The 285,362-nt window shown below is 41.7% G+C and overlaps 16 protein-coding genes and 2 non-coding genes across 28 annotated transcripts; 3 read left to right on the plus strand and 15 right to left on the minus strand.

Moving 5' to 3' along the window:
* Positions 1-8,884: 8,884 nt before the first annotated feature.
* Positions 8,885-21,112, minus strand: atp6ap1lb (ATPase H+ transporting accessory protein 1 like b). The gene is made up of 7 exons (XM_086277283.1): positions 20,715-21,112; positions 14,077-14,114; positions 13,480-13,562; positions 11,852-12,090; positions 11,635-11,685; positions 11,255-11,498; positions 8,885-10,921 (listed from the first exon to the last, which is right to left on the minus strand). Exons 1-7 carry the CDS (start codon positions 20,846-20,848, stop codon positions 10,685-10,687), a joined length of 1,026 nt encoding a protein of 341 aa, XP_086133409.1. The 5' UTR covers positions 20,849-21,112; the 3' UTR covers positions 8,885-10,684.
* A 2,104-nt stretch (positions 21,113-23,216) lies between these two features.
* b4galt3 (UDP-Gal:betaGlcNAc beta 1,4- galactosyltransferase, polypeptide 3) lies at positions 23,217-32,884 on the minus strand. Its single transcript, XM_086276425.1, has 8 exons — positions 32,424-32,884; positions 31,727-31,820; positions 31,114-31,640; positions 30,738-30,973; positions 29,083-29,273; positions 28,861-28,983; positions 27,944-28,048; positions 23,217-27,482 (listed from the first exon to the last, which is right to left on the minus strand). Exons 3-8 carry the CDS (start codon positions 31,394-31,396, stop codon positions 27,155-27,157), a joined length of 1,266 nt encoding a protein of 421 aa, XP_086132551.1. The 5' UTR covers positions 31,397-31,640; positions 31,727-31,820; positions 32,424-32,884; the 3' UTR covers positions 23,217-27,154.
* Positions 32,885-33,141: 257 nt separating this feature from the next.
* bgnb (biglycan b) lies at positions 33,142-49,913 on the minus strand. Its single transcript, XM_086276426.1, has 8 exons — positions 49,658-49,913; positions 44,064-44,325; positions 39,056-39,168; positions 37,998-38,211; positions 37,768-37,878; positions 37,379-37,472; positions 34,666-34,804; positions 33,142-34,565 (listed from the first exon to the last, which is right to left on the minus strand). The coding sequence occupies exons 2-8, from the start codon at positions 44,308-44,310 to the stop codon at positions 34,368-34,370; spliced, it is 1,116 nt and encodes a 371-aa protein (XP_086132552.1). The 5' UTR covers positions 44,311-44,325; positions 49,658-49,913; the 3' UTR covers positions 33,142-34,367.
* A 5,219-nt stretch (positions 49,914-55,132) lies between these two features.
* LOC147304719 (extracellular matrix protein 2) lies at positions 55,133-71,224 on the minus strand. Its single transcript, XM_086277575.1, has 11 exons — positions 70,693-71,224; positions 70,370-70,524; positions 69,656-69,898; positions 69,451-69,570; positions 69,275-69,371; positions 68,905-69,020; positions 67,280-67,412; positions 67,024-67,181; positions 66,713-66,852; positions 55,779-56,105; positions 55,133-55,475 (listed from the first exon to the last, which is right to left on the minus strand). Exons 1-11 carry the CDS (start codon positions 70,883-70,885, stop codon positions 55,310-55,312), a joined length of 1,848 nt encoding a protein of 615 aa, XP_086133701.1. The 5' UTR covers positions 70,886-71,224; the 3' UTR covers positions 55,133-55,309.
* Positions 71,225-74,921: 3,697 nt separating this feature from the next.
* Positions 74,922-81,918, minus strand: tktb (transketolase b). Its single transcript, XM_086277488.1, has 14 exons — positions 81,666-81,918; positions 79,667-79,784; positions 79,465-79,578; positions 79,229-79,326; positions 78,725-78,916; positions 78,453-78,580; positions 78,175-78,371; positions 76,733-76,897; positions 76,292-76,448; positions 76,080-76,210; positions 75,913-75,996; positions 75,715-75,811; positions 75,456-75,575; positions 74,922-75,230 (listed from the first exon to the last, which is right to left on the minus strand). Exons 1-14 carry the CDS (start codon positions 81,770-81,772, stop codon positions 75,058-75,060), a joined length of 1,881 nt encoding a protein of 626 aa, XP_086133614.1. The 5' UTR covers positions 81,773-81,918; the 3' UTR covers positions 74,922-75,057.
* A 628-nt stretch (positions 81,919-82,546) lies between these two features.
* lrrc23 (leucine rich repeat containing 23) lies at positions 82,547-87,367 on the minus strand. 3 transcript variants are annotated; one of them, XM_086276072.1, is made up of 8 exons: positions 86,879-87,367; positions 85,160-85,269; positions 84,950-85,070; positions 84,712-84,853; positions 84,291-84,421; positions 84,023-84,159; positions 82,889-83,093; positions 82,547-82,809 (listed from the first exon to the last, which is right to left on the minus strand). In XM_086276072.1, exons 1-8 carry the CDS (start codon positions 86,957-86,959, stop codon positions 82,777-82,779), a joined length of 960 nt encoding a protein of 319 aa, XP_086132198.1. In that variant the 5' UTR covers positions 86,960-87,367; the 3' UTR covers positions 82,547-82,776. The 3 variants fall into 3 exon arrangements, with proteins under 3 accessions (XP_086132198.1, XP_086132197.1, XP_086132199.1); XM_086276071.1 differs by lacking the exon at positions 86,879-87,367 and adding an exon at positions 85,883-86,827; XM_086276073.1 differs by lacking the exons at positions 82,547-82,809; positions 86,879-87,367 and adding an exon at positions 85,883-86,832 and having other exon boundaries at positions 82,954-83,093; positions 83,991-84,159.
* Positions 87,368-87,508: 141 nt separating this feature from the next.
* Positions 87,509-98,601, minus strand: rbm10 (RNA binding motif protein 10). 2 transcript variants are annotated; one of them, XM_086276067.1, is made up of 23 exons: positions 98,404-98,601; positions 97,848-97,901; positions 97,225-97,768; positions 96,974-97,132; positions 96,821-96,890; positions 95,361-95,434; positions 94,390-94,476; positions 94,206-94,266; positions 93,954-94,112; positions 92,192-92,352; positions 91,914-92,011; positions 91,207-91,294; positions 90,918-91,122; positions 90,689-90,798; positions 90,530-90,611; positions 90,281-90,372; positions 89,977-90,168; positions 89,614-89,805; positions 89,439-89,495; positions 89,168-89,359; positions 88,646-88,693; positions 88,474-88,565; positions 87,509-88,270 (listed from the first exon to the last, which is right to left on the minus strand). In XM_086276067.1, exons 2-22 carry the CDS (start codon positions 97,862-97,864, stop codon positions 88,506-88,508), a joined length of 2,748 nt encoding a protein of 915 aa, XP_086132193.1. In that variant the 5' UTR covers positions 97,865-97,901; positions 98,404-98,601; the 3' UTR covers positions 87,509-88,270; positions 88,474-88,505. The 2 variants fall into 2 exon arrangements, with proteins under 2 accessions (XP_086132193.1, XP_086132192.1); XM_086276066.1 differs by having other exon boundaries at positions 88,510-88,565; positions 98,404-98,596.
* A 130-nt stretch (positions 98,602-98,731) lies between these two features.
* LOC147304723 (rho-related GTP-binding protein RhoA-C-like) lies at positions 98,732-102,948 on the minus strand. The gene is made up of 5 exons (XM_086276075.1): positions 102,133-102,948; positions 101,432-101,587; positions 100,871-100,991; positions 100,655-100,785; positions 98,732-100,557 (listed from the first exon to the last, which is right to left on the minus strand). Exons 1-5 carry the CDS (start codon positions 102,256-102,258, stop codon positions 100,384-100,386), a joined length of 708 nt encoding a protein of 235 aa, XP_086132201.1. The 5' UTR covers positions 102,259-102,948; the 3' UTR covers positions 98,732-100,383.
* A 710-nt stretch (positions 102,949-103,658) lies between these two features.
* usp21 (ubiquitin specific peptidase 21) lies at positions 103,659-108,604 on the minus strand. The gene is made up of 12 exons (XM_086276070.1): positions 108,455-108,604; positions 107,609-108,033; positions 107,109-107,165; positions 106,898-107,015; positions 106,689-106,803; positions 106,400-106,519; positions 106,245-106,309; positions 105,975-106,162; positions 105,248-105,326; positions 105,040-105,147; positions 104,402-104,516; positions 103,659-104,251 (listed from the first exon to the last, which is right to left on the minus strand). The coding sequence occupies exons 2-12, from the start codon at positions 107,762-107,764 to the stop codon at positions 104,158-104,160; spliced, it is 1,215 nt and encodes a 404-aa protein (XP_086132196.1). The 5' UTR covers positions 107,765-108,033; positions 108,455-108,604; the 3' UTR covers positions 103,659-104,157.
* A 136-nt stretch (positions 108,605-108,740) lies between these two features.
* On the minus strand, positions 108,741-114,358 carry arhgef3l (Rho guanine nucleotide exchange factor (GEF) 3, like). 2 transcript variants are annotated; one of them, XM_086276069.1, is made up of 13 exons: positions 113,771-114,358; positions 113,392-113,440; positions 113,223-113,270; positions 112,629-112,682; positions 112,383-112,490; positions 112,130-112,288; positions 111,668-111,730; positions 111,491-111,587; positions 110,978-111,054; positions 110,556-110,813; positions 109,725-109,895; positions 109,363-109,555; positions 108,741-109,201 (listed from the first exon to the last, which is right to left on the minus strand). In XM_086276069.1, the coding sequence occupies exons 1-13, from the start codon at positions 113,806-113,808 to the stop codon at positions 108,954-108,956; spliced, it is 1,563 nt and encodes a 520-aa protein (XP_086132195.1). In that variant the 5' UTR covers positions 113,809-114,358; the 3' UTR covers positions 108,741-108,953. The 2 variants fall into 2 exon arrangements, with proteins under 2 accessions (XP_086132195.1, XP_086132194.1); XM_086276068.1 differs by having other exon boundaries at positions 113,223-113,273.
* Positions 114,359-114,487: 129 nt separating this feature from the next.
* uba1 (ubiquitin-like modifier activating enzyme 1) lies at positions 114,488-130,491 on the minus strand. Of its 2 annotated transcripts, none has more exons than XM_086276064.1 (26): positions 130,274-130,491; positions 127,059-127,175; positions 126,921-126,979; positions 126,647-126,815; positions 123,578-123,712; positions 123,388-123,494; positions 123,213-123,303; positions 122,951-123,083; positions 122,743-122,840; positions 122,431-122,577; positions 122,082-122,258; positions 121,753-121,860; positions 121,583-121,663; positions 120,735-120,887; positions 119,966-120,131; positions 119,671-119,867; positions 119,212-119,276; positions 118,613-118,808; positions 117,655-117,729; positions 117,382-117,571; positions 117,152-117,237; positions 116,696-116,788; positions 116,254-116,445; positions 115,848-115,949; positions 115,650-115,750; positions 114,488-115,561 (listed from the first exon to the last, which is right to left on the minus strand). In XM_086276064.1, exons 2-26 carry the CDS (start codon positions 127,173-127,175, stop codon positions 115,426-115,428), a joined length of 3,174 nt encoding a protein of 1,057 aa, XP_086132190.1. In that variant the 5' UTR covers positions 130,274-130,491; the 3' UTR covers positions 114,488-115,425. The 2 variants fall into 2 exon arrangements, with proteins under 2 accessions (XP_086132190.1, XP_086132191.1); XM_086276065.1 differs by lacking the exon at positions 130,274-130,491 and adding an exon at positions 128,666-128,888.
* Positions 116,042-116,163, minus strand: LOC147304727 (small nucleolar RNA U6-53/MBII-28). The gene has a single exon (XR_015126771.1). It is a non-coding gene; the product is annotated as a small nucleolar RNA U6-53/MBII-28 (small nucleolar RNA).
* Positions 130,492-130,914: 423 nt separating the features above from the next.
* On the minus strand, positions 130,915-179,453 carry camkvl (CaM kinase-like vesicle-associated, like). 2 transcript variants are annotated; one of them, XM_086276795.1, is made up of 11 exons: positions 179,052-179,453; positions 145,258-145,364; positions 144,103-144,234; positions 143,779-143,853; positions 141,769-141,907; positions 139,491-139,611; positions 137,831-137,906; positions 135,519-135,655; positions 135,185-135,263; positions 135,020-135,107; positions 130,915-133,491 (listed from the first exon to the last, which is right to left on the minus strand). In XM_086276795.1, exons 2-11 carry the CDS (start codon positions 145,350-145,352, stop codon positions 132,013-132,015), a joined length of 2,421 nt encoding a protein of 806 aa, XP_086132921.1. In that variant the 5' UTR covers positions 145,353-145,364; positions 179,052-179,453; the 3' UTR covers positions 130,915-132,012. The 2 variants fall into 2 exon arrangements, with proteins under 2 accessions (XP_086132921.1, XP_086132922.1); XM_086276796.1 differs by lacking the exon at positions 179,052-179,453 and adding an exon at positions 145,520-145,644.
* A 10,450-nt stretch (positions 179,454-189,903) lies between these two features.
* On the plus strand, positions 189,904-190,195 carry LOC147304729 (Nuclear RNase P). Its single transcript, XR_015126763.1, has one exon.
* A 2,688-nt stretch (positions 190,196-192,883) lies between these two features.
* Positions 192,884-193,800, plus strand: LOC147304730 (follitropin subunit beta-like). Its single transcript, XM_086277633.1, has 2 exons — positions 192,884-193,187; positions 193,434-193,800. Exons 1-2 carry the CDS (start codon positions 193,026-193,028, stop codon positions 193,743-193,745), a joined length of 474 nt encoding a protein of 157 aa, XP_086133759.1. The 5' UTR covers positions 192,884-193,025; the 3' UTR covers positions 193,746-193,800.
* Positions 193,801-194,203: 403 nt separating this feature from the next.
* Positions 194,204-198,733, plus strand: LOC147304731 (mitochondrial glutamate carrier 1-like). Of its 4 annotated transcripts, none has more exons than XM_086276783.1 (11): positions 194,230-194,358; positions 194,604-194,718; positions 194,795-194,949; positions 195,338-195,463; positions 195,713-195,768; positions 196,270-196,360; positions 196,446-196,564; positions 196,669-196,864; positions 196,968-197,125; positions 197,224-197,299; positions 197,418-198,733. In XM_086276783.1, the coding sequence occupies exons 2-11, from the start codon at positions 194,713-194,715 to the stop codon at positions 197,575-197,577; spliced, it is 1,143 nt and encodes a 380-aa protein (XP_086132909.1). In that variant the 5' UTR covers positions 194,230-194,358; positions 194,604-194,712; the 3' UTR covers positions 197,578-198,733. The 4 variants fall into 4 exon arrangements, with proteins under 4 accessions (XP_086132912.1, XP_086132909.1, XP_086132910.1 ...); XM_086276784.1 differs by having other exon boundaries at positions 194,235-194,358; positions 194,622-194,718; XM_086276786.1 differs by lacking the exon at positions 194,604-194,718 and having other exon boundaries at positions 194,204-194,358; positions 194,854-194,949.
* An 874-nt stretch (positions 198,734-199,607) lies between these two features.
* LOC147304732 (tetraspanin-2-like) lies at positions 199,608-210,860 on the minus strand. Its single transcript, XM_086276787.1, has 8 exons — positions 210,632-210,860; positions 204,963-205,065; positions 202,964-203,061; positions 202,789-202,863; positions 202,627-202,710; positions 202,457-202,513; positions 202,278-202,361; positions 199,608-202,192 (listed from the first exon to the last, which is right to left on the minus strand). Exons 1-8 carry the CDS (start codon positions 210,698-210,700, stop codon positions 202,127-202,129), a joined length of 636 nt encoding a protein of 211 aa, XP_086132913.1. The 5' UTR covers positions 210,701-210,860; the 3' UTR covers positions 199,608-202,126.
* Positions 210,861-216,154: 5,294 nt separating this feature from the next.
* On the minus strand, positions 216,155-236,414 carry ngfa (nerve growth factor a (beta polypeptide)). 2 transcript variants are annotated; one of them, XM_086277504.1, is made up of 3 exons: positions 236,246-236,414; positions 217,791-217,898; positions 216,155-217,458 (listed from the first exon to the last, which is right to left on the minus strand). In XM_086277504.1, the coding sequence occupies exon 3, from the start codon at positions 217,445-217,447 to the stop codon at positions 216,557-216,559; it is 891 nt and encodes a 296-aa protein (XP_086133630.1). In that variant the 5' UTR covers positions 217,448-217,458; positions 217,791-217,898; positions 236,246-236,414; the 3' UTR covers positions 216,155-216,556. The 2 variants fall into 2 exon arrangements, with proteins under 2 accessions (XP_086133630.1, XP_086133629.1); XM_086277503.1 differs by having other exon boundaries at positions 236,243-236,414.
* Between the last annotated feature and the right edge of the window lie 48,948 nt (positions 236,415-285,362).

The raw sequence follows: 285,362 nt of genomic DNA on the forward strand, positions 1-285,362 counted from the left end.
ATTAAAATGTATAATTTCAAATTATTCTTCAAAGGCGAACTGTTTGCCGAGAGAACCAAAGCCATGCCCCGTGTTACAGGAAATTACTCTGAGAATGAGCACAATAAGATAGCCCACCACCTTTTCCTTGCTGTGTGCTTTCTCTGTATTGTTTCAGAAACACTATGCGGTTCAGCTGCAAACAAAAACGAAAAGAAAAAAGCTGAGTGACTCAACAGTATATAGTTTCAATCATTACATCACAGTTTATCAGCGTTTCTTCACATTTTGAAATGCAGCCCGTGCACTTGGCACAGCTGTCAAAGCAGCCTATTTTTAGCCTTTAATAATAAGAGAAAAATCTATCGGTAAACCACACATTCTGTAACCCAAATGTGCTTCTTACAAAAACAGCCAAGCATATCTTCAGATAAAATGACTTAGCTACTGTGGAGCAGCACATAGCGGAGCTCCTCTGATCCACCCTTGGACTGTTTATTTGTTTAAGCCTCATAGTCTACGCTGTCTTGTTGATAACCAACTCATTTGCAATGATAACATGCCCAAGAGGCGAAAATGAGGCCATTCACCACGGCTGTGCTGATAGCGGATGAGGAACTCAGAAGCTGTGATTGGCTTGACTGTGATGTTCAATTAATAGTCGACTCACCGAGTGCTAACACACATCAAAGTGCCCCATTGGGCCAAATCAGTGATTGACAGAGCAGAATAATCCTGGCACGGAGGTGCTGAGCTATGTTATCTCTAACACAGTGGACACACCAAACAAGTAATATACCGAGAAAAATGAAAAGAGGAAGACTGGATTGTCTACAGTCAGCCATTTTTTAAACGGGAAGCTGTCATCCAGGTCTGCCCCCAACACGTCTTGTAAAAAGCACATGAGCAGAGATTCATACAAACACCCAACTTTACCCACCTTCCATCTTCAGTGTCTTCCAATCTCTCGTGCAACCAGAATAAAAAGCTGCTTAGACAGTGGGACCCTGCCACAGTTTGGCTGCAACAAAGGAATTGCATGGAGTACCCTGTGGGCCTGTGCGTTCTGGCTGGCAGCTTTACATATAAAGCAGGCAGGCCTATCTGTCTCTGCACAGGCTGCGGCCACAAAGTCCGAATCCCCAGCTTTGAACACTCTGAGGATCCTGGCTCTGGAGTTCTGTACAGGGTGAGATTAACAACAAACACTAAACATTACTCTTCTGCTCATGTCTCAAAGAAGAAGGGAAAACACAAAATGCTGGGAAGTTTGGTCGAATAAAAGTCTCCGCTTCACTCTGAGCACACACAATTTTTTACCGTGTCCTTTAAAGTGCCTGATAAATCTTTGCCGTTCTTCCTCCGATAATTTTGTGCTGTGTTTGTTAAATTCAAGTGCTAAAGCGTTAAATGCAAACAAAGATTAGGAGAAATGTCTTGCGTGATAGTGCCATGCAGATTGATGGGGGTGGTTATGGAACGAGTTGTTATCATGACCACATGGTGCTCTCAGCCTTTTAAATACGTGTTTGGATTTCTGCTTTAGAATGGATTTCATAAAGGATCATAGTTTCGTCCTTTGTAGGTGGTTTATTAAGCGTTACAGCATAGTCAAAAAAACCTGAGATGCAAATCAACACTGACATCTACAGCACGTTATATGAAGCTACACTTCACTAATGACAGGGAAGCCAAACTATGGTTCATCAGGTAATTCAATTTATGTATTAATTTAAGCTTTCTGATAATCAAGATACCTGAGAAAATAATATCACCATGCCCCCGTTTGATTTTTGCAGCGATGCTCTGATTGTGTCTTGTGTTATGAATCTGCTTCGGTCCTTTCCATTGTAATTGCTGCTAATGCCATTATCACCATTCTTCTGTTCATATCATGTAGCAAATAGTCCTAATTTAGCATCTTCCTGTTCCTTTGGCGACACATTGCTGCATATCTAGACTGACCCCCAGTGGATGTGATATAAAACAACATATTCAGTGCAGTCATTACAATCACACAGTCACAGATTTCCTCATTCTATAACAGAGCTTCATTTCATGTGTCTGTCGGCTACAGTGCATCAGTAAAAAATCAGTAAACTGCAGCACATCGTGAAATTAGTTACCCCACTGCAGTGGTGTCCAAGAATCTGGGACCATATGGGAAAAAATTATTGGAATATTTCATTATTTAGAAACATTTCAAAACACAGGAAGTTATTGCAAATAAAACTGAAAAGGAAATATGACATGCCTCAGGTTGTGTCCTTTCCACTGAAGAAGTATCCAGATAAACTTTCATCTACTTACAGTGCCGTGGAAAAGTGTGTGTGCCCCACTTCTTTATTTATTTAATTATTTACATTTTCTGCATATTTATCATACTTGCATGTTTCAGATAATAAAACAAAGTTTAATACTAGACAAAGATAACCTGAGAAAATGCAAAATGAGGCATTTAAATGCTGATTTCATTTAATGAGGGAAAAAGATATTCAAACATAACTAGTCCTGTTTAAAGAGGTAATTGCCGCCTCTTGGCAAATCATGTATTAACTGTGATTATCCACATTATTTTGAAAGGGTTTAATTTCACTAGCCACATCCAACCAAGTCTGATTACTGCCAGACTTGTTGAATACAGAAATCACTCAAATAGAACCAATCTGACAAGTGAAGTAAGGAAAAGATCTCGAAAAAATATCACATCATGCCTCGTTTTAAAGAAACAGCTGAGAAACAAAGTCATTGACATCTACAAAGCCATTTCTAAGGCTGAGTGAAACACAGTGAGAGCCATTATCCAAACATGTAGAAAATCTGGAACAATGGTAAACCTTCCCAACAGCCTACCAAAATTATTCCAAGAGCACTTTGTCGACTCATCCAGGAGTTCATCACACTCGTAAGTTAAGGCCAGTGTTCACGATTCAACAATAAGAATTAATTCTTATTATACTCAACTTTTTTTTCTTTTTTCTGTTGCCCAAATTGTAGAAGTTTAATGGCTTTGCCTTAAACAAGATGTGTACAGTCGGGGTTAAAGTGTGATTCAGCAGGTCGGGAACCCTAAAAGTGTCTGTGATGGCTTAGTGTGGGAAAAGAAACATAACTCACAATAATTTCTATTGAGCGCTCGCATATGCTTAGTGTACAGGCTGTGATCAGCTGACCTGCTGCTCTTTGTGTATTTACACAACTAAATTAAACCAGATGTAAGCAGATGTGTCCTGGCTGATTTCCATACACTGACAGTCAGTGTTGGGCAAGTTACTTTGAAAAAGTAATTAATTATAGTTACTAGTTACTTCTTCAAAAAAGTAACTGAGTTAGTAACTGAGTTACAAGATTCTAAAAGTAATTAATTACTTGAAAAGGAACTATTGCGTTACTTTAAAAAAAATGTTTAACCCTCTGGGGTCCAGGGTATAATTGTCCATTTTTAACTACTTTTGATGTTTCCTCCACATCTCACCTTTAAAAACTGTTTACTTGTTTGGTCTCATCCTTTTCAGCACAACCTCACGTGTCTGAATCTACAGTCATGTTTTCATTTTTTACAGACTGTATTAACACAATTGATCTAAAATCAGACAAAAAAAACTAAATCCGAGGAGAAAAGGTGATATTTTTTACTGTAACAACCACAAACATGTTTAATGAATCATATTTCATAATGTTAAATGCAAATATAAATTGTCAATTTTAAAATCCTATGCACAAGTTTTGCAAACAACAAAGTTATTTGCATCCATTTACCTTTTACCTTGATTTTTTTAAATAACCATTTCAAACTATTTACAGAACAATCAGCTGTTCTTCAATAAGATGCCACAAATTATTTGTGCCACTGCAAAAACATCATTTCTGTCCACTATAAAGGAAACATCACAGCCTGATACCTGCAGCTCTGACAGCAGCAGGTGTATCACTGCTGTTTCTACCTGGAGACAGCAGTCGCCTCAACACAAAACTATCCACAACACTACACACTAACTACACAAGACAACACATTAACTACACACTGCAAACACGCTAAACGTCTCAAATCTCTCACATCTCAAAACTCGCTCTCTCTTTTTCTGCTGTCTTTTTCTCTCTCTCGCCCTCACTCCTAAAACTTCCCCCTCTTCCTAAACAACCAAATGTCATGTTGCCATATCATTTTTTGATTGGTCGACATGGTGCATTTTTCCACCAACACCAAAGGGCTGTTTTTTTGTTTTGTTTTGTATTTTTTTGCTCATAAGCAGAGAGGTCTCGCTGCGCTGTCCTTAGACAGTAAACGTGAGGAAACTATTGAGGAATAAACAGCATATATCTTGTTTATCATGACTCTGGTTTTAAGTGGCCTATCAACACAAACAATTTATAAACTGGTATATGTCACCTTGTTGCTTTGTCTTTAAGTGGTCATGTGATTGGCTTACCACGACTACTTTATTCTTCCTCAGTCAACCAGCAGCACTCATCTCATTGTTTTGCCCCCTTAGCTCCAGGTGTTGTGCCAAAAAGTGATTGCTGCCTGGGGGAGCGCAGCTGCTAAACGCTGTAGCGCCCAGATTACTTACAGCTCCTTCCGTTAGGGCTGTGCGATATGACCAAAATCTCATATCCCGATATAAAACATCTAAATATAAACAATGATATGAAAAACAAAAATGTAACATTTTCTGTAAATTCTGTGAATCTCGGGCAGCTCGACTTGCGTGAAGTGTTTCCAGCTGGGCGTCGTGTATCTGGAGTTGAGTGTTTTACCGATGCATGAAACTACACATTTTTAGACATAGGTTGTAACAGCCGTCGTTTTCTTTGCAGCGTGCTGCAGGGAAAAGCCTGCTCTAACGTTTGAGTCTAAGGTTTATTTTTTAGCACCTGACGGCTCTTTTTTGCTTCTCATCGGTAAATATTTCACGCGATTCAGTTTATTTTGAAAAGTCTCAACAGGATCTTGAGCTTTATTGTGAAAGGTTTATGTGGAAAATAAACAAGCGGACACACGATGGTTTTACTGTCGTTGTTGCTAACATAAAAACAGGCCCATCTGTAGTGTGGTTATATTAAATGTAAGAGAAAGAGAGAACTTTAAGAAATGAATATAGCCACTACAGTGACCATCAAAACCATGAAAACATATTGCCGTAAACAGTTTATTTTGCGACACCACGAAACAAACGATAGCGTAAAATGAAACGATAGACGTTTTCATATCGTCATATCTATATGAACAGCCCTAACTTCCGTGCAACTGATATAAGATGCGGTGAGCTGAACACAGCTCCAGCCATCTGTTTGTTGAAAAATAGTAACGCAACCGCATTTTCTTGTTAGAAACGGTAACGGCCTTGTAACGATAGAAATAGTAATTAGTTAGATTACTCATTACTGAAAAAACTAACACCGTTAGTAACGCCGTTATTCCCATCACTGCTTACACTGTTGATGCTGTCTTTATAGGTATTGGACTGTAAAATTTTCGTATGAAGGCGGAATTTAAGCGTCATCAGCTGAAATTCATATGAATCTCTGCTACACTTGATGTAACCCGACTCTGACCATGAAACCACAGCAGTCACACACTATTCTTTACTAACTAAAGTGCTGAATCCATCACAGTACAGCAAACTATCCTGCAGAGTACTTTTATGCAGCCTTTAAATGGCAGTTAGTCTGTCTCAGTTTGACTTGCAGCATGTTTCACAACATGAAAAAAATAATGTCAGTACAGACCAACACTGTACACCCAACATCTGATTTAAAAACACGAGGACGTGTAAGCTTGTAATGTATCAAATCCCACTGAGCAGCCCTTACCTTTAAAAATAACCTCTCTTCTTCCTCTCCATCTCTGAGTGAAGTTCGCCCTCTTTCTTTTCTCTCCCAGTGGAAAACAGCAGCAGGACCTTCAGCAACACGCTGCACACAAACAGTTTGTGTGTTTGCTGATGTTTGTTGAGCTGATAGAAACGTTGCATTTAAATTACCTGACACTTAAAAAAGTTACTCCTCCTCTGCTCCTCTTCAGTAGCGTTAGCTAGATGCTGAAGTAAGCACTGCAACTTATGGACATCTGCAGTCGTTTACGTAGTGTTGTTCAAAAACAACAACAACAAAAGCTCCCACTTTGAACCCCTGTTATGAGGATGTAAGGAGTAGAAAGTACAGATATTTGTTTAAAAATGTTGGGAGTAAAAGTAAAAAGTAATCAGAAAATAAAGACTCAAGGAAAGTACACGAAACATGAAAACTGTACTTAAGTATCTCTGCTGTGGACTGATTTGACAAAAGTTGAACTTTTTGAAATGTTTGAGTCCCATAAAACTAACATTGAAATAAAAAGAAATCATTCCAACAGTCAAACATGGTGGTGGTAGTATGATGGTCTGGGGCTGCGTTGGTGCCTCAAGGCCTGGATGACTTACTGCAATTGATAGAACCTTGAACTCTGCTCTCTACCAGAAAATCCTGCAGGAAAATATCCGACCATCTGTTCAAGCCTTGAAGCTCGACACACATGGGTGATGCAGCAGGAAAATGATCCAAAACACACCAGCAAGTCCACCTCTGAGTAGCTCTAAAATACATAGTGAAGGTTTTGGAGTGGCCTAGACAAAGTCGGAACTTAAATCCGATCAGGATGGTTTGTCAAGAAATTAAATAGGCTGGTCAACCTTAAAAACATTTTATTCAATCTTAAAAACCCTCCATTGTGGCTCAATTTAATTTGGCAAAGAAGAGTAAGCCAAAAATTTTCCACAGCAATGTGAAAGACTCATTGTCAGTCATCCAGTTATCGCAAATGCTTGCCAAGCAGTTATTAGGTTTAGGGGTTAGAGGTTAGAGGTCGCATAGGGCCGGGTAGGTTTGGATAGCTAGTTTTTGTTACTAAATGAAATCATTGCTGAAAAACTGCATTATGTATTTACTGATACATCAAAATCAGGAAGAAATGAGGAAGTGGGCACTGTAACAGTGGCTTTTTAAAATGAATCCACCAGCAGTCACTGCTCACTGCTCACCCGCTTCTGGAGTTAATGTTTATTTTAACATTTCGCTCGGATTGTAACCTGATGCTTTCTTGACTTTCGTGAACAATATATCAGCATAAGACCCGTTATTAAGAGTATTCTGCTGTTCTTTTTCAAATGCAGTACCAAGGATTGGACCACAAGATGTCAACATTTTTCCACATAAAAACAATCCCTTGATGGCAATTTAGTGTGTTCATTCTGTCATTATTGTACAGGAAGTGATGCATTTTACGTGTAAAAAGTACGTTTTTTTACCCAACATTTGACTCAAGAATACTTTGGTATACAGTGATCATGGTCAACTCAGTGACTGCAGGCTGCCCAGGTCCTGTGGCTGCAAAACAAGTCCAAATCACCAGCCCTCCATCACCATGCTTCAGCTTGTTTGTGCCAATATGCTATGTTTGATTTTCACCAAACGAGGCGCTGTGTATTATGACCAAACAGCTGCACTTTGATCTCGTCTGTCCAAAGAACAGAAGTGTTATAGGTGGTTCAGATGCAGCAAACCCAAGGGATGTGTCCATGTTCCTTTTACAGGGTAGAGGCAGCTTTTGCTAATAGCCAAACTTGTTTAGTCTTTTTATAATTTTATGGTCATGAATTTTTAAGTGTAACATGCTAACCGGGGCCTGCATAGTCTGAGATGTAGCTGTTTGGAATTGCATGGTCTGACCTTGGGGGAAATTTTCTGGGACATTCACTCCTGGGAAGATTGTGGCACATCTGAGTCCTCCAACCAGCAAACTACCAAAATTTACTTTTAGAAAAACTTTAGAGATGTGATCACAATTACTTATGATTAGTTACTTAAGTGTATTGAGGCAGTATGTGTTTTTGTTGTTTTTCACAGGAATGCAGAGTCCTGTGAAACAATTTATTTCCCTGTCATGTTGTCTCACACTTTCAGTCCCTCTGAACCAGAATGAATGAAATGAACTATAAGTCTAAAGCACCAAACTTCAAGAATGACCATAAAATACAAACGACTGACCTTTTAACAAACAATTTAAATTCTTCAAGCATAAGTATTGTTTTCTCTCTTGTCCAGTTTTGTGTTTGCTGGCATCTGGATGTGAATCAGGGTATAAAAACTTGACAGTTCTGTCTGATGTCTGACCAGTTATGTGTCGTTTGTTTGCTTCAGTGACACTTTTTTAATTATAATTTTTATCTCCGTAGACTTAAAAAGCAACAACGTGTTTCAACAACTTTCTGCACTGACCCAACTCTTGCATCACATCTTGAAATCTACATTTGTGATGCTGCCGCTGCCAAGCGCTAGCTGATAGGATCACTTGTTGCCACTAGGTGTCTCTGTAGCATTTCAGCTGCTCTGGGTGATGTTAAGGGCTGAGAATATTATTTCATAATTATTCATCATCAAGGAGAGTCGTATTATAGCCACGTCTAGTCTGAGGCACATACTTTAGCCTGTTTCAGAGGCATGTGGATGAATCATTTAATGTGAACTCTGTTCAAACTGCGGATACGGAGTTATCCTGTGAAATCATCTCTTCAAAAGCATCAAAAGCAGAAAAGAGAACTGGCTTGAGATTGCAATTTAACTCATGGCTGCGACTGCCTTGGATGTTTCCACGAAGGAGTTTTATTGGGTATCTGCCGGCAGGTAAGACATTTTAGATCAGAGAGAGGTGAGAGGAGAGAGCAGATGGCACACAGGAGGGGGGGGCCTGGCGCCCGACCTGGACACTGTGCTGGAAATCTGAAATTTGAATAACAGTTAACAAGATGAACAAAATGTTTGAAACAATATTATGCAGGTTACCAAAAAGAAAACATGATGATGTTTTGAGTATGTGTATTGATGTTTTTAAGTGCAGCAAACTACTTCTAATATAAACACAACAGACTTTTTTTCCTCTGAATATCTTTTATTGTTCAGTCTACATCAGTCTGTGCTTAGACAAACTGCCTCCAATCTTTTCATAGTTTGTAGGATACATTTATGACCAAAAACACATTTCACACTGCTACAGATTGACAGAACTGCCATATTGAATGTTAAGATATCTATTTACTGTCATGCTGAGTGTTTTTATCAGAAGTAATGACTTACTGATGCTGTTACTGCTGCTAGTGTGGCATCTGGCATTATAATGGCATCTATGAGTCCTGATGGATGGACGGCATTCCATAGCATTGTCCTTCTATGGTAGGAATTTGCACTGTAATTTACAGTTCAATGAAACTGGACCTTACATCCTCAGCCCAGCGTAAAACAAATAGACAAACAATGTAATATGTTAATCCTTTGTCGTAAAAATCATATGCATTGATACTTTCACCAGTCCTTGAGCACAATGTCTTACGCTTATGCTTATTACTTGTGCAGTATTTGAAGATAGTAAAGAGCTATGATCGTATAGAGATCTTAAAGTATCTACAGCTTTGTATATCCTTTTGGTTATGAGGATTAGCATAGTCATCCTGTACCTAATAGTATTTCATGATTACAATGTATATAAAAAACCTCCGCAGAGTGACACTTTTGTACATGTTGTGTGTCTCTTTTTTGTTTTGTACATAGCTGTAATGGTTAGCTTTTATTTTCACATTGTCTTATTCTGTCTCTCACCATAATTTATGGCAACTTCTTTGTAGCTTCACTTTGGCAGTCAAATCCAGTGGTGCAGATGGAGGACCGTGGCCTCCCCTGGTCAAACAACGAGAGTCGTTTCATCCCAAGACCCGCGTTCCTGCCAAGCCCTACGACGGGCCGTCTTGTGCAGCATAGTTCCTTGTAGAGTCTTTGAGTTTGTGGTTAGTGCTTTCGCACTAACCAGTGTTGTGCTAGTTGGTAGAAACCCCCTTATCTTGCTGGTCTGTTTAAAGGCCATTTCACAGTTAAGTCCCAAGCAGCAGTCTTGTTCAGGGGCAGGGTGAGAGATGCCAGAGGCTCTGAAGGGCCAGTAGTGTTGGCACATTCACTCCAGTCACTCCGATGCTAGACCAGTGGTTCCTGAAATTTCCCTCTGCTTACCAGTCCACAGCTTTTCAAGCTCCTTCTACTTCATGCCATATCTGATTATTTTAAGCTGCAACTTAAGCCAGCCTCTCTGTAATCCTCATTATTAGGAAACACTGCACTAGCCAAAGTAGACTTTTCAGCATGTAGCTAATACGGCTATCTCTGCTGTAAAACTGGCTCTTTGAAGTATTTCCTACAGCAATGTCAGAGAAAGTTTTGTCGTAAAAGCTTGTCGGCCATGTAGTACATACATTTATACATCTGATGTTAGCTGTATTAGCTACAGCTGGTAGGCTGATAAGGTGTTTAATAGCTGACTGGGGTAAAGAACTGTATACACTGTTGCCCTTCAGGGCCCCGGGACAGACCTTGACCTTTGACATCAGGGTCATGAGCCATCTCTGGGAGAGGCTTGAACATCCACAGGCTTCGTTCAAAATATGGACGCCGAGACGCAGGTCAATGAGGAAAGATGAAAAAGTATCCCACCACGGTCTACATTTACTTAAAGCAGTTAAGACTTGGAAGGTTTTCATATGAACAGGCAAAGTTGTCATTTTGTTAAACAAATATTCAGTGGAGGATACTTTTTCGATCTTGTAGTCCCTTGTGCTCCCCGCAGCCTTGCTTCTCAGCTTTCTCTCCCTCTCTCCCCTGCCATCTTCTGGCTCTTCGCTTTCCTTCACAGACTGTTTTTGTCTGGCAACTCTGCCTCTGGACTGCGGGGGAAGTAGACTGTGGCTTTGTGCTCCTCGTAGCGGTCGATGTGCTTAAGGTGTACCACCATATGCAGGGCATAGGCTAAGACGAGGAGCAGAATCAAAGATGTCACCAAGCCCATGAGGATGGCTGGTGTCAGGAAAGTAGCGCAGTCACTGGCCGATGCAAACTTGTCTGACTGAACATTGAAGGCCTGGATCTGGAAGAGCAAAGAGAAGCCAGAAAGATGAGATTAGGCTGAACTAAAGAGGACAACTGGCTCTTACTGGGCTTACCAAGCATCGAGAAACTGGGCAGATGGACAGGTTGAGACAGCCTAAGCAGATGGCTGAGCAGACAGAGTGGAAACAGACTGACAGTCTGCCAAACAGGCAGGAAAAGGACAGACTGACTGACCTATGGCCGAACAGGTGTAGCACGAAGGCAAAAAGCTGGCAAACATGCACACGTATAGAGACCAGGACAGACAAATGTGCAGACATTATTAGAAGAGTTACACAACAAAGGCTGTGCCCTTTGTGCGACAGTATACCTGGAAATCAGTGAACGTGATGTGCCAGTTAGCAGATGTGTCAGTGTGGGAGCTGGGCACTAGCAGGGTGTCGTATTTGTGCAGGCTGCTGACGTGCTGGCAATGGTAGGAGGAAGTGGCAGGAGCGTAGACCTCGCTGGCATTGAATGTAGCCTCTTGGGTCCAGTTGTAGTGGATGTGGACGCTGTCTAGTGTGAACCAGTTTTGACCAGCTGCCTCGTAAAAAGTATTGGACATCTGTAGTCTGGTGGAGGCACAGTTCAGTTTGTTAGATGCACAGTCCGCACACGACCACTTACGCTGTAAACTGTACGTTCGAATACAACAATAATGTTGAATGTGATAAATAAAACGTAGGAAGTTAGTCAGTGTGTTTTTACCTTATTACAAGACCTCGCAAATCCTCCACGTCACCAAACTTTAAAGAAAGCCTTCGGCAGAAAAAGAAACGTAAACATTTAACACAGAAACCCAGAGGAACCGTCAGTGCAAGATCAACTTCCTTCTACTGCCTTGTCTGATAACAAGGTTGTGAAATATAATGCATCATGCACAATGTTAAAGCAACTGCGCAGTAAGGGGTCCTCAGTGACTTACGTAGCTTTCTCTTTGGTGCAGATGGAGCCTTTAGTGTCCACAGGTGAGTTTGGGTTAAAGACCCTTTCAGTTAGATCGATGAAGGTGTGGTTCCTGTAGCGGATAGCGAGTCGCTTTGCCTTAAACAGAATGCAAGTCTTCCCGTTGTAAGACACGCTCAGCGGGCCATAAGGCCCCATCAGAGACTGGAGCAGCTTCCTCTTACTGTGAGAAATCCCAGGATGGTGCCAGTTAAAAGGCTGCCAACATATGAAGAAAGTCATTAAGCACAGGAGCAATTTCAAAAATGACAGTAAATCTGCAGAAAAAGCACGAGTAGCTGCACTTTTGCATTCCCAGCTTCATCCTTCTACGCTTTCTATATGTGCTTCTCCCTGTTTCAAAGGCTGGAAGTGGCTGTGACAGTGTGTTCAATAAATAAGTTAATCTAGAAATCAAAAGAATTTCTATTTGTTGAAGCCAATCAAATTAACCTCTTAAGCCCCAACGCCCCCTGATACGGGGGCAAAAGGCAGGAGATCAGTTAGGCTCGGGGCTTATGAGGATAATAAAATATTCTGTAACCTGTGATTACTTTATATAATTATATAACGTGAGCCAAACAATTCGACAGTGTAATCCACTTATTCATTGTAAAATCATCTAAATGAAACAGTATAAAGTTTTGCTTCCCCCCCCCCATAAAAGCAGACCCTGGTGGATCCAGCTGCTCAACAAGGAAACAGCTTCAGAGACCATAAATCCAACTTATCCTATTCCTTCATCTGTGCAGCCGTTTCTGTCACCGTTGCTCTTCCACAGCATATGTCAGCGTGACACGTGACACGTGCATACAATCGCCAACCAGCTCCTGATTTATTTCCACACCAAGCGAGCTTGACTTAGTGCACGAGCTACCGTGCCTCCTTTTTATGCATGCAGTGATATTTGATTTCAAAAGGGCAATTTAAAAATCACCTTTCTGTCAAGCTTGTCATCATGATTATAATTTCACTCGTGTGTAAAGTTCAGTGGACCAACCGCCACTTGAATGCTAAATGAGGAAGGAGCTGTGCGTGGAAAACAGGATCTTTCTGAATTTGCAGACATTTGTGTGGCAGCTGTTCTGCTGGTTGTGAAAATAGTAACTGCCTCTCTGTCTGGCTTTTTAATCTCTGTGCTCAAAGGCTACATGTCACTGGAGGCTGTTTGACTTAAGCCAGCACTAATTTACAATATATATATAAAGACGTAGTCACACTGTGATATTACTCTTAAATAACTGGGTATGTGTGGCAATTTTCCAAAACATTTTAAAACTAGTCGTTACTATAACAGTAATGATATAAAAATCTTTATAAAAGAATCAGTTCACCAGTATTAACTGATACAACTGGATGCAACAGCGTATGCAGCATGTTTATTGCAGAATTTTCAGTGGCAGCAGTCCTGTGTGTGGGTGGCAAAGATGTTTTACCTCTGGTGAATATGAGACTACAATATTCCCACATTCAAGGTCATGCAGTATGGCTGAGTGAGCATGCTCTGTTTTGTTTGCGAGCATCCTAGTGTGTGTTTCGGTGTGTATCTGTATGTGCGAGCGAATGGCTGATGGTGGAGAGAGCCAGGCAAGAACAGAGAGACTGTACCTGCAGTATTCTCCTGAGTGGGTTTTCATCTTCGGGCGTCAAATAAACCTCTTCACTTTCTAAGCCGTACTCACCATCTTGACCTGAAAACACGCACACGTTACCGCATCGTTGAAGATGTTGGTACACAAAAAAGGCTGCTTGCAATACTGCGTTACAGATTGCAACATAATCGTGGAAGTTCGCACGATATTAAACGCACACAGTCACAAAGAGGCTTTGTGTGCACCTCATTGCTCAGGCTCGTATCTATTTCCAGCTGTTTTGCGTCATCACACTGACTCATCGGCAGTTTATTTCACAGTTACGGTGCTAAGTGTTTACAAATACTGTTTATCTGGATCCAGAAACATACGTTTATGTAACGGAAAAGAATGTTTTCATCGATTTTCCACCTTTGTGTCAGAGAGCATAAAAACAGCAGCACGTCTTCCCACTGTGTGCACGGATCGTATGTGCTCCACACTTCATAACGCTGAATGTCTCCAGTGTTGGAAAGAAATGCATTTGTCACGTCTATCCAACACATCAGTGTCAAAGTTACCATGGCAGGTTTGATTGAATCAGGCCTCGTGTCACACCAGATCTGTTACTTACTTGATGTGACTCTTGTTGCTTGTTTGGGGTTCTCTTTGCTGTGGGAAAGACAGAACACACAATCAGGTCCTGCAACTGCAACACAAAGGATCATTTTTAAGACTTTTCTTTCGTTAATAATGCTTCAATCTGTAACAGCTGCAAAAATCCATTTTCTACAAACACAACAAACACACAACAACAACAATAAAAAAGGTCGGTTTACATAAAATTGAGTATTATGCAAAAACATGTGCATTTTAATGTACTGCGTGCAACTAAATGTTCCATGAAATACAACAAAACGAGCTGTTTTATATATCTAACTGATATGTTTTATGTTTTAGCATTTAGACCAAAATGCCACCAAATGCAAGGTTCATGCCACAGCTGCTCTAAAGTAACATTAATGGTAACTAACAAAATCACATTTTAAGTCTCTGTAACAGCTGATTCAGCAGTATGTAAAAGCTTATTAGCTAAAGTGATGTTTTTAATGCTAAAATCTAATTATTACTAATTATAATCTATTATTACTGCTATCAAAGAATTTTGAAATTTACTGTTATACAAATAACAGCTGAAAAAAATAGTGAAACAAACTTTATGCAGTTATTTACTTGCATGGCTGAACAGACAATGTTGTTTTTTAGTTGTTGCATTTTATGCTGAGTAATTCCAAACTTCTCTGAACGGTTTAGTGTGCCGGCTCAAATGTGGGTGTAAAAACACGAGTTCAGCTTGTTTTTGTCTAATGAATAACAAAATCTTTCTGGTTAGACTTCTAAAATAGTCTTTAAACAGGCGAAGTCATTTCCAAACAGGTAATTATGCTTCTTTAGTCTGTTTATACGTGTATATGTGCCATATTTAAAAGACTTCTTTCCATGTGGGAGCACAGAGCACAACGACACATTTACTCATTGTATTGTTGTTTGTCTGGTGTGTGGCTTTTTCTATAAATGTGTCTTTGATTTGGGACTGACCCACACTGTGTACTGGGAACAGATTTTTCCACACCTTTGTCCTTGCCCTGCTGCTCTTGGTCTATTTAAACTCCACACAGCCTGGACTTCTTAAGCTCATCCTGATCCTTTTAACTGTCTAATCAAAGACGTGATTCAACAATTGGCTTACGAAGTGGCGCTAGCTACTTCTGTTTATTGCAGCGGTCCAGCTAGAAGCCTGATCGTGACCTGCCCTCATCCATTATTTGGACTGGCTTCCTAAGCTAGAGAGTTATAATGGGCTTATAAAAGTTAAATCCCAAGATCTGTTGGAGTGAGTATTACAATTAACATCTGTCTTTTGGGTCATCACCTGTTACTTTAGTCACTTTCTCAGCTTTGTTTGGCAGCATTTCAAGTCATTTTATGAACTGCAGTACAACAAAAACAATGCATGGAGGGAACTTCTGTCATTATCTTTGTTATTTAGTTGAATATCAACGCTGCAAATTTCTTCTTAAAAGACAGAAAGAGGATGACCTGAATATTTATACAACGTTTAAACGCACAAAAGCCAACTGAAACATCTGCTGTGAAGGACTGCTCACAATTATGTTTCAGACAAAAGTGCAACAACCTCCCTTAAATCCTGTGATAAAAAGGGGACATGAGAATTTATTTTCTTACAGTTTATTTATTATTATTATTTACTTATTTTGGAGTTAAAAAATGCAGATTTATTTCACACAATTTTAATTAGGAGCCCAAGGTGAAGGTGGGATACTGAGCAGGTAAGCAGACAGCTGACAAATGAAAAGGAATCAGACGGTTAGTCTGGGAGGAAGCTGCCAGACATATCAGTGCCAGGAGACTGGAGCAGTTATTTGGCCGTATGGTGCCGTTTCCACCTGGGCAATATGGTGTAGTGAAGTGTCAGATGGATTAGGATTAGTGGTAAGAACAGGCCAGGTCCACTGGGGCCCAAGTTATGAGCGACGAGGCCCAGAACAAGATGAAGAGATTAAGGACTGATGTCAGAGGCTGCAGCGTTCAGAACTGGAGACTGCATCAGACCTGACCTCTGAAATCGTGACTTCTGTACAGAGGTCCAAGCGATTTGAACTTTGGCCATGACGACCAATTCAATTCAAAACATGGCAGGAAAATGTGTGTGAAATAAATATCTCCTTTCATTTTTATATAAAACTATATCAAATCATTATTAGAGATATATGACCTCACTGTTACTTATACAACAGGTTGTGTTTTGTTCCATGAAATAACTTTATAATTTCAGGTATATGGATAAAAAAAATATTAAAAAACAAAACATGAAATTCTGCAATAAGCTTGTGGGATGAAATACGTGGACAGAGACTCGGGCTTTCTGTGCACAGCAACAGCACTGTTGACGTTTCAGCTTTCTTGCTACAATGCTGCAGTTATCAGGTGAGCAGATGCAGGAATAATAATAATAATCATCAGTTCAGCCGCATCGGCATGATGATTTCTGCTGAATTGTAATGAGTACACGCTCTAGTGTCAGTCTCATTTATAACACACGTGTGCCAACTTTTACATCAAGTCCAAGTCGTCCTGTATTCTTATGTATACATTCCAAAGGACTCGCTCCCACGTACTGGCTCCCTAAGCTATTGTATGAAAAACAATAACAGGGTTTATGTATATGGTAAATCCAAATATTTATATTTGCCTCGGTGAATGCTGGGTAAGCATGACTGTATGAAACAGCTGCCAAAAGCACTACATTTGGCAGCAGGCAGCTGCAACTGAAACCTCACTACGTGGTAGACACTTGGCTGCTGCTCACTGACTGCCTGCACTAATATTGGGGACATATATGATATTATAGCTACAAAAAGACTTCAAAAAGCCTTTAATATCTGATATATATTTATCTCTCTGATATTCATTACGAGTTAATGAAAACATTTCAGTTACAGAAACACTCAGATGAACTAAATCAACCACAAGCAAATAAGGACGTCTTCCTGCACATCTTCCCGGGCCTCAGCTGGCTGATAGGTGCCAGAGGAGGCTGCGCAAGTGTGCAAGTGCTAACTAAAGCCCAGCCGACTGTTCCTGTGCCAGTTTCACGATATCAGCAGACCTGGACTTCTGCAGCCCCATCATTGGCTCAGCCGGTCACACGGTGCCTGAGTGCTGAACAAACCCTTTATATAATCAAAGCCAAGCCTGAGCCACTCCTTGGGTCCCCGCAGTCCCCTCACATATAACAAAATAAATAAACCCCCTGCAAATGTTCAAACGTGCTCCCATGCATTATTCGTGTCCACTTTAACAGTATGATGATAGCCTCAATACATAATGATGACAATCTTAAAATTACAGATATTTTCAGCACTTCAATCTATCAAGCCTACACGTGGGATCTCAGTCGGTACATGTTTACTGGACATTCTTGCTCAAGCGTGCAGATAGCTGATTATCTCGGCTCGTCTGGGCTTCTGCTGTGAGCTGCTGAGCAGAGAAAAGGTGTGGTGCCTGAACCCAAACTTGTAAACAAGTCCCATTAGCTTCTGCTAACACAGAGCGCTGCACTGTGATGCTCTGTAAACCACGATCAGTCCACCCAACCCTTTACATTCGACAGCCTTAGTACAATGAGTTTTAAATACTGTGGTTCATTCATCTCACAAACTGAATTTTTTTATTCAAAATGCAACAAAATGATGAGAGGTAACATTTCTTTAACATATATATATGTATCCACTAATTTTAGATCTCTCAGCCTACAATCACTGTCATTGTGTAGCTCAGCTGTGCATCCAGTGATGTGTTCTAACTGCTCATATTTCCTTGTATTATACCTACATGAAACTTCAAACCCAGATATGGCAGCATTTCACAATGTACAGGAAGAACTTCTATTGCTGGCTAACATTAATGTCAGAGCCATAATATTTTTTTAGGCATGCAAAACATACTCTACTTTCAATTGTTTAAAATTATTTAATCAGACAATAAACGATTATCCCTGGCAAGGCAGGAAAACATGTCTTAATCCCAGACTGTGCAGGTGTTGGCCTATTGATAGATTTATTAGTACAGATTAAGATTTGGGAGTTGGTTGGAGTCTGGCTGCTATTTCTGTGGAGCTCTGGTTGTGCTAGAGTTGTGCAAATCTTCCTACTCCTTTGAGATCAAAGGGTTAAGGGTCAGGGCAGCAGTGCTGAAACGTTATGAGTGCATTCAAACAGGGACTAGAACACACGATTGTTCACTTTTGACCTGATTTTTTTTCATTTTGTAAACACAGTACACATTTTTATGATTTTAAATAGTTAGTGAAATATTCTACAATTAGCTGCTGGTCTTTTTAACCCTTTAATCTTTCTCCAAATAGGATCACTCAACAGTCGTCTACTGGAAATCTAGCACTTTGACCTCTAATCTCTATGTTAAAGTCAGGTCAAGATACATTTCAGCACATGCTGACTACAGAACGTGATGGATACACTTTTTACAGTTACAGCCACATGACTGACAAACAGACTGAAGCAAGCATGCGTGGGACAGTGGGTGCAACTTGGAGCCTTGATGAGCTGTATATCGTATACTTGCTCTCTGTTCTTTGCAAAAAACACCGTTTTATACAAAACAATTTATATTGACAGGTTTTTGTAACTTGAGAATAAATTTACCTTAATATGGAAAAGCATGCAAGACATCTTGTGCTATTCTAGACACCACTGGGAATTATAAACACTCGGAGGCTTTTCACTGTACAGTGGGAGTGATAAAATGCAAGTGTGATGTCACAGACTCAAGATACTGTGTTACGGAAATGTTTGAGAAATGTATCGGGACGTTACTAATTTAAAACTGGATTCCATGGATAACTGAACTAACTGAAGTTTGATTAAAACATAAAACATTATTAAAACATGATCTTCTGATGTTATGTTCACAACGTCAGAGGAGCATGTTGTGAAGGTCTCCAAGACTTCTTAGTCTTGCAGCATAAAAAGGTCCAAATAGAAACAACATTTTAAACACTTCATAAGAACTTTAAACTGCAGCTACAGAACCTCCTGCGTTTGCTCTCTCAGTGTGTGATTTCCAAAATTACAACTTCATTTGAATCCTATTAGAAATTTATAGTATATATGCAAATATATATATTTAAATTGCCAAAGGTTTACTGGAAAATTTTGAATATTATTTAAAATGTATTTAATTATAACATGCTTAAAAGTTTAGATATTTAGCTATAGACAGATTATGATTTACACTAAATATGTCTATGGCTAAGAGCTTTATAATGCTGCGAAGCTCTAGGCTATTAAACTTTGCCACTTCCATATTGCATCTGCTACAGTACCAGACATCACTTCACTCACAATGTCTCGTTTCCTGCCTTTTGTCTTGTCATTACTTTCCTGCAAAACCTTCTGTCTCACTGTACCTTTCCTTCTACGGTTCCAGTGTTATGCTCCACTACAAGGCTGCTTTTATGTAACAGCATTTCGGAGTGTGTCAGCGCTGAGACCGAGGCTGCGTCTGGGGACCAGAGCTGTTACGTTGCAGAGTTACATACAAAGTTTGATCCAGGCAATAGGCTCACAAACCCCTGGAGATGTTTGCGCAGCCTTTCTCTGTCAGAGGCTATCTGTCTGGGTTTTACGACTCCAAATTGAGCTGGAATGAAAGAAATCCCGCGAGAATTCTTATATTAGGCTCTAAATCCAAGTTATTTGTGCCCCTGACTTGCAAACATGTGTACAGATAAGATTGTTCGTGCAACAAATGAAAGCATCGCAGTAATAATCTCCCACCCCTCCACAGTGTATTACCACACTCAAAGTGCAATAACAAGGGAAATCATTTGAACTATGATTAAAGAGCACTGAATGAGAAACTGTGGCTCTGAAGCATTTGTGCTATAGAGGATTGTGTGAACCATCGTGCATGGCATAGTTTCAAGAGCCTTACATGGATTTGGCACCGTATTATAGGTCTTTGCTGTGATGTCTCTGTAAGCAGGCAGGAACTGGCGCTAGCAAAAGCCCTGGCTGCTTGCTCGCTGCTGTCCCTGTCACACTGTTGTGAATGCCTGTACATCTGAGCCCTGAATATTTTATCCAGATTTGACCTGCAGGACTGCATGTGCATTATGCAGACATAGCTGGCTAAAATTCTCCTCTCCACTCTTCCTCTCTCTCTCCCCCTCCTCTCTCACTGACTGCATCAGTAAACAGACCCCAACAGACCATCCCTGATGCATCCTCTCCACCCTGTCCCATCCTTGTTTACCTTTCCTTCCTGCTTCCTTGTCTTCTCTTCTTTCTCCTCTCCTTCCTTCCTCTACCTCTCCTGCGGGCCCACTGCCCCAACCTTATTTAGCTTCCTCTTGCCAGACCAGCACTACTGTACAGAGACAACAGCCCCATCCGTGATCGATGAGCAGCGTCTGATGCAGTCCCCAACACTGAGGCAAACAAAGCCTCGCACCTCGGCTCTTTCTGGCACACCAACACTGCCCGAACCCATAATTTGAGGCATACCCAAGGTGAAATGTCCAAAAGCGTTGCAAAGGAGAAAGAGAGGGGCGACAAAAACGACCCTAAGAGAACACATCAGCATCTCAGCATCCCTGCATGCATCTCCGTGTACCCCTCCCCCTCCCCTACACCCCTCCTCTGTTCACAGCCTTAGAGATGGATTTACCTCCTGTCCAAGATCTCAGGCACTTCGTCATAGGTAAGTCCTGGCTGTGCTTCTTCGTCGTGGAACGAGAGCCCAGGCCGGCTGAGAGCGGACAGCAAGGCGAGGGAGCAGAGGAGGAATGCGTGTGCAGCCATTGAGACAATAAGAGGAGACTGCCGCTGGTTGCGCTCCGCTTCATAATCTGCTCTTCAAGCAGCGCCCGAGACCCAGCTCCTCTGACTGGCAGGCACCGCGGCCAATCAGCTGCGAGCAGAGTCGATCGGTGTGCGTCACAGTCCCCCACTCCTCGCTGCACCTTCTCTCCTCTCGCCCTACTCCCTTCTCTGTCATCCTCCCTCTGCTGCCTCTCACTTTGCTCACCCTCCCGCATCCATTCCTGCGCTCTCGGTCTTCTTTCCCCTCTTTCATGCTCACATGGCTGCAGGCACGCCACAGAGGCTCAGTTCTTTTTTCATTTCTTCAAAAACATTTCATCATACCTATGCTACCAACAAACAAACAAACAAATAAATAAATAAATAAGCACAGTGGGCACAGACGTACTCACACGTTCGGCCACACACGTTGACACGCGCGCCTGCGCACACGAACACACGCGCAGACTAAACGGCCACACTCGTATCTCTGTGGAAAATCACCTGAGAATGACAAGGTCAGGTTGTGTAGGAGGACAGCAGGATGTGGACATGTCTTTAGGTGGCCGAAGGGAGGGGGGGGGAGACACAGAGCCAGAGCTGCATGACCTAGATCGCCAGTGCGCTGCCACAGTAGCAGAATTAATTCATTTGATGTGTTGTTGTGAGCACTGAAGAAGGCCCGAGGCTGAGGAAATTGTCCACTGAGGCTGCAAATATGGATGACAGAAGCAGCTGAGCAGCCGTGGGTAAGACGAGAGCGAGGGTCCAGCACTGAAGACCCCCACGGCTGATTCCGTTTCCTCCTCATTATCTAGCCCGCATGCGTGAGACGCCGCGGGATCTCGATACGTCTTCTCAAAGGCCTATCTTTCATTTCCATATCCCATGATGGGATGATTTTCGTTAAGAGTGGTTATATAACTGCATGTGGTGACCTAGTATCGTGGTAGATTTTCACATCGATGCGTGGTAATGATTCATAAGAACGACTGCCAAGCGAAATTGTGGATACCCCGTCGCTTTCTTTCATAAAGCAAACATCACTCTGGTTCTCTAGAATAATAGTAGTGTTCAGTAGCTCACCCTCCTTTGCAGATAAAGTCTGCACACAGATAGATAGATAGATAGATAGATAGATAGATAGATAGATAGATAGATAGATAGATAGATAGATATGTGGCTGTGCATGGTTTTGTGAGTGACGTGTGTGTTTGTGCTAAGGCTAAAATATTGCTGAATGTGTGAGAGGTCAGCTATGAGACAGACTTTTGCCCATACAGTAACAGGAGTTGACCGAAGGCTGCCTCAGCCCTCTACAGTGCGTCAGCCTGCCTCGGTCACTTCAGCAGGCCACTGTGTCAGTCTACTGCAGGGAAAGTGCAAACTAGACTGTCACTGCTGCCATCAGAGCATGACAGCATCACAAAAGACAATCAGGTGTGATGACTTCAGAAGACAGTATTACCCAGTGATGTCTCGTGACATTAGCCTCAATGCCATTCCGCTCTCGAGGATGGTCAATACAGATAGTTTAGCTTGGAAAATGGAGAAATCGCAGCAGCGATTCATTGAAACATTTGCAAAAATAAATGAAAATGCAGTATATAAGGCAAACATTGAGTTTCTACCATTTAATGAGCTTGGAAGTCAATATTTGTTATGACCATCTTTATTCTTCAGCACAGCCTGATCTCTCCTAGGCAAGCTTTTTTGTAATTTCCTGAAGCAGTCTTCAGTGATAGATCTCCAGGCTTCTTGGAGGACATTCAAAGCTTTTCTTTGGGTGTTGGCTGCCTTTTATTTTCTTCTCTGTCAAGATGATCCCACACTGCTTCATAATGTTGAGATCCAGATTCTGGGGAGCCCAGTCCATGATTGTTAGTGTTCCACTGTGTTTTTCTGCACCGGCAGTGCGTTTGGGATCATTGTCATGGTGAAAATAAAGCCACTATCAGTCCAAATGGTTTTGCATTGTGGATTAAAATCTGATGGTACATTTCTGTGTTCACAGTTCCATCCATTTTGAGAGACCCCCAACACATTTGACTAAAATGCAGCCCAAAACCATGACCGAGCCTCCACTGTGTTATTCAAATGGCTGTAGGCACTCACTGTTGTCTCTGCTGACCTCCTATGAACATACTGACCAGGACTGAACCCAACATTTCAGAACTGGATTCATCAGTCTATATGTCTCATTGGTACTGATTCTGAGTCCAGTTCTTGTGTACTCTGGCATACCTCAGCCTTTTTCTTCAATGTTGCCCATTCTTACTAATTGCTCAGCCGCTCTTTCACTGTTACCTTTTTGATGAGCCTTCAGTGAACAACAGATGGATCAACTGAATAAATCTCTCAGTCCCGTGTCGGGACTTTGTTTTACCACTTCTTTTGTTCTCCACTAGTCTAGTTTCCTTAAATTGTTTAAGGACATACTGCACACCAAGATTCCAGCTGATAGCTCTTTAGAAATGACCTTGATGAAGCAACAATATTATTATGTACACATCCAACTATGTTATCTTTGGCATTTTTCATAGACTCAAATAAAGAAATGCAAACTTTTTAGTTTTGGACAAACTGTTAGTACCAAGTGCCTAAAAGTGCAGTTTAAAATTGGCTAAAATTATAGGAACTGACTGAAGCAAAATATACACAAATGTAAAGCTAAAGACTGTTTCACAGCACAAAAAGCACATAACATACAAAAGAATGATCTAACCACAAAAATATTTAGTACAGTTATGCAGTCGACACAATCCAAAACATTTTCTTTAGCACATGAAAAGCTGAGCTCTTGAGGGGGTTCAGGGTTTTGCTATGTTGCAGTATTACTTACATTACTGAGTCTGCTCAGTCAGACTTTAAGCAGGAATGTTGCTAATAAATTCTGATTGGTTAAAAACACACAAAAGCCTGTTAGGGCATGGTTACTGCATTTGATTACTATCAGCAGAAGTTGTACAATAAGGAATCATTGACAATATCAGGCTGTTGATTCAGCCCCACAGTCCTCTTCGAGGCTTTGCTGCTGCTGCAGTGGGATTGGCTGTAAGGGGATGTTTTTGTCCAGCCCTGCTCATGATTTTGTGTTTTCGCCCGTTCTTGGTGAGTCACACAGCTTTTTAGATTATGAAACAGATCGAACATACAGAGCTGGGGGTTACTGTCTATTTATAGGTATGATCTCATATCCAACTTTTTAATCCTGCTTTTGATGCTTACATGGAACATTGAGGCCTGCAATACACTGGGTGATGTAACAGGTTAGTGAGGGGTTTTTAAACCACTCCACAGCATGAGTGGATGGTGATATATGACTTATAATCTATCAGCCATGCATGAGCATCTGATGTCTGCAGTCTTTGAGCTGTAGCACCATCAATCAGAGTGGTAAAGGCGGTATTCATTAAGAGGCTTTGAGTGTTCGACGAGGGTAAGTGCTTCACCATAAGCACTGCAGTGTATTGATAGTGTGGCATGCACGCTGCATAAGTGTGTGTGTATACCTGTTATCAAATGTGTGCAGCGATCATAATCATAGACAACATCGAAATGAGGCCTTATTTGATTTCGTTTTTATTGGAATACATATTTGCTCGCTATCACAACACTGTCCATCATATGCTTGCGTTGCCTTTTTTGCTGACTGTGCTCTACACTGACACACGGCGTGCACACATACACACTTTCATCTTCAAGATAACGTCGGTAAATAAGGCAGCCTCGATTGCAGACGGGCATCAGCGTCCCTCTCGGTGACGTCACTGTACGATCCGCGTGCCGTTTGTCACGAGAGCGCAAGCATCTCGTCTCTCCAGCCAAGTGAGTCTCATCATTTAAACGTCAACAACTTCATGAATAACAAATAAACAGAAACTGTTGCTATGAAATCTAGATGCTGTTTACTGACTTTGCTTTCCAACAATATATATTTCCAACACGTATGCGAAAATGTTTATAAAAACTAGCCTATTTATTAAATATAGAACAGTCTCCAGGTAAGCACATAGTTTGCTGATTAATCCAGCTGAGATTATGCCATATAATGTCCTTAAAAGCTTCCAGTGTGTCAGTGTTACATGTCATACAGGATTTTCTCCCAGATAATATGATATATGGAGGATAATATTATGATATATAACCATGTTTATAAAGCTAAGAAATGAGATCCTATTTATTCTAAGTGTTCTCTCAATGCGGCCTTTATATAACATTCTTTGCTTAAAACATTATTTCAAAATAAACAAAGATTCTTTGATTATGGTCCACAAAGCTGTCTGTTACTTTACCCTTTGAAACCAGCAGGATCAGTCACGTGATACGACGTAACCGAGAAGCCGTCCACCCAGAGCAATGCAAAGATTTGATTGGTTTAAAACGGTGAATGGCGACCGCGAATGATTAACATTCATGTCACAACTCTGCAGTTTCATTCAGTCCTTGCTCCCCTCTTGGCTGGCGCTATGCCCGACTTTGCCACTTGAGGGTGCTCACATAAAATCCAGCAGCATACCTTTAATAGTTCAGTGGCTCATCTCACGAGGCACAATGTATATGCGAGAAATGTGGAGATGTGATGTAAAGGAATGATAATCTGATCTGCAATGGAGAAGAGTGTTTCACACATCTGCACCACAAGATCCCTTCAGAGGTCTGCACATTACTATCAGTGACTCAGTACTTACACAATAAATTAAATACATTCAAATTCGCTTCAGTAATACATTACCCGTTTGTGTCACAACACAAACGTAGTGTTACAGTATGTCATCTTAAGCTATTTGTAATTGTACAGTTTTCCTAGTCAATTAGCAGCAAGAAATCCTGTCGCCCATGAATGAATCAGACTCTAGTCCCTCACCAGTAAACTATGCTCCCCTCATGAACTCTGCCCTCGCGTAAGGTAAAGAGAGACGAGCACTGGAAATAATACATCACAAATTAACAGAGAAAAAAATACTTGATGCTTTCAGATTATACGTGATCAACAGAAAATGACCTACATGCATGTCCTGATTTGGCAGCCCTGCGACCGTGTTTACATGAAGCACATTGTCCTGCTGGCTTGTCTCATCCCCTTCAAGACACAGAAGCTTCATTTCAGGGAATCAATACAGCAAAGAAACATCCATTTATATTGCCTACGAATACGTCAGGGCTTCTAATCAAAAGCTGACCTAAATCTATCCACAGTGCTGCAGTGTAACCACGACCACTTTAGATATTAAACACCATCTGAAAGTCACACGCTTTAAGTGTCGTCTGCGAGTTTGTTTGTTATTTTTAACCATACTTGACTAATCTAAAAGAAAATAATCAATCACAGGTAATATCAGAAGCACAGGTCTATCCATGTGTTGAGAGTATAGTCAAACTAGACAACGAATACCATGACCAGTCTGTTTATCTGACAGGCGTGGACACGGGCATGATAGTACTTCCTCATTTTGTTATGTGGTTGAATGCAGAGTTCTCTTCTATGTAATTTGATTGTCTATGAACTAAATGTCAGAGAGAGAGAGAGAGGCACCAGACTGTAAGGTAGGACATGTAAAACAAAACGGTAAACAAATAAAGAAGTCTCTCTATATAAATATAAACTCTAGAATTGTCCCATATCTATCGAGTTGGTCTGCGTTTGATCAATGCACAGAAATATAAAATGGCAGTTCTGAACAAATTTCCTCTAATCCCGGGTCAGCTTCGTCATCCCTGCCTTCTAAGTCTTCCCGTGTGGCAGAAGAGGTCAAACTAACCTTGTGTGGGCATCTAAAAGCAGCTATACCAGTCTATAAAACGCGCATAAAAGAGAGAAGGCACAGAAACACAAACCCACTGCAGAGTGGCGTAGACAGACAGCAGCAGTTTCCTTTGTTTTTGGGAGCAGACTGGACGAAGCCAGAGGTCTGCCTGCAACAGACGAGTCTGTGTGCAGAGGTTTTTATATATGCTGTCTCATTTTCACCGTTTGTTTTGAACCTCCGCGTGGACATGACTGAATCGCCCATCGTTCATCTTCTGGTTCTGCTGAGCACGGCCACAGACGTGTCAGCCACCACAGCCGGCATCACATTTAGCAGATGATGAGCCAAGACGAGGTGACTCAGAAGTGTTCTTCACCCCGTTGACAAAACTGGCTTCTTCATTTGAGCCGTGGTGTAATTACCCCGAACCTACACCGAGCACAAAAAGCTGCTGTACTTAAAAGTCCCGCGACAGAACAGATCTATGCTGCTTTTCTCCATTTTGTCTTTCAGATCAAACTGAAAAGGGAAGCTACAGGTTCATATGCACCTAGTCTCATTTCATCTTCTTCTTCTGCTGTGTTATTTGATTGGCTGTCTTTGACTGACCAGGTTCTGTCTTGGCCACGGTCATATTTGCTGGCACTTCTTGCCTCTTTCCCTGTTTGAATGGGTCTCCTGTCTTGCTGGTGCTACGTCGGTGGGCAGGGGTTGTTGCTTTCACAGGAATGGGGGCCCTGCCCAGGGCCAGATGGGGGTCTTCTCCAATGTTGACGGTCAGGTTGGTGTACAGCGGCTCAAGCTCTTTGGAAAGCAGCTCATAGGTCAAAGAGTTAAGGCCGTCAGAGCGCCAATTGAGCCTGGTCCTTTTCAAAAGGTCAAACCTAGAATGACAAAAGCCATATTTAAGATTGTGTGAAGGTTTCACCCAACATAAAGCTTTTCATCTGGCTCTCTGCAAGGAGGCAAAGATGTATATACTGCAAAGTGATTGCTTTTAATGACAAAGACTTTCCATAAAAGTTAATAAAAGGCTGATGACATGGAGAATGAGATAAGACCTAATTACGTTTTAGATACAATCAGTCTGAAGATACAAGCACACGCCCTGAGGGAAAGTAAGCAGAGGACAAACTGTACAAATCACTGAGTCAACAGACAAAAAGCAACAACTATAACAGTAAAAACTCAACATGGGAACAGCTGGAGACAAGAAAAGTTCATGACGTGATCAGGTCGTTTGAATATCTTCCCCTTTTACTGAGGCAGATATTCCATTAGATCAGATGAAGAAAGAGAAGTCTTTACAAATATTTTACATGCCTGTGAGTGTGCCAGTACGTACCTGCGTGGATTTTGCTCATTGCCTCTGTCTCCTTTATGCTTGATCATCTTGTAATGGCCAATGGCCACTGGAGGGCGCACAATCTTCATGCCAGACAGACGCACTCTGGATCAGCAGCACACAACAGTAAGCCAAAAACAGACTCTTAAACATGTGCTGCATAAAACTGCAAAGCTAATCTCACAAAAACAAACTACATAAACATCTAGCCCCCTGCGGGCTACATTTAAAGAAGGAAAAATCAGGATTACGAACAGAAGAGGGTGAAAACAAACTGCCATGTCTTATGGGTGGAAGAATATACTGCGCTTCCCTTTTTCTTTTCCATCTGTTGCTTTTGTACCACTCCAGTTATCTAAATCAACCAAAACAGGGTGTAACTAATGCTGCGAATGTTCTCTGCATGATATAATTTGCAAAGATCATGCACAAAAGGCAGTGTTTCCAAAGGTTGTGAAACATTCTTGGATGTGTTGTCCTAATTAAATTTTATTGTTGCACTCAGTTGTTACAGATTGGCAAATGTTGGAAAAGCCACAGAGTGGAAAGAGGGGAGCACAGTAAAGAAATGAGAAGAGTTTGAAAACTCTTAAGCACACAGCCTAGTCCAAGTCTGCAAGCTAGTGCATGTGAACATACCCATTGTGCCCACTGCAAGACATACAAAGAGCAAAGCCACAGCAATGGGAGGAGACATGAAGATGAAAGATGATGTTAGGACATAAAATATAAGTCAAAGCAAAAGAAAACATGCGGTACTGAAGCTGTAAACATGAGAAAATGATGACTGACGAGAGCAAGAGTGAAAAAGTACAAGAAGAGGCAAACTGAAATGGTTATGCATGGAGTTCTGATCCCAGCACGCACAGTTTACAGTTTACATCATGCAGGGTGTCTGCCTCATTTATCCTCTTTACCTGGCAGCAATGTCATCATCCTCCCCGCCCCAACCCCAGTACTGGTTAGGGAAGCCGTTCATCTTCATGTACTGGTCTGGGGTCACCGCAGATACCCCACCAAAATACTGTGAGTATGGCAACCTGGGAGGGTCACAGCACGCACAATCTTGAAAATAATGTCTCAGGGCAATGCAAATGTATGAAAGACCAGCCCCACCCTCGTTTATTCTGTGCTTCTACCTGTATCGGAACTTATCCATGGCCACCGACAGGTGTGTGGGAAACTGTTTGTGGCAGGTGTAGGTGTTGTGGTCGTTTTCAGGCAGCAGGTCAACATCATGCAGGAAGATGCAGCTCCAGTCTTCATCTCTGAGTGCCTCCCGCACCCCAACGTTTAACAGCTTGGCTCGATTAAAAGTGCTGTTTCCCCACTGAAACATCAAATGAGGCAGATTAATGTATTTACACATTAATACGTGAAGACTTAAATAAATGCAGCAGTTTTTAGAAATTCTGAACAACAGGGATATTTGAGGCAGCAGAGCACAGGGGAATTTGTTGACACTGATTAATAGCACATCATTTTAAAGATTTGCTTATTACCTGAAGGAAAAAATGAATCTCCAACTACACCACTATGGTTAAATTCAGCTGTAGCATGGGAATGTAATGTTTAATACACAGAAAGTATGACGTCCCATCTACCACGGAAATATCTGAGGTATGATTTGCTTAGATCGAGAGCTGTAACCTAAAAAACAATTCACCTCTATTGCACTGGTCCAGGCAGATAAAGCTAACAAACACATATCTCACAACCATTTTAAATGAAACCACACTATAATAATAATGACTATAATTTGCAATAAAACTAGTTAGAAGTCCTACAAGAGCTGTAAAAACAGCAACATTCAAATGTGTTCACTGGACACTTTTTTAATTAGGTACACCTCCTTTCTTTGATTCTTCAATGCACAGATTCAACAAGGCGCTAAAAACAACATCTTTGTCTGTACTGAAAGGACAGTATCACACAGTTGCTGTAGAGTTATTGGAATAGCTTCCATTCCAGCACAAAACAAAGGTGCTCTACTGAATTGAGACCTGGTGACTGTGGAGGCCATTTGAGCACACTGAACTCAATATCATGTTCAAGAATCTAGATTGAGATTATTATAGCTTTGTCACATGGTGTGTTATCCTATTCGAATCAGCCATGAGAAAATGGGTACACTGCAATTGCAAAAAGGATGGATATGGATAGGTATGGTCAGCAATAATGACCATGACCAATGGGGCAGGGGCACAGCCAAGGGGGGCGGCAAGGCCTTTTCACCCAAAGAGCTGCTGAACTGCTGATTTCTGCTGTTCTCTGTAAACCCCAGAGATGGTTGTGTGTGACAATCCCGATGGATCAGCGGTCTCTCAGACAAGCCCAGCCACGATGCCACGTTTTAAGTCACTGAAATCACCTTTCTTCCCCATTGTGATGCTTAGCTGGGTTGGTTGTCATGACAACGTCTACATGTCTAAACGCATCGAGCTGCTGCACAGTGATTGGTTCATTAGATGTTTACATTTACAAGCAGTTGAACAAGTGCCCCTAATAAAGTGGTATATATTAGATACAGTCAAACCATAGCCCAATACTCCAATATCACAAGACCAATACTTTGTAGCAGCACATACACTACCATTACTGTTACACCCTTAACATCAGCAGGCAAACGTTTTACTCAGTAGCACCTCTGATCCACTAGAACAACAATCCCACTGCATAATGCTTTGCTTTTGCTCATGGAAGGCAAACATGCAGCTGCTGACAATCACGCTGAACAAGACACAGGAGGAATCACTATAAAACAGCTAGCACACTCACTTATACATAACCTGACCTGCTGCACTATGTAGATGCTGTAGTGTATCTGCTGTCTCTGCAAGAAGGGGTGGAGGTGGTAGAGGAGGGCACGGAGGTGGCTCTGGCGGTTTCGGTACGGCACCACTATTGCTGTGTGGTGGCGTGGTTCACAGTCTGGAGGCCGGTAGCGTCCACCTGGCAACACTAATGGGTTTCTTTGTCTGATCTCCTCCAGAGACAGAGGAGACGAAAGATGGACAGACACGGGTCCAACTGGCCAAAGGAAAGGAGACAGAATGTTTCTGGCTTCGTTTCTATCAGCTCAAGAATACAAAGGAAATAGCAACAGTCATTTTGCGTTTCACTGTGTGCTACACTCACAAACATTTATTTGTCACCCTTCTCTCTCTCACCCAGCAATGGAGAAGGGATCTGGCAGTCTCTTAGTGGTGGGCCAGTGGCAGGGGGTCCAGTGCCAGAGTTGCGAGGCGGGGGAGGCGGTACTCCCAGATGACTGAGGTTGGTGTATACATCATGTGGTCGAGAGTAATCAAACTCGGGCTCTGTGGTGTGCACCAGGACAGACACCAGGCCTCTGAAGCCCCCAAGGGAGAAATAGAGCACAAAGGCAAACTGGAAGCCTATCAGCAAGGCTAACGTGCATGGAGAGTCCAGAGAGCGCCCACAGTACGCCATTATTCTAGGGAAACAGAGTGGAGAGATGGGAGGAGATGAGGGGAAGTATTGCAGTTAAGTGAGGTGGGGGTTGTGGAAGAGGTGGAGAATGAGCAAGGAAAGGCAGAAGGAGAGGGAGGGGAAGAAAGGAGCACTAAATGTGGGCTCAGGTGCACTGGAGGTGGGCTTCCATTTTTAGGAATGGGTGGTAGTAGTGGTGAAGCTCAGTCAGCACTGCCATCACCTTCTGACCACAAAGCGTCAGCTGAAAGAAAAAGAACAGCTGTTACCTTATGGTGACCGTTGTTGTTTGTATCATTATTACATTACAACAGTCTAGATGTCAGGCACCTGTTTTTGTACGGGTCTAATTAAAACCTGTCAGGGACCAGTAAAGCCTCGCTCCACTTCTCTCCTTCTCCTCCTCCTGTCATCATCAGGCTCTCTGCGAGGTAAAGAAAAGAACTGAATGCATAACAATGCAGCACCAGTCCTGTCCCAGCTAAAATAGGCCAGGGAATGACAAGCAGCTACAAACAAATGGCATTCATGTTTGCGTCTTTATTTAGAATGGCTTCGTTTCAGCTGACATTTTTCATGATGCACGTATGGAAGCGAGTCTGATCAAACAAATGAACCCAACATCGCAGCCCCTTTAGTCCAAACAGTTAGATGCGACAGCTATCCAAGCGCGAGTGGCTTAATCACTTAATATGATGCTAAGTTTCCCAGGGAGACGACAGTTCATTCACTTAAAAACAAGAAGAAGAATAGGAAGTGGATGAACGCAAAGGCGCCGTGGTTATGACCGGGGACAACCTGCCATGCAGGTGATTAGCCTATGAGCATCCATCTTTAGGCCCATGCAGTGAGCATGTATTGCAGTATTTACATAACTAAAGGGAAAATATGTCAGTGACATGTATGCAGCAGCATTGCTGTGTACGCGACTTCTCCCGTTACCCGCAAAGGCTCTCGTTTACGTCAAAGATTTCTATTCCCAGGTTCGCGCAAGCTTCCCCGCACCCCGATGCACGAGCCGACTCACCAGCACATCCCTGCGACATGTCAAATCCAGCTCCTGGCTTCCTCTGAGAATCGACGGGCCGCTACGGTCGCTACAGCGGCGCGATGGACTATGCGATGCTGTTTTTCTCCTGCTGATGCCGGTCGATCGTCTTTGCCCTCCTCCTAGTCTCTCGTCCAACGCGAAATGTGTCCGTAGCTGCTCCGAAACCGCTGCAGACGTTTTCACACGCAAGATCATCGCCGCATACCCCTCTAGTGTCAACACAAAACACACAGACAAGTGCGCTCTGCCTCATCGGAACACGGAGGAGAGGCGCACCACGGTGACGCGCACAGCGGCACATTTGAAAATTAAAGGAGAGTGTGATTGTGCCAGCAGTGAAGATCTGACCGTGCGCAGTAAATGCTAATAATGATGACGAGAGGTTGACTGTGCCATCATAAGGAAAATTTAAATGTATCCAGTGACTTTATTTCACAGGTTTTTCCCTTCCACCCAGTACTGACTGATTAGGGCGAATTTCCTGCGTCACCGCCCTCTTTTCTCTGTGTGGGTGAGATCATCAGCTCTGAAAGAGCACTGTTATCAGTATATGTTGTGCATGAAACAGTTCTCACCTAGAATACACAGGAATACCACCTTTGTCTGTAGAATCATTTTCTGTCAGGCTGAACTAAAAGACTTCAACTCTCTTTAGCTTCTTTCTGTACAAAGTTCATGATTCATTCATCAAATGTTTTCCATTTTTTGGTATTTCTTCTTTATTTCTCACAGAGCATCAAACCCAGGGCGATCGGTTGTTCTTGCACTTAATGCAGCAGACTAAAAATGTCTTTATTCACATGCAGCAGTAGGTTGTCAGATTACAGAAGAGAGACAGGACGTAAGACATAATATTAAAGTATTTCCACATAGGTCTACAAATGCAAAACAAAACAAAAGGCTAGCCTCGTAGTAAACCTCCAAGCAGAAAAGGCAAAGCAGAAAAAACTGTGCAAAACGATGCAATGACACTACCACTGATTGTAGCACAGAGTGAACACACTACTTTCATTGTTTCAAAGCAAAGCGGACTGTGTGTTGTCTCCATCTTGGGCACATTCCCACTACTGTACTGCTCCCGTATAAAATACTGTATTAAGGTATTGCTCAGATGGTGTAATATGTAGTAATGGCACAGGGTGGTGGTTCAGTCAAATATGTTCAATGGGCACATTTATTTAGCAGAATTTAAACCTGTCACTTGTTGTTGTTGTTGAGTCCACTTGTTGTTATCTTGAACTGAAGTTTTTATTTTAGTGCAACCTTTTTGTCTGTAGATGGTGGGAAAAGCCCAAATTTTGGTTTATAAATACAGTATAATTTAATCACAGAGTGACAAGCCAAATGGCTTCAGACCAGTGAAACAGGGAGGACTTAATGTATTTACCAAATCAACACACAGAAAGTTATAAAAAGCACCTTTTATATATAAAAATCTATAATGCGCTGCCTTTTCTATTTCTTTTCTCATAATCGTAACCAGAATGTTAATATAAGAAGAACGACCTCAATTACAATAAGAACTATTGTGAAAAAATGGAGCGTTTCACAAGTTTTAAGCACTCGGTTTTCCTCAGAATGAAACATTCTTCTCATTTTTGACTTCATCAAACAGAAAAAACTTTCAGAACCTTGAATTCAAAACAAGCAAAATTCACATGCAGAACTGTAAGCCTTTTGCTTTCCACTCCCTTCAAGTTATGGGATTGTATTTTTCACTTCCTCTCTGCCTGTTTCATCAGTTTATTGCCCACCCTCTTCCTCACTTATCCTCTTTACAAAAACAATAATAATAAAATTAATAATCTCAGATATAAATTCACCTCACTCCATATCTCAAGTTTTATTTCATTATTTAAATTATCCGTTCTTCATCCCTTCATCAATCATCCTCCCTCTTTTCCAGCGTCTGCCTGGTTTTTATTTTTTGTAGTTGCCAAACTGAATGGCGAACCGGTCGCTCACGCAGCGAAATGCCGCTGGCTGCACCTCCCAGTACTTGACAGGGTTAGAGAACAGGCTGATGCCATTATAGAATGTCCTCTTCATCCCAAATCCACGAGGACAGAAGTCATTCACACCCACTTGGCTGATGTTGTTGGAATGGAGATAAACCACCTAAAAAAAGCCGCAGTGGCAAAGGAGGGACAGTAGAAGAGAGCACTGTGAGAATCAATACCAAATGGAAATCAAAATTGGTTGCACACATTAGATTCACCTGCAGGTATTTCATATCTGGAAGGCCTTGGGGAACACGAGTGAGGCGGTTGTTGTCCAGATGCAGCTCTCTCAGCATGGTCAGGTAGGAAAGGCTGCCGTTCTCTATGTTGCGGATATGGTTAAACCCAAGGCCCAACCTGGAAAATGCCAGGCGAAAGGAACATTTTAAACAGGCAGAAAATGGGCCAATGCATGGCACATTGCACTCAAATGTTTCATGTATTGTGAGCCGAAATAACAGGATAATTCCAGATTATTATCACTTTAAGAAAGTTATATTAAGCCAGGTGAGGAATAGGGCCACGTCAGCCTGTCTCTACTACTATAAATGCAGCACGATGCCACAGGAGCAGAGGAAGAAAGTCTTTGTTCTCATCTGTGTAGCAACTTAATGGGCTGAAAAATGAAGCATATGTGGCAAAAAATGAGGTACCTGCTGGGGCTATTCGAGGACGGAAAGTGTCTCAATCCCCACAGACGTTCATGTTAAAATGCCCACGCTAACAGCAATAAAAGCATGTTTGCAATGTGGCATAAAAACATAGTTTAACCCTTCATAACATCTTCATGGTGAACGTCTTTTAGCCCACTTCATTGTGATAGTGGCTGATAGTCAGGGCAGTGCTCTGCTGGCACAAGGAGCTTTAGCCAGTCACTGTCTGCCAGTCCTTACCTCCAATATTTAACCTTTACATGCACGAGTGACCTCACCCTCCACTCGTCCATAGGTGGGTCAAAAATGATGCGTGTTAGGATCGTTGTGTTTATACTTTTGTCATTTTGGTTAAAAATAATCATTTGTGTTACATTTTGTACTAAACTTTGTTCCACACAAGATGATGATTTCATGTTTAAACGTTTAGAAAATTAGAATAGAAAAAAATTACACAACAGAACAACGTTGAGATCAATTTGTTTGTGTGAAAGAGAATATATGCACATGTGTCCAGACAATTCCTCTCTCTTTATTGCCTTGTCCTTCACTGTAGTTGTGACAAACCAGCTGTTTCTGGCTGTAATCATTGCACACAGTGCATTTCCACACCGACTGCTGACTTTATGATCTTTGTTATATGGAATATTGTTGTCTTTGGTTGGCCCTGTCTGCTGTTTTCCTGTGGCCGAGTTTTAGCTTTTGGCACCCTACACCTTTGCTTCATTGATTGGAGTTTGCAGTTGGAGGCAACTTCCAGCCGACTTCTCTTATTGCCACACCAGGAAGACCCATCATGCGTTGGTGATACCATTCTTGAATTCAGGGTGCTTAGCTGTGAAGAAGGTGTCGGCATCAAGGCTGGCAATGTCAAGTTGTACCACAGCAGCATGGGCCACCTCTATGTTTTACACTTGCAGGTGCAGAGTGGGTGCCAACCATCTGGTCCATAGCATCTACATCTGCTTTGGTCTTGTTTTAGAATATGAAAAATTGTGGGGTTTTTTCACTTTTCTGGTACCAGCCACCATTTTGTTGTGATACATTGTGCTCAGGGGTACAACAGTCATTCATCTCTTGCTGACTTAGCTGAGCACTGTAAGGCTGCCATTGAATCCAAACTCAGTGCTGTAAACGCCCCAGGAGTCAGTAGCCTTCATCAGAGGAAGGATGTCTGCTTTGTCCTATTGTAGAGTCCCCACAATCGTGTCTCCAGCAGCAAAAGGCACACAGGGGGGAACGTTATCCATGGTGATGCTGCATCTTGTCTTTCTGAACGGACTGCACAATTGCTGGTCAGTGGTTTCCCCCAGATTCTTATGAACTTTGGCACAAGCTAGTCGCCTACAGTGGGGATGAATCGCTGCCTGAAGGCTGAATGAAGGCTGTCTGTTAGTTAAATAATCCTTGAGAGGTTGCACTCTTTGTGGTCCAAAAATATATATCGCTGACAGCCCCAGTTGATAAGAAGGGTCCCATGAAATTCCATAGAAAGAAGATGCAAGTCATTTTGTCAAATGTAGGAAAGGTCAGGTAAAAATTTCAATATATAAAACATGTTTTTTTGAGGAACTGGTCAAATATGAAATAATTACAACTTTTCATTACAAAGATACTACAAGACAACAACCTCACCAGGTCGTTTTGAGCCACTTATAAGGGTTAAAGTCGGTGAACAGGACCTCTCCACTGTGTTATCTAAAAATGATAACCGCATCGTCCGAGAAAACAACATTACTGCAAAATGTGGATCACAGAAACCAATGGTTGATCTCACAGTGGCTACGTCTATTTGTTTTGTATTTCTTTTATAAGTAGCCTACAGTTTGAACTCCATACAGACTGCATTTGTGCTCTCTGTGATTACTTTTGGTTTCTAGACATTCTAATGCTTTTCCTTTAACACGAGAGAAATCCTGCAGGGGAGACGTATGCAGAAAAGAGATGGAAGAAACTTGGAACAGCCATTAAAAGACATGATGGCTCTTTCTGACAGAAGATATTTTCATATGTTGTCCAAACATGTGCAGCAAATAAATATTCAAGTCATCTGACAAAAGTTGTCCTATAATGTTTTTAAACCTTTCATGGTTTTGCCCGTGATGTCTTCACACCACACATGCTGCACGGTGTGGGTCAGCTCCCTGCTACTTTCAGTGGCCTGTCAATGTAATTTGTATTATTACCCCTAAGGGGCACTGCTGACTGGGAATGTGATCAGGGTGCAAGAACTCAGCTGTGCTCAGAAATGAGTCTGGTGTTTGAGTGTGAAGGAGACCTGTAGAGGTTTTTGTAGCGGCTCAGGTCCTCCAGCTCCACAGCCTGGATCTGATTGTGGTCCAGATGAAGCTCATGGAGACTCTGTGGGAGATCTGAAGTGCAGATAACATAGATGTAAGACTTCACTTCAGCGAGACAACAGATTTGTGTCTTGCTGGACATTCCTTTTTTGTCATGTTGACCATTTGCTTTTTATTTAAATATCTAAAAGGGACAGATGCAGAAATCTGAGCATTCAAATGTTTTTGGGGTCTATCACAATGTGCTACAGGGCACATAAAAACACTGCTGTATATATTTACTAAAGAAAACACTCTACTGTAAATCTACCAAATACTAGAATGTTGAAAGATCTCTAGCATTTTAGCCACAAAGCTAAGTTTTTACCTTTTGGGACTCCGGTTAGTTTGGCCTCTGATATACGCAGAAAGTTCAGTTTCAGTCCCTTAAACGCTCCAGGTTCAAATCCACTGTTCTGGATGGGATTTGCTCCCATTTCTGTAAAAAACAAAAAAACATCATAGCATGAAATAAAATACCTTCCCTTTAATCTTTAAAATCCAATGCCAATGCAACGCAGTAGCAAAGCATCACAGAATGTCCTCTAGGATTCTGACCTATGCAGTTCATGTTATTCAGTCCTGCGAACGCTCCAGCTGGGACCTTCCTGATGCGGTTCTCATGGATCCTTATCTCTACCAGAGAGGCAGGCAGGTTTTTGGGGATAGTGGTCAGCAAATTCTTGGAGAAGTAGAGCTTCTGCATGTGCTTCAAAGGAACAAATGCTCTGGGGTGGACTTTGGAAATAAGATTATTCCTCAGAGACAGGCCCTAAAAAGAAGCAACAACCAAAGAGAGACCAAATTCAACACCCATTTGGTCTATGAGCTACCAGGAAGTCAGAAAATGAAAGGGAAAAAAGAAAAATGAAGCACAAAATGTGAAAATCATTATTTATGCCCTCTGCTCCTACTATAAGCGTGTTTCAGCTAGAAGACTCCCCACCTACACTGGCTGAAAGATGGAGACAGATGTAGTTGATGTAAGCAGAACTCAATAGAGATGGTATTGTGTTATTTCATGTCAGGGGTTTCCTAAACTGCCAGACTTAATATTTCTCTTGGTCAGAGCTCCAGAATGTGGGTCAGCAGTAAGCAAAGCCTTATTGCTGAGAGAGCTCGAATACTCCCATTTGGCTTCAGGCTCCAACTTTAATACAATTAAAGCTCTCATAGCGGAGGACGACAGAAAGCAAGGAAATTAACCTTTAAATCCCAGAGAAATGGGGGTCTTAATTATATTTCTCACTACCGAAGCCAACACAAGCTGAGATGACTGAGTTGCAGATCTTCGAGAAATGCTGAGCCGATTCTTAAGAATGTAACTGAACCAAATGCTGATGCCTTTAATGAAAAAAGGAGTAGATAGCAAGCTGCTTAACAGTCCCACAGGTTAAAAAATACATATAAACTCCTTACATATTTTAGTAACCTGAGAATTAATCATTAGAGTTGTAATCATTTCTACAATTGATTGTTGTGAATTCAGGTTGTGTGAGACAGAGGCGGCTGTTTGGCTGTGGGTCCCATTCAGGCAGTGAAAAATGTTAAGTACAGCCGTTCCTTTATTGTGAAGGGGAGTGGGGAACATGTTGTGCAGTGTTTCTGGCTCTTACATATAGGTTAGTAAGGCCTTTGAAGTCGTTCTCTTTAATCTCAGTGATACGGTTGTTCTGCAGGTCCAGGAACTTGGTGTCTCGAGGGATATTCTTTGGCACCTCGGTGAAACCTGAAGACAAAAGCAGTGAAAACACAGAAGGGCATCAACCTCTGGTAAACGCTCCCATGGGTGACTACAAACCAACACCCTATAAGCCAGTTTGTTTTAAACTGGGAACTTCTAAGACTACTTCAACCAGACACCGACTTTGGAAAATAAATAGACAGTGTGTGGTTTAAAGGCCTAAGAATTAACCCAATCACACTCCCACACTGTAGCAAATGAGTACCTTGGTGCTCCTTGTCTATTATTTTAATGAAAGGTGGACATAGACACGACCATGGAGGTCACACACGCACGTCAGCACGCCGTGTATAGCTACCATTATTGGTTTGTCGCTGACAAGGACAAGCATACACACTGTCGCACACAGAAACATAAATTCCCCTCCCACCAGATGGGGACACCAGATGTTTCCCATCTGGTTTCCAATTTGACAGAAGTCACAAAGGATGTGATTTAAATACTATAAAGTCACACATCAAATAGAAAGGAGACTGGCACAGCCCTGACATCTACAGACGAATAAAAGCTGTGTGTGTGTTAATGTGTGAGTGGTGGGTAAGTGTTGAATTGAGAAGAAGTCTTTGCATTTTAACCTGATTGTGACTTGAGTGGTCTGTTACAGTCAAGCACTTTCTCTCCTCACAGTATTGTTTTGAACTTCACTCATGAATCATTCGAGACTTCCCAGAATATTTGTGTTCTGTGAATCAATATTATACAAATATCTGTCAGAAGAAAGAGCTGAATGTTTGATTTTTAACACTATTTCATGATGTGAAAACACTGAATGTTTCATCACTGAAGGGCACAGTCTGTTATCTTTGGTTACCAAGCGATAAATTCAAACGGCCTAGAACAGACTGCGACACGTGAACACCAAAGTGGCGTTAGAAAATACACCTTTGCTATTTTGTTCAGGGAGCTCTGGAAAAATGACTCAGCGCACGGATAAACACAGCTACCAGTGATCATTAACAAGACCACATCAAAGAGCCACGTGGACGAGTGTATCAGATGTGGTAGCTTAATCCAGACAGGCCACAGTGGACGAATCCCAACCAGGGACGACCTCATCTGGACCGAGGACATGATGCAACTGGGCATGCTGGTGAGAGAGTGCCAGCTGTCCCACTGGGAGCGAGTTTGCCACCAACCACATCTGACCCACAGAGCTGTCCATCTAGAGGTAATTTTAGATATATGGCTTTGGTTGTGCTGTGCCACACCCTCCATGACACCACATAAGATTAGCCTTAGTCGCTCCCTCTGACATTCGGCTCCGACCGCGTCCTCACAGAGAGATCTAGTGCAGATTTTGCCTTTAGAGAGCAAATATACATTCGTGAAAGCTGTGTGGAAAATATCGAGTTTCTATCCTCAGTATATTCTTTAAATCATAAACCACGCTCTGCATTTATGATTTCTTTTTTTGTTTAAACATGCAATAAAGTTATTACAGCTGCTGTGAGACTCTAAGGGTGCAGGATGTTACCAGGATGATTCATGTGGTAGGAAATATTTACCTTGCAGTCAACGCCTGCAGCTTTTGGCAGGCCTCCTGCCAGTTGGAAACCTTCAAATCTGCATGCCAGGCATCAAAACTAACAAACTTGATGGGAATACCTAGGAAAAAGCTTTCACCGAGACCCTGATTAAATGAATCCTTAAACCCTCTAAACCTCAAACCACCGCTCTTCAACCACATCTGCCACAAATCTCAAAGCCTTTACCGCAAACTGACAAAACTAGCACCCTCTAAAACCCCAGTTCAACTCAACACAAATACTCAACATCATGCTGGGATCCACACTGAGAGGAGACAGACGCCAGCACCAAAATACATCTGTTCTAAATAAGCACTTGACATCTCGGAAATTATACGCTTCCACATTTACCCGCTGCTGAAAGACCAGGGACAGTAAGTATATAGAGGTTGTAAAATGATGATTCGACAAAACCATTATGTCTAAACCAAGGCGTCTTATTAGAGTTATATAGCTAGTATAATGTGAAAAATCTTTACATCCATAATTAAGACATAACTCAGTTTCTTTTAGTCTCTTTTAAAATGTCTGCAGTGACTAAATTGTACTGGATGCTTTTATGGAAACGACTTAACTCACAGACAGACAGTAAAAACATAATGCAAACTTTGGCACAGTTCTGCTTTTATTTTTATCTACTGGAAAAGCAAAAATATATTTTTAAACAAACCGCTAATACTAGCTCAACGTGGTTTATTCCTCATAGTGAATATAACTGCAAATAATCCTCACGAGGTGTTAAAATCATAAAAGAAAAACTCAATATTTAATTTAATTTCCTTCAATAAAGTTTTATTGAATTGAATTGTTAACATCTTGTTAAATGGTTTAATTCTCAAGCTTCCACCTCATTGTCTTTCACATCACCTAGCTAGCTAGCGAGCTAGCGAACTAACAAGGTGCATACAGCACTTAGCTGCGTATTTATGCTGTTTATTTGCCATTTTAGAGAATTTTAAATGTCTTTGGCCATATTTTAGAACTACTAGGAATTGAGACTTTTACTTCTTTACCTTCTAATAACTGCCTATTAATAACATACAGAAGTTGTACATTAATATGTCAAGATAGAAATACATTCTCACCTTTTCAGTACTTAATACTTATAAGGTTTTTTAATCTAAACCAGCAAAAACTAACAATTGTTAGAAGTGTCTAAATAGGCTTTCTAACTCTGAACATGTTTTCTATCTAAAGTGAAGTTCTACTCATATTTCCCCAGCAGTTTGATCTTCATGCTCGTGTGTGACTGTCTCCGAAGTACAAAGACAGTCACACAAGGTCACTCGTTCAAAGCTGGCTGCTTTTCACACACATGCATTTCCACACAAAATATGCAGATCTTTTATTTCCAAGAACTGAAAAAGCTCTTTCCTTAGACCATTTGGTTATCTGCATTTCCATAATAGTTTCCAAGAATAAGACTGCTTAAGTATAAAAAGAAACTCAACAGCTGTTTTTACACATCTTTTTAGCAAGTGACTATATCTCGCACTACTCCTCTTCAGCCCAGTTGGTTACAACAACGCAGAAGATTAAATAAGCGTAATGAGGTGACCAAGATGAAAAATTAAGCAATGTGGAAGTGCCAAAAACTGTGAGCCCATCAGAGCCGAAATAAACATGCTTATGTTTAAACGTTGTTATATTGTTCTTGGTATCTATAGCTACAATTTCCTGCTTGGCAACTATGAAGTGGATGATTTCTGTTTTTTACACCTTCTTATGAAGTCAGCATCCCAACTTCACATCACAGTGAATTACGAATGCATTTTGTTTCACAAAGCTTTAACTGACAAATTTCCAGGTTTGCCCTCTTGTCTGAATATTGTCATGTCTGGCTTCAACAAACCAACATGGCAATCCCCAAAATGACAAGTGTGCAACTTGCAATCTGCAAACCAAAAGTGTGACTCACTGTCACCACTCCATCTATTTTACAGTCTTTTTTTAGAGGCACTTCACCAACAGTGAGCATACGAGAGACTGAGGTAGTATTGTTTGAATAGTAATGTTAGTTGTAGCAAAATTAGTGTCAAATTGTCCAAATTGCTGCAACTACATCAGACAGAAATATTCCCTGGAACTAAATTTAGCTACTGCCTCCAGAAGGGGCCCAGGGTCACTAGTCTGTAGGGAAGTAAAACATGAATTTAACTCTAATTATTCTATTAAAGGGGTTTTGTATTATGTGTGTGTTAAATTTTTTTCAGCTGTTGCATTAAACCTTGAAAATACACATTCTGTAACAGAAGAACAAAATTGGGAAAAATAGAACTTTATCTTTTAGACTGGACCACATCTGAGTGGTCCACATCACGGACCACATCTGAGATCCAAAACTTGATGAATAGTTTCAGAATCTTTTTGTTGTATAAGAAAAACATACACTTCTTATTTACAAAGAGCAGTTGGCCTAATTAGGATGCTTTTAAGCAATAATTCCCAGTCCCAGTAACTTGCCTAGTGTTCATGAAATATGTGGTCATTTGTGCTTTTTTTCATATAGAAAAAGGCATAAATAAGTGTTTTATATTGGTTAATAAAGAACAAATGCAAAGAGCAAGTAGTTAGACGTTAAGTTGACATTAATACTAGATGTTACCAAGCATATGTGCAAAAACATTTACAAGACTCATTTACAAAGTTCCCTTTTTGCCCACCGTAGGGTGGCTGTGGCTCAGGAGGTAGAGCGGGTCTCCTACATATCAGAAGTTAGCTGTTCGATTCCCTTCAGTGTGCATCTTGAAGTGCCCTTGGGCAAAATACTGAACCCTGAGTTTCCCTCAGTTCCCTGGAATGTGAATGTGTAGATCAATATTAGACAGAAGTGCCGAGGCATAGATAAAAGTGAGTGTATGAATGCATGTTTTGGGGTAAATGAGGCCAAAAGTGAGCAGAAAGTGTTTCGAGTCAGTCTGAGGATAAAAACGTGTCGTGTAAGTATCAGTTATTTTTTAATTTTCTCTGCCGACCTCTAATTCTCTGACTTTATCACTTTTTTCTTTTATTCTCGGTTACTCCTGACATCTTTTGATATAATCTTTACTCTGTTCTGCTCACACAGTGTCTCCTCCTCTCCCACCCAGTAGCTTCCCTCAAAGTCTGGAACACCAAATCCCTCAAAGACATGCCTTTCCCTGTCAAAATATACCACCATTATCCCAGTGGAGAAATCCCCTCCCTCCCACTCTAAAGAAGGGCTCATAAATGTTATGCAAGGTTTGGACCAGTAAGACAACTATTTTGTTTCCCTTTCTGAACTTCCTGCCACACTCACACACTGTGAAATGAAGACAAAGCTTTACACAAATACATACTGATGCTCTATTTCCTTCCCACACACTCACTAACCGAGATCAGAACACTGGACGACCCTGAGATGGCACTGGCAGCCAAAGGGGCATGTGGGTATTTCGTGAGGGAACAGATCGTCAGCTGAACCCTCTTCAGGATCCCTCATCATTTCCATGGTCATCTCGGCATCCATGCTGTCCAGGGCAAAATCCCAGAAGCCTTTCTGCTCAAAGGGCAAGGCAGAGGAAGGGGAGGGCAGCTGGACCGCGCATAGCAACAGCAGAAAGGAGCAATGTGGCAACATTTTTAATTGAAGCACCTGAAAAGACACAAAGGAACGAGAGTAGCCTTAGCGTTAATGCAACAAAGTAGAAATTTCATCCAGTGTAGAGACATTTTGTGTGTGTGTGTGTGTGTGTGTGTGTGTGTGTGTGTGTGTGTGTGTGTGTGTGTGTGTGTGAACAGGAATATGCACATCTAAGTGTTTCTGAAGTAAGCATGCAGGAGAAAGGAAAACTGCATGGGCAGGGCTGGATACCTGTTCTGTCACAGACAGCACATACTCGCTGGTGTATTTCATTTCACTCTAAACTAGCATGAAATGCTCTGCTCATTCATAATTACAGCCCTACTCTTTATTGCACACCTAGAAGGACGAGTGAAACTAAGGCTATGGAGGGCAAATGCACCGAGTCCCCTCCAGCACTTGCCAGCATTTGACTCTGGGAAGAAAAGTGACTTCAACCGCACCATGTCACTGTCTGCCTCGTGCACACCACAGGTCTCATAAGAGTAAGTCTCTTCTAACTAGCCAATCAGATAGCGCGAGGGACATCACCTACAGTAAATTGTGGAAAAGTTTATTCCTGCAAATGAGCATTGCAACAAAGCCACCATTCATTTACAGGAGAAAGTGGGTGTGCAAGGGCAAATGTGTGCATACAGGTTTGCATGGTTTCTCAGGAAACAGACGCCATGATGTCATAGTATGCGCGTGCACACACACACACACTGCTTACATGTCATCAGACATGTAAGCAGTGTGTGTGCGTGTGCATTTTTGTTTGCCTACTTTACACAGGGTGCACTGACCTAACTAACACTTCAGCACAGTCATTCCTCCCCCTAAAAAGTCATTACTAGAAAAAAAAAGAGCGAGACTGTTAGCAGGTCACTTGAGCCGTGCAGCATACAGAGTCGTAAACATGACCCTAGAGGCTAATCCTATGAAGTGACCTTTTAAGCTCTCATTTTTTCGTGTTAATTCCTCCTCTGATCTCCAGCTCCGTAATCCTGCATAAGACTGAAAAGATGGTTAGTATGCAAATGGGCCTTGATAAACACAAGAGTTTTGTAGCAACATGATCTGTTTTTCACTGTAAACAAGAAGATGAAATGACTCAACTCCCAATATTATCAGAACTAAGGGGAGTACAAGGGGGAGCCGAGGGCGGAGCTAACAGATGGAAGCAAGTGAGCGTGTCTTTAGAGCATTCGAGCCTCTCGTGAGTAAATATTGAGTTGTGAGCTCTTATTTAAGAAAATAATGTATTAATTCTCTGACCACTGCAATTGCAAATGGAATTTTCTCTACTCAAAGAAATAATGGTATTATTTAAGGAAAGAAGAAAGACGTGGATGTGGACCTGGCCAGGAAGCACAAATATCTGGCCCCTGTAGTTTGCTCCCTGCAATAAAAATAGCTGCCAAATTATACCAGAAAAGAAAAAGCACCACTGGCCTTGGCTTGGTCAGAAGAATGCAGCCAAAAGGACACAGCTAGGGCATATAGTCAGCATCACACAATGACACGCAGCACACAAAAGAGCTGGAAGATATACAGAAGACACCACTAGACCTATTTATACACCTACAATTTCTGCAGTTTGTCCCTTTGCAACATTATGGGAGGTATAAGAAGTATACGTTGTAAATCCACAAAAAGTGTCACCCATGATCTAATTTGTGGAGCCTTTTTCTCTCAGTCAGACCAAAGAATTGAAGCGATGTGACAGACGATTTGCAGACAGAGGTGCTGAGCATCAAAGAGAAGAAAAAAAGGGAGACAGGAACAAGTCCGATACGGTTTATTATCACCCAGGAATTACATACAAAGCTACTATAAACACGTCATGAAGATAAGCCTTTACTATGTCCCACAATTAAGGAGTCGGTAATACCCACTTTTATCCAACCCTGGTGTTTGTACATATGAATTTCTTTCCCTCCAGCTGTGAGCTGTGAAACATCCGGGCTGAGACGGAAACAAACCAAAGCCTTCAGCCTTAATTGTTGTTGCCTTGGCTCTTCATCTCGCCTCCCATCCAAAGGGCGAGTGGTTTAATGGATGGATGGCTGGCTATTCCTGTCTCACTTTACTGTCTGCAGTGTGTGTGTGTAGCTGGAGGGAGTGCAGACGACACAAAAAAGGAAAAAGGAAAGAGCAGAACGATAATTATGAGACAGACAGAGAGAAGAAAGAAAAAGTGGGAGTTGTGTGTAAGCAGAAGGTTGTGGGCAACAAGGGAGCCGAAGGATCACAGGAACAAAAGAAGGACTTTCCAAGTCGTAGCATCTCTCCTGCACTACTTGGCAAAAATTAAGTGAACACTCAGTCGATATCTTTGCCTTTTGGACTTTACATCTATTTTTAGTGCTTTTAACTAAAACACTGAGTCTGAATTGACAGAAACTGCACCTGAATTTGCAGCTGCAACCAGGCTAATGTTTTTCGTTTGGGAAGAAATCCCCTTTAAATCTATGCGTATCCACATGCTTTTGAGAATACAGCGCTGCTACTGATCCCTCGGGCTCGGTGCTGAAACAGCACAAGCACAAACATCCCTCTACCTTCAAAAAAAAGTGAACAGACCAAAGACGGAAAATTAAGGAATTTCCCTGCAAGCTTAAAGATGCCTCACTCTCAGTTTGTCAGTCACGCCCACATACTCACACTTAATATGTCTGTGTAAACAACCACATGTGGTTGAAGCTGTCATAACAGGCAGGCGAAAACAGAAACTTCCAATTCTTCACTGTTGAATTCAAATGTGAAAATTGGACAAGAGGGAGAGGCAAGAGACGTAGATTCTGAGACAGAGCACAGTAAAGTCTGCTTTCGGCTGCTCCTTTATTCACATGGTGGGTATCTCTCCATGTTTCATTTGGCTGTTTTTTATGCCGGATGTTCTTCCTGACGCAACCCCAAAAGGATGTGAGGTTGCATCAGGACGTAGTTCTGGTAAAAAGCATCCATCAAGTCCTGGGTTATTCATCGCTCCTCACATCACTGCACTGTGTTACAGCCAGAGTTCATAAAAATGATAGCATTTGCCTTTTTCAAGCTAAACATACATATGTTTAAACTCAGTGCTCTCTGAGATGCCAGTAATGTCACTCTGTTCTGCAGATGAAAGAGAGGAAACATTCATCTTTTTCCTACTTTGACCCCTACGAGAGATGAGGTCTCACCCTGTGACATCGCTGTACAGTGAACCTGACGTAAAACGCACCTCGTTTTCATCCTCTGGAACAGTACAGCTCAGCTTTGAGTTGAGTTGGCAGAATTAAGGTGGGGCAGAGAGCTCAGCAAGTGCCAGCTGGCTCTGCAACACCACTGTATTGGCAGCCGCCACGTCAACGCTTGGTGCCGATTAAGATCACACGGTGGCTCCAAGTGATCACAGTGCTGACTGTGCTGAAACGATCTGACATGGCTTAACATGGCGTTGCAGAGAATAAATAGAAATCTGGTCACTGAGTGAGAACGTTTTTTCCCCTTGACTTGGACAGAAGCTGCAGTAAACTCGGACACACGTCACCTGCTTTAATAACCTTGTGTCAGAGTTTATTAACTCACGAATACATGACATATGATCTTGTAAGCAGCGTGGGTAACACTGTACACCTGTTTCACATTTTTACACAAGTGTAAACCTACCACAATGTTTGCAAGTAGGATGTCAAACAAACACAAAGACTCTGACACACTCACACGCGTCCCCAATTCATGCACTCTTCAGACAGGCAGGCTGTTAGGCGGGTCTGGTACAAGCATTCGGGTGGAGTTAACTGCCCCAGCGGCTGTAATTTGGTGACTGCCGTCCCTAAAAAAAGGAACTGTTTGGCAGCTCCTCTGATGCCACCAAGCTTGGATGTGGTGGTGAGCAGCTCAGTGCTGCAGAGATGAGGCTTAACCAAATGCACAGCAGTGAGCAGAGCAAAGCTAAAAAGCAAAAAAAGAGCCTAATCAGTCAGCTGGAGAGGAGCGTAGGACCTGAGGATCCACGCCTGTGGGCAGATGAGCCTCAGAGCATGTGGACTATTCCAAAACTTGGGCCAGTTATAAGTGTGGTATGAAGAGAGACTATAAACAATGGTTGCTTTATGACAACCCAAAATGGAACAATTGGCATATTTTATTGTCAAAACATGGCCAAAAAAAGCACAACTTCTAACTGGAGAAAAGAAATGATAACTACCATCTGCAGAGAGAATGTGTAGCTGCATGGGACTGAGTATGCATTTAGGCAAATGTATGGTAGAAAAAATAAATGTAGGCAGCTTCAGGTTGTCTTGGAGATGACCAAAGGTGCACCATAATAAGTGCCCAGGCAGGCAGGTGGACGGATAGACAGAGAGATAGTGAGAATCACAGGACAGACAGAGCAGCAGGTGTAGAGCGGCAATAGGAAAGCAGCCTGTTTGTTCCTGAATCTGTTTGTTCCTGAAGCTTCAGACCATCATTTTGACGGGCTGAAGTCAGACTAACACAGTTTCCCTGTCTTTAAGGAGACAGTTCAGTGTCTCATACAGGGGAGTTAACCACTGGACATATAATGATCATTACAAGACAGAACTGGGTCACTGAGGGAGGAAAAAGGTTGTTCTTCAAAGAGCTTCATATTTTGTCTGCATAATATTATGTTAAAAAACAAAATACAGCTAAGAGGAGAGCGAGCTATAATAATCTTTTTGCCAAAGAAAGTACCTCCACACACAGTGTGTCGGCCTACCCAGAGCTGAATTTGAGGGTAAAGCAGGTCTGTATACAAGAAGGACTCGAAAGGCTGTTTCACTATAATTATTCTCCCAAAATGAGGATGCATGGATGGACCTAAAAGACCTGCTCTACACGATGTTACATTTAGAGCCTGATGATAGAATAAGAGCCCACTTATTTAGAGAACCAACTAAGTGGAAAGAGGTTTGCTTAATTATCTTCTTACCTTTAGAAGATTAGAGCTTGAATGAGCTTTGGAGATTCATTGCGCCATCTTGTGGGCGCCTGGGGTAAGAGCTAAAACTACAGGTCAACGCTATGGACCACAAGATGCAACAGGTTGAATCTCAAAGCCATCAAATACACATATTCATAATCAGATATTTGCAGGGAAATAAATGAATGATTAAAATGATTTCTATTCATTTCTATCAGTGTACTGTGTTTTCAGCTATAAATATAAACGCTGGCAGCTCCATCAAAACTTAAAAAATATTTGGGAAACTTTTTGTTAAAAAAAAAAGAAAAAAGAAAGAAAAAAGCGGAGGCAACTATCTCATTTGAAGTAATACACATTTATACTAAAGTTGCTTCCGAGTCAGCTGCCAAGTTAAAAAGTACATATATTAAAATAACCCAACTCCCCTACCTTTGGGAAAGAAATAAGATTTTTATTCCAAGTTCCAAAAAGTAGGTTGACGATTGCTTTTCTCCCTCTGTGCGTCAGTTTATCTTGGAGATGATAAAATATCCTATATTTTCATCACATTTAGGGATTATCGCGGTGTTTCCCTATGATCCGCTGACATCCAGCCGCAGCTCCCTGTGCAACTGCGTTCCGCGTCAGGCCACCGTGTGCGCGCCTTCCAGTCCAAGTCGAGGAAATGACTGCGTTCCGAGGGAGTTGAGCCCATAAAGTTAACAAGCCAGGCTCTGAGCTTCGGAGAAGAAGGAGGAGGAAGAGGAGGGAGTAGGTCTACTTCCTTGCTGTATTTCAGCAGCCTGCCAGTAACGGCTGAAAGTAGCAGAGCTGTGATATTACAAGCAATCGTTTCTGCAGTGAAACCGCAGCAGATAACATCCACAACTTTGAATAATTAGGGGTCTTTTTATTTACGGCCAGTTCTGTGGAAAGGTCTTGAGCCAACCCTTATTTCCTTATATTTTGCATCCAAGGAGGCAGTTTCTTGTATTTCTTTCAAGTGGCTTTGAGTAATATTTCTGCAGTTTCTCTACAAGACGTCCTAAGTGCATTTAAGTTCATTGGCGGATTTTTCACAAATTTTTAGTTAAGTTCTTGAAACTGACCATTATCAGAGGAATTGTTTTTGTTTGTTAGGCCACTTAACACCGACCTATAAATTATTTAAGCATATAAATGCACCTAACGTAAAGGATGAACCAGTTCGGTGCCTATAAAGAGCTAACATATCCTTTATCTTCTGACATTTTGTTATTAGCAGCCCGCTGCAGAACACATTTGTTTCATCTGTTTCCATTTCTTTAGTTGAATCTATGTCGATAACACAGACCAACAAGGTGGTTTTCAAAGTGCTATTAGCCAAGAACTTGGCATATCTCAGTGTGGTGCAGTGTGTTCTTAAAAATGATGAAACTACACAAGAACTGGACTGAAAATCTGTGACAATGGGTCTTATGGAGTGATGAATCCAAATTTGATTTTTTTTTGCTTCAAATCTAATTATAGGGGAGGAAAGAGATACAAAAGTGAATGTCTATAAAACATAGTATGTCACAGGCTGGATTTCAGCCAGCAGTGTTGGGATCTTGTCAAAATTGATGAAATTATGAAAGCAGAAAAGTAGATTGGATCCAAAATGGAAGCGCTTTCTCTGACTACCAACAGCTTCCTTTTTCAGCACGATAGTGATGCTAACACTGTGCCAGCACAGTAAAACCATACCTGGACAGAAACTCTCACACAGCAACACTATCAGCCATGGACTGACATCCCCGAGCCCGCACCTTACTGAAGCAGCGTGGAGTCATCTAGACCTACAATGAAGCAAAACGGAGCAAACATCCAAAGAAGCACCAAATCACAACAAGGGTTGTGTCAAGAATAAAGGCGGTCGTGCCAAAGATAATCTTGTTAGAACTGTACAAACTCTGCTTTTGCCTTATATGCTGTTTTGTCCATTCACATTTCCTCCTGTTTCAAGATGTCTGCGCATCTATCTCCACATTTACCTAGCACGATATAAATGGCTGCTCAAGACTTTGCACAGCGTTATATGTATACAGTTTTCAAGATGGCTATTAGGGCAGGATGGTGGAACAGTGTTGCTTCACAGCAAGAAGGTCCAGAGTTCAAATCCATCATGTGGCTGGGACTTTCTGTGTGGAGATTTCATGTCCTGTTCAGGTACTCTGGTTCCTCCCACACCCCAAAAACATGCAGTTAGTGGGGTTGGGCTAAAACTGTGACTCTAAATAGGCTGTAGGTGTGTTTATGTGCTCCTCAGTGTTAGCCCACAGACTGGAGTGATCCCCGGCTCTCACCCTGTGGTAGCTGTGATAGGCTCCAGCGCTCCTGCAGCCCTGAACTGGATAAGAATAAAATGAGTTGATGGACAGTGCCAATGATGTTATTCTAGAGGCTTGTCGTGACAAAACAGGTCAGGAAATTCCACTTTTGAATTGCTGTGGAAGAAAATTTGCACGTCGCTCTCTAACAGACTCACACACAGACTCACACATTTTCATTATAGTGCAACTGTAAATATACTGTAGCACCACAGGAGAAGAAGCCGGCCCTCTGAGTGGCCCAAACAGTGAGATAGCACCATTTTTAAGGGACACTGGAAGGTAACAATAAGAAAAATCATAGTTGATTTTTAAGACAATACTTATTTACTGACAATAGAAACGTTTGTGTACTGTATATCCTATGCTTTTTCAGATTACATAAATATCTGCTAAAGAAGGGGGAAACTCCCAGGACATTTAATCCTTCTCTGGGAGTACAGCAGCTACAGCTGTGCTTTATGCTTGCAGATGCTTTCCATGTAATTCTTTAAGCACTGGCAGTCAGCAGCTGGTGAAATAAACCCGTCTTTTATTGTGAAACATCCAGTGGCCCATTTCCGTCTGATTAGTGATAGCAGCTAGTCGCACCACAATAGTGGACAAAGTTTATATTTTAGTTCTGGGATTATAAAACATATGCTTTTGGGCCTTTTTCACAGTTTTCTATTAAGTTTCATTTTGGCAGGATGAAGTGTTGTTTCTAACCGATTTGCCAGCACCCGGACCGAGGGAGCAGTGAGTTTGGCGAGCCACACGATCTTGGAACTCTTATGACATTACACAAGGACTGCCACACAGACATTAATCCATGAGCTCTGCTGCTCCAGGCCTGTCAGCACAAAATCACTTTTGCCATCATATAAACTCAAGAAGAAGCTGACACTGCCTGTCTGACGTTTAGTTATCTACTCTTGTCACTAACAGTGTCGTATCCACAGTGGTGGAAAGGCATGCGGGCCGGATCAGTGCCCTGCAGGGGCTTTTGGCAGGGGACAGTGTTTTGATAAAGGACTTTGCAGATGACATTCCTTCTTTCCCTGCTTCCTCTCTTTCTCCCGTTTGTAAATGTGCTCTTTCCCTCTGCTTCACGCATTTTAATTTTCTGTGTGCCTGTGTGTCTCTCTCGCTGTGGTTCGGTTGATTATGGTGTTGGGCTGTAGCTACAGGGCTTGGCATCTAAATTAAACTCTTTCTGCTCTATACAAGTGTTCATCTAACGTGTCTCCAGAGATTAACACACCCACTAGCTCTTAGACAGCTACTGCCATGATCGAGGCTATGCACCATTGGATGATATTTACTCATATGTTGTTTAGTTCTTTTACACTGTGATTTAACTAAATGAAAAACAATTTCCTACTCAGTGATGCTTATACCTGCAGAGAATGCACAGTTTCAAGTTCTAGCAAAAACAGTGTCCTCACTTTTAGACCCTGCATCCATACTCTCTCTTCTTGCCTCGCGTTATCTGTTTCTCTGTTGTCACAGTCCGAGTCAGGAAGAGAATCTTTTAGCAGTTTTTCTCTGTAAGTGTTGGGCCTTTTTATTTTATCAACCAGCACTTCATCCGCCAACGCCCAATCAAAAAACAAACACAGGAAGCTGTCGTCTCAGGGTAGGATGGAGAGCTACATGGGAGACAAAAAGCTCGACCCCCCTCTAGGGCCGGTCAGACTGAGCTCGACGGGATGCAGACAGCTGCTGGCTATGACAGCGCGTTGATTTAACAGTTTAGTCACGTCACATGTGGCGTCATGCATGGAAGTGAAGTGGTGAGCCCGTGACATTTGCTAAAGACTCCATCTGACAGGCTGTGGAGGCATGTTTAAGGATTTCAATTCAAAACTGATGAATCCATCTGTGCAAAGATGGAAAGGTTAAAAAGAGGAAGAGACACAGCTCGCTCATTTTTGTGCAAAGCTTCGGCTTAGCCTGTAAGTACAGGAACTGCACTATAAATGTGAATGTGCAGTTTCTTAGACAGTAATATGCTGTTTACAAAATGACTGTACAATTATGGAGGTTGGAGGCTGCACCACATGCACAGGGCTGAGAGCACAAATCCAGCATGTGCTCACACGCCCAGGGAGAAAGGATAGAGAAGGATATGTGGGTCTGTCTCATATTCAGAGGGTACGTCTACCGGATTTTATAACCTGCTTCGCTTTGTCATCAGCTCCATCGTTAATAACACAAATACACTCGCTGTGCTGTTAAGTGTCGATCGCTCCCCGCCTCCCTCCCTCGAGTGTGTTTGTAGCGTCTGCAGGGGGCCTTCTGTTCTTCATTTAGAGCTGCAGGAACACCGCACTCTGGTGAAACCTTATACCTTAAGCCAGCTTGTCAACACAGCAAGCGCACTCTGCGTAAATTACGACTTCGTGCGCTAAACACAACTCAATGTTTTATCGTTTTAATTATACACATTACTCTGAGTGATATACTGTGAAATGTGTTTTGTCTGAGTATGAGTGGATTAACTAATTAAAGAGACTGCTGCAGCATTTGATTGCTCGCACTTGCATGCGTTCTTTTAAAACGCCCTGAAATGTCACGTTACGCTTTGACGATGGAGATATTAACGTGGGATTAGATGAATGAAAACACTCAGAGTGGCTGCTTTTCCTCTGCTTTGTTCTCTTTAGGAGTGCTTTTGCATGTCACGCTTACAGGATTGCATTATTCTGCGCAAAAGGTGGCACGAGCAAGTGATGTTAAGAGTGGGACAGAAACACAGAGTTTGTCAGTAAACAACAGAGCTCCAGATGGGAAAAGCACTCTGAACACGATCTGATCCCGGCTTCTGTATCTTCTCCCCGTGTTGTAAACCTCCTTTCTTCTCTCCCTTGTAGCCGAGTCTTATTGAACTCACTGCCATGAATATTCTCATGTTTCACTGATCACCTTAGAGGCTTCCTAAGTACAATGGATGTATTGTATCTTAAAAGCCAGCCTGTCGTTTATACCCGAGCTCCACTCAGCTTTAACATGTTCCTCAGCTTTTCCTCATCTCCTGCTGCTGCCTCATTCTTCTCACGCACACACATACATGTTTGCACTCCAACTATTGAAACACCGTGACTGACGTCATCATCTACATGTTTGGAGACCCCAAACGAGGCCCCGCTTTCACAGTCAGAGTGACCCTGAGCATTTCTGGAGTGGCTAGTGGATGTTTATTTTGGAGGGTTTCTAGTTGTAGGAAACTAGTATGATGTTTATATTTTTCTACTTAATGGCCCCCTGAGGTTCACACTGTGTTGCCAGAGATCTCACTTTCTCTCAGGGAGCTAAAGTTTGATCATGAAGCGGTCAAACGCCATCTCTGCCCTTCCAAACATCCTGCTTTAGTTCCTCTTCCACTAATTAAATAGTTGAGCTCAGACTACTGTAAGTACCTCAGGCTAGAGACACAGGTTAATCCTTTTCTTTGCTTTAGTTTCCCAAAGTATCAAATCCCTTAATGAAAAGACAAAACTTGTGCTTTATGTGCATTCTGATTGCAATGCATCTGTTACAATATAAAAAGCAACTTTTACAACATTAGTTATTTTAAGCACAATGTCAAGAACATATTTGCTTTATTACATACTGAAATGATCAAAGAGAGGAAAATGGCTTTAGAGATGATATAATGAAAGCTGCAGCTTACTAAGCAACATACATGGTGAAAATGTTTTTTCTGCAAACACTGCATCATTACAGGGTGATGCAAACGTGGGAGAAGAAATGTTCCCGTATGTCTGTCCTATCAGTCAGACCACTGCTGTGGCTGTAGAACAAGGCCCTGAGGGTCAGTGAGACAGGAGAAAGCGTTTGGGGGAATCTTCTCGACTTCCAGCAGATTGTTTTCGAGGTGGACTGAAGCCAAGGAGCCCGAATTGCGAGGGTGGCACACGCTCCACTGCCTCACCAGCCTATAATTGAAACATATGCACACTGAAATTTAGGCAGACAATTTTCACTATGAAATAACGCAGAAACCAAACATTCAAATGTTTATTATTTTAAAATTAAAGTCTAAAAGCCGTATATAATGTAAAGATAAGAAACACATTTACATAAGAAATTGAATGTGTTCTTTGTTAAGCTCCTTAGAATCATTTCAATGGAACCAGCAGAGCTAATGGTGTTAAGACAGGATTGGGTAACAAGCAAGCAGTAAGCTCATCCCAGCATTATAGAAATCACATTTGACTTCATGGAAAATCCAATTCTACCTGATCTGGTTGTTGCTCAGTCTCAGCACCTGCAGGTTTTTAAACTGCCGGATGCAGCGAGGAACTTCTCTGAGGCGATTGTGGTCCAATAGGAGCTCGCTCAGCGAGCGGTAAGATCCAACAAAAGAGAACTGTTCTATAGCGTCGTTGCTCAGGTCATTGTGGGACAGACACAGGGACCGCAGGCCGGGCCGCAGGTGACGGAACGTGAAGGCTGGGATGTGACTGATGCTGTTGTGCTGGAGGGTCAGATTACGAAGAGGGCGCGGCAGGTTTAGAGGAACGGAAGTGAACAGGTTGTGAGATAGATCCAAGGCTTCCAAGGACCTGAAGAAATACAGTGCATAGAATAATCTCAGTCATATTTGCAAAGAAACGTCCAATAAGTCTGAAATTGCTCAGAGACAACCTGGAGATCCATATTTCCAGTGATATCACAGCACTTATGGCATCATGCTGAAGATCTCAGTGATCTCCCAACCTTTCTACTAGTGATAATGCTGAGGTTAGCTGCTCAGCAGAAGCATGTGATGATGAAGTGTTTTAGGTTTTGCAGGTTTCCTGATTAAGCATGTCAATAGACCCACATCCACACTGACTCATAAACCTTTCATCTCAGCTTTCATCTCATGTTTTATCATTTCTGGCCTCCTGCATCGCGCTGTTAAGGAGAAAGGGAGGCGGGCCTGTGTGGTGGAATAGCAGGGTGCACCAGCCAATAAAACAGTGGGGCCTGAGGGGTACGATGGCTGTTTGGGGGAGAATTTGAGGCAGAATTGCTGATAGAGAAAATGTTTGGCTTATGGGAAACCTAAAGAATAGCCACAGAGCTGGGACCAGATTTCTGAGGTCTGAGACAAAGACAATAATAATAATTCTGACTTATCAAAGCAGTCCTCGGGGTGCACTGCAGCACTGTGATTCAGTGTTTATTAGAAGGTCTTACACAGCTGTTTTGAGTTTACAGCACAGCTCACAGCAGGAGACAAAACCTCATTTTCGGTTCTTCCTCCATTCACTGACATCACTGAACAAAAGGGCTCAGAAAACATTCAGGTGGCCAGTTAATGACTACAGAGTGATGGGAACTGGGGCCCAATCAGTGAAGGCTTGTGGATGCTGAACACATGTGGGCCAACGTATGTCTGACTGATGCTGTCTGCTTCACAGTTTCTGTTACTATCAGCTTACAATAGAAAGCTTACAGCAACTCTCCTTCTTTTGAACATTACACCTGTTTCAATAAACCACAGCACATATTTCCTCTTTTCCTATTAAATATAAAGAAACCAGGGTTTGCTCAAGACTGTGCACAGAATTCAAGATTATTACCAAGACATGTTTCCATAGATTTGTCCGGGCTGTGCAAAATATTCACATTTTGTGTGTACGGTGAAATGCTCTAGAATAAAATGCACACAATAAACACTATGACCCACTAACAGGTTCGGCTATTAAGGTGCGACTGTAAATATTCAGTAACAGAAGAACCAAAATAAACTCTTTCAGTATTTCATATGATGAAATACTGCATCAGCACATGTAAGGGTACTCGAAGGGTAACAATAACATAAAAGCAGATCTAATCATTATTTGTTAGTTTGTCTTTTCCAAGAGTTACTTTTATTTACTGGCAATAAAAACTTTTTATGGTATATATCCAGTCCCTGTTCACATCATTAGTTTGCAACACAAAAAGATGTTTTTTTGATTTTTTTTAAAAGGAGCATAGTTTATATTTGCCCAGACGTATTTCTGGGTCACACTACAGTGGTGCAACTGAAAGAAAAACACGGGATCTGTGGAGATGGTTGCAAAATGGATGTGGAAGTGCCAAAACCTGCAGTTCCTGTCCGGACCACCTAAGGCTGGCTCCAAAAGTGAATCAGACCTCACCAGTATTATATAACACATTACTCTTACTGGTGTCTTTGATTGGCACGTGTGCCAACACAGCTCACTGTTGACCTCTCTGTTGTCTTTGATCTCCTGCTGCCTGTCATCCTTAATGAAATGACCTGACAAACAATAAAGCCTGATGTGTGACACGGACTCTCCAACATGGTGAATAACAAACGTAGTCTGTGCACCAGTGCACTTCAGGGACACAGCTGGCCCAGCAGTAGGGTCGAGGCTTCAAAATGCAATTTGAAACCAATGAGTGACATCAATCTTTCATGTACAGCCTGTGTATCTAATCTGCATTAGAACGTCCTCCACCTCCATCATCTCTGAGAACAACTTTCAGAAACCTGGGGAAGCACAGCAGCACAGAGCACACAAAGAAACCAGCAGGCACTAAATGCACGATTTTCTGTGAATTTCTATTAAATTAAATAAATAAAAAAAGAGTGATTTCTGTTCCCACTTGAAACCATAAAACACATCACTATGCTTGTTTCTGTGTACCAGTTTAGACCAGTTGTGTGCAGCTGATTTGTATTCAAAGACTTTGCCAGTAAGCTCAGCAGCAGTCCACCAGTGTTTAAATACCACATGGTATTAATGAGTGGAGAGACACACAGTCCTCTCTTCTCAGAGACCTCCACCCGTTGGCTTGGCACCTACACAAAAACACAACAACACTCTCATACGCACAACATGACATGAACTATGCGCATCCACAGAAAATAAATATGCTGGCAGACACAGATGGGCGTCAAGGAGGTGCAGCGAGGATGCAAATGCATGGATTTGAAATTGCTATTCACCCACCCAAAAAAGAAAAAGATGCACATACTATGATCAAATAGTCATGCACAAGCACACAACACACAAGCTACTCCAGGCAACACACACACACAATTCACACCAAAGCAAATGTTTTTGCTTTTCTTTTTTTCATTAAAAAAAATCAAGTCTGTCTCGGTTTTGTGCAAAGCGTAGTCCAGTCCTGCAGCTGCTCAGGGTGATGGTCTGCTTACAACGGGTACTGCACTTACAGATACACACGGCTCCATTTACGGTGAAACCACAGCGTCGGGATTACACAGAATAGTCGAAGTATTCAAGCCAGGCTCTGTGATTATGCCAAGCAGACTTGAACGCCTGCAGCTGGACTTGAAACTGCACCGATCGATGGATGACGGCACGTTCTGGACTTATTAAAGCTGCGTGTGCACTTTTGTGCGCACTGGATGTATTAACACTGGCTGATATCTGGAAGTATTTGTGAGATCTGTTGAAAACAGTCCCTCCAATCATTTTTTTTAATTCCAACTGGGGTCCTGAGGGGCTGGAGCCTCTGCCAGCTGCCACTGAAAGCACACAGAAGCATATTTGAAATCATTTACCCCATTACTCGAACAAATAACTGGACTTTTTTGCGTTCTATAAATCTAGTATTTTAGTATTTATTTATTTATTGTCATTGTCAAGAACAATGAAATTGCGTTTGGGGCTTCCATACAACCCAAAAAAAGAAGAAAATAATAAATACCCCTTAAAACCCAAGTGTACATATTTAACCCAGTGTGACTCCAATGCAATAAGACAATCCTTAGCAATAATGTTCGTAGAAATTCAGACAAAGACCTGAGAAACATGACAAAATACAACAATGCAACCCATTCAATATTATTGTACTGTGAGATATGATATCAGATATGATAGTTATCTATTTAAGAAAGAGGGGGGGGGGGGGCAGGAGGGGGAAGAGAATAAAGATATGATGCACCAATGCAGACCAGTTCATTGCTATTAAGAAGTTGGATATGGTTATTGTCCGTGAGAGGGGGGCAGAGAGTTCAGGAGCCTCACAGCCTGTGGATACAGGCTGTTGGCCAGTCTGGATGTTCTGGCCTGTATAGACCTGTACCTTCTCCCTGAGGGCAGCAGATGGAAAAGGTGGCGCGCAGGGTGATGTTGGTCCCGCAGGATACTGTGCACCCTCCTCAGACAGCGAGTGGGGAAGATATTACTGATCTCTGGCAGACTTGTTCCAATAATTCTGCCAGCTTCTTTCACCACCCGCTGGAGTGCTTGCTGATCGGCCTTGGTGCAGCTGGGGAACCACACTAGAAATCCATACGTCAGAACGCTGCTGATGGCACAGTTGTAGAAGTTCAACATCAGAGATCTGGGAATGTGTGCGCTCCGCAGTCTCCTCAGGTAGTAGAGGCGCTGTTGGGCCTTCCGTGCAACTGAGGTGATATGGTTGCCCCAGGACAGGTCCTCGGTCACAGTTACCCCCAAGAATTTAAAACTGCTCACCCTCTCCACCGCCTCACTGCCAATGAAGAGAGGCAGATGGTTGTTATGACCCCTCTTCCGGAAATCTACAATGATCTCCTTGGTCTTTTTGGTGTTTAAGACCAAGTTATTGTCGTGGCACCATGACTCTAGTTGTTGCACCTCTGTCCTATAGTTTGTCTCATCGTTGTTGGATATAAGTCCGAGCACTGTAGTGTCATCTGCAAACTTAACAATGAGATTGGACGCGCAGGAGGAAATACAGTCATGGGTGAAGAGAGTGTATAGCAGAGGGCTCAGAACACACCCCTGAGGAATCAGAATCAGAATCAGAATCAGAATGGGTTTATTGCCAGATGTTGAGGTTTACAACATTAGGAAATTGCTGCGGTGCTTCAGTGCAGACAATAAGAATTAAAGTGCTATGTAGAAAGAAAGATATGTGCATGCGATATACATGAGATATATACATGAGGATAAGAATTATGAGTGCTACGTAGAAAGATATATACATGAGTGCAGGTGGTGATCAGTGCCAAACATGGAATGATGCAGTGAACACAGCGTAGGGTCATGTGTTAGTGGTGGGAACAGTCATATGGTTATTGTTCATGTGTCCAACAGCAGAGGGGAAGAAACTGTTCTTGTGGCGAGAGGTTCTGGTGCGAATGGACCGGAGCCTCCTGCCTGAGGGGAGCAGGTCAAACAGACTGTGTCCAGGGTGAGAAGGGTCAGCTGAGATCCGAGCTGCACGCCCCAGTGTCCTGGAGGTGTACAGGTCCTGCAGAGATGGGAGTCTGCAGCCAATCACCTTCTCAGCAGAGCGCACAACACGCTGCAGTCTCTGTTTGTCCCTGATAGTGGCTCCAGCGTACCACACGGTGATGGAGGAGGTGAGGATGGACTCGATGATTGCGGTGTAGAACTGCATCATCGTCCGTGTTGGCAGGTTGAATTTCTTCAGCTGCCTCAGGAAGTACATCCTCTGCTGGGCTTTCTTAATGACGGAGGTGATGGTGGGCTCCCACTTCAGGTCCTGGGTGATGGTGGTACCCAGGAAGCGGAATGAGTCCACAGAGGTGATGGGGGTGTCAGTCAGGATGATGGGGGGGAGTGGAGCTGTGTGCTTCCTGAAGTCCACAATAATCTCCACTGTCTTCTGGGCATTCAGCACCAGGTTGTTGTGGCTGCACCAGGACACCAGACGTTCAACCTCCCTCCTGTAGGCAGACTCATCCCCGTCCGAGATGAGCCCAATGACGGTGGTGTCATCTGCGAACTTGATTAGCTTGACAGACTGGTGGGTGGAGGTGCAGCAGTTGGTGTACAGGGAGAAGAGCAGAGGAGAAAGAACACAGCCCTGAGGGGAGCCGGTGCTGATGGTCCGGGAGTCCGAGACATTCTTTCCCAGCCTCACGTGCTGCTTCCTGTCCGTCAGGAAGTCAGTGATCCACCGGCAGATGGGATCAGGCACATTCATCTGGGAAAGCTTGTCTCGGAGATGGTCTGGAAGGATGGTGTTGAAGGCAGAGCTGAAGTCCACAAACAGGATCCTGGCGTAGGTTCCTGGGGAGTCCAGATGCTGCAGGATGAAGTGTAGGGCCATGTTGATGGCGTCGTCTACAGACCTGTTGGCTCTATATGCAAACTGCAGGGGGTCCAGGAGGGGGGCCGTGAGGGTCTTGAGATGGGAGAGAACTAGGCGCTCAAATGACTTCATGACCACAGATGTCAGAGCCACGGGTCTGTAGTCATTTAGTCCAGTGATCCTAGGTTTCTTGGGGACAGGGATTATGGTAGAGGACTTGAAGCAGGCAGGCACATGACATGCCTGCAGTGAGGAGTTGAAGATGCCAGAAAACACTGGGGCCAGCTCGTTTGCACAGTGTCTGAGGGTGGCAGGAGACACACCGTCTGGGCCGGGAGCTTTCCGAGCATTCAGACTCCTAAACTGCTTCCTCACATCTGCTTCATGAATATGAAGAGTTGTGGTGGGAGGAGGTGGTGTGAAATCCTCTTTTGTGTGGGGTGAGGAGGGGGGTGTTGTAGGTGAACAGTTTGAAGGTGGTGATGGCTCTATGGAGGGGGGAGAGGTGGGGGAATGAGTGTCCAAAGTGCCTCTATTGTTGGGGTCGTTGGAGGTGTGAAGGCTGCCTGATGGCTCGTCTAAACGGCAGTAGAAGTCGTTGAGGGTGTTGGCTAAGAGCAAGTCATCAGTGGAGTGGGGGGTTTTAGGCTTGTAGTTTGTAATATTCCTAAAACCTTTCCACACAGAGGCCGAGTCATTCTCTGAGATCTGCTGCTGCATCTTCTCAGAGTGCTGATGTTTGGCAATGTCCACTTCTTTAGTGAACCTGTACTTGGCCTCTCTGTAGCAGTCCCTGTCTCCGCTTCTGAACGCCTTTCTCTTTTCCAGCCACAGCTTTTTGAGTTTAGGAGTAAACCAGGGTTTGTCGTTGTTATAACTCACCCTGGTGCGTGATGGCACAATGCTGTCCTCACAGAAGTGGATATAGGAGGTGACAGTGTCCGTAAACTCGTCCAAGCTGTTAGAAGCAGCCTTCATTGTGTCCCAGTCTGTAGACTCCAAACACCTGCGAAGCTCCTCCACAGCCTCCACAGGGGCACCGGTGTTGACCACAAGGGTGGAAGAGGTGTTCTTACCCACTCTGACACTCTGTCTACGGTTAGTGAGGAAGTCCACAATCCAGTTGCACAGAGAGGAGTTAAGTCCCAGTTGGTGGAGTTTGGGACGGAGTTTGTATGGCCGGATGGTATTAAAAACCGAGCTGTAGTCTACAAAGAGGAGCCGTGCATAGGTGTTCCTGTGTTCCAAGTGCTTCAGTAATGTGTGCAGCACTGTGGCGATCGCATCCTGTATGCAAACTGGTGCGAGTCCAGGGATGGTGGAAAAGCAGCTCTGATGTGTTTGATGACCAGTCTCTCCAGGCATTTGGCGGGAATGGGGGTGAGTGCCACAGGTCTGAAATCGTTCAGACATGTGACATTTGACTGTTTTGGGATGGGAACGATGGTTGCTGCTTTGAAACAGGATGGTACCAGTGAACAGGACAGCGAGGTGTTATATATAGAGGTGAAGACGTCCGCCAGGTCCGCAGCACAGTCTTTTATCTAAAGTGAGTTTTTACACTTGCTAAATGTTACGTGTTTGCAACCACGCAGGAAACCGTTAAATGTGAACTGAAGATCACTTAAATGAAACCCAGCGGTCTTCACTTGATGTTAGCGTCATATTTTAGCCGGTGTGTGCACGTACAGAGTGTGTGCACGTACAGAGTGTGTGCGCCGTGTTTGTTTCCCAGTTTATATAAGCTCATTACGAAACCAATTTGCGCCGGGCCAAACAGGAAAAGGGCTTTTGATACAAGTCGTATCAGGCTGAGACACGTCACGATGCGACACACACATCTTTGGTGTGATGATCACTGAACCTGCACCTCCATGCGATCCGTCTAAGCCTGCAGCGACGATAAATATACACAGATCTCCCATGACAGCTTCTCTGTGCAAAATGACACAAATAATAAAAAAATAATGGAGAAAAATAACATTTGATGTGCCGTAACAGCCATCTGTTTCAGCACAAACCAAATTAAAAAAATACTCGGCTCTTCTGTCAGTTATTATCTAACGGAGTTGGAGTGGCTGTTACTGGGTATTTTTAAGTCGATGATCCTTTTACAAGAGTGTTAAGTCAAACTGCAGAGCACGCAATAAAACAAAGCCATTATTACACAATCCGTCATTTTTCTGTAAATGTTTGACAGCATAAACTACAGTCTGCAACCGGAAAGACTTTATCAATGAAATATGATCATTTGGGCGTAGTGTCGCAAATGAGAAAATGCTCTGGTTTGAGATCAGGCACTGACACAGGCAGGTGTCAGGTGTGTGTGCATGTGTGTGTCTGTTTTAGTTGTGCAGCTGTGTTTTTGAACAGGCTGCTCATTGTGCCTGATAAGAGTCAAATCTAACTGCTTGTGCAACAGCATTAATTGTATGCCAGCGCAGCTTCGTTACATAACAAACAAAGGAAGGCACAGTTGTTGGAGTTGGAAGACGTATTCCGATGCATCGCTTAGCTAAAGGTTACATAACTCTAGCTACATCACCTCGTGAAAAACGAGTAATGCATTCATGTTCTTTTAACTGGAGCAATCATTTGATTTTCATCCTGAAACACACAAAGTAGATCCGATACACATCCTTTTTGTTTATGAGGACAACACCACTTTTGTACACTTCTGGTTTTTTACCAAGTTTTCCCAAAACAGCCTTCTCAGTGATGCTTTAGATTTCTGACTTATTGAATGTAATCCTTAGCCCAGTTTGAGAACCTGAGCTCTATTAAAATGGTTTTGTGCGTCCATCAGTGTCCATGTACCAGGAAATCCCACAACAGGATCGTGCCACCACTGCGTTGGACTGTAGCGATGGTGTTAATCGCTTCTTAGTGCCTGGTTTCAATCATGCACACGACCCCGGGAACTATGAACTGAATTATGAATCTTTGTTTCAGAGGATTTTGCATGTCATGCTCTAATACCTCTTCCACCGTGGCAATGACAGAACCCATTCAGACGTGGTAGCATTCCCACCAAAGAAAAAAAAGTGACAGAGAGACAGAATCACAAAATTGCTGGGCCCAAACCAGTATAGGAGAGGCCACCACAGCAACTTCAAAGCTGATCTGCTGACGCAGCCAGCACATTTGTTTCCCACAGAAAAGAAAGAAAATCTCAAACCTGCTGAAATGTAAGCTTGTTCTCAGAAAGCACTACAGCGCTGTCTCCAGAGAGGCACTGAGCCAAGAACGAATCAGTGGAAACCAGGTATCCAAGCCATTCAGGCGCTTTTTGGCAAACTGTGCAGCCATTTGTGTGGATACCTACATTAATGATTGTCCTTCTAAGAACTTGACCCATCTCTAAATCTTACAAATCTCCCCAAACTGAGTAATCCCTGTTTACTCCTGGACACCGAGACTGCTACAGATATGTTTCCGTATTCTCCCTCAGCTTATGCATTGACATAATCACGTCTTTGTCCTTAACAGGCAATTTTCTCAACATCTCACGCTGGTTTTTACTCTTACATACAACATCAAGTGTCAGAGCTTTTAGATTAAGTCCAGTGAATCCAATATGCAATGAAAGATTGTACTTGTAGAATCTGAAGGATCATTAAAAGAAGGATGTGTCTGAATACTTTAGTATACTGGATATTTCAGTTCTTTTAAAATAAGATTAACCGTTGCTATTATTGTGTAGACTGATGAGGGGGAAGTAATGCATATGGGGGGGGGGTTATCCCAAATGAGTCAGAGACATTTCACAGGCTCTGGAAATGTTCTGTTTTCATTACACGTTATTTAAATACATAATGAGGTAAGTGAGCCCAGTCTGCCTGAGAAAGATCCCAGCTCCCTGTTACCTCGTTCTCCCCACTCATACCTCGATCACCGAGCTAGAAGCAAAGCAACACTGTGACACGAAACAGAAGCACCCTGCGAACTAGACCCAGCCAACTGCAGTTCTTTTCACATTAAGCAATTCACTTTTGATCTTTGTTTTCTCAGCTTTTTCAGGCACTTTCTGTTTCTTAACGTGCCTCAGTAGGACCACATGATGATATGCTATTAAAGGTCTGTAGACAATCAGCTGGAAGGGAGGGTTCTGATCTTGTTAGCGACCTTACTTATTGTCTCCTGCTGTATAAGCGGAGTTTAGGTCAAGCTGAGTTTATTCACTGTCTGGTGTCTATGCAGAAGCCTTAAAATGAAGGCCCAGCTACTAAGCCTGCAGACTCGATGGGAAGTTGATGCTCTCACGACTAATGAGGTCAACGTGTCAGGCATCAGAAACAAGTCTCATGAAGACTCAGGACAGTCTGTTCGAATTTCCTCCAGTGAACTCCATCTTCCTGTCCTGGAGTCTGCTTTGCATCTAGAAGATTACAAGAGTTCATCACTTCCTAAAGTTTTCCCAGACTGCATCTTCTCAAGTTAATGCTTCTGCTTTGTGCCCTATATACAAAATCTCCACAGCTTCACTTTCCTGCAACTCTCTTTTGCATTCTCTATTTCCTCAGTTTTCCCTGAGGCTCCCACTTTGGTTCGCAAGGATCCTAAGGAGCAAAAAAAAAAGAAAAACCCACTGGAATTCACTATATTTAAACAGCACACACACACAAACACAAATACACACATACAGATGCACACAGTTGCCTCAAGCCCTCGCTCACACGCCTGCTCATCCAAGTACACAAGGTCAGCTGTCAAAATGTGTGTGATATGTGAGCATACATGTGTTTGTCTGTGTGAGGAAGGCTGAGAGAGAAGCAGAAGAAGAAATGAGAAAACTGTCTGGCTTTGTGTAAATCAGTCTAAATGTCTGCTGAGAAAACACGTACTGAAGCTGATGTCCAACACTCCAAATGTGTTGTCATTTTAATTCAGTCATTTTTGAAAGAAGGCATCAGCTTTAAACATCGATGATTTACTTTACTGTGATACTAAATTACTGCCTGTTTAAAAAAATCTCATCGTTTAATGGAAATTTGTTGTTTCATATATTTTAGTGGCCACAAGAATAAAGTGAAAAGTGTTTTGAACTTGAACAAATGACAGCTGCGTCTTCAGATTCCTAAGCAACACCAGGCTGCCCTCTGGTGGCTGATGAAGGAACTACATAACATTGGGTTGGATGGATGGATGGACATACTTAAGACGCGTCCATGCATGGGTAGCGATGTCTTGCTCATGCAGACGGTTGTGCCTGAGTTCGAGCACTCTCAAATGAATGCAGCCCCTCAGCGCTTCCTCTGTCAGCTCCTCAATTAGATTTTCATTCATTTGCAGCGTCTACAGAATGAGGAAGACGGAGACAGATGCTGAGGTGTGATACAGGAGACAGAAATGTGACAGTTTAAAATGAAAACAATCAGTGAATACGCAAACAGTGTCCGAGAGTGTCTAACTCCAAGCAGTGAGAGAAAGAGGAAAAAATGACTCGAAAATGTGGTACATGTGCACCTGAAGAGAGGGAGGAAGGTTCAGTGGTAGTGACCGGAAGTGATTGTTGCTCAGCTGGAGGTCAAGAAGTCTCTGTAGCGGCCTAAAAGCTGGAGGGGACACACTGGCTTTGTGAAGAGCATTTCCTCCCAGCTCTAGCTTCAGGAGATTCATCAAACCTATTAGGAAATAATACCTATGATGTTACACCTGTTATAATTTTTACACATGACTGTGTTCACACACACACACACACACACACACACACGATGTGTACCTTTGAAGCAGTGCGGTGTGAGTCCACTCAGCTTATTGTTTTTGATTTTGAGCTCCTCCAGAGATGAAGGCAGCGTCGGGATCACGGTGATGCGGTTGTCATCCAGATCCAGCTTCCTCAGAGAGGTCAGGTTCTGCATGAAATGAAATGCAGCACAAATAAATAGGTGTTGAGCAAAACTGGGATGATAAAATACACTAAATAGATACTTGTCTCCAAGTCCGTAATTTCCCATCCCTGCTTGCCAATTGGGATTTAATCACAGAGCTCACAGAAACACACCAAATGAAAGAATGTCACATTTGTGCATCTCTTCCATTCATGTGATCTGTCCTCTCATATTTTTAGCAAAGCCACTCCGGGTGGCTCTTCAGTGAAAGCTGCTGTGGTTTTGATGGGTGAATAAAAGCAGTGGACAGGACTTCGCAGCATCCCTCCAGCCAGTCCATCAATCCCCTGTCATTACAGGGATGTGAGCAGAAACTGAAGAAGAATATTCCTCTAAAAATAATTTCCTCATATTCCCCACATCATTGGCTGCAGCTTTTTTCCAGCAGGTTCTTTCAGCCAATACCGTGACAGTATAGCAGTGGCAGTGTGTAATGATTGGTCAGAGTGTGGTAGGCTCCCTCGGTGTGGCCTGTGGTCAGAGGTTATTCTTAGACGGATTAGTTAATGCATTTTCAGTGCTCTTTTATTACCGTAATGATACAGGACATAGCCTGCTTTTTATTTTAACTAGATGCAAAGTGACCCATAAAATGTGCTTGTAAGTCAGAAAAGTACTGACAGGCGGAGGACTCTCTGTAAGAGTGAAGACGGAGCTACTAAGGATAATGTCAGAGCAGTTCAACACGTCCACGTCAAAGGAAAGTCAAACAGGGTTCAGTTTCAGGCCTCGAGGCGTAAAGTTTTTTGGGTTTTTTGTTGATATGTGTGTTTGTCTCTGCTGGTGCTGTTTAAACACACCAAATAGTTCTTCCCAGAATATTATTTGTGGCTCGAACTGACAGTGAATACAAACTTTCTGTCTCATTACGAAGGTAAACTACAGTCTGGCGGTATATTAAATGTTGTTGTTGTTGTCTGCTGTAAATTATTTTATCACTTCTTTCTTTGGCCAGCAGACAATGAGAGAAGCAACACTGACTTTTCTAACAGAGTTCAGTCACTGTCAGTGACACTTGTTTGTTTTTTCCATTCCCAGTCTGGATAAATAATACTTGATATTTCATGACAGTAAATATTTTCTAGAAAACACCCAACAGACATAAAGTGCAGTTAAAAATATATAGTTAGAAAACTCATTGAGTGCAGGCAGAACTGGAAGTGCAAGTCTCCAACTGCAGTTGTAAGACGAGTGGGAGAAACTCTGCAGTCAAACGGTGTTGGACAGCCTTGGTTTGTGGTGGATTTTCACACTGGTATTACACACATATTACTATATATTACTCACTGGGACACAAACCTCAGTACAAGAGCAGTAGATTTAAGTCAGAGTAACCACCACCCTTTACTGGTTTTACTTTACTTTTTCACTTTTTATATAAATAGATAAATAAAGGGATAAAAATATGTCACTTGTGAGTAATTTTAAAAGATGCAGCGAGAGCAGTGTTACTCACAGAAAGTGGGTTTTGGCTGAACGATTCATCATCCAGTATGTTTCGACTCAGGTCCAGCATGTCCAGGTTCAGGAGGCCTGAGAAAGCTCGTGCCGTGATGATCCTGATGTTGTTCTCTGAACATAAAGTCAGTCACATGACACTTCAATTTTCAATTTGATGATTCACTAGCTGGCAGCATAATAATCCACGTCGTAATGTATTCCAGTGGTAAATCCAGGATAACACTGTTTACAAAAATATGGGCATCGATGGCTCACTAATGATGGCTGGGCTTCCTGAGCTCTTGTGTTTGCTCTTTTTTCTTTTTTTAATCTGTGAAATTTCTGTTGGGTGCTTTCTTTGACTACAGCTGTAGATATACACATACCTGCTAAATCCACCTTCGTGGCTTCAAGGTTTTGGAAGCTTGGCAGGTGAGTAATGCCGATGCCCCTGCAGCTGATCTCTCTCTCAGTGCTCTGACACTTAATAGAATCAGAAAACTTTATTAATGCCCAAGGAAATTATGTAATATGTAACAGGCAACTCTATAAAGTTAGAAACCGTTTCTGTTTGATTGCTGGGCGACTCAGTCGGTTCTTCCTCTGCTTCTTCTTCTTCTTCTTCTTCCTCTGCTTCTTCTTCTTCTTCCTCCTCCTCCTCTTCCTCTTCTTCTTCTTCCTCCTTGGAAGAAAAGAACAACATTTAATTACCCAGCAAATCAGTAAGTAAATAAGACAAGTTAAAAAAGATAACTAATATTACAAACTATAACCTCTTCTTCTTCTTCTTCCTCCTCCTCCTCCTCTTCATCATCATCGTCGTCGTCTTCATCGTCGTCTTCATCGTCATCGTCCTCCTCCTCATCATCCTCCTCCTCTCGTGCTTTCCTGAGATCCATCAGCCTTTTCTTCTCAGCGTGGAGTTCCCTGAGTGCAGCCATAAGAGCGTTGCTGTCCTCCCCTCCTTTTCCAGGCTTTCTCCAGCCGCCAACGGGTCGCCCCAAACCCGCCTACAGAAAGTAGCAGGAGACCATTACTGGAATTAATTACTGGAAACAGAGACAAGTCTCACATAAGGACTGTGTGTTACAGGTGCTGCATGTTTCTTCTTTTTGTTTTGTTTCTGACAGGTGCACCAGTTGCCAGTACACCGTGCTTTTCTGTTTGTGCTCTATCCTTTTGTTATATGTTCACTCCTATTTTCTACTGCCTTCCTTCCCCCCCGCCTGTCAGCTTAGACATTGTCGTACTACACATATACTCTGATAACTGAAACAACACGAATAGAAATGAATAAATAGGCAGATAAAAGAAACACATGAAGAAGAGGAGCCTTTAGGGAATTTTTAGAGCTTATCTTGGAAAAGCAAAATGTGTTCGGCACAACAATTCAGATCATAAAATCTGATTGCAAAAGCTGCCAGACAGGACGGCGACATGACCTAAAAGATGGTGTAATATGATTGTGTGTCTCATCATACTATTCTATATGCGATGGACTCCACTGTGGCTGCATGCTTCCTCTTCCCCCAGGCACTTCTCCTTCTTCTGATCGCCTCCAGGTTTCCAGAGCCATGTTTTTCCTGCTTGATCACTTTCTCAGCATTTGCTTGGAGATGCTCATCCTCACTCTCTTCTTCACCAGGGTAACAGAAAACATAAATCAAACCAAAAATTCAGTCATGAAGGAATACACTGTTCGATTTTTAATCCTCTGTGCGCAAAATAGGTTAAAATTCTCAGTTATTAAGTGTTTATTAACCAAGAGCGTGCAGACAAAAGTGGGCAGACTTTAAAAACTTACCAGCAGTGTGTGCACCCGACACTGTCACCCCTGCGTCGATCCTTGGCGAAGGAACGGGTGCTATTTCTAGTTCGGATATCTCAGCGGAGACTTCCATTAATGCATCCACGTCATGCCAAGAGTCCAAGTTTTGTTCTGAGGAAACTATTCCACTCAGACAGATGAACACGATCCACGTCCATGGCATTTGCATTGCTGTATATTTATACTCAAATCAAGCTTTTTTCAAATGCAGAGAAGCCCAAAGGGTTTAATTTCTAATCCTCAGAGCTGAAGCCAAGAAGAAGCATCAGAGCAGGAAGCGCAGATGGTTAGAAGACAAGCAGACAGTTCTTCAGTAAACCCTGGAGCTTTATGAATGCAGAGTAAACGCTGTGGTTTCCCTTCTGTTCTGAGTCACCTTGAAGCAGTGGTCAAACATATTGCACGCGCTCGCTGCTCAGAGTAAATGTTAAAATGAAGAAAGAGAGAGAAAGCGTGAAGGGACATCCAGCAGGCGGAGAGGTAAAAAAAATAAATTCTCTCAGTGTTAATAAAGAGCCTCGATTGTTGTACCGTGAAATACAGACACACCCTGCTCCTCCTCGTCTCCACTTCATAACTGTCTGCGAACATTACGTGGAACAGCTTTTTTCTCTCTCCTGGAGGAGAGACGCTGACAGGACGGCGGGGGGTGATACTGGAGTGCAGTAAGTTTTGCACACTGGTGATAGATTTTAGTCGTACATTCTGTTGTGATTTGACAAATGTGTTTTTGTAAACCGCTGTCACTTTTGTGCTTTTTCTGGAGGGCATCAGAATGTTAGTATGAGTACAGCAGACCTTGTCCAAGAGCAGACGGTTGGTACACAGTCCCAGTCGGAGGCAACCTTGTTTGGCAAACCTCCGCCAGCATCTATGTCTGAAGTCAAACATGAACTCTGAGTAATAAAAAGTGAGGACGTCTTTACATTCTGCACATTGACGGCAGAGTGTGTACATCCTCACACTCGCCGTCTGCCCCTTACTGAGTGTGGAGCCAAACTGGGATGTTCACTGTGGGGTGAAACCTCTTTATTTGCTCAGCAGACACACACAGTCGTGTTTTCATATCTTCGTGTGGACATCTAATTGACATATTGCTTTCCCTAGCTGCTTACACTTATCCTAACCCTGTCTTCAAACTCATGGGGCATTTTGTCCCCATAAGTGACTGTTGGTCCCCACAAGTAGAGCAACTTTCCAATGTTTGGTCCCCGCATATACACATACACAAACATTACATTCAGTCGACTGTGCTTCAAAACATCTTCTTAAATGAACACTACTACTGTAATATGCAATCAAATCTGCAGATTATGCTTTTTTGGTGTTTTTCCACACCTGAAGAGTAACTGATGAGACAGCAGCAGAATCCAGACATATTCCAAATGGCACTCTGGACAAGTTGACACTAAACACTGAAACAGTCAGGCCCTCATGTGCTCCTCCAAAGTAAATAGCAACGTTTCCAAAGATGATTCATTTTTATATCTCGACAGGAGCACGCTGTCATCTACAGACCACATTCAACCCCTTCCTTGAGTGTGACAACACCCTGAATTTCCACAGCACACTTACATGACTACACTTACATGTTTAAGAAACAGCGCATGTTTTATTATCCTTCCTGCGGATGACCAAGTTAATCTTTGCTTTCTTTTCACTCTGAAGGAATATGTTAAAGTCAGCATGACCGCTTTCAGCTTTGTAACATCTCTGACACCAGTTTGCCAAATGCTAAATGTAATAAACTAAACATCTGCAGTCATGAAGCATCTGAGGTTACAGGCAGTTACTGAAATAACGAAGCTTTTATGCTCACAACTGAACGGCATTTCAAATCAGATGTGTTTATCAAGGCGATCGTGGCTCAAGAGTTGGCAGTTTGTCTTGTAATCGGAAGGTTGCCGGTTCGAGCCCCGGCTCAGACAGTCTCGGTCGTTGTGTCCTCGGGCAAGACACTTCACCTGATGCCTACTGGTGGTGGTCAGAGGGCCCGGTGGCGCCAGTGTCCGGCAGCCTCGCCTCTGTCAGTGCGCCCCAGGGCGGCTGTGGCTACAATGTAGCACCAGTGTATTAATGGGTGGATGACTGGATGTGTAAAGCGCTATACAAATACAGGCCATTTACCATTTCATAATCATTTATTTAAAAAAGTACCTAATGAGTTAGGAACAAAGAACGGCGCATTGTTTAGAGCAGTGGCTCCCAAACTTTTTTCGCTGGGCCCCCCTTTGTTTTATAGAAAAATGTTCGCGCGCACACGCACGCACACACTAACACACCCTCCAACCACACGCGCCCATATTTTGCTCAGTTGCGGTTTATTTCACACCTCAAACATTTAGTAAACAATTAAGCAAATACAAGTAACCTGCAGGTAGTACGAAAATAAACTATGTCCGCACCTACACGGGTGTTTCTGAACACGCAGCTGTTTCGTCCACGTAAACGGCGTTTCGAATCACCGAGAACGGAGATTTTTAAAACTCCTTTTTTGCGTTTATGTGTGGACGTGGAATACAGAGCTCATCACGCAAAGTCAAAGGTATGTGCCTTTTTCCGCGTCACGCTGTGCGCCACGTTATTGTTTACATGAGATGAAGAGCAGACAGTCAGATTAACAGTATTGTGTCTCTATCTGCAGGTTTTACACGCAGTTACTGTCCCTCCATTACAAAGGCAGAGGCGTCACGGTGTCATTATTTTACACGTGGTTGTTTTTCCTGTGTAATAATGTTCAACATTGCTATCGATATTTTTTTTTTTTTTAATGCTTCTCTGTGCAAAATGGGTTTAAAAACATAAACAGCTGTGGGATCCTGTTTGTCCGTGATGTAAACAGCCCAGCGCTGCTCCCCACGCAGGGAAAAGCAACCCTGCAGGGAGACCTACCTCCGCACCTGTGCAGGTGAAGCCAAAGGGCAGATCTGCTTCACCAGATTTTCTAGTCTTTGGCTTAGAATGAAGTTGGTTTGGAAACATATTTCCATCATCCTTCATCTCCTGCTTTGCGTTTGTGTGGGAGCCCCAGGCTAGCCCCATTCCGCCCCCCGCCCAGGCGGCCCCACACTTTGGGAAGGTCTTGTTTAGGGGAAATGAAAATGACACATGATATGCCAGATGTGTTCAGTTGGATTTAGGTGAGGCGAGTGTGGAGGCTTAGAGTATGAAGGAACCCAGGACCCACTGCACCAATAGGTTTAAGGATTTCATCTTGATAAGTAAAGGCAGTCAGGGTGCGGTTGCCGAGCCTGTAGGTGTGTGTGTGTGTGTGTGTGGAAATGCCTTCCTGGAAAACTACACCACAGAACTGGTCAAGCTTAAAATGATGTTACATGAACTTTGTCTCCTGGATTCTGCTCCATACTCTGTGGTAGAAAACACAGCAAACCTTCTAGCAATACCACATGTTGATGTGGCCTCCTGCAGGGGTCCAGATATCACTTCATGTGAGCCCTTCAGAATCCACTTCTGTAATTTATAGACTAACTTAAGTTTATTTAAAATGAAGCCATTCATATTTTCACCTTCACACTGAATAAATTATCATTTGATCCTTTATAACTTCATTACTACACCAATTCATTTTTCAGGAAGTGTGTGTGTGTGTGTGTGTGTGTGTAACCAGTGGAAACTTTCATTGTTGACATTTACTTTGCGACTGCTGGTCCACACTTTGGCCTCGGCTTATATAAATAAGCACAGACAAACAGCATTGGGAGAATTATTTTTAATTCACACTACAGCAGTAATAGCATCTCTGTGACCTTAAGCGCTGGAAATGTTGTGCGACACCCGTGTGGTCAGGAGACAGTGGGATGTTTAAAAACGGAATAGCCAAGCACTGAAGGCAGTTACTGAACACAATTACAAAAGTAATCTAGTAAATGATAATATGACGAGCAGTAACAGCGCTACCAGCTGAGAGGGAGGACAATAGGAATGCTTGCCAGGAATGTGTAAGCATTGATGGTCGGTGCCACAGATGTTGAAGCTCATCACTAGGACACATCGCTGTATGATGGGCTTTTCATCTATCAGCATAACACTTTAAGTACAGTATTCAGTGATGCTTTTAACTGTGCACCTTACAAGACTCTGAAAACATGTATAACAGCAAACGGCAGAACCCATCTGGAGGCAAGGATACTAAGAGGTGCACATAGGGGAATACCATCAGCACTATAGGCTATGACCGCACTGCACTCATCTCTGATATTAATACAGGGTTAGCACAACTCAAGTAGGAACTGAAAGTTAGGTTTTCCATGGTTGTGCCTGGCAGCTGCAAGTTTGTTGTGATTTAAAACAAAAACGAGAAGGGAAAATGAAGTGCAGTTCTTAGTTTGCGAAGGTCTGAGTCACAGCTTCGGCAATATACTTAGCACTGATGCCAAAGATGTCCAGAAGCTCTTGAGGCTTTCCACTGCGGGGAACACCAGCCACTGCCAGACGTGTCACAACAATACCAGGCTCACTTCCCACTGCTGACAGCACCGCTTCACCGAGACCACCTGGACAAAGGAGGACCGTCAAAAGGAATGAATGCATAAAAGTGATGTTGGCGTTTCTTTTAAATTACAACACAGCAAATCATGATATGATGCTCCTTTATTCAAGTTGTGTTTTGTTTGTTAAAACCAAACCCATCTAACGTCTAGGAGCCATAATTGTTGCCTCCATAAGAAAATTCCTGCCCTTTCACAAACATGCTTTCTGTATGCACAGACTCAACCTACCCTCCTTGTAGTGGTCCTCCACAGTGATGATCTGTCCCCTTGTTGCTCGGGCACTGGCCAGAATAGTAGCAGCATCCAGGGGCTTGATGGTGAATGGGTCAATCACACGGATGTTCTTTCCTATAAGAATGCATAAGGAAATTTACAGGTTTATAGAGGCTATAGTGGTTCACTGGCCAGTTGAGGAGTCCCTGCATTAAGCCCTGTGTGTCCTCATAACAATACCAGCACGTGTCCACTAGAGGGCAGTGTGGGTTACCTTTAGCAGCCAGCGTATCAGCAGCAGCAAGGGCCTCGTGCAGAGTAACACCAGCTCCAATGACAGTCACCTGGTCATCATCAGACTGGCGAACCACCTGACCACAGAGATAGATGTATAAACATTTTTGGGGTGGGCATTTTGGTATGAAGACTGACTGCATTAGATTTATAACGAAAAGAGATTAAAAAAAGTTACCTTGGCTACACCCACTTCAAACTTCTCATCTGGGGAATAGATGACTGCAGTGGCTGGTCTACTTGTACGAATGAAACATATACCCTGAAAATGGAAAGTGCATTACAATATATTGAGTGCTCTCCAACAGGATGAAGACATCAAGCTACCACAAGGTGGCCACCAACCTTTGTGTTGGATGACAGTTCAACAGCTCTCTCTGTGGACACTGCGTCACTGGGGTAAAACACAGTGCATGTTGGGATGGCGCGGAACATGGCCAAGTCCTCAAGCGCCATCTGGGACGGACCGTCCTCACCTGAAGCCAGAATAAAATGAGTGGATGACAGACACTCACACCTGCACTGCTCACTAGAAATCCAGCAGATGAAAAGCTTACCGATGGAGACTCCGCAGTGAGACCCTACCAGGTTGACATTCGTCTGAGAGATGGCTCCCATACGAATCTGGTCGTAGGCCCTGGAGAAAAATGCTGCAAATGCGCTGGCAAATGCAACAGTGCGGTCACGGCTGGCACAGCCAATAGCCACTCCTACCTGCAGTAGTAAGGAGACATCAGCAACACTGTTTAGTTTAAAATGACAGTGGATGTGGTTAGTAAGGGTCTAAGCGCAAAGTCAGCTGGGCACAAATGAGAAGCAGCAGAGAGGACAGATTATCATGTGTGAATGTACAGTAACAGATTAGACCAAGTTGGAGCAGATTATAGTACTGAAGAGCAAACCAGGTACTAGTCTCTCATAACTGTGACAGGGTTCCAGGATCAATAGGTTGACTAATAGTTAGCATAAATCAGCCTGAGCACTGAAGGATCGTTTACCATATTCTGTTCAGCAATGAAACACTCGATGTAGCGATCAGGGAAGGCTTTCTTGAAGGTCTCTGAGAAAGTAGAGTTTTTGGTGTCTCCGTCGAGTGCCACCACTCTCTGGCTTGCCTGGCCCAGTTTTTTCAGTGCCACACCATATGCCTGCCTTGTTGCCATCTAACAGAAAATACAATGGGTTAAGCAACAAACAGCCTTGATTGCTATGCTTAGCTATATCCACTTTAACACATACATGTGAAAAAGAACCTTTACCAACATGATGAGCAGCACAATATTCTGCACAGTCACAATAATTCACACACATCAGTTTTGAAATCATGTTCATTTCAGACAGCGTCAGCCCCGCAGTTAGCAAAAGCTGCAAAAAGCAAACTACATCCGATGTTTCACAGGTTCATGTGTGGAAAGTCTGAGATTTACTTCCAGCTGAAGAAAGTTGTACTGCTGTAAAAACTGCTGCACCCTCTTTATATCATAGGAACAAAAACGTGAACGGTTTTCACAATCATTCAAAGACAAAATCATAATGACAGTTAAAATGTGCTTAATCTTCCAGCTCTGACAGGTATGGGGATATAAAACAGTGCAATAAAAAAATAACACACTGGGATTCAGTCATGGAAGATTTTAAGCCCTGTACACACTGCCTGTACAAATACTGCATGTGTGCTTCAAAGGTATTTGAAGAGGTTAACATTGCACAATACTGCACATGATGCCATTACTAGATAACTGCAGAGTGGGGGTCATGTTAGCAGTGCTAGTAGCACCCGTCTTCTCGTATTCCAGGTTATTGTGGATATGCACGCTTTAGTTAAGCCATAATAATTTGACGCAGCCCAAATTCACCAGTTTCTTTCGAGGTTAAAATAGTGCCAAACTGTTCTAATTTCACAATTCTGGTTTACAACAGCTCAGTAACTCTCAGTCCCAAGGATTAAGCAAATTCTACATTAAATTGTGAAAAATTTGTTTAACCTTTTAGTTTCTGGTGTCCACTAACCAGGATGGCAAACTTTAAACTAGTTTTCTAATCAACTACATCCCTAGATAAGAAAAATTTGCTAGTGAATACTGATGTCCGTGTCTCCGCTGTATCTACAGGTAAACACTGCAAAGTTTCTCGATATCTTTAACCTAGCAGGAGTCTGCATGTGGCTGAGCAGACAAAAAGCAAAGGAAAGTGGATATTTATATTTAATTTATTATATAAAGACCCTTAAGTGTGGACAAGTGTTCCAGGTGGTGTTTTTGTGCCATATTAGTAATGAAACAAAGCCACCACTCGTGCTAAATAAGATTCATGCTGACAACTGTATCGGTAAACTTTAAACTGCTGACCACTCAGTGTTGAGTGACTTTGGACCCATTACTCCAAAAGATCCAATACTCAAAAACTAAAACTAGACACAAACAAGCAACTCTGAAGGTACCTTGTCTCCCTTCTTGTATTCTGGAGGTGAAGGCAGTGAGATGGGGCTAAGGTCAGCTGGCGCTGTGTCCTCATTGGGCAGATCAGGGCAGAGAGTTTTGTTGGGCACCTGGATCTGTGACTGCAGATCTTTCAGGATTTCATCCACCCGGTCCTTGGGGATCGGCTTTCCATGCCAGTTCTCCAAATCCTCAATACCTACAGTTAAGTGGCAAATAAGTCATGTTTAAAATTCAGAGAACAGTTCTAACTAGATACAAAAAAGTTATTCACACCAACCTTTGAGGCCTCTGCCCTTGAATGTCTTGGCAACAATGCAGGTCGGTTTGCCTTTGACCTGCTGAGCCTGCCAGAAAGCTTTGCACAGCTCCTCCACATCATGTCCATCCACAACATACGTGTTCCACCTACACACATAGAATGTTATTAACATCTGAACATGTCTGTAGACCATCAAAAAGCAGATCGATACAGGGAAAGACAAATAATAAGGTCAAGTTTGGACAGTTTGTTTCTACAGGTTATGAGCTGAGATAAATGCACGTGCTGACCCAAAGGCTTCACAACGTTTGCGGTAGATCTCCATGTCGTGCTTAAGAGGCGCTGGCTCACTCTGACCAAGCCGATTAACATCCAGGATAGCCACCAGGTTGTCCAGCTGGTAGTGGGAACCAAAGGCCATGGCCTCCCAAACTGAGCCCTCTGAGCACTCGCCATCTCCCAGCATGCAGTACACACGATAACTACAACACAGTCAGTTAATAACAGACATGAGAATTTCCATAATATCTACTTTGAGAATTTTTCTGTTGCTGCAGTGCAACAGATTATAACAACAACAACAGTAACAGGATTTCACCACTGAAGAAGCTTCCTAGTTAGAGTAAATAAGACTACTTTTAAGTGGTCTTGAGCAAATGTGAGTATAAAGCATCCACTTTAGATTAACACCACACGCTGACAACTGGGCAAAAATATTTCAGGTAACCCTGTACAAGTTTTAAAGAAATGTTTGGTAGTCTTATGATTTGACACTGATACATAAACACACTGACCTGGATTTGTCAAAGTATTTGCCGGTATAGGCCATCCCACATGCAGCCCCAAGACCCTGTCCCAGAGATCCAGTAGCTACATCAACAAAAGCCAATTTCTGTGTTTGAAAAGAAGAATTGGAAAGAAGGGAAGTTGTACACGATACAGAGAGTGGCTTGCACACAATTTTGTCTTTTTCTTCCAAAAAAATAAAAAATAATAATGAACAGAATGGGTCTCAAGATTCCCAACTCACTGGTGTGGGGTGTCCCTCCAAGTCAGAATCAATCTTACGCAGGTTAACCAGCTCAGACTCTTTCACAAAACCTGCCTCTGCCCAGGCAGCGTACAGGACAGGTGCAGCATGACCCTGGCAATAAGAAGGAGAGTGTTAACAGATCTCAGGTTTGCTGACCAAATACAGAGCAATTAATCTCAATTAAAGGATATGCACCTACCTTTGAGAGAACAAAGCGGTCGTTACACTGATTGCGAGGATCATCCGCTTTGTAGCGCATGGCGTGGAAAAAGAGCACGGACATGAGCTCAGCTGCACTGCAACATGATGTGGGATGACTGGAGAGAGAGAACAACAGAAAGGCTACTGTGACAGTATAAATGCCGACGGGTTAGAAAGAAAAGAAACTCCACCCAAAGTGCATAAACATGCATGTGTTGCTGCACTTTAAAAAAAAAAAGAACAAAAAAAAAAACAAAACACAAAAACAAACGCTCAGTTTTAGTTTTACAAGACACAGCAAACATTTAATATGCCAAACGATGATGCTCTTTAGCACAAGTCATATATTGTTAATTGTTATTTATTTTAGACCATCACTGCCTCAGGAAGGCAGCCAGGTTACCACACTTCAGAGGAAAAAAAAATCTTGTGAAACTGTTAGTTGCTACAGTCTCGAGTACTGTAACCATTTAGAAATTCCACATTGCCCAACACATCTCAGCTTCCCTATGCAGGTTAAATCGCATATCAACCATGCTTGGAACAAATTATCCAATCTGAACAAACATCAGCATAAACCTTTTAAAATAACTCAATGCTCCGTTTACCACGTGTTCTTCTGTTGAGAGACAACCTGCTGAGAAATGAAGGACAGTCAGAAAAACCACAAGGAAAAGAAAGAGGCACAAGTGTAACTTTGACTGTTGAGGAACAATGCTCCTCAAGAAGTCCTTTGTTTAAAAGGGATATAATCTTTATAAAGCCCTCATAGTACAGTTAGAATAAGCTCCTGCATTTCCTTGTCAAGAAACAAGAGGAAACAGGTTAGTCAACTGTACATTAAGGCTGCATTTGAGATTATGAAAAAGAAATAAAAATTGCACAATGCACACCAACTGGCTGAGGGATAATTGTAAGAATCAAGCACAAACTAAAGCATCTGGCCAGGTGGCTGACATATACTATAAATAAAGCTTTTTACTGCCTCTTTGATTCCAACATCCACTTTTCTGTCTCAGATGTGATGTTATGAAGCAGGATATGCGACTCTAAGCTTTAGTCTGCGTCACACAAGTCTAAACAAAGTGTTGTGTTGTATGCGAAATGTAGTAGGTGACTTGACTTGATTAGCGCCAACTCACAAACTACGGTTTCAGTTTTGGATATTGTAGCCCTTGTATAGATCCATTTGCTCTCCAAAGTGAATATTAACCGAGCAAAGGGCGCTCACACTAATCCCTATAAAGCTACACCCTCGTCAACTCCTACTTCCCGCTTGGACTCGAATCAACCTATTGGGTTACTTCCCGACAGCGACACGGAAGATATCAGCGATAGCTCAAAAAGAAAATTCTGGCATTCTGGGAACGCCAATATTTATGATGAAGTATTACCACAAACCCCTTCCCAATAGCCATTTCCCAGACTTACCATACTTAACGCAGATATCCTCAAGCTGGCGATTTAACAGACTAGGAGCCAGCAGCAAAACTCAGCCTCAACGCAACCAAGAGATCCATCCTTTCCTATCATGTAATTTCTGTTAGCTAGTAAACGCCTGTTGATGTTAATAACCACTTGACTTGAAGTGTTATACGCATGTATGCTAGGCTAGAGTGCCTAAGAGTCTAGCCACCAGTAAATAAGGCCGTCATTTACTTTGTAGAGAAAAAAACCAAACAAACACTGTTAGCATGTGGTAGCCTTAGCAATAGCTGTGGGCTCGGCTACCCTCAAGTCACAGCGTAACTTATTAAAACGTTTCGCAGAGCAGTCGCACAACATCAGGTAGCAAACCTGCTGCTAGCGGCTTGCCGTGGCTCGGTAACCGCGTGAATTTAATCTGCAGCACGTGCACCCAGGCCCAGAGGTAGTGCACGCCTTCGCCCCAGTAACCTTATGCACATACTATATATATATATATATGTGTGTGTTTTTAATTGTATACAGGATTTATTTAATATTCCAGCTAATGTTTGCAACTCTGAACAACTTACCCTGAGTTAGAGGCGCATGTTGCCTTGATGGAGTTGATCCTGAGCTTGTTAGCGACGTCCTTCAGTCCTTGCAGAGTCTTTTCATCGGGTTTGTGGTAGCTAGTCATGGTTTACGGACGTATGGTCGCCTGCTTCAGGTAGTAGTCGTGGTTAATTCAGTGCGAAGGCTGCTTCCCCGGTGTCGTCGTGTCAACGCTGGGCCACTGAGCTGCTAGCTGCCCGGTGTTAAGTGCAGGAGAGGAGGGGCAGACGTCGCACAGGACGGGTTTTGTTTCCTCAAACAGCCACGCCCACCAAATCAAACCATTGGAGGGAGAGTGGTGGTTCAAGCCGCCCTCGTCAGTCCCTCTCAGCGTGTTCAAGATACAAATGTTGCTTCATGCCGATCTCGTTTCATTAAAATCAGTAAATTTCCAAAATAACAGTAACAAAAGCGTGGACCCCTATTCTACTACCCTTATGGAAAATACAGGCATCCACAAGTGGAGCTGCACTGCACTGATGTGCGAACAACTACCGCTTTCTTAACTTACTATAATATGAATGTTTTCTTCAAGTGGGACGTTAACGTCCTGGTTATATTTATGCAATGATGATGGTGTGTTTAAATGCCAGTCAAACAAACGCAGGATCTGATTCCGAAATCTGCTGATTAGCCACACAGGCCCATAATGTCACTGTCCCCTTAAAACTGTAGCTGGATGGCTGCCAACAAGGAAGCCGACGGCAGATTTTGCTCTCTCATCCTTACTCAGGGAAACACATGGAGTCTGTCTAACACCACCGTCTATGAACAATACAGGGTACTAAGGCACAAGGTACTAGCCAGAGTCACTTCAGCTTGCATCAGTTGTCATTTTTGCATTTAGACACATCAGAAATAAACATTTTCTAAAACTTTATTGTTAAATAGCTCAGCTGTAACAATGAGTGTATGGAAATGAAAAACACTTTTTGTGCAAAGTCATGGATGATTGAGCTACTCTATCAAACATAGAGTACTTCATACAGAGGTGTATGTGGTCATTCATCAACAGACAACAGGTCTGCCATTTAAAAAGAAAAAATGAAGTCAGTCCAACACTTCCCCATTCTGGCAAAATTACACATCTTATTGTGCATACATTTCCTCTTCTTGAAGTTCCTGAAATTACACAATGTCACTAAATCAAAAGGGTAAAAAATAAAACCAAAAATAAAAAAATATTTTGTTTTTTTGTTACCCTGATTCTTTCCCAGGCTTCAGCTCTCTCCTCAGGGAAGACAGGATTTTTGTCGAGTCTTTCCAGCTGTGGCACTACTATCAGCACATTTATCCGGTATTCGGAATTTTCTGCGACTGGGTTCCCAGAGAGAACCAACACGCGAAGGCTTTGTGACAGAAAGCCGATGTATCGTAGATCAGTCTCATCTATGATTGCATTGCCTCTAAGGGAGAAAGAAGACAAATTATGGGATTAATACCATGTTTTGTTTTTTACTGACTGGATTATTGGAAGCGTTATTATGACTGATCTTTATTGTTACATCACATTGCAGTCATGTGAAAAATAAAGTTATCCATAGGACTTTCTGCAGGGCTGTGAAAAACTAAGTACAACATAACTGCTTCCATTGGAATTAAGAAGGTAAGTAGCAGCCAAGAGCTACTACTCAAATTGCACTTGATTCACTGAGTTGATTAATTTGTGACAAAAAAGAATGATCAAGTACAGCTTAATTGGAAGAGTTGGCAAGAAAAAGTCTGTTCCTTCTAAAAAACAAAACAAAACTTGGCAACACAGCTTAGATTTGCAAAGCTGCATTGAACAAACCGGAAGACTTGTGAAACAATGTCCTTTGGAAAGACATGACAAAAGTGAAAATGTTTGCCTGTAATGCACAGCACTATTTGTGGTGAAAACCAAACATAACTTATTAGGACAAACACCTCGGGTCAACTGTCAATCATGGTGGTGGAGAATGATGATTTGGGCCTGTTTTGTAGCCATAGGACCTGGGCACCTTGCAATCATTGAGTGAAACACAAACTTTTTAGGACAACAGTCCCAAGCACAGCAGCAAATCTACAACAGAATGTCTGGAAAAGAAAATGTTTTGCCACAGTGTTGCAATGTCCCAGTCAAAGTCAAGACTTCAGTCTCAGTGAAATGTTTTGACAGAACCTTAAGAGAGATGTTCATAAACAAATGCCCCCAAACCCCAACGAACTGAAGCAATGTTGTAAAGAACCAAAATTCCTCCACAATGTAAGAGACTGATTAAGTCATACACAATTACTTCAAGTTACATCTAGTTAATTATGGTGTCTACTTAGTCTCTCACAGGACTGAAGTTTTCCATGTGACTGCATGCACCTGGCATTGAGGTACTGAAGACACTTCATGCTGGGACTGAGGCCGTCGAGCGACTCTAGCTGATTGTCTCGAAGGTGAAGTGTGGTGAGGCGCTCTAACTTCTCCAAACCCTCAAGACGTTTGATAGCATTTTGGGCCTAGACAGAAAGCAAGACTAGTCACAAGCAACCAGGTACCTGGTTTATTACATGGGGATTAGTGTAGTGGTGAAGGATTAACTTAATCAATCATGTCTGTGTTAATAACCAAACCAAGACACTTTGTGTACCAGATACAATTGCTGGAGATGTGGAAGGTTGATGCCATCAGTGGTTTCCAAGTGATTTCCCCTCAACTCTAGAGTTACCAGATTTGCAAAACTGCCGTACTGGAAACCATTAAGCCTCTGAATATGGTTACCTGCAAACAAGGTTTGTTGGCATCTTTAGTTAAGTCAAATATTGCTTTTAACAGTGATAACATGTGGAATAGTAAATTCCCATCTTTTTGCAGGAACAACTATTTATATCAAATAACAGTGACAATATCTTTCGCTTAACGTATTTTATTATACTTGCAAGAACTTCTGCGGCTTGGATAAGGGACCCAACTATTAACGGTTTCTTACTTGACTGACTTTGCCGTAGAGATCGCCAGATTAGCTGAATAAATTCATTCCACTTTACCTGACGTAAAACCAATAAACCAACCTGTAAGATTGAGGCTTTCCAAGGCAGGCCCAACTAGGCCATCTACATCAGTTAGCTGATTCATTGCTATACTCAGCCACTGCAGGTAGGTCAGTTGAGCAAACGGTTGCTCTTTGAAGCACATCACAGAATTATTGTCGACCTACAAAAGACGAATTACATTCAATAAACGTAATTAAAGAGATTCTTACTGCCACAAAGATGTCCTTAACTAAATGCATAAGGAATTTCTTCTTGCCTTGAGCCAAAGAAGCTGGGTCAGAGATGACAAAGGAGAAAGATCAGTAAGGTGGTTGTTGGATAAATCCAGAAAACGTATGTGAATATAACTGTTGATTGCAGCTATATCCTCCAGTCCTCTAAGGGTGAAGAAAACTGGTTTGAATCAGAAGAAACTTGTTCAAGTTAACAGAACAGTTTTGCTCTGCGGGCATCTTTCTCTAATTACCTTTTCTGAAGGTTCAGCTTGACAAATGCGTGTGCTAATCCATTTCCTGTTCGGCAAAGCAATGACAGCCCTTCACTTATGATTTCTTGAGTTAAATGTTGAACTTCAACCTGTACAAAAATGAGATATAAATGAAAGGCTAGTGGCTTCAACACAGAAACGACAAACGCACTACAACTTTATTTTATTCAAAACACAAAATGAATGACAGCTTAAATTGCACAATGATAAACCAATGACAGCAAGTTATCATGTAAGGTGAAGGTCAGGCTAGCCACTTTGTTCGGTACACCTGTTCAACTGCTCATTAGGGTAAGTATCTAATCAGCCAATCAAATGGCACCAACTCAATGTATTTAGGCATACATACAGAGTTAAGACAACCCAGTCAGTGGCTGAAACGACCCAGTGAAACTGAAACTGGGCAAAGGATTGGGGAAGAAAACTGACATTGAATGTGGCACGGTTCTTGGTGCCAGGCAGGCTGGTTTGAGTATTTTAGAAACTGCTGATCTACCAGGATTTTCCCACACAAATATTTCTAGGGTTTACAGAGAGTAGTCCAAAAAAGAGAAAATATCCAGTGAGCAAAAATTTCTTGTTGATCTCAGAGGTCAGAGAAGAATGGCCAGACTGCTTTGAGTTGGCAACGGTAACCCAAATAATCCCACATGACAACCAAAATATACAAAAGAGCATTTTTGAATGCATCACATGTTGAACCTTGAAGAGGATGGGCAACAGCAGCAGAAGACCACACTGAGCTCCACTCCTGTCACCTGCGAGTAAGAAACTGAATCTGAATTTAGATTCACAAAATTGGACAACAAAATATTGGAAAATGTTGAGTCTTGATTTCTGCAACAGCATTGAATGACAGGGTCAGAAACTGGTGTAACCAACATGAAAGCATGGATTCAGTCTCTCCTATCAACAGTCATTGCTGACAATGGCTCTTTATGTACTCATCTTCTACTGGGTAGATGGCGTGCAATGTCACAAAGCTCATATAATTTGAGAGTGGTCCCTTGAAGATGAATCCAATAAAGCACCTTGGCGTGTATAATCATGGATGTGCAGCTGACAAATTTGCAACTGTGTGATGCTGTCACGTCAATATATCAACCAAAATCTGTGAGGAATGTTTCCGTGTTGAACCTATGCCACATAGAATTAACATTCAAAAGTCTTCTCTTACCCAAGATATATCTGGATAGTAATGGACCAACAAATTACTAGCCACTGATTTGACTGTTTTGCCAAGACAGTTTCCCGGACAAGCCTACCGTCAGAAAAAAATAAAGATCTTCATTGATCAATGTTTTTATTCTAAGACTAGGCTTAATCCATGTTAGTAAAACCGCCAGCAGAGCAGGGGCACTCCCAAGGCTCAAACTGTCACTAATTAGTCAACAACTAGAATTTAAGCATGGAAGAGCTTCAAAACCACTTGTAGGAGCACTTTACAATAAGCTGCCTCTTTTGGAAACTAGTGACCTATTACTAATATGCCCAGAAAATACCCTGTGGAGGGGGTTGAATGGTGCACACACGAGTAAACAGACAAGCTCCAACTTTATCAAAGACATTACCTTGAGTCTGTTTGGGTAATCAGGGCGAGGCACGTGATTCATACCAAATTAACAGCAGAGATATCCGCTAACATGTACGAGTCAGCTGCAAATATGCTCGGCACATGCCCCCCATTTACTTTCATACCTTCTCATCTTCGGCTTCTTTAAGGTGTTCTTCTCCTCCTTCAACATCCGATAATACTGGGTCTTCGTCAAAGTCAGACATCCCGATTAGTAAGCCTTATAATTTGACTAGTTACAGACCAGCTGAAGAGCGGATTAGAGAACTGCAACAGGATTTCCAACCAGCTAACTTGCTTATTTTGTGACTGCTGCCCGACCAAGCTAGCTATCTGTTTACAGGGTTTAGCCTTGTACATTTATGTTAGAACTGCCAACACATGCAGACACTGTGAATGACATACTATGAATGTTACCTCCCAACGTAATATGAAGGAAAGACAGCTAAGTTTATTGGTTATTACAGGTAATCCAAGTGTTTTTTCTCCGATGGCTCTCAGCAAACCGACGACTGGATTTGTTGCTGATCACCATAGAAACCATTCCGCAGTAACCGGAGCACAATTAATTTAAGGAACACAAACGTAGTTTGCAACAGCGATACAGTTTCACCATTTCAGTGTTGCTTGACAAACCCGATGCCAACAGTCACATTACATTCCTCTTTTTGTGCGGATAAACAGCTTTGGAAATTTCAATGCAAAATGTTGCCATATTAGCTACAGTTTACTGACTAGCCCACACAATACACGAGTCAATATTGGTGAAAATGTATTATTTTGAATTCATTTACATGAGCTTGATGAAACACGGTCACATTACTGAACAAATACAGAAATAAAAAATACTTCTCTGAAAAGTTAGCGAATGTGAATCTACACCTGCTATATGATAAACTGAGACACTTTAACCCTATACACTAGTGTTAGCACGATCCTGTCCAATTCATGAGGCCACGAGTTTGTTAGCTTTCACTGTTGTATAAAAATGCTCTTTTTAAAATGTACACAGTTCAAGCCCAGATTAGTCATTCACTGAATGACAAGGCATATAGCATTAATTTAAAAAAAAAATCTATGGTGCATAGACAGTAATATTAAAAATCCCAATTTGCTGACATAAAGACCGCAAATGTTTTCCCGTCCACAAAACTTGTTTATCACACACACAGGCTCTGAAGCAAGTGAGAACTCAAAACTGCATCATTCAGGAAGCAAGCAAAAAGGTGCAATCTGTGCAATATCCTGACATCTACTGCTACAGGATCAGTTCATAAGATTATTACCACTGAGCACTGCCATTGTTGAGGTAACTAATGTCAAATCAAAATAAGTTTTTTAAATATATTTATCTATATGATGTTAATGGTGAAGTGTTGCGTGCTGGGCTTCGTCTTTGTCCTTTGTGGGTCAGGAAGATTAATGGTCACTCCACTTGCATATTGCGCAACAGCAGTCCTCTTTTCACACCTCCCTGTAGCATTCTTGCACCGAGACTAGTGTCTGTGACCCCATCACTACAGGAAGAAAACAAAAAGTGTAAGGGGACACACAAGTACAAATAAGTTGTGTCACATACATCATAGTTAAGTTATACAGTTGCACCAACATCACCGCCACACAAAGCTGTAACTAGAATAAAACTAAAGCAAAAAAGGAACCAGTCCATGGCAGTGTCAATAGCAAGCTGTAACCCTGAATAAGTTGCAAAAAAACATACAGCGTCTAGTTAGTGGCATCACTGCTGCTTCCTTACATGGGGTTAAACTTCCTCTTCTTAAGTTCAGGACCGTCAAGTCCACCTGCTAGTCTCTGCAAAAAGACAAGATAAAATTATTTTAAAAGAAACACGAATTTCAACATTATTCTGCAGATGTGGAGGACTGACCAACCTCTTTGCTTGCAGCTTCCTGCTGGGCTCGTCTCTGCTCCAGGTTTTGCTGAGGGCACAAAGAAGTGAAATTCAAGTCACAGCTGCAACAGGAATGCCAAACTGGATTTTACACTGGTATTGCGCACAAAGGTCTTATATGCAACGTTCAGTTTACACACCCTGTAAAACTGAATCTGAATGGACGGCTGTTAACAAGTAGATTAAGGTGACCTTGCTTCACTGGACCGATTAAAATAAATAAGATCTTCATTTATAGGCTCTGCTTTCAGGCTTTAGAAGCCAGAAACCAAATTCAACTTGCTTTAGTGCATAATAAGCACATGTATGCACCTGCATCTGCCCACTTTCAAATTCTCCAATTCCAAATTGTGCCTTTAATCACCAATAACAGCAGCTGGTGGTGTGCCTCAGTACTTGTGCACACGAGTGCAGAATGTATGGTGTTGCTCCTCAACAGAGCACTGATGCTACTTATCATTTGTAGAGTTTTTATGATGAAGTAAAACTTGATTTAAACCACCTTATGTAGTTCAGAAAGCTGCTGGTGCCTGATGAGGGCCTCCTTGCTTGGGAACTGCCTCCTACACAGCAGACAGGCCAGTTTAACCCAGTCTGTCAATCTTCCTTCCTTTTCATCCTTCTCGCCTCCTTCTTCTTCACTGTCAGTTTCTCCACTGTAGGCTGGGACCAGACCCTGCTGCCGAGGAGGCGACTGGGAACAATAAAAAGAAGAAAATAAAGAAAATGTACACCTCTAACACCTACAAAATCTCTCTCTCCCACTTCCTTACTTCTGCACTTTGGCGGATCTGATCCAAAAAAATCGGAGGCCGTTCAGACAGTGCCCCCTGGAAGACAGAAAAACATTGATTCAGTGATCTGTTCATATCTGCGTCTATGATTCAGAGACAGCCACTATCACAACCTCGTGCCCTGAGGGTTCAGACATTTACAGATAAAACACACCTTTTTCTCTAGAACAGCATAGCCTGCATCAGCACTCGCAGACTCTCTGTGATCATCTAGGCGACTGTGTCCAGGTGCCCGAGTATAACCAGGAGGTGCTGCTGAGCCGGTGGCAGGGGATGAAGACACAGAACGCATGTTCTCCTTTTGTCTGTTGAGACTTTTAGCCCAACGCTCCATGTCTTTGGCAATCTATTATAACAAACCTCAAGAAACTCAGTTAAAAATTACTTAACTACATATTTTAAGTGTCAAACTGAATGGGTGGCAAATTATGAAATCTAACTTCAATTAGCCATTAGCAGATATATTTGTTAAACCAGAAATGATAATGTCCAAAAGCTGACTTCTGTGTATCAGCACCTGTTGAGCTGTTTTATTCTTGGGTTTGTCTTTTTTCTCCTTGCTGCCAGAGGTAGCAAACAGTGATTCTGAAGGAGCTGCACCATCACTTGGAGGAGCACCTTCTGTGTTTGACTGACTGGCAGCAGGAATGTACGTATGTTTCTCTCCATCCCAGTACATGTACTGCTGAGTGTGAGAGTTGTAGTAGTACTGCAAAGACAAAGGGAAATGCAAAAACAGATTGAAATACCAAGGGGCATAAGCGAAACACACACACACACAAATGTCCTACAAAACATATAGATTGCTTTGGGCTGTTTACCTGTGAATTAGGGTCATAGTAGAGACCTGTAAATGGGTCATAATAGTAGCCAGAGCTTTCGTCATAGTGGTAAGTGGAGACATCTGGCACAGCTGTAGTATGAGACACATGGTATTTGCATCAGGGTCAGATTTTCAATATTTTTTCCTGAATGAAAGGTAAGCTTGCCAGTAGTCAGCAGCAATTATTTGCAATTATTAGCGAAGATGTAAATTCCCCAGAGGGAACACTAAATACATGAAGCCTTACGATACTGCTGGAGCTCATGTTCAGTGCCTGGGATTGCAGGCTGGCTGGGTGCAGCTGGTTGTGGTTTTCCCACTATTTCAACCTGTGAAGTGACAGAGATTTTAAAAACAGGAAAAACACAAGGAACAAATGGAAGAAGGAAAAGGCATCAAGTTCTACCTGTGTCCCCGGTGTGGTGGCAGCTGTGGTGATGAGAGGAGTCTGTGTATGAATGAGCGGCTGCTGCACAACCACTGATGCAGGTTTGGCTGCCTCAGATGAAATGACAGCTGCACATGGGCAAACAAGTGCAAATAAGTGGCTTCAGAGGAAGCTTAATGTAATTGTATGCAACTACATGATATACAGATATGTGTGTGTTATAAACTTATTGGCATGTCATACAAACCTGGGGCTGCTCCTCCTGCGTAGGCTCCATTCAGGGAAGCTACTCCACTTGTCAAAGCAGTAACCCTGTTATCTGCTTGGGGCTTGAAAGTTGTGCCATCTTGCCCTGCATACTCAAGCCCTTCCTGACTGTATGTCACTGCTGCCCCCTGCTGATACACACTTGTATCAACACTCTGGCCTCCACCTGGTCCATTTTGAGAGGTCTGAGAATTTAAAAGAATAAATACAGTGATCATGCAATCTGTATTAAGGATGTGGTATATATGCTGTAATACGTCAAACTTTACCTGAGTGACAGCCCACTGTGCAGCAGCTATAGCGGTGCTGGCCACTGTAGCAGCACTCACTCTGCTACCATCCGTTACAAACACATCCCTAACATAGACAAGAGACAGAGTGAGGGCTCTAATCAAAAAGCTTTTGGAGGGTTGTTACATTGAATAGCTTAATTTCAACCATCATTGCTCTTCTAATACATTCACAAAATGCTTTACAATTTTAATAATCACATGATCAACCTGCATTTCTTTGTAATGTGATCAGTCCATTTACTAGTCTAATTTCACACTCCAGTAAAATGCCTGACTCTTACATAGTACCTTGCTCTAGCACACAAAGCACGTTATACACCATGTCGTCGAAGGCCTCGAGGAAACGGTTGTTGTGATTTGGTGCTATATAAATAAATCAATTTAATTCATTCACCCATTCATGCAAACACCTTTTTCTAAGCTTTCTATCTTTCTAACCTTTACACACATTCACACCTCAACTGATGTATCAGGAGAGCAACTTAAAGTTCAGTATTTAACTAAGGATATTTTGGCATGCAGACTTGAGCAGCCAGGACCAACCCACCTATCTTCCGACTGGTAGCTGACCTGCTCTACCTGCTGAGCTACAGCCACCCACATCCACTGTGCAATTATAATATAGTAAAGCGTGGAGTCCCCGTATGTTCTTTGCAATTAAGTTTGGGTGTGTGAGCATTTACCGTTTGGAGCCTTTGGCAAATTCAACTACAATGACCTTCCCATCAATAGATAGAGGTGGCTGGAGAGCCTGCAAAATCTGGAGCAACTGAGATGCCTCCTGTTAAACACACACAGACCACTGGGTGGGTGAACGCATATTTAAGACAAAGCTCATTAAAAAAATAAAATAAGTAAGCTAAAACTAAAAAGGTTTTGCTTAGTTTACTTCAGATACAAGTCAGTAAAACAAAAACAACCCTGGCTTATGTGTGTATGTGTGTGTGAGCTTGTGTCTCACCACTATGGTAGATAGTTGTAGAAAGGCAAAGCCCCTGTTGAGGTGTGTGTGTTTGTCCTTGATTAGACGAACGTTGGAAGGGGAGAGGGTAGCAAACGGAGCCAAAGCAGACAAAATAGCTTCTACTGATGTATGTGGGCCAAGGTTCCTTAGTATCAAAGCTGTTGAGAGAGTGGATGAGGTATATTTAAGATGCATTATCGTTTAAATAAATAACAAATACTGGCAGCTGTCAGTGCTACCCCTTAGCTCCCAAGTAGATGCACATATGGTATAAATTTGAAACCTCCTACTTGAGTTACTGCATTCACCCTAACCCTCTGACTTTGAGGTTAAGGTCAGTGAAATTCAAACTAGTCGAGAGATTTTTAGTAGATGCAGCTATGGCATGAATTTCAAATCCATCACCTTGTTCGTGACTCATCGCATTTACAAACTTGGGTGTCCACACAACCCACCCAACCACATCTCAGGGTGACAAAAAGACAAAAACAGTCTTTTACAGCTAAAAATGAAACAATTTGTGACCCAAGTACACTGATGCACACAAAGCCTACAAGCTTTAGCTAAGTAAAGTGGCAAAAAAGAAATCATTAAAAACAATTTTTAGACATAAGGTTATCCCCCAAGTCTCTTAAAAGAAAATATTGCTATGATGAGGAACACGAGTATTTCCATTTATATGTTTCACAACAAACCTTCTTGGTCACTGTGGGTGTACCACAGGGTTCTATTTTAGGTCCTAATTATTTGCTTCCACTTGGTGACGTTTTATGACTTCATATCCCCTCTCACTGCTATACTGATGACAAAGATTTCCCAGGAGATCTCCTGACCCCTCTTAAACTGTTTCAGTGATGCCAGTTGTTGGATGGCACAAAATCTTCTACTTTATTGCTCAGTCCTACAAACAACCTTAACCAAACACCATTTACAGTTCCTTGGGTCCTGTATCTTTTGTGTGTGTGTGTGTGTGTGTGCGTGCGTGCGTGCGTGCGTGCGTGTAGCTTGTTGTCAGAAAATTGGGGCTGCAACTTCAGTCTTTTCTCGTGGGTTTTAAAAAGTCCAGTCTTGCTTCCTATAAATGAGAATTGCTGTACAAGTGTCATACCTGGCAAAAAAAATAATAATGTCATTAATTTATTCTAGTAAGGCTCAAGTTCCTTCTCTCTGGAATTAATGGAAAGTTACTCTCTCACCTCCAACTGGTTCAGAATACAGCAGTCTGGCTTTTTACTGAGCAGATGGCATCACATCACCCAAAAGCTGGCTTCTCTCCATTGGCTCCCTGCACTTTTTAGAACTGATTTTAAAGTGTATTCATCATGTCAAAGCATGTGGCGGTCTGGCACCAAGCTATATAGCAGAAATTTTAACCACTGAGGAACTAGTTTGCAGCCTGAGAGTCCTTCAGGCAGTTGTAGGTGCTTTTGGCATTAAAACCCTTCACTTTTTGAAGAATTACTTGGGAAGACCAGGGTCAGAATTTGTGACCATCTATGAACCAGCTTTTATCTGATGTCATTTGTGATGACTTTATACAATTATATTTGTTGTGTTTTTAATATGAGGTTTTCAGTTTTTAAGTAAAGTCCACATATTTTCTTTAATGTTTTAAAGTTTTCCCTCCCAGTACTCCATTTTGGTCTGTCAAAGCAATTTGTAAGCCTTAAATTAAAAGACGCTTTATTAACAGAGATGATTATCATCATCACCAATATTAGCATTATTATTTTCATTGTTATTAGAGGAGATGACTTACTGTCATTAGCAACATCTGCCTGTTGTGGAGCTTGGCCCGGTGTGACAGGAGGACCAGAAGAGTGGTAAGGTGCTGGCAAGGGCAACAAACCTTGGGCTCCCTCCTTTTGAAGACCAACAGGCAAGTCCTTCTGTACCTGGGGCAACTTCAGCTCAGCCTCTGGCAAAATACAACATGTTAGTATTACTGTTCAATAAGCAAGACCTCATGTTATAAAGGAGAGAAGAGGTGAAACATTCAGTGAAACCTTACCCGATTTAGGAACGTTGCATTTAAAGCACTTCTCTCTCCTCTTGAAGTTTTGTACACCACACTGTTGAATTGTTATACAACCTTGTTAACAATCTTCATAAATTAGCCAAATGAATGACTGGCTTTATATTATATAACACGCATTCAAATTGTACATCGTGGTAATTCATAGCAAGCACCGGACCTTGTTGCAGAGCCAGTCCTCATTGGCACGTGGTTTGGGGTCGCTGAAGTGCATCGACACTCTCTGCCCTAGAATCGACAGCACTCCCTGAAGGAAAAAGAAAGAGAGGGGGGGATAACAAAGAATGATTATCAGTGATAATTAGGCCACACATGCCATAGAAAGGCCTCATCTCACAAGAGATGAGAGAGAGTGAAAGGGAAAAGAGAGAGGGAGAGGAATAGAGAGAAAGAGTACAACTGAGGCTGAAAGGAAGAGGACACCAGAGAATTGACCTTCAGCTTTAGGAAATTCGGACGGACGGTGAGATGGTATATATGTAGTCTGTGAGTGCCCATTTTTAAAGGACACAATGTGCTTTGTTCAATTGTGTCATCCCTCCCCCCTTAAGGGGAAACCTTTCCAAAGTTGTCCACACAACCCATCCCATTGTCACCACCTTTGTCCCCCAAAGAGACAATAGCTCTGTCCTAAAGATGTAATCATGGCAGATGTGAAAAGCTCAAAAACAAGAAAATGAAGCAATATATTGGTTCTGATTCAACATACAACAGACCATGTGAGACATTATATTCACACTGTCATACTATCCCAAAGGTGGTACTGTGAACTCAGGAAAGAAAGCGAGACAAGTCACTGAATAAAAGAGGAGAATATGATGGACGAATGATGATCAGTTTGACTGGGAGGTCTCGTCTATGAGAACTATCAAGTTGCCCCTTGGTTGTCAGAATTATGCAACATGAATTTGTTTGAATTGTCTAATTGTAATTGTGGAAAGAAAAGAGGAATCTTCCTTCAAGCACTACCTACCTGAGGACCGATGTTATTTAATCATTCTTAATTTTTATTGTTATGCTAGAATGCATTTTAAGCACAGGATGGTATGACGTGACTGTATGAGATTAGCTTTTGTGTCTCACTGAATACATTTATATATGTGTATTTGTGTCTGTGTAGGAGAGAGTGACCTGGTTGGTCTCCATCCAGCGGGTGGCCTCCTGTATGAGATTAAACTCGACGAAGGCGAATCCTCGGCTCTGACCTGGACACCGCCCAGCGCCATGGCAACCGAACAACAACAACAACATAACAACAACAACGCAGTGAGGGGTTAGTGCTGCATATACAGAGGAGAGAGAGACCCTGTATCAGCACCAGTCAAAAAAAAAATCATTGCTTCCTCTCTCCTTTAAAAATACCACACATGATAGTCAGTTGGAGAGGCACTGTCAAATTCTCTGCATGGGCAGGAGGATGTAATGTCAAGTAACTCAGTAGAGTCAAGGTAAGAGGGAGGGATAGAGAGAGAGAGAGAGAGAGAGAGCTACCCACTCATCAGTTTGAAACTGAGCTCTTTGGTTTTTAATGATGAAGCACACAGGCAGCAAGAGAACACACACACGTGCACACCAATGTCTCTCCTACTCTGCGAGTCAGAGTCTGAACAATCTAGCTCTGTGATGGCAGGTCGCCTCTTAAATGCTCCATATCCTGTCCAGACATTGCAATAAATGATAATATAGATATGCAACTATTGAAATTACAAATTGATCAGCATTTAAACATTTATTACATGAGTACTTTTCCTAACACGCACACACACAGACAGACAGACCAAAAACAGTAAAACGGTGATGTATGAAAGAGAGCAGTGTGGGGGAATGTAAGTGTGCCGGTGTAAGATAAGCACACCTTACAGACAACCAGAGAGTTAGCAAAGTGGGAGGCCAGTGAGACAATGACCTTAATGGAAAAGAAAAATGACACAAAAAGAACCACAAGCTTTTCTGAGTGGTATGGTTGAAACATATGTAGCTGAGAAGTAGCAGCAACGCTTGCATCTAAAATAGCGACAATAGCAAAATCTGCTTCAGATGCTGATTCCTCTTTGACGCTGTTAGTTTGTGAACAACACCTACTCAGACACACCCCGCTTCAATAAGGCAGAAGTTAAAGGATAAAGACAATAAGGGCGCCAAGATGGAAAGGAAAAACAAAGTCATGAACTAAAAAACTACAACTTATGATGGGATGAATGCTTTCTTAAAAAAAAGAAAAGGAAAAAATAGTCAGGGCTGTGAAGCGTGCATTAATTTTCTTTTTCCTGTGTAAACGCTAGCAAGACTTCAGACATCTGTAGACCAAAGTATCAAAGCAGGAAGCTATGCAAAACTTCGACCTGTATGAGTTGATAAATATGATTGGGTATTTTGCAACAGTTATCTACCATACAGCAGAAGATAGCCACCAAGGATAGAGGAAAAGACACTTATTAATAAAAGAAAAGACAAAGCAGGTATGGAAAAGTCACCTGAAAAAGCAATGAAATGGAAGTGTTGGCAGTGCATGAGTTTGAGAAACAAAAGAAAGAAAAAAAGAGCATCATAAGAAACACAAAAGAAAAGAGGGGCAATGGACAACTTCTCACCTGAAGATTTATTCCTCATCAGGCGAACTTCTCTCGGCTGGATCCCCTGCTCTTGAAGTTGTGCACGAATCTATGGACAAAGGAGAATTCTAGCTTCAAACTTTTCACAAACAACCTGCGCATCAACTGGCCATTGTTGAGACAAATACGCACCTCGTTGGCAGTGGCACTGGGTGGCAACATACGAAGCATTATGATGTTGCTGGGCCGCTGATTATGGTCTAGCTCTGCACGGTAATCCTGGTCTCTCTGATCCAACTCTTTGTGGGACAGGTCTGGGCCAGCATGCTCCTCCATTCTCATTGGAAATGCCTACACACATCCGCCACAAATTAATAACCAAAACCAAACAACAATTAAATGTGTATTGTAGTAATTATAAAGATGGACTGATATTGACTTACCCTTCTCTTTCCTGCTCCAGGACGAGAAAACCTGTCATCCTCTCGCTGTCTGCCTGTACCGAATTCCACCTGTTCGGAATGGGAACCACCACGACCCCAGCTGCTTTCCCTGCTTCCTGAATGTGGGCCACTGTTCTCCGGAAAGCCTGTTCCACCTTTCCCCCGTCCCCTTTCCTGAAGGCCAGGCCGTAACTGCTCAAATTCCTGCCTGGATCCCTCCTCCTCTCGCTGGAGTATAGGATGGGCTAGATCAGGTTGTGAGGTGTGAGGGGACCACAGTAGCCCTTTCCCCTCACGCCCTACTTCTCCTCTACCATCTACTCTCTGATGAAACCCCGGATGCTCCTGCAGACAACCCGGTGAGAAGTCATGGATACCCAGTGACTGCTCATCACTGCCATACTGTCTATCACCCTCCACTCTGACATCAAATCCCGTGCCTGCCTCCTCATCCTCTTGGCCATAGCCACGATAGTCCATGTCCCGGAAATTGTGATCATTGTGAGTGCCACCATAGCGACCCAGGCGATCACCTCGCCCACCCCTGCTGACCACAAAAAACTGCGTGAGAGACTTGTGTGATAAAATGCGCGAAAAAGATGTGAAAATCACATTAAACTCACCTTCTCTCATAGTCCATGCTGATCCACTTACTCTGCCCCTAGTGAGTCGTTCTTCTGTTTACAGAAATGCAGCACACAAATCACACATCACTTCAGATGAAACACGTTATAGAGCCACGCTGAAATTGTACAACCTCGTGAGCAGGTACCTTAAAGTCATAGGCTGTGCAAAGTGTGAATAATTAATTAGATTGATTTTAATTTTTAAAACCTTGCACAATCCAATGACTTCTCCAACTTTGACATATCAAAATGACTTCTCTCAGTGCTACACAGACAACTAAAAGCCACAAATAAACAAACAGCAAAATAACCCTGCACCATTAATAAAAAAAATAAATAAATAAACTGAGTGCGCAACGCACAGGATCAACCCGCAATCCAAAAAGGAGTAATCAACAACAATGACGTGTGACGGTCAACTGCGTTAGCGGCCAAGCTAACTATGTTAGCTTGAGGTTGGTTAGCTAGTCCAAGAGGCTACATTCTCTCTAAACGACTGTCAGCAGCTAGAAATACAAGTGCAGTCTTGTGTGAAATTTGAGGGAAAACTCACCGGTAACTCATGTAACCTACAATTGTTCTGTAAATATCACGCTGAAGCCCAGGTAAATGGGGTGTTTTATTTTCAGGCAAGCAAGTGTAAAATGGCCACAGCGAGACATTTCAGAGAGGGAGGGACAAATCCCTTACTCTGGAATTTGATTGGTTGCTGGAAAGCGAATGCATTAACGTCGACGCTGATTGGACGAGACGAACGGGTCAGTCCTAAACTTGCAGCCCATGATTGATTTAAAAGGGGGTAAAAATGCACTGCGTTGTTACAAATGTATTTATATATTAGAGTTGATATGAACAAAAAACAAAACAATCAAACAATCAGATATATAGACATGTTATGTGCAATTTTATTTTAGGAAAAAAACAACAACAGGAAAGTAATTTAAAAAGACAGGGAAATGGTAAATATTAATAAATGAATAAATCAAAGAACACATAAATACCTTAAAACAGATAACCCTAATACCAGCTTTATGAAAAAAAAAATAATCCAGAAATACCCATACATATCACAGTAAAGAAAAAAAAACGAAAAAAAACAACAACAACAAACAAAAAACCCTCTAGCAACCCACCCTCAAAATACTCTGGCCCAGCCCCTTGACCTTGACTTTCTATTAATTAAATGAGACAGCGGTTACAATTCATCATTTAACTGACATAAGCTGACCATAACAACAGGATCGAGTAAAATGATTAAAATATATGAAGTAAATTAGGCATCAACAATAAAAAGTTATATAGTACAATAATGACAATATCAGTAAAGAGGGGAATGGGGAGAATGGAGTAAAAGGCAAACTCGAAGTACACAACATTACCATGTCCTTACAAGGCCTTGTAAGACATACAGTACATAACAGATAATATAGTGATAAGATAAGCCTACCATCTATCTGAAAGAATATTGAACTTATCAGCTACACCACTTATGATTTGACCCACTGATTAACACAATCAAAAAAGGTCCTAAAAACTCATGTGTTTAACCTGATTGTGCCTCTGGCTATATAGTATGATGTCTTCCAGTAAAGTGAAGGTTTCTATGTCACTCTGAGTAGCTGTTAATTTCATTACCCACCTGAGCCATGAAATGTGGCCATTGGGGGGGGGAGGGTAACTTTGGCATGGAAAACAGGGGTTAAGGTCAGTGACACAGACGGCCTTTCCATGCATACAGTACGTAGACACATGTTAATACACAACCACACAAATATACACACATTCACTGCATGCAGAGCTGCACTGGAGAAAAACAAACTACCATACAAATGCATACACACACTCTAAAGTACAGGTAAGTAATTCTGTATGGGAAAATATCTCATACAATCTAACTTTAGGCATACCCCTGCATATCGCCTGAGTCAGAAAATGGGCCTGAAGTACCCAAGCCAGTGACAGGGAGAAAGCCTTCAAATGTGAGGTGTGGACTCTTACAAATGACAAATAATACCCTAAGTTATGAATCCCCACCCCTCAACAACCATCACTCTCAAGGCACTACATGTAGGCGATACTGTGTAAAATTTACTTAGAGATGGCCTAAATTCAAACCTAATCATGTCCTTTTCTGACTTCTCTTGTGTTCTCAGTGTCTTTGGCCTTCTATCGACCTTTTCTCTCCTAATTTCCATCATGGCACATTTGCTCCCCTGTTTTGAACTAGTCAACTTCAAATTATACCCATAACCTGCCCTGCAAACTTCTAGATTAGATTTCTTTTCTTTTGTATTTAAATTGATGCAAGAAAAGTGGCACACAACTTAAGAGTCCAAAAACCATGGTGTGTGTGGTCTTTTGAATCATTTCAGATCTGCTCCACTTTGCTAGGGGTAACTGGGTGATCGGAAATTGAGCATCTGCATAACTTTTCTTTCCCATTCCCCCACCCCAAATATCCCCCCCTGTCAAATTTCAGTGGAGCCTGTCCTCTCTATCTGTGCTTAAGGACAGCCCCCTCTGCTCCCAGTGCCTATAACAGTAGGCAGGTGGACTTCCTGTTACGCTTCTTGGCCTGCAGCGCAGCTCTAGTTGCCATCTCAAAGACTTCCCTCACACCATCTTTGGTTTTGGCAGAACACTCTTGGTAGCCGTAGGCACTGATGCGGTTTGCCATCTCTTTGCCATCTTCATATTTGACTGGTTCCTGGGGACACATGTCACAAAGAAAGTTTACATTTGAATATTATTTTATTGATTTAACTTGTTTGTTTAGCTGAATTTTCTGAAGCCACCACATTTACCTGTTTCATTTTGGCTAGCTCTCGTCTGGTGTGGTCATCATTGCGCAGATCTTTTTTATTTCCTACCAGGATGATGGGAACATTTGGACAAAAGTGCTTCACCTCAGGAGTCCACTTTTCTGGAATATTCTCTACAGTGAGGAGAATGAAAAAGCAATTAATTACATACATCAAGGGGTTCAATGCTTACTAGTATGGATGGTGCTCAGATGGTACCTAAACTGTCAGGACTGTCCACAGAGAAGCACATGAGGATAACATCTGTGTCTGGGTAGGACAGGGGCCTCAGCCTGTCATAATCTTCCTGACCCGCTGTGTCCCAAAGTGCTAGCTCTACCTGAAAAGACAGAGAGTAACAGAGTTAAATGACTGGATAAATCTACGGAAGAAGAAAAGCAAAGGCAGAAATGATAATAATATAATTTGATTAGTTAGACAGACTAGATATGGTATAGCAGCAGCTAGTCTGATGACCACGATGCAACATAATAAAAATTCACTGGTTGTGTTGAAGCATCCTGAGACAAGATATTGAAGAATGAGTTGCCCCTGATGCACCCATTGAAGTGTGATAACGAATGTTAGATAAATATGTATGATTGAGTAAATGTCACTAGACTGGCAGAAATCACTTCAAATGCTCAAATTGAGTAGAAAGGTGCCAAGTACCGGTCCATTAGCAACTAATTAAAGAGGGCAATTGCTTTTATTTAAATGCCATACAAGCACCCACAGCATTACAATCAAAATTATTTGCAAACCATCATTCCCTCTCACCTGTTTCGCGTCCACTTCAATGTCTGCCACATAGTTTTCAAACACAGTGGGTACGTAGACCTCTGGGAACTGGTCCTTACTGAACACGATGAGGAGACAGGTTTTCCCACACGCACCATCACCGACGATCACCAACTTCTTTCTGATAGCAGCCATCTATGGAAGAGTTGAAAACATTGTTGCGCATCCTAAGACAATACTCCCCAGTTAAAAGGAAACACTTTGAGGTGCATTAATAAATAAGCAGTCTAAATAGGACTAAAATTTTCCGATGCTTCGCTTACAGTTTCCCTTTGCTGACATCTAGCACAAAAATACATCAGAAATCGCTAGTAACGCACAGAGGTCTCGTTAACCGTACAGTTTGGCAAATAGTTCCTAGCTTACGTTACTATGTACATTTAAAGCCGGAACCGATGGCAAACAGGCGGAGGTGCCACTGAGGTGTAGAAACAATTACTCAAACGTTTCCGTGCTACATTCCTATTCCTACTAAAAGCCCGACTACTCCAGTCTGGGGCCTGTCAAACCAGCCTTTGCTAGCAGGAAAGCTAGCGGTGTTTCCTATGAGTTTTATTATTGTCATTCAAAATCCTCCCTCTTAAATTATAACTACAGTATTCATCCCATCACAGCCATATTTATGCGCCTGAAACAAGAATCGGCTTAAAGTTTATACGTTATATGGAGAATTTGATTACCTTGGTGTTTCTCTGTACGCCTTTCTCCTCTTCCTGACCGACTGGAAAACTCCGCCCACCGCTAGTACACATGCGCACTATTACGTCATTCGCAAGTAAAAACCGGTGTGACGGGGAATAATACATAGGTGGCCGTTTGTTTATCTGTTTGTTAGCGAGATAACGCAAAAACAACCCAGCTGAATTTTATGAAAGTTGACGGGGAGGTGGCGCATGAGCAAAAGAAGGATCTGTTGAAATCTGGGGCAAATCCATATTACTTTCAGCAAAATTGGGTATTTTGTCTGAAGGACATTGCTCTCTCCGAACTGTGCGAATTCATTAATTAAGTTAAGGTACTGGACTACTAATTTGTATAGGAATGTCAACCTATGGTGACCATAATCACCATAGGTGAACAGTATGTTTATAGTTTGAATACACACAAAATGGGTGTGTATATATGAATGCATTTGTACATATGCACCATTCCAGTCTGGTTAGTCTCCCCAGCTGACTAACCATGCTCATCCTATTTGAACTTGGGTTTTAAATCCTATTTCTCCAGCAGCACTCAGTTTATTAATAAAAAAAATGTATAAATCCCATTTACTACTGGTGTCCCCCAAGAATCTGTCCTGGGACCCCTTCATAAATTTAATATCAGCTTCCATTGTTATGCTGATTGTATGCAACTCTACCTGTCTAACAAACCTACCATTACTCTCCCACCCACAGCCTTCTGCATTTGACTCAAATCAAATGCAGCTTTTTTCAAACTGAACATTAATAAAACTGAGGTTCTCCTCATTGGCAACAAATCCATCATGTCTAAATGTAATTTTTTACCCTCCCTATTGACAACTCCTCAGTTTCTCCCTCCCTCTTGACTCAGGCATCCTCATACTTTCATCTTTGTAACATCAATCACCTTGGTCCATTTCTCACACCTAATAACACTGCGGTACTTGTTCACACCTTGGTTACGTCCCACATTAACTGCTGTAACGATTTTCTTTTTGTTTTTCCTTGCAAGTCTAGAACTCTGCTGCTCACACCATCACCAGAACTCCTTCCATTAATCACATCACACCTGCTCTTCAGCAGCTCCACTTAAAAATCGTACTGATTTCAAGATTCTTTACTTCTCTGAACTTTTGCACATCAGCAAAACAATTCACACTCTTCTTCTTCCCTCCTTCTTACTGTCCATTCCCCGCCATTTGACTACCATGGGGTCTAGAGGCCTCAGTACTCTGCTCACCACCTTTGGAATTCCATCCCACCAGACACGCTTCTTTAAAAGTGGCATATTCACTCTGATGGTCTTCTAATATGAATCCTCTGATCTCAACAATTTTGCATATTGTAGATTTTGTTTATTAGCTTGATGGGTATTTGTCAGTTTATTACTCTAGTTTTAACTCTTCTGTGTGAGATGACCTCGAGTGTTTTGACAGGCACCTGAAATAAAATGCGTAATTATTCACTGAACATTTTCATGATCGCTGCATAACTTTTTACATTTAACAAAAAGTAGATTGACATTTGAAAAAGGTTCATTTTATTTAGAGATTTCTGCAGGGCTTTTATTTATGTATTTTCACTTACAAAAATCCACAAACTGTAATTTCACCCAAGGGAACAAGTCTTTTGCATATATTTGTATGTCCCAACTCAAAAAATTTTTTGCACAATATCATAACAAGCATGAGTCGTGATTGTATTACATTAAGAGCTCTGCATCATTCTAAGCACGTCACTCGCTCATGCCTGAGAACTAGGGCACAGAGACTCTTAAGGCTATGGTCTGTCTGAGCTGTCTTAGTGAGACACTTGAAAAGCATCTCTACGGTTTTTAGGGGGAGGACCATGTCTTCAAGCCCTGTTAGACTGAGCATGGCTGCTCTCCTCCTCCTCAGTTCATTTGAGGGTAAGCTCATCGAGTATGAGAAGTTTGCCGATGTCAGAGCACAATACTGCTGTCTATTTGTTTCTATGGACACTGGAGGTAAAGTTGCTCTGATTGGCTGCTTGGCAGCCAGTCTATTTCCTGACGGTGGCGGTGCTGTTGCTGCGCTGGTAGAACAGCACATAGGCTTGATTGGTCTGAAGCTGGTTCTCTGTGAGTGGAGTCACACTGTCAATGGGCAGACGAAGGGAAAGTTTCAGGTTTATGCAAACATATCTTAATACAGAATAAGCAGGGTTTCTCAAATATATAGACCACCTTTGATGTACAGTTGTCAAAATATGTATATATTGTGTGTAAAACGAAATGATATCTCACCTGGAATCATTGTAGAAGCACCAGCCATTTTCATCTAAGCAGCAGGCTGTGTAATGTCCCATGTTTACTGTCCCAGCATGGTTACATATTGCATATAAATCATACAGAACTGAGCCTGTGGGGACAAACATAGATCCAGAATTATATAGTAACATAAATACAATGAGTTACTTAATCCAGGGTTCAGAACTGTATTGTGTCAGAATTCCAGATGTGCAGTTTATGGAATAATCTCTGTTGCAAGCGATTAAATTAGGATATGATTGCGTATATCCCAATATTCCTTTATTTTCTATTACAATGCATGGTTTGAGTCAGTGAATCATCATGTTAACCTCCCTATGCTTAAAACAACAGATTCATAGTTCACAGCTAAAAACCTTTTTTGCAGCTGATTTATGCCTTTTCTTCTAACTCTCTTTTTCCTCTCTCTCACCAGCCATTTGTCAAAATAAAATCATGTAAAGCAAGCTCTTAAAACGGTTTTGTAGTGCGCTCTACCCACTTGTGTCAAAAAGTTAAAAGCCCAGGTTTTCTTCCACATTTTATTGCTTCAACCTTTAGCTGCACTCCTTTTGTTGAAAATACAGCATAGAGGAACACAGCATGAATGGATCAGACAGGCTCGGTTCTCTTACCACAGTCGACAGGTCCGTATGGTCCAAGGTCCAGGTTGGTGAGTGGGAAGGACACATATATAGTGCTTTTACTGATGGACCACCTTGACGTCGTGAAACGGTTCAGATCTTATCGAGACCGTTAAGTATTATTAGCGTCACACATCTGTGCAGATAAAAATCACACGCCTAAAAGCATCACAAGTGGAAGAGTTGTTGCCAAGGATACGGATCACTATAACCTGGGGAAACCTCTGGATAGACAGCCGCTTGGTGCACTCTGTACGCCTGTTACACCTCTCGCACATCTGAAGAATGTATAAACACACATATACACACCTCAACACAACATACCTTACACATGCACACAGGGTCCGGCGTATATATCAAGTACAAATGAGCAATGTTGTTTAGTGAGCCACTAATAACTAAGATGCACTTAAGTTGGACACTCTTATGACAGAAAGAAATTCGAGAATTCTCATCATCTGCCTCACTGTTTATGAAATTAAATGTTTTTTTGTGCCAGATGATTGCATTTCTTTGAAATGTTTTCATATTGATGAGATCACTGTATTAGTCGTTTGGAGTCTAGCAGTTTACCCAACTCCCCGGTTTGATCCCGGGAGGGGACACAAATTCCTTTGGGCTTGTGACAGGAAGTGTAAAAACATCTGCCACATCTGGAGCTACCTGCTGTTATTACCCCCCATGTAAATAAGAGAGCAGCTGAAAGTAGCTTTACTGTTCAAGCCATTTGACTTCTTTCACACATCTATATGTTATGATCTTTATATGGAATAAAGACAAAAACGTAATGATATGTGTAGGTCATAAATGGATCAAAACTGTGTTAAATCATCTCCTTGCTTACAGTGTCTGTGTCGATATGTTTTAATCACACTATTGCTGATCCAGACAGTTGCTGAGATTCGACAATCATCGCTTTAACTTACTGGCGAATTCTCCTTGTCCAGTTTCTCCTCCTGAGAGAAGAGGTCCAGACACTCCCTGAGCGTGACCTCCCCAGTAGAACTCCTCTTGGGGATGGGCAGTGACAAATCGCAGAACACATCAAACGTGTTGGAGTAGTGAGAGCAGACTGAGCAATGCAGTGAGCTCCGCAGCTGGCCTGAGAACAGATCTGTAGGGACCAGAATGATCAGCGGTCTGCTTTAACGGGGATAAAAATAATGGATGAATTTGACTGGAGTGGCTCTCCTCACCAACAATTATGCTGTCATCTCTCTCCAAGTGCTTCTTCCACATGACAGCCGCCTCCTCAGATATTCTAAGGGAGGATAAGAAAAATGATCAGAACGTGCTCACATGCAGGTAATCACTGTTTTAAGGACAGATTTATTCATTTTAGCATACACACCGAAACCTAGCAAATTTTTGTTCGGGCTCCTTCCCGGCTCGTCTAACGTATGGTCTGCGATTTATTTCGGTATGCAGCTTGTCGAGTAGGAACCTGAGGAACTCCTGAGCATCCTGTTGACTGTGGTGAACGCAGAAAAATTAGCAACTAGTTCTTCACAAGAATCAAAAGTCTGTACAAGTGGAACAAGAGAAGGAGTTTAACAGTTTACACATAAGTGGTAAAAAAGTTGTTAACCTCGAGGAAAGGCGAAACAGAACCCCCCCACAAAACAAATCCATATCCTCACCTGTAACCATTGAAGTAAGGCACTGCTTCTGTGAATACATTGTAAAACTGTCTAGGATTTACAACTTTGTCTCCTTCATTTACATCCCAAAGGCCCGACAGCACCTTAGAGAAAGCTGGCATGGCAAGAAAAACAGAAACAAGAAGAAAACATGAAACTCTGACGCAGGAGAGACAGTCAAGACAGAACAGGAAGGAGAGGAAATGCACCTTCCATCAGTTTAGCTTCCTCTTTGGAGAACTTCTCGTGCTTGTAAGATCTGAGCAGGCAGTAGCCCCGCAGGCCACATGTGTGAGACAAACACTGGACAACTGCATTTAGAAAACACTGGGTCCAAAACAAAAGAAAAAAGGGAGAGTGATGTCAAATAATGTTCATTTCAGAGGCCCTTTAAGAGTTTCATCTGTGATCTTTACTTACGGTGTTTCCTACGTTTCTAAGGCCAGTCCTGCCTCTTCCTAAGGTGAGCTGCTCCTTCTGAAATGTAAAAAACAAAAGGAAGTCGATGAACACAGATCTGTCGGATCTGCGAGTACCATACAGAGCACTGTTCATTTATTTCAAAACACACAGTGTGTGTCCTACTACGTGACCTCTGGATGTGCTGGTACTCCATGTGACTGTCTGCCTTGACCCCGCCATGTCAGTGTGTGTTTAACTTTGGCAGGACAGATTTAGCTTTCTTATCTCATTAGCATAGCAGAAGAGACTAAAAGGAGGTCAGCCTCGAGAGTTCATCCTATTAGAGACCAACGAGGGCTGACAGGTGTTTAAACATGTGTGTTGATGTGTATTCTCCCTTAACAACTTCACACCTTTCTTTGTCTGTGCTTGTGTTTTTCTCAGGTAAAATTTCACTTTAAGAGCTTTTAAAAGTTTGAGGATATATTAACGCCATATTTTTCCTGTGTTGTCCACACCTCATTGTCAGCGACCAGAAGCAGGCCCATCAGCGATGTGTAGAGGACAGACTGGGAGATGTCGGTCGTCTCTCTCTGGAGGCCGTTCTGAGACACCAGGGTCCGACACAGAGCTTCACAAGAGCCCTCCCCACTGACACTGCTGGCTCCAGGCATCCTTTTATACTAGTAACCGGCTAAAGTCGCTAACAGAATGGGTCCTGAGATAGAAAGGTGGCCTTCCCAAAGAAATCCTAGCCAGATGGTTTGCGCCTGAGATGGGGAAAGCTGTTCTTCCTAATTTATTTGACATTCAGACTCAGAGGTGAGCAGGACGCGGTGGTCTCACACAGGCCTAATCTGTCTCACAAGACATGTAATCCAGCTCTTTGGTGAATGAAGTATGATGAAGAACTTTTTCCTTTTCAGAAAAATGACATTTACAGCTGAAGGGAATAAAAAAAGAACAAGTACTCTGTGAATGACCGTCTCTGACGCTAAACCCGTCTCATAAGTAGATGAAGCTGATCCATTACACAACTGTCTCGTTACTGCGGCACGCACGAGAGCACAGAAAGTTTGCATCCACACATGAACATGTCACGTTTAAAACAAATTTTAAAAGCATTTTTGGAAATATCACTCGAGCTGGATTCAGCTCAACAGAACACATTAAAACACTCGGTTATGTAATCAATAACACACCAGTCACACACACGAGGCGTCTCCTGAGATCTAAGCAATGCCAAACGTTACTGACTTTTGGAGGTAACTCGTAAACACTTTATTTGCAAACAAAGTAACTTTGCAAATAAAGCCGGTCAAATGTAGCAGGACTAACAAACACACAGAGCGGTCCGGACTCACCTGGTCACTCTATCTGTGGACAAACTGTCCCAACCAAACTGTTCCCATCATCTGCTGAGCTGTTAAAAATGCATAAGGGGCCGTCTACTGTTTCACTGTGTGCCTGTTGGCCAGAGCTGAAAGTCTACCTCTCCCCTGTCCTGTCACCGGTGTCAATGAGAGAAGGAGGGAGATGGAGAGTGCGAGAGGGAGGGGTGGAGGATAATCAGCTCTAATCCTTTCTCTGTAGATCTTGTTGGCTATACTTAGACCTGTCTTTGTGTACTTTCCCACGAGTGCCTCAACAATCTTTTACGTGTCAGTTTATTAATTATACAAACTCAAAAACAAATTTTTTTCTTTGGTCAATTCACATTCAGTACTGTTCTCACTTTATACAGCAATCACTGCAATTGCAGACAGGAAAAAATAATAAAAAGAACATTAATATCGCTGAAAATATCTAAACACATTCATCATTCGCAGACAGTCAATGTACACGTGCCGCTCAGTCTGACAGTCAGCGACTGGTGTGGTCTGCCATTTCTGTGTCCGAGCTGAGGCTGAGCTCGGCTATGTGATACAGGGCGGGATCGTGGTGAGGAGACAACTGTGACTGGCTGGTGTGGGCTGTCCTGTCGCGTGACTGGACGATGGCTTGGCGCAGACAGGTGATCCACTGCTGCTTGCTGAAGGAGTCGTTGGCCTGCAGGCTGTACGAGTGAGCTTTGGCGCGCCCTCTGCTGCTCACGCGGAAACAATTCTTCACTAGAAGATGGAAAGAAGAGAAGGGAGAAGGAAGGTGAGCGGAAAGTTTCACTTCAGCTAAAACAGAGCACAGGGGATGGCTTACTGACATTTGTTTGTGTCACAGAATTCACCAGCAAATACGAAACAAATAAAGTATGCAGATTATGCGATCATATTACCTTTATCGTTTCCCCCTGTGAAGGCTCCTCTGAAGGTGCCCCCTCCAGCAGCCTCGCCGTCTGGGATCTCCTCCAGATTGATCAAGGCATTGGGCAGAGGCTGCCGGTACACGTTAAACACCTGACCACCGTCCTTGTCCTCTCCTGGTCTCGTCAGCACCAACACCAGCTCAAATAGGAACACATGCAGCCGCTGACGGGGGACAAGTGATCAAGAGAAATGTGCTGACACAGTTTCTAAGGCAGAGAAGCCAACTTTCTAGCACTCAAATCTGAACAGCCAACATCTTCTGCCCTCCTTAAATGACTTTAGCCTCTTCATTTGGATTCTGAAAGTGTGAAGACCAGTAAACAACATCTACCTGGCCCTTATTGTTCTTGAGTTCTCCATGGCAGTAGATGAAGCGGGACTGCTGGATCTCTGGCACTCTCTGGCCCTCTTCGAGGTAGGACAGGCCCCGCCTGTAGAACTGACACTCTGCTTCCCCCGTCTTTTTATTCACCTCTGCCACGATGCTCTGGATCAACTCCAACTGAACAGAACCAAGACTTTTTAATATGTCATCAACACAGGGCCCTTTTCCTCCTGTTGCTTCTTGTAGGGCTAAAATTCTGGGCTGCAGCCAAGAGAGTATGACTATGAATATTTAGAACATATTTAAATGAGTGGTTTGGTGTGATAATTTGTTTAGTCAACAGTATCCTCTTTCAAACACCATCAAAGGAAACTTTAAAGAGACTGCAGGCATCTTAAATGCAGCACTAACTGCGGAGTCATGTTTTTATTTGCTTTTGCAAACTGTAAATGTAAAAGTGATGAGCCAGATTAGTGAATATACTGGTAAGAATTAATAACTGGCCTTGTTGCCATCTGGAGGCACTGTTGTGCAACGCAGGAAAGGAAATACTGTATTTTAACGTACTTGAAGACTGATGGATAGAAATGTGTGAATATTAATAATTTGGATTTACAGCATCTGATGCAACAAAAGAGAGGATGCTTTGCTAGACTGTAAAAATAAAACTAATCAGTGTTATAATTATAGGCTTTATATTTAAAAGCAACACCTTGCAACCATCTTGATAAGTGTGGATTTCAGTATTTTGCAGCTGCTGCAGACCTGGCACTGATTAAACTGTGAATTCTCTCACATGCTTGCAGATGTAAATGATTGTGTAGGAGCCCGACTCACAGCATCCGGCAGCGTGTCTTCATCTGGGTGGTCTGGCGGAGTGCACTTCTGTATCTCTTTCAACAGCAGAGGGTACTTGACCAAACGGCTCCGAGGGAGATCCAGGAAGTTCCACAGGTCCAGTTTCCTGCTGAACGAGGACTCCTGACACAGACGCAGAAAGTGCTCCACTCTTTTCTCGTGCTTTTTCTGGTCCAGCAAAGCTTTGGCTCCCACCTGGTTACAGCAATATGTAACATACGCCTCCAGGCAAGGAAACTGCAGAGAGAAGCATGGGAAGAGTGCGCAGCAGTGAGATAAGAAGGTGAAGTCAGCGGGAAAAGAAAGATGGAAACATGCATAAAGACAGAAGTTAGATTACGTTAAGATTAAGAAGGAAAATCAGAGAGAAGCTGAAGGCTGACTTTTCTTCTCTCACTCACCCAGTGCATTAAAGTTGGCCCCACCTCTCCAACCGTTTTCTCTGATCCTCTCAGTCGCTCGAGACGAGTCAGCAGATCTGATATGAATTAAAAGAAAACAGGATACTCCAAGTTGTGCTGACCTTATTTCACTACAGCTCAAAAACAAGTAGTGTGCATAAAAATACGGCACTTCTAAAAAAACTAATTAAAAAAATACAACTTCCCATTTTATGAAGTTTGTTTTCAGGGCTGGGCAGTGTAGAAGCTTTTATTTCTTTTTTAATGAGCCTTTAATTCAAATGATACCTAGATAACATTTAGTACATGGTATGAGCTGTAAAACTACTTTACCTGCTCCTGTTTACTTGTAACTATTTCAGATTGTGATGTAATTACACTGAACTGCAACAACCTATACTTTATCAAGACTTCACCTCATTGCCTGAATTTCATATTCAGGAAATGAGCTGGTGTGTTGATGCATAAGTGGAGCTCGAGATAGCAGCACAAGCTGCACAAAAACAAAGTTACCTTGATGGAGGGGGATGAGTGAGTCCAGAGTACCGAAGATCTGTCCAAGCTCACTCTCTGTCATTATGTCCAACTTCAACATGGGCTCATAGTACACCTGGGAACAGACCCGGGCAGTTAGCACATAAAAGCCTGCATGTGAGTGGATTAAATGTGTTGTTCAGGTTGAGCAGCTACCTTCTTAACCAAACTGAGGTCCTCTATGAGCTGTCTCTCTCCTTGGGTTAGCTCGTATATGACCTGCAGGGCATTTAAAATAGTTAACGAATGCGCACGTTATTGCCAGTGTGATAACAAAGATATCGGCGCACACACACACACACACACACACACACACACACACACACACACACACACACACACACACTCACTGTGTTGAGTTGCATAAGAAGTCAGTTAAATAGACAACACGAGCTCTCACAGCTGATTGTTCAATAAAGGAAGTTGAGCCTTCAGTGCCAGCTCACATCCTCTTTCATAATACCCATGAAGAGCAGCTTCACAGAAATGAAGAGTAGGTACAAGTTACTCCGCCTACACGGCAACCACAGCCACACAACTTGACCCATATACAGGCCCCCAAACACATTCTGCTATAGTAACAAGGTATTTTAATAACGAGGTTTTTGTTTAGCGCACCTCTTGCCGTTTGATTTCCTTTGCAGTCAGATCGTGACTTTCCACAGTGTCACTCCAACACTGGCTGTTGCGGCGACGTGGAAACGAGGAGGCCTTTGTCCGTGAACGCAGGGGGGCTGTGGGCAAAGGTCGAGCTTCTGTACGAAAACTGATAGACCGCTGAGAACAGAGAGGAGCAGCTGACTGTTATACAAAACCCCAAAACTCATTCACTGGTCACTTTGTATGACTGGACTGCGAGTGTGTTTGTTACCGAAATAGACTGGCCGATGCGCTTCAGAGCAGGGGTCTTCACAGGGTTTAAGACGCCTGTCAGGCTATTGGACTTTGCCACAGGTTTAACCCTCTTATTGCTGGGCTCCTGAAGTGAACCAAAAAAACATTTTTAAGATCTGCACAAAATAGTCCACAAGCTGTGGTTCATTCATTCAAACCTAACTGTGCACAAGAGGATTTTAAAACAACTGAACACAAATCTGGCATCTGCAGAACACCTCACCTCCGATTCCTTCAGGTCGGACGTCATTTCACACTCATCCTCTCCCTCCTCGTCCTGAAACATGTTAAAAAGTTAAAAATCAACTCGAGGTACACGCGAGTTCAGGAAAGTGGAAAGACAAAGATGGTGAGAGGCGAGATGTTGCATGGTGCAGATCTCTCATTTCCTGTGTGTCTTTCAAAGAGGAAGAAGGTTGAAAGTGTGCCTCTATAGTGAAATTGCAAGATGTCTGCCTATTTCTTTTTGCCACACTAACCACATCAGCTGTGTCTTAATTGCAAGCAACACTTTAATAGCATCAATAAAAAGCCTCGGATTATATGGATGATGTAATGTACAGCTGGCAAAAAAAAAAAGAATATCTGAAAGGTGAAAATAAACCGAGATAAGCTGGAATTTAAGAAAATGAGACAAACTCCATTTATAGACTTGCAAAAACTTCCATGGTTGCAAACACAGCGCTCACATCTCCCGTCAGTTCTGCACTCAGCATTGTGGTCACAAAGGTAAGGTTGACTAACTTCCGTTCGTTACAGAGAAACAGAGAAATGAACATGAAGCAGCAGCATCGATGCGTCTCAGTCTCTTACTCACCTCTGAGATTCTGATCACAGGTTCAGGGGCCGGGTCTTGTTTTCTCTTCTTCTAAAGACAGCAGTGTATGAAAGTGAGTTTCTTGGACAATAATTAATTTTTTTTTAAACGTTAGTTTTTAATGCAGGAAAAAGATGGTGCAAGAACCAAAGCCGATGTGGCAGCTTACCCCTGCATGATCACAGAGGACTGAGTGTCCCTCTGCTGGCACACCGGACCTGAAAAGAAGAAAAGCTCTTACTGGGCACAAATTAAACATTCATACAGGGAACGTATCTTATTGTGTGATACATTCAAAATAACACTTAAGTAGACAGTGTACATTCAAATGACTTGTTTATGTGCCGTGCTCTAGCAAAGTGCATTAAAATGAGTTTTTGTTCCACATGTCGTACAAATATGTAAGTTTTGTAATCATGCTGGTGACAAACACAGAAAATTCACACTTAGAACACGAAGTACGATTAATCAACAGGAATATTTTTCAGCACCAGTTTGTAACAGAGCAGCCCAAGGTGGAAGCATAATAAATGCAAAAGGTACCGTACCAGGAAGTCCTTTTTTCACCAGTCTCCTCCACTTCCATCGTTTCTCTCTTCAGTGCATCTTTACCAAATCATGACACATTCTCAAAATCACAAATGGTCAAATAATCCAAATTTACACCCGTCTTCTTTGTTTGGGTCCTTTACAGCGAGTTGTTTGCAGGAAGCGTGTTGAGAGTTCAGTGTACTCCTTCCTCCTCACTTTCTTCCTCATCTCACAGTCGACCACATCCTTTAGAGTTGCACACATTCATGTATCCGCTCTCGTCAGGGAGGAGCGTTCAAAGCCTTACACAAAACGTATCAAACGTGTCTTTAAACTAAGAGCACTTCACACACTAAAGTACCTAACGACATACTTGCTCCTGTGTGGCACAGATTAGCTACAGCCATTTGCCTTTTAAAAAAAATAAACAAAAAAATTATCCTTTGCCTACATTTATAAATTCAAAACGCCATCATAGATGATTTACTTTAACGCCGGAGTAAAAGGGGAAGAAAAAAGAAATCTGATTACTCTCGTCACTGTCATTTGGTATCTTGGTATTCAGGCAGCATTTCCCGGATGTGTTTAATAATGAAACTTCTCATTAACACGAAACAGGTCAGACAGGAAAAACAAACCTCTGACACTTTAACATTGCTGAATGACACTGACACGGTCGGTGTGTGTGTGTGTGTGTGTGTGAGACACAAAAATAACCACACAGTCTTCTTCAGTATGTTTTTACATCTTTATTCACTATCACACTAAGTGCTCCCGTTTCAAGATACATCTCGTTGCCCTGTTCTTACAGTTAAGTCATTTGGAGTTAACAAAGTAGAAAGACAGTTTAGGATCTACCACGTGTGTGCGCCAAAACTCTGTCCAACCACCCAAAAAATAAAATGGAAAAATAACAAAACACATAAAATATAATGAGAAAGAGAAAACCAATGTCATGTGCACGAACCCCTCCCAAAGCCACAGAGTGGGTTTAATGAGGGTGTAGGGGTACCTCACACTGGCAGGGGTATTCAGGTGGTGTGAGATAGTCAGATATCCAGTCAGGAAAGGCTTGGGCTTATTGGTGTCTCCTGGGCTGACCTTTTACATATTAATTAGGTGCATATGTTAAGAAAAAACAAAACAAAAGAAACTAATGTGGGACTGTGTCTATGAGACAGAGGTTGGAAGAGGGAGAGAGCAAGTATAGTGGAGGGAAGAAGGTGGATTAGATTAAAAATCAAACAAAAACCTCCATTACTGCTGAAGGCCAATAAGAGTGATGGTTTTTAGGGACACTGGTTGGGATATGGAGTACCAAGAGACCACTAAGGCTTATCAATTCACTCAAGAGGTTGGTGCTTTTGAGAAACATCAGGATGTCCAGTGTACATGCTCCCTTCCTCCAGTGACACCCCTGTTCCCACAGCCAAGAACCAACTGGATTCTTAACATATACAGTTATTCTTAATTCAGCTTACTGGGGCTATGTACACTCAGGCACAGGTTTACACAAACCACAGGCCTAAAAAAATACTGATTGATCCAATACAGCTGACCTGGATCAACCCACGCACCCCCAATCCCCATTTTAGCTCCTCACTCAGAACACCCCCATCCCCATCTCCCCCCTGTAACTCCCACCCTCCTGCGGGTGGGCTCAGTGCGGAGCTCAGCGGATGGTGTATCTGACATAGGGCACTTCCACGTCTTCGTCTGAAAGGTCGTTACAGCATAGCTCAAACACCAGGGCTTTCACGTGTTTGCCCAGCTTCTTTTTGGACACCTTCGTCACAATCTCCGTCATACTGCAGGACACAGAAAGAAAACCAGTGAATACAAACTTTAAAATTCCAGCATGCAAATGAGGAAGCAGGTGTATGCACGTGCACTCACGGTAGGTCCAGTCTCTCTTTAAGTTTGGCAGCAGGCATGAAAAACGAATACAACATGGACACTCCCTGAGAAAGCATGGTGATCTCCAACTTATGCTCATTCTAATACAGAACAGAAACAGATCGTGGTTAATTGTATGCCAAGAACATGTCAGTGTGGAGAAAAGCAACCAAAAACCAAACCATGAGCTCAACATACTTTAAAGTAATCCAGAAACTGTCGGAGTGTCATTTCTTCCCCATTGGGCTGCAGTCCTGTGACCTCAAAGCGATCCCACAGCGTCCAGTCGATTTCATAGTACTGCGAAAAAATGCATTTTAAGTATATACATATTAATTATAAGAGATCTTAATTATAAGCTCAATAAGAAAACCAGTTATTACATTAAAATTTCTCCTCAGCACACACTGATGCCATCAGTGTGAGAAGACAAGTTGAACTCACTTACACCCAGGCAGTGCAAAATGCATCTGACTAGTGCATCAGTATTAGCATGGCTTAATCATCACAGGAGTTTATTATACTGGAGTCAAACATTTCTCTACAGCGCAGACATCGTGCGCATCTTTTTAAAATCTCAGCAAATGGTAACGTATTTGCTTACCTTGTGTTTTGGAGCAGCAATGGGTTCAGAGAAGGCAAAGAAAGGCAGGGCCAAGTTCATGAAGCCATTTTTGTAGGACTCCAGCTTCTTGTGTCCTTTGATAATCTTGAAGAGCTCCAAGCACACTAGGCCGACAACTGCTGCTGTGGTAGTGGCGATAGCAGGGATGATCTTACCAGCTATCAGTTTGCTCTGTTTGGTGATTAAAAGGACAGTGATGAAGGGAAAAAACCAAACAAACAAACAACAAAAACACCCCCCAAACTTTATAGTGCACATAGAGAAAAAGCAAAATGTAAATTTCTGAGGTTGAGTTTAAGTTGTTTGTTTTCACAGAGTGCACTCTCAAATGTTTTTTCATTACTATTACAAAACAAATACTATTAGCAGGCACATTTCCCAATTAACACCAGTGTGAGAGCAGCTGGGTCTGTTTTCTTACCTTGTGCCTGTCTGTGGGGGGGATGTCATAGTTCTCTGCTCTCAGGTTGGAGGCTGCCACAATGAAGTCCATGTGAAAGTTGGTGTCATCATCCTGTTAACATATAGGCCACAGCCATTACAAACCAGAAGTACCAGTAGTGTTGATTCAAGTTATATTAAAAGGTTGAAATTCTAGCGTGAGAGTTACAATGTTCTGGCAGTGCACCACTTAAAGGCATCTAAGCAGAGTTAGCCTTGAAAGCTATGGAAACAATACTTTCTTACTCTCATTATTATTAACAGACTAGGTTTCCAATTGGCCTCACTGCAAAGCCAGATGCTGTGTTTTATTGAATCTTTCAGATAAAAAGAACAAAGTCCTCAATGCCACTGACTAGCTTTGCTACCGGCAACTGTAATAAATTAAACAAATGTTATTTATCTTCATTAAAGCTGACAAAAGGAGACGCCTTACCTTTTCAAAGTCAATGGAGGTGAGTTTGAACTGGAAGGACTCTGGTGAAGGCAACATGGCTTTCAGCTCTTCCAGTTTGGTATCATCTGCATAATCACAAGATCAATGGTTGCATTACTGTCAAAGCATCCACAATGACACATGACTCCGTACAAGATTCACAAACAACTCTTAGCTGATGTAACATCCCCCCAAAATATGCTTTATTACACAACCACATGTGAACATACCAATAGAGGAATTGTTATTTTGCAGTTCCTGATCGGAGACGTGGATTTTAACTCCTGAACGTGGGGTGAAAGGGGGCACCTTGACATCCTGCAAGATCTTGATCACACCTGCACGATCGGTGCTGCCTTGCAGGCCGTATGTTTGAGCGAACAGGTTGGCTGCTGCCACAACATAGTCCATATGCAGCTCCTGAAAACAACATTCATTAGTTTGAGCCTGGCTGGACTAGACTCCGGTAATATTAAGCTTATAAATGACAGCGGCACACTTACATTGGTAGTGCTGAATTCTAACGGGTGAGGACATCGCTTTGGGCCAGACCAGAAGGGAGCACCGGAACTAGTGAGCTAAAAGACAGATGATAAATGTATAAGTGCTATAATGGAAACCTTTCATGTCCATTTTGTAATTTTTGTGTCAATTGCATATTTATTAAACAGGAAACCGTGGATAAATGACAGGAAAGGGGGTGAGAAACTACAGATGCAAACTAGGGTTTTGTGGTTCAGCGTCAGTACTGCTGACTGAGCCACTAGGCAGCCTTTCGTGCAATAGATACGCAGCAACTCAAACTGCCGTTTGACTCAGCTGAAGTTTAACAATGTAATTTCTGCTGTTTCTAATGTATGCCCACCATCTATAAATGGCTTTTCAGGGGAAATGAGATGTACAAACTGGCATGAATAAGTACACAGGAAGCCCCAAACTGTCTTTACACAAGAGTGTAAAGTAGTTTACTTTTATATAAAAGTCTCTTAATCATGACAATGTTTTTGTGACTTACTAAAATAATTTATCTGCCATCAAACGATTTTAGAAATGTTCAAAACCAATATCACGGTCCGAGTATGGTTTACCATGTTTGTGACAACTTTCATGCTATAAGCTAAAATCAGATTATCAGCTGCTATGCTACTCTGTGCTAACACGTGCTGTAACACACAGCAGCACCTCTCACTAAATTTGGTGTCACTGAGCCGACCTGCACAGAGCTCAAAAACAGAAGACAAGACATAACGTGTGGCCATTGCAGAAGTTACATCTTCATATAATCTGTTGCATAAGTTAATATTCCAATACTGTATGAAAAATGACAACACTTTTCTTGTTGCTGAAATGAATACCACCAATGCAACTATAGCTGCAAACAGTTGATAAGACGCGTAAAACCAAGATCAGACAATAACGGTTAGAAACTGATATTCATCTCGTAGCACCTTCACTTTGTACCTGATCTGGTGGGAAGTTGTGCAGTAGCTGGCGGATGTTGTTGCTGTATTGACACTGCCAGTGGTTGCGAGCCCAAGCTACGCAGTCAGCCCAGTTTTGGGGGCAATCTGTGACAAGACTCTTATAAAGAGCCTCCAGCACCTCCGCAGGCTGAGCTCCTGGAAGCTTCAGAGTACGCTCCATGAACTTAGGATCTCTGCAAGAATGGAAATTATAAACCTCATTGACTAGTTTCGACGATGTGAAGAGCTGTCATCTTTTTTTAAACCATTTACTCTGCAGGCTGATTTTATGAATTATTTCGAGCATGAGGTTTGGGTTAGATTTTACAAGAAGACAGCTCAATGGCGCCACGAGAACCAAGAGGGGGCTGTGACATTTACAAGATTGATTCTTAGTTGAAAGGCAAGTTATACAAGTTTATAAGTACTGAATTACCAACAATCCACAAACACTTATGAGACTTAATGAGGAAATTTGTCCACTAATGAAAAGTAATTTTATCAGTGAAGAATTTCTACGATGAAAGGAGCCCAGCATATAGGCAAGTAAAATGCTGACAGGTGATTGCATTAGAATGACAAGGAAAAGCGACATACGTGAGGTACTGCATGGCATTTTCTGGGGGTTGTTTGAATAGTCCCTCAAACTCATCGCGGGCCCACTGCACAGAAAGAACCACAAGGACAGCAGTTCAATAATAGAAGTACGAAATATTTGGTAAACCTACAATAGTTCCATTCACACTGTGACACTAACCACACACAGTGCTATTAAAAAACAAAACCCTATATGAAGATATCAAGCATATGAAGAAACAGGTAATGCAATAAAATTCTCTGAAGCATATAGTGCTGAAGTGATTAACTCCTCTATTACATGTGTGCATTGTGTAGTTGGTACACCAGGTGGAGTCTTTTAAAGTAAAGATTAACACAAAGGTTTCTGTATGGCTGTTCTCAATACTACTTTGTGGGCCACGCTGACTCCAAGCGTCAGATTTGATCCTGCCTGGCCAGTCTCACACTCTGAGACTCTCCGGCTCTGCATATACTAACCTGCAACGTGTGTTCAATGGCATTTGGGAAGTTTTTGAGGGTGCAGATGGGGATGGACTTCTCAGGTGGATCTTGACTGGAGCTGTAGGACTCGGTGAGGAAAGGGATCACAACCTGGACATTGCCTTTGGTACCCAGAGTGCCTGATTCCAGTAAGGGTTTACGATAGTACACACACCTCCGATCCATATACATCCCTGAACATTAGAGGAAAACGCACGTTTTTTTTTTTTTTACTGAATCCATTTCCCCCTAGTTATTAAGCAGTTATTCTTAATGTCTCATCATCTCTTACGTGCATCAACGTTGTCCAGTGCATTGGCAACTCCATCAAGGCTTTCAAAGAAGTCGTCATCGTAGATCCTTTCTGTGTCAGGGCCCACTCTGTTCTGGTGACCTGTGATCTTGATTGCCGGGTTCATCAGTTTCACTGCAGCAGCAGCCGTGTCACTCTTCATTTTCTGTTCACACACACACACACACACCATTATCATAGGTGACCAAAAGAACAAAGATCAGAGGAGACATTCTGTACAGAGGTCACTGCTGTCCACATTAATGCTTTCTTTTCCAGGGACACAACAAAATGTGCACTCCTTTAAAAATATTGGTGTCCAACAGCTTACGTCATGTGAGGGTTCCTCCCATCAGTTTCTTTTGGGCATCAGATAACCTCAGATTAACTGATAGTGCATACTAGCATTTAGTAGTCTAGTGATACTACAGGTACAAAGCTGCTCTCAAGTCTCAGTTTGTTAGGAGCTGGTAAATTTGCTTTGACTTTTTAAACTTTAAGAAAACACACACGTACGTACACACGCGCACGTACGCACGCACACACGTACACACACACACACGCGCACGCACGTACACACACGCACGTACGTACACACACACACGCACGCACACACACACACACACACTGAAGTTTAAATTGCCTCTATCAACATACAAAACATAATCTATAAGTGCACTTCGGTGTTACAGGAAAGCCATAAAGAGTGCTGTGCGGAAACATCGATCAATAGAGTTCATCAAACAAGTCGAGTTAAGATGATACAGACCGTAACGTCCCAAGGTCTGAAGAGGAACTGCCTGTTGAGGTTGGATTTCTCTATGGTGTCCATGTCAGTCACAATGACCTCTCCCTCCCCAGCAGCCAGTCCAATCATGGCAAAGTTTTTCAGCAGCTCACAACCAATGGCACCAGCCCCAACCTGGAAGGATTAGAAATTTGTGAATAAAGCTATAATGGGTCGTCATACAGTTGAACCTTCCATTTACACGTGTCACTCACTGTCAGAGAAATGCTTATGGTTAGTGGGTAAAGCTGACAGTCTTTTTGCCGGATTCCCACCAGAAAGGTTAAACCCAACAGCTCTGACATGCACTGGGACATGGTGGGTGGCACTCAATTAACATGGCAGTGTCGATACACTATTGTGCCAATTATGAGACAAAGAACTAACAGCTGATATATTTTGGCTTAGATGCAGCTGCCACCATCTCACTCACGATCTCAAATAGTAAATAACTGCCCATGAATATCCCAAGAACTGACAGCGTTCTTTGTCACTGTGCAATTAAATCAAATTATAAATAAACAAAAACAAAAAAACCTCAACCGAGCATTCAAACAAGAATGAACTTTCTGTTGGACAATTTTAGGCACAAGAGCAAAAAGATAAACACTACCACTAAAGATCTCATAAGATCCATTTCCCCTAGCATCCTGAGAACAGCACCAAGAAATATTCTTCATCAGACTTTAGCTCATAGTATTTTATAGTGGCATAAAGGTATTTCTAAGTTTTTGTCTTTTGCACAACATTTTTCTGGCAACCTTATTTTTTAAAACTTCCTAGTAACAGGAAATTGAAGAAGGCAACAGAACTTTTACACTGACACTCACCAAGAAGTAACGCTGTTTGGCAAGCAAATCCTGCATTTTGGTGCCAAACACTGCAACCTGTCCATCATATCGACAGTTTTTCTTGGAGAAAAAGACATAACAAATTTAGCACCATCATTTATTGCAACTACATTCAGTACTTGCATTTTGAATATGCTTTGAACACCTACAGGGGCACACTCTTCCTCTGTGAGCATGAATCCCTCCTCTTCAGCCAAGCACTCCAGGGCATCAAAGTACAGCCATTGCATTATGGGCATGAATTTTCCTGTGCATGCCTAAAACATCAAACAGCACATGAAATACAGGAAACCCTTCTCCATTTCAAAACACGTCTAATCATACTCAATGTAAAATGACTCTTCATAAGCATTGATAAGAACGGGCTTATCAGTGCCTGTTGATTAAAATAGATTTTTCTTTAATATAACGAACAACTACACTTAATATTGTAGGGACAAAGCTTTCATCTTCAATTTGCATACAGCTTTCCACTGACCTTCATCACTTCCTGTGCAGCCAGCCCTCCAAAGAAGGCATTGACAGGGGCCAGGTCACCAGCAGCAACATATGACATCTTTTTGATAAGAGATTCATTCAGCTGTTCCACTTTGGCCGACCCAGTCTGAGCAGAGTTCACGTCTTTGGCCAATGCCAATAGCTCTTCACCATCCGCCTGGAATGCACACAGTTCACGGTAAATTACAAAATATTAACTATAAACAGACTTTATTTTTGCTGTGTTGTGCTGCACTTTTTTATGCGGAACTATTTTATTTTAGCACAAGCATTTAATCAAAGTGGTTCCCCCTTTCCAAGAAGATCCCACCATCATGAGTGATATGTACCTGGCTCCAAGGTGCTGGAAGATGGCCATGTTTTTTCTGGAAGGCATGGATAGCCTGGAAGCCTAGGTGCATCTGTCCTGGAAACTCCATCTTGGCAAAGTCTGTCATCAGGAACTCAGGCTGGGCCAGCGATGAGGAGAGAGATTTCTGAACAGGGAAAGAAACGCAAGGTAGTGAAGCTGGGCTTTTCCACTGGTGACAGCAATGCCAGATGGTAAGGTTATATTGGTATTACCATGAGAATTCACACTACACCATCTGTGGAAATGAGATCATGCTAGTAATGCCATGTGCAAAACGGCAGCTACTTACAAAACTGATCTTCTTGGGCATTTTAACCTGGGAAACTATTCCTCCTCTTATGTAATCTGTGAAGCCACTCGTGTCACAGATGCTGAAGGTGTATGGACCTAGTAAAATACAGGACATTGCATGAACTTGTAAACTCATAACAGAGTGACCAAAATGTATTCAATGGTGGAACAAAAAAAAAAAAAAAAAAAGAAGAGTGTGTTCTTACCAAGAACTTTAATTTCGACCGGCTTGCAACCATTGAGCTCAGTCATACCCTGAATCTCAGTAAACGTAACATAATCTCCACTCTCGAAGCCATGACGAGCTTCATCCAGACATGTCACGACCCCTGCACTGTCCTGGGGAAACCAAAATGTGCAACTTTTCAGGCACTGCTGCCATGAAGCTTTAATTTACTCCTAAAAAGCAGGTAGTAGTTAAAAAGAAAAATCAGCATTGTCAGGGGGGATAAAAGAACCAAGACTAACCTTTGTGATCATGGAAATCATAGCACTTAATGGCTGCTCTCCATTGGTGTCATACACAATCATCTCTTCTCCAAAGTCACAGAAAAGTTGACTACAAAAGAGAAATTAGAGCACAAAAACATTAGATGCTGACGGATGCACTGCATGTGAACACTAAACAGAGTCTTAATCTTACCCAAACAGACCACGAGTGTCTGCAACAATCAGCTTGATTCCCTTGCTGTGGCAGAACTCTCCTAGAGTCTGCTGCTCATCCAGAGTTGAGTTAGTCAGCACTACCACCTAGATTTCAAAATAAGACAAAATTAAAAACTCTTTCCGAAATGGTAAAATGACTAGGGAGTTTTCTTATGCTAAATTTATACCTGGAACTTGGTCAAGTAGTCTTCAGTCAGTGGTCCAGTGTAACCAGTCACAGGAACATAGCTGTTCAGTTCAGCCAGGCGGGCCTGACTCACTTCTGCCCTGTTCTTGCCCAGGTCCTCCTCCCGAAGGTAAAACTAGCCATACAGAAATACTGATGCTGTCATTAAGCAATAACTGCCAATACTATAGCCAAACATGACATTAAGGAATATTCTAGTGAATAACATTGACTCAGTGTGAACTTTACTTCATTTGTGTGTTTAGCCATATTCTTCTGTGGGTCCGCCTTTTCTTTTGAAAGGACTTCAGAATGTGTCAACGAGGATAAAAACAACAGACTACCACTTAAACGGCTTGACTGACCACAGTGTACTCCCTGCATTCTCACGCTTAAGTCCATAACATTAAAATGGTTATCAAGAGCAGATGAGTTTTATTTGTAGTTATGCTGTTATATTTATGAAAGCTAAGCAGTGATTAGATGAAAAGAGAAGAAATCCCACCCAACTCAGTTTGGAAGTGGACTAACATTATATTGTTAAGTGGTCTTGGCTGGTTCATTTGCCCTAAACCAGTTTGGACTGTCAGCCCAGAGAAAACCAAGCAAAGAAACCCAAGTTTAAGGTAAAATGAAATATAGACTAAATGTAAAATTTGGTCTCAAAACTTCAAAGCATTATTTGAGCTCCTGAAGCACATCAACAATAAGTGCTTTCTTAAACTACAGGTTAACCATTTCTTTTTCCATATTTCTGTTATTAGGACCGAATCACATAATTGAAAACACAAATGTACAATGCAAATGCAATACACTTAAGCTGCCCTGTAAATAAATTAGGGGTGTGTCTTATAATAGAAGCCACAATACCAGTGTATCTTTTTAAATGAAAAAATGTCATATCCCAACATCATTCGTATAAAATGACTATGTTCCCAAGCGAGTCTTAAAATCTGTGTCTAACCACGATGACACTTCTGTAGCAACAACACCAGAAAACTGCCTCAAGTTAACACCCAAGGAATCTGTTCATACATGTTTGCAGTTTGATGAGACATAACAGGATTTCACAGACAAATAAACGCAATCTACTCTGCTGAAATTATGTCCTTTAACAGACTGGCTGTACTACGATTATGAAACTGGGAAGAGGCCACCCACTGGTAAATCTGGGTCAGCTCATGGGTGGGGGTGGCTTTAGTACCCTTTCTGGATGTTAGCAATACACAACAACACATAACTCAATAGATAAAGCCACAGTGCACTTTGGAATCGTGCTCAGACAACAGGCGAGTCCACAAACTGCAATTCCCTTGTGTACCGTATTTTCGCAACTATAAGGCGCACATAAAAGCCTTAGATTTTCTTTAAAAAGTGCGGCGCGCCCTATAGTGCAGTGCGCCCTGTGTGTTGTAAGGAGGACGTAGTAGAGAACACCATGAGAACGCTAAAGGGTGAAGTGTGGGCGTTGATCGTATATACCGGGACAATCGCACATACCTGTATAAAAGGACAGGTATGTGCATTATGTGGAACATCGTTGTTTTAACAACCCTGAAAATGGCAAAGAGACACGCTTATGAAGCACAGTTTAAACTGAAGGCCATCAGCTACGCGGAGGAACATGGAAATCGAGCAGCCGCGAGAGAATTTAAGATTAATGAATCGATGGTTCGCAAGTGGAGGAAGCTAGAAAACGAGCTCCAACAGGTCAAGAAGACGCAGCTGAGTTTCCGCAGACATAAGGCGAGGTGGCCCGAGTTGGAGGAAAGACTCGAGTGGTGGATCATCGAGCAAAGAGCGAGCGGGAGAAGCGTTTCGACTTCACCATTCGACTAAAAGCAGTTTCGCTAGCAGAAGAAATGAAAATTGAACATTTCCGAGGAGGTCCGTCTTGGTGCTTTCGTTTTATGAAACGGTGCCATTTTTCCATCCGGACCAGGACTACAGTAGCGCAGCAACTTCCAGCGGATTATAAGGAAAAGCTGGCCATCTTCCGCTCCTACTGCAGCAAACACATCGCCGACAAAAACATCCAGCCCAGCCACATCACTAACATGGACGAGGTGCCGCTCACTTTCGACATCCCGGTGAGTCACACTGTGGAGAAGCAGGGGACCAGCACGGTAGCGATACGCACAATGGGGCACGAAAAGTCTTCTTTTACTGTTGTGCTTGGCTGCCATGCTAATGGACAGAAACTGCCGCCTATGGTGATTTTTAAGAGAAAGACTTTGCCTAAAGAGAAGTTTCCAGTAGGAATCATCATTAAGGCAAATGAGAAGGGCTGGATGGATGAGGAAATGATGAAAGAGTGGCTGAGGGAGGTGTATGTAAGGAGACCAGGTGGTTTTTTCCACGCATCACCATCGCTGTTGATCTGTGACTCTATGCGTGCCCATCTCACAGCCGATGTGAAAAAACAAGTGCAGCAAATGAACTGTGAGCTTGCTGTCATTCAGGAGGCCTGACAAAGGAACTCCAACCGCTGGACATCGGTGTGAACCGGCCGTTCAAAGTAAGGCTGCGAGCGGCGTGGGAGCGATGGATGACCGATGGAGACCACAGTTTCACTAAGAGTAGAAGGCAGCGCCGGGCGAGTTACGCCACAATTTGCGAATGGATTGTAGATGCTTGGGCTAACATGTCTGCTGGCACTGTTGTTCGAGCTTTCGCAAAAGCCGGCATCATTTCCGAGGAGCCGCACGGCACGGAAAGTGACTCTGACAGTGAAGAAAGTGAACCTGGCATGTTTGATGGAGATTTAGCGCAGCTGTTCAGACACAGAGGATGAGGACTTCAATGGGTTTGATTGATGACAATTACCGGTAATAAAAAATGTGAGTACCAAACTCAGTTTTGCTCCCGCTTTATTTTTAAACACGCATACTTGTATGCGCCCTATAATCAGGTGCGCCTTATGTGTGTGTTAAATGCAGTAATGGCACACATAACGGAGACTGGGCCTTTTAGTACAGTGCGTCTTATGGTCGTGAAGATACGGTAACTTAATCGGGAAAAATAAACTACTGCAAAAATTTTTAATTTAAATATCTGTGCTTTCACACACCTGGGAAGAGAGGTCTCTCCATTCTGCAACTCCTTCGTCATGTATAGTGACACTTCTAACTCCTCCCAGGATCACGTTCTTGGCAATCTCAACTCCAAGGCCTCTCATACCAGAGATGAGGACATTGGAGTTCTGCATGCGCTTCATAGCTTCATGGCCCAGCACGTAACTAAATAATGACATAAAGAACCATTGGCATTATTATGCATTGGTAGATGTCAAGCCCAATAACCATCAAGTCCAACATCACAAAAAGGAAAAAAAAGAAGCTTACAGCTGTCTTGAGTACAGGCCTTCATCGATCTCAGCATCATTGCCATTCTTAGCCATGCCCTGGGAAAACAACACGAAGTGCAATCAGTTTACGTTACAAGTTCTACTCACTCTATAGAGTAGATGTGTTTGCACTCACGTTGGCAGGTGTGTGGGACAGATCAGTTCTGACAGAGTTAGAGGAGGAGCAGTGGGATCCCGTCTTCGTCTCTGTTCCTGACAAGCGACGCTTCTTGGACAGCGGCGAGCTGGACATCTGTGCATTAACCACCATCATAAATTAAGTTGTCATTCAAGCACATGAATGTTACCAGTTAACAACTGCCCTATAACAATTTGGTAGTTTGCAATAAATCTAGAATAAAAGAAAGACATTTTACATCATTAAGAAAAAAAAAAGAAAGACAGCACACTGTCAACAAGCCTGGGTTTCCTGAAGGTTCTCAGAAGCCAACTGATTCCAATTCATATAAACTTCAGTAATTTTATAATTCATTGCTATGGTTCCATTATAATAAATACCTAAACTAAAGGCTAACCAGTCCCCCTCATTTTGAAGAGAGGATTTTTAGCCTAGAGAGCAGCTGGGCTGGCTTCAGGCCAAACACAAATCTGCTAGAAAACGAACTGAGGCTGGGAAGAGACATGAATAGCATTACGGTTCTTTCATACACACAGAAAGCACAGGTTTGTTTACATACTTCTATTGTTTTTTCCTGGTATTTATCGACACCCAACATGTTTCAAGGAAAAGAGCTGAATCATTAAAAGTTCACTGCGGTAAACTGAGCAATACCACACAATGGCTGGCAGGTGCGGACACAAGGACCACACTGTGCTGCAACTAAGTTGTAGATGGCGACGTTACAAGAAAGCTCTAAACGGCAACATTTAATAGCAATGCATTTACTTATGCATTTAGATTTCTGATTAACGCAGTAGTCGCGATAAACCTCTGCACTCGGAGGGCCGCAGCGTTTTTCAAATACAATCTGGGTGCACAAAAAAAAAAAAAAAAAAAAAAAAAAAAAAAAAAAAGGTCGGGCACAATTTCCGCATCCAATGCGGCGCCAACTTCCGTGCATTTCCCAAGGCACACGTATCAGTTTATAACCCTCTCTACGACTTTAAATTATGACGAGGCCTGGGCAAATTTTCATACGACTGCAACCAGCCTAAAATAGCCTTCATATCACCGTTAACTGAACGGTCGCGCTTGTCAAAACCGAAAATGAAGGCGTCCGGCATGATACAGCAAAGCCGCCCGGCTGTTACTGTAGTTTGCCAATCCTACTAGAAAACGTTAGCGGGTAGCAGTCGATTTAAAGATCTCAACGTGTGGAAAAATATTAATTAACTGTCAGACAACAGCACCAATAGAAAACTAAGTAGGTTCCGAGCAACTAATCGGTTAAGTGATTTGGCAAGTGGACAGAGTCTAAACATTAATAACTTAGAGGGAAGAAAACACCAGCTTGTCAGCTTATCCATTAGCAGCTCGGCCTAGGCCCGCATTACCCTCAGTGCGGAACACAATTTTACAAGCTAGCAGCTGTGGCTACACTCCAACCGACCTCGCACTGGAGAGCAGCGGATTTGACAGTAGTCTACCACAGCTCCTATGTGGATATGGGTAAATGTCTAGGCATCTAACAAACAGACAATTTAACTTTGTCACTTAACATAAACACCGCGAATACAAGCCAAGCCACTACACTCGTGCTCCATTGATTTCCTTTTCCTTACCAATAATCCTTCTCGGTCCCTTCCCAATGCGAACCCGCTCCTCTCCTGCTGTGTGTAGCTGTCAGTAAAAACGCTGATTGTATATTCGACGATTTGTACAGAGAAAAGAAACGCGATGCGGGATTGGGGTGGTCTGCACTATATTGTCGAGTCACTATGTCGTTGTGCCGATAGTCTCTCCTATGTAATTGCGCTGCTGGCTTTGCGACTGCAGACAGGAACAAAACCAAAATGGCAGATGGGGAGAAAGGGGCGGAGGAGCTGTGACGCAGGGGCTGAAATATTCAACAGGAAAGGGTGGCTGCAAGCACGCTGCTCATCCAGGTCCTCGGCTCATTGGCTCTTCAAGCCCAAGCTAAAGCGCGTTGATCCCGCCCTCGCTACGAGAGGATGCATGCCAAATATCTTACTGTACAATGAACAGTAGGATCTCCAATAATCTAATGAAAAAACCCAACACTTAATGAGAAAAATAATTGCGGGTATGTCTGAGACCATTGCATGAAAGGATTCTCCCTTAACGGAGCTGAATGTAACTCATCAGTAACAACACCTTTGTTTCAGAGGCAGATTAGCAAGGACCAGTCATCTTCATGTGAACTCCATAAACAAAGCTGAACACCAAACTTGCAACAATGCACCATCAGAAAGAACACATTTCACAGTTAAACGCCATTAGATATACTCTCACTGGAGCACAATTTGCTACATTCCACTTAACACACCGATTGTTTTGACTATTTTATGAATTCAGCAATTATCACTACTCAAGTCGGATAGTGTACGATCCTTATTAGCTAGTGATGCTGAGCGTCTGGGCGTTTTAGTCACACTGAGGTTAGGGGTGAGCATTCCTTGCAGAAGAGTATTGGGGGAGGGGGTGCCTAGTAAATGACAAAGGCCCAGAAAAAAAAAAAAGAGTGGGCCGCATATACTCGGGTACACATGTCGAGGTGATCCCCTATTTTCATCTTCCAACTAGAAAATGTTTTGAACTGAAGCATACGAATATCAATGATGTCCGAATAATAGGCTGCCTAACTTGACAAGCTAAACACAGACTAGCCAGTGTTAGGTTACTGTGATAACGCCGATAAACGTGCTATCGAAACGGGAACCCTACATATACAAACGGATATACGAGGAAAAAAAATAGTGCCAGCATGTACGCTCGTGATGCCAGTTAGCTCGTGTCTGTCTTTCAACGTAGTATCCATCAAATGTTTGAAGCAACTAGCCTTGTAGATACCATTAACGTTATTTATCGCCTAACATTAATTAAAACAGCAACCCCGTGCACATAAAAATGTACAAATGCTAATTTGCCGTTAACAGTTACGTGTCAGTGTCTTGTTAGCTACCGTTAGCGGAGCAAGGAGCTTAAATGGTTCGCTCAGCCGCCTGCAACTAATATTAACGACTATCGATAACGCACATCAAAAGACTGCGTAGTTGTTAGCTTGTGTGCGGCTAGCTTTCGAGCTATCTAGCCACCCAGCGACTTTTTCCCCGTCTTGTGCCGCTATGTTAGCTAACTAGCTAACATTAGCAAACTAGCTGCGGCTAACATAACCAGGACGAGAGCTTACACAAGTGTGCAGAACTTACCACATCCGATATTTACTCGGCCTGATCTGGAGTATTAAAAATCGCCTTCTGCTTAAGCAAAGAAAAACAACAACCAAGGTGACAATTCAACACCGCCACTGACTGCAAAGTGAAAAGTGTGTCACGGTGGCGGGCTCTGTGTGAGTTTTTTCCGCTGGACGGCTGCCTGTCCGGCTGTTCCCAAACCGTTTCCCCTCACTCTATTTCAGTTGAAAGCAAAGCAAAGCAGCAACATGTGCACGTTACAGGCACAACCATCATTCTGGGTCTTGGGGTTAATTGAAAATGAATATGATTGGTTTGTGTCTGCTCTGTCTTTTAATTAATCGTTAACGCTCACACATCCCATCTAGAAGATAAAGCGTACTGAATATTACACTGCTTTGTGGTTTAGTTGTTTATTTAGAAACAAGACTACTTTTTCCACCCCCGTACCCTTACAAGCATGGACTAAACCGAAGTTCACGCAGTGCCTTATGGGACTTGTAGGCACATAGGATAACATAATAGAACGCCTGTCAGAAATGTGCCTTTTGGATAAATGTTGATTAAGCACGTAAAAAACAAAACAAAACTCGGCTGTAATTCTAAAATGTTTTTTTTTTGAAGAGTGATCAAATGATTTTAAACAACTCAATATATATGCATGTATTTACTGACTTACTTTTATTGAAAGACTTGCAAACAGTGCACATTTTTACATAGGGACAGAATAGTGGAGATCTAGACTTGTTCAGGAGAAAAGCACAGAATCTGGTATTACATACACCCAATAGCAGAACAAAAGTCAGAACAGTTTTATGATGAAAAGGATAAAATAGGCAGGACTGTCCAGTTAACGGTACCAAATGAATGTGCTGACAAAACTGGAGCAAATGAAAAACTATCTGGAAATGTTTGGGGAAAAAAGGAGAGAAAATGTAAGTGTTACTGTGTTATTGCAAAGCCTTTATACAGTATATTTCCCCCAGCTCTCCGGCAGATGTGGAACAACTCATAAGTCTAAGTGACAGTTTAAGTTTAAATATACCGTTTAATAAAACAAATTATAATTTCCTGCAACCAGGGGAATGGCTTTATCAGATCAGTTTCACATATTTCTGTACAACTTTGTGACACCAACCATCACAACAGAATAACTAGCCACATAAATACATAGTAACTGAAAAAAAATCATGGGACAATCTGCTTTGAGCAAAAAGGAAAAAAAGTAAATGTCACTTTGGATATGAGGAAGTTCACACCATGGAAGAAAAATATGACTTAGGAACCTAGTTTGATTCTGTTTATTTACAGTTTTTAGGGGACAATACTTTATTTAGAGCTTTTCTTTCACTGTTAGTTGAGGATTTTGCCATTCTTATTTGTGCAGCTTCATAATTTGCAAATTTGTTGAGTGCTTGGATTTCCATATGAGGTGGTTGTGTGGTAAACATTTAGGCACACAATCTGGATTTAGCATAACCAACTTTTAAGATCTTGATCTGTGAAGCTGTCGTACAGAGATATATTGTACTCTAATCCCTCTAGACTCCAGTGACGAAAGTGTTTGGAATGTCAGAGGGGGGTAGGATCATCTGGTATATGCAGCCAAACCAAACAACAGTGTAATAACTTCTCTTTTTGAGCACAATTAGGCAGTCCTTCTGGGTGAGACAGTCATTAAATCCTTAAGTTTAACTATGAATACAGTGTTCCAGGTATTTTTCCCTTTGTGTATTGCATCATGCACACCTGCCTCATAGTCCCCTGCCTATCCCGGGTCTTGGTGACTGGCTGGAATGAGCAGGAGCCGCCTGTCCATCTCTGTCTTCCTGCTCTCCCAGCGCCTGGGGTGAGGCTTCTGTGGGTGGAGATGGTGGGGGATAGGCAGGAGGAGGAATGCTAATGTGAGGAAGAGATGGCAGCACAGGTCTGGGAGAGGTAGGAAGTGGTGGTGGGGTGCCGGTGGTTGCAGATGTGGACCGCTGTGAGGGGCGTGCACGAGAGGTGGCGGGAGAAGCGTGTGTGCTCCGAGCTCGAGGTTGCTCAGCAGGACAGTCACTGATTTGCTCTAGGAGCGATGGCATGTCTCCCTCGATCTTCTCCAGCACAGCAGCCATTTGCTTTTCTATCTGCTCGATCACACTGTCCATTTGCCAATCGCTTGAAGTCCCCCCACTGTGCTGTAGCCCAGTTCCATACCTCCCTACACCTCCTCCACTCGTATACAGGGAACTGTATGGACTCCCATAGCTCCCAGCCATCCCCATAGCCCCAACCTCTGGATTGTATGGTGTGGCATGACGGCCCAAGCTAGCAGAGCTTCCAACTGCATAGCAAGCCTGTCCCGGTGTAGCACCTGCTCTTGGTATACTAAACTCAGCGCTGTATCTATCTGTTCTTCTGGCATTCCCGTCCTGCCTATCTACTGGACTCTCATTGCCCCTGAGCCTAACTTCTAGTCCTCCATCCACCCCTGTACCTGGCCCCACTGCTGGAGTAACTGGCGCCACCACAGACTTCTCAGCCACCGCTTCAGGTACTTGTGTCTGACACCAACTTCCGTCAGTCTCATCCTTTTGCTCGCTTTGTGTGACTGGTCTCTTCAGCGGTGAGGCTGATGCAGCAGCGGATGCTGTGTGTGAAGGTGCATGAAGTGTTGCAGCCATTTTACGTTTGCTGCTGGGGTCGGGGGAGGACGATATGTGTTTTTTGTCAAGATTAATGCCCGAAGTGCTGTCTAATAGCTTTGAGGCCTCAGGGCTCACCGCAGGCGTCTGTTTGAATTCTGGGACAGCTTTATTTTGGCCCAAATTTGCAGCCATTTTCCTGGTTCCGTCACCTGCGCCTTTCTTTGCACCAACCTTGTCAGGCTGTTCCTGGGTACAGTTGGGGACTGCATTTGGTTGACAGAAAAGGTCCTCTACACCTGATGGCGAAGTTCCTACAGATGGGCCTATATGCATCTTTACCTCCTCTTGTTTTTCTCCAGCCTTAACTGTCTCTTTACTCTGGTCCATCCCAGAGGGCATACTCTCAATAGTAACTTCTAAAGACACACTACTTGATGTTACCCCACCATCACTCATCCCTTTCTCTCCCTCATCACTTGTTCCCTGCGAAGCACCCCCTTCACCATCCCCTGCCTCCTCACTGCCCTGAACCTCAGCAGAGCTATCAATCAATGCTTCTGAATTCTTCAGGCGTTGCATGAAGGTGGTGACACGGATTGCTTTCTGCGAAACAGACAGAAGTAGAAGAAAAACAAGAGAAGGATGGTTAGGATGCAAAGAATTAGATTTGCAGTACATTTCATTTTCGTTAAAATATACTTCCTCTTCCCCCCCTGCTAATAAAAAAATACTTTGATAACATAGTTATGGAAAAGCTTAAAAAATAAGCTTCAAGTACAAGCATTTGAGAAAAAAGCCTGTCAACACACCATGATTTTTGCAACTTCGTACTAAGAGCTGAGATATGATTTGTGTGACATGAAGGAAGATTAGTGCCGGTTGTTTACTTCCAGAAGGCTATGACATATTGTGCCCTGGTTTAAATCAATCTCAAGTCTCACCCTCCCCAAGAAACTCCTTGAGTGCTTGCTGACTGGAAAAAGTAATCAAGCAAATGTGTATAAATCCCCTTCTTATAAATGTTACACCGATCTGATTCCTTCTGCTCTACAAACACTGAAGGAGTCAGGGGGGAACGTGTGAGCTTAATAACTGCTAATAAACCAGGGAAACGAATTCCCTTGAATTCTCTGGAAGTGAAAAGCCACTAGGACACAAAACTGCTACTGAGAACAATATCTCTTAACTGAGATTTCTTTGTATTGCTTCAAAAATGATTTAAATGTAACAACAGTATGGGACAATGGGCCAGGATTCACGTAAGAGGAATGCCAGAGGGCCTTACAGTATAAATCACGGCAGTTCATAAGTTCACAGTGGCTAAGAACCCTTATGTCCTTTCCATTTGACCCTCTCCTTATCTACACTAATTTAAATACTACAAACGTAGTGAAGAAAAAAAAACCTTGCTTCTCTGCTGCTTATCTCACATTTATAGATCTGGATTCATAAACCAGTGCAGATGAGGAGAAGGAAAGGAGTAGAGCAGGCCACTTTGAACATCTGGGTGTAATCCAATGACAAAAGTGGGGCAGAGTGGATGGATCTCTTCTGGGACAGGCAGAGTGACAGTGGGCAGGAACAGAGCTTGGGAAGAGTTTCAACGGCCCCTGACATGATCAATACATCTCAAAGCTGACTTGGGTTTAACATTTAATATAACCTTTTTTCCAAACTGATTTTTATAGAGATAGCTTCTGATAAAAACCTCTTTTTAATTTAAAAGCATATTTGGCTATCAGAGAGACGTGTTATCGAGTCATTCTGGACTAAATGTGAGCTTCTCCCCATGCTCTGCCCTTCCACTGTCCTTCAGAATGAAAAACAATACCTTTAATTCCTGGGAACCACATGGAGAAAGAGAGAAGAGGATTGTTGCTGTTACTTAAGCTGTTAGGTTAGCATTGCCACCATTTTCCTTCTTTGTCTTCACCAGTCTCATCCCTGGATCGCCTTATCAGTTCCACCATGTCATTCACAGACTTTAAACATACCTCTGCTGAGTTGTGTTAGGAGCTAAAAGCACATTAACACCCTGGTCTTCACCTGGTTTCTCCTCCAATATGCCTCTGCTGCTATTATTTCCAACTTCATTTAATCTCACATTTACAGAGCAGGAGTGAATACATACCCGCCATTTGGCCTTTGCAAAGTTCTTTTCAAACTGGGCACACACGCCATCCTTCAGGTTCTTTTCTGATGCACCGTTCCCTGCAATCCTGAGACACAACATACAAGTAAATGTAGCTGTGTGCCAAGATTCCTGTTGCTATTGTCAGCATGTACACATGATTACCACTCATGGAAAAGCGCATCTTGCGCTGTGATTCTCAACATCTGGTCCACTTCCATCAGGCGACAGACAAGCTCCTTAGCTGAAAGAGCAATGAAAAGGCAAACGAGGCATCTTAAGAAATCATATATGCAGTCTTTAAAAAGCGAAAACGTTAAAACATTCTGTGCTGTTTTCAGTTTTGCTCTGCAAAATATTTCATGACCATGGCAATTTTGATAAAAAAGTGCCACAAAATGTTTTACCTACTGATGCTCTAAATGAAGTTTACTGATAAACTGTCGTATTAAGAAAGAAAGTGAAGTATCCACTGCCACCATGTGGTGGAGTTGTATACCTGCAGGTGAAATGTCATCCCAGTAAGGAGAATCAAACTCAAAATCCCCAGCAACAATCCGGCAGAAAATGATGCGATTATGCAGATCGGTGTTTTCTTCCTCGGTTTCATCGTAAAAGGGAGGGTTACCCGACAAGCTGCAAAAAAACAAAAAACCAACCAAAAAAAACACAGAAAGAGACAGAAGAAGCGTAACTATCCCATGGACAGACCTTATATATATATATACATATATATATATATATATATATATATATATATATATATATATATATATTAGGGGTGCAACGATACACAAAATTCACGGTTCGGTACTTTGGTGTCACGGTTCGATATTTTTTCGATACAAAAAAAAATGTTCATGCCTTTTTAATTTGTCATTTATTAAAATTATAAATATATATTTTAACACAAAAGTACAGTTTTTAAATTTAACCCTAACCCTTGTGCGTGTTGTTTTTTAGCTCGTCATATTGCAGCCACAGAAATTCTTTTGTCCATGAAACCATAAAGCTGCACTTTCTTTTTGCCTTATAGTCTGATTTGTCATAACTTTTCCGTTTTGTGGTAAGCTTTTCTTTGGCTGTCACTTCTTCACCCTGACCTGTCTTATTTGGCTCAGCAGAACTAAAATATATATCTGTCTGTGAAGGTTCTCAGTCATCCAGGTCATCGTAGTGAAATATATATCCTGCCGCACTCACATAAGCTCAGCGATTCTCTGCGCGATCAACCTCTCACATGTTTAAGCTGCGGGAGATTTCACTTGTCATGTTTGCATAGTAAGCTAACAATTAATAAGACGATGTCAGAGGAATTGGTGCACAAATTATCATCACTCACAGATCAGTGCTGTTGCTCTCTATACACAGTTCGCACGATTGCAAAGTGAAAGCAAAAAAACAAGCGCAAATTCAAACACGATTTCAATATGTCACATATTGACAGTGGCTCACCCAATGACATAATTACCCAGCTACATTTCTGAAAGAATGCAAAAGCATTGACATATACTTTTCCTTCCTACAATAGCCCGACAGGCAGGGCAGAGATAGCCCCGGGATGTCGGGCTAGCGATATTGCGAGCCCTGTATCTGATTGAGGAATCACTCATCTTTGGAAAAGAGAGTTTATTACAGAGAAATGTCTCTTTCCAAAATAAAAGCTATACTATCCGCTTCTTCTGGGCTATATTCTCAGCAGCATATTAAACATATCAGGTCTCCATAAGGAGAATCCTGTGCTAACAGCTGTCTAAATGACTCGGCTAAAGTTTGTAGCATGCATGCTTGTTGTTTTTGTCTTTGCACTAGGATGATGTCAGTGTAAATGTGCAGTCATATTCGTTGTGTTCCCACTAGTGCTTTCAGGTTAATCTCGTTGAAATGACCTTAACGCCACAACACGGCAAATCTCCGTTAACGAGCTACCCTATACAGAGGGGCTAGACGGCCAACACGTTAACGAGCTAACTGCGCTAACACACTAGCTCCCACCCATGTAATTGAGCATTGCATGGCACATCCAACATACTGTTTTACTTTAGTCCATGACTCGCTTACCTTCAGGGTCATACGTCACATGAAAACCAAAATAATTCCAAACGCCAGATCTGAATGAGGGTGGGGAGGTCCACTTCTGTCTCGCTAGCTTGCCCTGCGATCTTCCTTCTGACGATGCTGTCTGTGTTGAGTGCTCAGTGAATCTGCGTTCGACTACTCCGCCTAGGCTGCACTCTCGAGCCTAGGCGGAGTAGTCAAATGCAGATTCACTGAGCGCTCAACACAGACAGCATCATCAGAAGGAAAGTTGATAAAATAAATTACAAATTTTGTATTGTTCTTTTTTTTTCTCCCCTTTGGTTTTCTTTCATTCTTTCCCCCTGTCCTATCCCACAGTCATGTCTGTCCCGTTTGCAACTGAAAATAAAATAAATTCATAATTATAATAAAGGTCAATCAAATGGACCAATATGATGATCCACTTAAAATAAATCCTCTTGGCATCTTTCTTGGCCTCAAGACAACAATTCTGATGGCTATAGATCCAAACGGGACACAAAAAAAAAAAAAAAAAAAAAAAAATTGAAAAAAATTGTATTGTTCGATACATATGCGTACCGAACCGAAAGCACTGTATCGAACGGTTCAATATCGATACGAATATCGTTGCACCCCTAATATATATATATATATATATATATATATATATATATATATATATATATATATATATATATATCAAACAAAGTAATCCTGTTAAAGCCTAGTGAGTGTTACATCACAGTGTTTGTAACTAGCAGTGAGACTCACAGTATGAACATGATGACACCCACAGCCCAGCAGTCCACAGGACGGCCATATCGGTGACGAGCCACCACTTCAGGAGCTGAGAAACAGCAATGAATGAAGCAGATACAGAATGTGTGTAAGAGGCAGAGAAATGTCCGAGGATTTTATTTACAAGCCTTCACACCATATTTATGCCTCTAAGCTGCACGGGCAACTTACCTCCGAAGGCTATCTCCAGTTTTAATTCCCTCTTTTTATTTGTTTGCATCATTTCCCCACCAGGGCCACTATTCGCTTCCCTTATTTATTAGTGTAATTACTCAGTTCAGCATCATGAATAACTGTCCTGGCATTTCGGTGAGAGAATCAGGCCAAGGCCCAGTCGTGTACTTCAAGTTGCCCTCACATAAATCTCAGTGACACAGAGAGGAGAGACAGCGCACATGAAATGAGATGAATAGAATAGAAGAGTTTGATTGTTTGCAGTTCTGCTTATGTTTTCTGTCGGTGTACTGGCTGGTTGTTGGGGTTGAACTCTGAATGCTCAGTAGCACAAGTCCTCAGTCACCTGGGGGTGGGCGTCCAGGTACACACCGGCTCACTCCTTGGCGGCCGCTTATCGGGGCCTGGAGCCTGGGGCTCGCTCGGGCCCCTTCGGGGGTGGGGTGCCCCCGGCCTCTCGGCCTGGGGCTCGGTCACTCAGGCACGGCTGGCGGCCGGCGGAGCTCACGGGCGCGTCACTGCAACTCCCCCTGGCTTCTGCTCCGCGGCTGCTGAGTGAACCCTCATCTGGGACTCTCCTCAGCTCTTACTGGGACAGTGGCGCGGCTGCCCCTCTGTTGGTCTTCCATGGTTTCTTGTGTTCTGGGGGCCTCTGGATGTCTGGAGTTTTGATCTCCTCCATACCTGCTTCACGCCCTGGAGGACGGGGCTGTGGCCCCCCCACACTCCCTAGCAGATCGTTACATGGAGAAACCTTTGGAATACAAGCGCGCTGATCCACACAGGTATGCACACGGGTGTTCACTGCTCGTAGACCCAAATTACACCTTTCTTGGCTGCTACTTCGAAGCACATCTGTCCTGCGTGCTGCACAACAACATTGAATATTTAGTATTTACTGCTGTTTACACTTAGCTAGATTAATGCGATGGTGTTGTGTTTAGTATGTTGCTTTGTTTCTTTTTTTTTTTTGTCTTTTTTCGCTTGTTTTCTATTCTTCTCTCAACAGGTGATCCAGGAGATTTTTATTTTTTTTCTCCCCCCCTTTCTCACTGTCCCTCTCCCCTTCTGTTTTTCCTTTCCTTCCTCTTTCTTTCTCCCTTTCCTATCTCTCACTCATGTCTGTCCCGTCTGTAACATCTGAAAATAAAATATAATAAATAATAAAAACAAAGATCGACCAAATGGACCAATACGGCAATGCCACGATGATCCATTTGGCAAAGTAAATCCATTGGGTCTCCTTGTTGGTCTTCAGACAACAATTCTGATGGCTAAAGAACCAAATGGGACAGGCGAGAAAAAAAAAAAAAAAACAAGTCCTCAGTCACATTTACACAACAGAAGAAAACAAAGATGGGAAAAAACAAAACAGGATAATAGATGGAGAAAAACTGAAAAGAAAATTTGGTTCCAAAACAAAGCCACACACTGTAAAGTGATGTCTGGAGTTACTTACCCAGGTATTCCGGTGTTCCACACGGCTCCGTGATTGGTCCGTTCTCAAATCTGGACAGGTAGAAATCTCGCAAAACTACTTTGTTATGGTTGTTTTCTGTGTAGTACATCAGGTTTTCCAGCTACAGAGAATGAGAAACGAAATAGCATTCCTACACAATTTCACACGTACTAAATGACACCATGGAGTCAAAGAAACGGGCCACTGGTTTAAATATCTGATGGTGGGTATTTTAACAGATCAGGACCAAGTGAATGTCCATCAAATTTGCCAAAACAACTCTTGTACAAATCCAAAGAACTGTCAGTCTTTATGCTCTGTACTATTGGACTTAACAGGAACAATAACTTACAATGAACGATGGTAAATGTACATTTATGTACTTTTTGCACAAAGAGGTCATAAATTTAGTGAGTCTCATGAAAACTGTTGGCTTACACATTTCTGCGAAAATGGATCTCCAAATAATTTAACAGCTGCATAAACTCCAGTATATTCAAGTTCAAAGAGGTGAGACTACAAAACTTCATGCGTGCAAGAAACTATGACTGCAGGTAACTCTTGTATGTAATCAGCAGCTCAGGAAACAAATCTCTCCTGTCGAAAATGAGTACTGGAGCAAAACTAGTTTGCCAGTGAAGATAGATGCCTTTAGGAGCAGTGTGTTTGTGTAGACCAAAGAAAGCTTTTCAGGAGAAAAATCTATTCAGATGGGAGGGATGTGAAACATGCAGTGCATGCAAGAGAGCCCTCAAACATCTCACAACTAAAAGACCTTCAGACAAAACAGTGGTGAAAATTCTTAACAATCCAAAAGGTGATGATTTTAATCGACTTAACTTCTATTTTGTAGGAACTGTAGCATTAAATGTTATCCTGATATGTCGAAAACAGTTCCAGTAAGGTAATAATAACACACAAGGGGTTAATAAGTCCTTGATATCATATAGCTCAAGGCCATTTACTTAAAAGTCATTAGTGGGCTAATCGAGGCAAAACTGACAGCCTTCCAGTGCAAATCATCAGTACAAGAGTAATCATCATTTGATGTCACTTATAGAGGTGTGTAGACCTTTGATTGCAAAGAGACAAATAACTGTGTGTGATCTAAATAGCTGTGATGGGGCATGTGGCTGTGAGGGATCTGTCTCAGAGGCAGCATGCATATAGAAGACAAAAGTGGTCCTAGTACTGAGCCACGAGGGACACTAATTCAAATGGTCTGCACAGGATCAAGTATTAGCTTTGGCCACAGAGAAGATTTTGTTAAATAAGTAAGAATGAAAACAATGTAAAGACGATCCCTTAATCCCAATCTAGGTTTCAAGATGGTCCAGCAAAATAAAGTAGTTGACTCTGCCAAATGTAGCTAACAGCACTAGCAGTGAGCAGTCATCACAAAGATATTCACTAAGATGAAAAGACTTTCTCTAGAACCTTAGATAAAAGAAAAGTTCACAGCAACGCTGCTCTATTCACCTGAATGTTTGTGTTATGATCACAATAGAGGGATTAGGCCAGATTAAGAGGCAGTTTAGTTTTTTTCACATCAGGCATGCTTAAGTCAGAACAATAACACTGATAAGTCAACCTGTTAGCAAGACAAGCAAAATTAAGATGTAATGAACCAGCAGATTTAGCAATGTAACTGGAATATGTGCAACAAATTATCATGTTGTTTCTGGACCACGACGAAGCCAAACCCAAACACACTAACACAAGTATTGGTTTCCCTGTAAGAAGTCATTTCTAGTCCTGCATTTATTTCAATTTCACTTTTATTCGATTTTGATTTGGTTTGATTGGTTTATAATCTGATTTCTGCCCCTAGGTTTAAGCAAAATAAAATTTCATCTTTTACCAGTAGAGGGAGTCTGAAGCCCACGAGATGTTGTAGCTCATTCCTAATGGTTTGATGATGTCCGCTAAAGATATGAATCTCTCTGCATGCGTGTCTGTCACTAGAGATTGTTTCAAGCCATAAAGACAGTGTTTACTCCCGTGGTAACAATGTTATCAAACGTTCAGTCATTACCGGGATGGCAGAAGTATGCTTTTATGTGTCTCCAAAGATTTTGTGCTGACTAAATACTTAATATTGCTTTCTGGAGTGTGACGGCGCTCACTCGACAAAGTTAGTTAGTCACTAATCTATTTTTATCTTTTTATGGTAGTGGCACTCACTACACACACACACACACACACACACACACACACACACACACACACACACACACACACACACGCCATAAGACACAGAAAGGCAGTCAGCATGTACCTTCAGGTTCCTGTGAACTATGTTGAGGGAGTGTAAGTATGCCACAGCCTCCAGGACTTGTCTGATGACATTGGAAGCGTCTCTCTCTGTGTAGTTCCCTTGGTCCAGAATCCAGTCAAAAACATCTCCTCCTGTGGCACTGCGTGCAGTCGCACACACGCACGCACACACACACACACACACACACACACACACACACACACACACACACACACACACACACACATGCGTGCACACAGGCACAAGTACACGTATTACTAAAAATCCCATGACATGTAAAAGGCTATTTTGAAACACTGTAAACCACTTTCAGTCTTTTTGCAGCACAGTTTCCTTTTATTTACGAAGGATAAACAACCTTCTCTGCTAGGCTGGAGCCAGCACTGCTGAGCAATTAAGAACGATACTATTAGTCATTACCAGTGTTGGTCAAGTTACTTGAAAAAAGTAATCAGTAACTAATTACTGATTACTTTCCCAAAAAAGTAATCCCGTTACTTTACTGATTACTTATTTTCAAAAGTAATTAATTACTTAGTTACTTAGTTACTTTTTAAAAACACGATTTACAACCTGAATAGGTGATAAAGCGATAGATATTTCAGCCCAATTCTACTTTTTCTGCATAATCCATCATACAAAATGTAATCAAATGGAAAAGTCTCTTTTTAAAACTTGTTTTATTAGTTTTAATCTTTTAACTTTATGCATCAAGCAAAAATTTAATTATATGCAACATTCTCTGACTTGAATAAATTAGTTTAACATTTAAACCTATTTTCTACACATTCCAGCACATAAAATAAAATATTTTTTGTGTTTACACTCAGTCTTTCAAATAGATGCAAGTAAAACGCAGCAGAAAATAAATAAAGTCAAAGACTCAGCGGTCCTGTTGCTCTATTTTCACCTGTAAAGCAGGAGTGGGGCAGGCGGAGGTTTACCCTGGTGCAGGTGTGCCGCGGTCAGTGGAAGAATCCGCGAGTTTCTCTGTGAGTTTCCCATTACGTCATAGCTACTCGGTGCTTGCTTGGAAGTTTAGGGGTTTTTTCGCTGTAAAAAGAAGTTTTCTTCCCACGCACGATGGACACTAATGTTTTTGTCACTTTTTATGGAATCAAACTCAAAGTAAGGTCAGTACTTCCACGCTTTAAACGCTGCACGCTCATACTCTCTCTGCACTCGATATATGATCCATTGTTGATCTGCACACAGCTGTTGTCACGAACGGCGCACTCGCTTACGTCACTGTCATGAGACATTCTCGCAAAAAATCACGGTTTTAGTAACGCAGTAACGCAGCGTTCCTACGGGAAAGTAACGGTAATCTAATTACCGTTTTTGCAATAGTAATCCCTTACTTTACTCGTTACTTGAAAAAAGTAATCAGATTACAGTAACACGTTACTTGTAACGCGTTACTGCCCATCTCTGGTCATTACTCTAACATACTTAGTTACATTTTGAGATGAACGATGACAATGATTATCATGTAATGCTTCCAGCAGGAGGTCTGGTGCCTGGGCTAATGTGTGAGCTACACATAAATAGCCCGATGTACACACAAATGACTGCAAGTGCAGTTTGTCTTTCTCTGTTTCAGTAACACGGCATAAATAATGTGTCCACTCTGCTCCAGTCATTATTATTGCTTTCAAATAAAGCTGCAAATATCAAAATGCGCAAGTCACAAGTGATGTGGATTAGGTGAGTTCTAGTGTATCGATCCCAAGCTCTCCACAGAGACTCTCTTGTAGCAGAGCAGTGCTTCAGGAGCACTGAGTAATGTTGAGTGTTACTAAGAGCAAATATCTCATCAAATCTAACACCTTCCCCTGTGTCTGAGGGGAACAACAGAGCACACAGTAATAAGAGGATAGACTCAACTCCTACCCTCGAGCTGCTGGATTTGTGTTACGGCACATGCACAAAAACGACACTCAAACAGATACTGACAATGATGTTAACGCGAGAAAGACAATCGGTGGAAAAGTTCAAAGAAATGCTCACAGCTCCTGGATGATGAAATATTCCTTCCGAGTCTCAAACGTATCTATCAGCTGAAGGATGTTTGGATGGTTTAACCTGGAAGAGGCAAAAGAAGTCACAGGCTGTAGGACGCTACGTGCAAACGTAAGGTGCTAAGGAGTCTGTCAGGTGACTAAATAAAGCAAAAAGCACAATTCACATCTCAGCTTACAATATCAACAAGAATTATTGCACAATTCATTTCACTTGAAAATTAGTATATCCAAACATTCTCTCCTTCTCCTCCTCTCCGCCTTTCTCCATTGCTCAATCATACATCCATCTGTTCACAAACTGATTGCGTACAGTTTCAGAATCATGATTTCGTTCTTGGCAGCCTTGCGGACTTTCCTGCCATCTTTCTTGAGGAATTTCTTGCAGACAAACACCTTGTCTGTTTGTCTGTCCTTTGCCAGGCACAGCTCGCAGAACTCCTTCCTACGCGATAAGAAAAAGAAATGGACAGAAAGACAGACAGACTGAGAACAGCAGAAAGAGTAAATGCTGGAAGAAGGATGAAAGTTTCTGATATTTTTTGTATGAGAGCGCGGTCCAGGAGAGACAGAATAATATTCAAATTAGGGGCACAAAGAGTACACTGGCTGCTTTGGTGAAACTCAGTGAAATAATTTAATTAGGAGGTGAAGCTTTGGATAGAAGGGTTGAAATGGGTCTTACAGCTCCCATCAGCTGGGCGGCATTAGGTTTTGAGCCTTTGGGGCATTCAGTACTTCACCCAAATGGATTCAGGGAAGCTTCGTGATGGAAAATTAAACTGCAATGTTTCACAATGAGAATGAAAAAGAAAAAGCGATAAACACAATTTTAAGAAGCACATGTACAGGCCTACAGCAAAAGCTTTGCACTTAATTCTGACTTAATGTGTTTTTAAGTTTGTGTGTGTGTACATGCACGCGTGTGTGTGTTATATAAAAGATGAGCAGAAATCTCTGAGGCCAGATGCTGATGTTGCCATATGGCCTTTTACACTGATTGGTATTTGTGTGTATGGTTTGCATGCCTGCCTGTGTGTGTGTGTGAGTTCGTGTTTCTCGAAGGGGTGCGCAGAAGAAAATGGTTCGTTTTCAGCCAGTTGAGCAGCAAACTGATTTTCAGAGGTTTTACGCAATATGTCTAAATATTTTTTGAATAAATAATAGATCCAGTGAATAAACAATAGCCTTCGAACAATGTGTTTCCTGAACTTTTACAATCAAAAATATTGAGACAATTGGCTAAACCGGACAAATTTGTCACATTTGTCTGTTACACACCAGCATCGCGCTGTTACCTTCTGTCATTCCTGCAGTGAAACCTTCTAATATGCCAAACCAAAGCTGTGGTGAGAACTGTCCAGTTCAGAAAATAACTCATGAGGTGAATGAAAACCTTGTGCCTGTGAAATGTTTACAATGGAGAGGAGGGAAAAGAAATCCGTGCATAAAGCTTTATAGCACTCACGCTCGCAGGACTTGTCCGAACTCATACTTGTCTGTGACATCAGATATGGTGTCATACGTTCGCCCATCTCGCAGGGCAAGGCACCCAAATGGCATGACGGCATTCACCTAAAAAGAAACAAAAATGAGAAACGAAGAGAAAGGTCTTTGAGTCACTTCACTATTGGGGTCAAATAAATTATTCTGAAGATGCCTTCAGGTGACAGACAGATAAAAGGAAACGGAGAGGCAAAAACCAGCATATTAAAGAGGAACAGAGTTACTGATGAAACACTGTGAAAGCTTCCCAGTTGTTGAAGTCAGAAGAGACTGAAGGAGCGTCATTACTATTAGTCTTTAAAATATACAGTACGATGGAGCGCCACAGATACAACCGTGTCAGTTTCAGAACAAATGTGAATGCCGATGCTTCTGGCAGCCTGGTTTATGCCAGCCTTGTCAACAGACCCTAAGCTACCCACTAAGCTTCTCTTTACTCTGCTAAAGTCTGCAGATTCAGTGCAACGTCTGTCAAGTTCAAGTTAAACTTTATTTCTAAAGGGCAGTGTCCCTGCATCCCTGAAGCAGCTGGTTTCTTCACCAATCGCTGGACTGACACCGCTAGATTTTAATGACATAATTTCTTTTGTTCACAGTCTGTCAGTGTTGATATGACACAGAATGACTTTTAATGCTTCCCTTTTATCTCATCGTAACTCCTGCTGCTAGCCTCGCATATACTGTATATAATACTGCACTGGTCTTTTCACCTGATAGTAACTCATACTGTTAACACTGCACATACTGTATGTAATACTGTATATTTATATATAAAATCTTCTTATCATGTTTACCTTAAAATAGCTTGTGACCCCACAGGAGGTTCCAAACGCCCAGGTAGAATATGAAGGATCTAGCAATCGATATACCATCTCACCACAGTCCTCAGGCAATCCTCACCCACACCTTTTAAGCACACCATCTACTGTAGGAGACAGATTCCCTGGAAACTTCACTCATGCATCGTTAAGGTCCTTCTCCTCCATCACGTACTGTTACCTGAGCCTTAATATCGAACCTATTCCCATTCGTCGTATAATTTCTATTGTTTCTATCTCCGAGTCTCTTCAATTGAGTTAGGAAATGACGCAGTAGGGAGGGAATGGGACATTTGAGAAGGAGCTTTGATTAATGTGAGTAATTGCATTGAGAGAGCCAGTAATGTAAAGATGACTTCATTGTTTATTGTGTAACAGCGAGAGAGAGAGAGAGAGAGAGAGAGGAATAGCCAGATATATATAACAGGAGAGAAGACAATCCTTAGCAGAAATGGCATTTTGTGGGTGCTAATTTAGGATTAAGGAATGAATATCAGTGACATAAAATCCTCTCTCTTCTCTTTGTGTGCATGACATCACCAGTGTAGATGATAGGGCCAGAGGTGGGTCTGTCCTGTGATGGAGGAGGGGCAGGAAAGTACTGTGTAATCCCAGTGCTGGCCGTAATCTTTAATCTGTACCCCTAATCCAGAGTGCTGGGATGCAATGTGTGTATGTGCAGGCGTATAAAAGTGTGTGCCTGAGCAAGTATAAAGGCTGATGCGGGTAAGTCGCAAGTACAGATAGAGGTTTGAGCAGGAGGGTGCGTGCCTGTGTGTACGTATGCATCCATATGTCCATCCTTGTGTGAGTGTAATGCCCCGGTGAGATGGGAGGTATTTAGTGGTGAAAATGCACAGTACTGCCAGAAGATTATGTAAGCGCAACAACAATCCCATGACAAGGTCCAGGACGGTGAAGGTGAAGCTGGCATGAATGGAGCACATCCATCCCTCTGGGAACAAAGTGTACCCGCTGAAATAAAGTAAAGGCTGCCAAGCCCCAAGTATTATTCTTCAGAAGGGTCAGGAAATGGGTTTGCCAAGAACTTTGAGATGCTACGTTTTCAGCCCATCCCTTTCTTGCTCCGTCCCCATCTGCAGACACTATACACACTATTAAAATAAATCTGTTTCTGCCTTTACACTGGCATTAACGTTTTTAAAAACTTTTCCTCCAGTTTGTTTAACAGTTGGTGTCGGTTTAGTTGAAACTTAAAATGAAGCACTTCACTTCTTTGTGTGAAGTACAAATTCCCAGAGGGTTTGAAATGTGGATGGCCTTAAAAAGAACACTAAATAACTGTCTGTGCTTTCCATTTGGAGGGATGTAATCAGTCCAGGGTACTTTCTTTCAGTTACAGTGTATCTCACCTTTTCTCTCCTTGTGCCAACAGAGAATGTTTCTCAGACTGCCATAAAAACACCGTACCTGCAGAATACTGAGTCAGTGCGAGCCTCGAAGTTGACGAGGAGTAGGAGGAGATATATGGAGGATATGAGGAGAATGGAGATGAGAGGGAAGGACTGGAAAAGATGGAAGACGAGGGAAAAGGTGAGAAATAATGGGAACAGAAAAGCAAAGTGAAAAGTGCACTGTGACTAAGTGGAAAGGTGGATAGAGAAAATAGTGTACATGAGAACAGAACAAAGTGTGAAACACAGAACTGCAGAGGCAGACTGAGAGTACCTATCAACCTCACAGCTTCACAGCTATCTGTGTGCAAATGCTTGCACAGGTGAGTGTGTTTCTTTGCGAGTGTAAGTGTGGGCACATGTGGCTGTATGTGTGTATATGTTAACAGGCTTTGTCAGACTCACTGTGTTTGGTAAGGGTATGAAAGGATGTCCCCGGAGTCAGAAAGCACTTGAAGGCATGACAGGGCAACCTCTCTGTAAGAAACATTTACAGCCACCAGCCTGAATATGTGCCACAGATTTGCAGGTAGCACGATATCAGGGATAAAATGAAAGCATTGAAGTGCAGTGCAACATTCCAGCCTTTCTAAGATAAGAGATAAGATAGAACTTTATTAATCCCTCGGGTGGGTTCCTCTGGGAAATTCGATTTCCAAAAAGCACAGCAACGACCGAAGTTACAGTTACAGAATTGTTATATATATATATATACACACACACACACACACACACACACACACACACACATATATATATATAAATACAGAGACAAATATAAATAAAATATACAAAGGGGATAAATAGAATAAATAGGAATAAAAAATAAAAATACAAGTGAATTGCACATTTCAAGTATTGAGTCTATTGCACTGTTGACTATTTACAAAAAGTATTGCACAAGGTATTGCACAGTGAGGTGAAGAGGCACTACAGCTTAGTTGTTCCCCCCTCCTTTGTCCTCCTGTCTCCCCTCCCTCTCCCCTCCAGAGAGGAGTTAAACAGTCTGATGGCGTGTGGGACAAAGGAGTTTTTAAGTCTGTTAGTTCTTGTCTTGGGGAGAAGCAACCTGTCACTGAACAGACTCTTCTGGTTGTTTATGGCCGTGTGCAGAGGATGCCCAGCATTGTTCATAATGTCCATCAGTTTCTTTAATGTCCTTTTCTCTGCCACTGTCACCAGAGTGTCCAGCTTCATGCCGACCACAGAGCTAGCCCTCCTGATCAGTTTCTCCAGCCTGGATGAGTCCTTCTTTGCTGTGCTGCTCCCCCAGCACACCACAGCATAGAAAAGTACTCCAGCAACCACCGACTGGTAAAACATCCTCAGGAGCTTCCTGCAGATGTTAAAAGACCTCAGCCTCCTGAGGAAGTACAGTCGGCTTTGGGCTTTTTTATACAGGTGCTCTGTGTTGCATGACCAGTCCAGTTTATTGTCCACCCACAGCCCGAGGTACTTGTACTTGTTGACCACCTCCACCTCCTCCCCCTCTATCTGAACCGGCAGTGGACCTTCTCTGGACCTCCCGAAGTCCACAACCAGTTCCTTAGTCTTTGAGGTGTTGAGTTGCAGGTGGTTTGTGTGACTCCATGCGACAAAGTTCCTCACCAGACTTCTGTACTCCTCTTCCTGATCATCCCAGATACACCCCATGATGGCCGTGTCATCTGCAAACTTCTGAATATGGCATAATTCAGAGTTGTAGCAGAAGTCAGAGGTGTACAGGGTGAAGAGAAGAGGGGACAGCACAGTTCCCTGTGGTGCTCCTGTGCTGCTGACCACTGTGTCAGACGTGATGTCCTTCAGCCTGACGTACTGTGGTCTGTCAGTGAGGTAGTCGGAGATCCAAGCCACCAGGCAGGGGTCCACCTCCATCCTGTTCAGTTTTTCCTGAAGCATACAGGGCCGGATGGTATTAAAGGCACTGGAAAAGTCAAGAAACAGGATCCTGACCGTGCCTTTTCCCCCATCTAGGTGTGAGTGGGCTCTATGCAGGAGGTACAGGATGGCATCCTCCACTCCGACACCCGCCTTGTATGCAAACTGTAGTGGGTCCTGGGCATGTTGTACCTGTGGTCGGAGGAGGTTGAGGAAGAGCCGCTCTAGAGTTTTCATAAGATGTGACGTCAGTGCCACCGGTCGGAAGCGATGCCGTCACTGATCTCTCAGTGGCAGGTTCGCCTTTGAATCAGCAGGTCTGACTGCTGTGTGATGTGGGAGTCTCAGCATCACAAGAAATGTTTCCTTTTAACATTTCCAGATTTTTTCAGTCATGCCTTTTTTTTTTGTTGCTAATGGTCAATCTGTGATTCAAACTCGCTATGTGGAGGCCAGTGTTGGTCAAGTTACTTGAAAAAAGTAATCAGTAACTAATTGCTGATTACTTCCCCCCAAAAGTAATCCCATTACTTTACTGATTACTTATTTTCAAAAGTAATTAATTACTTAGTTACTTAGTTACTTTTTAAAACACAATTTACAACCTGAAGAGGTGATAAAGTGATAGATCTTTCAGCCCAATTCTACTTTTTCTACATAATCCATCATACAAAATGTAATCAAATGGAAAAGTCTCTTTTTTTTAAACTTGTTTTATTAGTTTTAATCTTTTAACTTTATGCATCAAGCAAAATTTTAATTATATGCAACATTCTCTGACTTGAATAAATTAGTTGAACATTTAAACCTATTTTCTGCACATTCCAGCACATAAAATAAAATTTTTTGTTTTTCAATTCAATTCATCCATCCATCCATCCATCTTCATCCGCTTATCCGAGGTCGGGTCGCGGGGGTAGCAGCCTAAGCAAAGAGGTCCAGACCTCCCTCTCCCCAGCCACCTCCTCCAGCTTGTCCGGGGGAATACCAAGGCGTTCCCAGGCCAGCCGAGAGATATAATCTCTCCAGCGTGTCCTGGGTCTGCCCCGGGGCCTCCTCCCGGTGGGACATGCCTGGAACACCTCGCCCAGGAGGCGCCCAGGGGGCATCCTTGCCAGATGCCCGAACCACCTCAGCTGGCTCCTTTCGATGTGGAGCAGCAGCTGCTCTACTCTAAGCCCCTCCCGGATGGCCGAACTTCTCACCCTATCTCTAAGGGAGAGGCCAGCCACCCTTCGGAGGAAGCTCATTTCCGCCGCTTGTATCCGCGATCTCGTTCTTTCGGTCACTACCCACAGCTCGTGGCCATAGGTGAGGGTAGGGACGTAGATCGACCGGTAAATTGAGAGCTTCGCTTTTACACTCAGCTCCCTCTTCACCACGACTGACCGGTGCAGTGTCCGCATTACTGCAGCCGCAGCCCCAATCCGTCTGTCGATCTCCAGCTCCCTTCTCCCATCACTCGCGAACAAGACCCCGAGATACTTGAACTCCTCCACTTGGGGCAGGAACTCATCCCCGACCCGGAGTGGGCACTCCACCCTTTTCCGGCTGAGAACCATGGCCTCAGATTTGGAGGTGCTGATCCTCATTCCCGCTGCGTTACACTCGGCTGCGAACCGCTCCAGTGCGAGCTGGAGGCCCTCACCCGATGAAGCCAACAGAACCACATCATCCGCAAAAATCAGAGATGAGATTCTGAGGCCACCAAAGCGAAAGCCCTCCGCCACTTGGCTGCGCCTAGAAATCCTGTCCATAAAAATTATGAACAGAACCGGAGACAAAGGGCCAAGCGGAATGCGGCTCGGGCAGTGGCTGAAGCAAAAACTCGGGTGTGGGAGGAGTTCGGAGAGGCCATGGAAAAAGACTTTCGGACTGCCTCGAAGAGATTCTGGCAAACCGTCAGGCGTCTCAGGAGGGGAAAGCGGTGCTCTACCTGCACTGTGTATAGTGCTGGCGGAGCGCTGTTGACGTCGACTGAGAAAATTGTCGGGCGGTGGAAGGAATACTTCGAGGACCTCCTTAATCCCACTGACACGTCTTCCGGGGAGGAAGCAGAGTCTGGGGATGAGGGGTGTGACCCACCGATTTCCGGGGGCGAGGTCACTGAGGCAGTTAAACAACTCCTTGGTGGCAGAGCCCCTGGTGTCGATGAGGTCCGCCCCGAGTTCCTGAAGGCTCTGGACGTTGTAGGGCTGTCTTGGTTGACACGTCTCTGCAATGTTGCGTGGAGATCAGGGGCAGTACCTGTGGACTGGCAGACCGGGGTGGTGGTCCCCATCTTCAAGAAGGGGGACCGGAGGGTGTGTTCCAACTACAGGGGGATCACACTCCTCAGCCTCCCCGGGAAAGTCTATGCCAGGGTGCTGGAGAGGAGGGTTCGTCCGCTAGTCGAACCTCGGATACAGGAGGAACAATGCGGTTTTCGTCCTGGTCGCGGAACACTGGACCAGCTCTTTGTCCTCTCGAGGATACTTGAGGGTGCATGGGAGTTTGCCCAACCAGTCTACATGTGTTTTGTGGACCTGGAGAAGGCATTCGACCGTGTCCCTCGGGGCGTCCTGTGGGAGGTGTTGCGCGAGTATGGGGTGTCTGGCCCATTGCTACGGGCCATTCAATCCCTATACAACCGTTGCAAGAGCTTGGTTCGCATTGCCGGCAATAAGTCGGACTCGTTCCCGGTGGGTGATGGGCTTATTTATATAGCGCCAAATCACAACATAAGTTGCCTCAAGGCGCATCATAGATACAGAGAAAAACCCAACAATCATATGACCCCCTATGAGCAAGCACTTTGGCAACAGTGGGAAGGAAAAACTCCCTTTTAACAGGAAGAAACCTCCAGCAGAACCAGGCTCAGGGAGGGGCGGGGCCATCTGCTGTGATTGGTTGGGTGAGAGAAGGAAGACAGGATAAAAGAAATGCTGTGGAAGAGAGACAGAGATTAATAACAGATATTAACCTCTGTTTTTACACTCAGTCTTTCAAATAGATGCAAGTAAAACACAGCAGAAAATAAATAAAGTCAAAGACTCAGCGGTCCTGTTGCTCTATTTTCACCTGTAAAGCAGGAGTGGGGCAGGCGGAGGTTTACCCTGGTGCAGGTGTGCCGCAGCGGTCAGTGGAAGAATCCGCGAGTTTCTCTGTGAGTTTCCCATTACGTCGTTGCGCACTCTGAGCTTGTTTAGGGGTTTTTCGCTGTAAAAAGAAGTTTTCTTCCCACGCACAGCGGACACTAATGTTTTTGTCACTTTTTATGGAATCAAACTCAAAGTAAGGTCAGTACTTCCACGCTTTAAACGCTGCAGGCTCATACTCTCTCCGCACTGATATATGATCCATTGTTGATCTGCACACAGCTGTTGTCACGAACGTCGCACTCGCTTACGTCACTGTCATGAGACATTCTCGCAATAAATCACGGTTTTAGTAACGCAGTAACGCAGCGTTCCTACGGGAAAGTAACGGTAATCTAATTACCGTTTTGCAATAGTAATCCCTTACTTTACTCGTTACTTGAAAAAAGTAATCGGATTACAGTAACGCGTTACTGCCCATCTCTGGTGGAGACATGACTGAGCACCTACAGGTGGGAAAATGTATTTTTATATTTTTCATTTTAATAAGAAGGGAGTAACTAATGTATGATTTCAGTACTTACAAAATAAGTCAGTGTTTCTGAGGGATGAGGAACTAACTGTCCCTTCATACTGCCTCTAATTAGACCACAAAATGTAACAAGCGCAGAGCTCAGGAGACTCAATTCAGCTCACACTGTCAAACGTGGTCAAAATAAGCACTGAGTCTCCTATAATTAAACAAAACTGTAACACAAATGGGAATAACATGATTTACATGGATCTTAACTCACTTCAGCTGAACTTTTGAAATTTTAAATAAGAGTCCATCGACATTACTTAATAATGTAGAATTCAGGAAACGCTGGCAGGGAACAAAAAAGGCAGCCTTGTAACAACTGCAGAGTTTGCTGCGTACTTTCCTTATATTCTTATAAAATGCACACCCATTAACACACACAGGCACACGCACACTTCGGTGTGAAGCCGCACCGAGCTATCCGAGACATCACACTTCATCTTCGGCACCCCTAAATCAAATTGCCGGTGCACAGCTCTGCGTTTGTGGGTGTCTGTGTGGCTGTTCACAAGTGCTGTGTTTAGGCTAAAATGGAACAGAACAGCTTTTTATCGGCTCATACAGGAAGTGTTTCAGAGGTTCTTGGCGTCAAGGTTATGATTCTGCTATTTAACGCCACTCATGTCTTTAGCCATTCTGTCCCACTTGGCACAGGCTCAGTCGGCCTCTCTGGAGAAAAAGCAAACGGTCTCTTTCTTATCGGCAAATCGACGCTGTCTCAGGGCTAAACACAAACAGAATAACAGACACGAAGAAACGCAGTAGGCATGCGCTGTGTGTGACAAGGCGCTATGTCTACTTTCCCTTTGGATGTGCTGCCAGTTTTAGAAAGCTGAGAATAATTGCAAATGGATGTTATGTAAATATTTCACCCACTGCTGTGTGAAGCTGCTTTTTGTGTTGTCAGTCAAGTGCTTAGTTGTGTCAGTGTGTCCTTGTCACTGTCAGACTGATGCTGCTTGCAAATCGACAACATTGTCATTATCTTCATCACCACAATGCAAATCCTGATATCCACACAATTCGATTAAGTCATGCTGCACTGCCTTTGTTAAGAGGTGACTGGAGATGCACAGTATAATAAGATAAACGGCACCAAAGTGTACGTGTCTGCATGTGTGTGTGTTTGTGAAGGAAAATATTAACAAGTATGTCGATGTTTGCCTCCGGAGAAGAATGAGAGCAGCAGATTTGCTTGAACGAAACATGACAGGCCTCGCATGTCAGGTTGCATATGCCTCCATACGCAGAGACAGTATATTTTTCAGAGCTTCGCTACAACTGTCCTTGGCAGAGCAGCATGCTGAATATATCGGCCCCTCGTTAGTGTTAGACATGCACTCTGCCTACCTCACAGCATCAACACAGGCGCCCAGGAATAGCATGTTTTCACTTTAACCATTTCATCTGTGTGAATGTGTGTGTGAATGGGTGGATGACTGGATATGTAAAGCGCTTTGGGGTCCTTAGGGACTAGTAAAGCGCTATATAAATACAGGCCATTTACCATCTCTTTCCCTGCCTCTCCAGCTTTCTTCTCTCAGTCTTTCACTTGTCCTGAAAGCTTTTGTGTCATTATTGTTTCCAAATCCTTGACTTAGTCAACCTGTAAAGGTGATCATTTCAAACCCAGGCTGAGAAATGGAGGAGCCGGGATAGGGAGAGGCGACATCGGAGGTTAATACTGATACAGCAGCCACTGATATGCAGGAAGAATTTGGAGAAAGAAAAGAAATCTATCCTGTTGTGACCCCCCCCCCCCCCCCCCCCCTCCCTTTTTCACAAGGGGTCACCGCTGAAGGTAGCTCCACATGTTTGATTTGACAGATTTTTGCACCAGGTGCCCCCAAAAGGATTCATGTCTCCCTCAGGACCAAACTGGGATCTTTTGCTTTGTAGATGAACGTGTGACCACAACACCACGGAGCAAACTGGTGTGTGTGAGAGTAGGACGATTAAATATATTTAAAATGTACAAACAAACCTATTATGTGACAGGAGGTCATTTTCTGAGTCCCTAAAAGGCCTTGAGAGGGTTATTAAGCAAATCATTACCTCCGTGTTTCATACTTTTAATACGATTAAAAATAATAACCATATCTTTGTTTTTTTTCTGCCCTCGCCTTGATATTCATGTGCTTGTTTTTGTGTGTGCAAATCAGCGTGTGCCTCTTCATCCATGTATAACGAGACATGACAGCTGCAGCCTGTTCCTTATTGATCAGTCAGGAGCTCCTGTTATTTACTTGACTTAACACAGAGAAAAGAAAACAAGGCTGAAATTGACTTTTCATCATGGAACGCTTGGGGGTTTAAAAATCCTTCACATCAAGTCCACAACATTATGTAAGAATTGCATCAGGTGCAATTAGGAAATAAGCCCTTTCATATTGCCATTTATGTCATTTTGGTCCACAAAGCACATCCCCAGTAAGAATATAATGCCATTAAGCAGAAATTAGTCCACCAATTCCTACTAGGCTCATTGCCTGAGTAGACAAGTGTGTGCCCCATATTGAGCAGAGCACACAGCAGAGGTTGGTCCCAGACCTTATCAGGATGCTGCCACATGAAAGTGGGACAAATAAAAGAGTTGTGAGGACATGACAGCGTACACAGGAGAGAAGGATGAGAGGTATGAGAAAGAGAAGCAGATGAAGGGCCAATTATCAGCGCTTGATAAAAATCAAATGTAGTACATTTACTTGTAGCACACAAGCATGAACAACAGACGGTGAATGGAGTATCATCTGAAATATATACACACACACACACACACACACTCACACACACATTTGGACAGTAAACTTATAATATGAAGAGTTATGTGTGTCTAAATGTCACATAATGGCTGTTATGCATGGATATGATTCCTGTGTCGCATCAACATCTATTACATTTGTTTCTTCCACTGCGCTCCCAGTAAGGGGTCTTCTTCGAGCTTGTTATAAGCACTAATTCCTTCATTTCTCATAGAGTGGCTCTCATCTAAGGCCTGTCTATGTGTGTGTGCGTGTGTGTATCGATGCCTGTGTGTGAGGGAGAGAGACAGTTAATGTGTTTGTGTGACTGCGAGGCATGGCAGAAACAGGCTTAATAAGGAAACACACTGATGAAAATTCATCACATCGGCCCAGAGAGACGGAGACAGGAACCTCTTTCCAAATGCAGACATAGGAAATTTAGCCAAATTCATCTTGCTGCACACGGTCGCTTTTACTGCTATTTCTGTAAAGACATTTGCTGACATAATGCATGTGTTGGGCTCTTGCCCTTAAGTTTTACTATCACACTCAAACCTAAACCTGATTCTAACCTGACACTTGAAATGTGAACAGATGAGAACCGGCCGAAATGTTCCTTCTTTCCTAAATATCTTCACTCTGATAGTGTTAAAGTACAATCCAAATAAAACGCGTGCACACACACACACACACACACACACACACACACACACACACACATATATATCTATACATATATGTGTGTTTCTAAACGTTTTACGACTCTGTCAGTAATAGTAATACTGTCAGCTTCAACCCCCACCCCACTGTCTGCCCTCTGTTTTCTGTCCCCTCATTAAGAGAGTGGATGAGTGCATCTGTGCAGGTCTTGCACAGTAAGTGCATCCTCAGGGAGAGGGGCCACAGAGTACCTTTTGACAAAAGTGTGTGTGTGTGTGTCTGTGTGTGTGTGTGTGTGTGTGTGTGTTTGCCTGTAGCTTACGCAGAATGATGACAGGCTTGTTCTTTCTGACACCAGAGCAGCCTGAGGCAGGACCTGCAGGCATACACGCACAGACACACACACACACACACACACACACACACACACACACACACACACACACACACACACACACACACTGTGCCTATACAACTATACAACTGTCAGACCGAATGATGGTTAGTGATAGCTTTTTCCAAGTGTGTTTGTGTAAGTAACTTTCTGACAAAAACTGACTTCATCCATGAGTCGGACACATACTGTGGCATACAAAATCACACACAGACGAGGAGCGAGCACTTCCTCCAGAGCGGAATGGAAAATCACAACAGAGCTCCACATGACAGTAAGTGAGAGCGAGACAGAGTAAAAGGGAGGTGAGTAGAGGATCATAAGCAAGTGAAAAAGTAGACTTCATGAATATATTATGCAAATCTATTGCATAAAACATGTTGGTGCATTTACACGTTTATAGTTTCTTCTCTCTCATAAAAGAGGAACTGTAAAAAATACATTTATACCAACAAAAGCCTGAGCCCCCACCTCCCCCGTTCGCTCTCCCTCGCCCTCTATTCATTCACTCCAAATTGTGGTTTTATTCATGTTGTGTTGCCTTGTCTGTTTTAATGCCTTCCTCTTTATATAAATACAAGTATTACGATGCAAAAACTTTGCTAATCTTGTTAAAGAAAACCCGAAGGCCTGATGGTAACGGGAAAATTGGGAGCTGGAGTTAATAAAATCACTGCTGTTCAGAAATACGGTAAACAAAGTTTAAAGGTAACGTGTCTAGATTTGAGCTGAATGCATAAACGCTGCCGTGACGTGTTTTCTATGGATTTTAACATTATAACATTTACATTATGTGCATGAGTCAGTTTTTCTGAACTGCAAATGTCTGTAAAAGATCTCATGGACATCGATAGCTGTTGAAACATTTCAGTGTAGATCAAGTCGGAGGACCAGCTGACAGACCAACTGTTAGTTTAGCTGGCAAACAACTTGGTGGTGCATCTTGTACTTTGCTTGACATTTGGTTACCCTAATCGATTGCTCAGCTGTTTGCTGTGACCAAGGTCAAAACAAATGCTACATTCAAAAAATCCTACGTGTTTAATCTTTGGATACTGTTTCGCAAAGATGCAGATATGACAAATTCATCTGTGGTTTTCAATATTAAAGCAAGGTGGGCAACTCCAGACCTCCAGGGCCGGTGTCCTGCAGGTTTTAGATGTGTCCTTGATCCAACACAGCTGATTCAAATGGCTAAATGACCTCCTCACCATGTCTTGTAGTTCTCCAGAGGCCTGGTAATGAACTAATCATGTGATTCAGGTGTGCTGACCCAGGGTAAATGGTAAATGGCTTGTATTTAGCGCTTTACTAGTCCCCATGGACCCCAAAGCGCTTTACACATCCAGTCATCCACACATTCACACACTGGTGATGGCAGCTACATTGTAGCCACAGCCACCCTGGGCCGCACTGACAGAGGCGAGGCTGCCAGGCACTGGCACCACCGGGCCCTCTGACCACCACCAGTAGGCAACGGGTGAAGTGTCTTGCCCAAGGACACAACAACCAAGACTGTCAGAGCCGGGGCTCGAACCGGCAACCTTCCGATTACAAGACGAACGCCCGACTCTTGAGCCACGATCGGCCTCAAGATCTAAAACCTGCAGGACACCGGCCCTCGAGGCCTGGAGTTGCCCACCCCTGTATTAAAGGGTTCACCTAAGGTTTTGTGTCATTGATAAGGATGTCGAGTATAAGTTATATGTGAACCTTAAACTGTGTGTTGTAATAGGTGTACATTATAGTACCATTTTATCCATCCATCCATCTTTTTCTGCTAAAGCAGAATTACCTCCACCAGCCATTCCAGGGAAACACTGAGGTGAGGTGTTCCCAAGCAAACTGAAAGAATTAACCTCTCCAGTGTCTACTGGTTCTGCCATGAACCTCCTGCCCATGGGAACGACTCACATATCAGGCATCCAGGAGGCATCCTAGTCATATGCCTGAGCCACCTCAATGTAGATCTGTTTCTTGGCTGCTTAAACCGGCGTATATTTAACCGGTATTATAATGGACTGAAATTCTTGACTTTCCCAAATAATCAGTAACTATCTGACTCATCACCAGAAGTGAAATGCAATAGCCTTCTTTCCAGGGGCAGGTGTTGGTTGTATGAAATCAAGTCAAATGTTTAATTATTTTTCTGAGAATTCTGGCCTTGTTTTCCCACTCGTATTTCTTTCGCAGGAAGTCGAGATGTCTAAAAATGCTCACCCATGTGGGGATTAGTGCTTGGAAACTGCCAGCCTTACACTATAATGAACACAGGGAAAAGGACCTTTCAGACAACACTGATTTGTAATTGTAATTCTGTCAGCCTGACATTAACACAAGAGCATTACAAGCAATGTTTAGAAGCTGTGGGCTCCATTTGTCTGCTCTTATTTTGTCAGTAAATTTTCTGATTCTACAATAGGACATCTGCACAAATGAAAAACATCAACCATTACCAAGCATTTTATCATCAGTTTATTACATTTGTGCACTCACTAAAACGCATCGACACAAAAACCAAATCAGAGTCAGAGTCTCTGTTGAGACCAAGTGGCTTGTTGAACTTCACTTCTGTGTTTTCCAGCATTAATCAGAGCTTACAACGTAACAATAAAAGTGTGTGACACATTCTTCAAGTGTGTTATTAATTGGAGCTACTATACAACGCTTCCTCTTGATTGTGCTGTGTCTGTATCTTTGTCAGAGCAATAACCTCAGAACAGCAATTACAGAAATGAAAAATCAACAACAAGCCAAAATGTTTTATTAAGGGTTTCAGTAATGGATGCCAGTGTGGAATCACACGCTTAATGTTCACGCTTCCCTGCTAGGAAACATTTGCAAAATGCTCCAGTGCCAAACACAGAACCAAGAATTAAACGTCGCCTGTCAGCTCCTCACCCCGTCACACCGTGTCGACATGAAATGCTCGATCAAGCCAAAAGGACAGAGAGAGGATATGTTTCATGAGTTTGGGATCATGAAGGGATGCCGTAATACTCATAGGAAGACATGCAGGAAGCTTACGTGACGATCTTTTAGGCAGTGTGCAAGTGTGTACTGTACATGTGTGTTTGTGACTGGGTCACCAGGGAGGAGCAACAACCTCTGTCAAGTGGTTTTCCTCTAAAAAATACACAATGTGTCAAAACGCAGCTCCCTCTAGGGCCATGAGCTGATGCAACTTTTATCAACCAACGTGAATTCTCTGCGTGTGTTTGGGGCACTTTTGGTTACACTTAATCCACTTTCAGATGCTCAAGAGATGCTTATGTGGAGAGAGAGCTGTCACACACACACACACACACACACACACACACACACACACACACACACACACACACACACACACACACACACACAAATCCCTCTTCAGTCTTTGACAACACATACAGAACCACAAATGTACCTACCCAAACACCACCTACACGCACTCAGACACACAAAAGAAACACACATGCACACGTACTTTGCCACTGGACTTGTTATTATTCTCAGGTGAATAAATTAAACTGCAAAACCTTCTTTCCCAGCATCCATCGGTGTATGTGTCAGTGCGGACGTTAATGTTTTTGTGGGTATCTCCATTGATCACGACTGCATTAATTCATTCCTTTTGTGACCAAACATGGCCTTTGGACGCACCGCACAGAGTGCCTCTCCAAAAACCTGGACTTCAAATGAAAGGCTCAATCCACACCTCGCTTTGCAGGCACACACGCGCACATACACACCCACACACAATGCACACATACAGTAAACAAACTAAGACACAGTAAAAGAGACACGTAAAGATGTGCACAAAATCGAATGAAAAAACAAACATTTCTTGCTGGTTTTCCCAACCCGGCTGTTCTGCTAATTTTCATCAAAGCAACTGACTCCTTTTGCTCACTCCCCTCGCTTTCTCCTCCTCTGTTTACATCACGTGTTGCATGTCTACTGACTATGATGCCAGATAGATTGAAGTAAATGTGCCTGTACGACCAAGAACAGAAGGTCACTTTGCTGTTGTGCATCAAAATAGCCCGTGTGTCTCATACAGTTATCCAAAGATTCTTCTTGACTGTTTTGAGCCAAACCTCGATCAATAAAAACTTCAGCAGGGAATATGAAATACAGCCTGTCGTGAGCTGTAACTCCTGGATCGACTGCAAGATGTTTTTAAAAAAAGGTTCCAAGCAGCGCTCTATTATGGTGACTTCATTTCATTAGTTATTAGACAGGAACAAAACATCTTGTGGCTGTAGATGGGCGCTTACTTTCATTACAGTAGCCTTTTATTTATTTATTTTTGCTAAATAATACAGTTGATGGTATGTTAAGCCTCACATTTCTGAATATTCCAGTGCATGTTAACCTGAAACAATCTGTTCAGCTTTTCCTCTCAGCCAAATTTGGCTTCTCATTATCTTCCCATGGGTTGTCTGTGAGTTTTCAGATTCTTAGTTTGTGCGAGGTGGCCGTAACATTTCTCCACTTCTGCAGTAATCTGCATCCCGAAGGCTTATCCCTCACACAAGCACGCATAGCTACATAATTCAATTCTAAACAAGGGGCATTTATAATTAAAAGGACAAAGGATGCAGCTGTTACATTTAAAATTTATTTATTATTTTTTGCAAATGGAAATGGTGGTAGCCGATTTGTGATGTGATGACATTAAAATATTATATCAGAAATGGGTTTAAGCAGAAAGAGAACCAAACACCATACCTTTGCTATAATAGAGGCACCTATTATGTACCATCTGAATGCAAATGCACAACCACTTGCACGCGTGCATGTCTGTGTGTGACTTGGACAAGCACAAGACTTGCGGTTGCTTGGTCTCAAGGTTTAAGTGGGTGAGACAGGGGTTAAGCGATGGGATAAAAAAAGATAATCAAGATGGGAAAAAAAGAGAAATAAGAGGCAGCAAGGGAGAGGATGATGAGGATGATATATGGCTGCTAGCATGATCCAGTTTGGGCATATATTCAGGACAGATACGTAACTGCACACAGATGGCTCCTCCCCACACACACAGACACAGGTCAGAGAACCAGCACTTTTGTACTTGTATTGCACTCATAGTTAGACCACATCAGCCATATATATATATATATATATATATATATATATATATATACACACACACACACACACACACACACACACACACACACACACACACACACACACATAGTAAAAAAGTTCTACAGAATTTGTCTGTAAATTTATTACATTCATTTTATTTTGTATTGTGTTGCTGCCTGGCACATTTTTTCTTCTGTTACTGCATATCTTCCCAAGTCATGTAAGGATATAATAGACTGAAATAGATTTTTTAAAAAGCAGTGTCTCTCAGGCTGGCAGACCTTTATTGTACCTTTTAAGCTTCAACTTGTTCATAGGATTCACAGTAAGTGATGACTGGTAGAATTAGCTTGAGGCTAATGCAGGCTCATGTACATTCTTAGCTTTGTGCATCTGTATGAAATATTAACCACATCCTCTAATGGGATTTCATTTGAAAATCTGGATATACATTGTATTCAACATAATGTCTGACTTGTACGCTTGTCACCACAATCAGGAGCGGATGACGATGAATGGGAAAGAAAAGATAGAGAGGGAAATGGGAGGCGGGCTATTGTGGTCAGAATGACAGCGATCCACTTGAGATGCCTCCAAATTAATTTTGGAAAATTTTGAGAAGTGATTGTACTCTGGTATTGGATAAGAGCCTTTACTGAAATTATTCACAAACTTTAATTTCTTATTTTCAAGACAGAAAAAGCACACAAAACAATGAGGCCTGAATTGATGAGACAAACAGACACAACTGGTGTAAAATAGACTAATTCTGCAGACCTGTCACAAGGCCGTCTTTTGTGGTTAGATTTACAGTGTAGATGAAGGCTGAGGATTCAGGTGACCCTGAATCCTCACTTAGTTATGCTGCAATAGGTGTAGACTGGTGGGGGACTCCCATGATGCACTGAGTATTTCTTCTTCAGTCACCTTCCTCACTCACTATATGTTAGTACACCTCTCTGCATTGAGTCATACTTGTTATTAACCTCTGTCTCTCTTCCACAGCACATCTTCTATCCCGTCTTCCTTCTCTCACCCCAACCAATCACAGCAGATGGCCCCGCCCCTCCCTGAGCCTGGTTCTGTTCTGTTCTTCTTCCAAAGGGAGGTGAGTACCCTACTGGCCAACACCAGTAGGGTAAAGTGTCTTGCCCAAGGACACATCGACCAGGACAGAGAGCCCGGGGATTGAACCAGCAACCTTCCGGTTACAGATGCGCTTCCCAACACCCCTGAGCCACGGTCGCCCCAATTGAACTGAGGCAAGAGAGGGTTATTTGTCCACATATGACACAACTCCATGGACTATTAATGACAGCTCAAGCCTTCCAACAGCAGCACAAACCACACTCTGTCTAATGACAAATGGCAGCCAGCTATTAAAGGACGAAACCATTATTTACTCACAGGTGAGTTTACCAAATTCAAACATTGCACCATCTATATACAACAAGCACTCTCTTAAATAAACATATATATTTTACTACTATTTATTAACAATTACATATTTTTTTTCTTAACCTTACACCAAAAACACCAAAAACCCATGTACAGACGTTCCCCACACTCTCTTAACTCATGGCTTCTCTGCAACCTTGAAAAGGTTTAATTTGGTCAAACAGCCTGGACAGGACACCAAAAAGACAGGTGAGTAATCACATCTCAGCAAGAAACTTCTTTACACATAAATATTCCCCAGAGAGACAACAGCAGACTGTCTGACACCTCAGACACTTCACACCTCCTCTATTCACCCTGCTCACTCCCCCCCACCCCCAACAACAGCATCCAATACACACTCAACACAAGGCTCCAGCCTGTCTCTCTCAACCACCCAGGTTAGGAGGGAACTGAGGAGGATTAATGGCAAGAAGGCAGCGGGCCCAGATGGCATCAGCTCGAGGGTCGTCAGGTCCTGCGCGGACCAACTGTGTGGGGTGATGGAGCACCTCTTCAACCTGAGCCTGAGGTTGGGAAGAGTCCCACAGCTCTGGAAAACCTCCTGTGTTGTACCAGTGCCAAAGACTTCACGCTCCAAGGACCTCAACAGCTACAGGCCGGTGGCTCTGACATCCCACCTGATGAAGACCCTGGAGCGGTTGGTCCTGGCTCAGCTTCGGCGCCTAACAAGCTCATCACTGGACCCACTTCAGTTTGCCTACCAGCCTGGCATTGGCGCGGATGATGCCGTCATTCACCTCCTACATCGTTCCCTCGCTCACCTGGAGACCGCTGGAAGCACTGTGAGAATCATGTTCTTTGATTTCTCCAGTGCCTTCAACACTATTCTTCCCTCGGTTCTAAAGGACAAGCTGGTGAACTCTGGAGTGGACCATCACCTCACTACCTGGATTTTGGACTACCTCACCGACCGACCACAGTATGTGAGGACTCAGGGCTGTGTGTCGGACAGGGTCGTCTGCAGTACGGGGGCCCCACAGGGAACGGTTCTGGCTCCGTTCCTCTTCACCATCTACACTGCAGACTTCTCCCACAATTCCACCCAGTGCTTCCTGCAGAAGTTCTCTGATGACTCTGCAATAGTCGGCCTCATCACTGATGGGGACAACAAGGAGTACAGAGGACTGACCCAAGACTTTGTGGACTGGTGCCAGCTGAACTACCTCCAGATCAACGCCAGTAAAACCAAGGAACTGGTGGTAGACTTCCGCAGGCACAAGCATTCTCCACTGCAACCACTGAACATCCAAGGTATGGACATTGAGGCTGTGGACAGCTACAGGTACCTTGGTGTTCATCTGAACAACAGACTGGACTGGACTCATAACTCAGACGCCCTCTACAGGAAAGGGCAGAGCAGGCTGTACCTGCTGCGGAGACTCAGGTCGTTTGGGGTGGAGGGCCCACTCCTGAAGACCTTCTATGACTCTGTGGTGGCTTCTGCTATCTTTTATGGTGTGGTCTGCTGGGGCGGCAGCATCTCTGCTGGGGACAGGAAGAGACTGAACAGGGTGATCCGAAGGGCCAGCTCTGTTCTAGGATGCCCTCTGGACCCAGTGGAGGTGGTGAGTGACAGGAGAACGGCGGCTAAGCTGTCATCCCTGATGGACAACATCTCCCACCCCATGCAGCAGACTGTGACAGCACTGAGCAGCTCCTTCAGTGGGAGACTGCGGCACCCACGGTGTGGGACGGAGAGATTTCACAGGTCTGTCCTCCCCACTGCTGTCAGACTCCATAATAAAGACTTTAACTGATCAAGCACACACATCCACACATATGCAATAATACTAAGTGCAATAATCCTTTCTGTCATCGTTGTATTTTTACTCAGTTGTATATAGTATTTGTATTCTATTTTTATCTTATTGTATATTTATTTTATTTTATTCTACTGTATATAGTATTTTATTTTATTCTATTCTGTACAGTTGTGTACTGTATTTATTCTTATTGTATTCTAATTTTTGCGTCATAACTTTTGCACTGTCCACTTCCTGCTGTGACAAAACAAATTTCCCACGTGTGGGACTAATAAAGGTTATCTTATCTTATCTTATCTTATTTGCTCCTGGTAACGATTCTTTTCTCCTCACAGGGAACCGCCACACTTCTTAATGAGGAGCAGCTGTGCAGGTCCTGGAACAAAAGGCTACCTGCTAATGATTAAAATACTCAATACATATCCAATAAATAATTGAACTTCTTGTGTGCAAATGGTTGTAGGTGTGCAAATCTATGCTTAAAGTGCGGTGCCAATTAAAGTTCTAGTTAAAGTGCATTCAACAAAGTGCAAAGGTGCTCATAACGTGCTGTACAAGTTACCAGAGTAAAAATGGTACCGGTGTGGAGACCAAATGAAGCTGGCTGCTGGTTTCCTGTAGCAGTGACGTACGCAGCCAATCCTGTTTAAAAGGATTCTTTTGAACTAGGGAATTAATAATTCAAGTTTAGCCAAACATATTGCAACTCATTTCCAGCCGTAGAACTGAATTAACTCAACCAGATGCACTATTCGCTTTATCCATGTAAGCATACGTTATGAATAAATGAAGCAGGAAGCTGGTATAGATGCCAAACAGAAGAATGTATTGACCACAAGGTGCTAAATCCTTTTAAGGCCCATATATTCAAATGCATTCCTGGAATAGTCAGAAAAGATGTTATAAAGTACCTGAAGGAGATGTTTGTTGAAATGAGGGAGGAAGAAGCAAAGAGGGTTAATTGAGTGCGAAAGGAAGCGAGAAGGAAACAACTCTAGTGGGAAAAAAGAATAAACATTCGTGCTACACTAGCATTCGGGGGATAAAACACGATTGTGATAAAGATGACAAGAAAAAGGAAGAATGAAGGATGGAGGCAAACATGGAAGATGACAGATGTGAAAAGTGTGAGGGAGTCAAAGTGAGAACTCTTCCGTGAGAAAGTCAGGAATGTGCGTATGTGTGCAAGGAGGAGAAAAGAAAAACACTTTTGTGAAATATTCAGTGCGATAAAAGACTTATAGAAGCAAAATCCCCTCCCCCGAGAGAGAGAAAGGAGAGGAAGAAAGGGGAGGAGGAGCAGAGAAGAGGAGGAGAAGGGAGCAGTGATTGAAGTTTTGGATAAGAGTCATAAGGCTGGAGACCATTTCAACAGAGGTCTCGGCTGTGAAGCTTTGTGTAGGACTGTCAGGGCCTTCTCTATTTTTAAACAGTGAGTGGGTCCTGCTCACACCTTATAGCATCAGTATACCTGTCGAGCTTACTGGAGGTAACTTCATGTAGAAATTTGCTGCTAGATGATAGTTTTTGTGGAGAAAAGAAAACAACTTCCAGTTAAATAATCATGAGCTCTTTGTGTTTTCACTGGCACTATTTTCTCAGGGAGACAAAAGTGCAAATACAACCGCAGTTCACACACTGAGGTTCCCTGTCTCAACATACAGCTTTAGGAAACTGGGAATTATATATGTGTTTGGTCGAATATGTCAGAGGAATTGCTTTTCGGATCAGGTTTATTGGCAAGTCTCTGTGATTGCAGCAGCCATGGCTGAAAGCTGTGTAGTGTCAGTCCATCCATCTCTCAGAATGTAAGTGTCCTTCTCATGGATTCTTTAGGAATACCTTAAAGCATTTTGGACACAAATATTGACATGAACAGAATGATTTTTGGTGTTCAAAGGTCAAGGTCACTGCCATCCTTTTTTTGTGAAGATATTATATATGATTATAAAATATTATAAAAGCAACATGTCTTGTTTTGGGATTTGAGTAAGATACACTTGCAATGTACACTATATGGACAAAAACACACATACAGGAGCTGCTTAGCCATGAGAAACCAAGCTACCAAGCTCTCTGTGCACAGTCTTTGTGCTGATGTTAATGCCAGAGGAGGTTTGTAGCACTGCAGCTGGCAACCCCGCTCTACAACCTTACACAAACTGCCACTTGCTGAGCTGCTGTGGTTCCTAAACATTTCCAATTCTACCGCTTACAGATCACGAAATATCTAAAAGACATTTCACAAACTGACTGGCTGCAAAAGTGGGATCGTATTACAATACCATACTCAAACTCTGTGAGCTTTTCAGAGCAAGTCATTCTATAACAAAAATGTTTGTAAAAGCAGCCTGCGTGGCTCGGTGTTTAATTTCATACACATGTGGCAACGGGACTGAAAACAGCTGAATTCAAAGAATAATCTAACTCCTGGCATGGTAGAGTCAATAAATTGGTCTGTTGCCTTGTTCTGGACAAAAAAAATGAATGTAATTGTCATCAGCCTGAGCTGTAACTTATGTTGTTTCAGAACAATAATAATTTCATGATCCATCTAAACGAAGTGCTTTAAGTTGCCAAAACTGAGCTTTGAAAGCGTCATACTTCGTTTGCCAGCTGTAGCGCAGCCAGAAACATTGTGGTGGCATAAAGACTTAGGTACTGTATTATTTTGCTGAAATTGGCAACGATTACCATTACATTAATTCACTCTTACAGGCAGCAGTACAAACAAACTGAAAATAAAATCATAACACCTCGTGAAGGCCACGGTGACAGCCTGGCACTCGCCAGCAAGCAAAACAGTTGGACCACAGAATGAAAATAGCCTACCTGTGATGACGACACTGCTAGTATTTGAATCATTTTACTACGATCCAGTTTTGTGAGTTGTCTTTCAGTGAGGGCTTTCGCTAGTACTGTGATAGCACCTTTATTCAGCTGATAGTTTGAGAAGAGGCTCAGTTTGGCATGTAAGGTGTCATGGCTTTAAAACTAGATGCTGTGTTGGGGGACAAATCTCCTTTAAAGTATACACATGATGGAAATCAAGCCATCAAGTCAAAGAGTATTCCTTCCCTCTTTACATATCCTTTTGTTTAAAGCTAACAGAAACAACGACATCTCTGGCTAACAGTGGTTATTATGGGAGCTAAAAGTTAAAGTGGAATTTGACAGGTGGGTGAATCCTATATTCTGCTCTAGGGAGGTACTGCATGGGAATAAGACACATAATAATAGCCTAACATGAATGTGCTATTTCCGTTTATTGAATAGCACTTGCTGCCCTGACCCCTGAATACTCTGGATCTCTTCCTCCTCGCCTGTACTTTCTTGCTTATAGCTAGAAAATGAACTTATACCAGACTGACTTCTTTTCCTGGGAAATACACCAAGTCTGTCTTTAGCTGGCACTCATGCATTGCCATATTTTACCACTTAAAACAAATACCCTTGATCCTCCTCATCAGAGCTAACTATATATATAAGCACCATGACTGCACCTTTATTGACATCTGCAACACAAACGTGTGACATGGATGAGAAGGAAAAAAGAACAAGTGCTGACTGAACCATCTCCTTGGCTCTAACTGGAAAGACCGTCAGGCTGCTTCAGGATCAAGTTCGATTGTTCCATCAAGTTCTACCTTTTTCTGAGAAAAGGATAACAAATAAGCTGTTGTATAAGAAGGCCCAGGAAGGGTCTTCAGCCAGTGTTAGTTTCTCACATTGCATTTGAACAGAAACTTTAATTCTGTTAATTAAAGAAATTTGTTGGAGGAGGTATTTAACAACTATAGAAACTCAGCATTAAGGAAGCAAGCAGTGACTACACGGTGGGTCTTTTTCCCCATCAGACCTGCTGCCCCAAAATTAAACAGACTTTCCATGAATGTAGAGTGAATTCATTTACTCTACAATCATGGACACACCTAGAACAAAAGAATCACATTCACATACCCACAGCTTAAACACACACACACACACACACACACACACACACACACACACACACACACACACACACACACACACACACACACACAGGCTCTATAAATACAGTGAGGAGGTAATGTTCATCTTGTAAAGTAGGCGGATTAACTGGAACCAGGTCAGAGCAAAGGCAGAGTATGCTCTAGCTTTTCTCCAATTTAGCTGCTTTCTCACCATTTTTCTTGCTATTGCTGTTTTTGATGAGCCAGACTGCAATAGTTATCTCCTGCTCCCCCGCAGCTACTTGTTTCTTCGCTCAGTGCCATGTCTCTTTAAAGGCAAGCAAGAGACCACTTGTCAATATTTGTGAGGGTTTTCAGTTTTGTGAATGGATTATGCAGCATGCATACTGACATGTTCAATTATTCAGCCATTAGACTATATACACTTTTCTCTTTTTTTCCTTTTTACATAACAAGAGCACTAACAGTGCTTTCTCTCTGGATAAGGACAGAGTGGAGATAAATAGCTGGAAGCAGGATGTTGCCAATGTATCATTAATATAAACGACATTTTCTTTGATGAGCTCGGTTGTGTATCATTGGCACAAACAAAGCACCAATGTGCTCTATTTCACACTAACCTTTAAACTGGATTTTCCAACATAATAATTACAAAAACAACAATTCTATAAGTATTTTTCCATCCTGTCTAGGATAGAAAAATACTTCCAAGCTTGGATTGTAAATCATGTAGATGCACCTGCTTAAAGCGAGTGAATATGTGAAGTGAGTAGAAGATTTTAAGGCCAGGCATATCTGTTACCATCAATACCTTTCAAAATCTGAGTGTCTCTTACTGAAGGCTAGATGCATTAAAGTAATCACCGGGGAGCCTCTGTAATGGAGCAGAGTGAGAGAGCATAGCAGGAGCACAGACAACAAAGAGGGGAAGCCAAGAAAAAGTAAAAGCCAAAGGGTAAGGAAAGGAAGGAGATATGGTTGGGTGACAAGAGGATGAGGAGAAGGCTTGATTTTCATCCCATGAGTCATTCAGAATATAAAGAATGAACTTCACTGAGGAAATCTGCCTCTGTTTCTAACCACCTCAGTATTAAACTCATCCATCCTAAGAGAGGGCAATATAGAGAAAAGAGAGGAGGGAGGAGGAGCGAGATACTGGGAGAATCTGCGTCTGCCGAGCAGTCATCTTTCACCTGTAGCTAGCAGAGACTTTGGCTTGCATAATGCAATGTGAGGATAAACCCTCTTTTATGGCCAGCTGAGCCAATAAATCTGGATCAGTTCTGAACGCCCCCCACCATCCCACCGTGCCCGTAGTTGTCTGTCGGCTGCTGAACGATCCAAAAGCGATTCCTAATTTCTTTATTTGTAATTCTTCTTGAAGCTGCCTTGAAACTAAACACTATACATTACATGCATCCATGCATTCGGCCACAGTGCAGAAAGTGGAGACACTCAGTGTGTCCCCTCTGGTGTAATGAAATCAGCACTTCAAATTTACCTTATTTTCCCAGTATGCTTAATTGCCTGCATCTGTCTCCCTCTACGCCAACCGTTCCCTCTGGTTCAAAGTCCCTAACATAATTGTTTTCAATTAAAATGTGCTGTGCTGCTATAGTGCTATTCAGGGGGACAGTTACCAGGATGTGAGGGGTAGTAGCACTGGCAGCCATCATTACGATCAGATGGGGAGCAACAGTTGAAGGCCTGATGATGCAGTGGCTTGTTGGATCCATCGTTACGACAGCTTGGGGTGTTACATAAGGGGTGATGCAGACAGGGCTGGTGAAGGAAAAACAAGTGATGAATCCCAAATAGGGCAAGCAATAAATGAGTGTTCCTTATGATGACGAGGAAGTAGTAAATGACACTTATGGGCAAGTTTGATGGTACTTCTGGATTTTCTTTATAGTCTCATCTTTACAGCGGTGAAGGACTACAGTCGGTGAGGTGGGGAACTTTCTGTTTTCCATTTGCACCCTTTGTGTCATTTTCTGATCTGTGCCTGTTTGCTGGCCCAGATTCTAGCCCAGTTTTGACTCTTTTTTTGCTGAACTCAAAGAAAATGTTGGGCCCCGGTTTTAGCTCTGTTCAGTCTTCACTAGCACGAGTAAAACCCCGACGAACAGGTGAGTGGGCTCAGATAAGGCAAAATTGGGCCACATGATGTGTGTTAGAGATTGCTGCTTGGCCTCCAGAGGGCTATTTGGTGGAGGGAAAACGACACGAGTTTCATTGTCTCCCCACTTCGTCCCACAAGGCCGGTGCAGTTCTTCTCACAGCAGTGTAATGACATAGATAAATATGAAGAAGTGGAGAAAATATGAGACAGAGGAAAGTGAGAGCAGGCCTGAGGTTGAAGAGAAAGATGATCGAAGAGAAGCTGAGAAAGGAAATATTAGGAAAAGCGAAAAGAAAAAAAATGAGGGGAAGAGGAGATGGAAAAATGACAGATGAAGACGCAGAGGACAATATACACAGGATCTTGTAATGAAAGCCGCTCTAATGAAGTACTCTCTCTGTCTGTCTCCATTCTGTCTGTATTACCCTTCGCTCTAATCTATCTTTTTCTTTCCATGTCCCCCTTTTTCCCTGTCGCTTCAAATCCCTCTCTCTCTTTTCCCTCCAACACTGGAGAGCACCGGGGACTGGATAACTCATTACTAATTCATAGTTTCTCTCCATATATTACAAGGCCTTGAATACTGGTTAATTAAGTATCCCACAACAAAGTGAAGAAAAACCATCTTTTATCTGTATGATTAAGCTGCCTGCAAACATCCAGCCTTGAGAGGGTCTCTTGCTTGTCTTTTCAAGTTGGTATATTTTAGTGCAAAAGTCAGATATCTTTGAGAAAGGTCAGCAAACATGCTGTGTTTTCTTACTGAGGGTAATTCTTAGCGAACTTTTGAAACACTGAGAAGAAAGCAGTGTAGATTAGATGTGTTGCTATCGCCTTGGGTAAAATGAATAGACTTTATTAAAATGAAATGAAGTCATATATAAGCCATAAAACAACACCATGCATAAAACACCAGAGTAATGAGAAAGCATATTTACAGTGTTATTGTGTAACATTTCAGGAAGTATACACTTTCTCTGTTTGACCCTCTCTATACGTAAACCTTGGACTTAATTTCATCAGCGCAACACGGCTCATCTTACATTGCAGTAAATTGGTCACATTTACGAGAGCTTATCCATCTCGTTCTGTCCTTATGAGTCAGTGAGGATTTTGCAGGGTTACGCTGGCACAGGTTGACAGAAGGTATCAGACGCATTGGTAGAATTTTATTGATTCTTTTAGTCAGAGTTTTAAATGTTGTGTTTTCTCTGTTTTTCTGATGTTTTTTACCACTGCAGAGAGGAAAACACATCTATGTGTGTGTGTAGGTGCGTCTGTTTATGTGGGGAACACAGCTGTTCCTTCCTTGGAGTTTTGGATTGGTAAAATGTGGTGAAACTCTTTTATTATCTCTGAATCTACATTTTAGATATTTCCAGAGGAATTTGGCTCAGATTTGGCGAACACGTTGCTGGGCCAAGGATTTGGTTTTGGCATAAATATTTTGGCTGCAGTTTATCCACTTTTTTTTTTTTCCCAGGGTTTGATTTACAAATGCGCAGCATGACAATCTATACAGCAGGCACTTTAGTTTTTATTTTCTACAGTTAAGTAAGATCAAGCAGACTACTGAAAACTATTCAATGTGTTTCTTAGCTCCACTGGGAGTGAGGATGAAGGACAGCATTAAAAATGAGAATATCAGAGGGACAGCTCAGGTTGAGACAAAGTTTGAGAGGCAAGGCTGAGATGGTTTGGACATACACAGAGGGATAGAAGATACTGGACAGAGGATATTGAGTAATGCACTCGCAGGCAGGAAGGAAAAAGGGATACAACAGAAGAAAATGCAGAGAGTTGGTGTAACAGAAGAGGATGCCGGGGCGAGATGGAGGCATATGAGCCGCTCTGGTGAGCCCTAAAGGGAGCGGCCGAAAGAAGAGAAAGGAGAGAAAGTGCCTCAGCTTCTTCCATTTGCAGGTTAGCAGTTTGTTTGCTTGTTTCTTTTAGAATGACATCTCCCGGTTCTGCTGTTTATAACTGCCCCCTTTTATTGGCTAGGAAGGAATCAGATTTCAAGAAAAATATCTCATTGCCATTCAATGTGACGGACAGCAAGTTTGGGTGAAGCTGCTTCTCACTTCCCACTTCAAGCACTTCCCTTTCCAACCTGCAGCAGCCATATCGATTGACAGTCATAGATTACATATAAGATACAGACGTAACATCCATAAACTGTGTCACACAGGCTGAGATAGTCTAGCTGATAATTAAAGTTCTACAACTGTGGTTTGTTTTCCCCCTTGCTGAGGTTCATTTGTGCAGATATGAACACAGTAAGCACACTAGGATGTGGCCCGAAACAACTGCAAATAAACTCCAGAATTACTAAGTTTATGGTGTGAATGTGATCTGACCTTGATCCAAACTAACTGCACGGTGTATGCTGCAAGTCTGAGATAAAGAACATCCCATAGCCACGTATGCTTTGTATTCTGGGATGTCTACTATAGATGTGCAAAGGTGTGCACAGGCTGGCAACTAGCTGTAAAGTAAACTTGTGTGAATGTGTGTGTGAATGGGTGGATGACTGGATATGTAAAGCGCTTTGGGGTCCTTAGGGACTAGTAAGGCGCTATATAAATACAGGCCATTTACCATTTACCATTTAAACTTCATTCTTCATTTTCTCCAGTAGTCCACAGCAGCTTTTTCCTGCATTTATGTTTGCTGCTCCCACCCAGACACATCTGTCCAATGAGCGGACTCAACATTCTCACATGGTTCGTAGTGGCAAACCCTTCTCCCTCTCTATGTGAAAAGAAACCAAATCACTGGGAAAAGCTATAAGTTTACAAACTTTAACTGATTTGGTCCAGAGTAAACAACCTATAGATGTGAAAACGCTTTAAGAAAATGCTAGAATCTCCCTCACAGACACTGGAGTCCAAATAAAAGCTTTCTTTATCTCATAGCAGACCATATTATTTATGAGATAATTCCTTTAAATAAAAATCCTCCATAGGGTGCCAGCAGCACAAACACAGCTGACAGGTCCAGTTCAGTGGCGGTGACAGCTCAGCTACAGCTGCCAGTGTCAGCACACCTGTCAATCAAAACCAAATTTTAAGTACTGCACAGGATAGGTTATAGAAAATATTAACAACAGAGAGTTGTTATTAAAGGGGAAATTAACTATAGAGATGAGTCTATTTTTTGCACCTGGCTGTAAAAATGCTGCATGGACATGCAGAAGTTTGGCATTACAACGACGTGGGTCATTGGAGTCACTCGAGTGGCCATTAAAATAACTGATTTTGGCACTTCTACAATGGCTTTATTTGTCAGCCTTGAGCTTACCACTTGTTAACAACAGGTTGGAATATTAATATTAAGCCTTTCTCTGTTAAGGACAAATATTCTGAGAAATGTTCAGCCATCCAATCCAGTTGACAGCAGCAGATCTCAGGTTGTAGATGACATCTGTGATTTTAGTATAGACAGTGCCCTATTATATCATATAATACTGTATATACTTTAGTACAGCATATACTACATACCTTTTTATGAACTGAACTTAAATTCAGATGAAATTTGTGGTCTGGTCTATTTGAGCATCAGTTTATTAATTGTCATGCACAATAACTAGAATATTAATCTCACAAGGGGAACTGCATCTGATGAAACATCAGGCATTTCATTTGGATCGCCTGCGTTAGCTGTACATTAACGAATGAATAGAATATGCAGTCACCGTGCAACCCAGTATCACGGCAAAAGAAACACCGGTCCACCATGTCCATTTCACACTTTGCCTCTCCAAAACATGGAGAAGATGTATTTCCAGCAAGGAGAGATAATATTTGTAAAGCCATGAAGCTGGTAGTGAGCTAAAAACATATTAAGTACAGTCCATGGTAATTGTGAGAAATGAATAAGCTAGTCGGCTAATATGTCCATATATGTAAATGTGTTAATAATGTCTGTTTAAACATTTTCCTGTGATTATTTTCATGTTGGCTTGAAATAAAGCGTCTCTTCTGCACGTGTGTACATTTCATGTTTGGGAGAGGCAAAGTGTGAAATGGACATGGTGGACTGGTGTGTCTATTAAATGCTTTGCTGTGATATCAGGTTGCACCATGGCATCAGACATTGGGCATTCTGAAGCTGCAGTGTTGGCTTAAGTTACCATATCTGGATAAAAAGGTGAGGTGCTAGGTTATTAGTTGAACCTGGCAAGCTTGGTTAGCAAACCACATCTATAGCATGGGCACATTGCACGGGCTAATTAGCATGAAGTAAACTAGATAACTGAAGAAAATTGACTGATACCACTACTGATACCATGTTTCTGTATTATATTACACAGACCACTTTTTTAGTAGTTTTTTTTGCTGCTGCATATTTTATTAAATTGAAAATATTTAGCAAATTGACATCTTTTTCTTTGTTTTTACATATTTTGTGCCGTGTTCAGCCAAGTGCAACAAAACTTGTTCCTTGCACAGAGTCTGTCTCTCTCTCCCTAGAACTCTGTGTGTCTGCAAACCCGTCAATCAAGGCAGCCTGCCCTCGAACTTCACGCTGACCAGTAAAACTCCAGGATAAGTTATAAAATTTTCAGAGGTAACTTTCCATAATGGCCAAAAGCTTTTTTCTGGTTCATTTTCCAGTCCTGTATTCTGCTGCATTAGCCATATATTATAATATGTACTTTTGACACGTTATCATATGTTAGTAATGCTATATATATATAACTAGACAGACAGACATTTAGAGTTCAGCAAGGGACAGAAGGCTCAGCTGCAGACTCAGAGAGCAGATGACATGGGAGTATGAGAGAGCAGGATGGCAGAAGATGAGCAAGGATGGCAGGACATTAGAAACCTCTGGCACCAAACTCAGTAAAGGAGAAAAAACACAAGCATATGCTGTGTGTGCAGTTTATCCTGAAGCTCATGCTTATGTAACATAGGTAGCATGTGTGCAGGAAAAAAAACAAGTTTTTGATTTGACTATTTGCTGTCAAACTTTTTTCTATCTATTCAACTTTCCGGTAGCCCGGTGTTTGCCACAGACACTGCCAAATTCTTCATGACAACAAGTCCCGGGGGGCACGTAAGGATCATTACTGCCTACCAAATATAGTGACAGAGAGCGAACACGAAGGGTCCTTAAAGTCATGTTGATGGATCTCCTGCAACCACCATATATAATCTGTGAGGGCTGCCGTGATGGAAAAGCTCTGTGGTCATGGACATGGCCGTTACAGATTGCACCAAAGTCTGCGACTCTGTTCTGAGCAGCAGACTCAGAGGGAAACATTCAGAATCAACCAGAATCAGAGGGTGTTTACAGCATCCACAGTTATCAGCTACTATTATGGCATACCATTACTTTATAATGGGATATTGATGCCCACAATACACCAGCATCTACCTATTAGGTCAGCTATTGATGAAATCATAAATCTGTAAAATTGCCTGCAGGGGCAGATAAAACCGGATATGCGGCGCTCTCTCCCCAACATTCTCCACCCTTATTAATAAACAACATTTACTTTTTCTATATTTAAGGATTTTCCTTTTTAGTTGCACATTTCCTTTAACCTTTCGCTTCATAAAGAAATACTTGGGCTGATGTGTCGGTATTTCAAGCAATCCTTCCTTCTGGTTTAAGGTAAAGCAGAGGAAGCGAAACATACAGTATGTGTTGTGTAACACTGTTTATAACCCACCAGCAAAGTGCACCAATTTTAAACAATCAGTTTCTCATTGAAGAAATGCTAAAATATTTCAAAAACAACATAAAAATACTCGCTTTCATATATTCTGAAGATAAAAAAGAAGCTCACAGCCAAACAAACGTGATCAAATTATAAAAAGGCTCAGTGGAGGTAAAGCAGGTCAGCACTCAGATTTAAACTGTGTCCCCGACAGTTACGTGCCACATAAACTGCACATGACTAAATGTTATATCTCAGTTTTTATGTTACAGTAAGCTGATTTATACGCAACTCGTCGTCCTTGGTTCTGCAAACATTTCTGACTGCATGTCACAGGTCCGCCGGATGAAAAGCTTCAAAATGAAACCTGACTTTTAAAAGGCAGCGTTCGCTGTTGTCTGGATGCAGGGCACAACCTGAGCCGCAGCTTCCATTATCAAAAAAGCAGGTTGGTGACTGACAAAAAACAACAACGAAAAAAAGTAAATGCACACAGATACACCTGATTACACACATCCCGTGTATCAGTGAAACCACCTTTGTTTGGTTGGGAACGTGAAGTGTTGGCTTGTCAGCTTTTTGGCTTGTCCAGCTAAATCCGAGCACGGCTGCCTTTTCACGATGAACAATACAATGACAAAACTCACAAGCGATGTGAAAGCCTTTTGTGCTTTAGGCTGGAGCTTTTCTCTACAAACTCTAAACGAGGTCTCAAGAGATGCATTAAAAAATTTACAGGTTTAAGGGACAGTGGCCACAAATGAAAGAGCAGTGGGTGGTGAAATGAAGGCTTGGAAGGATGAATGAATAAAGAAATAACTATAACTATATATATAACTATACCGACAGTGCATATTGTGAAGCTGACAGCTCAGCATGCAGGTGTGAACTGTGTGAGATGTGATGCTTGAAACGTTATTTTTTGCCTTGTTACATAAAATCAAAGCGCGCTAAATCTAGAGAGTAAAAGAAACTGTGTTGGGAAATACACAGCAACCCTTACAAGTCAAATGAGATGAATATGTAAACATCCACATTTTTTTCCTTGGCCACTGTGTTTGCTTTCTCAGCTCAGCAACCTCTTTTACTCTGTCTCTCTCTGGGGTGCAGTAGTGTAGCAGCATATACATGGATTTCTCTCTCACATTAATGAAGTTAATGAGGCCAGCAGGGGGTGGCCTCATAAAAAATAAAATTAAATATGATGTACTATCCATTGTGTCTTTAATAAACTCTTTATCGGTTTCAATATATTTGAATAAAATTATTCAAACAGTACATTTGCATTTGCTGTCCCTTTTATGAAAAAGTGGTGCTCTGTGAAGGCTGTGACTGGCCACTACATTAAATGATTTCTGCAGTCACTCTCAAAGCATTTGAGCATAATCACTTATTTGAAAAGCCCACTTTAAACGTAATCAGCCGCCTTGATTCAGCATAAAACTCATAATGCTGACTTAGTAAGTGTAGAAATGCATGGTTAGAAAAAGAAAAAACCTGGTAAACCTAGAGCTGGATACGGTTTAGCAGAGAGAGAGAGAGAAAGGATGTGAGGATGAATATGTGAAGGTTTTAGGTTGTTTTTCTTCTAAGGGAGTCTCTTAATTTTACTCAAAACTAATACAGCTGCTGTGCTGGGAGCGTGAAAAGGATGAGCTGCACTTGTAAAACACCTCTCTGACGAAGAGCTTTGAACGCTCTCACTTTTCCTTAAGCGTATTTTCCAGACTTTTGTTGTAGAACTGTTTAAGGTTCAGTAGCATGAGGACGAAAACTTAATGCAGCAAGTTACAAACGTCCAACACCGTCGTTTGTTATTACTCTTTAAAAAAGTCGTTGTTACTTGTTAGATGTAATCTGTTCCTTCTGTTTTCATTATGGGACGAGAAGAAGCCAGTAACGCTGTATGAGTCCTGCTGGTTGCCACTTTGGAGATTATCGCCGCAGCTGCTTTACGCACGCTGGCTGCACCGCGCACGTCGGCAGTAACCGAAGAAGCAGCGCGCCAGGAGAAAAGGAAAGAAAGCGTCTCTTTTATCTAATCTTTTATTTAATTACTGCTTCCTAGCAGCCACGCAGGATACAATACGGAGACATGAAATTAATTCGCGTTTGTCATTTGAAGTTTGAAGCCTTACCTTGAGTTGTCGCGGCTCGGAAGAAGTGCGGGTGCGCGTGTTTGAAGCCCCCTGTCCAAAATGGAAAGTATCGTCCTACTTGTTACTTGGGAATAAATTAATGGTTGAATAACACTTAAAATGGCTTTTAAACCGACAGAGTCAGCGAGGTGAACTGCAGCTCCTGCTCTGGCACGACTGTCTGAGAATTAGTTTGCTTGCTTCTGACTGCCGCCCTCCCTCCCACTCGCTCGCTCGCTCACTCACTGTCTCCCACCCATGAGAAATAAATAATCTTTCATCTCTCTCTTTCTCTCTCCCTCTCTCTATGAGCACAGCAGGTGGGCATCTTTGAATAATGTGAGATCATTTTTAAAGGCTGCTCGAGGCCCAACTGTGTGTCCCGCACTCCTCTCCAAACACTGCGTGCTTTCACGGTTAAACAAAACTGTGCTGATCATAAGATTTTTCTCCGGCTGTCCGGTGTGTGCAGGCAGCGGATTGGGAGTGGCCCGGATTAAAACCGTGGGATTATATCTAACATTCATTTCATCTCACGCACTGGAAGTACGCTGGTGGACAATGACATCAGCCTTTGGCAGACTCAAACAAACAGACAGATTCACGTGGGTAGGGATGGAGAGAAAGACAAGGGAAAGGAGAAAAACAGAACAATGGATGAGAAAACTAGGGAAAGAAAGCCTTTCACCTCTCAGATTGAGCCAAGAATATGAATCTTTATAGAAAATCAATCAAAGCAACGGGGCGTGCGGGGCACAGAGGGTCACCAGGGTGAGATATTCCTGGGGTGAGTGTATTCCTCTGGCTAGTGTGCATGTGTGTGTGAGTGAGTAGTGGATGCATACACAGAGCCAAGTCCGTGTATGTGTGCCTGCATACTGACAGATGGCTACTGTAATGACGCAGGAACTAAATACTGGGTTTCTATGCGTCTGTGAGGTCGCCTGCCTGCTCGTATATGTGTGTTTGTGCATGTGTGTGTTTGAGGGGGAAAAAGAAAAAAAAGAACTGCATGTGTGTGTGCATGTGTGTGTCTGTGTGTGTGTGTGTGCATGTGTGTGCCTGTGTGTGTGTGTGTGTGTGTGTGTGCATGTGTGTGAAGGAGAAAGAGTTAGCAAGTTGAGCTTGATGCAGAGGCAACAGATATCTCCTTTTTTGTTCCTGCAGCCTTCACACACACACACACACACACACACACACACACACACACACACACACACACACACACACACACACACACACACACACACACCTATGCAGTGTGTGGCATTATGCTTTTGGTTTTTTTGTCCAGGTGTTTGCAGTCTTTTCTTTCACAAGAGACCTTGAGTCTACTGCCGCTTCCATTTGCTGTGGATACAGACATACAAAGGAGTGTATAGGTGTGTTTGTGTAACACACACGTACACACAGAGAGATACAGTCAAATCTCAGGGAACAGGAGAAATGTAAGCATACAGTCACATTAGTGAGGATCATGCCAAGAGCTGCACAAACTGCAAAACAGTGGTGGGAATTTTGTGATTCTCGGTTTCTTCACTGCCTCAGGGGCAGCTTGCAGTCATTGACTCAACTATGAGTTCTACATCAAATCAAACAGTGCTTGAAGACAATGTGAGGACAACTGGCTTAAAATTGAAGTTGAATTGGACCTTACAAAAAGAAAAATGGTGGGAGTAATAGAATGACCGTAGTCATGATAGCGATGCAGTGAAGGAATTTAAAGCAGGAGGTAGAAGCTACTTTCAGCCGCTCTCTTATGCACAAGGGGTGGCTACAGGAAGCCAGCCAGGTGATGTCAACGACTGATTATTATTTCCTCAAAATACAGAGCTGTGCAACATATTTGAGCCACCTCTCGTTTCTTTACAGTTTGCTTTGTGTATTTTTTAAAGTGGCCTTGAGCAACAGTTCTCCTGGTTTTCTGTAGCTGGATCTTCAGTTCAGAATCAGAATCAGAAACTTTATTGTCATTGTCATGAGAACAACGAAATTAAGAATGGTCCCCGATCATTGCATCATCCCTAGCAATATCAAAATATAAATAAAACAATAAAATTCAATAAATAAATTAGATAGAATACTTAAAATACTAATAAGATGTAACAGTAAAACATTCACATACATTCCCACACACATGCTTCAGACCGTGCATAGATTAACACAAGAGTGGCGTGATGGACATTTTTTTGTAGTATTCAGATGTGTTATTGCAGTTGGATAACAGCTGTGTTTGAGTCTATTAGTCCTTGCTCTGATTGCCCTGTACCGTCTGCCTGAGGGCAACAGTTCGAACAGGGAGTGGCCAGGATGTGAGGTGTCTTTTATGATGTTTTGGGCCTTTTTAAAACAGTGGGCGTTGTGTAGAACTTCCAGTGTGGGGAGAGGGCAGCCAGTGATCTTTTGGGCGGTGTTAATGATCCCTTGGAGTGCTTTCCTCTGAGCCCCTGTGCAGCTAGTGTACCAGATGCATATGCAGTAAGTTAGAACACTCTCAATGGTGGCTCTGTAGAAGGACACCAGCAGTCTCTGTGTGATGTTATTCCTCCTGAGAATTCTCAGGAAGTACAGTCTCTGTTGGGCCTTTTTCAGCAGCTCGGAGGTGTTCACACTCCAGGAAAGGTTCTCCTCTATATTGACTCCCAGGAAGCGGAAGCTTGCCACCCTTTCTACACAGTCCCCATTTATGAATAGTGGTTGGATCTCTGCCTTTTTCCTTCTGAAGTCTATTATGAGTTCTTTGGTTTTTGAAGTGTTGAGGAGGAGGTTATTGGCCTTACACCATGACGTCAGCTGCTCCACCTCGTCTCTGTACGTAGACTCGTCTCCCTTGGAAATGAGCCCCACCACTGTGGTGTCATCTGCAAATTTCACAAAGATGTTGCTGTGGTGGCGAGGAGTGCAGTCGTGTGTGTAGAGAGAGTAGAGCAGTGGACTGAGCACACAGCCCTGGGGTGAGCCAGTGCTGAGACTCAGGGCTGAGGATGTGTGATGGCCAACTCTGACTCTCTGTCTACGGCCCGAGAGGAAGCTGTTGATCCACATGCAGGTGCTGTATGGAAGCCCCAGGTCTTGTAGCTTGGCCACCAGTTTGTGTGGAAGGATGGTGTTAAAAGCTGAGCAGTAATCCACGAAGAGCATCCGCACATAGCTACCATGCTCTTCCAGGTGAGTTAATGCAGCATGGAGTGCTGTGGCTACAGCGTCTTCCGTGGATCGGTTTGCTCTGTAGGCAAACTGGTGTGGATCCAGGCTGCGGGGCAGGGCTGCTGTGATGTGTCTGCGGACCAGCTTCTCAAAGCATTTCATTACCACTGGGGTGAGTGCCACCGGTCTGTAGTCATTCAGGCCGGTGATGTGGGGCTTCTTAGGCAAGGGGACTATGGTGGAGGACTTCAGGCAGAGTGGGACAGTCGCCTGTGCGAGGGATTTGTTGAAAATCCTGGTGAAGATCCCAGCCAGCTGTCCTGCACAATCCCTCAATATTCGACCTGGCACACCATCAGGACCCGCCGCCTTCCTCGGGTTAACAGCCTGCAGCATGCGCCTCACCTCGTGCTCTTCCAGGGTGAGGGTGGTGCTGCTATGGGTGGCGTGTTGCTGCTGTGGCTCCAATACCTCCGGTACCCTGGTCTCAAAGCGGGCAAAGAAGATATTCAGCTCCTCTGCCAGCTCCAGGTCACCGTCCGCAGCTCCGAGATTGATCTTATAGTTGGTTAGGTGCTGGATGCCTTGCCACACCTGCCGGCTGGTATTACTCTTCAAATGGTCCTCGATCCTCCTCCTATAGTCCCCCTTTGCCTCTCTGATGCCTCTCTTCAGGTTGGATCGGGCTGTGGTGTAGTAATCCCTGTTGCCAGACCTGAACGCAATGTTCCTCTCCTTCAGCAGCTGCCTGACCTCCCGGGTCATCCAGGGCTTTTGGTTGGGATAAGCCCGGATCCGTTTGACTGCTGTAACAGTGTCTATGCAGTGTTTTATATAGCAGAGGACACCGTCTGTGAACATTTCCAAGTCCTGATGTTCAAAGATATCCCAGTTAGTCCTGTCAAAACAGTCCTGCAGCTGCTGAGAGGCACCCTCTGGCCATATGATAATATTCTTTGTGATGGTAAGAGCAGTTTTCTTGAGGGGGGCATTGATCCATGCACTGTTACTGAAGCCTCATCAAATGGTGAAAGGGTCGCTTTTGAACCATTCTTAAGGAAGGAAAACAGGCAGAAAAGGTTGGGGTTATGCCAAATTACACAAGAACTGGGCTGAAACAGAGGGGCGATATCTCTTATGGAGTGATGAATCCATCCATCCAAATGTCTAATTTCTGGTTCAAATCACCGAGGTCAGGAGAGCTACAACAGTGAGTGTCTACAGCCGTCAGTAAAAGATGATGGAGGCTCTGTGATGGGCCATGCATTTCTGTTGGTTTTGGTTTAAGGAAAAGTACTGTCACATTTTGACCTATTGGAAAGCACCTGAGTGCCAAATGCTTCATTTGTCAGCACGGCATCCTCAAACACACTGCCACTGCAGGGAAATCCTCCCTGGATAGAAAAACACAGAAGACTTATCAGTCACCATCACAGGTACGAGCTCTGGGGACTGGCCTCCTCAGAGCCATGACCTCAACATCACTGGAGCAGTGTGGGATCATCTTGACAGACAACAGAACAAAAGGCAGCCAACATCCAAAGAAGAGCTTTGAATATCCTTCAAGAAGCCTGGAGAACGTTTTCTGAAGACTACTTCAAGAAATTACAAGAAAGTTTGTCTAAGAGAATTCAGTCTGTGTTTAAGAATAAAGGAGGTCATGTCAGATATTGCCTTTCAAATTTCAAATATCTTTTTTTGCTCTTTATACTGGATTTCCATGTATGTTTGCACATGTTTCAATAAAGTTATTGTTGCTAAAGGGGACACTGTAGCCTATGATGCCAACTTTCATATTATGTTTGTTCAATAGAATAAAATTACAGCTTGATATTTTGTTGAATAAATGAGTGACCTTGTGGTTTTTTTCAAGTATACCATCTATTAAGTAGGCTTCTTGCTGAGATATATGAATAAGTGAACATTTTCCACAAGTTCAAATAATATATACGATCAGAAAATAAGCAGGTCTGCTCAAAAAGATGCTGTTCAATGATACTGCTGTGCATTCTAATAAATATAGTATGGTTAAGAGGGCACAGGAGTAGGGTTTGTACTTGTTGGTACAGATGTGTGATGTGACCACTATGCTTTATTGCGAACCATCATTTTGAGTCATAGGATTTGTAATAATAAGCACTGACCTTCACCTCGATAAGTGCATCAACACTGAGCCAAACCCCCACTTTAAAGATCTGCCACTTTTGGACAAAAACATGTTTGAAAAGGGAGCTGAGCCAAATTGTGCAATCAAAGCAAACAATAAAACATACTTCCTTATATTTAGATTAAAATGCATCATAGCTCTGAGGACTCACAGTAAACACTCCTTTGCCAAACGTGCCATTCGGAGTCAGCAGGCTTCAAGGCCAGCAGCCATGGAGAAGGAGAGTCAGTGCTCTGGCCTTCCTTCACTCACTCTGTCACATTCTGCTTCCCCTTTGTTCCTCCACTCCTCACGCTTTAGCTGCACTCCAATCGTTTTTCAATGTGAATCTTTGCATGTGTGTGAGTTTGGAGGCTTAACAGCTGATATAAACTTCACAGGCTTGAATGAAAGGTTGAAAAATGTGCATTTAGCATCTTAGTAATTATTAGCCTTACCTGAGCACACATCCATATGTGTGCGCACATCTGACAGCTTTATGAGCCAAGCTCGGCATTCTCTTAGTTGTCTCAGTACTATAATTTCATGTTTCTAGCTGTTGTGTTCACACACAGAGTAATGGTTTGGTACATGGATTTACATGCAAACATTCTCCTTACAGGCTTAATTTAGAATTAAATCCCTAACAGCCTGCAATCTAGCCTTTCAGATTTGGCACCAAGTAATATAATGCTATTAGGGGCTGTGACCAGCTACTGCTTGCACTCCTTTACCATGTTGGTGCTCAAACATGTGTGAGAAACAAACAAACCAACGCGCACACACACACACACACACACACACACACACACCATGTGCCTTACTGGATTGTCTCCCACTTCCTTTTGTCGGAAGCTTACCCTCCCCTTCTCCCTCTGCCATTCTGCTCACCCTCCATCCTTTCATCTCGCCGGCCCTCTCTCCGCTCGTTCTCATCTTCATCAGCATTGTTCACTTGGTCACTCTCCTTTATATTTTCCATTTCTCGCTGTTATAGATTCTACATTGTCTACTCACCCCACCCTCCCCCTTCAGTTTATTTGTTAACGCATCTTTTTTTCCCACTTCTTTTCTTTTTGTGGCCCTCCTCTGGCTCTCTATGTTGGGCTGATGGCCAGTGTAGACCAGAGACAGGTTGCAATTACTTTACTCCTACTCTGACAGCTGTAGTGAAGCAAGGAAGGGAGATAAAGGGACTAAACAAAAAGATAAACAGAATAATTAGGGCTAAACTTAACACCCTGATCCATTTATTTTGCCCACTAATGAACGATTCTGAATCAGGAGCATTTCTGTCATCTCTACAGTCCTGTTCACAATAATGCAGAATCCAATTAAGCGTGCTGCTCCTCCCCAAAGTTATCCGTCTTTTTCATCCACTGACTTGCTGCACAATCAGACATCAAGAGAATTATAATACAGTAATGGAGAATGATTTCTTCCACATGCCCAGTGTAGCATACAAGAACTGGCCTTAATTGGTGTAGCTATATTTGAGTTGTGATGTAGGGCGGGCATTGCCTCCTTGACTTGAGCACTGTGTTGGGACAAATTTGCATATCTTTAAAAATCAATAATATGAGACAAGAAAAGAAAAAGGAAAACAAAGCATGATTTTTTCACTGAACGTGTCTCTGGGATCTGACCTGGGCCATGCTGCAGTTTTCAAATGTTTTCCTCAAAGTAGCAGCTCAAACAGAAGGAGAGCTCATTAGTTAAAGGTTGTAACAGGTATGAATGGGTATTGTTTGAAGATCGTCAGCTAGATTCATCTGTGTGAATGATTTTGTTAATTACCAGAACGAGTGAGGAGGAGAAAGTTTCATTGTTGGCTGGAAGCTGGGCTCCAGATGCTATTTTTGTCCCGGGTGATCGATGATATTTCTCTAGGGGTCAAAACTTACTGTGACAGGTGCCACCAATTAGGTGGAGCCGGCAACCTTTATCGCCCTTCTTTTTTCAGTAAATAGGCAGGTTTTCACACACGTGTACAGTAAGTGAGTCATCTTGCACCCACACATTTATGGTGTGAATTACTTAAATTCATACATGCGCGTACAGTTGTGGTCAGACGTTTACACCCACTCATCATGAGCATGAATGTCTTGGTCATTTGGGGCCGTTAGTTTCTTTAATCTGTTCTTTTTTGACTGTACAGCATTTATCTTTAATTACTTTCAAAAAGAACACTTGGGTGCACAATCTTGAATTCATTTAGGATTTCCAATCCACAGAGGCTATAATAACATATATACATACGGGCTCAAATACATACATGCAGTCACGTAATTATTTTAGTGGTGGTGCTGAAGGATTTACAGTGCCTTTGAACTTGAAAATAATTAAAGCCTATTTAATTATCATTAGTGATACTGAGTGATGCAAATTGCGAGTTTCTGTTTGCAGCATAAAAAGGATTTGCATGACAGCACTCGTTGGACTGACCAAACAATCGTATATTAAGTATAAGTTTTTTTTTTAGATGCATCTCTACTTTGACAAGATCTGAAAGATGAGCGGTTGGTTAGGATGTTCAGTAACACCTCAGTGTTTGCCATGATATGGAAATTGCTGGAACACCAGTGTCAATGTCCACAGTGAGGTGAGTTTTACATTGTCACAGATTGAGACGGTGTTGACCAAGAAAGAAGCTTCAGCTCAACTCAAACTCAACTGAAATTTTGAGCTGCCCACGTGGACGAGACAAATGCCTCTGGAGATGGTTTTATGGTCAAATGGGCCAAAGAAAGCCCACAGCTGGATGGTTTGACATGATTGGGAGTCCCAACAGCAAATTTATGTCAAACATACATCAAAACTGCTTTTGCAACGGATAAAGCAGGGTAACATTAGGCTTTTCCCCAAAAATATCAGACAGACTATGACAGAAGCTTGTTGATGGTTACCAAAAATATTAGTGGGATGCATAAACTCAATATACTGTTTTAAGGTTGTGTATATCCTTTTGACCTCGTGTGGAAGAGAGAAAATCCAAACTAAATTCAAACTTGAGCACACAAGTAATATTCTTTTAGTCATTAAAGATGTATTGTGTACAATCATTCCAGAAAAATCAATCATTAAAAGCCCCAAATTACCACGACTTTCATGCCCATGATGAGTGCATGCAAACTGTTGACCGCAACTGTACATAGAGTAGATTTGCACGTTTTTACGAAAATATTTATTTAGATTATGATGAAAATTACAGCAGTGACATTACAAGATTAAAAAAAAAGAAAAAGAAAATAATTGGTACTCATGTGGAATCAGATCTAAATATAAGAATCCCTGCCCATACATGACTTCACCCATCCAGCCACCTATCTATCCATCCAGTCATCAGACCAGTGCTAATCCAGTTCTCGATGGTAAGGAGCAAGAGTCTTCCCCAGCTGTCACTCGACAAGAGATGTAGTACAGCTTACAATACAATCATTTATATGAACTATATGACAAAAAAATTGAACTCCAAATGAAATGATGGCAGCCTGGGTAAATATTAAAATGAAAAGAAAGCAAAATAAATCCTGAGATGGCTGCCAGTCACTCACAATCAGGGAGGTGGGGTGGAGGTAAAAATAAGGAGTGAGGACGTGAGCTACTGTACATGTTACTGGTAAGCCCTCTGCCTCAACTAGGTTGATTATTTTAAGCACCGTGAGATTGATTTTGAGCCCCTGTGGGAGCCTTGTGGGTCTGTGTGAGTGAAAGTGAAGGTGCACACAGACAAAAAGAATCAGAATCAGAATCAGAATACTTTATTGATCCCTGGGGGAAATTATTTTTTGTTACAGTGCTCCATTTTAAACCAACATTAAGACAAGACAGACAATACGCTAACTAAGAATAGTACAATATATACATATATATACATACATACATACATAAGTCACTTATAAATAAATATTTGGAAAAGAAACATGTGTAGTTGTAGCAGCAAACAGTGTGTTAAGTGGATGTGTTGTACAGGGAGATGGCCACAGGCAGGAATGATTTCCTGTGTCGTTCAGTGGTGCTTTTCGGTAATCTCAGTCTCTCACTGAACGAGCTCCTGTGACTGACCAACATGTCATGGAGTGGGTGGGAGGTGTTATCCAACATTGTCTTTAAAAAGGGAAAAAGGGAAGGTGGAATAAAAGTTAGGACAGGGAAGATCACAAAGGAGAGTAGAGGAGAAGTGGAGAAGAGCTGTCTAGAGGTGTTCTCCAGATTCCCGAGGTTCTTAATAAGTGTCTTCAAGGACACCAGAGATGATTTGGGTCAAAGTAGTTTCTCTTCTTCCTTCCAAAAATGGCCCTAGTACTAAAAATCTCTCTGTTACCCAACTTAAAATAGGCTGATTGTAGGGAGCAAAAGCCTCAGATGACAGAACATATTGAGCTGTTCGATATTCTCAGAAAACACAAATCGTTCTAAAATCAGCGTTATGGCACCTTTCTATGGCCCCAGAAAACAGATTATTACATGTTGTCCTTGGTGATGCTGTATTTTCTGATTTCATTCATTGGAAATCTGGACTGTCCCCCCCCCATCAAGATGTACATCCACTCTTTATTTGTGGCTGTCTCGCTGTGTGAAGAGGACCTTGCCTTGACCATTTATTATATGACTGAGGAAGCAGGATGTTCACTGCCGCCTACGGAGCTTTCTCTGTGCACGTGTTTAGGAAAGCTATGCCGTTTAACAGCGACTCAGCCTCATTTCCTTCGTACGAAAACACAATAAATACCTTTTCTGTGGGCTCAGAACCAAATTTCCCTGCATGCCATCTGTGATCTGGCCATATTCATTTTACACCTGTTCCTCTGAGCATTGAGTTAATTATATCTCCTTGGGGTCTGGGAGCTTCATAAAACATTTCTGCTTGTGTGAATTATACTCTTCACCTTACAGCTGCCTGTGGGCGAGAGTTAAACAAGCTGATAAAATCACAAGATGCAGGAACACACGAGTTCCTCACAGCTGAGAAGACAAGTCTGATACTGTGCTTGCCTGCCATCTAGTGTTTGGATACAAGCACAGCTTTATATACACGTCTGGGTTTGGCTGCTCGTCTTCTATTGTAGCCGATTTCAGCGATGTAGTCGTAATGGAGCAAACATCAGTCTTTGATGTAGATCTTCTGAAAGCATGGGCTGAAATGTTATTTGTTAAATTCCTTATCTTGACAAAGGTTTCCTATAAAGTCACTAACAACACGAAAAGCAACCAACAGGTTGTACTCACACATTAGCTGAAGTTTTCCTGCTTATATTTTTTTCCCTCTGCGCTATAAAATACATTTTAAAAAGTCTTCTTGATCGAAATAACAATAATCGCAGTGAACGGCGTGTACTGAACGGCCCAGAATGCAACGGGGCGTTCAGTTCCTTCTTTTATTTAAATTAATTAAAATAAAATTAAAAACAATCTAAACACATTTGTGAATTATGTTTCCCTCTGGGATAGCTCAAATTCTAACCCTCCCAAAATACTCGTTAAAGCAACAAACCGTGATAAGGATTCCACGCGTCTTTTTGACCCTAGTTATACCTGGTGTGCAGCGCGTGCTAATCCGTGGGAGGAAGCTCATTGAAGAGGTCACGTGCCGAGTGCTTGTCACTCCACCAATCACCTTGGGGAAGGTCTGAGAGAAGAGCCAATCGTTGCCCTTGCAGGGCATCACCTGAATCCGGGTGAGCGAGTGAACAGAAAGCGTGGGTCAATGAGAGCAGGTGTAGCAGGAGAAGCCGGTTGGCAGGTGGATGCATCTCTCTGATGACTTGGAAGCGCTCGCGGCTGGCGATTGAGTGCGATGAATGAGTTGGGGCAGATCTCCACAACCCAATTCAGACTACTCTCCCCCCATGTTTTGCACAAATATTAAACCATCAAGGATCATGTGACTGGAGGGTCATTTATGTCCTCTTGATGACAGTAGACTTTTCTGGACTGTGGCACACGCATAAGACAACATTGTGAATGCAAATCATAAATCTGCATCTCACATGAAATGCTTGTAGGAAATATTCATATTCAAAATATTCACATCTCTCTGTGAGAGAGGGCAATGTAAACACAAGGTTAAAAGGAAATGCTTCTGGATTTAGACACTGAAAGCATCTGTTTCCTCATGTATGTTAATGATGAATGTTAATGTTTCTTAATACGCTTGTTTGGTCTTGCATTGGCCTATATTCACATGCAGTTTGTGCATATGACATTGGTGAGACACAAGAAGTGCCAAGAACCTGTTTTTTTTATGACATACTGCTTTACATGTGCAAGTTATCATACAAAAATAATGCATTTTCAGTGGAACACTTGAGGTGCACAGTGCACAACGCTGAAAAATACTGGCATTGTAATTTAGGTGTCTTTACGGATGATGCACCTGTATGTAAAGTGTTTACTGTGGATCTTTATTTAATACTGCTTTTTTGTTTAACATGTAACCACTTAACTAAACTTTCAGAAAACAACTCCGTGATCATATTGTGTCCTACTGTCCTTGGTGCACAGCTTCAGTTTGGCCCCCAAACAAAACCAGTTCATGTTTCTGCCCCACTTTTTAGCCTTATTGGAACACGAAGTGTTGCCCGCACGATCTTGAAACACAGAGCCACAGAGTTTAACCTCGAACATCATCTGATGATGCCACAGTGATAACACATTCACAGAGTGGGTTGAACAGGAGGCAAATGAAATGATGTCTATTGAGTTGGCCTACTCCAAGATGAGTTCTGGATCCTTCTATCTGTGTGACTGACTACAGCAGTTAAGCACAGAACAGCAAACCAGCCCAGCAGCATCTGCTAAATCTCAAAACATCTTTAAGATTCCCATTGTAACCTACAGGTTAACCTGTAAGTATCAAATATTTTAAATTGTTTAACATGCATACTTTCTGATTTTTCTGCATGCTACTTGAAAGTGTGCAAACCTGTTTTGTTTCTAAATGAAATAGTAGCTTTGTGTGCCAGTTCCATATACTATGGAAGGATTATTGCAAGTAGTCAAAAAATGTAAATATTTATGTAATTAATATTGCTACTTAAGTAAGTTAACCCTGATCTTCACTAATCAGAATATGTACCGTGTAGTATTAAACTGACACAGTAATGTCTGGAGAGAGATATGAATCAGTTTGATTGTTCTCTTCTCTCATACCTCATACAAATAATAATCCGCTGGTCTCAAAAAAGCGGGATGTGTGTCGGCACAGATAATTGGTGAACTGTCCACGACCCAGTTTGCTGTAATTATCTGATGGCTGCAGTATATAACTGTGACCGTCATGTTAAATGTAGAGCGAAAACAGAGTGACAACATCAGGGACCAGGTCGCAAGAATAAAGAAGTTTTAATGTCAGACTGCATGGTGAGTATAAGATGAATAATTTAATAAAGCGTAGTTAATGTATTTCAGGGTGGATTTTATATGGTTTATCATCAGAAAAATGGAAGCTTAATCTAATCAAAGTTAGAAATACATTTACTGTTGAGAGATTTAACCTGTAAGAAAAAGAAGCTGCATTTGGGGGTTTCTCAGATTTTTAGAATTATACACAAAATTGCATATTTTTCATTTAAATTTTATATCTCGGTTATTGTGTAAAGTTGAGTCTTGAATAAAATTAATGAAGTTTGAATTTTTAAATTTATACATGTGCAGTTCTTTAAAATGCCTGCAGATTTAAAGGCCTCTCCTACATGTGTTGGCTGAACGTGTTTATTTACAACATTTAGTGAGGAAAAATCTGAGGGCATATGGCCACCTCTGTTAAGAACAGATGGGAATTATGGGAGCATTAATGGCTTAGCTAAAGAGGCTATACCCTTTTTACCTTACTTGTAGGACATGGGCTGACCCAGCATCAGCCAGGCCAAACCAATATGAGCAGTTACACTTACAGCAGAATTCATAAGTAAAATGAGATTATTTCTGATTTTGTCTCCATTTGATTCTATTCGGAACTTTTATACTTTTCTTTAATTGTTTTTAACATAAAGACAGAGGAATCTGTTTCTCTAGTTCCACATTTTATAAACGATTTGTTTGCTCAAACATCATCATCATTAAGTACAACGAGTGAGCGTTCACTCTGCTAAATGAGGAGCTTACAATGTGTTTTACTGACACAAGTTTGAATGCACTTTTAAACGGAGACTGAGTTTGAGGAATATTCTTTGACTCTTTCGCGTCTCACGACCTAAAACGTGTGGAATCAGTCACATGGATCAGTTTTGCCCAGCCATACATGTTTGAGGGTCGGGGCTGGAGTTGCATAACTTGTTGTTTGTGGTTTGCACAGATGTTGTGGCAGCATTTTCAACCTGCAGTGATATTGACACGATTATTGGAATAATGATGTATACCAAAGTCTACTGGGGCACTCAGGGTGGATTAAGGTTTCCATAAAAGCGGATGGGCATCCTTTATAGTTTCAGATACTTCCAGGGGAACAGGAGGGAACCAAACTCGTCTCATCATAACAGATTCTGCAATGAACTGACACTTCTGTAGTTCCAAGATATCACTAAGGTCATATGTCACAGTTTGTTTTTTTCTCTTCAGTTTAGGTTTGCGTGAAACTAAGCAAACGTTGCATTGATAGCGTTCTGATTGCATCTGTTTATTCTGTTTTCTTGCATGTATCTTTAATTGTCCGTACATTCGTGTGTGTTTACAGATTTAGCATGCCTCTGTTTGCATTGAAATCCTTGCTGTTGTGTGTGCTGATGGTTGGTGCAGTGTATACCTGTATGCTGAAGAATTACACTTTATGGATTGAGAAGCAAGACTGCACCCAGTGCGTGGCCATCAACACTACCATCTGCAGTGGCTATTGTTACACCCAGGTGACAACTTCTGCACACAGTTACACTTTTCATGGAAACTCAGTGATGTAAAGGTTAAGCAAACTGTATGATGGACATTTTGAGAATATTTGAGACAACAATAAATGTGATGAAGGTAATGATGACATATCAAACTGTAACACATTCTGCGGATTTTTCACATATTAATCATATAAAAATCTTAATGGCACCTTGTTCCGTTCTCATTGAATATTGTCGTCATCAGCCTTGTTTCCTCATTTCCAGGACACTAATTTGAGGGGACGATTTGGGAGGACTTTCTTGATCCAGCGTAGCTGTGTTCCTCTATCCTTGGTGTACCGGGCTGCCCATATTCCTGGTTGTCCCAAGGATGTCAACCCACAGCTGTATTATCCCGCAGCCCACTGCTGCAGCTGTAGGCGCTGTGACACACGCACACACCGTTGCGTCCGGACCAGCCGTATCCCTTATGATCAGTGCTTCACGACACTTGACAGTGTGAAGAAACAGAACCAGTCTGCTGTGGAGATCTCACAATACTCCAATACAAGCAGCAGCGCGCTTGCACGGAAGTGATTCAGCTATTAATGAAAATGACTACGTGTTTGTGTGTGTTGATGTTATTGTAGTGCATCTCATGTTCTGTTCTCTAGTTTATTATGATATTGCAATAAAACAGTCTGTTCATGCAATACAGTTGTGATTTTTTTTGTCTTTTATGACTAAAAGTGTGAAATTACAATAAAAACATTTAAATAAACAAATAAAAAATAAATTAAATAAAAAAAAAAAGGCTAATTTGGTTACTGCTTAGCTTAGGGGGTTGGGTGGCGATAATAATAAACTGGACCATGAACAGACCCAGTACAATACCTAACAATAGCAAGAATGATGGTTCCAGGAAATGGGTTCCTGCTGTGAGCCAGCACGAACCATATCAGAGATATCAGGATTACTCGGCTGATGTCTGAGAGAAACGCTTATAAATGTTGCGTCATGGTCTGTTTGTCCCGCCCAGTTTTTAGAGAATCAATTTTTATTGGTTCCCAAGTCAGGTCTGAGGCGCACCTAGCTGTAGCTTGTCTCCTTCCTCTTTCTACTCATTCATTAATTTATTAACCAAGACGATGGTGGATATGAAGCAGCGTTAAAGTCTTTATTTTAAGGCGTGCTGTCCCAGCTCTTTTCCGTAAGTAACCACGATTCTTTCGAATACAGCTCCGATGTTTTACTATGTCTTTCACATCTAAATAAATTTAACAACCCGGGAAAAAGTTGCAGGACGGGTTAAAAAAACAACCAAAAAGCAAAAAACTGTAAAGCTTTTGTAATTAGGCAGAGCAGATGTAGTTAACTTTCTAACTCAGATCACACGTTATTATCAGGCGCAGTAGCTGTTTGTTTTTTAATTTATGATTTTATCCATTGTATGAGTGTATGTTTGCAATCAAGACGCCTCGAGACAAGAGCTGGATTCATCTGAAATGACACACTGCAGATGGGTGTATGCCTGCCTTGGTTTGGATATTAGGATTGTGCTTTGATGTTGGTGGGTAACTGACCCTGATTTTAACTTGGCTGGTAATGCAGTGGGTGGAGAGTCAAATTTATCCTTGTCTCTGCAGGGCCGGACTTTCCTCTATATATATCACCTTGAGCTTATTTCTGCTCTTGCCTTGCTCAGTGTCTCTCAGGGACTCTCAGCCTGCTCTCCCTCTGTGCTAAAACAACTTCTGCACTCACCAAATTCAAGAACCATGGCCCAGCAACAACAGATAAGGTACGGACCTGTGCACCAAGTTAGATGAGATAATAGGAACGAGGCATGTTCTAATTGTTTTTTTGTCAATCCAATAGTTTTATACAATAAACACAGAATTTGCCACCTGTCTTTTGCTCTTGTGCCGATGTGTAGCACTTTATTACAGTTATATGTGAGTTGTTTGCTTTACTTTGTCAACAAGTTATTTTCTATAGCTTCTACAAAGAGATACACTAGTATGGGTCACACACCAAGAAGCATAATGAGTTGCTTTCATATTACTTCAGCTTAGTTTGAGCAGGTTTTCTCGCCTCGCCTGTCAACGCCCTTCTTTGTGTAACTGCAGAAATGGTGGGAAAAAGAATGATTGTTATGTCCTTGTCTGTTGCGACTTGCCTTTGTACAGTCTACCAGCCAAACTGATCAATGGAGGGATTGCAGGCATGGTAGGAGTCACCTGTGTGTTCCCAATCGACTTGGCCAAGACGCGCTTGCAGAACCAGCGCAGTGGGCAGCAAATCTACAAGAACATGTAAGACCGGCACCTGCAAATGAAAACTCACTGATAGTTTGAGACAACACTAGTATAGTTTGTATCTTCATAATCCAGTGCTTCTTCTTCTTAAAAATGCATGTGAATACATTATTGTTTCTACTATGCAAGTTCCTGTTCTTGTTGCTGTGTCATCATTATGTTTCAGTGACACTTATGTTGTAATGACACCATTCTGCTACACTGAATGATAACAACCTTCACTGTGAATCTCATGTTTCTCACCAGGATGGACTGCCTAGTGAAGACAGTTAAATCTGAGGGCTACTTTGGCATGTACAGAGGTAATACTTGCCCATACTTGCAGTTTTTACAAGTGATTGTTTGCCCCAAAGTCCTTTATCTAGTTTTGCAAGAACTGCCATCACCTACATTGGCAGATATATGTAAAAGCAAAGAGATCTATGACACATTTTAATTGCCTGACCTTATTTGAAATTGGTGGAACCAATACAACCAGACTGGGTAATTTAATAAGACGCACAGATGCTGAGTCACATTCAGTGTTGGATCAAAGCCTGAGTAAACTGGCCCATTAATGGTTTGGTGCAAGGCAGCGAAAAATGCAGTCAGTTGTGTCACAGTAGCTTAGTGGCAGGCTATTTTGTTCTGTTGCTAAACATTTCCGTTTTGCTTTGCACATTCCTACAGTCAGGATAGTTTCTATACTCCTGTTTTCCTGCACTGGAAATGTGCTGTCAGACTGATGAGTTAATATGTTTCAGCAAGTCTGCACCTTTGCTTCATTAGGAGGAAGTTTGTCACAAGCAGGTTTGTTGTTGCAGGTGCTGCAGTAAATCTAACCCTGGTAACCCCAGAGAAAGCCATCAAACTAGCTGCTAATGATTTCTTTCGCCACATGTTGAGCAAAGATGGGTGAGTAGCACTTAAGAACATATTAACATCCAGTGTCATTCTTATTTATTTATTTTTTATCTAATCGACGTGTTTGGGTCCTTAGTGGTAAGTTGACAGTGTTCAAGGAGATGTTGGCGGGATGCTGTGCGGGGATGTGCCAGGTCATTGTCACCACACCCATGGAGATGCTCAAGATCCAGCTGCAGGATGCAGGCAGGATAGGTAAAACCATCTACATCTGCAAATCATTTGCAAAAACCCCCAAACAAAACTGGTGTTTGGGGGTGTTTCAGCTCTAAAATACTTAGATTTCCTGTTTCTGCCAGCTGCCCAGCAGAGAGTGATGCCCGCTGTTGTAACAACTCTGAAGATGGGCAGGGCCAGCGCAGTTCTTAGCCGTTCCTATAACACCGTCCCTGGGCCTCAAGCCATGCGAACTTCTGCCATACAGATCACCAGAGAGCTGCTGAGGACCAAGGGTGTTACAGGACTATACAGGGGTCTTGGGGCCACATTGATGAGGTGAGATGTGCAAATGTATTGCCATATCACATGTTTAATCAACCAGTTTTACATCTTTCTGTCTATCAATCCAAACATGTTTGTTTGTATTTTATCTTTTCAGGGACATCCCGTTCTCTGTTGTGTACTTTCCTCTTTTTGCACATGTGCACCAGCTTGGCCAGCATTCATCTGACGACCCATCCGTCCCTTTCTATTGGTCCTTTTTGTCTGGCTGCTTGGCTGGATCCATCGCCGCTGTGGCTGTCAGTCCTTGTGATGGTGAGAGACTCATTTGGTGCACTACGAAGTAAAGTGACATTTTAAAGAAGAACATCATTTTATTATTTGCATAATTTATAATTTTCTGTCTCATGCAGTTGTCAAAACAAGGCTCCAGTCACTCAGAAAAGGAACTAATGAAGAAACGTACAGTGGCGTGGTGGACTGTATCAGGTGAACATAGCTTAAATCATAGCTTTGGATTCTCAGCATCACCAACAAACATTCTGCTTGGCTTGGCCTCGATAGCATAAATCAAAGACTAATTCTGGGCTTGTCTTGTTAATTGCAGGAAGATCCTGAGAAAAGAGGGTCCTGGAGCTTTCCTCAAGGGAGCTACTTGCCGGGCCCTTGTCATAGCCCCGCTCTTTGGCATTGCACAGGTTGTGTACTTTGTGGGTGTTGGAGAGTTCCTGCTGGGGTACACACCCTACAACATCTGCTCTGCATAAAAAAAAAAAAGCTGTTTCCAACCTTTGCTGGTTTATTAAATTACAGCAGCTATGCCCCGAGTGTAGCAATGGATCCAGCTCTTTGTGTACCTTCTTTATTGTTGGAGGTTTCGAGTAAAATGCTAAATGGATCATAGATATGCCATTCATTTTAAAATGGTCTAAAAATATGACTTTAGCATGAAGATCTCTTTTTTTAAGAGACTGAGGTTGAAGTTTACCAGTCTATGTGCTTCACTGGATCTTTCTGGGAGAGAGAGCTTTCCTCACCTGCCCAGAGCTCTGCTTCAGGGGCACCAGACTATTCACTGCTTTCTCAGCTTTACTCCATCACCTGCCTTTCATTGCAACCCTAATCTGGTTTTCCATCTAACTGCTCTATCTTGGCAACTATGAGGTGATGGTATTTAATGTTATGAAGAGACATAACTGTGCCAATTAGCATAAAACAATAGTGGTAGAACATTTTTACTTCACTTCCGTCCTGTTTTAAGAGGATAAATAAAAAAGGGGCATAACCTCATCCCAAATTCTGTCAGCTAGGGATGATGGTTTAGAAAAGATGAAGAAGAAACGTTTGGTTAAGAGGTCTCCTGTTCCCCGTTCTCGCACCACATACACAACTGTGATTGATCTAAAGTGAATTTTAGTTTTGAGCGCTCACTGTGAGTCTCTTCTACACAACTCTGTGTATTTTTTGTTTGTGTTTTTTAACTCTGCAAATAAAGCCCAACAAGGCCACCTGCAGCTGACTTTCGAGAACCACATTTTTGTGGTAAAGGAAATGTTGTTTAATGGTAAAGACTTTATTGATGGATTCATTTGGCATTTGGGACCAAACGTGGAAGAAAAAAGGTGCTACATGACCTACATGTAGCCATGTTCTCTTAGTCTGTTGTGGTTGTCTGTCTGATTTCTAGCTGTCAGAGAGGCAGGAGCACACACACAATGACATGTTAGGCATTCAGAGGCAGTAAACAGTGTAATGATAGATTCTCTGCCTGCTCGACCTTTTCATGGGTTAAAGTCATTTAAACTGTTCTACCAATGTAAATATGCAGGTTTTTCTTCAGTTTTCTCAAACTGTGCAAAGTGGAGCCAAATTAGAGCAGTTTTTTGTAAATACATAAATGCTGAATAAATGTCTGTAAATGCAGCGTTTATTTCTGTTGTTTGTGTTGAGTGTGTGTGGCTTGAAGTGTTGAATGTTATAGTCTGTAATCACTCGCTGATGGGAAACAGGCAGCAAATTAACTTCAGATGATTTAATATTTTGTTTTTATGTAGGCCTGTAAGGTGTTACCCTGCTCCTTTACACATGCACCACAAGCGTGGTTCAGATTTTGGCAGTAAAAGTGCTCGTGCTGCAATGCTGAGGTAATTTCACCCCGGGCAGTCCTTGAGCCAGCTGGATTGCACACATAACTATACCTTTAACTTAATATCCAGCTGTCCTTACAGATCAAGTGCAGAAATGTGAACCTCTGACATGAAACTCATGCAACTAAATCTGGAAACCTACTTAATCACTGGAGATTTCACTGGTTTTCCTGGGGATCACCATTGCTTCTAAATTGTGCAGTGCTGCATTTAGAAACTACTAAATTATTTGCATTTTATTTTCTAAAGGAGCTTTGCTGTGTCAGCACTTCTCATGATGTGAGGTAAAAATATCGCTACATTTAGAGCGCATCCAGGAAAATGCTGCAGATGGATTTCATTAATGGAAATTGCTAGAAGTGTGCCGTGAGCGTGTCACTGACATCCTGCGTGAACGTGTGGACCGATCCCAATATATTAAACAACAATCTCACACACTTTAAATCTGTGTATGTGCAAAAAGAAACGTCAATGCTTTCAGAGTTTATATATAAACTTGTATCTGCTTTAATCATCCACATACAATTGTAAATCTACTACCACTGAACACTTTTCCAAAAGGAAATGGCCAATAAAGACCAGCATGTCCTCCCTGTGTGCACTTGTGCAAATGTCTGTGATGCAATAATGGAAGGACAGACACGTGAAGCTCTACAAAACCTTCAAAAAGCTTTATTAAACTTCAAACACCTATATTCCTGAGAGGCCTGGAATGGTATCAAAATAAATTAACACACAATCATCTATGAAAGGCTTGACTGTGTACAGAGTTTTTGTTTTTGAGGTGCACAGTGTGTTACATCTCCAGATTTGCTCTAACAAATAGAAATGAGGAAGACAGCAACAGATTGGTGGCTTTGGTAGCAGTAAACTGTGCCTCTGAAGTGACAGTCTGGTGATAGTCCTGTGTTGCTTCAGTCTTCAGAGTAAACACTGCCTCCTGGCACCCTGAAGTGGTTATCAAGTCTCACTTGTTGTCATCGCTTGTGCCACATTACAATGCAATGGAAAAAACAAAGAATAGTAATATTGACCAGCTTGTCTGACGCAGCTTGATTGTTGGAACTTAATCAGCATTAAAATGATTGTTTTGAGTCCTCGTTACAGGTTTCCTTGGTACCAAAAGCCTTTTGAAATATTTGGCAGGAAAGTCGTTGCTCGCACCACGTCAGCTTCCTTGGCTGAGCTCGAGTTGAACGCAGCACTGTGAAACACGCCATAAAATGGCGAGTCGAGCCCCGTCTGCTACTCGTCGAATACATTTGACAGCTAACTGCAGTCCAAGTCTACAAACGTGCACGCTGTTGCTACATTTATTCACTACGTTCAGCTCACCGACCAGCTTCAAGAAAGGCACATCAATCAGACGCTGTTCGAGCTGTGTGGATACAAACAATCTCGCCACTATTACACTGTACAGCTACTGCCAACATCTGTCTAAACACAGCATGTTAAATAGTAACTATCACATTTAGCACAAACAATGTACAATAGAAAAGAAACATATTTACATCCTACTGTCCTGCCTGCTGGAAAACGTCCTATAGAATAAGCAATGGCCTGATTTAAGCTGGATAGGTGGAAACAACCCAGGCTGAGTCGTCTATCCTTCCCTCCTACACGCTGAGGTTAATGAACTGAGTCAAATATAGAGACTATTCTACTGCTTCTTTTTGAGGGTGGTGTAATTTTAAGGCACCGAGAGAAAACTGACGCAAGTGAGAAGACATCAGAGGCCTGGCTTAGATGAGCACATTTAACCACCACCTGTGCCTGTTCTCAGCTGACTGGATAGTTTAGCCTGTAAACATGACCGCTGGGTCTGGGTCTTCTATACAGTGTCTGATGGGACGCTTTATTACATAACAGATTATTTTCATTGGACCACACAAGATGCTTTTAAATGAAGTTAATATATATTCTTTTGGATTTGCAAAAGCACATTTGTGTAACTCTTCAGGTAGCCTTCATGCTCATTCCTGCTCAATAGAGGAATTTGGAGTTTGGTGATCTGCCTAACTCATCAGCACACACCAGCTTGGGAATGTAGTACTTAAATTAGACAACATATTATGCTCGTATATGAACATTATCATGCAAAGTAACCTAGTTCTGCAAAGATATGAGAGTTCTGAGAAATACACTCACTTTCTGTCCATGAGCCACATGACAGGATGAATGCTGCTTTCATATTTGTTAAATAGGAAGTTACATCCAAACTTAATTGTTTGAGAGTAAATACTGAACACATGGAAAAAAAACTGAATCCTTCCAAAGGTAACAAAAAAAGTGCGAACACATTTTTCCTTCTTCTACGAGACGACATGTTGACTGTCTTAAGTTAAGCTAACTGGCTGTAATGTATGTTTACTGGGCCTCAATCTGTTCACTTAACTCTAAAAATAAACCAAATAGGTGGATTTCCCTAAATATGAACGAGTTCTTTAATAAGATCATTGGATTTTGGTCATTTAGTGTAACCTGTGTGGTTTGAGTGGTTCACGGAGTGTCCGCTCACACTGTGATGGGGCATCCCGATGGATGCCTGCCGGATCGAAATACAGCGCGCATGAGTAACGCTCCACACCGATCCAACCAATCAAAACGGTCTCTGAGATGCAGAAATCTTTTTTAAGATCGTGGGCTCACGTAGCACAACATAGCTGTATTTGCGTGTCTGTGTGTGTGTTTCTGTGCGCACAGATAAGCAAACTCAGCAGCTTTCACCTCAGATTGCTTTCTCAGGCTTAAGTTTCCCACAGCCCAGGGGTCAACGTCAAGGCTGTGTGAAAAAGCTTTCACACTGCTGTGATAGTATGTGGGTTCAAAATTTGTGGCCATTAGGAAAAGCTATTTGACAGGTTGTCTGCTCCGCAATAGAATTTGTACTGTTCCCATTTGATATGTGAAAGTCTTCCCAGAATGCTGTGAAAGGTCGACTGTGGTTGTTTGCTTTGGACTGGAAATAAATAAGCAACAAAACAAACCAAAAGATCATTGCACAAGGGAGGGGATGAGCACTGCAGTGGAAAGGGATTGTTTCGAACATGTTCTACTTCCTGGCTCCCCAGGTGGTTGACAGACAGGAGATGACATTTAATACGAATTGCTGTACAGTCTTTACGGGCTGGATACAGAAGCAGGTCAGAGCAGAGGCCAAGGATCCGTCTTAGATGACCTCCCTGCTGTTGCGAATGGCACAGCAGAGCACCATGCTGAAAATCATCCCAATGATCTGTAGAGCAGCAAACACAAATCATCTTATTATCCGCCATCACGTACGTATGTGCATTCCTGACTTTTCTCTTCTCCCTGCTCACCATGACACCAGCAATTCCTATGCCCACGTATCCGACGATGAAGAGTTTACTGTTGAAGAAGTCTTTGATGCCCGTCTCGCAGTCCTGCAGAGGAGATGTTTTGTAAGGCACCAGACTCATTCATTTGATATCAACCAATTTAATTTCTGCTGATTGTATAGAGCTGCTCGAGGTCTTACCCGGGTGTCTTTTTCAGCATCGGGGCATCGGTTTTCTATAGTTCCACAACAGCTCAGCTTAAAATGGGAGGAAAAATATGAGAAGACAAGGCCTATTATAGGGAGCATTAAAAAAAAGCAATGATTCCTCATATATGTAGTTGATCATAATTGTTTTCTTCTATATGTACCACTTTCTGGTAAGAGAGGATCAAAGTGCCGTTGCTGTTTTCATTGTAGGTTTTTGCGTAGAAGTTCTGGACATCTTCAATTATCTGTGTAAGACAAGAAAAGTGAATTTGGACTATTGGTACTGCTTGCAGTTTTCAAAAACAGTGAAACAATGAACGTACCTTGTCTTTGTTTAAGAATCCAAACACTCCTGCTGCCACCTCAGACCCAAAGATGATCAGCAGACAGGCAAAGAACTGCAAAAAGGGATTAAGCGTTTACTACTCGGAAGTATAAAATGCCAAAAGTGCATTCCAGTTGGAGTTTTGCTTATGATGTGTGTGCATTTTTACTCACTGAACCCAGCAGGCACTGTGATTCTCTAACGGCTCCACAGCAGCCAAAGAAACCGACCAGCATCACCAGACCGCCGGCACCAATAAGTATGTACACACCTGGAGGAACATAAAAGGTTCTTGTTAATATGAACAGGAATGGTATACAAAAGATTTCTTGTGTTCATGTCAACACGCTCAGCTTTCCCCCGCATCTTGTTCCTTTGGTGATTAGGTTATGTTACAGAGTCACCACAAGGGGGCAGCATAGGACTAGGATTGTAATCTGAGTTAGTCGTAGTGCCAAGGAAAACAAACAGAGGCATTATAATTTCTGATTGTACTGTTTGCTGTGTAAATTGGTGCTTGGCCACATCCCTTTTTAAGAGTAGCCCTTCTTGTTGTGCCCTTTAATGGCGTCCTCAGTAAATACCCTTAATAGCAAAAGCCTGACTTAGAGGGAGGTCTGAGTGGATGCTTCATGCCATGCCCCTTGGCTAACCATTCAGTGTCTCATTAGGAAACACACAGTGCATCATGGGCTGGTCTGTAGGGAGGAACTCAACAGATCCGCTCCATGTAATCTCATGTAAGTGGGGTCTGTTGTGAGGCAACAGCTCCACAGAGGGTAGTTTAAGGCAGGGTGCTCTCATGTTATATGGGGTCAGGTCAGAGTGAGACAGAGAGGTCTGGTTTCTCAAAGTGCAATACAGTAACCCTGCAGGTTTTTCTTTAGTTGCCTGTAAAGAGTTTTGACAGCAGGAGGTGTTAAATGTGCTGTCAGTTAAGGATGGCTAATTAGCTTTTAACTTCTTCCATCTGGTGACAAGTGATGTTGCTGCTCGCACTGCGCCACAAGCTAAACAAAACTGTTGTTTGGGAAAGAAAGAAAGAAAGAAAATACTGGAAATCAGATTTTCCTTTTTTCCTCTGTGTCCCAACTTATTTTATCTTCCATCTTAAAAATAATTTTCAACTAAAAAGAAAGTTTTGTGTGGGTTTGATGCTATGGAAACAAGCCCTAGCAACTGTTGAGGGTGCTCAGCTGTGGGTACAGCGCTCGCTGTCAAACCCATGTGTAGCACTAGACGCTCAGAGGACCCGACAGGGGCCACCCACTCCGTCAATTCCAATGGACGTCTGACTTCAGTTCACAGGCACTCTCGCAGAAGTGTTGAAATGCCTTAACAGTGTTACAGGATTCTGTAAGCAAATATTTCTCCCAGAGGTAGTCTACCATTACACCATGTTATCCCCCAAAGCAGTTTAGCTGGACTGGAGTCAAGAGTAGAAGCATCTCTTTTCCTAAAAAGAAACCACAAATATCTTCAGTATGACACAAACTGTGTTCAGCTCATGAAAACCCTTGTAAATCCACTCCTCTCCCCCCCTTCAACATTCAGCACTTTATTATTATGCTATGTCCAATTTTTGCTTCAAAGGTTTGCCATTTGCATGATGTAACTCTCTTTAATTGTCCATATATTTCTCCCCTCCTCCTCTTTCTTTCCATCTGGGCAGATTAAAAGGTGGTGCACACCCGTGCGAGTCCACTAATGTATTCACACTGCACCACAGTCACTTCCTGTTATTCCCACTCATCGCCAGCATGAAAGTTTGCTAATTTAAAAAGTGTGAGAGAACATTTGATGCTTTAATAAGTTAATGCACATTTATCAAACAAGCCATTTCTATTCCTAATATTCAGCTTAATTGTTAACAGAAACAGCAGACCTTCCCTTGACCCATTTAAAGTGATTTCCCAGCTGCGTTTCTTTAAAACCCAAACCCAAACCGGACTTTACTAGAAAAACAACTCCCAGTGGTGACGAAAACACAATTCATCACATTCAGTTGACAACAAGCGTTTTACAGAGCTTTTACCAAAACCTGCGGTGAATTAACCCACACATGTGTTAAATCAACAGCATTGTGCTGGATGTGGTTCAGCGTATTGTTACACAATTATAACGTGCCAGACTTGGCTGTAAAGATGAGCGAAGGTGCGCTGTGGTGCTCACCAATGAAGAAGGTATCTGGTGCCTTATCGCCGCTGAGCAGAGAAACAGTTTCTGGGTCGAAACGGAGCCACAGTCCCACCGCCAGAACGAAGGAGCCCATCAGCTGGGTGGAGAAAGAACGAGAGGAGACATACTCTCTATATAAATAAATGATAAAAAATAGCTGACAATGATGTGCTGCTTTAATAGTAACCAAACCCTCAAAAATACCAGATGCATTTAATGCACTGAGTTGCAAAAATAAGCAGACTCCTGGATATATTTTACACTGAACTATGTTTTTCATACAAATACTATCTTTTCTCTTGATCTCGGTCACTGTTTTAAGCCAGGATCACAAAAGCGCTGCTTTTTCCCAGCACTTTTTTTTTCCATTTGCAAACCGGCTCTCTCCTTCCTCCTGCTGGTGTTCCTGAAAGACACAACAATCCCTTCACCCTCTTTATAGATTCAGTTTAAAGGAGCAGACAGGCGAACGTGTCACACTTTTGTGTGAAAATGTCTGTCCACATTAAGGGTGGATCATCTGAGCATTTTAGCCCTGGAGCAGAGCAAAGCCATCTTACGTAACACGGAAACACCCTTTAACGACCACTGGCTTCCCAGTGGGGAGAAAATGACCAGCTTGGCTGTGTGCAGCACTGTGGCACCTTGAGCTTAAACAGGCTCTCCTGTTTGTTTGGAAATGTGGTTACATGTCGCTCATATTTTCCTTCATCTAAACCTCTGTTACTATGCATTAAACAAAATCATACTCAAGCCTCTTACTTTCAGGGAGCGTTACACAGCAAGAACGTGTTCCATAAGTGCTGCAAAGACCTTCAACTGGATGTATTTTCCCCTTTTTACAGAGATGTGAGTAGCAGGGGTCACTGTGGATGCTCCACTTACAGATCAGTATAGAGAGGTTTTAATGATCGCTCGGCCCCCTGAGGATAATCCAGTCTAAAAACCTTCATGTTGAGCTTCAAAACAACAGCACCGATACGTGTGTGTGTGTTTGTGTGCACGGAGAAATAAAACGACTTGTCTAAATTGTGAGTATTTAGGAGTCACATGGTTTCTTGGCATCCTAGTTCTAGAATTTAGGTAGACCGATGTTTGTGTGTCTGTTTATGTGTCCTCAAGCTCTGTTAGGTGAATTTATTTGGAGAAAGAAGCTCTGCTGCCAAATTCAGACAAAAACAAACTTTTCCATCTTAATGCTGCTTTTGTTTACTTTGCTCTCTCTTTTTTCCATTTCTTTGCTTTGTATATCTAATCTTCCCCCTTATTCTGCTGACTCCTGTGCCTCTTTCTTTCCACAGGTTGTATTTTACAGTGTTGGTTTAAAGTGAAGCCAGCAGCTCAGCTGTAAAGCATCGGAATGGGACAGGTGCTGGGAAGCCGGTTTCCCCCCGAATCGAGGATTTAGTGTGATGCGTGGTGATGTATGGGACAGCTGAGCTCTTGGGGTTTCAGGATTAGCAGGTCCAAAGTGATAAAGCACAGCGAAGTAAAGGATCTGCAGACTTCCTGAACCAGGCTGGATTAGCGTGGAGAGGGGCTCTGGATCTATTTAACGGTGGTATTTGTCAGAACACCTGGTGCGATGGTGTTGGTGCAAAATGTGAAGCGGTTACTGCTTCCTACTGGATTTTGTGGATATGCACACAGTGCTGTTGGAAGAGCAAGGCCGTCTCGGGCTGCTGTAGATCGTGCTGCGGCTGTTTTGAAGAGCAGGTGGTTCTGAGGTTGAACGAGGTTTGTGCTCATTACTGCTGTGATTGCATTTAAAAGCCTTTTTCCAAATCACATTTCAAAACACTGCAGTCAGTAGCTGCCACGCTAAATGCATTCCCATCATGAGCCGGAATATCCCAAAGGTCCCATTAATACCCTCTCTGCTTTCATATCCCCCTGGTTTACCCCCCCCCCCTCCCCCCAACTCCCCTGCCACACCCCTCCCTTGTTTTCTGCTACCACCCCCTGATTATCCCCATGTAGCCCCCCTTCTTTAACCCCACCTCATCGCAGCCTCGCCCTCCCAATCTCACCAAAGGACAAAGACCCACTGTCTCCCTGTGACTATATGCATTAGTGCACAATAGGATGGAAACTGACAGACACAATGAAAGAGAGACTGGAATAGGGATGGGAGAGAGAAAAGGAGGGAGTAAGTCATTAGAAGACTCCTCTGCTTGCATGCACAGACTACGGACACATTTTGTTCAGAGTATTAAAATCTCTCGGGTGTGTTCTGTATAGCCTAAGTCTCCAAAACACCAGTTTTTCCCTGTGTCCCCCCTTCAGTACCAATGCCTTTTATGTCTGGATATTTGCAGGAATGGATGGAAATCTTGGTATTGGAGCTTTATTGAGGTTCTTTTACAGTTTAAGGCCTGCTTTTTAAAAGTGCCGTTACATAGTGTTTTTGTGAGGGGAATTTCCATGAAAACAGGGGCTGAGCTGACACAGGGCTGTGGTCTTGGTCAGACAGTCTGTGGCATTATCCACTTTCTAGTTCAGACAAAAAAAGAGCTTTACTGTATATTAAACCAAAAATAGTTTATAAAAGTAACAAGAAAAATCCCTTTCAAACAATTCAAATCCAGCAGTAATTGGTTAAGCTTTTTTTAAAATAGTCTTTTGTCTGGTACATGTTCAGGAAAAAACAGAAGCAAGGGCACATTAAAAATGATGGGCAGCAGCAAAGTGTAAATAGGAGCGACATAATTATGGGTGGAGTAAATGCTATTGTACTCAGCCACAGGCGGGGCTGGTGGAGTGAAACACAGCTACAAAAAGTGTTTTTTTAGGCTTTTTACCAGAAATCTTCAAAACAATGTCTTCTAAATGTATCCAGACAGCGGTCAAAGTATGAGTAACCTGCTCCAGCTGAAGTGGCAGCAGGAAAGCAAACAAAAAATGTCAAATAACATGATGCCATACAAGAATTATGTGAGCTGGAGCCAGTGGAGTCTGACATTTACAAGGGAATTAATTACTCAACGTGTCAACATGGGATACCAGTTTTTCTTGATCTCGTGTCCTTTAGGTTCATAAGCCACTTACTTTCCATCCATCCATCAATTTTCTTAATTCAGCAGTTTGAGAATAGGGTGGCTTGAAGAGTTGCAAACTATCCCAGCTGACATTTGAATGTTTCCTGAAGTGATGTCCCTTTAGCGTACTCTTACCCTGTTCTGCTGCATGCGTGTTAAAAGTCCTACATGACCCCAGTGCTCTGTTTTGTTTGTCTTTTAGTTGGTTGGTTTGGTTGCATTAAATACTGTATTCATGCAGGGTTTTTCAGTTCTGTTTCAGTTCTCTTTGTACTGTTACACCTTGACTTTATGAGTCTTGTGGCTTTCATTTGCTTTGGATAAGGTCATTTCATTTCTGTGAAAGACTTGGTACTCTCCCCAGCAGGCGCTTTCATTTTCAATTAGAAAGAAAGTAAATCTTCCTTTCTAATTGATTGTGGGAAAAATATGTTTTTGTATTAATTTATACCACGATTTACAGAATGCAGATTAAAATGTTTGATATGTTTGATCCGTGAAAAAGCAGCTGGCGCATACTTAGATCCTACTCTATTTAGAAATTGCATCGGATGCTCTTTAGATGTAAAAACAGGAGAACAAAACTTTCCCTCAATGTGATACCCAGTGTCACTATAGCTGACTCATAAGTAACAACGTTGCAGTTTGACTGCATCAGATAAATGGTATCATTTGTAACAAATTGAGAAACTGTGGAAGAAAAGATTACAAGCACATGTGTGACCTTTTTAAGATGATAATCTCTGCACAAGAACAAGGACATTATTTTCTGTTGGACTGATAACCGGTAAACTAAAGTTTCCTACTGCACCTTTTGTGCACAACACTCTGAGACAGTGTTTGCCTTGTAGCCTTCTGTTTACCTTGCTGGCTTAATTTTTTACTAAATAGGGCAAAGAACACAGAGCAGACAAGGCAGCGAGGTACTGATGGTCTGTTTACAGAAGAAATATGGTGAAATATACACAATAGCTTGGCCTGCGTTTAATCAGTGGCCTTTTCTTTAACAGGGTTCTGCGGGAATCTCATCTCACCCGAATGGTGGGAGCTGGAGTGTGTGTCTGTGTGTGTTTCATGTGTATAACTACAGTAATATCACTCTTTATATACTTGAGGTAAAAAAACGATTTATTTTCTGTTTAACGGTCTACAGTCAGAGTATTAGTGTTCAACCGTCAACTGGGGCTCAGGAGGGGATTTCAAAGAAATCCTATTTGCTTTCATCATTCCCTTCTCTTCATCACTCACTCCATAAACAACAGAGAGGACTGCGGCCCAGCGGGAATTGGCGTGCAACGATTATGAGTGGTGGGTAATCAAGCAGACTAAAAACTGCAAATGAAGAATAGTTTCTGTTTTCATTTTTTCATTTGTAACACAAGCAGTCGGCATTCATCCACAGAGCACTCCAACACGCTCATACTGATCTGTTTTCTGTCTTTATCTGGGTCAAATTCAAGCCAACTGTCCCTCTTACACCATGTGAGCACGCACACACTATCCCTCGCAATCTCCCAGTGACCCTTTTCTCTTCTGTCACATTCACTGTCTGCCTCACTGTACATCCTCCATCTCTAAATCTTTAACTCTTGCCTATCGGATGGCTAACTCTTTCTCACCCTGTCATATCTCTCATTTTTACCCCTCGGCATGCAAGTGTCCACTCACAGGTGCCATCAAGCCAGGGATAGTGGAGTTTGCCAATGGTGGGACCAGTCAATCGTAGGAGAAGTGGGACTCATGCAAGCTTTGCTGCTTAGCCAAGCAGGAGCAGCCAGGGCTCGAGCAGCAGCCTGAAATTATGCCATTGTCCCACTGTCACAATAGATCCTTTCACAGGGCGCTGATCCACTCCACAGATGCTTGTTGGAAAAGTCTCTTTCACACACACAAAGAAACTTGTCCATGAGTGGTGAGTGTGAACAGCGGCATAAATAAAGGCAAAGTGCAGCCCAACACTCACGGTCACACAAAGAATCTGTAAGGAATGAATAGCCAAACCTGTGAGGTTTATTCACGTGTGGAAAGCATGTGCACAAGACAAAATAACACACCGACGTATATCCATCGTTGGCAGCCACCTGACTGTCTGGAGTAGCATGAGTTTATCTCTGAGTGCTGCTTGTAAAGAAAACAGAAGTGCGAGCAGAGCTTTTCTTGATTACAAGTCAGTTGACAGTTTGTGTTAATGAGGAAATACAGCACAGAGCGCAAAGAGCTCAGCTTGTTTTCCACGCTGCTGTGTCTCAATCTGTGTCCCTCTCTGCCTTTTCATTCAGTCTTCCTTTCAAAAACACGCTTCCCCGGGAAGAAGAAGGGGGGCGGGATTTTCCTCTGTGGAAAATCTGATTTGAGACCGGAGAGCCAAAACTAAAAAACCTCTAGCTGTCACCCTTTCAGCGCCACGCAGAACAGCCCAAACCCGTGCTGGAAAGCAACTAAACAAAGCAGATATTCGTGGGTGAAAACCGCAAAGCGCCTTTGCATCACCGCTAAAACACCACGTGGACGCGAAAGTCTGCCGCGCGGAGTGAGAGTTGCTATTCCGCACTGCTGCACTTGCTCGTCGTTTATTTACGCGCAACTTGCATCTCATCAGCACCGGAACCGAAAACATCCACTTACCCAGAATGTGAAGTTGAACACGAACAGCAGGTACTTCACGCATTTCATTCCTCCCTCCACCTTCCCCATTGCGACTGAATGACACTTTCTTCTGTTTATCTCCGTAAAATACTCAGATGGTTACCCTGACGGAACAAAGAAGAAACAGCGGTTCAGCCCACTGCGACAGCGCTTCAGCATCAAGAGACGCTGTCACGGTAGCCTCTCTCTCTCTCTACCACACACACACACACACACACACACACACACACACACACACACACACTGCAGGATCCGCTTAGACTCTTTCCAGACCGCCCCTTTCAATAATGCAGAGGGTGGCAGAAGGGGGGGTTGAGACTGCTCAATGGGGACGTTTTTTTTTATTATTTGCCTGTAAACGGAGACATCAGTTTCCCACAAACGGAATTAGGAACTATTTTTTAATAAAATTGTAATGTTTTTAAGTTTATTTTGGCTTTGTATATTTATTTGCTGTTTTTTGTTTGAAATGTATCGCATTCTGCATAACGGCAGCCTACCTTCAATGTGGAAAGTGAAATATACAATAAAGTCCCAGATAAAGATAAAAAAAATTAACTGGTTGGTGATTAGAAATGGGTATTAATTACATTACTCAAAATGTATGTTCAGCGCAAACTTTCAATTCAGTCTTAAATCAAATCGGGAGTTGCCTCAAGGCACTTTATATTGTAAGGTAAAGACACTACAATGACAGAGACAAAACCCCAACATTCAAATGATCCCCTTTGATGGAACACTTGGTGACAGTGGGAAGGAAAAACTCCTTTCTAACAGGAAGAACCACCAGAATCATGTTCGGGGAGGGTCAGCCATCTGCCAAGACCGTTGGGAGTGATGGGAGGAAGACAAGAGAAAGAATGCACTGTGGAAGAGAGCCAGAGGTGAATAATAACTAATGATAAAGAGTGGTGTGTAAGCACATTCCTTCCTCTCTTTCAGCTCGCTGTGCTTTCAAAAAATAATTTTGAAAAAGATGAAAAAAAACTTGCTGAAACTCATAAATTCAACAGTTCTTAAAACATGTTTGTGATGACATGAATTTTGTGTTGTTTGCATTAATTCCTATTCTTAACACCTTAGGCTGATCAAAAGCTTTGTTATGCACACATGAAGTATGGGGAAAAGCAAGTAAACAAAGGAAGTGTGTCTCCGCAGCCATTAAGTTTAAAAGCATGTTTCATCAGTTTATTGTTGTAATCACAACAGATAACAAGATTTACTCAAGATTTCAGCAACAGCCACGATAGTGTTGGGCCATTTCCTATCAGCAATCACTGAGGCAAACACTTCCTGTAAACCCAGAAAGAGTATGTACCAGTTTAGGCCTGGTGTAGAAAGAGATGGGTAAAAAACATAAAATAAAAATAATTGTCTGATAATATATTGACACGTTTATTATTTATTCGTTGCTAAGTTACTACTTCTAAATTTCAGTGAATGGCCTGGGGGCTAACAGACAGTTTCTATCCTTAGCTGCCTGTGGTGCTTAATCTAATCCTGGTGGGATGAGTTCATACAAGTTCATTTTCTTCCTACTCACATAAAATATGTCAACATATTGATGTCACTAAAATCTGTTTAAATAATTAAGTGAAGACACTTTTCAAACAATGTATTACGTACGATATAATTCATAGCAAAATAATATATAATAATGGAAATTACTAAGTTAGGTAACCAGTTCAGGTTGTTAGTGTTCTTATTTTTATATTGCAGCTGGATCACTGGGTGAAAAGAACCATTACTGTATAATTAACAGACTTATATGTGCAGGTAATGAAATGGAAAGAGCAGCTCGTCTGTCGGATGTTTGTCATCGATGACATGTAATAACTGCAGAGCACCATATTCAACATATTTTCCATACAGCTATTGGAAGCAGGGAGAACAGCCAAAGAAAATTATTTATGTCTTTTTTTTATCAGTGGCAGTCAGACACTGGTCAAAAAATGTCCTCATATTGGAAACAAAGTGGTCTGCCAAGCTGAAGGGGAGGCAGAATCAGATAGAACTGACATGGTAGAGATTTTAGAGAAAACATGCAACTGTTTCCAGTCATTCGCCTGTGCATCTGTCTCAAAACTGAATCAGTTAAAAACCCCTATTTGTGTTCTGAGACCCATTAGAGGAACTGTGGAAGATGAAGAAACCACAACAAAGCTTACACTGGACACTTTTCAGAGCAGCTCCAAAAGTGGAAAGGCTGATAAGACCACTCAGCTTGTTCGCTGTTGTTGGCTGTTAGTGGCTCAGTTGCTATGCAGTTCCAAACATGTGAACATGAAAAGTATGTGCAGGTCTTAGCCTCCACTAAAATAGATAACAAATGACCAGCTGGATCATTTATAGCTCAACAAGATACTTAATGGGTCAATCATTGAGTTGATCTATTATGGCTCTGGTATTTCAAGGCGACTGATAGGTTTGACTTTACTTGGAAGGCGACGTGTATAAGTCGAGTCTTTTTGGAAGCATGTTGTCATCACTGTTATTGGCGTTCTGTTGTAAGCAGATCATACTTTTGTTTCTTGTTTCTTGAATGTGTGGGATCATCAAGAGCAGATGTTTGCCCATTGTTTCATCCTGGTCTGGAGGAAGGCCTTCGCCCTTTCCGTGAGACCTGCCAGCTGTAAAATCAATGCAGCCTCACGCAAAATTGTAATTTATTTTTTATTTCATATTAATGAAGAGATGTTCAACACTCTCATAGCACCAAACTTGTAGGCACGTTTAAACAGACTGTCTAACCCTGGCAGCGTAGCGCCATCTGCTGGTCACACTAAGAATGAATTTTCTGTGGCTTCACTCAGTTTGCACCCTGCCAAATGCATGCTACAATGGGCTTCGTTCAAAGACTCTTTGATTGCATGTGTGCAGTGATGGAAATGTAATGGAGTCACTGGTTTGAGTCGTGCTCACCTCTATGACGTCAATCTATTTCAGAAAAGTGCACATAAAGAAGATTCATCAAAGAAAAGCGATTTTTTGCTTCTCCTTTGAGACACTGATTTAAGCTTCAAGTGTCTTGTATAACTTCACAGCAACTGCAGCAAAATCAAAGGAAAATATGTCAGGGTTAGCAGACCGCCTGTTAGCAGCTCTTTCCAAAGTGAAAGGTATTTTGAGGCCACAATTTTAACATAAAAAACCCCCTTTGATCAGACAGCCTTGCTGTGATGAGGTTTCCTGGCAACACGATCAGAGCTCAAAAGCACCTGTGAACCCGCAGGGTTAGTGCAGGTGAGAGTGCAGCCAGGTATCTGGCAAGGATGTGAAAAGAGGTGCAGAATTCAACTGCTGTTTGGAAGAAATAGAGTTATGTGAGAGAAGTTCTCTGCTATTCATCTGAGTGTTAAGTACAGTTCTCTATGTGACCACAAGAGGGTAGCAGATTCTCACCTAAATAGAGGCTTTAGCCATGAATGCGCGAGTGCATGGGCCAAGTCCGGGACTTTACGGAGCCCCGCAAGGGACATGGGAGAAAAAAAATTACGATGAACTTTTGCGAGATCTCGCAAAAGTGCGTCTTAATTTTTTTTCTCCCATGTCCCTTGCGGGGCTCCGTAGGACTTTGCCCTCAGTAAGACCTCATATTTCAGTGATAGGTGGTGTGTTGTGGTTAGTGTATTTAATTAGCATGTCACAGATCTTATCAAAACACAACATCAAGTCAAATGACAAAGTCTCACTGTTGCCCATGAATTATTGTTATGATTACATGTCTTGTAGAGAGGGAATGTGATAAATATATTTTCCTAAATAAAAAAGAAACAACACAGGAATATGCAAAATGGTGACTGGAGTTCATGCATCACAAGGGGCCTTTAGCTCAAATATAATCAATGCTTCGTATCCCTTAGTCAACAGCTTCAGTCAAGACTAATTGTGCCCCATAGAAAACTGAAAATGCAGCCGGACAGTCATTGTTGTGTGGGAGAGAACGGTGAGGACAACCTATAGTGGATTCTTGGCTGCTTGAAACATTGATCTGTTGTATCAGCACCTATGTCACATAATCAAAAGCACATTTCTAGTCTATGTTTAACCATCAAATGCATCTCATCTCTTTGACCAAACATTCCTCCAAAGCTGAATTGTTTTATCAATAGATTTCGAGTTGAACTTTTGATGAGGTTGGAGGGTTACACCTTTGCTGTAAACAAGTCAAGGCTACTTCCTTAAGCTACTTTCTTTATAGTCACAATGAGGTTTTTGTGCAACCTTCCAGCCTAGCAGACATGTTTCACATTAGTTCTTTTTCCCCTCAGTTCCCCTTGATTGCCATTTCCTGACATTTCAGATGATTGATATTTTACCTCGGAGGTGTTCATGTTTGACTTGATATGATTACAGAGTCTTTCATGGCTTTGTAAGCTTCACATTTCCACAGCCACACTTGCTGAGTATCAAAACGTTTGAAATTGATCATGCTATAGAAGCATTAGTTGACTTGCAGCACAAGTCCTAATAATCTGATTAAGGCCAAACAAGGTATTGAAAAATAATGTATTAGATGTTGCATTTACATGTGAAAAAAATGCTTGCATTTAGCTTATCTCATGAAAAAATGTGCATGTTTTCCCACCAGTGTCCAAACTTTCTAAGATCAGAAACATTAAAGCTGTTGTAGTGACTCATTGTGGCCCTAGTACCTTGCTAAGATACAGTTTGCTATTCTTTCTTTAGTTGTGAACCTGTCTCTATGCAATATTCATTCCTTCCAAGTACAAATGCACAGAGACTTCCCGTAGTGTTTACACCGGTATGCCAAGCTGGCGAGAAGTCACCACTACTGCTGGGAACACTGGGAACATCACAGCTAATAAATCTGTGTGTATAAAATGCAAAGCACGTCTCTCGTGCCTGCATGGAATGAATCACATTCCTTCAGGCATCGATGTTCACGTACAAGTCTTTCTACTGCCTCCTCTGCTTTTGGGTGCTGGAATATCTTAATGCAGAGACATGAGTCACCAGAAATTTGGGAATTAAAAAAAAAGAACAAAAAAGAAAATAGAATAATAATAATAATTATGTGGTAACAATATTTGGAAAATATTTAAGGTGACTCAGTGTCTGGGCTTGTGACTTTTGCACGTGGGAATCATTTAAAGAAGACAATGACTGTTAGAAACCCCGTGTTACTGCACATGTTGAGATTTCTCGTCCCCACTTTAACTGGTACTGTATATGTGAATATGCTTACAATATTTAATATAAGCAAAGATTATAAAGAAAGAAAACACAAGTACATCAAATAAAGTTTAGTGTCTTGTTTGTTTCCCCGAAGGTTACTGCTTTTGGATTTATCATGAGCTAAACGCTAAAGTTTATCGAACCTGTTTATAACGGCTGGTTGGATTTTGTAATGGTTTACAGAAGACAATGAAACTAAAGTTGTAAAGCAAAGAGCTAAAAGACGTTAAAACAACCAGAGTTGATCAGACCTGCAGATGTGTGACGGTCAGCATGATCTCAAACAGACACAACAAACCGGGCAAGTACTGAGGTGTTTAATAAATAACAGCATGAACAACACAAAAACAACAATAACATCAACATTAAAAGCTTGAATTCATTTTGTATATATACACATACGGTATATAATTTTATATTTGACTGTATAAACCATAAATATGACATGCAGTCCTCATAATTTAAAACAACCAGGACTTCTTTGACTGAGGTAGGGTCGGGGGGCCGAGGGGCTGGACAGATGTTCGAGTGTGTGGATGTGTGTGTTTGCATTAAGTACGTGTGTTGTTTGGATGCTTTGGTCAGTGGGGGTGTTTGTCTGGATGTGTGGGAAAGGATTACAGTATTGGCAATAAAGCTGCAGTGGCTGTTAATGAGAAATGTTTGTGCTCGGTTCATAGTCTGGTGGTCGGGCGTCCGCCTCAGTCAGTGCCCCCGTCTTCCTCCCCAAGACTTCCGGCTGAGGACGCACACACAGGCGGCATTGATGCGGATGTAACGCCAGGCTGTCTGTTCATTGAAGGTGGTGAGGGCACTTACAAAAATATGTGAGTTGGTGCAGTAGGAGTTCCAGTGGCGACTGTCGATGCCGAGACAGCCCGAGTTGCCTGATTTGGAACCTTGTTTTCCACCCCAACCCCCCGGCTTCCCTCCATTTGCGTTTCCAGAACCCCTTTGAGTAGGGGATCGACAGGTGGTCTCATAGAAGTACTGTTTCTTCACCACATTGTTGATTGTAACATTGGGCAGCACTTCCACTTCATTTCCGTACATGTCTGTGGCTTTTGTCAGGTTGCTCACCCAGGTATTCATGCTGTCACATACCGAGTACTCTCCTCGGTGCATGGTGCGTGATCCTGCTCGGCGCCTTACCCTCACCCCTCTAACTCCATCAATTTCATAGCCCTCACCTTCTAGGGCATCATGTGATGGTGGAACCTCACTGAAGACGACACGAGGTGAGAAACGGTAACGTCTCTTGGAGAAGAGCTTGGGATCCACCACTGGGATGGAGGGGTCAGGGAGGGAATCCAACGTAGAGTGCCCAACAAGAGGGCTCCTATCCTTTGCATTTAAAGCTGCCCGATGAGGCCTCTTGGTCCTGTGGTGGCTGGTCCTATGATGCTGCTTTGAAGTGTGTTCTTCAGTAAGATGGTCCCTGGCTACTGTGTGCTGTTGTCTTGCTCTGTGATTGGCTGCCGTCTGCTGTCCTACTTTGTGGTTGGGTGCCCCGGCACTCCGGGCCAATCCACCTCCCATGTTCAGTACAGCCTGGACGCCGATCAGGAGGAGCAGGACCAGTGATGACGACCTCATGGGCACACGTCCTAAACCAAACACAAACACGCAATTGAGATAATGTCACATGAATGTCTAAAGTGAAAAGTTTCACACATTTTCTAATTGAAATGCACTGAAAAATGTATGAAAGGATTGATAAATAGTTTCTAAGTGAGCAATCCACTTGGAAAATGTAACACTTTACCTTTACTGTGCATTTGTGACATCTAAGATTCAGAATCATTGACGTTGTCATTAAGGGGGCATTAGTTCTGTTCTTAGTTTGACTCTTTTGCTCTGATTCACTGAGCACTTCTTTGGTCCTGCTCAAGTATGTCTTGCTTTTTACGTGTTACTCTTGGTGAGTGTTTAAGGGTACCTGTGGAATGTGTCCAGTTGAAGTGTGAGCCCCTGTGGACTCTAGAGCCAGACTCCAATGCAGGTCGGGCCCCTCATGCCTGCCATCTGGACTCCGTGAACTACAGCTCTGCAAAAGACACACAAAAAACACACTAAATACTTGTGCAAATGTTATTTTAGTCAGATATAATACGCGTTGACATTTTCATAAATACATCTGGAGCTATCGTTTTTCAGATCAAACCAAATCAAAGGAAAAGTAATCTTAAAGGCAAACCTCCGACTCAAAAGGAGTATGTGTTTAAGTGCCCTGCAAAGGGACAAGATGGGCATAAAAGCCATTCAGAGCAATCAGGAATGTAAACATGCTTAACAAGCGGTTTCGTTTATTTAGACAGCCCCGCAAACCTGCCACCCTTTTTTTACCGACATACACAATTTATCATTACCTAACCTTATCTCATGCCGTGTACACACACTCACCATGTTTAACTTTAAGAGCTTGCGTTTTCCGTACACTGGAATGTGAGGCATTTAACACCTCATCCAGTGTTACTCGTTACATAGTGAACCTATGCACTGAAAATAGTGCCATGCATCTGTATGTGTACATGCACATAATGCTGTTTTCATGGATCGTTTGCACAGCGTCGCGTTGTGTGTGAATACACCCACTTCCTTCCAGACAAACACCCAGCAGGTCACAGAGGTCAGTGGAAGCTGGTGTGACAGCATTACTGTTATTTTTTAAACTTGTGTCGGTGTTTCACTTTGCTTGCTTAGTGCTGGAACACAAGTTTATTAGTGTTATAAATATTTAACTTAACATGTTTTACTGCTTTGGTGTGGGAGGCGGAGCCTTTTGAAAGGAGATTAAAGAAACGAGGAAGTTAGAAAAAGCAATTAGTGATATATGATAATCTTCACAAAACAACAACAAAAAAGAAACCTGATTTTTTTCCGTGATATTTTACAGTTTTCTTGCAAAAACCAGTTTTGCTGTAATCCTTGCAGTGTCGCACTTATAACCAGCAGAGGTCAGTGTTGCGTCTGAACAGACCAGCGTCCACCTTTCAAACAGCTGAAAAATATCAAAATGTCACTGGCTCTGTTCCCATTAGGAATATCAGCTCAGCTAAAAGAGTTTAAATCACTCTTCAGGTATTTTCCCACAAGCTAAGAATGTTAAAGTCCTTGACTTTTAATGTTCTTTAAACATGTTTCTGCTGTTGGCTTTGTAAAAGGTAATGATGCAGTACTCGAGTACTGTATTCGGTGCAGTTTTGCTCTTTACTCAAATATTAACGCTACAGCTTTCCTGCGGTTAGACAAAGCTTTTCATATACTCTTGTTTTTGTGATTGTTAGCTTTTGAAAGTAGATCCACGCCCTTTACTTGTGTAAATCTTTTAATGCAGCGTTTAACAAGCATCCAATACTTTTACGCTGTGCTATTGTTACGACGTCTTCTGTTAATACTTATTCAAACACTGCCAAAAAGTCAGTTTGGCAGCTGATCAGTAAAACAATCAAGTAATCACGGATGATGGAAACAGCTATAGTTTTATAAAACATACCTACTGGTTTTGTATTGTATTTTAGCTTCAATAAACACAACCATACACACACTTAAACACCCACACCCTGCACACATGGAGCCGGACCAAACAGGCAGTGAGCTGATTGATCCAGGCTGATGTGCCGCTCACTATTTGCAAGGCCTATGGTGAAGGATCCTCATGTTAAAAATATGTGGCTTATGTTTAATGCTGGTGGAGCGTAAACACTGCAGAGCATGAGCACACAGGTCAGAGCAGAACACCTCTGACTTACAGAATTACTTCGGCACTGCATCAGAATCGGCCTGACTATCCTTCTGACCTTCTCGCACAAATACACAGAAAAACAAACACACAAGCTGGTGTTTCTCCTGAACGTTGAGCAGGATTTACATCTCCTCCCTAAACTGTTTGTTTTACGATTCTGTGTAAGCACTACTGCGTTTTACACTGGAGTTTAAAAACATCGCCCACATTGAGCCTGGAAAAAAGAATCCTAGATTTAGGATTTAGGTGCTAACACCCTACATCAAACACTAGAGAAGGAAGATCATTGCAGCAGTGATAAAAAGTAAAATGTTGTACCTTGAAGAGCAGCAAAGCTAGAAGGAGACAGTCCTGTGGCCAAGTAATGACAGAGGCATTCCAAAACCGTTAAACCACAAACCAGAGAAAGGACAGACCCTGTATGGTTCATATTTCCAGACACTACACATGCTGTATTAATACACTGGTGGGTAAACAAAACCGTAGTTCAATATTCTTTTATGATTCATCCATCAATATAAGGAGCTTCCCTTTTTTCACAATAAGCTGATTGGCCAGCTTTGTAAATCAAGACCATTTTCTCTTGAGTCATCCATCACTTTCACATGCTGGGGTTCCACGCACCACATGGCACTACCTGGTCAAACCAGACTGCCAAAGTTGATGAAAGCAAGTGGAAAAGATGACATTAGTCACACAGCTGCCGGGTTGTGACCTAGAAAACTAATCATTGGGCAACAGGAAGGGAAAAAGACTTTAGAGACCACATATGTAGCCAAAGACAGTGGAAACCAGCCACGCAGTTACTGGTACTGACTTTGTAACACTTCTTTTTTTTGCTAGTCCACAAGATGATCTAATGATCAGACTACAGTTTACAGCATTACACACTCGTGTGAAACAAGAAGGCACGAGAGCATCGCCTGCCATCACTCCGGGGTTAGTTTACAGTTAGCGAGGGTGTCTTCCTGTCTGTGTGATACATTAGTTATTAGTGACATGTCCTTGTTAAAAGATATGCAGGAGCAGCGTGTCAAACAAACACACGCCGCTCTCTCAGAGCGATGACAGCGGCCATAGATTATGAGGGGGTGAGAAAGAGAGACTGACAGCGGCAGAGATAGAGGGAGGAGGAGAGAAAAGAGGCCGAGCGCAAAACAGAGAAAGGTAAACAGCTTTTCTGTGTCTTTCATCAACCCAGTGGAGCACAGTTCCTCCTGCTGTCAACCACTGGAAATAATTATCAGGCAGGATGACCGCCAGGTCAACGTGCTCTCTCCTTTAACACACATCCAAATGTTGAAGATATATTTATTTCCTCTAAAAATGTTATCAGTGTTTAAAAAATTGGACTAGTTCGTGTTCAGTCTAAACGAGTTTTGCTTTTTGGAGAAAGTTTGAAATGAAAGTCTTTTTGTCACAACTCACTGTTGTAAGAGAGTTTGAACTTTTCTCCTCACAGCGACACACTCGCCGATAACATAACGCTTCGAAATAATCCTTACACTGCTTCCATTCACGATGTTTCAGCTACAGAAGGAAAATCACGTGTCACAGTTTCGATTAGCTGCCATGTGAAACCGATACAACAACCTGCCACGAGTTGTTGTCACGTAAAATGATGTCATGCAGCGTTAAAATAACAATTAAATTACACTCCCCAAAGGTTCTTGGAAGGCTGAGTCTTTTCTTGGAAACACGTTAAAACTCCTATTTTTTGGCACAGCAAACGTGCAGCAGTCACCAAAATTAAAAGAATGTTTGGACTCTCTTACGCATTAAAAGTGTGGATTTCTTCCATATTTCAGCCGAAGCATTGTTATGAGTTATTTCACCCTCGATCAGCTGACTTCTTCTTTCTGTTTTCTCTGTGGCATTTGTGCTTTTCCTGATTTCAGTTGCTGCCAATTTAAGATTATCATCATGCTAAAAGCTTTCTCTTAAAACTGCTGTCTCACACTTATCTTACCAGTGTAACCATATTATCTTATTTATTAATTGTTTATTACTTGTTCCCAGTTTGTCACACTTTTTTCTGTCACTCTCCTGGTTTGTCAGGTTGTATCTGGTGATTCTTGATACCAGATGTGACCTTTACCTTTTAAGTTGTCTTAACTAAGCATTAGTTTTGCCAATTTGTAATTCAAATTGTCTGCATAAAGCCATTTAACCTTAGAGCCATCATTTTCTCAAGTGAATTTAATTGTTTAACTTAAAATATATATTTTAACCGCCACCACCAACAGAAACAAAAACCAAACTATATTAGAGGAGTTTAATGATAGTTCAGTTTTCCATTTACTATGATGCTGCCATTTTTTAAGCCTGTGTGGCGTACTGTTCTGCACCCTTGTTCCTCACCGCCCCCTGGTCTTTATGTTAAAAAGACATTTACATGGACAACAATAGCACCTGCTGTAAATCAGACATACTTCAACCACCAAACTTTGCTGCTTTAGCCACAGGACACGGGGGGAACGAGACAGGTAGTGTCACACATGCAGGCACACATAACCTGCTAAAGTACTTTACTCGTCGCAGGGATGACAAACGATGCGAGATATGGAGAACAAAATAACATTTGGTGTGCAAAATGTGGAGCTGGCAAATGCTACAGCGTGGAAAAACAAAGTATGAGGTCTCGACATGAACTTGAATTCACTCGATCGGTTTACTATGTCCAACAATAAAATATGTAAGGGTTTAACTATGCACAGGTAACAGCACATACAACTTTAAAATGTATTCCTCTGCAAATGAGTAGCTATCAAAAGACCGAGCGTTCATTTAAATGGTACTGGCAGCCATAGAGAGGCATGCTGGCAATCAGCTGAACATTTGGCTCAGTAGTTCAAAAAACATCTTAAATAAACCACAGCTTTGGGCTTTCTGCAAACATTTCAGTTACATTTGCCTGCAGTGTTAGAGGACTGTAAATGACAACGGCAGTAGGGGATGGTAATTGATAAGCAACCATCCAAAGGACAGCACCTAAATGATTCTTTATGAATATACTCTATTTTGCACAGCTGTTTTTGCCATCAGCTGTTGTAAAATAAAAGCTTCTGTATGTCTGCCGAGGGCATCTTGAGAATATCAGGGAAGAGGGGAGCCATGGTGTTGGAACTAAAGGGAACAAACTGGCAAAGAGCCAGCATCTTCATCCTGCTGTTTCGTGCTTTCTGGGTTTCTGTTTCTCTCCGTCTGTCTCTCATTTATCTGTCTCTCCATTTTTTTTATTTTTTTGCTCCTGGAATTTGACCCAGTGTTCATCTTTACTCTCACAGTTAAAAGCCAGAGGTAACTTCCTGAGTACATGGCTGTTTCTGTGCCTAACAGCAAGCAGATCTGAGCACTATAGTGCATCTTTGCAGGTGCAAAGCACAGGGTCAGACCATTATCTTCTCGTCTTTGGGGAAAATTACGCAACCATTTTCTGATAAAATCCATAGACTCTAACTGGAGAGGGTCTTTCTTCTTTCCAACTCTTGCTGAAGTCAGAGCATACATAAATGTTTTGTTATGGGATAAAATAATATATATACTGGTTCTGCTTCAGAAGCCTTAAAGTGATTGACTTTTTTATATTCACCAAACACAAGGACAACAGGATTTCTATTAGCATTTCCTGTGGAATGAATTTTTCTTGGAACTGGAATAACTGGGCTTTGTGTCCGCATATGGCTTCACTTTTACACTTTTATTAAACTACTCAAGAGAAGTAGATGTCAAAGTGTTGTGTCAAGAGGATACAAATACATACAAATAAAAGCTGACAGTGTATCCGGCAGAATATAGGCGCAATAACATACTTATGTTGACTTTAAGTCACAGCTTCCCACAATGCAACAAAGCCCCGGGGCATTTAAGGGCGACCAAAATACTGAACAACAGTTCCAAGAATCCCAGGGCTCTTCCTATACTGTTGGACCTGAAAGTCTTTGTTGCCGAAACTTCGTGCAGCAACACATTCAATTTCATCTCTTGACAACATTTGTTCCACAGTCATGTTTTATTTACGGGTAAACCTGAGACAAAGCAAAGACGTGGCTGCAGTGCGACGTCAACCGCTCCACTGTTGTCACATGATGTCTTACAGTAAGTCGAACACTGATTCATCATAATAGAAAGACTGAATCATTGTGGCGTTCGTGAAAGGAACCTAAAATATAAACAATACTTTCATTCCAGCAGTAATTTGGAAGCAAAAGCAGCAAATCGAAGCTTGTTTGTACAAACAGGGCTAAAATTTATTCCACTGTCAATGAAAATATCAGATTAATGTCAGCATGCAACAAAACTGTTTATTAATGAACAACGTGAGTGATTCGCCTGTGATACAAAGCATGAACACCAGCAGCCCTCCTCCACTTATACCTTCTAGGCTGGCTTGACTCCACTCGGTTTCCATTAGGTGAAACTTTTTCAGTACCTGCTCCTAGTAAGCTGAGTTGATATGAAAATATGACATCACCAGACGTCATGAGATGCAGATGTTTTTGTGTTTAGTGGCTGATGGTAGTATTGGTAGCAGCCCGAAACGAGAAGTTTGCCAGGAGGTCTTTGAGCTGATGGCCGATCACGGGTACCAGCACACAGTGCCAAAAACCCCTGAGAAACATGAAGTGATTGCTGGGACGAACTAAAAGGAGTGGAAGTGGTTTAATCAAATGGATGATGGCGTATATGGGCACCGACCAGCGATCAATGGGAGGGAGAGTGGCCTCGACTCTGTCACTTAAGTTCATTTAGCAATTAGTAATATGTGATCATCTAAGCAAACACTTAAGTCACAGTGGCGCCAGTGTAGAGTCAACTCTCGCTTAATGTACAATCGCCAAACTCTGCTGGACCTTCTTCTGAGAGCAAAATATGAAGCCGAAGTGTTCTCAGACCACAGCCGCTGAGGAGACAAGTACCAGACAGCTTTGAATTTGTTCAATAAGATTTAAAATCTTGGCTCACTCACTCTCTCAGCTGTCGGTGAGATGTATTAAGCAAGTTTTATAACTTTGTTTCTGACCAAACTGCTCAACTACTTTCTATAATCTTACTAAAAATGTTGGTTGTTCGATTCCAGCCGAGTTCAAGACATGACAGTTTTTTGGAAGTCACTCAAAACCTCAGTCAGAGCATCACAGTTTTGTTAGTGAAAGCCATTCTCTCCATTTTTCACCCCCTTTCTTTCTCTCCACATAATGGGCCCATCCCCAATCAACCCACCCTCTCCCTGCACTGGACCAGTGGACGTGGGAGGCTGATCCTCCAAGCCTTGAAGTCAGGATGAACACAATGATTAACATGTTTTCCAGAACCCTAGTTTTTATGACCTTGACATTCAACAATCTTCTCGTGACAAGTGTTTAATCTTTTGGCTCGGCTCTGATAATAACTCCCCCTTCCTGGTGAGCATCTAAAAATCCCACAGCAGCACAGAGACATGAGGAGGGCCAGAGGCAAGAATGCCTGTCTGGCCACGGACAGCGATGAAGACAGAAGGATGGAGAGGAAGGAATCAGATACATCAAGGGATAGGGAGAGGCAGCAATATTGGAGGGCGGGATGCATATGGGCAATAAGATATCTAGAGAATTACACACATAAAGGAGCATGTGAGAAGCAAAGTAAGGAAGGGCAAGTTTATAGTGGAACAGACACTGAGACAAAGAAGAGTTCAAGGACAGGGTCAGAGGGAGGAAATAAAGGCAATGGGGAGTTACAAAGCATTCAAAAGAAAGGAAAACGTGGAGTTTCATCACTTTGTGTCTTCTCTCAATAGCTTTAACAGAAAACCAGCAGTTTCAGGCTTGAGTTAGATCATATTGTAGCTTTATTGTTAGAGTAAAACTCAAACACCATTTAAAATTTGGGAGCTATGCAGAGTTTCACTAACCCTAACCCTAACCGTCCAGTTGGGGAACGTGTATTATCTAATCAAAATGGCAAAGAGTGGTTTAGGATTAAAAAATTCTCTGACTTGATCCATCTTCCAATATGAATATTTGTAATATCAATACAAACACATGCACCGTTGGGAAGATGTATTTGTCCCTTTTCTGATTTTTGCTTTGTTACATATGTGTTCACTATATTTGAGTTAACTAGACTAAAATCCAGTGATCTAAAGAAACTCAAGAACAGCTGAGAAAAGGTTACAAAGTCATTTCGAAGGCTTTGGAACTCCAGTGAAACGCGGTGAGCGCCATTATCTATAAATGGAGAAAACGTGGAACAGTGGTGAACAGCACTCACAGTTAGTGTTAATGATTTATGGATAAGAAGAACAAAGAAAAAGGCACAAAAATTTGGGTAAATATTTGGAGGTCCGTCTTGTCTGTGGACTGGCAAACTCAAAATTTGAACTTTTCGCACTATTTCGGTCTGGTGTGAAACTAACACAGCATTTCATAAAAAGAACATCATACCCACCGTCAGACATGGACCTGAATGACCTGCCATTAATGATGGAACTATGAACTCTTCCAGTAAATCTTGAAGGAGAATATCCATCAGTTTATGCTCTAAAGTTTAAGTGCACTTTGCTTATGCTGCAGGATAATGATTCGAAACACACCAATACATTCACGTCTGTATAGTTGAAAACCCTCTAATGTGATGGAATTAAAACAACTGTGCAAAGAAGTGGGCCAAAATTCCCCCACCGTGATGCAAAAGACTTATTGCCACTTATCACATATGCTTAAATGCTGTTCTTGCTGCCAAGGGTGGCACAACTAGTTATTAGCTTTATGGGGAAATTACTTTTTCACATAGGGCCATGTAGGTGTGGACAGCTTTTTTTCCTTCAATAAATGAAATCATCATTTATCTTTACTTTTAATGAATTGAAACATTTAAATGTGACAAATATGAAAAAGAGTAAGAAATCAAGAAGGGGAAAAAAAACTTAGTCAGTATACTTCAAAGTATACTGACTTGTTATTATTCAAAGGCTGCATAGGGAGAGAGCAGGCTAAACTGGTTAGTTTTCAGGATTGCGGTGAAGTTTACAGTAATATATTATTGTGGCACTTACAATATAAAGCGCCTTGAGACAACTGTTGTTGTAATTTGGCGCTGCATGAATAAAATTGAACTGAACTGAATCGAATGTGCGGAGCAGCTGTGATGTTCATGGACAGTGTTATGTTACATCAAGGTTGCACAAATCAAATTAAATTTAAGGTGATGTTTTTGATTAGATTAACTCACTGAATTCTGCCTTTATACTAGATCTATGCTGTCAAAGCTGGAGAATCAGCGACGATGGCTCTTATAAGATCTGCTTATATCTTAATAATTCATTTGGCCGATCACAACATAAAACACCAGCACAGGTCAGCTGATCACAAAATGTACACAAAATGTATTTCTAAGTTTTTCATTTTCCCACGCTCTACCACTTCAACCAACGTCACCTGCCAAATCCCACTTTAACCCCTGGCTATACTTACTTGAAGAAGCAAAATCATCCATCTACAATAAATGCAACAGCAAGTAGAGTCATTTATTAGATTTCCTTTGGTTGCCTTTACTTGTGTCCTTCATAACATTATGTTCAAGGTGAGTATATTCATTAGAATTGGTATTTAAGTTTAAATAAATTGTGTATTCCCTTATATTAATATTATTTTTGTATGATACTATTATGGCATTAGATTCAGTGAGCTGGTAGCAATGTCCTCCAAAGCTTGATTACACTCCAGAGCCTGTACTTCAACACTTCTACTTGAGTAAAGAAGTTGAATCTTAGTGCTCAAACCTTTAGCAGAGTATTTTTAACAGCAGTATCTGAGGAGACAAATGTGTGTAATTTTGCCACCTCATGGTATTGTAAACAAATCAGCAGCTGAGCAACCCCCGAGTGAGTCATCCAGGTAGATTTCAGCGCAACGTAAAGTGAAACATGGGCGTAAATAGACAGATGTGCTTGCTAAGAGACTAAAACTTTCCATTACGCACCGTTTATGTTGCGGTCTGTCTGTCGCCATGAGCACGGGTGTGGTCACGCAAGACTGAGTATATGCTATGTCAAACATTAAGATATGCACGCAAGATTTTCTCTAAATATTCTTAATTGAATTTGGTAATGGTAGCATATACGACACAGGAAACACAACTAGTTCTCACGTTTGACAGACAGCTAAAAGGAAACTTTAATACATGGAAAGTAGTTCTGGTTGCATCCCTTCATGACGCTTCAAATTAATTCAAATTAATTTTAAAACATAGTCAACAAATACAGAGGAAACAGTCTGAAAGGCTGGCTGAATAGTTTTACCTTCCACTTCTTTCTCATAATACTTTTTAGATTTAACTGATTAATTGCTTTTGTTTTTGGGGTCTAGGGCGAAGTGTTAACCAATATTGCTCCATGACGCTAAAGAAGCAAAATATGCAAAAATTACCCTAATGGTTGTGTTATATTTTATAGATTTTAATAAAAAGGCAATATTGAAACAATTTAGGTGTCACGGTTTGCCGGGGCAAGCCGTGTGGAGTTGGAGAAAGGACCCAAAAGGCGGCAGCTCTGGTGCAGGTGAGTATTTATTTACAGGAGTGGGTACAAACAGCAATGGTGGGTGAACATGAAACCGGAAACCTAAACTGGGGAAACTAACAACACAAACCAGAAACGAAGATGCAGGGAGGTCCGAGGAAATACATACGGGGAGACGAGGGGAAACAACACAGACGAACCAGCAACTAAGACAGAAAACACAACTTAAATACACTCAGAGAACACAGGGAGATTACACACAGGTGGGAAACACAGCTGGGAGTGATTAACATGACGAGACTAGGGAGGCAAACTGAAAACACTCACATAAGACGCAGACCTTCACAATAAAACAGGAACTTACACATGAAAGGACACAAACTAAGAAACGCGGACTAGATACAGGAACACACGGGCAGAACAGAGTAAACACTAACCAGAGGAAGAACAGAACCAAAATCGAAGAGAAAACACAAAAGGACCCAGGATCATGACATTAGGTCCCAGTCACACAGGCCTAGAGACTGGTTGGCAAGTGCTTGGCAACCACCAGTTGCTAGGGAAATTCCCTGATCATTTGTGAATGGTTCCTGTCACTGTGAAATCAACTGCTAAGCCCCATATACACACACCTAAATTTATATTTTCTGACTCATTGGAGAGCGTTTGTGGGAGGTTGCTTGTAGTCTGCAGGTGAAATTGTTCCCAAAGTTGTATATGGAACAAAAACCTCCATGTGAAACTGTTAGCAAAGCAGTCAAAAGCACTCTCTTTGAGACTAATTTCACCCAGCAACCCCCAGCAACCACTAGGGATGGGTACCGGTATCGGTTCTGTCATAAACTGTAGTAACCAGACCGAAAAGCAGCGCACATTTCGGTGCTTTATTTCGGTGCTTTTTTTCCCTGAGCTGTGATACACTTTAGATTCTAGCCAATCATTTTACGTTTCCGAGCGTAGTAGGCGGGTCCAGGTACGTACGTTCTTTTAGAGCAGAGCTACAGATTAAAAATGCCCAAGGCAAAGCGGTCAAAGTCTGGCTGTACTTCACAGCAAAAGATGCAAACTCAGCAGCAACAAGTGCTTTAAGCTGATACTGTGATACTGTCAAAGGAGGTAACACCTCGAATCCGATGAAACACCTGGCGACGCATAGCGTTTTTTTAAAAGCCGAGAAATGCGCCGTATTTGATAGCTTGCTGCGAGACCTCACACCGAGTGCATCTACTGCGGGTGTGGTGCCTGTTATCAGACCCGGAGTTAGCAACATCCCCCAAAAACCCGAAGAGGAGAGTCCTGGCCCCTAGCCCTGCCAGTGTAGCAGAAATGATGATGATGCAGCAGCAGCCGTTCTTCTCTGCGTGAGTAGCTTAATGTTGTTCGTGTGTAATTTACGTTGAGTAGGCTAACCACGTTATTACATTAATGCATGTAAGGTGAACTAGCAAACACCGTCGTAGTTACATGCGGCTGTCTTCTTGTTTGATGGCAGATGCTCCCTTCACCCTGGACAAAAAGGCTAAAATGACCAAAGAAAAAGTGGAAAACAGTTAAACATGAGAGGTTTTTAGACAAAATTGGTGTTTTTTCCATCGATTAAGCACTGCTTCCAGCCAAGAGTGATACCATATATGCCCCATAGCTGCAGAAAAGGCTAACATTGTTATCTTTTTACAAAAAAACAGCTGAACATGAGAGGTTTTTGGACCAATTTTGTGTTCTCCATTCTTTAAGCACTGGTTTGAGCACCGTTTAAGCACCGGCACCGTTTCAAAAGTACCGGTTTGGCACCGGTATCGGATAAAACCTAAACGATACCCATCCCTAGCAACCACACGCCAAACAGTAAAGAAATACAGGTTATTCTCAAGAAGTTGCCAGAGGGTTGTTGACTGGTGACTCTTAATCAAAAACTTTGTGGTAACAATGGCAGAAAGTTCACAACCCAACTCACCTCAAAAGACAGCAATAATATAATAATAAGGAAAAAACTGGCCCCACTTTTTTGAAAGCAGCGCTCACTCTGGGTTTGGTAAATATGCATTAGGTTGGGGTTTGTTTTTTTTAAATTTGGGAGCTATGGTTTTATTCTTAACCGATAACTGCTATACGCCTGGTCCAGTGGAACAGACAGCCAGTGAACAGCAGCTTATAAAGGTTCACTCACTGCATGAAAAACACAGTGCTGTTAGTTTCTGATTCAATCTTTAATAATCTTATTAACATCTCAGTCTGTGATATATGTAACATTGTGGGGCAATTAGGGAAACTAGGTGATTTTTGGAAGCCTGTCTGCAAGGCATGAGAACTACCATCCATCTGTGCTCTAGTGTTTGTGCTAAAATGCTAAAATTGTTAAAAAGCACATTCCTGTCTGTTGTAATGGCAGGCACTCAGACTGGGCCGGTTTTAAAAGAAATCTGTGGCTATTTCTAATGTTTCTTATTCTTATCTAGTAAGGCTGCAGCATTAACTTTTAAACGTGTTTATGACGCACAATCATACATGAAACAGATACTTTCACATTAAGTCAGACTGAAAGACATTAGTGGATGTCTGAAGGAGGCATAAGTGCTGTATATTGTTAATGCATCCAAAAAAAGTCAAATTTGAGGCTGAACTTTGCCAGCTTTATGAAAACCAGGATACCCAGCTTCGTCTCTAGTTAACCAAACAACACTGATTACTGCAGTCCATGTTGTTGCACTCTTATAGACAGGCTTGTCAGAAGTGCACTGAATCTGCTCAAGATTGTACAAAGAATCTTGTTTTTGTCCCTCCCAGTGTTTGTTTGATTGTACCATGACACCTCTTACTAAAGATTTGACCGAACCAGTTTCTATTCTGTGTGGTCTCCACATCGTGCTGTCATCACTCTCTCTCTCTGCTTCTATGTCTCTCACTCTCCCTATCTCCCTTTTCATATCTCCCTCCTTTCCTGACTCTCCCACACTTTTCCCCTCTGGCTGATGTCTAACACCTGTCTGCATGGGACCTCCCAGGCCCATCCTCTGTCTGTTAGCAGCATGCCATGTTCACTGTGTGAGCAGAGCTCTGGTGAAAGAGTAAGTGGCTACTTTCCAGCACAGCTCTATGTGTGTGTATGTTTTTTTTGCATGTAAGTGACTTGGAACAGGAGTTTAGATAAATGAATATTTACTATGGAGCTTAATACAAGGCTTAAAAGAGAATCTAGCAGAGAGAAATTGCTGCCTGCAGCGTCATACTCCCCAAAAGTCCTGAGGACTCACCATTAATCCGTGAGTTTTAACTGCAACAAAACTCGATGACAGATAAAACGGATAGTTTGGAGGAGAGAAAATTGCTTGTAAAGTCCTTGATGTATTGGTATTTTGCAGGATCCTGTCTGGCTGAAACAACTATATGTAGAACAACACCTTGTTAACTCCTGCTGGCTGTGCAGGAGGCTAATCTGTTACGACTAGCCAGTGGCTCATCCTCATGCATTCTGTGCATTCTGAAATCGGCAGAATCAAAATGAGTGCATAATGAGAGGCTTCGCTTGTATCCTTGGGGCTAAGGCGTGTTTATGTGTTTGAAGGGTATCCAACACAAACATGTATACATGCACATGTACACACATGCGCTTTGTGAATACTCATTGACAAACCCCATTCTCCCACTGCTGGGCTTGGTGTCCGTTACTATTACACTCTGTATTGTGATAGCTTCTGATAGCCAGGTGAGAAAATTGTATCACTTTAAAATTTATAAGAAGAGATGTTTGTGTAGAGTAAAAAAAAGAACATTGTTACAAAAAAAGGTCTATTGTGAACTATCAGGCTATTTTCACGAGGCTTTTGTACTGAATCTAAATATTTGAGGAGACCAAGTATTTTGTTCTGTTGATGGCAACAAGAGCAAGTTTCATGTCCAGACAAGCTATAGTTAAACTACCAATTGGGTTAAAGGCAAAGGAAAGTGAGAGTGAGACAGTGTCATCACGTTAATCCAAATGTACACACACATCTAACGAGGAGTTGCAGTGAAACAATTCACAACATCAGACAAACACAAAGTCAACAGATTAAGACCACAACACTGTTATTATAGCTGTAAGAAAGGCCATTTTTCAGCTACTGTGTTTGTGCTGCGTGCACATGCATGAAACCAGAGTAAGCCATAGCTAAAAGTCACAGAGGCATTTATGTGGAATGAGCAGGCATGTCAGTACATTTAGATGTATTTTTTGTAGGCATATATAGTACTATGCACACAATAGAGATAGAAATAAGATCAGAGCACACAGACATAACCCTTTGATGCAGCACCTGTCAAAATCAGATCTTCAACACAGAATTGCAACTGGATTCAGTTTTCATCTGTGGAAAAGTCCGGAAGCGTGTTTGTGTGCAGCGCAAAGGGGCAGAAAACCAGGTCCATATAAAGAATCCTGCACATGTTTGACAAGAGCCCTGTTCAAATCCAGTAAGTTACAAATGTCAAACAATGTTAGCTGAGATTTCTGTTGAACACGTTTCCTTCCAAACATTGTGAGAAGATGTTTGTAAAAGAGATGTCAACAAGAATTACAGCAGAAAGCTGATGTTACATTTCCGATATTTTATATATATATTTTTTGTCTGTTCTGCTCAGAGCTCCTTCGGGATTCTGACCTGCAGTGGCCTCCAGATCCCGCTTTTCCTACACAAGCACAGAGGTATAACCTCCAACTCTGACCTTTTACCTTTCCCACTGATTTCAGACAGACCCTTCGACTAGTTTACTTTACGCCAGATGTTCTCACCCGACTTTGTGTATTGACCCAAAAGATAACCAGCGCCCTGGGTTTACATTCTGACCCATGAACTATCGAGAAAGAGGGATGCTTCCTTCTGCTTTATCGAGCATAACCATCACTCATAGAGAAAGAAACGAGATTCCTTCACCTAATAAATTTTAGTTATTAGATTCATTTTTTAAAGTCAAAGTTTGACTTAAACAGTTTTAACAAAACCTACACCTTAAAACTACTAGTTTACTAAATTGTAAAATTATGGTAAAATAATCAAATAAGCCTTTATATCAAGAAATCTCATCTTCACATCACCAATGATATATTTTCACCACACTGTAGCACATAAGGATTTAGAATACGCACAATATTACTAATTTTACTACCTGTTGTGTAATGCTACGAAAAGTGTTACTCTAAAGGATGCATGAAGAATCATGAAGCATGGAAAAGGCTTGCAAAGCAATTCAGAGGCTGATCAGGTGTGCAGATAATGCTTGTGGGCAGGTGTAAATGCAAATGATTATTCTGCCTCCAGCTTTTGTGGTCTGATAAGACATTATCATCCAGTGTGAAGAAACCTTTAAATATTCTGTTGCCAACTGGCACCGCCCCGTTTTTTCTAGTTCTGCAAGTAGTACTTGAGTGTAATCTGGTGATACGGTATTTTTACTGAAGTAGCATGAAGCTGTGGGTTTTAAAACGTCACCTAAATTGCGTCACATGACTCCCATCCTATATTAGCCTGCAGATTACTGCATGAATAATCCTAATGTTTGGCACACAGTTTAGTCACATTAATAATCAAAGTGCAACTGATAATTTAAATAAAGATGTCCATCAAAAGAGATATAATAAAAATTTTCATTGTTCATTGAAAACCCAACTAAAATTATGTTTATTTTATGGTGTTTGCAAATCTAGAGTCACTTTAAGAGCTGTTTGTCGCTGGCCTCGGGTTAAAGAATCAAAGATAAACTGACAGTACAGGTGTGCTGTCACAGCCTCTCCCTTGCCCAGGTGTCCTATACAACCATTCAGTCTAGACAGCCCACATCATCTCCTCCTTTATGTGTTTCAGGGGTGGATCCTGTTCTTGTCAAAATCCGAGTGACTGCAGATTCAGATTATGTCACTTGTCCACATAGCAAGCAGAGCAACAAGCTGTCAGTGGTGTTTGAGTCTTAAACTGACAAAATGATAAAAATGCAGCATGTAGAACAAGAAGGGATAAATGTATTACGCTGGTCTGTAACTTTAAAAAGGTCAACACGGTTATTTTTTTTTCTGGGTAAATAGCTGTGACATAAAAACACTCTACAGTATGTTTCCTTATGGCCATTCTTTGCTGCACATGAATATGTTCCTCTTCACTGTTTAAGTAGTTTAATACTTGTTCATTTGTAAAGAGTTACTCTGCTACGCTCTCCCTCCCACACACACACACACACACACACACACACACACACACACACACACACACACACACACACACACACACTAATGCACACATACACAACTGCACACACTGGTGCTAACATAGGGAAAGCTGTAACTCAGCTTCAAAGGGAAACCTGAGAGGGTCATGAATAATCACAGACATCTTTGTCTGCGGGGGAAAACAGCACTGTCCATCTGCCCTCTATACATATACGAACGGTAGTTCATATGGCTTAAGTTGTTTTTAGCATTGGCATTGGATGCATTCTAGGTTTGAAAGATTTACAGGGTAAAACCATTTCTGTTTCAATTGCAAACACAGTTACACACAGGAAAACCTTTTGTTTTCTAATTATTAGAGAAAAAAAAGGTAAAAGCAAAAAGAGAGATATGTCATAAATTGGACTTTTACAAATTTAGCAAGTGTCCAGGTCGGTCTGCATAGATGGCAGACCGGCAGCTAGGTCAACAAGGCGTACTCTAGATATAATCAGTAATAACAGTTACTGTGATTTCCCTTTCAGAAAAAGAACCTGTTTTGCTTGAGAAAACTCATTTCAGACCTGAAGTTTGACTACGGCCTATCTTATTTTTATTTTTAACTTACAAAACATTCATTTTAACTAAGCCTTGGCTGACTCCTCCTGCGTTAACCATAAAGAAGAGCATGTCATGTAGGATATATAGTCAGGTTGCTGCAGCACTTTGCCAACAGAGGGCCAACAGAGAGGAGATGAAGGCAATCACATCCCCTCCAGTAACATCAGCCATTTACTTATAACTTCACTGTTTTTAAAGAAACTTTACTTCTTTACTCGTTCCAATCTGCAGTAACCTCAGCTGTTTTTATTTTATTATGTAACACAAAGGTGCATAAATACAGTACACTGCTGCTGAAGCAGATAATACAGGTACGTTGGTGGGTGACAAAACATAACACCTATCTATATGATACCTATATTGATATATCAATGTTGATATTTGGTGATTTTATGGACCACAACCAAACAGCATCCTCGGCACATTATATTAGAACCAATGAATGTGTTTTTCACAGAGAGCCACACGTATATGACAAAGGTGAAGCCTTTAGTGACACTGTTGATTTGCTTCATGTTTGTTTGTGTGTGTAATCTTTGGCTCACTGTGACATTCCTCTCCTGTCAAACCCCGAAAGGAATTCCCTCGTAGGAGTGGCAGGCGTGAGGTCTGTGTTTAGCACCCACGCTTGCTTGCATATACACACACACACGCACGCATACACAACACAATTTTAAAAATTTAGTTTAAAGAGTTGAAAAAATGATTAGTAGCACACCTTATAAACAACAAGCCCCACCCAGGTGTGAGGACACCCTCAACATGCTTCATATTGGACACTGGAGCTCATCAGAATCTGCAAGTCTTTTGAGAATTGTGTAACATGAGTGGAGAGAACGACAGATAGAAAAAAGAGAAAGAGACAGAGAGAGAGGGAGAAAAAGAAAAGGTAACCTGATGTCCCAGGAGTTTTCTGAACAGTAAACGGGTTCCCATTGAAGTTTGAAGAACCCCCTTTTTTTCTACTCCTCACCTCTATTCTCTCCTTCTTTCTACACCCTGTCCTCCTCCGTTTGATCTTTGCATCTGCAAATACCTGAAAAACCTCTGTACCCGGCTCACAACATTAAAATGACATAGAAATGCAATCATCAGCAACATTATCTCAGTAAACTTTTAATAGTGCCTCATGTATGTTGCAGTCAGCTGAAATCCCCCCTCTCTATAGAAAAGTGGCTGCTGCTGTTCTCAATCTCAATTTAGAGGCTCAACTTACATTTAACAACATGCTCTCAGAGTTTCTGTAATAGATTCTGCTTCTGTGCCATGTGTGGATACACACCCCGCATATTTACAGTGTTTAATAAAAAGAAAAACAAAGCAAAAAAAAAAAAGCAAGGTAGGACTCACCACCCTTTAATGCTCCTTTTTCTTTCTCCCCACTGAGTAAAAACTTCCACAGAAAGTCTGCTATATTCCACCTCACTCTCTCCAGGCCTGGGGAAGAATTGCCCCAAACTCAAAATCCCGCTCCTACTTTTAAAGCTGTGAATCCAGGTCTTGGGCCATCCACTTCTGTCTGTCTCCCTCCCACACTCTTTGGGAAATGGACTGCTCTAAAAGTTTACAGTCCCAAAGCTTCTCCTCCCTGCTGTTTGGCTCACAGCAGGTCCTAGTGCCTACCCTATCCACGTGCGTCTGTGACAGAAAAAAGTGGCACTTTTAATAAATGTTCAATAGTGACATTCATTTTTTCTTTTCTCCGTTCATCCATGTGTGTATAAAACAGTGGAAAAAGCCTCCATTTGATTCAGACAGTTCATGTGACAGTTGAAGTCATATGTAAGGTCAGGAGGGCCATTGATTGCCGTTATTGTTCCACTATATGAGTCATTTCTTGCTACTTCTAGCCGCACAGACTCTAAAATATATCATTAGTAGTGCAGCATAGTTATGGAGGCCAGCTAGGGTAAATAACTCATTAACTCTTTTAGGGATGTTGTAAAATCCCTGTCTTTAAAAGCTGACTGCGCAAATAGTCGCAGGCTTCTGCTGTCCAACCCTAGAAAATGTGCACAGTTCAGTGAAATTCATGGACTAATACTAATAAAACTTTGATGGTCTGTTGCAACAAGGAATTCATGTCTGTTACTTTTCAGTCGAAGAAAAGACGGGAAATACGGCAGCGTAAAACTAAACACCAAACGCACAGGTCCCATCAACCACGCCCTGCATTCATCAGGCCCCTCCAGGCTCCTGTATCACAACAGTCTCTTTGATATTTCTGTTCTTTCCTGGTTTATCCATATTTGTTTTCCCATTTTATGGTTTTCCCTTCTCAGCCTCTATCTGGTTGTACGTAATTTTTCTTTTTCACAGCTTCTCTCTGACCTGAACCATATCATTGTCAGAGCCCCTGGCACTGAGCAGAAAGACATCCTACCCATCTCCTGACAGACCTAGAGAGGAAAAATGAGGGAACTGAAGGATTGTGTGTCAGTGTTATTTCTTTTTCTTCCTCTTGGGAAAATGAAATTCCTTTAGTTTCAGAAGAAAAGCTGGTGCTATTTTAGTGTTAATGAGAAATCTATATTGGTTGCAAATGGGGCCTAGAAGAAAAAACACAGGTGAAAATTTGAGAAGGGTCTCTCTCTGCTCAAGAATTTTGACCCCCTACTGTTGAGTTCAGGCCCAAGTGGGCATTTCCCCAAAGGTGGCAAAGCTCTTTTTGAGCTTTTTGTAAGTTGTGTATGTGTGAAGGTTTTTGTAACTGTCAAAACTGCCTGAGCCGTGGTTATCGAGACTCTAAAGGGGGAGACTCCAGACAGCAAACTATTGAACTACGCCCCACTCTGGGGTTGGTTAGGTGTGAAAAATGCTAAGGAGGGGTGACTATGGCTGCTATGGTGGAGCGGCGGTCAACAGTGCCTCCATATAAGAGTTTAAACCTTAGGTTTACATGATTTAAACTATTTAAAGTATACCTATTATGCTTTCATACAATTTAAAAGTCCAATAACAAGGCACGCAGCTGTTGTTTTTCTTCTTCATCATAGGTAAGCCTTATTGAGATTCTTTTTTTACTCTTGGACTCATATATCATAGAGAGGGGAAGCCCTTAAAATGGTCATCAGCTGTAACAGTGAGTACATCAGTGCTATCTCCTGTGTTATCCGACTTGGAAAATTTGCCCATTGTTAGATTTGTTTGTCTTTCCTAAAGAAGACAGCATGAGTTTATTTGTTCATACTTTCACCTGCTGATATGGATCCAGCATTTGTTTGTGCGTAGCAAATCCTTGAAGGGTTTTTCTTAACAGAACCCATGCAAAGCTCGGCTGATGGTAAAAGACCTTGCTGTTCCATGAAGGGAAATATAAACTTTGCAATGTAAGCAGTGAAATGATTCTTTTGTGTTGCTGTTTGGACCAAACCACTTGTGTGTCTGGTTTTGATAAAGACAGCGGGCCTAATGTAGGTGAGCTACCTCAAGACTGGAAGCACTTTGGTGAGTGGAGATCGCAGAAAGTGAAGAAAGTGAATGGTGTAAAGGCATAACTGCTGGTAACACGACATGGATGATAAACCTTTCTCATCTTTCAGGTGAACAACTGAAGTGACTACCAATGAGAGTGAACAATCCAGCTGATTTATGTATGAACTGGTATTAAATATATTACGGTCACCTAGGCAACCAGAGCCTGAAACATCCACAGGTGACTTCAAAGTGATGCGGAACGAGCAAATCCCTTACAGCGTCTACACAGCTTTGCTATAAAACCCAAATTCTCTGCCAATGTGCTTGTATACTTATTAAAGGGGACATACATATATAGACATTGTTTTATAAAGCTTTATAAAGCTTAAAGACTAAAATCCACCATTATTTCCAACAATAAGGTGGTAATAATCATAGGCTTAAACGAAGCTTATACTAGGCTTAATAACAATAATAAAAAGCTTAATGAGATGGAAATGGGTGGAGATGGACAATCTGCATGCAGTGACAGAAAAGTGGATGTTGTCAAACCTCCTCTATTACGAATAACCTGCCCCACCTTCTGTTGTTGGCTAGAGAAGCACATTTAGCCTCGACTAACACTGTCGCGTGTTGCTTGACAGAACGTCAAAAAAGTTATTTCATCCTCCATCTGGCTTTATGAATATTCTTTCCCCTATTTTTTCTATTTTAATTTCTTAATTTTTATTCACTTGCCACAAAAGAAAAACAAAATAAAACAACAAAACAAAACAAAACAAAACAAAAGAAAAACAACTAAACAGAAAAAACACAAAACAAAACATGAGTACATTTCTTTCTGATATGCTACAACATCAAACTAGTGCAGCGAACCCACAATAAATCCATGTATAAACCCAAATTTCTCACCGTTTTCATCCAAGCACTTAATGACAAGCTGATCAACATGCTCCCAGTAATACCGGAAGGAAGCGGTCGGGCAGGTTTCTCCACTCTCAAAGATACCGTTGAGTTACAGACAGAGGTGTGGACTCGAGTCACATGACTTGGACTCGAGTCAGACTCGAGTCATTAATTTTATGACTTTAGACTTGACTTGAAAAAATGTTCTAAGACTTGTGACTTGACTTGGACTTTTACACCAATGACTTGGGACTTGAATTGGACTTGAACCGGTTTACTTGAAAAGACTTGATATTTTACCCCAAATATAAAATTTAACATGCATATTATATAGAGATTGAAAATGTGACGTCATTCACGGGTAGAACCGCAAAGGATTCTGGGAACTCGTGGCAAGCGGTACTAGCGCACGCAGGCTTTCAATTAAAATCAGTTATACAGCGATAAAAAGAAACACAAAAATGTCAAGAAGCCGTTGTATTATTAACTGCAATAGCCGGTCGCATGACAGCCACGGGAAGCCGACGGGTAAAGAGATCGGTTGTTATCGGATTACGTCGTTGAAGAGAAATTGTTCAAGCCATGTTTCCGAAGTAACAAAGAGGCGACGGATGGCCTGGATTGCAGCCATTCAAAGATCAAATATAACGTCCCAGAACACTCCAGCTCACAGGTTAGTCTGCTCCAAGCATTTACACGAAGGTCAGTGTTTTTTAGTAGTTAATACGTCATTTTCATAACATAATTGGTGATATAGGTTACAAGCAAGTCTGGCGCTGAACAGAAATTGTCGCGCTATGCTCCTTTGTTTATTGTGCATAAATAGTGAATTGTCCTGACACAATATTGCGTTTCGCTTCTGTTATTATGGTACATTGACAAAAACATATACTTTTATTCACAGGATAAAACAGGTTTTTTGTATCACTAATTGTCCAGTACGATTACAGCATACAGTCTTATTGTCACTGCTACATTTCTGTGATGCTACCAGAAATTATTTCCACTACTAATTAATTACCGTTGAGCTCAAAGGTCCTATTAATAAACGGTTAATGAATGTGTATTTATGACGACGATTTGTGAGACTGGTAAACTTATGATACGTACGATGGTCTTTCGTTCTACACGGTGCAGTTCAAGGTCCTGTACCCATCCATCGGTAAACTGTACCTGGGCTTGTTGCAGTGACCTGAAGTTACTAAACTTCATGAGTGTATGCACTCACTCCAAGAACCGTATAATTATAAATATGCATATAAATATGCTAAGATGAGATAGCTGACTTCATCTAACTAGCAAATGTTGTCCAGGCTACGTTGGTGATACAGTTTTTTTTAATGTGTATATTTTTGTCATGCGATTTTAAAGCTGGTCCTACAACCGCATCCAAGAATAACATGCAGCTTATCTCAGAACTGTCGGTGAAAATTATTCTTGGAGCTAGCTTTAATTGAGCTGCATTTTAAAGAGGTGCAATTTCACAATTTGTGTATATTTTCTAAGTTCACTATTTTGTCATGTGTTGAGAAAAACACAGATTTTAAAATTACATGGTCTAATATTTACATTTAGCATAACTGCAACATTATTTTTTCGTTTTTTTTTTTTTAAAGACTCGAAAGGACTTGAAATTCAAAGTTTCAGACTTGTGACTTGACTCGGACTTTTACACCAGTGACTTGAGACTCGACTCTGACTTGCCTGACATTACTTGAGACTTGACTTGAGACTTGAGGATAAAGACTTGAGACTTACTTGAGACTTGCAAAACAATGACTTGTTCCCACCTCTGGTTACAGACATGTGTACGCCCACACAGGTAGGCGTAAACATCTTCATTCATGTCAGTTGTTGCAAGAATGATGTAATATACTTCTGACTTTGCCATACTGTTGTTAAGCATTTATTAGTCATCCACATAACACACCAGAACACGTTTGCCAGAGCAATGATTGTTGATGCTATTTTAATGGATTTTCACAAGATTACAATGATGATTTGTTTAAACAGCTGATTACTGTTTAATTACTGTTGGAATCTGTTCGGCTGTAAACTGATGTTAGGAAGTGGTTTGGCTCTCTGTGGTTGATTGGATTTAATTTATTTTATTTTTTACATAGTGTAACATTCACTAGTGGACACTTAGAAATGTCTGTGACTCTTCTATCCCAGGGCCAGAAAAATGGTGTTTAGTTACATTTAAACAGTCTCACGGTGTCTCTTTTTCACTTGGCCACAGAAACACTGGTAACAAACAAGCAATATCACTGAAAAGATTACAATCCTTGTTAATTAAGTATTTGAACTTTAACATTAACAGCTCCATGAGTGAAGTCACTGAGATTTTTCATGTCTGTTTTGAATATTGTTGTATTGATTTGTTATAAATAAGGCAGTGGCACTTGTAACATTTACTCAGATAAATTGCTGGTGTATGTAACTGTGTCAAACTTAAGAGAAAAGGTAATAATAGATGTTGTAATTGTGTGATTACTCTTTAAAAAGACGTCAACATTTAAAGTATCTCACTACATTACACTGCAGTATTTTATTTATAAATAAATCAACACTTTTCAATTAGCATAATATTGCATTTTAATGAAAAAAATAGAAGAATACTTAGTTTTGTGTTGTTGTGATTTGTGACCTACTCTTTTCATAACTAATGAAAATTTTCTTTGATTTGCCTTTTCAAAGAACATATATTAATTTTATTCTGATCACATAATTTATGTTTTAACTTTTGCACTATTGCAAAAACTGATGAGCTACACATCAAACTTGAAAAGATGTCATCTGAGCAAAATGTTCCCGGTGGATGCATAAACAATCATCTATCGTCTAACTATAATGAGATCCATCATTATCCTAATGCAAACGATCTCTGACATCAATTTTTATACCTGCTTTTTTTATACTTAAACAGACTGAGCAATGAGGACATTTCCCAGCAGCATTTTGATCTATTTCTTGATGACTAGTGGAAATCTACACAAAATAATCAGCCACTGACACTTTCTGTCCCAGTCATCCATATGTCAAAGAGATGGATGGCTTAATTTCACCTGCACCTTTGTTAGCAATGTGTACCCAATGTTATATTGCCTGCGTGTTGTCCTGTGAGGCAACTGAATGGATGTTCCTCGATGCATTGTTGCGTTAGAGGACCCGTCCTCCTACACCCTCATCATGGCCTTGTGCTGACGCATCCAGAAGCCTCTTCACTCATTGACTCTTCTGTCCCCTTCCTCCCACGGCTCCGCTATGCAGAATCCTGCCATTGTCCCCCCAAGGACAGTCTGCATAGAACACAGGCCCGCAAACAGCCAGGCTCAAACTAATGCATACTGTGCACCATACACACAATGTACCGATGGATGCAGAGTGACAGCAAAGCATACCTGAACATACAGAAAAAACTCCAAAATGTCCATCCTTTTGCATGAAAATATTATGATGTTTTTCCTGAACTGAATAGTTTTCCAGTTTTTCCCACAGTTTGCCCTCCAACCCTAATCTGCTCTCAATGGAAAGCAAGCACTTCATTAAACCCCAAGTCCCCGTGTGTGTTTATGTGTGCCTGTGTCTGTTACTGTGGTTCTGGATACTGGATAAGTAAGTGTATTAACCTTTAGCCTCTCTCACCATTGTTTTTGCAACATGGCTCACTGCTACTGAAACCCATTCCCAGAGATTTTGGCAAAATTACGTTACCAACATCTTGTGTTAATTTCACTTCTGGGTCTTTGCCAAAGTCAAAGGATGAGAGCCATCATCCCACTGTAGAGACACTGCTGCTCACGTCTTGTCACAGGACTCTTGCACTTTTTTAATGCTGTTAGCATTCATTTCTGAGAATTGATTTAATGGATTTACCAATCAAGGAAAACAAATATATATAAATTGATGTTCCAGATTAATTTTTAAAATGTGTAAATATAGTGTAAATAAAACACAAACATACTAACTAATTTCAGATATGACTGCATTGTCCATATTAGAAAATGAGCTATTTTTTGAATATGATATTTCTGTCACTATGTCTCTATAAACGTCTATACCGACTGCATGTCCCACGAACACAGAGGGCATAATGTCCTGTAAACGAGCTGCTATATCTGGGTCTCTTGCTTCACAGCTCACAAAGCATAAATATGTTTCTCTCTGCCTCAAAACACACTGTGGTTCTAAATCCTTTCCGTATGCATGTATATCACACACTTGAGCTGGCAATAGAAATGGCAGAGCAGACTTAAGATACAGTGTGCAGTGTGTCTGACATAGGAGATGTTATCAAAAGAAAAAAAAGAACCAGCTATGAACAGGAAATCACTTGGCTCAGGTTCACTCAGATATCAAAGTCTGTTTCGTGGTAACTTTCCACCAATTTTTCCACTTTAATACCCAAAATAGCACAAAGAAACTTAAACATTCTCTTTGACAGAATCCAGTTTTCACCACTTTCTGCTAAGAAAACTGTTCCCATCATCCCATCATCGACACACACACTCCTTTTTTTTTTTAAAGCATTTCCAGGAAATATAGTCTGGAATATCTTTTACCAAACTGCCCTGGACCTGGATACGGAGGGTTGACGTAGCATGTTTTTTTTTAATGACTGGAATTTCCAGAGGTCCAGAAGTGCAGGGTTAACGTGCAAACTCCTCATTGACGTCGGGGTTTGAACTCAGGAGTCCTTTGCCCTGATGCAACGGTTGCAACCACTGAACCACTTTGTCCCCCTTTCAAATGAATTCCATAGATATGACACACAAGACCAAAAAATCCTCCCGGCATCCACCGGGAGTCAAACCAGCCGTGACTCACATCCTAGTCCAGCGCTCATCAGAAGGCATTCTCTGATTTCTACACGTCACACTTTTTTTTCCTCAGAATTACTCAAAGAACTTTAGTCATTCACTTTCACTCCATAACTGTCGTGATCAACACTACGAAACCTAGAGGTGAGCAAGCTCGAGCAGGTATTCAGAATGCAAACGGCACTTGACATCATCATCCCATCCCATTTTCTATTCAGTGTCATAAATCAATGCTTGGCCTTACTTACTTAATCCATTCATCAAAAATATAGAAATTTTTACATTTGGTTTGAGTAATTCATAATTAATTCATTAAGTAATTAAATCCACAAACTCAAAACTTTTATTTGCCATAAAGTAAAGATGAATGATGAAGTATGAAGAGTGGAAAGAAATTAGGCAGAAAACATCACAAAACCTGCTTGAGATAAGTTTCAGTAGCTAAAGGTTAGTTGGCATAATGCAGAAACAACCTTTCCTTATGGAGAACACATTTATTCGCAGATTAGTTGGCGAGTGGTTCCTGAAGGTTGCTGTCTGACACTGGGTGAAACCAGTCGCACCAAAAACCTCCTTGTGATTGCTTTGCTCACTAGCAGATTGCTGCATGTTATTTGCATGGGTGTCACAGATCCGTCTGGCCAACCACTGAGCAGCAGTGAAACTTGAGAAAGTGGAAACTGGAAATGGAGTCTGTTCACCTTCAAAGTTGTGCCTTTCTACTTTTACTTTGAAGGTGAATATTCTCTCTTTCTGCTTTGTGTCACACTGTTCACAGTTTCACTAATGCTTGATGAGTAGTTAGCAATTCACTTTTAAATTCTAGCATATGTTCAACCCACGGGATAAGGAAACAAGCAGAAAACAAACAAACAAACAAAAAATTCCTTATTTACTTGAGCCCTGTTTTCCAGCAGTCCTGCAGCTTATATGTCTACATAGGACTTCCCTGCATGGGTCACAAAGCATTTGATTTTAATCATAAAGTCTGTTTGTTTGCTTCTCTGTGTCTGTTAGCAGGATTAAACTCCTAATTTTAATATAAATTTATGTAAAATATTTAAGAGAGATCCGGTTTCACCCATATGAGAACTGACTTCAGGGGTTGGATGTAGGATTTTTTCCCCATCGAACATTTTGTGTCATATCAAATAAAAATACATATAAAACTGAAATATGAAAAAATGTGAGACAAGCTGTCGATGCTTTTAAGAATCCAATGTGGATCCAGATATCCTGGATTCAGGGACAAAGTGTGCATCGTGTGGAAGGAATTTCAGCCTTGGCTGATGTAAGCAGTCTTGGAAAGATCTTGTTATGGAAGCACATGGTTATGGTCTTCCTGTCGCCAATCACAGATGTAAATGCAATGTTTGTATATGGAAATGGCTAGATCATGGTTCAGGGATTCGTGCTGAAACACTGAGGTGTCAAAGTGAATTTAAGACTTCACATAACAAGAGTAAAGGGGTTGGGTGAAAACTATAGGATGAGAGGAAACATTGGGCGGGGGGAATGAGGGGCAGAGTGGGTTGCAAGTAGACAAAGAACGCTGCTCGTCTTTCAAAAGTCCCACACAGAAAGCTTTTAAAAGGTTAAACATTGTTTACATGTACATAACTGCACACCTTCAGACACCGAATACACAGGGATTCATTCAAAACACAACACCTGTCTAGTGAGAAAATGTGTTTCCTTTTGTTAAAAATAAAAATAGTTTAAGTCTCCTGCCGTGTGTACGCCGAGACACTTCATTTTTACTGGGTTTTTCTGAGAAAAAATACCAAACCTCTCTTTCATATTGATGGGGGTCCATTGTATGATGCGGGCTTTGTGATAAGATTGCATCCCAATATTTAACTCTGCAGTGATAACATGTTACATAAAGATGTTGCAAGGAAGGAAAACAGATTAAGAAATCTGCTCATATCCAACAAATATAACTAACTTGTGACGTCCTTATGAGACTAACGTGATCCCCTGGTGATTCTAATATTAACTAAACTGTACAGTTTGGGTATGTAAAATGTATTTACAGACGCAATGTTTGTTTTGTTTTTTCAATGTGCTTTACAAGAGCAGGTAAAGGATGAAACCCATGTAAGAACCTGAGTAGGATTGCTTTACATAGCTGGAATGCACAGGAGAGAGAGTGAAAACCAGCGGTGTACCTAGATTAAACTTCTCAGGAAAAGCTTGATTAACTACCCCCACAAAAATTTAGACGCAACCCTCATACCTCTAACATTCAATACAGTGCTGGTCTATGGGAGAGACACACCCTCTATAAACTCAGCGGGCTCGCATCGAAGCTTGCTAACTGTGAAGGTGCTGTTTTCCCATGTGTACAGACAGCAGCAGAACTGGGAAAGCTTCATATGTGTCAAGACATCGTTCCAGGCCAAAGCATTCAACACGACATGCAGTAAGGGCTTTCGGTAACCACAAAGGTGTTAGCTGAGAAAGTATTTTATGATGTTAGAACTTCAATAAAAACAGCAGTGATTTGTCAATCACAAGGGCTGCTCTAAACAACACCCCACTCTGTGAAACTGTGAAACCCACTGATCATAAACTCACTTCTGATGACAATGAACTCATCAAGAAAGTATTACTGAGTTCATAGATCAAAGAAGTAGACGGGTTATTTTCCCATAGAGTTGTAGTCAATCAGACATCTATTGAGGTTTTGCAAACATTTGAATATGTGCTAACCACGTGACATTAACTCATTGGACATTTTGGACTTGTGACAATGTAGGATTAGTGAAAAAGTCCCCAGTAGGCTTAGATACTGGTCAGTGGCCATCTGGCAACCACCCATCGTGAGGGAAAATGAGTGGTTGTTGGAGGCTGATTGCAGTCCCTGGGAAAATAATTACTAAAGCCCCAGTCACACAGGCCCAGAGACCGGTCACTGACCCCCATTTTCTTCTAGAGAAAATTTTATCTTCTTCAGCTATTTAGCAAAAGCCTCTTTGTTATTGCTACAGTCACCCACAGTTTGCATGAAAATGAAGAACTTAACTCCAAATACAACTTATCTAAGAAACTCTGTGCTGAAACACAGCTTCAGACTAAAAGTTGTGGCTTTTGAAACGTGTTGTCTTCAGCTCTGAGGTCCAAGTTTAAAGGTGAGCCTTCTCCATTTCCAACGTGCTTTGGCCTTTCTCAACTTATACTTCCATTTTTGAGTAGTTAAGTGTTTTCAGACAAACACGATAAACTACAGGCCACTGTGGGAATCTGCTAACAACCAAAGCAGTCACCAAGTAGTCATTGTTGCAGCACCTTCTTTGAAACTGATTTCACCTAACATGTGAGCAATATCAAGGAACATATAGCTTGTCAGTTTTCCCTAGCAACATCTTGCATCACGTTCAATTTTGCAGACAAATCTCAAGCAGTAAGATGTCATGTGACGTCATATTAGAAACAACTGATAAAGTTAGCCCCTGCTGGTCAATAAAAGCAGTGCAGGTTTAACATACGTCTAGGATGACGACATATAGATGTAAAGGTCAGCAGTGGTTTGTTGCATTAACTGATGAGACTTTGCAGCCTTTGAACCAGAGCTGCATATGAAGACCAAGAAAGGCTTTCAGCACTCGCTCAAAAACAGAAAAAATGTTTGTTCATTCTTAAGGTTTATGAGCTTTTAGGGTCATTCCTTTGTCCTGAGCTGTTCTTCATGTACTTAGGCAAATAAAAGATCATGTCAATATGAGTCGGTGCAGGGAGCAGAAAGCTAAATACCACAATATCACACAGCATTTAATACAGAGGAATTTACACCAAGGGTCAGAGATGAACTGTGGCATGTACACAACATACAAAGATATATGCTACTTAGAGGGCCACACCAGATCGAATGTACTGACGTTTGTGTGAGTCTTCGAGACCATTTTTGTCGTGTGTTTAGATCTGACTAAAGCTAAGAGTTTACTGGAAAGGCCCTGGATGTAGTGAATTACTGATATAAACAACAGCATCAGTGTTATTGAGAATTTACTTCCACGTGATGCTTCTGCTTTAGAAACATGTACTTCAAATATCTCTTTCAGAGTAATGAGCAGAATAAAGTTTAGGGTCGTAACCTGAGAAATCAGTACAAACCCTTCAGAATCAGCTGTTTTGTTTGAACAAAAGCTTTAGCATATCCACCAAAGCTCAGGACTCCTCCTACTCATATCAATCAATCAATCAATAAAAAGCATTTTCTTGATAAGTGTGTATCTTTGTAGTTACTTTCTTTAATTTCCTTGGGGTAACACGCTGATAGAAAGGTTTGACATATCACCCATTTTATAGTATTGATCACAATATGAATGCACTTCATTAGGTGCCTATTTCACCGTGAAAGGTAAATATCTAATCAGCCAGTCACGTGGCAGCAACTCTTTTGCATTTAGGCATGCAGACATAATGGAGAAGAAAGGTGGTATAAGTGTCTTTGAATGTGGCACGGTTCTTGGCACCAGATTTGTTGGTCTGAGTATTTCAGAAATTGCTGATCTACTGGGATTTTCCCACACAATCATCTAGGGTTTATAGAAAATAGAATGATAGTTCCCTGGGCGAAATGCTTTGTTGATGCAAGAAGTCAGCAAAGAATTTGGCAGACTGCTTTGAGCTAAAATGAAAGCAACAGTAACTCAAATAGTGACTCATTACAACTGAGATATGTAACAGAACATCTATAAAAGCCTTAAAGCAGACACAGCAGCAGAAGAGCTCACCTGGTGTCACTCCTGTCCGCTACAATTAGAAAGAGCTTCCCACAGTTTGACAATAGAAGATCTGAAAAACGTTGTCTGGTCTGATGAGTATGAATTTGTTGTAAACAACATGAAAGCATGGATCCATCCTACTTTTTATTAACAGTTCAGGATGCTTCTGTTGTAGTGATGTGTGATATGTTCTTGGCACACTTTGGGCCTCTTAGAGCCAACTGAGCATCAACACCACAGTCTACCAGAGTATTGTTGGTGACCATATTCATCCCTTTATGACCACAGTGTACCTGTCTTTTGACAAGTGCTTCCAGCAGGATAATGTGCCGTACCAAAAAGCTCAAATCATCTCAAACTAGTTTCTTGAACATGACAGTGAGTTCACTAATGTTCTCCACAGTCACAGGATCTCAATCCAGAGGACCTTTGGGATGGGATGGACCAGGAGAGTCTGGTCAGCTGACATATCTGCACCAACTGTGTGATGCTATGCTGTCAATATGGACCTTGAGGAATGTTTCCAGTACTTTGCCCAATCTCTGCCAGAAAGAATTAAGGTCGTTCTGAAGTCCACAAATACACAATTTCATTTTTATCTATTTTGTAGAGCTTCACGTTGAAGTGGGCAGATATTCAGTTACTTTAAAACATCAGGTTTATATGCAAATACTGGGTGTCTGCATGAATATCCCAAACTGAATGAATGGGAAGGTGAGAAAATGCATTTAAATTTGACACGGGCACTTTCATGATTTCAAAAAGCAAGGTCACTAATACACAACAGGCACCCAGGATCAGCTTGGCTGATGGTGCACAAATACTCCTATTGTCCTTTAAACTCGTCACCTCCTCTGTGTGTGGTGGCTTGCTGCTGCTGTCTGACAGACAGCAGGGCTGGTACTGGCTTGCAGAGCTTAGTTATAGTTATAAACATCCCAGAATACGGGGCACATCTGCTGCCACACAGTAGCCACTATCTGCAATTTTAAGCTAGCATCTGCTAAAGCAATTAGGGTGTCCAGAATGAGAAGAAGTGGAGCAGGAAAAGAAATAGTAAGGAGTAAGTAAGAGAGGGATGGGGAAGGCTTTTCACAAAGGGACACAGGAATCTCCAAACCATAAAACATCAGCTGCTGAAAATGTAGCGTGTATTGGATCAGACTGAAGGCAGATGTAATTTGTCTGGTGCTGTGGAGCATCATGACAGAAGTTTTGTAGAGTTCAGGGTCTTTTCCTTCACAACTCCACAGCTGGCTTTGACAGAAGTTAAAGCTTGGAGAAAATCTTGGATCGTAAAGGCTTGAACACAAATCGTGACGCAGCCAAAACTGTTGCTGATGAATTAATTAGTTGAATTAATAAACCACATCGAGTGGCCTTGAAGCCAAAAACAATCTAAAACATTCTTACAGAATATTATTGCAGCCATTGTGCCAGTCAAGCAAAACAGAAAAGTTCTCGTGCTCCTGTTTGAAGATATTAACGACTTAGACTACTGTGGTTCTTACAGGCTCCGACCCTCCATCTCTGCCACTGAATTAATATGATGAGCAATTTTCAGTCTATTAATTTCTCATATTTGGACCTTGCACTGAATAAGATATAGTGGAATGGTTCCTGATTACATTTTTCTACTTTGCTTACCAAATTGCATTTCATAAAATTGATGGTTCACTGAACTTTTTTTTGTAAGCAATTCAATAATTTGCTGGTTAACAATATCAGGCTGGACTCTAAAGCTGCCTCTTTTAGGTTATGCACACCACTTTATGTTTTAGAAGCACTGTCCTGTTCTCTCATGCTCCTCCTGCAGTCTAAAGACATGCATGTTATTAAACAGATTAAGTTATGATTCTAGGTGTAGCTGTGCATGTGAGCATTAAAGGTTTTTTCTAGCTTTTAATGGCTGAACTGTGATGGGTTGATGACCTGTCCTGTACTCCACCTCATACCCAGTGACTTGGGATTAAGCTTCAGTCCTACCACGACCCTTGTTAACCACATTATTAAGAAAACTGATGGTGGAAGTTAATTGCTGAGAATGTAACACATTGTAGGTTTGACAGGGCAAGAAGAAGTGGCAATCTGCAAGTGATATAGGGTAATGATACACAAATCCTGGAATATTGTCTGCAATCTCTCTGTTTGGCTTGTTTGCAAAATCTCTGATCATCTGGCCACTTGCCTTTTTTGGCCTGCCGGACTTCATTGTTGCAACATCTGAACATGTTCCCAGTTTTCATCAGTTACCACAGTGAGTTAGAAAACAATTAAATAAGAGCTAAGAAGTAATAATTGGACATCAGCCTTTAAACACCAGCTGTGCTCAAGTGTGATGTTTTCAGGACATAACAATTTCTAAATACTAATCTTTGAAGAAAATGTTGAAACGTTGTCCCCTGAGCCATCACTCAAAATCCAAACTGCTGCTCAAATCTCTGAAATGATGGCTTTGGGATCATGTTTGCACTTCCAGCCAAAAGTTAAACAGCATCCAAAGGTGTTTTTTTCTGTTGTTAGATTAGGCCAAAAACCAAGAAACCGAGTCTTTCGAGTGGAAATGGAGTTTTAATTTTCTAGTGAGACACCTCCTCATGTAAACAAAGCCAAATGATAACAAAACGTTTTGGGGGGTTTTCTGCTCCTTTCTTTCCAATTCTTTATGAAAAAACCTGTTTTGAGTTTCATAGTTCTTGATACCTCATTTGACATGAGGATAGGTCCGGACAGATGTTCCCTTTAAGCGCACATCTGTCTGCTTTTCATTTGAGCTCTTTAATGTGGCTCTCTTGGGTGCAAAAGGCACGGTCAAACACTCGCAATGTTTCTGTGCGCTAAATACTATTGAGGGCGGGGTGGCAGAGAAAACCACAGTGAAACGAGTGACACAAGAAATGGAAAAGATGAAGGATTATGAGTGAGATATCCTTCAGCAATTATCCCGGCTTTGTGGTTTGGGATCATGTCTGATTTGAATATATTTTAGATATAACTATTGTCCAAGCAGAAGCTCAGTTGGATTGACTGGTGGAATATTTCACACAGCCTGTGTAACTCTGCAGACAATACTGATTAACTCCCAAGTCATTCCCATTACAGTATTCCACAAGACAGTTCTCACCCCATTGAATCCCATGAAGAGCAAAGGAAGCATCAGCGGAATGGAATGAAGCAACTAATTGATCCTAAATGACTGGAAATGATGAGGAACCCAGACTCACTCTGACCCACAGCTGACATTTTGGGTATGAATTCCCAAAATTGAGTAGTTATGTTTTTCGGAAGCCAGCTACAACTTATATATTATATTAATTATATTATATATATTAAAAAATAATTATAATAATAAAATAAATTCTCATTTCATTGTGTCTACGTATGTGTGATTATGGGAAAGTGTGGATGTGAGAAGGAGCACGTGTGTGTGCAGTGCTGCTCTTGGGTGGTTAGAGCTTGGCAAACACAGCCTGCCTCTGTGCCAGACACTTCTCTAATCAACGCAGGTCACTGGAGCAAGATGGCTGCTCTCTAAGCCGCCTTAACTGGTAAAAGATGTGGTGGCTTCACCCTCGATTCAGCACGGGGTTCCAACATTTCACTCAAACATGGGGGCTGTTTCATAATCATTTCATTATGGACCCCAAAGAGATTTCAATATCCTGTGTCTATGCGATGAAGGTGGAGCTGCTTACCGTGTTACACAAAATGTTTCAGTAAGCATTTCCAGCCTGTGTTTATGGCCAAATTTAACTTTCACTGTAATTGGTGCCGTGTTTCTCCATTGATTTTCCCATAGAAAACATGCTCGACTGTGTGATATGTTTTTATCTATGCACTCTCGCTTTATCCCACAGAGTTCATAGAGCAGGATGGAGAGCCTAGCTCCCCCCCCCCAGAAGCACCGGCTTCCTTTTCAAAAAGTATTCGTGTCAAATTCTGAGGAGCTGCATGTGGAAACTAGGTAAGAGACAGCATGGGTGCACGCACACACACACACACACACACACACACACACACACACACACACACACACACACACACACACACACACACACACACACACACACACACACACACACACATTTAAATCCATACACGTCATGTTCTTGGCTCCCAGCGGTCTGCTGAACCTAGATATCCTTGTGTTTAGGGTTGTCTAACAGTGAGGGAGGGCCTCAGAGCCATAAAGATGTCTCCTGCTCTCCATTCATAGACCTGCGTCTAACTCGCTGCTAACCCACTGGGACTGCACAAGACCAATTTTTCAATTATCCTTTGACCACGCCATGCCAAACCTTACTTCTCGCTGTCACCAATCCTACACCTACTTTAAAGCTTTAACACTTGGCTATACCTACTTTGACAGATGTGCTAAAGAAGCTATTGCCTGACTGGCTTTTACCAGAACAAAGAAAAACTAAACAGTGATGAACATAGAAAGGCACTTTTGTTTAGTGCTTATTCAGCAATCCTAAGATCATTGGGTTACACTTCTCAAACCATTAACAAACTAAAAATGACGCCATTATAATCACGCCTTTGGTATGAACCATGACTCCCCCCAAAGACAAGAGATCCCAGAAGATATCTTAACGAATGTGGCATTTTTCCAATAAAGTGGGTGGATATGTAAGACACGATGCCTCAGAATCACACATTAAGCCTTAGAGTAACTGTAGCTGCTTAACATTTCCCTTCATGGATTTACACTATCCAAGTCATCCTGCACGGTGCATAGGGTCTGTTGCAGGACATCATGGGGGAAGTAGCTGTTATCTAAAAACAAAAACAATCAAACAAACAAAAATCTCCACTGTGAACACAAAGTCTTCCGAATACCAGCTTCACAACAATACAGGGAAAATGGGATGAAACTGCCTGAATGGTTTTGGGATATATATGCACCATGATTTTCATCATTGTAGGCAGCGGCTGTTTGAGGTTGGCTGAAGAGCAGAGAATAAAAGAGAACCTGGGAAACACTTCATGGTTATTCGTGTAATCTTAGAATGAAGCCGTTGTGTATGTGCACAAGATTTACAGCTTGGGACCCGTTATGCTTTTATCTCCATATGCAAGACTGTGTTTGGAAAAAAACATAACAATAACAGTAAACCAAACCACATGTAAGGCACGGACCTCACGCCTAACACTCCTACAGGGGAATGTGTTTCTGCCTTTGACAGCAGAGGAATTTCACTGTAAACAAACATTTATTCATACAAATACCAAAGTCTCCAACACTGTCGTACTGGTATGGTGAGCCATGTTAGACCTGCTTTGTTACTGTGATTTAAAGATGCCCATGTCCAAGTCCGTATGCATGTGTATAGACTAAAAAAGTAGGGCTGTAACTAGGAAGTAACTTGATACATAATGTATGGGTGGTAGGAGTGTTTATATGATACCCCACTGAGCCTTTTTTGGAGCATAAATATAGACAAATGATATAGAACTGATAATATTGTTTACCTGACCAAAACCTTGAGGAACCCAAAAGGTATAAGGAGGAAATTAGAAGAGAGGGGAAAAAAAGTACGATAAAATATGTCACTTTTGTGACATTGTTGGGGACAGTTAACATTTTTACCTCGTGCAAGCTAGCTTTGATTTGTCTAATCCCTAATCTCTTTCAGAAAACAGATGGATTTAAAACCCTCAGCATGTACTCTAAATACAAACAAACATGTTTTAAGACATAATTTCCCTTGGTACACTATTTTCAAGAGCTCACTGAATTTGAGCATGGTCCTGTAAAATGATGCAACAATTGCAACCAGTCAGTTTGTGAAAGTTCTTACCTCCTACGTACTCCACAATGAAGAGTAAGTAACATTATTGCAAAGTAGATTTGTTTAGTAACCATAGTAACTCAACCTCAACATCGGCACAGAAGTTACGTGCTTCATGGGATAGTCATTCACGTTTAAGTGGTTCCTGTAAGTAATAAACACGAGTGCACAAAGGGAATTACTGAAGTATTTCTTATATTGTTTTGAAAAAGGGTCGCATGTTTGGCTATAAGTCCTACAGAACCAACATCAGTTGTAAAGAGATGGACAAATTTAGTAGCAGCGAGATATTAAGTAACAGCTGTGTATTAGAATCAAGCAGTTCAAATGGGATTGTCTATTTTAACTAAAAACAAACACAGCCCAAAATGTGTGTGTGTGTGTGTGTGTGTGTGTGTGTGTGTGTGTGTGTGTGTGTGTGTGTGTGTGTGTGTATATATATATGGAGAAGGCAATGTATCATTCCCAACAGAAAGAAAATAGTGAATGTACTTCATCCCATATCCAACTGGCACTTTGTCCTGTTCGCATTGTCTCCGCTGACTTTAACAGTGTCAGATGTTCCTGCTGCAACACGGAAGGCCTGCAGAGTGTCGAACGCTTGTTGAAGGGCTACAGCGAACAGCCTCTACCTTCACACATTTATTTCTTTGTTTGTTATGAGATGCTTATTGTAGCAACAACTTTTGTGTGTGTGTTGCCATCGGGGCCATCTCTGGTTTACATCTTGCCTGAAAAAAGGAGTTAGAAGAGAAAGAAAAAGAAATATAGACAGAGAGAGAGTGAGCTAGAAGACAGAGAAAAAAGAGAAACACTTCTGGAAAGAATGATATGGCACAGAGACAAGGCAGCCATTAAAACCAGCTGACTGATTTCTACACAACAGAGATGACGCTGAGTCCCTGACTTGCACAGAGGAGTATGTAAGTGCAGGATGAAACACAAGGGCTGATTGCATCTTATTTTAAGCCAACAACTTCCAGCTACATTTGAAAAAATACTTAATGCTGAAGGGAAGTGGGAAAACCAAAACAAAGTGATGACTCTAAACTTTCAAACTCTTTAAAAAACATTATATTATTTGAGTACCTGAGACAAGAAAGTTGCCATACTGGATGATAGTGGTGAGGGACACACACTGTCTGAAGCATAGGACGCTCCTCGCAGTAGAGTATGGACTTCCACAGCATTTGTTCGACCTTACAAGCAAAGTATCACATTGCAGCAAAAAGGAAAACACGTTACTCAGGACCTTCTTTGTTTTTCTTTGTCTTTGACTTGCCCCAGATTTTACCTGGGGACTGATACAATGTAGTGTGGGCAGATGCTGAGTTTCAGTAATGGGTCAGAGTCGGCAGGAAATTGCTTGCCTGTTTTGATCAAACCCACGGTTGCCATCTTTTGCTTCTCCGTCAGCTCCTGTCAGTGTTAATCTGTTGGTGCACGCTCAAAATCGTTGGGTAAAAACGATTCTTAAAGAACCCCAAATCTCTGTGTGAGTTTGTGGACATCTGTGGATGATTACTTTGACTTAACGGTATGTAATGTCAGCAGATAGCCCAGTCTTTGACATTAGCATTACTTCCTGCACTAAAGTTCTGATGTAATAAGTCAGAGGTTTGAAAAGTAGGCATCAAACGGCATGGGGCCCAGTTAACCTTTGCTCATGGCTCAATACCTCTCACAGGAAGGATTTAGTTCTTTGACATGTGCGGTCTATCAGACTCTGAGCCATTAAATTACCTTTGTAACACATCAGAGCTGTGTAATTGGAACTATGCCTCTGAAAATGCTTAAATGTGTGGCTTTAGAGCATTTGCAGAAATTTTTTGCACTGAAGTCTGTATGACACAGTAACCACATCTGTCACGGTTGAGGGCCTGGAAATTTTCAGAGGTAGATCCGACAGACAGATGAATGAATTTTGAAGGTGTTCAGGCTTGGGAAGTGTGGTTACATCACACTTTGCCAAATCCAACTCAGTCCTGCCTCCAGCTTTGTCAATCTCCCCATGACGCTTTTCCACCACACTAAAGACACTATGATTTTAACCCCTGGCCCTGACTGATTGTGACCAGGTGGTCTCAATTGCTAGTCTGCAGGAGGGATTCTGCATGTGTGTGAGCCTGCACACATATGGAGATGACTCACAGAGAATAAAAAGAATAAAACATGGAAAACCAGGAACTTTCACTACATACACCCACTGACAGATGCAGACGTGATTTGGGAAGCTTGCAGGAAAGACACATCAATGTGTGTGTGTCTGTGTGAGTGTGCGTTTGAGAAGAATAGCGAAAGAGAGCCAAGGGGGCCTAGAGTGAAGTATTCACAGGTGTCCGTGGCCATTAACATGTGTTTATAGCTCCGTCTCGCACTCACACAAGAATGGAGGCCTATTCTTGAGTCTGCGGCGGTGTGGACAGCCATGGAAAATCAATCGCAATGTTCTCAGAGGCTATCAATTAAACAGCCTAATACACGCTGTCATACATCTTGAGTGGGTAACAATACTGCAATCAGGACTGTTAGCATTTAACCAGACAGATGAAATGAAATAATCTATCACTGCCAACACAGATTTAGCAGGGGTGTTCCCTGACTGACTGTATTGTTAGAGCTGTTTGAAGAAACTCAAGAGGGCAAAACACAAACTGTATAAAACTGGAAAAATCACAACAAGGTATGGGATGCGTGCGGGCTCGACGGCTCTGCAGTGGGTGATTAGAATCACCAAGTATGTTGCTGTCACCCATCTGTAGCATGATTAACATTGGTGAGCCCAAAGATAATACTCACCCCAGACACAGCCTGTTCACCTTCCTGCCATCTGGCAGGCGATACAGAAGTATCCCTCTGTACCACCAGACTGTGAGACTAATTGGTTTCAACGTAGCAGTTGTCACGGCCACCTATGTCAGAATACCAGGCAAGTCTTGTAAAAGAACTCAGCATATAAAGAATTAGTCCATTAAGTGGAATTCAACTGAACTAACACACCATTAACATAAAACCTCGCATGGCTCCTTTTGATTACAGTCCATCTCTAAGGACAGTTTCTTTGGAAGTGAGCTGTTAGCAATTCTGCCTGGACCAAAGTTTACGTGCTGTCAAACAGTACTACCGTTAGGAAATAAACATGGAGCAATTTAAAGTGCTTACATGTGAAAAAGACTCTTAGGGAGGCTGCGTTGAATGGATTCCCAGTAGCAATTTCATAATCTGACTGCAAAAATCACAAGCTTGCTCAAAGAAATTGGACTGTGAAAGTTAAAGTTAAGGCAACCAAAACAAAGGAAGTGGATATTTGAGTGAAGGGTTTTTGTTCAAAAAGAGCAACCAAAAGAAAAAGAAGTAAAGATAAAGTAAAAGACTAAAAAGCTTAGCCAAAAGAGAGCAAAACTGAACGTTACAGACATTTCACATACGTGGGGAAAGACATCCATTAGAGCTAGTTTAGAAGCTGACGGAGAGATAAATAATGATGGGAGCTAATGTAACCCACATATTCTTTTCTAAGTATCGTTTTGGCTAGAGATCACTACTTTGCACAAATGATTTCCTCTCTCCTCTCAAACTGGCTCGTTGGAGGGCTGCTGCTGTGATTATGGTAGTTAACATGCTGGTAAAGAATATGCTTGTAAAAGCCTTTTACGGGAGGGCTACAGCTTGAATTAATTTCATTTATGTCTTTGTGAGGAGCTGCAATCAGTTTTAAAAGCTTTTAAGTAATCAAAACGATTTTGATATTTACTCATTTGTCGTAAATACACATTATAATATAGAAAAACAGGTATAGACATTATTTTTAACTTAACTATTTACCTACTGAACAAAAAAATCATGCGAGAAGAACCACATGTCATGGGTACGCTGTGTGCAGCTGAGCAAGGCAGACTCTAATAGGTGGTAATTGTCATGTCCCCCCTTTATTTTTAATGTTTTCAGGGTTATTACAAGCCTGTAGTTTCAGGTTGCATCTGAGTGTCTTCATGTTCAGATGAGTGTGACCAGGGGCAGTGACATCTGCTGAATAAAATATTATCCACATATGGAGACATGTGCTTGCACAGGCACACACACACACACACACACACACACACACACACACACACACACACACACACACACACACACACACACACACACACACACAGAAGCGATGCAAGATGCTGTCTGCCAAAATGCATCAATCACATTTGTAATAGACTGTTGATTAGTATTCCCTGACGCTCCTTTAAACATGGGGTACATGCCCTAATGACAAGCGCACACACACACACACACACACACACACACACACACACACACACACACACACACACACACACACACACACACACACACACACAACCACTTTGACACATGCTAAATAAAACATTGGACCTTAGTAAACCAATCCTGCCCACATATGCTGAGCACAGCATGGGCAGCACACTGCATTGTACTGCTGTATGACATTCTGTGGGCTTGAGTTTCAATTTGGAAACCATAACACAGGTCAGAGCTGAGGGGTGGTGTGTGTGTGTGTGTGTGTTTCGTGGGGGTGGTTGCAGTTTTCCCAGCTAATCTAAATCACATGAAATTTTGTCACTGCAGATTTTTTTTCTAACCAGGGACTTTATAATTTATCCAGATAGGCCGTTTGACTCAAGTGCACAATAACATGAAAAAACAAATCTTGGCTTTTGATATGCCAGGTGATGTGCTCAAGTTGCACAAGAGCTTGGAGACCAGACTCAACACACCCCGTCCCATCTGGAGGAATGTGGCTGGAGACGAAGGGGAGACGGTGAGGGCTCGTGAGGCGAAAGTGAACATAAACATTGTCCATGAAGACAAATTATGGAGTTAGTTTTGGAAACGCTGCCCCACCTTGCTCTTTGTTCAGCGTGGATCATTAGCTTTAATTGGATGAATAAACTGTTTACAACGCTTAAATATGCAGGACCATAAAACCCCACGGAGAGACAGGTCTCTTTGTCCTACAGATGATCATACCTTTGTAAACTTTCGCTTCAAATAGTTCAAATAGGTCCAGCACTGTTGTAATTAATGTGCAAGCTGCCACACTCCTACTATAACACTTTCAGGCTTGACTGATAGTGATGCACTACAGTATACTGCAATGCTAATGGCATGGAAGAGAATCTCATAAAGTTAAGGCATTTGGCTGCTTAGTCATAATAAGAAGTCTTTATTTATCTAAACCAGTGAAACTGCATAAAACTTCATGAGTTTGTGGGAACTCCATACAGGAATTCTGCAGTGGAGACTTACCACTAAAACCACAGCGCCTGAGCACATTGGAAATGACTGTGATGCTAATGTAATTAGTCGAAATGGAAATGCTGTAATTGCTGGGTGGGAGTCCAGGTTAATTGATGCAGTGTGAAATTTCTCACTACTTAATCACATATAATTATCCAACCTTTCACTGAGACATGCAATAATGTGTGTGTGTCTGTGTGTGTGGGTGTGCGCATAGTGGGATGACTGCAAGTCTTCAAGCATGTAAAAGAGCAATAATGCACAATACAAGGTTCCCATTACAAAGTGTATGTTTCATTAAATCACCTCATTAGAAAAAAAAGGAAAGATCAGCACAGATCCAAAGCTGCTGCTATATGAATAAACCCCTCCAATAACTTTTAGTCTGTGTCATTAGTTAGTAACTGCTCTTGAAAAACTACAAGTATGCAATTATTCCTGTGCCACACAAGAATATCGATAAAATTAGCTGCTAAACGTTTCTTTCACTATTTTCAGCACTGGACATATTTCTCAGCACTCTCCTAACGCGACAGCTGGGGTCAAATTACAGACACTCTTCCAGACACAGGTGTATGTTTGGCATCTCTGACTCTGTGACATCGTGGTGCAACTTGCCCCAGAGACACCTCTGGGTCTGACATTGCATGAATCACATTTTGCACATGCATGCACTCACACCAGCACATGTGTACGCACAATCTTGCATCAGAGGTTTCAGCTTGATTTCTCTTGACATGTATTGACGCATGGGTGATTTAAGGGTCTAGAGAAGTCATTGCACATCAGATCCCTTGAATCCCTTTGCACATCAACAAGAATAATTCAGCTGTGGTGTGTAAGTTGTTTAATGATGTGGGGGTTCCTGTAATCATTTGAGGAGTTGCTTCAGTCTTTAACAGACCATTTGTGATGCAATGTATGGCCCTGTAAGTTCGGGTCTTCAGTGTTGCACTGTGTGACCAGGTTTCTGCACTGCTGTATAAGCCTTGGTTATGATTTAGGGGTTTGGTGGAGCTACAGATGTATTTAATGGTGTTTTTAACATAAATAATTTGTCCTTGTCCAGCGGAAACATCTTGATTTGAATTTCACCATTTCCTTTTAGTTTTGAAGCTATGATTCTGTTTCTCCGTTCTGTGACTCAAACCTTTCTAAACAGAACGTCTCTGATGTGTATAGTAAAGGATAACATACTGTGTATTCTGTATGATTGCACACACTGTTTGTTTGTGTCTGAACAAACAAGTAATCATCTGTTTACATGTTTGATAGATGATGTGAACATCTGCCTGCCTTTGGTCAACAATCAGCTCCAAGGTTGTCTTTTAAGAATCATAAACTTTAAGTTCAAAACATCCGCATCCACTGGCAGGAAATCCACCTGCTTGGAAGGTGATTGTTTAAACAGTGAAGATTCCTGTTATGGCTCCAGAACACACTAGGCCCCTTAGGTCCAGGTTTATAACATGCCCAATCAGACTTTGCACTAACTCAAGATTTTCATTAAAAACACTTCATACACGCAATGAAAAATAACTTAAAAAAGAGCCTTTTTAACACAAAAATAAAAAAGTGTTTTTGCAGGACCGAAAAAGCAAACGTCTCACTAGAAAAAACAAAACAAAAAAACAAGTTCCCTTCCAGACTTAATATTTATAGAAGCTTAATGGCCAGGACATTAAGTGTGTGTAGTTCATTCTTACACAGAATTTGTGCATATGCCAAAAAGCTGTGTGAGCAGTTTCTATTAAGACTGTACACATTTTACATTGAACTGCTTGTATATGCACAGAGAAAGGCTATTAAATAGCTGCAGTATTTTATATGCAAGTCTCATTTTACACTAAATGTTCAAAATGTAGAACAAAACAAGTGTCAACCTTTCATTGTCATAAAAAGTAAACCAATGTGTAGCTGGTGTTCCTGGACACATTATTACTGCTTTAAGGTATCATTACCTTCTTTAAGACAATTCAAATCACTGAATCGAACCTCTTGGCTGTGTCTGTGGTACTGGTGCCTTTTGGAGTGTTTTAATCCAATTATCTGACAGCTGCTACTTGATTATCCGATTATACGTTTGCAGTTTTCTGTTTGCGATTCTGGAATCACTTTACACAAAATTACATTTGTCTTTCACAAACTGTGTAGTGGTTGTTTATAATCTACATTTTCAAGTACAAGTGGCAATTGATGAGGATTTGTCATATGAGATGATCCCTGGCTCCACCCCAGCCTCCCTACCTGTCCATCTTTACCTGTCTATTGAAACAGAATCCGTGGTAAAGAGAGGCAGACAAGGGGAAAGGCAGAAAGAGGGGACCGGGCCTAGACCAATCTTTTGCAAACACTGAACTCACTGCCCATGATCCTTCCCCACACCCATCCCCTTCTACCCCACCAACCTCACCCAGGGCGGGGATCAGGTGTCCCTCTTTGAAATCTAGAATGAGATCAAACAGGGCTCAGGCGTTTGATAGGGCAGCCCCACTGCCACCACCAGGACCCTTAATGGAGGAGTAGCATGAATGAAACCGAGGCCAAATTGTGTGTGTGTGAAGAAGAGAGTGAATCACAGAATGAAAGAGCAGAAGAGAAGTTGCAATGTGGTGCTTTGCAGTGGCCTGCTGCTCTGTGCTTTCAGCTGTGGGATAAACCTTGGTACTTATTGGCTGACAGAGGTATGATAGGGCTACTTGTGTACTCTTTTTAGCGAGCTGTGACAAATCTAATCTTGCAGACACACATTTTGAGTGTATTGCTAATGATACATTTTAAAGTTAAGAGGAATACTAAAAAAAAAAAAAAAGCCCAAACCAATGAATTCTGAGAGTTTTCCTAAAATAAATACACGCATTTCTTCAGCTCAAATTATCGCTTCTATCACAAACCCAACAAAAGCCTTTGTCTAGCTAGCAGACTAATAGCTCAAACCACACTGGTTTATTTTGGGTTGGAGTTACATAAATGCAATCCATCAGAGGAATATGGGTGGTATGGATACTGGCCAAAGAGCTAAATAACCATATATTGGAATGCATGTTTCTGTTGTTGTCTCTTGGCTGGCCTTAGTAATTGTTTTCAGGTTTTAGTGTTCTGGACTTTTTCAATTTCTGCTGAACTGACTGTTCTGCTTGTCTACGATGCAACTCAGTTATTGTTTTGTGGTCAATCATAAGTGGCATGTTGCATTGTAGGTTACAGCAATGGAAAGATGAAGAGATACAAACAGATCTTATTTTGGTTGTATTTTGTTGTTGTGAAATAAAGGTTGTCCTGTGTTGTCCTAGCAGCCTTATTTAATAAAAAAACATCAGACTTTCTTCTTTTGTGTTATGGCTGACTATGTGAAAACAAGGTTTGCAGGTAACATGTGTTATCCATTCATTCATGAAAGTTGTTTGTGGGAAATAATGAGAAAATTTGACTACTTTGTCTATTCTGCAGACATCGGGAAGGAGAACAAAGAAAATAAATTGAAGAATTTTAAAGCCTCTAAAATATTCAACAAGTGCTCATCGGACATCACTAATATAAAACATGTGCAGTTCGATGAGCTTCTCTCCAAGTCATTTAAAATTCATTCGAATTGGTACTTTTCGTGTCCTCATATGGTAAGCAAGTGTCCACACGTGTTGAGCAGAACAGCTTCTGAGCCCATGGTGTAATGACTTGCACAGGTTTCTTAGAAGTATAATGGCAAATAAGCTAAAGGTGTTACCTTTTACACACACTCGTCTCTCATGCTGCTCACATTTGTGTTGTTTCCTTCCTGTGTGGTTGCTTTTCCTTCGTTCTGCATAACAGACCATACTTTCCTTTAAATTGGTACCTCCAAAGTCACTCTTTGCTTTTATTTTTATGTGTAGTGAGCTGATAATTTCTGTGACCTCTGTTGTCTTAAATTCACTTGATCAACAAGAGAGACAAACAAACAAACAAAAACTAAACCTTGAGGTCTGAGACCACTCACATGCACATCCACACAACCACAGAGCATAATAGTGCTTTGGATTGCACACAGAGTGCAAGTCGCAGACAAGTTCTCACATTTCCCAAATGCTTACATTCCACTTGTGAGCTTGCCTTGCCCCAGTACCGTGTCAGTCTCCTGAGTTTACACAGTCAGACAGCCCTGCAGGAGGATGGCAAGGTGACATCCACGGCTTTACAGCTCTGATGCATACACAAAGCACACAGATCACACAGATGCGCCATGTTTCTAAAGAAACACTTGTAAAGCTGGAGCAGTAAAGCTCTCACACAGAGAAGAACAGAGATGAGGGAGGCTATAATAAAAAGAGTCCGTCCAGAGTTCACATGTCTGGGCTGATTTCGCTAAAGATCAATTTAACCTCTTTAAGCAACCTGTGTTTGTTGCTGTTGAATCTTTTATTATTTCCGAGGTAGCAGGGCCCGCTGCTTACACACGTGCTTCATAAAGATGACAGATCTATAACTTACTGTGTATACATACAGAAAGTACACATGTACAGTAAATCGCTCCTCACCTAGCTATTAATGTGACCGTTTTTTCCATTGCTGCCTTTCAGTCTGTCACATAACAGGAAAAATGTCGTGTTTGCATTATGGGGGCTTGTTTAGCTATTAAATTGGGAGAGGAAGTTACAGCTTTGTCTTACAGTATGTATGCATGTGTTTGTATTACTTATTCACCAGTTACAACCTTTCATCTTTTTCCGTTTAATCAGGGCAAGACATATGTATCACAGTGAAAATGCTTCTTTCTCTGGACACGTGTCAATTTCAGACTGTTCGAGGTTCAGACATAGTTAAACTGAGAACTGGAGAAGGGATTAATTCAAGTTCAGATAGAAATATTTGCTCAAATGCATGTTCCACAAGGCAATTCGTGTGCTAATTCTTCAGCTGAGTGCTTTATACATCTGTGAAAATACATTTCAGGAAGAAATTATGTTCTGCATTTAGTTTATTTTTGTATATAAGAAGATCACTTCCAAAACTTCTCTGTTGTTAAGGCTACATTTTATAAAATGTGTAGTATGGTCAAAATCTAAATCAGCTGCAATAGAAGGCTACAAACACATAGAATCCACATTAATGAAAGTCTTAATAACATATATTAATAGATAGATAGCATGAACAAGAGTTATATAAAAGCATAGCTAATTTTGCCACTTTATTATGAGTCCATTTTCCTAGTTTAACAGTATTAAAATATTTAAAAAACTGAAAAGTAAAGTACTAAGACTGTTGTTAGGGCTCGGGGTTCAGCAGCCAATACTGCTAGTACAGAAGGATGTGTCTATCTTTAATGGTAGTTTTTTTTAACCTGATAATTCTGACGACATTGTTACAGTGTAGCACTGGTGTTCTTTGCTGCCCCCACATGGTCAGTAATAATTCTACAGGGACAATAAAAATATTAGCCTGCTGTTTGTCCCTAGAGGGGCCATCAAATATCAGTAATGTAAGTAAAGTAATAATAAGCAATAATTAATAACTTCAGATGTAGATTTTGAATCTGAAGTTGACTCTCTGATCTCTGTGTGGTAGTTTCACACTGACAGCCATTCACTGCTATCTTGATTGAGCTCCCCTATCTTCATTGATACCCACCACCCCTTTCTCCTCTCTCAGTCCCCTGCTTCCCTTGGGCCCAGACACGGTGCACTTGTAATGGGCAGCTCTGGAAACCCAAACCCTCATTACCTCCCTCATTACTCCCTGCTGCACAATGGGGACCTGTTTGCAGGCTTTCACTCCCTCCCCAGATAACACACACACATTTGCACAGACACACACATGTTCCCAAATGCACCTCATGCCCTCGTCCGTCTCTTTTTCCTCCTGCAGACTGCCTCTCTGGTCCAAGGCTCTGGTGATCAGGTGTCCACGGTTCTTTGTCTGCTCTTTTGTTGTGGGGGACAAAAGGCGGGCTGTCTCTCTCTCTACATCTCTTTTCGTTTGTTGTTGTTTTTCTTTAGATCTACTTACTTTGCTCTCCTTACATTTTTTCACACCGATAGCGATGTCACAATTTGTTACGTTAAACAATATGTTATTTAACATATTTTACTTTTGGGATTCTGAATTTGTACAACATTATACTCCTGATAACTTTGCTTTTGGTGAACTATGCCTTCTTCAATTCCCCGTACACACCACTGGAGAGCAGCAGTGGTTGTCATGTTGATCTCTGTGGAAAGTGGTGGAACAAAAAAGTGTCAGTCTGAGATATATTTTTTATAAACCCCCTGATCCAACTTCATAAACCACAAGGATCACAATTACTTTGCTGGGTCAGCAAATTATTTTCGAGCCTGAGTCTGTTTTGAACCGTGCTGTAATTGCTCAAATGGTTTTATATGATCTGTTTGGATGTACAATTTTACAAACAATTTTTCATTATATGTTTAGGAATTACAGCCACTTTTATACAACACCACCTAAACGCACGATGTGAGTGGCTAAATAACAATCCAAAGAACAATCTGATCTTTTGGGAAACCACCCACAGGTCATGTACATGACTATGCCATGTACAAGGTTGTGGTTTATTTGGATCCTATTCCAACTGTCTTCGGGCTGGGGGCACACCCTGGACAGTTCACCAATCTATCACAGAGAGACAGAAAACTATTTGCGCTCACATTCACGCCTACGACCAATTTCGAACCACCATGTTAACTTAACATGCATGTCTTTAGATGGTGGGACCAACCACAGTGCCCAGAAAAAAACTATGGGGAGAACAATAATATCTGTCTTTGTTATTAATCTCCGTCTCTTCCTTCTCTCACCCCAACGGGTCGCAGTTTCGTCCCTGAGCCTGGTTCTGCTGGAGGTTTCTTCCTCTTAAAAGGGAGTTTTTCCTTCCCACTGTTGCCAAAGTGCTGCTCATAGGGGATCATTTGATTGTTGGGTTTTTCTCTGTATGTATTATTGTAGGGTCTACCTTACAATATAAAGCACCCTGAGGTGACTGTTGTTGTGATTTGGTGCCGTATAAATAAAAGTGAATTGAATTGAACATTTAAACTCGAGCCAGAAAGGCCCCAACTGGCAGAATCCAGAGCTGCACTGCTGTGATGTAACCAGTGTATCAACATACTAAAGTAGTTACTGAAACAGTAACTAAAACAATCAGTAAGTAAAGTCATGATATTGGGTTGGGCAGAGAGCAGCAGCCAACTCAACACAAATGTTTTTTGCAGAGTGCATGCTGCTTCCTAGTGTGTGAAAAGAGCAAAGGCCTTTAAGTGTGCAATGTTGCATCTGAACCACACACTTCTGAAACACTCTCCTTTGGACAGATGAGACCAATGTTTAGCCATAATGTACTACACCACATGTGATCTGCCAGATATATTTATTAGAATTCGTGTTGATAACTTGCAGATGGTTTGCACTTGTATTTATTTACCCTCGTATGTGTTATGGTTTAAAGAGTTCTATATCGTTATAGATTATACTTCACTAGTAGCTCAGTTAGAGTCTCTCTTTATGTCTTGCTTACTAACTGTGCAAGAGTTGGGACATGTATCTCGTCTGTATACACTTAAATTGTTGGCATTCAGTTAAAGATGTTTTGTAACTTTTCTTCATCAAAAACTCATTATTTTGTTTATATCTGAATTTAAACTCTCAGCTCAGCTGTTCTTAGTTATGAAGGTTTTATTGTGAAGTTGATGTTATACCTTAAACTGTCCACACAACTTTGCTGAGTATACTTCTCAAATGCGGAGCAGTTATTGGAGGTCTTACCTCAGTATTGTTTTGTGGACTATATTTCTGGTGACTTTTAAAAAAGCTTTGTTGCTGGTGTTGCTTCTAACAGTGCAATAAGAGCAACTTCCCATAACCAAGTTTACATATTCAAGATAAAAATAATTAGTAAATACTGTAAAAAGCATTCTTGAAATGTAACACAATCACACTGAGGTTATGGCTCGAGGCATATTTTGCATTTACATTAATAAATATATGAAAGCACAATGTGGTATTTCATCGGGTCACTAGCATAAACTAAACTATTTTTGTCTACCTATTCATCGAATTTTAGGGTCAAAATTTTCATGCATTCTGTTTAATAAGACTACTTGTTAAGAGAACACTGCTTAATCACCTTCACTGCAGTATGTTGAACCTTACATAGTGGATAAGTGGTGAAGTGGAAAGATGAATTTGATTATCTCTCTCACAGAGAGACTCCATCTGGTCGCCTGAAGCGTTATTCCACCATGTGTAATCATGACAAAAACAAAAGTCAGCAACGTCTTTCCACTCTCAACAAACACACATACATGTGCAAAACACACACAGTCCTGTTTCCATGACTTCAGAGAACTTTGCATTGATTTAGATTCATTTCCTGGGGACATATGCTTATTGCAAGTGTTTATCAAACTCTAATCCTAACCTTAACCTAAACTTAAATGTACATTGACATTCATCCAAGTCTTCATCCACAAATGTTATGATTAATAAGGAACTGTTTTTTGTCCCCAAAAGGAAAGAATCTATGCAATGTCCTCATAACATAAGTAATACAAGTATACACACACACACACACACACACACACACACACACACATACACACACACACACACACACACACACACACACACACACACACAACTGGTGAATGGAAAGATTGTTTCATCCAAGTGCGCTCCATCATGGAGGGTTACCCAGTCCTGGAAAAACAGTAAACTGGGTCATGAAGGGAAGACTGGTGTTGGTTAACCACTGCAACATATGTAGATGCTGCTGTTAGATATACAGTTTGGGTCTAACAAGAAAATTTTAAACATGACAGCTAACAAGAATGGACAAGGTAGCTGGCTGGCTTCTATTAAACAAGTGATAAAAATGAATGAAAGCAAACTGAATTACATCTGAAGTAAATAAGCATAAACACAAAACCCTGTAAATAAGCCCAAGTAAACAGATTTTAAATGTTAAAGACCTGATTTTGACAGCAAAAGAACCTGATGAGAATAAATCAACCCCTGCCTATGGAAATGTTGCGAGTATTTGTGTATACCTGGACATCAGTCTTGCACGCATGCATGTGTAAAGAGTATGTGGCACATTTCCCGTCACAAGCTTCTAATTCAGAAGCATCTTTCCATGCCTGTATTGCTTTTGTTAGCATGAAGTGCTCATATAAAGGCTAAATTTATACATGAGCTCAACGTGTTTAGGTAACTAATTGCTTGCTAATGACTAAATGTTTGCCAGGAAGCGGTATGCTTCTAGCACTGCAAATTAAAAAGACAGGAAGTGATGTTATGTCTAAAGGAGGAACACAAATAGAGACGTGAACAGGAAGGAAAGTCTCATGGAATCTGTGACTGAATCAAATAGCGGTGGATCATCTTTTAGATTTCTTTGTGAATGAAATTCTTTAAGAACACACATACACACAACGGTTAAAAGATAAAACATGTTTCCAAATGCTCCTGTTTTGTGAATGTGCATGACTTCTTTTTTCTGAACATAAAACACATCAGAAACAAAAGGAAATCTGATCTACAGATGGGAGTAGCTCCTCAGTTTACAAAATGAAGGCATCTTTAGCAGACAAATACACACAGAGACATCAAAGGTCAGTGCACCATGTTGATGCAGAATTGTAAAATGAGGTTGTAATTATTAAGAAGACATTTAACTTGACCTGTTTGATATATACCATAACAACTATGCTTTCAACGTTTTTGATTGCATACCAAGTTAATGCCTTCATTTCTTCTCTTATGTGTTTCCTTTCATTCTCTCATTCCCGTTGTATCACCTTTGTCACACTCACTACACTTCTGTCAGTCTCGTTCTCTTGTTCTCTCTGCCTGTACTAATCAGTGCATGTGGTGAATAATTCACTCAGTGCTGTGGGGACTGAAGCTCTTTGATTGGCAGCTTTATTTTCTCGTCGGTTACATTATTAACGTAGCTCTATTGGGCATTGTTGCTATGGGAAAGGCCATTACAGGCCAGAGAAGTGTCAGCAGTTTAATGGAATGACCATCCCCCAGAAGCACACATTTAATCTCTTTCTGCTCTCATTTCTCCGCCTCTTATTCTTTCCTTCTTTGGTTTGGTTTGCCCTTTTTGAGATCATCATTTGAAGGTGTCACAGATGTGTGAGTCTTTGATTAGTTTGAGGGTTACATTAATAGAGACAAGACCACAAAGTCAGCTAAAGTGCATGATGACGGAAGTATTTCCATGGCTAAGAAAATAATTTCACATGTGATCAAGTCGAGAACTTTTTAGGAACGAGGCTTGTCTCTGCCTAGGGTACGATCAAGAGATACCTTCACAAATGGACAAACAAAGGGTTTAAAACAAGGCAGATGACTGTTAAAAACATCTTACAAGAGCTTGCACATTGGTGAAAAAACAAGAAAAGAAATGAAACCAAGATTAACTTCTACCAGAATGATGGCGAGATAGATCTTATGGGGTGACGCGTACCAAATTTCCATACCAAATCTGTCAAACATAGTAAAGTAAAGTTATGGCACTGGCATGTATGGTTGCTAGTAGAACTGGATCACGGATGTTTATTGATAATGTGCCTGCCAAAAGCAGGATGAATTCTGAAGTGTACAGGTCTATACGATCTTCTCAGATTCAGCTAAATGCAAAACTGAAGAGACAACATAACTCAGGGCAAATGGATTACCAAAACCTTCTGCAAAAGCAACTTAAAGTGGGATATTCATCAGTCACCATGTCTGAATGCACCCAACAGGTGGCCTTGCACTGCATCTTCGGGGAGGAAGTACAAAGTTGGGCGATGTCCGTGGATTCTGGACCCATTTATTTTCTTCTATCATCCCTGTAATGCCGAGGGTTCCCATACATATAGGCTCATAAAGGCTTTTGTCAGTTTTTCCAGAAAACATCTTGAGGACCCCCAAAACTTTTGGTAAACTACTCCATGGACTGACGAGACAAAAGCTGAACATTTTGGAAGGTGTCTGTAACATTACATCTGGCATAAAAGTAACACAGCGCTACAGAAAAGGATCATCATGCCAACAGTAAAATATGGTTGTGGTAATGTGTTGGTCTGAAACCGTTTTGCTGCCTCAGAACCATGAATTCTGCTCTCCACCAGAACACCCTGAAGGAGAATGCCTGGTCATCTGTTTATGACCTCAAACTGAAGCACACGTGTGTTTTGCTGCAGGACAATGCGCCAAAACACACGAGCAATTTCACTGAATGGCTTAACGGTGGCCCAACCAGCTATTAGGTTTAAGGGGTGATCACTGTTTCATAGAGGACCATGCAGGCTGGATTTTTGTCAACTCAATAATAAACACCTGCATTTTTTTTTACTTGTGTTATCTTTGTGTAATATTTTAATTTGTTTGGAGCACTCAAGTGTGACAAACACACAAAAATAGGGAATCATGAAGGGGGCAAACACTTTTTGACACTACTGTAGACTGTCTTATGTAGATTTGTTTCTGTTGGCATGAAAAATGATGTTGCAAATCTCATGGGCATTTTTCTTACAGGTATACGTCCCTACCTTATAACCCATGTGTTCAGCACTGCAGCCCTTTAGCCATGGCAGAGTTATGTAAATGAAATCAGGCAACAATAAGTCTTAGCCCCTATTCCACCACATGCGTCTGAAATTACTTCCTCAAGAACAATCACGACTCCTGCAGCTTCAGTTTGCCGTGCCTCAGATTTTTTCTCTTAAAAACAAAAATTCAAACCCTAGTCTTCTCTCTGGATAAATATCTATTTGAAGATTTATGAATGCAAACAAAACAAAGAACATGTTGGAAAAAAACATGCACACGGTTACTGAATGAACTGAGTGAATCCAGACTAAGAATCGGTGAACTTGTGAGTAAATTGAAAGACAAAGAGTTAAAAATAGAGAGAGGTTGGCGAGGGACAATGGAGGACAAAATGATGCTGGGTCTTATAGAGATTGAGGCCACCATACCTGCAATGTAATTGAGATTTAACGGTGCCAATGTCATTCTGTTTATGGGCCTCGTGGTGACGTGCGCTAAAGGAGTGTGTCTGTGTGTGTGTGTCTGTGTGTGTGTGTCTGTGTGTGTGTTTGTGTGGGTTTCTTTTTTTCCTCAAATTCAATTCACACTCTCTCACATCCCCTCGATGCCAGAGGAAGTCATCTGTCAAAGTGTAGCTGGGGACGTTTGCAGAGAGTGGGTGTGTCTGTATAGTGTGAATGTCTATGTGTGCCTCTATGTTGCTTTTTGGGGGCATTTTTTATTTGCTCTGATTCCTTCAGTTGCTCAGGCCTTTCAGAGTCTCAGTGCCATTAGCCCTTTGCCCTGCTCTGAAGAGAAAGACCGAACAAAACACCTCATGTACCTAATATAGCACCTCCAACAGCTTCTCTTCTCTTCTCTTCTCTTCTGTAGAAATAGCAATGAGTCCCAGTACAGAATCCACCAGAGGTGACTGAGAAACACAGATGTAGTGACTTTGTAATCTCTAAATGATGCCACTTACTAAATTTGAATCCTAAACTCATTGTCATTCGGCACCATTCAAGACAGTTTCGAAACTTTTTAGTTTTACAGAAGTGTTCAACCCTCGATTATTCAAAGTTGCCATTATTATGCTTTGGCTCCAGATTTTGTAGCCATACTTTGTGTCATGTGTGCATCTGTGTGTATATGTGGTTGAGAAATTCATATCAGAAGCTTATTATGGAAGTAAGAAACTGGGTTACTTCTTTCATCACATTGTGCTCTCACAACAGGGAACAGAAAGACGTGTGCGTCTAATTAACGAGGACAGAATCAAAGGAACACAATGTACCAAATGAAAATGTTTTTTTAAGAGAGCAGTGACAAGAGAATTTAAAGATCTCTTCTTATTTTATTTCTTTTCCTAGAAGCTTTATTTGTCTTTGAAAATAACAGGTAGGAAATCTGTTGATATGCCTGTTGTAACACAGCAGGGAGAAAAAAGCAATAAAAATTAGGCATCATTACTTCCCCCTTTTAATAGTTCAATTTGATAAACAATTCCCTTCAGTATTTCTCCTTTACTGTAATTAGTGCCAGACCTTTACTTTCCATTAAACTTAGAAGGAATCTTGGTGCAGATAACTTTAGATGTACCTCTGTTTTTACTGTGATTCGGTCTCTTGCTAAAAAAAGAAGAAGCTGATTTTATGTTCCTTTCTGGAAATTATTCGATATTTGGCAGGAAAACTCAGTTATTCCATATTAATTAAAATGCTCACAGATTGGGCTGCTGCAAGCTGGTAAATGGTTTTCCCTGTTTTAATATGCTTTCCTTCAGTGGTATCTCTGTACTGTTTTGTATATATATATGCATTTGATATAATATAAAAGTAAAAGTTCTGTTAGTCATCTCTCAGTTTGTAGATAATTTTTGCACATATATATTTAGAAATCAAAGAACTGTAGCAGTGGGGAGACGGCGTCCCACATACTGAGGGCAGAGTTTATATGACACACATTTAAATGTGTGTGTTGTCTGTTCAAAAGGGCAGAGATTTCTAAATGCTAAAACTGAATAATTTATCAAGGCAACACCTTTCAGAGAGGCCAGTGGTGAAGCATGAAGATGGATGAAAACGAGACGAGTCTAATGAAAGAATGATCTGTGGCTACGGCATTTAACACTGTGCACACAAGAGGGAAAACATTTGTACATCTGCATTTGTGCAAATGTGTGTATGCGATTGCAAATGCATTGTGTGCAGTGCCCCAGAGAAGAGCTTGGATGTCTTTAGTGGCTTCTGAGTCAATCCTAAGATGCATGTTAATCATTTTGAAAGGCTACTGTATCTATTCAGGTTATTGTTCTAATTTGAAGACAGTAAATTGTGTAAGCAATAAATAAAAAGATTCCTCTTTTGTGTTTTTCAGTGTCTAATACATTTAAACTACATTATAAATTATGCATATTGAGACCATCTGAGATGTAGCTTTAATATTTGCCATATTATTTCATATTAAGTATTTAGCATAAATTACATTGAGAAAATTACTGTAGACAAGAATAAAGTTTTCATGAAGAGGTTAAAGTTGGGTTTGGCATCAGAGCACATTTCTTTCAAACTGCAGGCTTAGTTATGGTTCCTAGAGTTTCTAAAAGTAGAAGTCGAGACTATCAGGCCCGTCTCCTGTGGAACAAATTCCAAGTTTGGATTCAGGAGACAGACACCCTCTCTATTTTTAAGATTACACTCAGAACTTTCCTTCTTGATAAAGCTTATAGTTAGGGCTGGATCAGGTGACCCTGAACCATCTCTTAATTGTGCTGCTATGAGCTCACACTCCTGCAAGACTTCATGTGATGCACTTAGCTCAGCTTCTCCTCCTGATACTTTCCATGTGTTTATATGTCACTGCAGCATGTCATTACATTTTTGTCTTCTCTCTCTTTACTCTGTTTTCATCCAGTCTGCCTTTCTTTTCTTTTCATTTCTTTTCTTTTCCCCTCACCTGCAACCAGCTGTGGCAGATGAGTGTTCCTCCTTAGGTTCCTCCTGAGGTTTCTTCTTGTTAAAAGGGAATTTTCCTTCCAACCATTGCAAAGTGCTTGCTGGTATAAGCCAAATGATTTTAAGGGGATTCTCCTGAATATTATAGGATCTTTACCTTTACTAGGAGAAAACCCTTTATAACGTTACAAAGTTGGATGTTAATTGAATGTTTAATGTGGTTTTGAATGTTGAGGTATATTTATGCTAAAGTAATCCCTGTAAACATAAAGCTCAGGCATCACACTGCTCTGACTGCTAGCTTTCCAATGTTTTTGTTTTTACTTCTGTCATGTTGTCATAAGTTGCTTTTTATGGTCATCTGCTCCAGGCACAGCACGCCAACATCCAAAGCCTGTCAAACGATGGTCTTCTTGGAAAATGTATGAACACGCTCTCTCCAAAGCAGTGAGTGTTAGAGGAGGTAAATGGTCTTGAGCTGATTCCAAGTTTTGCATTTACATTTGGAAGCTGTTTCCCTGAATTTACAACATGTAGTCAAAGTAGATGTTAATGCAAGCAAGCCAGACTTTAGGCTGCAAATATAAACACATTACAGTGTAGTGGGAATATAAACAAAATTAACAGGTCTGTGTATTCTTAAAACCCCTCCAAAAGAATGGACTTGTGAGTTTGGCAATATACAATAAATGCATAAAGATGGCCAGAGGTTCACCAGTCTGTAACAGAACTGCTTCTACAAATTGTGGAACAGTTTCAAAATGATTTTTATAAATGCAAAGTTGCAAAAACTGGATGAAGAGGCCATATGTGAACATGATTTGTAAATGCTTCTAGAGTCAAAGCTCGTTTAAAATGGACTGAGGCAAAGTGGAAAACTTCAGTCAGATGAATCTAAATGTGGAATTCTTTTTTTGGGAAAAAAAATGTATTCCAGGCCTAAAGCGGGAACATTAAGTCCAGCAGCTGTCTCCTCAGCTTACAGACGTTTATGGACTGTTGTTAACAGAAGAGAGGATGCTACACGGCAGGTAACATGGCCCTGTCTCAACTTCTGTTACTGTCAGCACATTCAAAATTATCTTCTTTTTATTAAAATGATACATTTTTGACCATTTAGAACATCCACTCTTACCTCCACACCACTCTGCAAACATTTTTAAACAAGCAAGAAGCAGTGTGTCCTTAGTTTTTATTCATGGTTAGGGATGGGTATTGATAAGATTTTAACGATTCCGATTCCATTTTCGATTCTGTTTAACGATTCGATTCCTTATCGATTCTTTTTTTTTTTTTAAAGGAGAACACTAAAGTCGATTAGCTTAGAACTGTGTTTTATATCTTCTCTTTGAACAAGATAGAAATTTAGGAGTAACATGGCCTTACAAACCCAACAGTGAGATCTTAAGAGATCCACAGCCTACGGCTCTTCTATGGGGTGTCACAGGGTCCCCAGGAAAAAAAAATGTATATGTAAAATAATAAAATAAATATTCTTCTGTAGCAATAACAAAGTTTAACATAAATTATTCTGTAGCAATTACACAAGAATATCCAGTAATGTCCCTGCCTACAATTAAACACATTCACTTACCAAAGTGAAATCGGGGGCATCTGCTGTGGCAAATGGGTGCAAGCCTTTGACCACAAACTTAGACACTGCTGGGTAACATTCGTCTATCCTGGCCTGAAAGGAGACGCTACCGGTAGACTGCAGCGAGAACTGCCAGCATCTGAGCCAGACTCTGTCTCTCTCATCATGGTTATCTAAATGCAACGCACAGTAATAGCAGGTTTTGTAATAAGGTAAATCGCGCTAACATAATATGCAATGCTAATTGATTAGTTACCTGCAGTATTAACGGGAGAGGACGTGGAAACGCTACCGCTGCTGCTGGGTTGAGCTTCGCTAGTCCGGAGCGGATCAAAAACACGACATTCGTTGAAAGCAATCGCGTGTTTTTTGAGCAAATGCTTTTGCATGTTCGTAGTGTTTCCTCCCTTTGATGAAATCTCTACTTTGCAAGTATTGCACGTTGCCCCGTTGTCATCCTTTCTCATAAAGTGTAACCAAACTTTTGAGCGTTTGTGCCGCTCAGGCGCCGTGTTTCCTACTGGGTAAAAGACGCTACTCAACGTGATGACGTCATTCGGGGCGACTGGAATCGATAAGGGAATCGTTTTTAAAAGTGGCAAACGATTCCAAGGAATTGAAACAGTGGGAACCGGTTCTCAACAAGAACCGGTTTTCGATACCCATCCCTATTCATGGTGTAACAGATGCAGCTGGAAAAACTCTGAGGTAAAGCTTCAGCATAATACAGTTAAGGTGAGTGGATGAAAAATCATAGGGAATATGGGCACAGATGTGACGAGCTGATCTTTAAGATTCAGATTTTAAACTGTGGCTCTAAACCAGAATTAGAGAAACTTTATTAACCTCAAAGGGAAATTGAGTTGCCATAGCAGCAAATGTAGAACAAACATAGTGTAGAAACAGAGATAAATATTAAGATAAATAGATAAACATAGAGATATAGGTATAAATATAAATCTACATATAAATATAAAAGGACAAGTATGTGTGCAAATATATGTCACGGTGTACAAAAGTGACAGGGTGCACTGAGGTGTGATTAATCAACATCTACATCTTTGGGGGTAAATATAGCGAGTTTCAGATGTTTGAAGCAGCCATGTATTATTTTCACCAGCAGCAGTTAGAACATGGGAGCGTGCACTTCTAAAGACAGGGGACCCACAACTTTGCGTGACTAACAAGGGGCCCTGAATGCCGTCCACAACAGAAACGGGGACATCCGAAGAGACTCCACTATTTCCACTCCACTATCCGAAGAGACTCTGCAAGTTGTTATTAAAATGTTCTCCTCAAAATCATTTACATCTTTTCAACATTACATTACAGTTTTAATATGACCTTTTATAACAGGTTTTGCAGCAGGCGGGGCTGTACATCTTGCTGTAAATGAGCCTCGCTTTTCTCATATCCTGTCAGAGGTGTTTCCACTCTGGTAGGCTCACACATTCAGTAATTTTCATTTCTGTGTTTTCCAAGTTCTTTTTTTCAACATAGATCTTTTTAACATACTAGTTTTCTTAAGAAAGCACAAATGGTTCTGTTTGCACACAATAACAAATTCATTTTAGAAATTCTGAATATATAATTGAACATATATGAACCGAGGTGAATTTCTCCATCGCTTTGTTTTTGTCATTAAGCTCGGTGATCTTGGCGTCTGTGTTGACCTCCTCAGACCCAGGGAAGAAGATTCACTCCTTCTTAGCCATACCAAGTCGTTCACGAGATGAGGTAGGCTCCACAGCATCCCTCTACATGATAACGCCAACATAGGTAATGGATATATATTAAATTGATTTATGTATTTGGTACTGCAGTATTTTAAACTATTATTTAATATCACTACATAGTTGAATAAAGCAATAAGAGAAAAATGGGGAAAAAAACTAAACTAAATTTAAAAAAACAAGGGAATAGAAAAATAAATACAGAAATAAGAAAGTAATAAGAGATAAAAGGATATTAAATTAATGGTGCTGAACATAAACAATCATAACCAAAAAAGGCACATGAGGCACAATGAGCTATCAGACAGACTCAGATGCCAGTGAGTAAAAATAAGCTTTAAGTCTAGTTTTAAAAGACACACGCGCACACACACACACACACACGCACACACACACACACACACACACACACACACACACACACACACACACACACACACACACACACACACACACACACACACATCCTGAGGCTCAGCACCTTCCTGAAACCTTTCCGTCCATCTGTAAAACTTAATGGGAAAAAGCCACAGAATAGAAATATGGAAACAGCCTGATGGGTGGCCCAGTTCTCCATTTTCCTTTCATCGATTAATAAAAATAAACACAAATAATTTGTTCCACACTGAATTATTAGGAAAGTTGGTACAGACATACTTGTACGCTATCAGTCAAAATGCAATGAATTGTAGTAATTTCCTCTATTGCCTATGTCTGTTTAATGTTGGTCTAGGTCTACATATATACAGAACCAGTACCATTTTCACAGTGTTATCAGATTTTAAATGCAATGATAATTAGAATTAGAATCAACATTATACATTTTTTAGATTTTGAGTTTTGTGCAGGTCAGCAGCAGTGCTTAATTGGCCTTAAGTGGCCAGTTGAGGTGGTTCAGGAATCTGACTAGGATGCCTCATGGATGCCTCCTAGGTGAGGTATTTTGGGCATGTCCTAGTGGGAGGAAGCCCCTGGGCAGACCCAGGACTCCCTGGGGGAGAGAACAACTCGGTCTGCCCCTGGAAGAGATGGTTGATAGTTAATGAAGGAAGTCTGGTCTTTTCTGCTCAGACTGCTGCTCCCTTGACAGGAAGTAGAAAATGGATGGATGGGAAAGCTATTGTAAGACCACAATAAAAAATAGACTGATGGGAGTGGACAGTTCTGCAAGTTATCTACTAACAATTTACTTGTTTAAGAGCACACACAGAACCCGTTCATTCTACCAGGGGTTGCTCCAAATTAGTGGATCTGAAAGAAGTAGACGCACAGAGTAATCTATTAATCCCAATAACACAGTACAGTGGATTTTATCCATGTTTCTTCTCAGAAGTAGCACTGGAATTCAGATCAGTGGGAAGCAGCTGAAGAAGATCAACATATTCTGACAGAAGATATTGATGGAGACAGTGTGGGGTCTTGGAGGTTAGCAGAGCCATCCATCAGATGGTCTGCATGGTTTGTTCAGATAAATACTGCTTTGTTACAGTCCCCATTGATCATTTTAATTTACCATTAGAGTCTGACTGGTCCATGTGTTAATGTAGATACTGCTACATAGCTGTATGTGACATTCAGTTAAGTAGCAGTACCGCCAAAACAATAAGAAATTTAATAAATAAAGTCCTTTTATTGAAAAACAAATGTTAGCCCTGTCTGATGCTCCGTCTTGCAGTATGTTCAATCTTTTGATGTGACATAACTTTAAGCTCTCGCTAAATGTTTCAGTTGCTCTTCACAGTGCTAACCCAAGATTTCTCTCACTGGGTAAAGGCTAAAGTAAATTTCTTAAATAAATATGTGCATTTTTCTGTTTTATCACATAACCAGACGACTGCACATTGTAAATGCACTCCACTTTACTCGCACAGACAACATCCACTGTTGATAATCAAAATATTTTCAAGCAATGTTTTATTAATTTGTCTAAAAATATTTCATGTGCTGACAGAGGGCCTTTACTCTGTAAAGTGGAAGACAGCAGGTTTCTCTGGATGCACAAGCATGTTTCACTGTATGTACCAGACACCATCTGGACCAAGTAGGGACACTGTGGCTTTCCTGAGCAGTGGAAAGAAAGAGCCAGACCTCAGCACAGAGAGCAATATGTTAAACAGAGATAAAGTGTAAACACAAGTGGCCACAAGTATATATCTGAAATATAAAATATAAAAGAAAGTATAAAAACCAGAACCAGTAAATGAAAATAATACAAATAACTTGCTTGGTAAACACAAAATATTGTAAAACGTGAAATCAAAGAGAATGCAAAAATGTACCACATCCAGACTGTAGTGGGGAAATAATGAAGCTGAAAGGGGAGGAGATGATTATATCTGAGAAGAGACAGGCATGTGACATGGACACAGATGATGTGAAAAGTTTAATGTGAGAAGTGTCAACATGTGGATGAGGAGGAGGGCGGGAGTGACATTTCTCACATTTCTTACATTTTTCCTTGTTAATCTGGGACTGCTGTCAACACGGTCTTTGCTACCACAGCTGACTGGCAGAACAGAATATGTGTCCCGGTTTACGTTTCATGGATTAATATATGAAATAAACGGCACATGTTACAACTGTTTATCTATTCTTAAGAGCCAGGCTAACAAAAACGTGTTTCCTAACCATGGCTTGAATACTTGTTGTAAAGGCTCACCTTTCAGCACATTCACTTCACATTGTTTCTTTTCCTCACCTTTTATTGGGTGTGGTGCTTTCCCTTAATTGCACTCACCTGTCACTGGTTATATAAGGACTGCACTCACCTACAGCTCACTCCATCTTCGCTCCCACATGGGGCGGCAGCTGAGGCGAGTTTCTGGTTGAGTCTCCTTCATGTATTATTTTGAGTTACTGAGTTACTTTATTTCTTTTCAGAGATAGCAGTCCATGTGTGTCTTTCCTTTTGCTCATTATTCAATAAAACGAAAAACCCTGCAAGTGATTACTGACTGTTCATTCTCATCCTGACCGGATGAGCCCATGATGGTAACAATCTCCAACCTCCTCTGAACCTTCCTACAAAACAGTACTACAAAAAGACAAACACTAATTAATAGATAATTACAAGGTTTTATAATTCATCAAAGTCCTGTGTGATCGCTTTAAGTGGGTAACACACCAGAGCCCTCGGTTTAGTCAACTTCATTCTTGCTGTACTTTTTCCTACAACGTTTTTTTTTTGTCATTTTCTGTCCTCATTTTGTGTCGAAATAGGACTGACGGTTGATGTGTGAAGCAGGGAACCCCTTCTCTCTTAGTGGTACAGCTGATATGCTCTGGTAGGACTGCATCTATTATGCATACATATCGCCTGCCGCTACATCTTCATATTTATGATGCTCCAGTCATGTTTGAACTCTCAAAAAAAGCAGATTCATTTAGCAGGAAAGTCAGTTTTCGGATGGAACCAAAGTGTGTTTAAACGTGTGTGTTTCCCTTTCCTTTTTAAAAAAATGAGTGCAGTCATGTGTGGTAGTCCACATCCATCCTTTATCCCAATGCCCATGTTTGTTTATCTCTTTGTTTCTGCCTGCTGAGAGAAGGCAATCATCAGGTTTAAAAAAAACACAAAGTGTCACAGCCAGCCGAGATTCAGCTGTGTTCCTCCCTCTGTGCCGACCCTTTCCCCCCACATCCCTCTCTCCGTTGCTGGGGTTACAGCAGGACCTGATGTGGCTCCTTTCCAGTCAGCCTTTGTTCTACAGATGGCCCTGGCCTCGTCGTTTCTCCTCCTGTCGACCTCCTCTTGGTCTTTGTCATGTGCAGCTGCACTTCAGCCCCGATATCTGTCGTTATGCAAATATGAACAGTTGATTAATTAGTGCACACATAAAAGTTCTTTTTCCATATGGGCCTCGTCTTCATTAGCAAACATCTATTTACAGTGCCCCGAAGTGCTTTTACAGTTTATGCGCATGTGTATAGGAAAAGGATGTGGGATTGTGGTGGACATGTCACTGGGTGAGTAACGGGAAGGCACTGCTTGTAAAAGTGGAGTCCACAGAATCTGTTTCTCATTTATAATACAGATACTAGTAGATTCAAAGGGTTAAAAACACTCGGGCTCAAGACAATGGTTGCTTTAATTAGGATATTCAAGGCTGATTTAAAAATGTAGTAATCTGAAAAATGTTTACAGGAGAAAAATAGTAAAGGTCATAAAAATGTATAATTTGTACATAAATCCTGCGTAGCTTGACTAACTAAGGCCTCTCCTGAGATTTATATCTAAAAACCAAACTTTTTCTACAGTTCCAGGGAGATAACACTGCAGCAACAATGGCACTGGTGTTGTTGGTGGTAATCAGACAAATAAAAACATTTCCTGAGGATAAGAGAAAACACAAGATGAGATCATGATTATGAGATCAGAGATGGAAATCTTGGGATGGCGTGCCAGATATGAGATGTGTCACAGTTTTTTATTTAATTTTAAGTAAAATATTAAATTCACTATTTTCCCCAGAAGCTGCATGAAAGGTGGCTGCTATGCATCCCTTGTAGAAGAACCAAATAGAGCAATTACTCAAATGTAACCAGATTTCCACGACCTCAAGCAGCAAACCTGTTCCTCATGCAAACCGACCCAGTTCTCTCTCACTTGCTCTTTGCTCTTGTTTCCTCGCCTTTCAGTCCAGTTCGAAGAATTCGAGTGCAATTCGCAAGGTAGCCTAATTTCGTAGGTTGATATGGGAGTTGGGGTGGTCCTATATTTAACATGGGGAGTGGAAACCACATTAGAAAGCCCTTCGGCGGTCCCTGAGCTTTTTCTCTGTGGACTGACTGGCCTTTTTAATACAAGACAGCTTCAATGTGGCCTCAATAAGAAGACAGAGTCTACATCCTATTCAATAGGTTTGCATTACGCTCATTAAACACATTTCAGTTATTGTCATACACAGACGTGCCAAAATATAACATTTACCAAATATAACTTTTAACATTTGCAGAAATCCCCTGTCTGTACTGCTTATATTAAATCAGTCAATTTAAAGTTGAGCTTCTAGAAAATAATAATGAAAAATAAATAAAAACAACAACTTCTGTTCAGCAGTCAGATCCTTTACTACATGAATCTATACTACCGAAACTAAACTGCCGAAACATTCTTCTATTAAAAATATTACTTTTAACTTTAAGAATATAATCAACCAAACAGACGTCGTTGTATTTATAGTGAAGCAATGGCCCCAGTCAGAAATACGTTATGGTTCATTATAATGTATTTATTGGACTATAATTGCATAAAAATAAATAAATGTCACCTGACTCAAGGAGCTATCAGTTGTTAGGCAGCTTAATCTGCAAAAATGTGTTTTTTCCTTAATTTATTAACTTTAAATTTATTAACTTTAAATTTATTAACTTTAAATGCTTAATTGATTAAATATCTACACTAAGAAAAGTGTCTGTTACAGTAATTTCCTCTTCTAATGTATAGGTCTAAATTATATTCAGTTGTATTTATATAATCACAAATCAGTCACCTCAAGGTGCCTTACACTGAAGGTAAAGACTTTACTATAATGCAGAGAAAACAATCAGATGAAAAAAACTCCCTTTTAACAGGTAGAAACCTCCGACTGAGCTAAGGCCAGTGAGGGACAGCCATCCATGACTGTGGAAGAGAGCCAAAGATGAATGACACCTAATGATTAAATGCAGAGTCGTGAGCACAAAGTGAATAAGAAGCACTCAGTGCATCATGGGAAACCCCAGGCAGCCTAAGCCTATTGCAAAGTAACTAAGAGAGGATTCAGGGTCACCTGATCCGGCCCTATAAGTGTATGCTTTGTCAAAAAGGAAAGTTTAAACGTAATCTTAAGAGTAGAGCGGGGTTTGTCTCCCCAATCCAAACTGAGAGCTGGTTCCACAGAAGAGGAACCTGAAAGCTGAAGGTTTCTGCCTCTGAGAGAAGGGAGGGGATGTTATGAGCATCAGGTTTTACTGCCGTGCTCTCTGTCGCTCTCCCTGCTAACTCACTTCTTCTATGGAAAGGTTAGTCTCTGCAAGTTTCACAGTTTATTTATTTGAAATCCACTTAGGCCCTCAGAGTGGTAATAAAAAAAGACACCATTGGTTGGTTTTACTATATGATTAGTCGTTATATTTAAGGTAGGTCTGTTTCAAATAAGTGTTATGTAAATGGATGTAAAAATACTCTATGCTTCCAGAAAAGCTCAGTGCAAATAGTGTGTGAGGATCTGGGTGGGTGTTTCTACAGATTGTTGATGGGGGAATTTCAGATTAGTCCACATATCTAATGCTCATTTAATTTAATCTGGAGGAAGCAGGTGTTCATGAGCACCAAGCACTGCCATCTTTCACAGTTGCATAGCTTACAATTAGGTCTCTTTCCTCCCTTTGGTTTCTTTCTTCCTTCCACTTGTTGAAATGTTGTCTGAGGCTAAGATGTTCAGGGAGTGAGGGCACAAAAAGAGCTTTAGCATTCCCAAGGTGTTAAAAGAGAGCTCTTAAAATCTTAATGACACTATGTGTATCTGGTGTTTCTTCTGTTCTCAGATACAGTTTGCTAAAGCAGGCAGCTTTCATTCTTTCATGCATTCATCTCATTTTATTTTCAGCTCACATCCACCAACACCCACCCACACCCACATAACAAAGACGAACGTACACAAGTATACAGGCACATACGTGCACAGTGATGTTTGCACAAGTGTTCTCTTATTTCTACATTTATCCCCAAATCCAGAGCAGCTCTTTGTAGAAGTGTGAAACAGCACAATGTCCTGCCCTTCAGGGACTGTCCTCATTTCTTGTAACCTTTTCACGGTCTTTGATCTTTCCAATGACAAAGTGAAATTCTCTCCAATCCCAAGCCTTTCTCTGCTGTACCTGCACCTTATAGATGGTCAAGCAAATATTTGGTAACAGCTATAAATATATAAGCAGGCCACGTGTAACCTAAGTGGACATCCATCTTCATGACCCTTATTTAAAAATGGACAGCAAAAAGCAGCTTGACAAATCTCCAAATAATGAAGGGCAAAATGTGTTTTTGAAGCTTTCTGAGTTTATTTAGCTTGGGCAAGCTTTGGAAACTCTCACATCTACTCCACTGAATGAGAGCCAAGGTATGGAATGTGAAAGGAAGCAGGAGTACAGGGAGAGGGAAAGTCTGCAAATCCAAAAGAGAAACACCCGAGCCATGAGATGAAAGTGATAACCATCGCATCATCACGTTGCCCTGCTGTGAAACTGCTTGGAAAATCTACAATTTCTTAATGGTTAATGGTTAGGTATTTATTTTTGATGGTTAGGGTTAGGGTAAGTGGCTAGGGAAAGCAATATGTCAATTAGATGTCTTCACTAAGATATGAAAACGAGTTGCTTGCCAAAGAAAAATCTGGGCTAAGTAAGTTGATACAGCAGAATATCTGATAACCTGGGATTGAATGTTTTCTGCACGTCAGGAGAAACATGAAGTAAATATTGATTCATTTACTTCTGAGACTTATTGAGACCATATGTAGAATAAAACTGATACTTATGTATTGTTGTGTATGGCATGGTTGAGCCTAATTGCTGTATGTGTCCTTTAGATTGTGTTTTCACATAATAATAATAATAATAATAATAATAATAATAATAATAATAATAATGGTGTTTTTTGTTTGGTTTTTTGCTTTGTTAGATATGACAGTTATTTTATGGTAATTTTGTGTATTTTCAAAGCTTTTGTAGTGAAATTGTCTGTAAGGTAT

Source organism: Aulonocara sp. 'chitande type north' Nkhata Bay, linkage group LG20 (assembly GCF_057382095.1).
Source record: "Aulonocara sp. 'chitande type north' Nkhata Bay isolate Kocher_YH1m ecotype deep benthic linkage group LG20, A_spYH_male_GT1.1, whole genome shotgun sequence".
In the NCBI taxonomy this organism is placed as follows: Eukaryota; Metazoa; Chordata; class Actinopteri; order Cichliformes; family Cichlidae; genus Aulonocara; species Aulonocara sp. 'chitande type north' Nkhata Bay.

What these genes read in the sequence shown, in the direction of transcription:
- atp6ap1lb (XM_086277283.1), bottom strand. Translation starts at nt 20,848, where the DNA reads ATGGCTGCACACGCATTCCTCCTCTGCTCCCTCGCCTTGCTGTCCGCT. An exon ending in CACTCAGGAGAATACTGCAG is followed by an intron (nt 12,091 to 13,479) that starts GTACAGTCTCTC and finishes ATATGTTGGCAG; the next exon opens with CCTTTTAACTGGCACCATCC. An exon ending in TGCACCAAAGAGAAAGCTAC is followed by an intron (nt 11,686 to 11,851) that starts GTAAGTCACTGA and finishes TTTCTGCCGAAG; the next exon opens with GCTTTCTTTAAAGTTTGGTG.
- b4galt3 (XM_086276425.1), bottom strand. Translation starts at nt 31,396, where the DNA reads ATGGCGTACTGTGGGCGCTCTCTGGACTCTCCATGCACGTTAGCCTTG. An exon ending in GCATCTACATAGTGCAGCAG is followed by an intron (nt 29,274 to 30,737) that starts GTCAGGTTATGT and finishes TTGATGTTTCAG; the next exon opens with TGGGGAAACAGCACTTTTAA. An exon ending in AATGAGCAAAATCCACGCAG is followed by an intron (nt 27,483 to 27,943) that starts GTACGTACTGGC and finishes TTGTCATTCTAG; the next exon opens with GTTTGACCTTTTGAAAAGGA.
- bgnb (XM_086276426.1), bottom strand. Translation starts at nt 44,310, where the DNA reads ATGTTGCCACATTGCTCCTTTCTGCTGTTGCTATGCGCGGTCCAGCTG. An exon ending in CGTCCAGTGTTCTGATCTCG is followed by an intron (nt 39,169 to 44,063) that starts GTTAGTGAGTGT and finishes TTTTGTCTTCAG; the next exon opens with GTTTCACCGAGGTGCCAAAG. An exon ending in CAGATATGAAATACCTGCAG is followed by an intron (nt 34,566 to 34,665) that starts GTGAATCTAATG and finishes GGCTTTTTTTAG; the next exon opens with GTGGTTTATCTCCATTCCAA.
- LOC147304719 (XM_086277575.1), bottom strand. Translation starts at nt 70,885, where the DNA reads ATGCAAATGCCATGGACGTGGATCGTGTTCATCTGTCTGAGTGGAATA. An exon ending in AAGAAGAAGAAGAGGTTATA is followed by an intron (nt 69,571 to 69,655) that starts GTTTGTAATATT and finishes TTTTCTTCCAAG; the next exon opens with GAGGAAGAAGAAGAAGAGGA. An exon ending in ACCTTCCTCCCTCTCTTCAG is followed by an intron (nt 66,853 to 67,023) that starts GTGCACATGTAC and finishes CTCATTCTGTAG; the next exon opens with ACGCTGCAAATGAATGAAAA.
- tktb (XM_086277488.1), bottom strand. Translation starts at nt 81,772, where the DNA reads ATGACTAGCTACCACAAACCCGATGAAAAGACTCTGCAAGGACTGAAG. An exon ending in ACCGCTTTGTTCTCTCAAAG is followed by an intron (nt 79,579 to 79,666) that starts GTAGGTGCATAT and finishes TCTTATTGCCAG; the next exon opens with GGTCATGCTGCACCTGTCCT. An exon ending in AACTGTCATCCAACACAAAG is followed by an intron (nt 75,997 to 76,079) that starts GTTGGTGGCCAC and finishes TTCCATTTTCAG; the next exon opens with GGTATATGTTTCATTCGTAC.
- lrrc23 (XM_086276071.1), bottom strand. Translation starts at nt 86,029, where the DNA reads ATGCTGTTGCAGAAATCAAGACTCAACATTTTCCAATATTTTGTTGTC. An exon ending in AAGCTGAACCTTCAGAAAAG is followed by an intron (nt 85,071 to 85,159) that starts GTAATTAGAGAA and finishes CTTCACCCTTAG; the next exon opens with AGGACTGGAGGATATAGCTG. An exon ending in CCCAGCTTCTTTGGCTCAAG is followed by an intron (nt 84,854 to 84,949) that starts GCAAGAAGAAAT and finishes CGTCTTTTGTAG; the next exon opens with GTCGACAATAATTCTGTGAT.
- rbm10 (XM_086276066.1), bottom strand. An exon ending in AGGAAGCTGCAAGCAAAGAG is followed by an intron (nt 88,566 to 88,645) that starts GTTGGTCAGTCC and finishes GTCTTTTTGCAG; the next exon opens with AGACTAGCAGGTGGACTTGA. An exon ending in AAGAGGAAGTTTAACCCCAT is followed by an intron (nt 88,271 to 88,509) that starts GTAAGGAAGCAG and finishes TTCTTCCTGTAG; the next exon opens with TGATGGGGTCACAGACACTA.
- LOC147304723 (XM_086276075.1), bottom strand. Translation starts at nt 102,258, where the DNA reads ATGTATTATTCCCCGTCACACCGGTTTTTACTTGCGAATGACGTAATA. An exon ending in GCGTACAGAGAAACACCAAG is followed by an intron (nt 101,588 to 102,132) that starts GTAATCAAATTC and finishes ACTCTTCCATAG; the next exon opens with ATGGCTGCTATCAGAAAGAA. An exon ending in AGCTAGCCAAAATGAAACAG is followed by an intron (nt 100,558 to 100,654) that starts GTAAATGTGGTG and finishes ATGTGTCCCCAG; the next exon opens with GAACCAGTCAAATATGAAGA.
- usp21 (XM_086276070.1), bottom strand. Translation starts at nt 107,764, where the DNA reads ATGCCTGGAGCCAGCAGTGTCAGTGGGGAGGGCTCTTGTGAAGCTCTG. An exon ending in TTCTGGTCGCTGACAATGAG is followed by an intron (nt 107,166 to 107,608) that starts GTGTGGACAACA and finishes TTTACATTTCAG; the next exon opens with AAGGAGCAGCTCACCTTAGG. An exon ending in GGAAGCTAAACTGATGGAAG is followed by an intron (nt 106,804 to 106,897) that starts GTGCATTTCCTC and finishes TTGCCATGCCAG; the next exon opens with CTTTCTCTAAGGTGCTGTCG.
- arhgef3l (XM_086276068.1), bottom strand. Translation starts at nt 113,808, where the DNA reads ATGGAAGTGGAGGAGACTGGTGAAAAAAGGACTTCCTG. An exon ending in TCAAGAACAATAAGGGCCAG is followed by an intron (nt 109,556 to 109,724) that starts GTAGATGTTGTT and finishes GTCCCCCGTCAG; the next exon opens with CGGCTGCATGTGTTCCTATT. An exon ending in CACAGGGGGAAACGATAAAG is followed by an intron (nt 109,202 to 109,362) that starts GTAATATGATCG and finishes TCCATCTTCTAG; the next exon opens with TGAAGAATTGTTTCCGCGTG.
- uba1 (XM_086276064.1), bottom strand. Translation starts at nt 127,175, where the DNA reads ATGTCCAGCTCGCCGCTGTCCAAGAAGCGTCGCTTGTCAGGAACAGAG. An exon ending in CCAAACAGCGTTACTTCTTG is followed by an intron (nt 120,888 to 121,582) that starts GTGAGTGTCAGT and finishes TAATCCTTCCAG; the next exon opens with GTTGGGGCTGGTGCCATTGG. An exon ending in AATGCCATGCAGTACCTCAC is followed by an intron (nt 118,809 to 119,211) that starts GTATGTCGCTTT and finishes CCATTCTTGCAG; the next exon opens with AGATCCTAAGTTCATGGAGC.
- camkvl (XM_086276795.1), bottom strand. Translation starts at nt 145,352, where the DNA reads ATGCCATTTGGGTGCCTTGCCCTGCGAGATGGGCGAACGTATGACACC. An exon ending in TTCGGACAAGTCCTGCGAGC is followed by an intron (nt 144,235 to 145,257) that starts GTGAGTGCTATA and finishes CTTATCGCGTAG; the next exon opens with GAAGGAGTTCTGCGAGCTGT. An exon ending in TATTTCATCATCCAGGAGCT is followed by an intron (nt 141,908 to 143,778) that starts GTGAGCATTTCT and finishes GACTGCACGCAG; the next exon opens with TGCCACAGGAGGAGATGTTT.
- LOC147304730 (XM_086277633.1), top strand. Translation starts at nt 193,026, where the DNA reads ATGCCTCTGTTTGCATTGAAATCCTTGCTGTTGTGTGTGCTGATGGTT. An exon ending in GTGGCTATTGTTACACCCAG is followed by an intron (nt 193,188 to 193,433) that starts GTGACAACTTCT and finishes CCTCATTTCCAG; the next exon opens with GACACTAATTTGAGGGGACG.
- LOC147304731 (XM_086276783.1), top strand. An exon ending in GCCCAGCAACAACAGATAAG is followed by an intron (nt 194,950 to 195,337) that starts GTACGGACCTGT and finishes GCCTTTGTACAG; the next exon opens with TCTACCAGCCAAACTGATCA. An exon ending in GGCGTGGTGGACTGTATCAG is followed by an intron (nt 197,300 to 197,417) that starts GTGAACATAGCT and finishes TGTTAATTGCAG; the next exon opens with GAAGATCCTGAGAAAAGAGG.
- LOC147304732 (XM_086276787.1), bottom strand. Translation starts at nt 210,700, where the DNA reads ATGGGGAAGGTGGAGGGAGGAATGAAATGCGTGAAGTACCTGCTGTTC. An exon ending in CACAGTGCCTGCTGGGTTCA is followed by an intron (nt 202,864 to 202,963) that starts GTGAGTAAAAAT and finishes CCCTTTTTGCAG; the next exon opens with TTCTTTGCCTGTCTGCTGAT. An exon ending in ATGCTGAAAAAGACACCCGG is followed by an intron (nt 202,362 to 202,456) that starts GTAAGACCTCGA and finishes TCTCCTCTGCAG; the next exon opens with GACTGCGAGACGGGCATCAA.
- ngfa (XM_086277504.1), bottom strand. Translation starts at nt 217,447, where the DNA reads ATGAGGTCGTCATCACTGGTCCTGCTCCTCCTGATCGGCGTCCAGGCT.